The sequence below is a fragment of the Vipera ursinii genome (assembly GCF_947247035.1).
Source record: "Vipera ursinii genome assembly, chromosome: 3".
Classification (NCBI taxonomy): Eukaryota; Metazoa; Chordata; class Lepidosauria; order Squamata; family Viperidae; genus Vipera; species Vipera ursinii.
In genome coordinates this window covers 24,910,924-25,199,281 of record NC_139516.1, presented here as the reverse complement: position 1 = coordinate 25,199,281, position 288,358 = coordinate 24,910,924, and the positions used below count along the sequence as shown (strand labels likewise).

The 288,358-nt window shown below is 38.9% G+C and overlaps 3 protein-coding genes and 1 long non-coding RNA gene across 13 annotated transcripts; 2 read left to right on the top strand and 2 right to left on the bottom strand.

The window, feature by feature from the left end:
- The first annotated feature begins 51,217 nt into the window (after window positions 1–51,217).
- TOP1 (DNA topoisomerase I) lies at window positions 51,218–112,041 on the top strand. Of its 3 annotated transcripts, XR_014492128.1 has the most exons (23): window positions 51,219–51,383; window positions 52,218–52,242; window positions 71,756–71,842; window positions 72,381–72,477; window positions 75,613–75,748; window positions 76,737–76,792; window positions 77,573–77,650; window positions 78,232–78,307; window positions 79,573–79,673; window positions 84,547–84,662; window positions 87,188–87,309; window positions 88,022–88,144; window positions 91,212–91,399; window positions 93,774–93,918; window positions 94,136–94,279; window positions 94,890–95,075; window positions 96,018–96,086; window positions 100,832–100,946; window positions 101,951–102,078; window positions 105,866–105,960; window positions 106,284–106,308; window positions 108,720–108,869; window positions 110,825–112,041. XR_014492128.1 is itself a non-coding variant. In XM_083359726.1 (22 exons), exons 1-22 carry the CDS (start codon window positions 51,351–51,353, stop codon window positions 110,925–110,927), a joined length of 2,373 nt encoding a protein of 790 aa, XP_083215852.1. In that variant the 5' UTR covers window positions 51,218–51,350; the 3' UTR covers window positions 110,928–112,041. The 3 variants fall into 3 exon arrangements, 2 of the variants coding, with proteins under 2 accessions (XP_083215852.1, XP_083215853.1); XM_083359726.1 differs by lacking the exon at window positions 106,284–106,308 and having other exon boundaries at window positions 51,218–51,383; XM_083359727.1 differs by lacking the exons at window positions 71,756–71,842; window positions 106,284–106,308.
- Window positions 74,725–84,221, bottom strand: LOC310638561. The gene is made up of 3 exons (XR_014492129.1): window positions 84,206–84,221; window positions 75,787–75,865; window positions 74,725–74,889 (listed from the first exon to the last, which is right to left on the bottom strand). It is a non-coding gene; the product is annotated as an uncharacterized lncRNA (long non-coding RNA).
- Window positions 112,042–123,976: 11,935 nt separating the features above from the next.
- On the top strand, window positions 123,977–221,374 carry PLCG1 (phospholipase C gamma 1). Of its 5 annotated transcripts, none has more exons than XM_083358796.1 (33): window positions 123,979–124,870; window positions 157,999–158,151; window positions 159,451–159,544; window positions 159,767–159,814; window positions 160,367–160,390; window positions 172,333–172,417; window positions 173,374–173,457; window positions 173,814–173,836; window positions 174,589–174,658; window positions 175,118–175,219; window positions 176,538–176,656; window positions 177,470–177,555; window positions 178,161–178,281; window positions 179,580–179,748; window positions 181,024–181,146; window positions 183,669–183,770; window positions 185,380–185,567; window positions 187,309–187,509; window positions 188,485–188,604; window positions 188,747–188,927; window positions 189,589–189,666; window positions 191,480–191,583; window positions 192,216–192,312; window positions 193,130–193,202; window positions 194,138–194,295; window positions 195,848–195,944; window positions 197,588–197,812; window positions 198,768–198,916; window positions 208,178–208,292; window positions 215,214–215,375; window positions 215,618–215,706; window positions 217,110–217,294; window positions 219,078–221,374. In XM_083358796.1, exons 1-33 carry the CDS (start codon window positions 124,669–124,671, stop codon window positions 219,118–219,120), a joined length of 3,870 nt encoding a protein of 1,289 aa, XP_083214922.1. In that variant the 5' UTR covers window positions 123,979–124,668; the 3' UTR covers window positions 219,121–221,374. The 5 variants fall into 5 exon arrangements, 4 of the variants coding, with proteins under 4 accessions (XP_083214922.1, XP_083214921.1, XP_083214924.1 ...); XM_083358795.1 differs by having other exon boundaries at window positions 174,586–174,658; XM_083358798.1 differs by lacking the exon at window positions 160,367–160,390.
- Window positions 221,375–223,291: 1,917 nt separating this feature from the next.
- ZHX3 (zinc fingers and homeoboxes 3) lies at window positions 223,292–268,350 on the bottom strand. 4 transcript variants are annotated; one of them, XM_083358800.1, is made up of 5 exons: window positions 267,743–267,765; window positions 249,858–249,954; window positions 245,765–245,871; window positions 233,844–236,736; window positions 223,292–231,788 (listed from the first exon to the last, which is right to left on the bottom strand). In XM_083358800.1, exons 4-5 carry the CDS (start codon window positions 236,590–236,592, stop codon window positions 231,778–231,780), a joined length of 2,760 nt encoding a protein of 919 aa, XP_083214926.1. In that variant the 5' UTR covers window positions 236,593–236,736; window positions 245,765–245,871; window positions 249,858–249,954; window positions 267,743–267,765; the 3' UTR covers window positions 223,292–231,777. The 4 variants fall into 4 exon arrangements, with proteins under 4 accessions (XP_083214926.1, XP_083214925.1, XP_083214928.1 ...); XM_083358799.1 differs by lacking the exon at window positions 249,858–249,954 and having other exon boundaries at window positions 267,743–268,350; XM_083358802.1 differs by lacking the exons at window positions 249,858–249,954; window positions 267,743–267,765 and adding an exon at window positions 266,317–266,539.
- Between the last annotated feature and the right edge of the window lie 20,008 nt (window positions 268,351–288,358).

Below are 288,358 nucleotides of genomic sequence, written 5' to 3'. Positions count from 1 at the left end.
AGATGGACCACATATCAGTGGCGAGGTATATAACTTATTATTAAGTGGATGAAAACATACATGGTGGATAGCTTCAGTGTGCATGTTGGCATGAGTGGGATCTGTGGAAAGTAAGATTGGAGGGCTTTTTAAAGTGAGATGACTGTTTCAGATTTTATTGCACAATTCTGATGTGTTATCTAGGCTCAAAATTAGGAGTTTGGGGTACAGGCAGCCCTACAGCCATAATTGTATAGGTCATCAGTAAGGTCATCTTTTGGGGTTCATCCAATCACTATTTGCTTTATGATGAGCATGTAAAAGAAATCAGGCAATTTCAGTGAAGATGTCAAATCAAAGAAAGTCCTCTCGGGAAGCTTCATTGGCCCCCTTCTGTATCCACATTTAAACAAGTAAGCAGGCTGTAGTTCCCTGCTCCTTGAACATCTCGCTCCTTTATCGCTATGAATGTTATAGTTGTCATTCTTTAGGTTTAAGTGTTTCATTTATCATCTATATTTCCTTTTTCTACAAGGTTTTTTAATGTCTATGTGTGCTCTTACAGTTTTATTTTACAAAAAGGCACAGTTAAAATAAATCAGCAGACTGAACAAATGTCCACTGAAAAAAGAAAAATAATGAAAAATGGACATACGTTCTTTCATTTCTCTGTCAGAAATCCTTTCTCTGTCCATACTTATTTTATTTATTTGCCTGTTAAATTTATTTACATCAGTTCCATGTCTTAAACATAGCTACTGCTGGCTGGGAAAAGCAAAAGGATAAAGCAAAAGAGCTGTTCAAGTGTCAAAAGATGTGTGAAATGCCCTAAAGTAGGGTCAAATGCTGTTGCCAAAATGTGTTTGCAAAAGGCATCCACAGTGGTTGGTATGTGGCAAGGTTGCCTATTCTCTGTTCCCATTTCACTGACATTTTCTTGCTTGCAGCTGTAGAAAAGGCAAGCCAGTCACAAGGGAGAATGTTCCCTATCTTCCAGCATTGACCAAGTGAAAACAAAGACAGGTACAATACATTCTAATTCTCAAAACAGTCAGAGCTCTACCGTGATTGAAAATGATCACATACTCATTTATTTGCCAATATCTATTGTGTTTTTCACTGGTTAAATATGCAGGAAATGTAAATGTTCTGCAGCTAAAACATATTCTAGATTCTAGAAGGTTCTTGGATTTAAGATATTAATCCTGCTCTTCATGATCCCCATTTCAGAATGAATTTTACCAATCTGTAAAAGGATCATATATACTGCTAGATTTGCTTTTTTTTAGTTTAGTTTTGCTTAGTTCATTCAGTCCAGAATCAGAAAAGTGCATGGATATCCCTATCTCAACACCAAGATTCAATCTTTATTCAAGGGGATGTTTATGTATTAATATATGCACCTTCCTCTCAATAAATTAGCTTTATAGGTTTTATAGGCTTTGTACTGAATCTCTACATCTTTTGCAAACAATAATTCCCTAATAATGCACACAATCCCTCATATGAAAACAATTTTCCCAATACATGCATTTTGGAATGGTGGGAGGGACATTGTTTTGAGTAATAAACTGCTTCACAAACATCAGGGGGAAATCAGTTAGGAGCAAACTATTACATTATAATTATTACATTATAGTTCATATATGGGTTCTGAAAGTGGCAATTATGTTAGTTCTCATTAAAAGGTGAATTTTAATCTATGCATTGCACTGGCCATGTTGAGCATTTCTGTGCATTTAAATACATGGGGTTTTTTGTGCAATTTTAATTTGTTTCAGGATTAATTCCTAAAAGAGGAAGAATAATTGCTGGAATGGGCTTGCAGTTGAGGTTTACATTTATAGAACTTTGAGTTTTCCATGCTGATAATTAACAAAAGAAATCCACAATGAAACCTTCCTTCCTTCTCTTTCTCCCTCCCTCTAATACAGCTTGCCAATTTTGATATTATTACATTATCCTGTCATTTGTTCTGATATTCACATAACAACAGTATTCCCCCATTTTTCTCAAAGCATGCTTTTGCAGCAGTAACCATGTATAAAATTAATTCATGATAGTTAGTTGGTATCCATTGGATAAGTTAACAGACGATTAATGAATCTCAACATAATCATAAGCCTGTGATTCTCTCAATGGCAGCATTAATTTTATTCCAGAATGTTACCATTCCTAAAGAATGGGCATTTTTGCATGGTTGCTTTAAAATATAGCTCTATGAAAATAACATAATTTTCTGTTAAAAAGGTTTGAAGATATTCAAGAAATTGTAATTCCACAGAGGCATTTCCCTTTTGCGTAAGATATATAAGTGAGGCATGTAATTCACCCTGTCCATTACAGTTTTCATCATTCTCTACATCCTGGTGGTGAATGTTTGAAGAGAACATTTATCCATCAAGCAGACTTGATCCATGTTTTTAAAATTTTGCAGTAGCCTTTTGGGACAGAGTTGTCATTCTCCTTTCATGTGTATTATAAATTATAAATCACTTTTCTGGTTTCACTAATGTGAAGATCATAATTTTACTTTATTTCTGCTCTCTGCCACAACACAACCTATAAGCTTTGTCCATGAGAAAGATTGGAAACTAACAGCCATGTTGGATGGGGCAACCCCAAGCCCTATTCTGAATATGAGGTATAAACCTGATTGTGAGAATTTGCTACATGCAGTCTTCACTTCCATGCTGACTGGACTTTTAGCTGTGGAATTCATGGCTGAAACAACTGGCTTTCTTGCTTTTTTCCTCACACAGACACAGTCACACATACCACATACAAATACATTTTTTCAAACAACTTGCCTGATGAAGACTTTTGGAGTCGTCAGATGTTTGCACACTCTTTTGTGCTAGTTTGATTGGCCTTAATAAAAGCATTGCCTTACTGTGCATTTTGGTCTGTCATGTCTATTATTAATTTTTAAGAGAATTTTTGCCTCAGGTAAACCCCTTATGAAATGAAAAAAGGCAAGTAGCTTGAATTGTAGAATTTATCCCCTCCAGCTCTAAACAGACCTTTCAGTCAAAATACAACAATCCCATGACAGGATTGGTGAAAATGCAGCTTCTGCTGGCCCAGCTTGTACATGATGGATTTGTATTTCATTCAGTCACAGGCCAATGCAAATCATAAATAAATCGCAATGGATATTGTGTTGGGAGAATAGGACACTCAGCTGGCAAATTAATTAGCAGCCATAGTGCCTCCATCATCACTGCTAAGAGCTGAGAGATATTCAGAGATATTCAGAGTCATCGGTTTACAGGTCAAGGACAATTTTTGGAAGAGGAATTGAACCAATCTCCTTCCTCCAAAGAAGCAAAATAATCAATCAACCAGTGAAAATCTGAACAGAGGTTCCAAAGATCTTGGGAGTAATAGGGAGGAAATAGGAGCTTGTGAGTAAAAAGAGGCCTAACACATCCCAATGCAAAGCTGGTAGGATGCTGGGGGATTAATCTGGGGTAAAGCACTCGTGTTAATCTCAAGGGCCTCCACAAGCATGGATCAGGAGGCACTTGAAATAACTTGGAACGTTTTAATTTTCCAAAGTTAAGTATAGTAAATCGCTTTTGGCTTTATCAGCCTGATACTTGGGAAATGAGGCATAGATTTCCAGAATCCTCCCAATCCCCACCAGAAGAAGCAAAGCCAGCAGAATGGCCACAGGATGGTCAGCCAATAGCCTTTGGAGCTTGGGCTGGAGGAGACTGTGGGGGCCAGTGGGTGTGGCTGAAAGGAATGGAGTGAGACTTCCCTCACCTTCATGACATTTCTGACCAGATGTGATGGTACTGTCATTAGTTCTGATTTTTCCCTGATATTTAACTGTGGATGGCACAGCATCTTACATGCCCAGAAACAGCACCCTCTCCCGTAATAATTTCACTTTGCCCTTGATTATAGTAATGTCCAAGACAGGATCAGACACAAATTCAATTCAGCAGTTTGTAAGAGGTTTGTGTAGCTGGTTGTAGCATTGGATGCTTGCCAAACTCCAAAGAAGGGTCTGTTAAGAGATGAAAGTGCCAAGCTTCACCTTTCTCTTGTTTAATAAATATAAATTTTCAAGAAATCTAGACACTTTCGCTATTTGGGGAATCTAAATCGCAGAGTCTGACAGAACACGCAGCTATTATTTAGCACAACAGAGAAGAAACTAACTTTCAAATTCCCCTTTTTTTGTTGTTATTGTTTTGCAGAGCAACAGCGCCACCTAATGGAAACATGACCAATCTTGTCCTTTCAGCAGCGAGGTGATATACCTAGCCCATCAAACTGGTAATTACGCATAAAGAATGCTCGTTTGTAGCTAGCACTGCACAAGGGAGTGATGTGACCATCACTATATTTGTCAACCTTTTAATTGCCCCATGAATGCACTGCCTGGTTGGATGCTTACTGAAAATAGTCAATCAAGAGAATAGAAATGCTATGTATCTTGCTATCCAATAGCAAAGGAAGGCTTTTAAAAATTATATCCCTTTCATCCCAAACATCAAAGGGCTTTTACAATGAGGAGGAACACTATCATACAGATGTAAATCTAAGGTGTGTTTAAAACAGAGTTTCTCAACCTTAGCAACTTTTAAGATGAGTGGACTTCAACTCTCAACCAGCCATGCTGCTATGCTAGAGAATTCTGGGAGTTGAAGTCCACTCATCTTATTTTTTTTTTATTTTAATTCCATTTATATCCCGCCCTTCTCCGAAGACTCAGGGCGGCTTACAAGCTTAGCAGTAGCCTTCATTCTATGTATATGCCTGCTTATTAGGGCTTTCACACACACACCCCAAGCGGCATTATTACAAAGTCAGCTTAATTGCCCCCAACAATCTGGGTCCTCATTTTACCTACCTCGGAAGGATGGAAGGCTGAGTCAACCTTGAGCCTGGTGGGATGCGAACCTGCACTAATTGCAGGCAGCTGGTGTTACTTAAGGAGGCATTAGCCCACTGCTCCACCAAGGCTCTTTGTTGCTAAGGTTGAGAAAAACTGATTTAACAACCTAAGAAGGACTATGCTGGGTAGAAGGTTCCACTAACCCTGCATTCTGCTCTTATAGTGGTCATCCAGATGCCTCTGAGAACCCAAAAAGCAGCAGAAACTCCAATATTATCTTCACAGTCACATATTTCTCAAGAACTAAGACTGATGATCATGTCACCTTTGATAGTGGAGAAGACATATAGATACTAGAACTAGTAGCCATTGATGGCTATTAACTGCTATAAATTTGTCTAATTCCCCCTTTAAACCAATCATATGTTTTAAGAAACAAGGAGGATAAGGAGCTAAAACATAAAAGACCAAACAATAGGTCTAAAACCATTGCTTTTCATAGTTCTGTCATTATTAAATGCTTTTAAAATGTAATGCATTTCACCTGATATTATATAGTAAGGTGCTTTACATACATTTGTACCTGAGCCCAAAGAGGCTTTTATCCTGTGAAGTGAATATGCCTTCTTTAAAGCTGTGTGCTCTCTACTGCAGCCTACAAAATGTATGACACACGGGACACATTTTTCACCAGGCAAGTCAGTTTGGAAATGACTCCTGAAATTAGAAAATCTGAAAACTTGTTAATCTAAGACACAAAGATCAAAGAAAACAGAAGATCTGGTGTAAGGCACAAAATAGTTCATGGTTTCAGTTCCCAGAAAACCCAGTTGGAAGGACAATACAGATGGATGGAACAATAATTAATAAAGCAATGATTTCTACGAGCAAGTTAAAAGAAAAAGCATTTGTAACCATTTTTCAGTGGACCTGTTGCAGCTAATAACGCCATTGGCAAGATTTCTGAATCATGGGTTTTTCTCATGAGCTGGCAAAAAAAGGCAATGTTGGCTGTTCACAATTTACAGTCTTGTCATCAATTACATTTTAAGACTAGAGTTTTGTATCATCAGTAAAGACACATTTTATTTTTATATAGATCTGTAATACACACTTAAGGAGAATGATAGTGTTGTCAAAGAACATTGGGGTGATGGAAAGGATGTGGGTAGTATAGCTCAGAAGGAGTTTAAACTGCAAAGTCTTTATGGTTCACTGCACAACGGTAACAAAACTATTTTTACCTGCATAACAGTAATGTAGGTGATCTTCTTGCACTATCTTCTATAAAGATGATTCACAAATCCAAATGAATGTTAGGAAATTCTTCTCAACAGTTAGAGTAATTCAAGACTGCAACTAAGTTTAATAGTGGCTCCCCTTTTTCTCTGAGGAGCAATTAATTTTTTACTTGCTGAAGAAAAAGACAGCCCCCAAAAAATGTTTTTCACTGGGAACAAAATTAATCTTAAGGAGCTCTCAAACCACGTCAGCAATCATTCCTTTGTAAACCATTTTAAACTCACACTGGTTTGTAGTTTGATTAACAATAAATGCTTCGCATCTAAGAATTGATACTATGGTACTATTTCACAAAGGTAGCTCCGCTTTCATTGTTGGCAGCTCCTACATTCAAAAAAGTAAGATGCTCCATGTTGACAATCATACCAAGACTGGCCACATCACCTTGCTGAAAATGCCACTGGAAGCATGTTATGCATTTAAGTGAGCATGAATAAAAGATAATCAAAGACCACCAAAGGAGCTGCTTTGATAAGATTTAATTATGTTGAGTGACCAGTAGATACCAGGCACTGCTTTGTTTCATGGAGTAACCATGAAGGACAATGAATAAATTCAGCCTTTGACCAACCCTTAATTTACAAGCTTATGGTCTGGTTTAAACTTGCTGTTAGGTATGTCATAACCAAAAATAAAAGTAATGCTACGCTACGAATAAGGATTTCATTTAAACTGAGCTATCTTTTCCCTAGCTGTAACATCACTTACATGGAGGGATATTTTCATTTACACACTGTCCATAGATAAGGGCTATGGAGCAGATAAAACTAGGCTCACAGAATGAAGTGCTGTCTATGCCAATGGGGATTATGGAGCAGAAATCCAAGGTATTTGACAGGGACTAAGATTGGGAAAGACAATAGAGTCATAGATATCTACAGATAGCCACAGTTGCAAAGAAATTATACTACATATACAGTAATGCCACAGTACATATCCTGTCCTGGATGAAAGTACATACATCACGGACTTCATGTTATGTCATATGACCTATGTTTTTTTTTTTCATTTGCCTTCAATATGAATCACATACAATATAAGAGAATATTAGAGTAGGCTCAGGTAGACTGAGTTCCTTATATTCTTCCATCTTCTACTTTACCTAAAAAGAAGACTATGCTTTTTTTCCAAGCTCCCATCCAATGGCTGGAATAGCACGAAGGTCAGTTCTTGGTCCCTAATATTATGTTAAAACCAGGTGTACAAAGTACTAAGAGAGGATTGCCCAGATGTTCAGATTCAAAGACTAAGGTGAATGGACTCATTTTCTATTGGAACCATGAGCTAAAATTGGATAAATTGCATTAATTTGATCCAAATATGAAACATAGGTTCCAGAAAAGGAGGTGTGGCTGTGTCCATCACTTCTAAGCTTCCGAAGCAAGACATGGTTATACCAGCAGGTATAACAGGACCGGCAAACTATTAAGGTTGTTGTTGTTGTTGTTGATGATGATGATGATGATGATGATGATGATGATGATGATGATTCATTGCACAGTCAGCCAGAGGTTCAGACTGGGTTTGGCATTTTTGTTCTACCTATCAAGTCCTTACCAAGGATCTGGGATAGGCAGATGTGGATGTTTGATGTTTTACAGATATCGTCGCAGGATGGAAGCTGTTCCCAGTAAGGACACCTTTTTCAATTGACTGATGGTGAATTTGTCAATGCCTATTATTATTATATTATTATTATTGTTGTTGTTGTTGTTGGTATTATTATTATTATTATTATTATTATTATTATTATTATTATTATTATTAAACTTTTATTCATAAAACATGAAACTCAGTCAACTGAACACTCAAATTGACTGGCACTAATGGTTGACATGGGCTGCTGCCAGCATCCTAGGTATCAACCAGGTATCTCCTTAAAATGTAAGATGTTCCAAGTAGCACAGTTTTTTGTAGCTTTGTTGGAGTTATTGCAGGAAGCTGCAATTTCTTGATGTATTTTGCAAAGTTTTTGGATATAGTTCCCAGTGCCCCGATGACAATGGGTATCACTGTTTCGCGTTTCATCCATAATCGCGCAGTTTCGATGGCCAGGTCACAGTATTTCATATTTTTTCCCAGTTCTTTTTCTTCGACTCTGGCATCTCCTGGTACAGCCATATCAATCAGCTGTACGCTTTGGTTCTCTACAACTGTGATATCTGGCATGTTGTCTTCCAAATGGCAATCTGTCTGCATTTGGAAGTCCCACAAGATCTTCACCCTCTCATTCTCGACAACTTTTTCCACCCTATGTTCCCACGATTTTTCAGACTAAGGCAAGTTGTATTTTTTACACAATGCCCAGTGGATTAGTTTAGCAACTCGGTCATGTCTAGCTTTGTAATCAGTTTGCGCGATTTTGCTGCACTCACATATTAAATGTGAAACAGTTTCAACTTTGTTGTTGCAAAGTCGGCAAATTTGGAATGTCAGTAGATTTTTGTATCTTTGCTTTCATGGCATTAGTTTGTAGTGCTTGTTCTTGAGCAGCCAGTATTAAGCCTTCCATTTCTTTCTTGATGTTTCCCATCTTAAGCCATGCCCATGTCAAGTTGTTATCACATTTTCCTTCAATGTTTTTCAAATGTTGTCCATGCAAAGCTTTGGTTTTCCATCTATTTAATCTATCATCCAGCCATTTTCCTTATATTCTGCCTTTTTTTCTGTTATTTTGATAATGCTGTTTTCACAGCCTGTAGCAATTTTTCTAGGTTTTTTTTTCCAACCTAGCAGTTTTTTTTTCCAACCTAGCAGTTCGAAAGCACGTAAAAATGCAAGTAGAAAAATAGGGACCACTCCGGTGGGAAGGTAACAGCGTTCCGTGCGCCTTTGGCGTCTAGTCATGCCGGCCACATGACCACGGAGACGTCCTCGGAGAAGCGCTGGCTCTTCGGCTTTGAAACGGAGATGAGCACCGGCCCCTAGAGTCGGAAACGACTAGCACGCATGTGCGGGGGAACCTTTACCTTTTACCTTTTAGCAATTTTTCTGTATTTTGATTCACAGTCATTCAAACTTCCTTTTTCTTCTTCTACAGTTTGGTGGATTTGCAGTAGCCCTCTGCCCCCTATTCTTCTTGGCAGGTACAATCTGTCGATGTCACTTCATGGATGTAGAGGATGGTGCATGTTCAAAAGTTTACGTGTTTTCCAGTCTAGGTGTTCCAATTCGGCCAATGTCCAGTTGATAATTCCAGCTGGGTAGCATATCACTGGGACTGCCCATGTATTAATGGCTTTAATTATATTTCCAGCATTCAGCTTTGATTTTAGTATTTTGCAGACTCTTCTGGTGTATTCCTTTTGTGTTGACTCTTTGACTTTTCCATTCAAGATGTTATCTGCTTCCAATATGCCTAGGTATTTGTAACCGTCATCCTTTGCTACTGCTTTCATAATACTTCCGTTTCCCAGTTCTATTCCTTCTATTTTTCCCATTTTTCCTTGCTACATGGATAATATAGCACATTTTCCAAGTCCAAAGTCCATTCTGATATCACTGCTAAACAGCTGAACTGCGTTGAGTATTGATTCAAGTTCAGTGTGGCTTTTTGCATACAGTTTTACTATACCATGTATATTAGATGGTTTATCTTGCAATGCTGGTTTGAGATGTGGTATCCCAGTTTTGTGTTTCGTAATATTATTGTCAATGGAATTAATGTGATGTTGAACAGTAGTGGTGAAAGTGAGTCCCCTTGGAAGATTCCTCATCTGATGTTCATTTCACCAATGTTCTCCCCATTTGCTGTTAGAACTATTTTCCATTTTTTGCATATTTGCTTCCAAAAATGTACAGATGTTTTTGCTGACTCCAAAGTTTTCCAAACATGCATTAATCCAACTGAGGGGAAATGAGTCAAATGCTTTCTTGTAATCAATCCATGCCATATTTAAATTTGTTTTTCGTCGTTTTGCATTTTTAAGTATTATTTTGTCAATGAGCAGCTGATCTTTTGTTCCTCTTGATTTTTTATAATTTCCTTTTTGTTCTGCTAGATACAAATTGTTTTCCATCAGATGATTGAATACTGAATTTGCCAGTATTCTTGTAAAAAGTTTGAATGTTGTTGGCACACAGGTAATTGGGCGGTAGTTGCTTGGTTCTGTGCTCTTTTCAGGGTCTTTCATTATCAAGTATGTTTGACCAGCTGTTAATCATTCTTCACTTGTGGCATTTTGAAGCATTTCATCAAACAGAGTGGCCATGCAGTGATGGAGGCTGATGAGGTGTTTCAACCAGTATCCATGCAGCTCGTCCAGGCCAGGTGCACTCCAGTTCTTGACCTTCTTTACTTGTTTTGCAACCATATCAGTGGTTATTACAATATTCTCCATTTTGTATTTATTATTATTATTATTATTATTATTATTATTATTATTATTATTATTATTATTATTATCATCATTGTCATCAACATTATTATTCCTTCACCTACTACTTCTTGTCTTATCTTGTTTTCAGAGTTTTTAGTTTTCTTAAAAATTAGGATGATGATGATGATGATGATGATGATGATGATGACTTTAGGTACTTTCTGTTTTAGCTTTGTTATATGCCACCCAGAATCACTTGTTTCAGGAGACGGACAGCTATATACAATGGACAAATAAATAAAAGTGGTAGGAAGTTAATGGGGATATATTGTGGTCCTCCCTTTCTCCCACTAAGATTCCCCAGTGCCTTTAGTCCTTCCAGAAGCATATTGAATAATGAAGGCAGCTAAAAGGCAGACTGTTTACAACTTGAAACATCATCTGTACTCCTTTTAAGAATAGATTTTATATTTTGATTGTTGTATGTATACTACAAATCTTTCTCACTGACCAACAGAAATGTGTTTGCTTTTGCTTCTTTCCTTTCTATCTTTCTTTTAGGAAAAACATATTATTGGACAATAATAAGAGCACAGGATTGCTTTGTTTTAGGTGCCCCTGAAAAGGAGTTCAACTGAAATATAATGAACTAAATAATGCCCTAAATTAGTGAGCCTTCACAGGTCTCTCTTTTCTGTCTCTGGAATTTTATTTTGCAAATTCCTTTAGGTTGTTAAAAGAAACCAAAAAATCTTTAGATCTCATCTGGGATATCTTGGAAACCTGCACAATGCTTAAAAATAGGCCATGGGCTAATAGTGGGCCATGTTCTACAGGTTGGGGACCCCTGCTGTACTGTTTGCTTACAATGCTTATCTCATTTGAGACAAATCCTTCCATTTCAATTGTCTACTATGCTCTGTGGCAAGAACACCCCCTGTCCTCCGATTATTCATAGAGAAACAAACTGGTGAAAGGATGAGTCTTTTCTTTTTAAAAGTTCACCAATGGAACAGTGAAAGTGGACCTTTTTTAAAAAAATAAAGGTTAAGTTGAACAGAATTCTGTCACTTTCCTGTTCTAACTCAAGCGAAAAAATATAATAAAACTACAGCTTTCTTTCTCTTTTCTTTTCTTTCTTTCTTTTTTTTTGTCCACTAGTAGATATATCTGATGAGAAGGCATCAAGTCAAGCAAGAACATAGAGGAATGCATATAAAAAGATATATCAATGAAGATTAAGGAGCCCTGGTGGCACAGTGGTTAGAATGCAGTATTGCAGGCTAACTCTGCCCTCAGCCAGAAGTTCTATCCTGATCGGCTCAAGGTTGACTCAGCCTTCCATCCTTCTGAGGTTGGTAAAATGGGGACCCAGGTTGTTGGGGGCAATATGCTGACTCTGTAAACCACTTAGAGAGGGCTGTAAAGCACTAAGGAGTGATATATAAGTCTAAAGAGCTACTTCTATATATTCTCAAAAAAACACCACAAAAGATAGGTGCTCAGCACAAATGGGAGAAATAAAAAGGCAGGGCCCCAACCAATCAGTAGCTCTAAAAACACATCTGGATCTTCACTATGAACAGGAAGAAATCCAGTCAGTTTACATAAAGAAGTCAAAGATCTTTAAGCAGGAAAGTGGAAAAGCCCTAAAATTGGAACTCTAACATAGACAGAGAAAATGGAAATGGACACCCCAGTCACTTTGTACTGGCTGTGTACCTGCCATCCAAGCCAAACCGCCAACTAGCTACTAATATCTGCTCTGGTATTGATTTGGAAAAATGGATTCCTGCTTGGATAGGGGTGACAGGGTAGGCAGGATAGTAGACACAAACATGTGATTAAAGCCCCACACCTTTTTACAGGCAATACACATAAAATGGGGGGGGCGCTTTGATCACATGATTGGGGACACCATCGTGACTTTTTAGATACATTCAGCCTTGCAGACACCCCTGCCCTGTGGTATACAATAGAAACTATTAAGACAGCTGGGGGGTGGGAGAGAAAAGAAAACCAAGGGTTCTTCATTTTTATCCAGAGGAAATTGGAGCTCGAGGTGAGAACAACTCTTGCTCACTTCCCTCATGCCGGTAACTTCAATATTTACTGGAGCAACAACTCCTGGAACCTCTACGTGGCACTGTTGTATTCAAGGGGTTGTAGTCCCAACACAACTGTAGGATTGGAGAAGACTGTCAAGGGTGGTAAGGAGTGCTAGGATCCCTGCTCAGCTCTGTCAGAGAAATTGCCCAGAAAACCCACCAAATATAAATTAATCCAATGTGTAATATTTCACTCCCAAACTGAAAGGCTTATATCTGACTCTTTGCAGACAAAGGAGTAACTTGTAGGCAGCTTTAAAACAGTAGTACTGATGACCATTTCTGCTTCGCCCAGACCTTTGATGAGGTAGAGGAAGACCTCTTGATTCATTGCACTTGCATCTTTTATCTTTATGTTTTATTGATTTTACTGTAATTTCTTATTTGATTTTGTAAGCACACATAGTCATTGAGAGTTGGGTGACACATAAATTTAATGGATGATGATGATGATTAAAGTGATTTACAAGTATGTGCTCTCTATAGGTGCTGTATGGTACACTGCAGTTTCTGTTTTTGCCCACTAGGTGTCTCTTGCGCCTCAAAAAAGTTGAGCTATTCTCCCTTTGCAGTCCAAAAAAAAAATGATAAGAAATTGTTGACATTTTTATGCTGGCAAATTTTATAGTTTTTTTTTAACAGCTCTCACCCTGTCTGGAGTGCATTCTTCCTGAACAGAATAAATATTCTGCTTATTTTTCAAAAAGGGGAAAGTACTTCTCAACAAGTGCAAATTATTTTGATAAAGAAGTATTCTGACAGTTCTTCTAAATATTAGTGAAAGAAAATCACTTTTGTGCATATTTAGAGTTCCATCTTATAAAGGATGTAAACTTCCCTTTAAAATATTTTTTTCCAAATTAGTTGCATATTCTGGAATGCAAAATAAACAATAATATTACTTCATTCCCTCATTGCCAAAGCCCTAACTTTGAAGCAATTCCCAAGCCAGTAGGGTATACAACTTTAAGACAGTCATAAAAAATGACTGCAGTTTACCATGTGATTATCATTCAAAAGGAATTCACTTTGCACCATAAATGCATGGACAACCAACAATAATGTAAAGAGAATGAGTCTGAAGTTCAACTTATCCCAACATTCAACTTCTAACAACACAAAGCCAAATGCTTACCTATTTTAAGTCCTCAGTCCTCTTGTTAGTCTACATATAAGGCTGGAGACATAATTTATTTACCACAGCTAATACATATTTATAGACCTATCTTAACTTTATTTGCCATTTCTGAAAAAAAATAAGGAATGCTTAAGCTATGGCTGAGTTTTTGGATCAAATGAAGCCATACTTTGCTGAATCCTGGTTTACTCAGTAAGCCACAGACATAAGATTATAGTGGCTGAGTTTATACAAAATTCCAAAACAACATTCCAGAACAAACCCAAAGAAATCACATTAAAAGGTTAGCAAGATCTGTGACCCCTTCATTACTGCCACGTGGTGAAGGGGCTTGCGTAATTCAATGAAGCTATGAGCTATGCCATGCAGGGCCACCCAAGACGGACAGGTCATAGCAGAGAGTTCTGACAAAACATGATCCACTAGAGAAGGAAATGGCAACCCACTCCAGTATCTTTGCCATGAACACCCCATGGACAGTACCAAAAGGGAAAAAAAGATATGATGCTGGAAGATGAGCCCCTCAGGTCGGAAGGCGTCCAATATGCTACTGAGGAAGAGCAGAGGGCTAGTACTAGTAGCGCCAGAAAGAATGAAACGACTGGGCCAAAGCCAAAAGGACGCTCAGCTGTGGATGTATCTGGTGGTGAAAGGAAAGTCCAATGCTGTAAAGATTTTTTTCTCCATAACAACCTGGAACGTAAGGTCCATGAATCAATGAAAGCTGGACGTGTTCAAACAAGAGATGACAAGACTGAACATCGACATCTTAGGAATCAGCTAACTAAAATGGACAGGAATGGGTGAATTTAATTCAGATGACCATCAGGTATACTACTGCGGGCAAGAATCCCTCAGAAGAAATGGAGTAGCCTTCATAGTCAATAAAAGAGTAGGAAAAGCAATACTGGGATACAATCCCCAAAATGACAGAATGATCTCAGTTCGAATCCAGGGCAAACTATTCAATATCACAGTAGTCCAAGTCTATGCCCCAACCAGCGGTGTTGAAGAGGATGAAATTGACCAGTTCTATAAAGCCCTACAGCACCTTATAGAACTAACACCTAAAAATGATGTCCTTATCGCCATGGGGGATTGGAATGCTAAAGTAGGAAGCCAAAAGATAACCGGAATAACAGGCAAGTTTGGCCTTGGAGTACAAAATGAAGCAGGGCACAGGCTGATAGAATTTTGCCAAGAGAATATGACGGTCATAACAAACAATCTTCTCCAACAACCCAAGAGACGGCTCTACACATGGACATCACCAGACGGTCAACACAGAAATCAGATTGACTCTATGCTCTGCAGCCAAAGATGGAGAAGCTCTATACAGTCAGTAAAAACAAGACCAGGAGCTGACTGTGGCTCAGACCATGAGATTCTCATTGCAAGTTTAGGCTTAAACTGAAGAAAGTAGGGAAAAGCACTAGGCCACTCAGGTATGAATTAAATCATATCCCTGTTGAATATACAGTAGAGGTGACAAACAGATTTAAGGAATTAGATCTGATAGACAGAGTGCCTGAAGAACTATGGACAGAGGTTCGCAACATTGTACAAGAGGTAGCAACCAAAACCATGCCAAAGAAAAATAAATGCAAGAAAGCAAAATGGCTCTCTGAGGAAGCTTTGCAAATAGCTGGGGAAAGGAGGGAAGCGAAAGGCAAGGGAGAAAAAGAAAGATGCGCCCAACTGAATGCAGAATTCCAGAGAATAGCTAGAAGAGATAGGAATGCCTTCTTAAATGAACAGTGCAAAGAAATAGAAGAAAACAATAGAATAGGGAGGACCAGAGATCTTTTAAAGAAAATTGGAGAGATGAAGGGAACGTTTAATGCAAAAATGGGCATGATAAAGGACCAAAATGGCAAGGACCTAACAGAGGCAGAAGAGATTAAGAAGAGGTGGCAAAATTACACAGAAGAACTATACAAGAATGAGCTTAACGTCCCTGATAATCACAATGAGGTGGTCACTGACCTCGAGCCAGACATCCTAGAATGTGAAGTGAAGTGGGCCTTAGAAAAGCTGAGCAAAAACAAAGCTAGTGGAGGTGACAGTATTCCAGCTGAGCTATTCAAAATCTTAAAAGACGATGCAGTAAAAGTGCTATACTCAATTTGCCAGCAAATTTGGAAAACTCAAATTTGGCCACAGGATTGGAAAAATCAGTTTACATTCCAATTCCAAAGAAAGGCAGTGCCAAAGAATGGTCAAACTACCGCACCATTGCACTCATTTCACATGCTAGTAAAGTTATGCTTAAAATCCTACAAGCTAGACTCCAGCAGTATGTGGATCGAGAACTACCAGAAGTACAGGCAGGATTTTGAAGAGGCAGAGGAACTAGAGATCAAACTGCCAACATATGCTGGATCATGGAGAAAGCTAGGGAGTTTCAGAAAAACATCTACTTCTGCTTCATTGACTATGCTAAAGTCTTTGATTGTGTAGATCACAACAAACTGTGGCAAGTTCTTAAAGAGATGGAAGTACCAGACCATCGTATTTGTCTCTTGAGAAACCTATATGTGTGGAAAAGAAGCAACAGTGAGAACTGGACACGGAACCACTGATTGGTTCAAAATTGGGAAAGGAGTCCGGCAAGGCTGTATACTGTCACCCTGCCTGTTTAACCTATATGCAGAGCACATCATGAGAAAGGCAGGGCTAGATGAATCAAAAGTTGGAATTAAGATTGCTGGGAGAAATATCAACAACCTAAGATATGCAGATGATACCACTGTAATGGCAGAAAGTGAAGAGGAACTAAAGAGCCTCTTGATGTGGGTGAAGAAGGAGAGTGCAAAAGTGGACTTGAAGCTTAACATTAAGAAAACCAAGTTCATGGCATCCGGCCCTCTCAATTCCTGGCAAATAGATGGGGAAGAAATGGAGGTAGTGACAGATTTTATTTTCCTGGGCTACAAGATTACTGCAGATGGGGACTGCAGCCAAGAAATTAAAAGACGCTTGCTCCTGTGGAGGAAAGCTATGGCAAATCTAGACAGCATACTACAAAGCAGACATCACCCTGTCGACAAAAGTGTGTATAGGCAAGGCCATGGTTTTCCCAGTTGCAATGTATGGCTGTGAAAGTCGGACCATAAGAAAGGCTGAGCACCAAAGAATTGAGGCCTTTGAACTATGGTGCTGGAGAAGACTCCTGCGAGTCCCTTGGACTGCAAGGTAATCAAACCGTTCAGTCCTAGAGGAGATCAACCCTGACTGCTCTTTAGAAGGCCAGATCCTGAAGTTGAAACTCAAATACTTTGGCCACCTAATGAGAAGGAAGGACTCACTGGAGAAGAGCCTAATGCTGGGAAAGGTTGAGGGCAAAAGAAGAAGGGGACGACAGAGAATGTGGTGGCTGGATGGAGTCACTGAAGCAGTAGGTGTGAGCCTAAATGGACTCCAGAAGATGGTAGAGGACAGGAAGGCCTGGAGGAACGTTGTCCATTGGGTCGTGATGGGTCGGACATGACTTCGCAGCTAACAACAAGATCTGTGAACTCGGTCCATAGTAGTCTGTGAATGTCATCTGACTTTCTCTGTCTGCAAAGCCTGAAGAAAAAAAAATCCAGAACTTTTGTTATATTTGGGTTGTTTCTACAATGCAATAGAATTTGGAACTGTTTTTTTCCTCACGGACTAATAAAACCATCTTGCTTTTTATAAATGATAAGGACATCATCATCGTTCTTTTCTGGGGCGGATGGAGATCTCAACACCTACATTATGAACATTCAAGTTGGGTGAAAACAAGCAAAATGGCAAGATTAAATTAGCTTTATCTGTCTTCAGAGCCATCTGTCAGCTGGTGAAAATCTGTGGAGATGTGTCATTACAGAATTAGTTGAGTATCTGGCTACACAATGAAATTCTGAGTCCCAAAATTACCTACTGAGGAGAAATAAAGGTTATTTTACTGATTCTTATGAAAAGTACACTTAGAAATCTGTCAAAACACATAGAGGCAGGGGACATTAATGCAATTTGCTGAAGGAAAAATACCTTCTGTTTAATGGTGGGCTCACCAGTGTTATTTTTCCAGTGACCTGATCAGCTGCTAAGTTGGCAAAAATGCAGCAGGCAAAGCATTTTGAACATTTTAAGGAAAGCTATTTCCGATGAATTTCTGGCTGATCAGGGAGGATTTTTTTAAAAAAGGCACTCTGGAGAGCTAGAAAAAGAATGTCAGTAGCTATATTTAATAGACAAAATCAAAATATAACTAAAGAAAGAAACTGATCCATTCATACAGAGATATCTTCAGGAGAGGTCAAAGATGAGGCAAATTGGCCCCATCCTTTCCTGACTTTTGGAAAAATGTTAAAACCGAATTATTTGAGAGGATGTTCTCTTATATTTATATTTGATGCCATCTTTTTTCATGTCCACTCCCTTCCATTCTCTTTCTCTCTCTGCGTGTGTATACAGACACAAACATACGTACCCATACATAGAGTGGGTTTTGTCTCATTGTCATTTTTTTTGCTGGAATTGGGGTTAAGATTGCTTTTAATTTGACTGTGGACATTTTAATTCCTGTTTGATATAAATAAAAAGTCACTAAATTGCAATGGGGTAGAAGCCTGTTGAATGAAATGAAATGAATCAATGAATAAATAAGGAAAGCATCATTGCATGTACAAAAGGGATGTTGCAATGCTGCTTTCATCCTTTTGATGACAGTACTAGTTCGTTAGTCTTCTGAGTTCATCCCAGTTTGAATATCGGTCCTCACCTGACTCCTTTCCTACTTGTGTTGAAAAGTCTTCTGAGGCAGTTCTCTGCCCAGGTAAATGGCAACACCCAATCTGGGCCATCTGAAGAAGCTAAACAGAGTTCAATCTGGTTAACCCTTGGTTGGGTGACACCCAGGAAATTCTACCTACATTTATAAATTAGTCAGGGAAGTCAAAAAGACATCCTAGAAGAGAATGACAAGCATTGTGATGTGGTTGCCAAGAAAACAAGATGAATGTGTCCATATAGTCACCAGGAGTTGAGCTCATCTCAAAGATTTTATTTTCAATATTCAAGTATTTGAGGGGCTGCCACAAAAAGAGGGGGTCAAATTATTCTCCAAAGCACCAGAGGGTAGGACAAGAAACAATGGTTGGAAACTGAGCAGAGAGAAACAACCTGGAATTAAGGAGAAAGTTCCTAACACTGAAGACAATTAACCAGGGGAACAGCTTGCCTTCAGACATCGTGGGCGCTCCATCACTGGAGGTTTTTAAGAAGAGACTAGACCAGACATGTCAAACACAAGGCCCGGGGGCCGGATCCGGCCCGCGAAGTGGTCTCATGCGGCCCGCGAAGCCATCCTGGAAACAGTGAGGGAACGGCCCCCACTGCCTTGGCCCTGGCCCAGAGACCCTCCTTCTGCCAGAGACCCTCAGATCTGTCCCACTCCTTCCCAGGCCCCCATAGGCAACCTTGATGCGAATGATGTAGAGCTGGCCACACCCACCCAGTAGGCCATACACACTTTAGCCACGCCCACCCAGTAGGCCACACCCACCCGGCCCCCTGAGGGCAACCGCAATGCTGATGCGGCCCTCAATAAAATTGAGTTTGACACCCCTGGACTAGACAGTCACTTGTCTGAAATGGTATATGTTCTCCTGCTTGAGCAGGGGGTTGGACTAGAAGACCTCCAAGGTCCCTTCCAGCTATTCTATTCTGTTCTATTCTGCTCTACTCTATTACAAGGGACTTGCCAAGGAAGCCTAGAGTTGCTATCTAGCTGAGGAAAAGAGGACAATCTTTCTTAGGGCCTCTTAGTGATTTTCCACTGACTACTTTTGGAACCAAAACAGCACAGCTATGGGGCATTTAAGGGTTCTTTTTTTTAAAGCTATAAAGTGCTTTATCTTGGGGATGCTCACGATTTTTTAATTGAAAGAACCCCAACCTGTTGTTTATTGTACAAATAAGGGAGAAAACATTACCTCTGATCAATAAATGAGTATGTTTAAGATTTCAGCTGGGAAAAATAAGGAACTAAGGAGAAATTTCCTGACAGTTAGAACAATTAATCAGTGGAACAACTTGCCTTCAGGTGCTGTGAATGCTCCAACACTGGAAGTTTTTAAGAAGAGACTGGACAGTCACTTGTATGAAATGGTATAGGATTTCCTGCCTGAGCAGGGGGTTGGACTAGAAGATCTCCAAGGTCCCTTCCAACTCTATTATTGTTGTTGTTGTTGTCATTGTCATCATCATCATCATCATCAAATGATATGGCAGGAAGTTTTAACCTGTTCCCAAACTCTTCCCCCAAAAATGGCAGTTGTCTGCATAGCAGATTTAAACAAACCAAAAAAAAGTCAGAAATCAAGTCCCAGAGTACCTTGCATAATATTAAGTTTGGCTATTTAATAACTAGTTTACACAAGCTCAAAACTTCTAAATAAAGTGGACTGGATAACCTGCATATAGCCCCCTTATACCATAAGCAACCAAAGATTATTGGAACAATATTCAACATTGGCAGACTGCAAGATCCAGGCCAATGTTTCCAAGATGTACTTAGTGAAAAACTCTCTGGCTATTTAACACTTGTAGGAACCTGCTCTGAAAAGTAGATGAGGTTTAAAAAAGGTGTCATCTGCAACAACTGTACTTGGACTGAAAACCTTGGCAGTCAAGACTGATTTGATGAAAACCACAAGACCATTTAAGCAGTCCTCAATGCCAAGAACCAGGCTTATACAGACTGACAGCATGAGCCATCATCTGTCTAAAAAAAAAAGACAAGTTTGGACTTGTAGTCCTAAGTCAGGGGTGTCAAACTCAATTTCATTGAGGGCCGCATCAGCATTGCAGTTACCCTTGAGGGGCCAGATGGGTGTGGCCAGGGTGGGTGTGGCCTACTGGTTGGGCATGGCCTACTGGGTGGGCATGGCCAGTTCTACATCGTTCGTATCAAGGGTGCCTATGGGGGCTGGGCAGGAGTGGGACAGATCTGAGGGTCTCTGGCAGAAGGAGATGGGACTGGGGCAAGTGCCAAGGCATGGTCCACTGGAGGAGCCTCACTGATCCTCTCAGGCCATGCGTGTGGGGGGGGGGGCTGGACGGTGGTGCAGAGGTCAAATGCTCAGCCTAGCCTTCAAGCACCCACAGCACTAAGCCCACCCCCACTTCCCCAAGAGGGTGCCCAGCTGCTGTGCTTGCTCTCCTTAGCCAGGTTGCTCATGATGGGTCCTCTCCATGTGAGGAGACCTAGCTTTGTATCCAAAGCTTCCTTAGCAATAGGATGGGAGACCACCCAGGTTAGGCCAGGAGGAGGGGGCAAGGGGATGGTGAAAGGGCAGCAGGGAAGGACTAAGGCAGGACTTCCCTCAGACCCTCCCTCTCCTTCCTTCCTTCCTTCCTTCCTTCCTTCCTTCCTTCCTTCCTTCCTTCCTTCCTTCCTTCCTTCCTTCCTTCCTTCCTTCCTAAGAACAGTGATGGGAAAATATTTGAGATGAGGGAGAGAGAAAAACAGGAAAGAAACGCAGCTGGGGAAGTGTCATCCTTCATGAGGAATGAAGAAATGCACCATCTCCTGGAAGTGGCCAGCACATGGCCCTCTCCTCACAGCACCGAGAGGCTGAGCCAGTGGCACAAACCTGAAGAGAAGCACAACGCTGCCCAGCCCCTAGCCTGCCCGAAGTAGGCAGGGCCATGTGCTGGCCACTTCCAGGTGATGGTGCATTTCTTCATTCCTCACAAAGGGTGATACCTCCCCAGCGTGCACCCAAGGGGCAGGGCCAATGTGGCAGGGGCCAGTCCCTCACTGTTTCCAGATGGCCTTGTGGAGCTAAGACTGAATGTATTTCAGTCCACCACAAATTTGTACATTGGCTCCTGCCCGGCCTGGGCCAGAGCCAAGGCAGCAGGGGCCGTTCCCTCACTGTTTCCAGGATGGCTTCACAGGCCACATAAAACCACTTTGTGGGCCGGATCTGGCCCCCTGGCCTTGTGTTTGACATGTCTGTCCTAAGTACAGGTGAAAGATAAGTAGTGGCAAAGAAAGGCTGAGCAAGTAGAATGTACACCATCTGAGAATTCTTCAGTGTCATAAAGGCAGTTTATGGTCCTTCTAAAATAGGTCAAGGCTAATCAAAGACCAGGAAGAACTAAAAGACCACTGGGCTGAACACTTTTACAACCTATTCAATAGGCTGTCCATAGTTGACCCTGATGCTTTATGGGGGTTTTCTCAGCTGCCAGTCTTGGATGCTCTAGACCACATGTATCAAACTTGCCACGTCACATGACATGTTGCAACATATTGTGACTCTTTTTGCATTGCTGGCAATGGGGTGGGCGCAGCTTCGGTATGATGAAACCGGCCTGCAGGCCATCAGTTTGACACCCCTGCCCTAACATTCTTGCTGAGATCTACACAGGTATTCTAAGATATCTTGACTCACAGAATAGATGCATGATGACTTCTGCAATGCCTTCTTCATAGCTGTATATAAAAATAAGGGAACCAAATCAGACTGTGGAAACTACAGGTGTATCTCACTGCTGTCCATTGGAGGCAAGAATTTTGCCTGCATTCTCCTTGAACAGACTTGTCAGTCTTGGAAAGAAACTTCCCAGAGGCACAATGTGGATTTCAGCCAGAACAGAATACAGCAGACGTGATTTGCCAGAAGACAAGTCCAGGAAAAGTGCAACAAGTAGAACAAACCTCTTTACTCTGTCTTCATTGACCTGACAAAGGCATTTGATACTGTAAACAGGGAGGGTCTCTGGGCTATTCTGAGACATTACGGATGCCCAAGGAAATTCATGTAGTTGATTCAGCTATTCCATAATAGAATGACAGGACAGGTTCTTTACAATTGGAATACATTAGCCGCATGTGCCATTTCCAATGGAGTGAAGCAGGATTGTGTGTGCTCAGCCCCATCCTGTTCAATATGTTCTTTGCTTGCAGTTGTCACATGTGGTCCAGGGTCTGAAGGAGAAGTGTATGTCAAGTACCAATTGGATGATTGTCTCTTTGATCTTTGCTGCTTGAATGCATGAAGTCCTCTATCCAGTCATTCAAGAAATTCTTATTGCTGATGACTGTGCACTCCTGGTACACAAAGACAGTGACCTACAGTTGATGCTGAACAAATTTTCAGATGCTGCTATGCTCTTCCACCTGACTAACAGCCTGAACAAAATTAAAATACTTTATCAGCCCATACCAAATATAGAACTAAAAATCTCTGTGGAAGACACCCAGCTGACAATTGTAAACAGCTTAAAATACTTGGAAAGCATCATCTCAAGCAATCGATATTTTGACAATAACTAAAGCAGGGGTCTTCAAACTCGGCCCTTTTGTGACTCATGGACTTCAAGTCCCAGAATTCCTCAGCCAGGCACGCAAAACACCATCCATGTTCTGGGGCAGCTGCATACTAGAATACTCAATCAACACAATGTCTGTCTTTACAAAACTGAAAGTTTACAGAGCTGTGGTTATTTTTTCTCTCCTATATGGATGTGACTCTGCACTAACAACACATCAACAAATCCATGCAGCTCCCACCTTGTGGGCATTCTGTAAAATTTGAAAATTTGGTTGTTCTCCCAGGCCTTGTGATGACATGGATGGGGCTTTTTGGTTATATTAGTTATGTATTTTTATTTTCTGTCTGTACAGTATATTTCACTGAGTTTCCATCTTGGTTTTGCTCTGCATGTTTTTATTTTATTATTTGTAATTCACCCAGAGTCAGCTGAAGTTGGACATTATTCAAACTGAATTAATGAATAACCATGCCCATCCTGTTTAACTCTTCCCCCCCCCTTCTCCTCCTTTTTTTTCCAATCAGCCATGGTTAGCTAGATGTCTTCTGCATTGGAAGGGGCAAACATCTATACTGGGAATCAGTATATTTGTGGCATATTCTTGAGGTAGTATTTAGTTTACAACAATAATCTTTCCTCATAAGATCACTGGAATTCTTAACAATGTCTTTAAATCAATATTGACATAAAACTGTTTAAAATATTTATATCTAGAATACACTTTTCTTGAATTATTATTTCAAGATAACAAACAGAAGTAAAACTGAAGTAAATGAAACCCTAATTTGGATGGATTTCCATAGATACATTAGAGTGTATAGGAAGTGTAAGCAACTTACTCTAATTAAATGGGAACCTGATACGTCATCAAACTGTTGTATGAATAATATTTGGCATAAATGTTCATAATTATGAATAGGACATAAAATATAAATTCCAGCAGTTTTTATGCTCTGCCTGGCCTTCAGTTATCTGACAAGACAGGATGGTGGTTCTGACATCAAATTAAAGAAGATATCCTTGATAAATTCTACAAGACATTTTGATAGGTGAAAAATAATTTCTGAAATACACCTCACTGAAGGATTAGAACACCACATTTTAATCCAATCAATTTTTAAAAGACTAAATTTGCTTTCAAAAATTTGAAATGCATCATATCAAAGAATTTTTGACATCTAATGAGGCCATCACTGCCAACTCCAATGTATCTGAATATGTAGCATAAATGTCAGTAATCTAATATTATACAATGCTTGTCATATTTTTATCAACCCAGACTTTGCAAGATGAACAGTCAAAAGTAATATATGTACCAGAGTCACTGTCAAAATTTTTCTATCAGCATTTAACAAGGTTAAATGGTTTTCAATGGTTAGCTTGCACTATCAGCAGAATCTTTACCAGCTTTGAAAATTAAGTTACATGACCCTCATTAAAGGAAGTTGGAAAAATGTTATTCAGAAAAGTACCATTATAAACCTCAAACATTGTAAGAGCAAATCAATATGTGTCCTATCCCACTTAATAGGATATCCATCAGGACAGGAACTTTTCCTGCTTTCGCAGATTCAATAATATCTATTATTTCCTGAGGAAATAAAGAAGCAGCTAAATAAACTGCTTGGTTATATGTAATCTTTGGAAGATGTAGATAACTTTAAATGCATAATTTCTTCCTCAGTAACCTCTGGTTCAATATTATAATGTTGAGGTTAAAAACAAATATTTAAAGTTATTTAGATATATCATAGTTTTGTATACTTTGCCCCAAGAACCTTTAATAAAAGAAGTTATAATATTTTGCTGTTAACAATTTCAAGTGAGAGGCTCATAATTTCACAGATCTTTTCTCCTTGATTCCAAAACGTTTGTGATTTATGTCATTAATTGAACGTTCTGTACCAAAAGCATAAAGGGAATTGTGTTCTAATTTTACAGAGATAAAACCTTTTGATATTTCCATGCCTTGCAAATGTACCGTATTCAAAACGTCCTTAACTTTATATTTTTCTAAGTTTCCTGATTTATAAGAGTACATAGGTAATCATACGACCACAAGACTTAAAAGTATTCCAAATAACTATTACGTTCATGAGTGTTTATTTTTATAAAATCCTTCTTCAAAATGCTGTAAGTATTCATTCTTGCGAAAGAGTCAAGTCTGTTATGTAAGCAACCACAAACTTTCCTGTAATCAATGAAGAGAATAGCCTCTTCATCAGTTCATTCAGAAGACTGTTAGAAAGAGAGTTTGTGCCTTAATTGTACATTAAGGGTGTTTTTGTTCTGAACTGAAGACATTCCATTGTTGAAATTCTTGTAATGGCAATCCTTCCATTTCAATAAATCTTATTCAAGAGAACTCTATGAGACTCATGCTTGGAAAAGAATCATTTCCAATTTGGATGGCTGCTAATCTGTTTATAAAATATAAATCTATTAGGAAGAATGTACTTAAAAACTATCTTGGGGAAAATGACTTTGTTTATTGTTATTGATGGAATAACTGCAACATCATTAAATTCCGCAGCATAATCTATATTACAACAGAAGAGAATACAGACAGCCCTAGGCTGAACTGAGGAGTCCTTGTTGCTCTGAGATTGGTTGTTCCGCTTGCAGATATTTGGTTATTAGACTAGATAACAATTTTATCTGAATAATTAAGGAGTGAGATACTAAGAAAAAAATTAAGTTGGGAACATGCCTGATGTGAAACTGAAAAAAGTACATCCTTGTTGTCTCCATATAGCCACTAAATTAAATTCTACATAAAAAGATTTTTCTCATGTGGAAAAAATTTCCTATAAACATGTAATAGGCTTGAGTTTTAAAAACACTGAACACTTGAAAACATGCCAAAGGTATGTGATACCAGCATCCTTTTTGTGGCACTCAGAACAAGAAAAATATTGCTTCTGATGTATACATGACTCTGTGTAGTGTTTGTGTTCATATTTGCACTGCAAACATGAACAAATACTGTAACAGCAGATTCACAAATCAGTCCATTATAAGCCTCTGAAAAACATACAATAGCATTTTAAACGTACAACCTCATTGGAATTAGGTTGTAATGTCTTCCAAATTGTACAATGGAAACATTGTTTTTTATTTAATAAACTTGTCTTTGCCATTTTGAACCAATTATGTACAAAGCATGAGATTTGGAAACAGGCATACAATATTTATCATCTCACAATATGTACTTTTGAAAACTGCGACATAATATATTTTCCTATATGAACAATTTTAGATTATTAATGGAATTACTATGAAATCACTGTAGCAGTTACAAGATGTTTTTGATTTACATGTTGTCCGGTGCCAATGGGGGTACTTAATTTCAAACACTATCCGATTACCAGCTCAATTACTTAAGTACTCATTTCAAGGATATATGATACACCTTCTGTCAGAAATGGCTGGGCCTAATTGTTATTGTCTGGTTTCATTAATTGGTTTTATTCTTATTTTAATCAGCTGCTTTTCATTATGGCTAGTGGTTGAAAGAAACAGAACTAAACTGACAAATATGAATATAATATTTGCTTTGATTTAGGAGCTTGGTATACATTCCCTTCCTCTATACAGTGTTATTCAAGCCTGAGGAAGCACCATATTCCCATGAATTTGAATTTAACCAGATATTTTTTTTACAAAAACTTTATTCACTTTCATTTGAAGTCAGAGGAAATCTTTTTCACTGCTCGCTCAATGTTGCCATATTACATTAATTACTTCTCAGAAGAGCTTTTTGCATCACTACAGCCATGTAGTTGCTCATCAGAAATCAAGAACATGGCCACCTCCTGACAAACGTCTAGAAACTGCTCTGCTTTGCTATAAAATACCAGAGATAAGCAGGTTCACTCTTAAAATTCAGACCCAGAACTGGAGCAGATTGGTGAAAAATCAAGTGAACAACCATCATCATGCTGGGTCTGAGGAAAGAGATGCAGGCACCTAATTTGGTTGGGAAACAAACTCTAATTACTTCGCTGCCCTCATCACGTCTGCAGATAATCGCCCGGCCGCCCTGTTTAGGGTGACTCGCTCCCTTCTTAATCAGGAGGTGAGGGAGGATCCCTTACAGGGACGGGTTGAGGAGTTTAGTCATTATCTGACAGACAAAATCGCTCAGATCTGGGCCGGCTTGGACTCTGACTGGGCGGAGTCTGACGTGGAGGAATCGGACGGTCTTGAGCATGTTATCTGGACTGAGTTCGATCCTGTTTCCCCTGATGATGTGGACAGGATTATGGGGAGGTTGAGCTCCACCACCTGTTTGTTGGACCGGTGCCCCTCCTGGCTGGTTTATGCAGCTCGGGAGGAGACACGAGGCTGGTTCCAGGCAGTAATAACTGCTTCTTTGAAGGAGGGTATCTTCCCCACCGCCTTGAAGGAGGTGGTGGTGAGACCCCTCCTCAAAAAGCCTGCCCTGGACCCGGCTGTTTTAAATAACTATCGTCCGGTCTCCAACCTTTGCTTTTTGGCGAAGGTTGTTGAGAGTGTGGTGGCGCATCAGCTTCCTCTGTTCCTGGAGGAAACTGATTATCTGGACCCGTACCAATCGGGCTTCAGGCCCGGGCACAGCATGGAAACGGCATTGGTTGCGCTGGTGAATGATCTCTGGCGGGCTCAGGACAGAGGTTGTTCCTCTGTCCTAGTCCTATTAGATCTCTCAGCGGCTTTTGATACCATCGACCATGGTATCCTACTGCGGCATCTCAGGGGGTTGGGAGTGGGAGGCAACGTTTTACGGTGGTTCTCCTCCTATCTCTTGGGCCGCTCGCAGTCGGTGTTGACAGGAGGGCAGAGATCCGTCCCGAGGCCTCTCGTTTGTGGAGTTCCTCAGGGGTCGGTTCTCTCTCCCCTCCTGTTCAACATCTATATGAAGCCGCTGGGTGAGATCATTTGTGGTTTCAGGGTGGGGTATCATCAGTACGCTGATGATACCCAACTTTTTTTTCTTCACCCCGAACCAACCCAGTGATGCGCTCGCCGTGATGTCCCGTTGCCTGGAGGCTGTCCAGGTCTGGATGGGGAGAAACAGGCTTCATCTCAATCCTGCCAAGACTGAGTGGCTGTGCATACCGGCATCTCGGGTTAACCAGACTATCCCATCTTTAACGATGGGGGGTGAGGTGTTACCCCCCGTTGATAGGGCTCACAACTTGGGCGTCCTCCTGGATTCACGTCTCAATTTTGAAGATCACATAGGAGCCGTGACCAGAGGGGCTTTTGCCCAGGTTCGCCTGGTGCGCCAGTTACGACCCTATCTGGACTGAGATGCCCTACACACAGTCACCCATGCGCTCGTGACCTCCCGGTTAGACTACTGCAACGCTCTCTACATGGGGCTGCCCTTGAGGACCACTCGGAGGCTTCAACTGGTGCAGAATGTGGCTGCGTGAGTTGTGATGGGGGTTTCCCGATACTCCCATGTAACACCTCTACTCCGCGAGCTGCATTGGCTTCTGGTTGCCCTCTGGGTGAGATTCAAGGTGCTGGTGATGACCTATAAAGCCCTAAATGTCTTGGGTCCAGGATATTTGAGGGAACACCTGCTGCCGGCATCGAGTTCCCTTCATCCTGTGCGCTCCCACAGGGAGGGCCTTCTCAGGGTGCCGCTGGTAAGACTGCTGGCGGATAACACCCAGGGGGAGGGCCTTCTCAGTGGGTGCGCCTGCCCTTTGGAACCAGCTGCCTGTGGAGCTTAGGACTGCCCCCGACCTTCGTTCATTCCGCCGGGACCTGAAGACCTGGCTCTTTGAGCTCTCCAGCCCAGGCTGAGAGTTTTTAATTGGGGTTTTATATTTTTCAGGGATCAAATTTAATTATTTTTAATTGTTTTTAACTTTTGTATTGTATTGACGTTTTTAAATACCTTGTAAACTGCCCCGAGTCCTACGGGAAAAGGGCGGTATATAAATTCAATAAACTTAAACTTAAACCAAATATGGGATTAATAGACAGTGACTGGCTAACTATATTAAGCTTAGTACTGTTTCTTTCAGACTTTTATAGGCAGCTAAGTTATCTTTAAGATAAAAGAAAACATAAAAGCCTCTTTGGGACAACCATGACCTGGAGGATGATTGAGAAACTCCATAGACAGTTATTCTCAAGACTTTTTCCATTTTTTCAAGACCTTCACAATAAAGTCCCAACCCCCAAAAACCACAATCAGTCCACACATCTGGATTCTCCCTTTTAGGGTAAAGGACTGCAACTCCAAATTGCCAGAGTTGAGCTGGTTAGGAGGGTGAAGGTAATAAATCTAGCATCAGTGGGCATCCAACAGTGGGGGGGGGAGAAAAGAGGAAAATGTGAGAGTTCAATTGTGGGCTGATTGTAACTTGTATTTATTTATTTAATTTATTTAAATAATTTATATAGCTGCCCAACTCACAATGAGATTATAGACAGTATGCAAAGATTAAAAGCTCAACAGATAAAAACAGTAGCCTATGACATCTAAGGTAAAGATGTTTTCCAACCACTTCATCAACAGAGTTGACTAACTTTCTGGCCTGAACACATGTGGAAACAGCCAGATCTTCAGAGCTTTATAAAAAGCAAACAGGGTCAGGGACATCTAGATCTAAACTAGCAGTTGTCAAAGTAATGGACAAATGCAGGGTGCCTGCCTTGACCAAAGGGGCAGCTAGCTGGCCTTCTTCCCTCTTTACAGCTCCTCCATTGTAAGCCTTCAGTTCTCCTAATTTAATTAACTATATGTAGAAACTCATTTGAAATTAAGGCACACGGTGCAGTTCTTGTGCTGCACAGTCTTATCCTTCTAATAATTATCACACTCTGGTTTCTGGTTTCTTGAATGACCTGTTTCCTCCTAAAATAGCAAGGAGAAAAGTCTGATAAGCTAGTAACATCACATACATCATGACCTCGATACTTTTATATCCATTTCCTTGGAAGTAACTCCCACTGCAATTAGTTCTCAGTAAATTTGCATTGGATAGTGCTTCAACATTACTGGCAGTGTTATACTGTATACTTAACAGTTTGTATTTTACACCTTTAGAGCTATAAAATCCCTCCTCAGTTTGGTAGCATTTGCCATGCTGGCTGAGGAATAATTAGATTAATTGGAGGAACTCTGATCTACAATATTAAAACAATACTGGCTTTGTATTATCTCTTTCTTAGGCTTGAATTCCAAGAACGTGATGCGCCATAATCCAGAAACCACAATATTTGGTTTACATGCTGTGTTAACCTATACCAAACAAAACAGTTTATGATACAGCATACTGCATAAACCCAATCATATTTTCTCTTAATCTCCAGCAAACCGATATAGGCAAATTGAGAGGGTGACATCTCAATAGATGAAAAGGGTTATCTTCTCCAGAATCATAAAACTTCACTGTTGCAATCAGAAACCCTGCTCTTGAACTAAAATGTCATTCTGCTACTTACCATTTTGCTAAAGCAAAACAAAGAAACACTATCTCTGTTCTAATTCCCACATTATTATTTTGGAAAACCCATTTCCCAGGTAGAATCTAAAAATTTTAAATAGTAGGGATCTGATCCCTGTCTTTGAATGTCGAATAGTCGCTACAAAGTGATTCCACTCACCATTCATACAGATTTGATAACTGAGTTTCTAGATGCGCTGGTTTTCATATAAGTCAGATCATCTCCCCCATCTGTCATTTTCATGTGAGTGCTACCTAATTCCTTGTATCTTAGGCTATAGATCTGCAATATTGTGGCCAAAAGGACATAGGGCTATCCAGTCACATAAAATGAAACTGAGCAGAAAGGAGAAGTGAAACTAGCAGATGTCATATCAGAGCTTATAACAATTTGAGCAATTGTTATGCATTGTCCCAAAACAGTGATTCTCACAAACTAACCTACCAAAAGAGATAAAGAACTTGCTAGCAGGACAGTTTCGCTGCTTAAGTCAATAGTTTCAAAACTCTATGCATCTTGATTCTTGTTCATTTAATAGTAGAGCTGGAGAGCAATTCCACATCTTATTTGTGGATACAGCTTTAAATCATTATATTCTTTGGTTCTCATGTTATCTATTGTGTGATCCTAGCCACTGCAGTTCGCTCCACAATTCATAGTTAAAACAAACCATGGATTAACATGGAGTTCCCACGTGGTGGTATTACAATTTGTTCATTAAGTAACAATTAAGCATGTCACGTTATCGACATGTTAAAGTATTAATTGTGCTTTGAAAATCATAGTGGATAGATTTCTACAATACATGATATTAAAATAATAAATCACAATGCCCATCTAATTATTATATTCTTTTTTAGTTCAGCAGGGCTACCATGGGACTTTCAAACATCAAGATCTATGCTTTCTTTGGTCTTGTTTTATCTCTTGGTGAATTTTCATACCTCATGTTTAAGGACGTTTAGCATTCTGTAATAGAAAGATAATAAATCAGTGCTGATTATGGTTAGTCCCAAGAAATCTAACCAGGTTATTCCTAAACAGCACAGCTGCTAAGGCAGACAAGTGGTAGTTTTACAACATGCAACAGGAAGTACCTCTTTGGTTAGACCTTTCCTGTTTTGTCATCTTTCTCAGTGCAATTTTGGCCATTAAAAGCAACCTAGAAAATGATACTATCAAACCTGATGAAAAGGAAAAGATAAATCAAACTCTTTCAGTGAAGTGTCAAAGATATATTTTGTACTATACAATCCTATTTAAGTGCAAAGAAAAATCATACTTCCAGTTTCTTATAATTGTAAGATGAAAGCTGTGGGGATGGCTCGTTTATTTGTGATACACTGAGAACAAAGATTAAAACTCATTTTTGAGTTTAATGTGCAGTAAGCTTTTAAATGTAGTTTATATAAAAATAAATATGGAGAAAGAATATAATCTTTCCCCAAAAGATCTTTTTTTTGGGAAACCAGTGGTTGCATATCACTTTTTAACACCAAACTTTCTTTGAAACAGTGGAATAGGAAAAAAAGAGTTAGATTTCCTTTTTATACACACAATGAACTTATTAAAATCAAAAACTAGTTGATTGCTAGGCTTGGGCACAAGTCTTGCCAACATTGCCAACTTTCTGGTGCAAGCACTTCAACTCCCAGAATTCCTATGAATGGCAATAAGGAATTTTGAGATTAATAATCCGAACACCTAGAAATTGCCAAAGTTGGGAAATAGTGCTGTGGCAGCAGGTTCTTCATGCAGGGAGAAGGAAAGTTTCATTGTTCTTTCCTCAGTTGCTTTCAAATGAAAACCTCTCCCATAAATTGTGGCTAGAAAGATGGGTGCCTTCCTATTAAGTGATTGGCTTCCATAAAATGGGTCTTCACAAGGAAGATATGATGGAATGAAATCTTCAGTGGTTCAAATGATTAGAGAAAGTTCAGTGCCCTGGAAAAAGATTCATCATAAAGTTGATGCCAGGTAGACATTCTGAAAGCTATGCATTTAGAGGCTGGGTGAACCAAGGAAGAAGAGAAGAACAAAAAATACTAGGAGGTAAAATTCAAGGATTTGGTATTAAAATGGGTGTCAGAGATAGGAAATAAATTCAGGAAGTTCCAAAAAGAGAGGAACTAGAAGGAAACTTCCCTGAAGTCTTAGGGAAAGATGAGACATAGAGCTACAATAGAAGTGGAATGAGTGGCTCCTCATGATCCAATGTTATAATATAATAATGATTTGTTGAATTGGGCCATATTTGTTTCAGAAGCACCTACAAAGCTAACTGAAGAGCGCTTCTGGGTTGAAAGGATTTGCAGGTAACAACACTGTTGCCCAGGGGACGCCCAATTGCCAGAAATAATGCAGTTTTTGAGGTGGGTCCTTCCATGCCCGTTTGTTGAATAAGTCATGATAAACCTGGGTTCTTATACTAAAAAAAGCAACTGTATACCTGTGGTGATGTTTGAATTTAGTCAATAAGGAAAAAGGTATAAGAAGTTTGGCTTGTCTAAAGAAAAGAAGAAATGATAGTAGTATTCCAGTATTTATGGGGCTACCATTATTCCTGGGTTTGGCTAGTCTAAAGAAAAGAAGAAATAGGGGAGGCATGATAGCAATATTCCAGTATTTGAGGGGCTGCCACGAAGAAGAAGGGGTCACATTATTCACCAAAGCACCAGAGGACAGGACAAGAAACAATAGTTGGAAACTGATCAAAGAGAAAAGCAACCTGGAATTAAGGAGAAACTTCCTGACAGTGAGGACAATTAACCAGTGGAACAGCTTGCCTCCAGAAATCGTGGGCGTGCCATCACTGGAGATTTTTAAGAAGAGGCTAGACCAGGGGTAGGCAGCATTGGCTCTTTTATGACTCATGGACTTCAACGCCCAGAATTCCTGAGTCAGCCTGGCTGGCTCAGGAATTCTGGGAGTTAAAGTCCATGAGTTGCCTACCCCTGGGCTAGACAGTCACTTGTCTGAGATAACATAGGTCCTCCTGCTTGAGCAGGGGGCTGGACTAGAAGACCTCCAAGGTCCCTTCCAGCTCTCTTCTCTTCTCTTCTCTTCTCTTCTCTTCTCTTCTCTTCTCTTCTCTTCTCTTCTCTTCTCTTCTCTTTTTAATATTTCCTACCAGTTTGAAGCATGTTCTTCCTGTAAGAAAAGCCTTCATAGGAAATTTTGAGAACTTATCCTGGAGACTCTCTTGTTTATTGTATTGATATTCCACTTTCTTTATTCAAGCCAAAAATCATGGTTTTTTATCCCTTTTATTCTGAAAAACAATATAGATTAAACTACCAATAATCTAAAATCTTTTCGTGAATGGGCAGCTATTCTGTCTTCAGCATCTTAATTTTACACTTTAACTTCTTTTTATCTACCACTTCACCTACTTGCTACCCAATCAATTATAAATGGTCAGATGAGATTTATGCATGTGGACAATGCATGATAAGTACTACTACTTGAGAACAAGTCAAAGATCTGTCTTTGTACTCCTCCCTGAGATTAATGGCATTTCAACAGTCTGATTCATTTACAGAGAAGCGGTGTAGCAAGAAGTTTTATATAGTCCAAGCAGGCAATGTTAGCTACTTAACTCAAACTTATAATTACATGGGATTATACTATGTGCCAGTAATTAAATAATACCTCTGATGTTCACTTAAAATCATAGAACCATGAACAAGCTTGACCATACAATTACCTTGTCCTCAAGTAGGTGGAATATTGTGGATTGTATTGTCCCATCTTGAAGTTGATATCAAATGTAACCAGAAATTTACCCAAAGCAATCTAATCCCTTGGCTACCAACAAATATTTCATTTCAAAGCAAATTTCCCAAATCACATATTGCATAAATTTACATATTTTGTACACATGTATTATAAGCATTTACATTGTACAAGTGATTTGAGGTTTAAGCCTATCTAAGATCCATGGAAGCCCAAACGTCACAATGAATAGATTCACAAATTATATTCATCTATTAATTGTGAACCAAGAAATGTAAAGTTTCATACAACACACTAAACCATAAAAAATGGTTTATAGGTTAAAAAATGACACACTATAGACAATACTATGTGTGAATCCAACTACATTATTTCCATGATGTAGTACACAATACACAATTTTCCCAGAGTAATTTTGTTTGTAACAAGTATGTAATACTAACTCATTCAAATTCCACATCAGCTACTCATTCATAAAGTAAGCTGGCATATACTCCCTGCTACCTGTTTTGTAATATTCAGATTAGACAAATCTAATTTACTGTTGGAGATAGGTAGGTATGCTGAAAGAATATATAAACTGGGTTTAAATCTACTGATTAAAAACCTTAATTTAACCAACCAAAACAACTACATCTGATGAGTAATAACAGAGTAAGCCAATCATTATTTCCATGAACAGGCAGCCAAAGAATCTCAACAGATCTCTATCAGATGGGTTTTGAGAGCACCATCAGAATGAGATCCTAGTTACAAATAGTTTCATTTGAAACATTTTTTTTAATTTTTACCCCCAAGAGATTTAGGCTGAAAATTATATATAGTTGTTCATATGTAAGCTATATCTGCATCAGGTTATAATATTAATAAAATTCATCTGTTGAAGTCAAAACTTTCCCCATTTTAGGAGGCAAGTAACAGAATGACTAGACAGACTATACCAACAACTTGAAATAATAAATGGAATTCATCTAGTAACAGTATATGGTGGTTGTCATCTGCTCAGAGGGCTCAAAGGAGGGCTAGATACATTTATAAAGGCATATCCATCATAAAATTATATGGTTGGAAGGAAACCTGGCCTGGAGGTTTTCTGGCCCAAACCCCAAATTCTGATATCATTCAAAACAAATGGCCATTCTTTTCTGGAAAACCTCCAGTAATATAGTACCCACAACTTCAAGAGGCACACTATTCCACTTTTAATAGCACTCACGGTCAGGAAGTCCTGATCTCTCCTTCCACCTATTGGTTTTTGTCTTACCTTTGGATGCTATAGAACAGTGTTTCTCAACCATGGCAAGTTGATGTATGGACTTCAACTCCCAGAACACCCCAGCCAGCCGCGCTAGCTGTGGAATTCTGAGAGTTGAAGTCCACACACCATAAACTTGCCACAGTTGAGAAATACTGATATTTCTCTTTTCTGTACTGTTTAGACTGCTTAGGCAAATAAACAGTTACTATAAAGACTACTAAACAGTGATTGGACTAGGTCAGGGGTAGGCAACCTTGGCTCTTTTATGACTTGTGGACTTTAATACCCAGAATTCCTCAACCAGCCATGCTGACTCAGGAATTCTGGAAGTCCACAGGCAATAGAAGAGCCAAGGTTGCCTACCCCTGGACTAGGTGGACTTTTAATCTGAACAGAGTTCATCTTGTGAACTTATATTCACTTTTTTATATACTTTGTATCAAATTTTTTAATGGGAAGGCTAATACAGTAATATCCAGAAATAAACAAATATGGACCAAGAATATTTTCAGGAAATTTGGTGGCTCAGAGGGTTAGGACGCTGAGCTTGTTGATCAGAAGGTCGGCAGTTTGGCAGGTCGAATCCCGAGTGCCACGTAGCAGAGTGAGCACCTGTTACTCGTCCCAGCTTCTGCCAACCTAGCAGTTCGAAAGCACGTAAAAATGCAAGTAGAAAAATAGGGACCACTACGGTGGGAAGGTAACAGCATTCCGTGCACCTTTGGCGTCTAGTCATGCCGGCCACATGACCACGGAGACGTCCTCGGACAAGCGCTGGCTCTTCAGCTTTGAAACGGAGATGAGCACCAGCCCCTAGAGTCGGAAATGACTAGCACGCATGTGCGGGGGAAACTTTACTTTTACCTTTATGATCACTGCATGATAATCTTTTAGAATCACCAGCTAATTCATCTCAACTCATTAGGAAAATATCAAATTGGAGAAGGGTTGACTCAGCCTTCCATCGTTCCGAGGTAAATAAAATGAGGACCCAGATTGTTGGGGGCAATAAGCTGACTTTGTAATAATGCCGCTTGGGGGGGCGAAAGCCCTAATAAGCAGGAATATACATAGAATGAAGCCTATTGCTAAGCACATTGGTTTGTGCTTAAATTGTAAGCCGCCCTGAGTCTTCGGAGAAGGGCGGGATATAAATGGGATTAAAAAAAATGTTGTATATGTGCTTTTTCAAAATAGAAAAACTGTGGTGTTAGAGAACTCTCAGTTGTTCGGCATTGCTGATGATAAAAATGTTAACAGATCTATTTTAGCTTTGTCAAAAGTAAAGGTGTGTTAATTCAGATTTAAATACTTCACTTATGCCACAGAATTCTCCCCAAATTAATAAATATTTATAAACAGAATGACAGAGATAAGGATGATGGTGTTCTTTCAATACGGTTAATGCAGAAAAACACTGAATATTCAGCATAATTGCAAAGATCTACTGCAGGACAAAGACCAGAGTGACCCAGATTCAAGACTACATTCCATTGACGTGAACAGGATAACTGGACTATCTCTTGGCCCAAACCCCTGAAGTGTCGTGATGGGAATAAAATTGAAGGAGGGAGTTTTTGCAAAAAAGATGGATATAAATAGGAATTAAATCTAACAAATAAAATTATGCATCATGGAGAATTACTTTTCAGGATTACAGACACTTTCATTCATTCAAATATTTTTTATCCCTCCCATTCAGCTGCTAATCAAATTTTTTTTGGGGGGGGGAGAATATTTCCAATCAAGATTTTTTCCCTCCTTTAGATTTATACCTATGAAAATTTTAGCACTTCCCAGTCTGTGTTAATATTCTTCTCTTCTTATGCTTAGGTTGTGCAGTGTTGATTGAGAATGTTGTTTAACATTAAGATAATATTCATATTATTTGTACCCATGTGGTTCTTGAATAATTTGAATCAGTCTAACTATGGAAGAACAGCAAAAAACCTATCATAAGACATACCTATGATCATTGAACATGTGAATCAAGATCAGTTTCTATATGTTAGTGCAAAGAGGCTATGCACACATGCAAGGATGCAATATGTGTGAGACCAAATCAAAACATGCAGATAAGGGTATCCATGGAACTTGATCCTGAACATTTATATTCTTTCAAATTTTCATGATACAAGTCACTTGGAACCAATGTACAACTGGAAAATTGGAATTAGCTATTTTTTTTTTCTTGCCAACATCACAGTAAATAAAACATAATTGCACATATAACTAATCTATTGGTATAAGATCCCTACCTATCAAGTATTCAGGTTGGAAATAGTTAGCATCAGTGTTAGGGATTAACAAGTAAAAGTTTCCCTGTCACTGGTGTCTGATAGAGTGTGGTGCTCATCTCCATTTCTTAGTCAAGGGAACCAGCATTGTCCGAAAATATTTTCCGTAGTCATGTGGCAGCATGAATGGTACCTTCCCACCAAAGTGATACCTATTATACTCACATTTGATACTTTCGCACTGCTTAGGTGGGCAGGAGCTGGGGCAGGAACAGGAGCTCACCCCGTTGTGTGGCGCTCGGGTCTCAAACCTGAGTTGTCAAGCTCAGTGTCTTTAACTGCTCAGCCATTGTGCCCAGTAATTAGGAATTATCTTTAAAGAAATGACATTGGTTTCCTCTGTGTCTTATTTATAATATTTATTTTTGATAGTTCTTGTTGGTCATAATTACACATGTTTAATATATTGGCTACCTTGTTAATATTCTATTTCTACACTTTACTGGTAGATACATGGTATTAAATAATGCTCATGCTAATATACTAATATACAGATTTTCAATAATCCGATAATTTACTAAATGACTTAAAAGCATGGACCAACTATGTTTGGCTGTCAAAGTAACAAGGGCTGCCTGCCTTCAGTATCCATTGAGTCAGAATTGCTGAAAGCCAGCATTGATGTTCCAGAAATGCAGCAAATATAGACCAGAATTGAAAAACCTGTAAGGAAGCAGACTAGAGGCATTCTGCTGACACACTGCACTCTTTGCTGTTTATCTGCATACTGTTTATTTAGAAAAGTGATGAGAAAGGCTCTTGGTATAAGACATGAGTTGCTGCAAACAGAACGAGGGAGGGAGGGAGGGAGGAAGGAAGGAAGGAAGGAAGAAAGGAAGGAAGGAAGGAAGGAAGGAAGGAAGGCTTGATGCAAACATAATTAGCCCATTGCAATTTTCCAAGGTTATGTCATAAACAGATAAGGAGCTCACTGGGAACAAGCAAGGTTAACTCAAGATTTATTGTTATGAAATGGATTAAACTGGCAGTTGAATTACTTTTAACACAGTAATGGAGTAACAGTACACAAGAGGGCAGAAAGGGAGTTGAAGTCCACGAGTCATAAAAGAGCCAAGGTTGCCTACCCCTGCCCTAGGTGCTTTGAGTTGTAGATAGTTTCTACAGCAGACTTTTGTTCCATGAAAAAAGATCTACTGGGAATTCTACTTTTGTTGTTTGTTGATACAGTAATATTATTATGAATATTTATATTTACTTTATGCTCTTCTACAACAGTTAAAAGTCACTCAGAAGATTTTAAATCAAGAGCCATACCAACATGCTTTTAAATAAAGGTGTTTTTAAATGCACTAAAAAAATATGCCAGATGGTATTATTTGATGAACAAATGGCTGCACACACCATATCACAATGAGGAGAGAGAGAGAGAGAGAGAGAGAGAGAGAGAGAGAGAGAGAGAGAGAGAGAGAGAGAGAGAGAGAGAGAGAGAGAGAGAGAGAGAGGGCCCTCAATATTGGTAACTGTATAATAAATTTTGTTTACTTGAATAAATGCAGCGTTTCCATTATCTTATCATTATTTTTCCCATATCATTTGAATCAATAATACATTTTCTTTTTTAGTACCCCCTTGAATGAGAGTGACTATCAGTCAACTCTGAAGAACCCAGATTTCTGAAGAAATAGAAAAATAAACTTCTGGAAAAAACAACTCATATTTGTGAATAAGTTATGATGTTCTGTATTTTGATTATATAGTATGAAATTTTGTGCCTGTTCTGCAAAAGCTTTTTAAAATCAGCCTTCTCTTTGATAGTACCAAGTAATGGGCCTGTCTACATTAGTACATTCAAATTGGAAATCCATATATATTGTTGCAGCCGATTGTAAATGAGATTTATTTCATTGCTAGCTTGAGTTATGAAGAACACAGAATTTGGTTTCTTTGGTTTTATTAACCTGTATTTTTATTGCGATTTTATACATTAGTGTGTGTGTGGTTTTATTTTGATGCTGTAAGTTGCCCAGAGTCTCTTTGCAGTGAGATAGATGGCAAAATAACTAAATAAATAAACAAACTAATTAGCTAAATAAACTAAATAAATAAATAAATGTTGGTGTGTTCTATGAACCCAGTCAACTGTGATTGTTTTAATAAATCATGATTAAATAAAACAGTCACTGCTGGTTTTATAGTTAACCAGGATCTGTTGAACAAAACATAATTCATTTGGTTTGTACAATGTGCTAAGCTAAAAAACAAGCAAACCCTGATGTGGCTTGCCAGTTACAATACTTACTTGCTTTCCATCTAGTATCAATCCCTACAATTGTCCAGAAAAAGCAGATGTGGGCAGACAGTGGCACCTGTTATGGCCAAAAGGAAACAAAGGCAAATACAGGAGTAATCTAAATCTATTTATTAGGTCACCTAATAAATAGGTTGGCTGGCATCAAATGCCACCAGGTTAGTCATAATAACTCCAAAAAGTAGATTGGAAATGGTAACTGACATTTCAGACTGCGGTCTTGTTATAGAGAATAAACAGCATCCACTCAGAGCCTCACTTCAGACTGTAGTGTGTGTAGGTAGGATTGCACTGCTAGTGAATTTCAATTGTAAATAAAAATACTAGTCTCTTGAAAGTTCAAAGTTCGGTCCTTTATTGATTCACTGGCATTTGATTTTGGAATTACTATTAAGCCCAAGAATGTACATTTAACAGTCATATTCGATGAGTATCATGTCTTATAGGGCTAAAACATCACTATTCACATTGATGCAGAAGCATCAGGTTTGATTTGCATTGGGGGGGCGGGAATTAAGTTTTTTTTAAAAAAAATGAAACAAAGCAGAACAATCCAAGGGTTATTTGAGTAAATTGCTTGGTATGGAATATTAATTGACCACTGGAGTACAAGGATTCAAATACTTTAAAAAATGGATGGAGAGGATAGTAAAATAGAAACCATGGCTTATTAGCTGAATTACTCAAAAGAGCACTACGTGCTACAGCACTATGTAGTACTTCCCATTGGAGACATTTGCTCTTGACTATAATTTGCCTTGACAGGCTTGTTTAGCTATTGTGCCATCCAGGATGTTATTAGCTTCCCTGCCCTGGATTTTTTTTGATATTTTTAATTAGATTTGTGAGCCATTGCAGGAGGATATTTGTTTTGCTATCTTTGTGTCTGTCAGGAAAAAGGTCTCAATAGTCTTCAATTGGTGGCCTGATGATATTGACTAGAGAGAGGGAATGATCAAGGGGGAAATGATAAGAAAATATACTCTGGCCAGAACCATCACATCCTATCTCTCAAGAGTCTGGTTTTCCTCCTGGAGAAAGTATGAAGAGAGAAGCCTGTATTTCACCTAAAGTCCCTGTGTTATTTAAAACCCTGCATGATTGAAGTTCTAAATTAGCAGGGTGCCTACAAATAAAAAAAATGTTTCTTGTTCTGAAGACCTTCTTCCACAGTGGGAGGACAAGAATGGCTGCAAGGAAGGAGGCAGGGCTACGAATGCAGAGAGCTCCACTTTCCTTTATGCATAGTCATAATCGTTTGATGGAAATACATCTGAAATGGACTCCCAAGATGCCATTAGCTATCCTGTCCTTGTGGACAAAGACATGGTCAGATGGCATTATGCCTATGAGGAAACCCCACACCACAGCATGAATGCCATTGCTCCTTCCTAGTACATTCTCTCTGACAAGTAAGCAACATTAGAAATGCAGAGGAAGAGTAGTTATCTCCTGCTCCAAATAATTTCCCCCCATTATGTTGGCATAAAGAAGCCAGTGGATAATGGACAGGAGGAGCTGGGATACCTCTATTTGAATATATAATAAATGTATTAATAATGGTGATAACAGCAATAGAGCAAGCTATTATATCAATATTTTTTTTATTTTTTAATTCCATTTATATCCCGCCCTTCTCCGAAGACTCAGGGCGGCTTACAAGCTTAGCAGTAGCCTTCATTCTATGTATATGCCTGCTTATTAGGGCTTTCACACACACCCCAAGCGGCATTATTACAAAGTCAGCTTATTGCCCCCAACAATCTGGGTCCTCATTTTACCTACCTCGGAAGGATGGAAGGCTGAGTCAACCTTGAGCCTGGTGGGATGCGAACCTGCACTAATTGCAGGCAGCTGGTGTTACTTAAGGAGGCATTAGCCCACTGCTCCACCAAGGCTCATAGTGAGCTAGCAATATAAAAAACTGTTAACAAATAAAAATAATAAAAATATCATTAGCAATATTACAGTACCATTTAAAATGTTGTATTTCTGGGCTGAAAATAATCTCAGTCTTTTCCTGAAATTCCTTTACTTGTCTATACAAACACACACACAAACACAAGTACAAGCAGACACACACAGCCAATTTTGATCACCATATCACAAAAAAGGAGGTTGAGAGTTTGGAAAAAAATTCAGAGAAGAGCAACTAAGATGATCAAAGGCCTGGAGAGTAAAAAATACGAAGAACGGCTGCGGGACTTGGGTTTAGCTAGTTTAAAGAAAAGAAGAAATAGGGGAGGCATGATAGCAATATTCCAGTATTTGAGGGGCTGCCACGAAGAAGAAGGGGTCACGTTATTCACCAAAGCACCAGAGGGAAGGATGAGTAACAATGGTTGGAAACTGATCAAAGAGAGAAGCAATCTGGAATTAAGGAGAAACTTCCTGACAGTGAGGACAATTAACCAGTGGAATAGCTTGCCCCCAGAAATTGTGGGCACTGCATCACTGGAGATTTTTAAGAACAGGCTAGACCAGGGGTGTCAAACTCACAATGTCACATGATGTGTCATGACATATCATGACTTTTTTGCCATTGCTGGCAATGGGGTGGGTGCGGTTTGATCCCCTGGGCTAGACAGTCACTTGTCTGAGATGGTATAGGTTCTCCTGTTTGAGCAGGGGGCTGGACTAGAAGACCGCCAAGGTCCCATCCAGCTCTATTCTAGTCTATATACAAAATTCTATCTCTATACAAAAGGAATGAGGGAATGGAACATGTCAAAAACTGGATCTTTAAAGGAATCCATGGTCACTGATTCATACTGATATTGGTACCTAGAGAGGCATCATGATCATTTAATAGCAAAGTCAGTCTTTTTTAAATCAATAATTACTTTACTGTAATTATGGTTAATGTAGTAGTATTCTCGTATTGACAAGCAACTTGTGCTTTACTGTGGTAGATATTGTGGCACTAAATACTATGCAGTAGAGCAGCTCTTGCACGAAACCAGAGAAATGAAGTGAAACAACCCAGCTCAGATTAGATGTCACATTTTGGAGAAACGGTTCTGAAAATAATACAATGGGAAGCTAACAGTTTGAAATATAGATGTTGCTATTATTTATACTACACTGTAACAGTGCCTGGGGCAGTATGCAAAGAGAAATCTATCACACTAAGTGTTTATTATATGAAACTATCCAAGAGCAAATGGATGAATTTTGAAATGACTGTGACCGAGATTTTACTTTAGATATGACTCTTAAGATATGTTTGTCTAAATGTACACAAATGAGAAATATGTAGGTGGTGCTTATGCAATGCACTGAAGCATGATTAACAAATCATATTGGTGTATTTGCACAACATATGAAGGTAAAACAAAATACTAATTTATAATGTAGTATATTATATATTCCAGGCTCTCAAGTTATTATATAATGTATTTTTTTTACATCTACTAGTCACTATGGCTTATTTGCTGAACAGAAAGGGATGTTAAGGACACAGTCTTGTGCTCAGTTCTCTGGGAATTAACTCAATAAAGTCAATAATTTATCAGTAAATAATTGTATCATAATCTTTGCTTTTCCTTCAGCTGTTTAGTCACAGAATAATTATTCTTCTACAGACTATCCCTTTGTGTCTATTGGCATGTTATAAAGTCACATCTTGAGATGTTTCTGGTCTTTTTAATCATCCCACTGCAGAAAGACGAGAACAATTTGAGTTTCTTGTAGCCCACTAACTACTCAGTGTCATGTTTATATAGCACCTTCTCTTTGCTAAAGAGAAAAATGTTACTTAGTCCATAATTTAATGATGGAGCAAATGAAGTCCTTACTCTGCATGTACTGCTACTTGATGGCTTTAGAGAAATCTGCACAAAATATCTACAAGTAAGCTTAGAGTAGACTTTGGCGGTATCTGTAACCATAGTAGCTAAAATATGCAAAAATTGACTGGTACTGTCATTACCATAAAAAGGGAATTGTCCTTACGAATGTGTATTTTCTATATATAAACAGAAGGAAGCTAAAGCCTGATGATGACGGATGAGACTCCGTCGAAACGTTGCGCCCACACCTTTAGTTCTACGCGGGGAAAAACCCGAAAAACCAAGGATCCATATATATATATATATATATATATATATATATATATATATATATATATATGGATCCTTGGTTTTTCGGGTTTTTATATATATATGTAAATGCTTGTTAACTATTTAGATTACCTTGCTAGGCCCCAGGCAGTAGTCACAACAGTGACAGCTCATATTTGTGTAAATTTTAGATTGCTAACAAAGAATTAAAGGGAGACTGATATGCATTTCAAACTTATTTGTTTTCATCAGTCAGCCATACCCTTCTGAGATTTGAACCTTGGCTGATTGCACATCAATAAGTTTGAAATGCATATCAGTCTCCCTTTAATTCTTTGTTAGCAATCTAAAATTTACACACACACACACATATGTGTGTGTGTGTGTGTGTGTTAAATGTTTGTTAAGCATTCAGAATACACTTGCTTGGTCCCAGACACGGGACAAATCTTATTTCCTGTTTCAGCCTAGCCCAAGGCCATCTACAGGCAGTAGCCACAGCAGTGGCCTAGGGATTAAAACAACTGCTTAAGATGCAGTCGGCCCAGGTTCGAATCTCAGAAGGGTATGGCTGACTGATGAGAACAAATAAGTTTGAAATGATCATATCGGTCTCCCTTTATTCTTTGTTAGCAAGCAAAAAAAAAACCACAACACAAATATGAGCTGCCACTGCTGTGGCTACAGCCTGTAGATGGCCTTCGGCTAGGCTGAAACAGGAAATAAGATTTGTCCCGTGTCTGGGACCAAGCAAGTGTATTCTGAATGCTTAACAAATATTTAACACATATCTCCCTTGCTTCTCAGCTAACAAAGAGCCTGTGTCCTAGGGGTTAAAACAACTGCTTAAGATGCAGTCGGCCCAGGTTCGAATCTCAGAAGGGTATGGCTAACTGATGAGAACAAATAAGTTTGAAATGATCGTATCGGTCTCCCTTTATTCTTTGTTAGCAAGCCAAAAAAAATTTACATATATATGTTGTATATTTATGAAACTAAGAGACAGGGCAAGGACACTTTTAATTTGAATGAAGGTGGTTTCATCTTATGGAAATGGTAAAGATACAAAGGAAAGTGAAGGTATAAGATTCTAATCTATAAGATTAGAAATCCATAATTATGATGGTCACATTACATATTGATGAATGTTCTTAATGGAAGAACCGAAATCAGAAATATATTTTTGGGAAATATGTGCATTAGATAAATGCGCACAAGTTTCTTGATCTGGTCTACCTAGTGGATTTAAGATCAGATCTACAAGTTAACATTTGTTTTTTTTGTTTTTTATTGAAAAGTTTTACAAAAACAAAGTTTTACCCCCAAATCCCCCCCACCCCAAAACCACCCACTTCCCCCCCACTTCCCAGAGCTAAATACAGGATTATAGTTATAATAATCATATTCTAAATAAAAATTATGCAAGTATACAATTAACCAAATTCATAACGTGCTTTAACTCCCCTTTAACATAACTACAATCAAAGTACCAATAACAATATCCCACTAAAATCTACTCATAAGCTAAATGGAACTTTTTAGTCCCATATTTGTTCTAAATATAATCTATCCATCTCCTCCAAACTGAAATATATCTTTCCTGTGAATGATCTTTCAAATACACAAAAAATCTTAGACATCTTTGCAAGATTCGAAACTTTAGACACCCATTCTTCTATAATAAACAAACTATCCTTTTTATATTCAACATCAAATTAGTTTCTTTAACATCACAATCTACAATAATACCCCATTATCCAATGGATTCAAAATAAGACTAGCATATCAAGGTACCTATGCATATTTATAACAAAAAATTCTTTCATATGTTTTCTGTAAGAACAAATCTGTCTCTCATAATCCAATTCGATTAGTCTCTGATGTAAAAATTTCCCAAACCTTTTCTATCAAGGTACCTATGCATATTTATAACAAAGGATTCTTTCATATATTTTCTGTAAAAACAAGTCTGTCTCTCATATTCCTTTCCCTCCATAATTCCAAATCTTCCTTCAAATCAAAAAAGCTTTAGGCAATTTCGAATTAAAAAAGTTTTTAGAGGATTACTTCTTGTCTTCAAACAGCACCAAAACTCCATTCCAGTCCCCCATCATAATAACAAATTTATAATCCAGTTCGATTAGTCTCTGATGTAAAAATTTTAAAAAATTTAACTATTGTTGACTTGGAGCATATAATCCAATAAAAAGAACTTAATACAATATGTGTCTCTTGTGAACAAACAACGTCATTTTTATGTTGTTTCAGACTTTCTTTCTTTTCTGTGGTGAATTTGTCAGGAACTTCACCATCTCTGATGACCATGAGCCTTTGGAACATGGCCTAAAGATCAGCTATTGCTCTCTTTGGACGTACTCCCCCCCCCCCAAGCTCTGAGACAGCCGCATCTTGCGTAACTGGGCCAGTTACAGACTTTTGTTTTTGCTCTTTTTCCATACGCTTATATGCAGCTCTTGTCATCCTCTGTTCTTTTGGGTCTTTCTTTAATACCAAACTCTGCTCCGTAGACTCCGCCTGCCGCATCTCCTCAAGAGGCAATGACACTGCCCCTTCACTCAATTGTTTATCTTCTTGTCTTACTTCTATTCTTTTGATTCGAGGAGATGGTGGTAAGCCTGCTTTCAGGACCTTAATATAAAAATCTTTTGCTTTTAAAATTTTCTCTGCATAGAAGACAACCACCTTCTTTGGCTTTGCAATATAAATCAGCTGCTAGACAACTCGGATATCTTCGGCTATTATTCTGTGCTTGGTAAGTTTAATTTTAAAACAATGACCTTACTTCATAGAATCTGGCACAGAATAAGGGCAAATCTAATTACTCTGAAATCACGAGATCACTTCTTATCATAACAAAAAACAACAAGGTGATCTAAGAATCACTATTTTGTGGTATTTTGTACACAAAAGTATTTGAACACTTAGTGTCAATGCACAGTATCAGTGCAGCATGTCATCTTATTTATTTATTTATTTAATTGGATTTGTATACCGCCCTTTCCCGAAGGACTCAGGGCGGTTTACAGGGAATTAAAACAAGAAATACAAAAATCTTTTACTGGCGGCACCCTGAGAAGACCCTCCCTGTCGGGAGCGCACTGGACGAAGGGAGCTTGATGCCGGCAGCAGGTGTTCCCTCAGATATCCCGGACCCAAGCCATTCAGGGCTTTATAGGTCATTATCTTCCCTAGCATTACATGAATATTTTGTAGTAGAGCAACAAAATTCTGAGAGCCACTTTACTGCAGTGGCTAATGGCACGAAACTAGAAACCAGGAGACTGAATTCTAGTTCTACCTTAACTGGGTGATTTTCAGCCACTCACTCGTTCTCAGTCCTAGGAAGAAGACAGGAGCAAGCCACCTCTGAAAATGTTGCAAGCAGTCCAGGTAATCAGTCACCAGAAGTCAACTCAAAGGTAAGATGTGTATGTGTGTATGCATGCGCACATGTATATTTAGAATTTGAAGGAACTTTTGATATCAATTCCAAGATTGGAAAGTTGTGCTACATTAAATAGCAACATCCGACAAATTATCCTCATATTGGCAGTAGAGGAAAAAGATCTCACTATGTCCTGAGACAAGTTGTTTAGTCGTGCAGTACTTAATGTTAAGAAATTTCTTTTAATTTAATATGGGGTTTTCCTTTCTATTATGTCTTGTTATGACTAAAAATATTCAGTTTTTTCCATTTCCATAAAAGAACCTGATTTCTTGAATGCTTTCTTCCGCACACAGACTTTCAATTGGTTAATATTCTTGTTAAAACGTGGCACCCAGGACTGTCTAGAATGAGGAAATGTTTTGTGAAAATATACATAAGATTGTGCCTCACTTGCATAAAGGAAGTCCTCGACTTACGGCCACAATTGAGCCCAAAATTTCTTTTGTTAAGTGAAACATTTGCTAAGTGAGTTTTGCCTCATTTTACAATCTTTCTTGCCACATTTGTTAAGTGAATCACTGCAGTGGACAAGTTAGTAACATGACTGTTAAGTGAATCTCGTTTCCCCATTGACTTTGCTTGTTAGAAGGTCACAAAAGGGGTTTACATAACTCCGGGACACTACAAGCCATAAACGTGAACCAGTTGCCAAGCTTCTGAATTTGGATCACAGGATCATGGGGCTGCTACAAAAGTCGTGTGAAAAATGGTCATGTCACTTTTTTCAGTGCTGTTGTAACTTTGAATGGTCACTAAAAGAACTGTTGTAAGTCAAGGACTACCTGTACTTATAAGCCATGTTTGATCTACTGTCATTATTTTTTAAAATAATAACACAATCTGAGCAGTTAAACACAATATTTTTGTTCTTATTTCTTGAAATATTTTTGAGTTTGAATCAACTCTCCACCAGCAGCATGCCTGAAAACAGCACATTTCCAGCACTGATAACATTTGTTCAGAAATTCTAGTATGAACCTTTGCATATTTATATAAAATAATTTATAACCACAACAACAGAAGGTAACATTCAAACAATCAAATCCAGTTTCCTATTTTGTGCAAAAATCCAAATTAAAATATTTACTTCGGAGGGTCCATTCTCTGCTTAAACAGATCCAGTGAAGACAACAGTACAGGCAGTCCTCGACTTACAACCACAATTCAGTCCAGCATTTCTGTTACTAAGTGAAAGATTCGCCTTGACACAGTTAAGTGAATGATTACATTCTTAAGTTAGTAACATGGTTGTTAAGTGAATCTGGCTTCCCAATTGACTTTGCTTGTCAGAAGGTCACAACAGATAATTACATGATCCCAGGACATTGCAATAGTCATAAATATGAGGCAGTTGCCAATCATCTGAATTTTGATCATGTGACCATGGTGATACTACAATAGTTGTGTCATAAGTCACTTTTTTCAGTGCTGTTATAACTTTGAATGGTCACTAAATGAACTGTTGTAAGTCAAGGACTACTTATATTCTCTTTTTATGTACTTTTCCTGCCAAACCACTCTGTTCTGGTCATCTGAGATAATAAATGTCTTTCTTCTCTATAACATGCTTTCAGGTAATTTGAAGAGTGCTGCTATGCATCTCTTAGGCTTCTAATTTCAAGCCTAAACATTCCCATTGCCTTCTACCTCTCTTCATAGGCTTAGCTTTTAGTCTCCTGATCATTTTCATTGCTCTTATTTAAACTCATTCCAACATTTCTGAATATTTCTTACAGTGTGTGGCTCATCACTGGACGCTGTACTCAAGATCAAATCTGACAACCAGGAAAAAACGGAATAATTACTTGCCATATTAACCCATGGGGGAAAATAAGTTATTTCCAGCTAAAGGTTTATAACATTTTATATTCTTCTTTCCTACAAGAACTGAAGCTAATAAAGATTTTTTCTTTTATTCTTGAACATCTTCACTATAACAGATTTTTGTTGTTAGCTGCGAAGTCGTGTCCGACCCATCGTGACCCTATGGACAATGTTCTTCCAGGCCTTCCTGTCGTCTACCATCTTCTGGAGTCCATTTAAGCTCGCGCCTACTGCTTCAGTGACTCCATCCAGCCACCTCATTCTCTGTCGTCCCCTTCTTCTCTTGCCCTCAATCTTTCCCAGCATTAGGCTCTTCTCCAGTGAGTCCTTCCTTCTCATTAGGTGGCCAAAGTATTTGAGTTTCAACTTCAGAATCTGGCCTTCTAAAGAGCAGTCAGGGTTGATCTCCTCTCGGACTGACCGGTTTGATCGCCTTGCAGTCCAAGGGACTCGCAGGAGTCTTCTCCAGCACCATAGTTCAAAGGCTTCAATTCTTTGGCGCTCAGCCTTTCTTATGGTCCAACTTTCACAGCCATACATTGCAACTAGGAAGACCATAGCCTTAACTATACACACTTTTGTTGGCAGGGTGATGTCTCTGCTTTATAACAGATTAAGCTAAGCAATTATGAATGGCTGAAATTTAGCTCTAATTGAACATTCTACTATTCAAACATACTTATCACAGATATCAGTTACATTCATCATTAAGTTGACATGCAGAAACCTCCAAGATCTGGAAATATATTACAAAAGACTTCTGTTCACTAAAATGTTTTAAGATCGTCTATATTCACTGTCCTTCACTTAGCCCACTGTTACCAGCACTATTCTATCTTTATTGTATAAATTCAGCCTTTGTTGTTTGCATTCGGCTTTACACAAACTCAGAAAACTGAGTAGAAAAAATTACGCTTCAGTTAGATATGGGTCGTGAAAACAGAGTCTATTATTGATGCAACAGGCCCGGGAGGGAGGTTGTCTCTTATAGACAGTGTCTAGCCAGTTTCATTCAGGACTGAATTTAACCAGAGTCCAAACCCGACTTTATATATTAATAATGTCCACATATCCAGACTTCGTTTTTTGTTAACTGCAACAGGAACAAAACAGGAAATAAGCACCGAAATAACAAGATAGTTCTTCTACCTCGTCTCCATACATACCTCGGGATCCCTAACTGTAAAGCAGGGGTCTTCAAACTTGGCCCTTTTATGACTTGTGGACTTCAACTCCCAGAATTCCTCAGCCAGCTTTGCTGGCTGAGGAATTCTGGGAGTTGAAGTCCACAAGTCATAAAAGGGCCAAGTTTGAAGACCCCTGCTGTAAAGCGTCGCACGTTCATAAACTTTGCTTTTCTGGTCTCCAAAAGGACATGTACGCATGCGTAGCGTACTCGTGCTAGAGCAAGTAGAAATGCGTCGCAAGAAAATCTCTCTCAGATAGCAATAAGAGGAGACCTTGTAATTTTTTTTATTAGAAGACCACCTCTTATTGCTTATTGGCGGCGAGTAAAGGGGCGTGACAGGATATGTAAATAGAAACCCGGCTTTTGCAGACGGAAGCAAGGGAAGGGGTGGAAACGCAACCGGCATTTTCGTAAATGGCGGAGAAGGAAGAGGCGTGGCTACGTAGAAAGTCAGGGGCAGGAGGCGGGCTAACCAAGAGCTGGTGGGCGTGGCCTACATGCAAATATAAGCACAGCTATTACTGATTGAAGGAGAGGCAGATAATAGGTTGGGTTAGGGAAAGAAGGGCGTTCTTATCTCGGATCTGTCGTCTCGCCTCCGAAGCTTCGTTTAGCTCCGCCCCACCGTTTAAAAGTCGCGGCGCCTGCGCAGTGAGTGGAAATGAGGACTTAGTCTGTTACACAACTGACTACTGGGCTGTTTAGGGAGCTGTGGTTTCCCTTTGGCCTCAAGTCCTTCCCTCTCCCCGGGTTTTTCTCGCTTCCGACTGTGGTGTAGGCATGAGTGGGGATCAGCTGCATAACGACTCCCAGGTAAGGGGGCTCTCGTTTTTCTGGTAGGTTAATAAGGGAAAGAAAAAAAAATCTGTGGACATTGAGGCCTTTCCTCTCTTTTGAGGAAAAAAAAAAAGTGGAGCGATTTCTGATGATGGAGAAGAAAGGTTTATGCCCATAATTTAGCCGTTCCTCAGAAAGACCGAGGAGGTAATATTTTTCAGGCCAGGTACAATTTGCTAGATACTTTGGGGACGGGGGTGCTACTCCCAGGTTTTTTTTTTCCGGAGGTTTCTTTTTGTGTAGGGGGAAAAAGTCCTGTTTCCTTGGCTCTGTCCATGGGCCCTTAATCTTATTACGAGCTTTTGGGCTCTTCTCTTGTCCCCTCCGCCCCTCCTTGCTTCTCTCCGGGGTTCCCTTTAAGTTGCCTATTATTCCAATAAGCCCTGATTAAACTGGCCCCCATTCCCTAAAAGAGAGAGGGTCCTTAAGGTGGCCAGTTCTCTGTCTTTGCCAATTTCTTACCTCCGCTTGCCGGACATGGGGGACTCGTAAAAGAGAGGGGGGGAGGGGGGGAGGTCTGAGGAAACCTGGGAATTGAGAGCTACGCACGAGGAGGAAGGCAATTAAAACTGGAGGGCAAAACTTCGGTGAGGGTGGTGGGGGAAGGGAGGTGCAGTTAAAATCGCAATTCGTTTTTTTTTTTCTTTTTAGTCGAGGTATTTGTGTACGGTCCTTAGGAATCATTTCTTCCCCTTATCCAGGCAAGCTTGTTTAAAAAAAAAAGCACGTAGTTTTTGTTTGAAATCGTTCCTTGGTCCTGGGATGCCTTTTAAAACGTATTTTCCCATTTTTCCCTTTTGAATAATATAGATTGATCCAGATTTCCGAGCGAATGGTGAGTGTCTTTTCCTTAACCTTGTAAAAGTGGGGAGCGGGATCGTTGTTGTTTTTTTTCCCCCTCCGCTTTCTCTTTTTCTCCCCTTCTCTTGTATTGCTAAGGATAGTAAAGGACAGACATGGCGTCCCAGAGACTAAGTCCCGTCTCCTCGCTCACCGGCCCCATTGTTCCCATCGAGGTTCCTAATTCTCCGAAATCTCAAGACCCTCAGCCTTTCTGACATAGTTTCTCCGTAGTGAGGACAATTGAGACCCCAGATCAGCCTTCCTTTGTTTTTAAAAAATCTCTCTTGGGCCTCTATTCGCCCTGGAAAGTCGCCTTGTCGACGGTCGGGACTTAGTCTCTGCGCCATTTTCTTTTTCTCTCTCTTCCCTGTGTGTGTCTTTCTCCTTCTCCTCCTCCCTCGAGCTGCCTAGAAGGAGCCTTCCGCAGTCAAAACACGAAATAATCAACATCCATGTTTAAGATATACTTTCTGAAAAGGGGAAAACGTCGCTTGGTTTTGGTTCTCATTTTAAAAGCTTGACTTTGTCGCTTGGTTGCCTTTTTTTATTCAAATCTCCCCAGTTCCTTCTCCCCCAGGTCTGTTTCTTTCAGTCCATTCCATTTCCTTCCCTTCCCCCTATAACAAAAGGTGGTTGCAACATGTTGCTTTTGAACAGATTCTCTATCTCTCTGAGTAAGGAACCTATTTAAGGTCTAAATGCAGAAACTGGTTGGGTGGGGTTTCTGTTTTAATATCCCCGAAATAAAACGCCATAAAACTCAGTGGGTGGTTTCAGGATAGTATCCCACATCACTTTGGTAAAGTTTAATGGTTGGTGCAGGATATTCCTTTGTCTTCTGTTTGAGGAAGAATATATATATATATATATATTCTTTATATATATATATATATATATATATATATATATATATATATATATATATATATATATATATATATATATAGTGTATTTTTTTTAAAAAAAAACAACAACGCTGTATGATATATGAATGGGTAGAGGAAGTCATTATCTTATGAACGGCTTTGTCACTTTGGATAACAAGCTTTCCCAGCCCTTTGAAAGAACAAAATGAGACAAAAAGTTGGAATAGCATATCTTGTCAAAAATGCCAAAAAGGTTTCCTCCACCTTTTAAAAAGGTGATTTTGCTTAGAATTCAGCTCTCAGAGGCTGTATGGTACTGGGTATTTTGTTTTCATAAAACATTGCCATATTCTAAGTAACATACTTAAACACTGGTTACTAGTGGACTCTGTCACCTACATTTCTACTGTTGTGTAAGACATTTCTGATACAAGAACAGTATATTAAGGTATGCAGATATGGCATATATGGTTTCTTTATACAGATGTATTTAATTTGAGAGATTTAAAATTTTAAAAAAATATCCTTGATCCCAAAATGAACTGCTTAAATTTAAGCGTAATTTTACAATTGTTGAAGGGAAGTTAATCCCGCACATGAATTACATATGAATACATATGTTTAAAATTTGACTTGAAAGTGTTTCCAGTGCTTTGGCTATCCTTTTTTAATTGAATAATTCAATTGAAACTATGTTGAGTCTTTCAGTTTCTGGCTTAATGTATAATGTATATTGGGGGGATCTAAATCATGTTTTGTTGTCCAGGCACATAATTGTCATACTAGCTCTTATCTCAACATAGAATTGACAACTAATCTTTTGTATCTTCTTCTTGGTGATGTTGCTAGTTTATTTCTATTGGCTATTTCAAGCAGAAGAGATACATACATATTTTTTCTTTCTATTATAGATCCAATCCTTCCCTCAACTGTTATAGTAATTAATAGCCACTAGTTTCAATATTGTTTAAGTAATAACAGTGGCAGTAGTCATGTCCTCTGTGACCTTGCTGCTAAGACAAAATTTGCTTTCATGTTGTTTTCTACCAATCAGTAGTATACACTGTATGTTTGCTACAGTATATTATATATTGCTCCTGATTTCTCAGTCTATCATTGCCTTCTGCTGTTAGTGTTTTCAATATCCATTTTAATGTGCCCTGGTGTTTTACCTAAAAGTTATTTTTACATATTTATTTGACTTGCCATTATTATAAAGATGTTATGTATTTTTATTTTACTAATTATAAACTGATGTGGTACAATTTTATGCTGACAAAAGCCTACTAATGAGTAGTTTTAAATTAGTTTAATTTTCATCACTAGCATGTTTATGGAGTTTTCTATTTCCATTTCTCTATTATCTCTGCTGATAAAGTTTCTTCAGTTCTAAAATTGCAAAATGTTTTTAAAGTCCAAAATTGGCAAGCTATTGTCTCCTTACATTTATTTAAAAATAGCTACTGATTAAAATAACATTCCCTATTTTTCAATATATATTAGCTATTAATATGCAATCACAGTATCTGTATTCATGTGATGAATGCTCATTTGATATACTGTAATGTGCTGCTAAGCCACCTTATATACATAGTTTCAGATTTTATAACCCAAGAAGTATAGCTAGAATTTTTGTTGTTATTGATGGGAGACGTACAGGGAATCGGACTGGTATTTATGTAGGAGCATACTCTGCAAATAAGATTAAACTATAATGGCTTCAGAAAGATTCTGATTGATATAACTCTGATAACTTAGTTGTCAGTATTTTTAAGTAGTTTCCTAAAATGTAAATTATATTATTTTTGTTGGATGTTATGTTTTTTAACTTAAGATTATTACTTCTACATACTCTTAAAAGCATTAATATTCTTATAAATATCTTAAGATTTATTTTGGCTGTTTAGAGGATTCTTTCTTACTATACAGATACATGTTTGCATCAAATACTTAAGAAATTTTATTAAAACATTTGAGTAAAGCACCAAGGAAAATCTTTCTAGATCTTGACCATTTTAGGGTAAAGAAAGATAAAGAAACATTGCCATTTTGAAAGTTAATATACATGTTTAACTACATACAGAGTGTTGTTAGCTCATAGATTACCTCGACTATGTTCTGTCAGAGTGCAGTTCTGAAAGCACTTTAGCCATCTGCTCATGTTGTAGAGCCATAGAATTCAAAGGACTAGAGGTCAACTAGTTCAGTCTGCTGCTCAGTGCAGGAGCCATAGAACATTTCTGACAGATGACAATGCAGCCTCTATTTGAAGGACTCCTAACTTTGTTTTGCAGCCTGTTCTACAGATGCAGGAGATTATGTTTCTCCTTTTTTAAAATTCATCTTATTTATTTCAACAGGCTCAAGCCTGTTTACATTTTTTTGAATTTTCTCTTTCATCAAAATATTAATGCTATCTGTTCTGTGTCATCTGCAAACAGCTTCCCTCATCCAAATTACTGATTAAAAATGTTCACCAGAAAGATGGCCATGTGGCATTCTATTGAATAGTTCTCTCAAGATGAATCGGTGTCTTTGAGTACTGAACCATCCAGCAGTATCCTCTTCTAATCCTTATTTTATCATTTTGTAAAGGAAAATTTAGTAAGACTGTTGAAGGCTTTGCTGAGGTCCAGGTACACTATGTCTGCAGCATTCCCTTGGCCTACATACTCTGTCAAATAATAGATTAACTGTATGTCTGACAAACTCCTGCTGGATCTTGTTAATGCCAACGTAAGATCTGCTCCAATGTAGATGTCACACTGACAGTTCTGTGGCTTCCCTGGTTGTCTTCCTTTCTCTTTAACAACAATTGGGTGACAGTTACTCTCTCCTGGGACTTCACCAATCCTCTGAATAAGTAGATTATGGATAGTAAAATAGATCCATTGCAAACTTAAAACAGCATAATAGACTTTTATAAGAATATACTCAGTATTTTAAAATCTAATGATTTTATCTTTATTCTCTATTGGAAAACCTGGAAACTTTATGCAGTTATGGTAGACAATTTGATTCCAGGATTTACATCATCTTTCAGGATGTAATTGGTTAGAGGACTAAAGCAAAATAATGTGGTTAGGATTTTAAAATCATTACATTTGGAAGTAAATGAACCCTGTCATAATGAAGACAGGCATTGGTGTTACATGTGTTTCAATAGTTCCATGGAAATTACTCTTCTGCAACATGAATTTGCATGTCAAGCCAAGGAAAATTTCTGAAATCTATTTCAGCAGAATTTTTTCCCCAGCTAACAAGTGTATGTGTTTGAATTCCTCTTTCCCTTCAATATCTGCATTGTTTGCGAAGCGTGGTGTTTTTTTTTTCATTTTACAAATAAACATTTGGAGCTGCTAAGAGTCAGTAAACCTGATTCTTTCAATAACTTTTTTGTAATGTGTAAGTCTTTGTGTGTTTCTTAAGGGAATAATAAATTTCAACTAACTTGCAATACATTCTCAATGAAAGTTATTGAATGTGATCTGATTTTACAAGATATTATCTCAATAATACTTTCTGAGGTTTGAACAAATAATCTAAACCTGACTTTTTTCAAGTATATATTTGTAAGCACTTCTCACTGAAGTATATATGCAATATAACTTGAACCATGTTTATTTATTTGGAAATACCGTAAGTTCTAATTATAGCAGGATCCATTTCTTAGTGTTGTGGAGGTGATGGTCAGCAATTTGGATGGCTTTAAAGAGGGACTAGATTGTCAGTGATTACTACTCAGGAAAATGACACCATAATTCCAGAATCAGAAGCAATGCAAATTGCAGACAAACTTAAGGAGTATATTGCTGCTTATGTCCTATTTGTAGACTTACAGCATTTTCTTGTCCAGAAAATTATTACTGTAGCACTGTATTACTCAATATATGTAGGACACCTAACAAAAGGGCCTTGCATATAAACAATATTAGAAAGATGTTTAATAAGATAGGTAAATTATTCATTTGTAAATAGTGATAAATAGTGTAAGGATATTACAGATCATATAGATGACTTGAATTAATTTGTGTCCAAACTCAATATTCAAACAGGAATATCTGTGTTTAGTGTTGTTAGAAAATGCATTTGCTTGCAGTTTTCTAAATCAGCTAATATTTAATATTTTTAAAACAGGTCATGTGAAAGCCTGTTTAGCAAATCATATGATACATGCTACAGTTTTCCTTTGCCCTCTATAGGCATAGCTTCTGTAGTGTTCTTCTATATGGTTTTGCAGCTAAGATTGTATGTGACATTTAGCACGTTGCTAAGAGTTTTATCTCAGTTCTTCACATTTCAATGTGAATAGTCTTAAATGTGGTATCTAATTGAGGAAAAATACTGAAAGTGCTCTATGGTTGAGCTTATTAGCTAAATTAGATTGTTTATTAACAACTCTGGTGTCAGCGTGAAAGACTAGATACCCACATGAAAGTCAAATTAAAAAGATTTTTGCTAAAAACCTAAGCACAGTAATCATCTCAACTAATGATCAGCACCAACTTGGAGTTAGATAAGGACCAACTGAATTCTTTCTCTCTCTCTCTCTCTCTCTCTCTCTCTCTCTCTCTCTCTCTCTCTCTCTCTCTGTGTGTGTGTGTGTGTGTGTGTGTGTGTGTGTTGGGCTTAGTACACTTGTAAGTGTGTGGGGATTCTAGGCTTATCCCTCTTAACTTCTCCCCCACATTCTGCTACTCCTACATCTCGCTGGTACAATAGGATGATTCCATCTTTAAAAATGACTGGTCACTTAGTGACTCTTTGAAGTTACAATGGACACCTCCCCTTCTGGTTTGTAGCATCCCACAGTCTCATGACCATAGTTTATGACATTTCTGCTGAAAATTGCTGTTTACTTTGTGGTCAGCAAAAACACCTCCTTAACAGCTATGGATTCACTTAATGACTAGGCTGGTTTGCTTAATGGCCACTGCAAATTCATAAAATCAGGTTGGTTAGGGTTAGTCACATGACTATCTGCTATATATAACCATCATGATTCACAACCGTAATGTGCAGCTCCATTACAGTTGTAAGTTGAGGACCTATATGGAGGTTTCATGATTTCAAACTGTATATTTGATTCTTTACCCTGTCATTGTCAATATTTCAGATTCTGTTTTGGATAAAGGATACCCCAAACTTTTCAATAGATACTGCACTAGGAGTTTAAGATGCCCTTTGCCTTCGAGCATAAGTTTAAGGAACGCCTGGATTTAGCAAAGCCATGTGTGTCAAATGGCATGTTGAAGTACTGTTTTTGAAACTTTCTGCTCAGTTTCTCATTCCATCTTACATCAATGTTGTTAATATATTCTTGTGCTACTTATTGCAGGTAATGTAGTTGCTGTTTTGCAGTAATGTAGGTTGTTGTGTAAGAAACTCTGCACCTTACATTGCCAACTGTGACATTTCTTTATGAACCAATTAATAGCAACTGAAATATTATTGATTAATATAATTATTCTAGAAAATGGGAGTACAGTTTGCCTTTAATGACATACTGATGACATACTGAATAATATTGATTTGTCATGTTAATTTGTTGAAGCAAATATTGGATTCATGTTCAAAGTAAACTATACTTTTCCTGAAGAAAATATTTCTGTTCCTAATTAATATTATGACTGGTATGCAACAGCATATTACTAGATTTTCAAAACTTACTTCATAGGAAATGGAAATTAGGACTATGTGTGGACAAAGTAGAAAAAAATGTGTTCAGTATAACAAGATTATGCATTTTCATTCTAAGCTTGTCTTATTTTAATGTGATTACTGTTTTTTTAATTTTGCTAACTAGTATCACAGTAGCGTAGTTGTTTTCAAAGTGTTTCAGGAATGTCAAGACTCACTCAGTGATAAAAGCAATAACTGCACAGATTTTATTACAATTTATTGCTTACATATTGCTGCTTCTGTAAGCCTTCACTCCTGGCTACTGTCAGGACAAGTTCATGTAGTTTTCTTGACAGCATTTTCAAAAGTAGTTTGCCATTGCCTTCTTCCTTGTGCTGAAAGAGAGTACTTGAACCAAAGTTACCCAGCTGGCTTCCATGCCTAAGGCAGAACTAAAATTCCTAGTCTCCTAGTTTCTAGCTCAGTATTTTTAACTTCTGTGCCAAAATAAAAACAAATCCTGGAAACTGTAAGAGAATTTTTCTAGGCTTATTCATAAAGTTTCTTTTCATATTTTGAAATGCTTTTTAAAAAAATTCTCTTCATCTGGGCTACGTTTCTGAGTAAATATTGCCTGATTTGGCCACTATTTTTTGATATGTCTGGGTTACCTATTGTTTCTGCTTGTTTTCTCTTTCTTTCTTTCCTTTTCCTTTCTGGACTCAATAAAATCTCTTGCAGAGAGATAGCAAATACTTATCTTTATAGATATACTGGATTCTTGAAATACTCCAAACCCAGCATGATTTCAGATTGCTAATCCATCCTTGAAAAGAAGCCATGGATTTGTAGGTGGCAGCAAGCTGTATTGTGACCTCCTGATGTGTCATTATTTAGTGGTGGGAGAAACTTTCTGAACCTTTTAGAATTATCCATAATTTTCTAGCGCTGTGACCACAATGTGATCAGACTTTTGACTAAGTCATGTTAATAGAAAAATAGATCTTTTTTAAAATAACACACACAAAAAAGCCCACTATATTGTGCCATGATGCATAAAGTATTATTTATATCCAGGGTGGGATCAGCACGAATCTGGTTGGCACTCAGGAAAGTCACCAAAAACTGGTACTGTAGTTTTGGAAAGCCTTTATGGTCTATTGCTCTTTGCAATAGCTAGGGGTTGTTTACTGCTAGAACTATTTTCCTCAGTGTATCAGTAACTATGAAGTTGAATATCATTAGGTATTTGAATTTAGTTATTTTAATTTTTTCTATTTTTTTTGTAAGCTGCTCAGAACCTTAATGAACTGAGAAGCATCTAAATTCCAGTAACAAAATCAATGTCTTTACTAAATACATTCATTGTCTTTGTTGGAAATGGGTGATGAAGCCCTAGAATAATCAGTTCTGTTAAGTAGATAAATTGATTCAGATGTTATACTCAATGAGATGTAAATAAGGTGTGAATTTGAGTGGCTGCTGCCTATTAAAAACATGCATACACATTGATTGACACCATTAGAGTTTGCTGTTGATGGTACAGATTTGTAGACATGAATAATATCCTTATGGCATGATAGTGTTTTTCAGAAAAGGGACTTGCAAGGCTGGAAAGGTTCACAAAAGTATTGCAAAAAAATTTGCCCTCCATCATCCATAGATGATGAAGAAATGGAGAAAATGCAGCATAATTGTTTCTCTTTCCCAGAATGGATGTCCATCAAAAATAATTCCAACAGCACAATGTATAGTTTTCTGGGAAGTCACAAACAATCCTGGTCTGATGACAAAGGATCTGCAGCATTGTCGGATATTAATGTTCATGAAGGAAAGCACTGAAGAAAAAACATGTGCATGGGAAGTTAGGAAAGGGGGAAACTCCTGCTGTTTCACATGCTGATGGAACAGTCTGTTCTTTTGGACAGATGCAGTGAAGTGGAATTGTTTTGAAAACAGAACACTACATTTCAACAAAAGAGCCACATCCCAACCATGAAGTATAATGGTAGAAACATAATGGTTTCAGGCTGCTTTGCAACCTCAGGACCTGGACAGCTCATAATCATTTACAAAACAATAGATTATACCAATATTTTCTTCAGAATGTCAGGGTACCTGTCCATGATTTGCAACATGACAATGATTATAAATACACAAGTAAATTCACAACAGAAACAGAAGGAATGGCCTAGTCCAGGGGTAGGCAACCTCGGCTCTTTTATGACTCATGGACTTCAACTCCCAGAATTCCTGAGTCAGCATAGCTGACTCAGGAATTCTGGGAGTTGAAGTCCATGAGTCATAAAAGAGCCGAGGTTGCCTACCCCTGGCCTAGTCAAAGCCCTGACCTTAATTTTGTTTCCGAGTTGTGGATTGATTTGAAGCAAATAGTTCATGCAAATTGCAAAATAATAAGTTGAAGGCAGTTCTGGAAAAGGGAAACGTGCAAAGATATTTCCAAGCCAATGTGTGATTTAAGTATGGAACCTATTGATATTTATTTATATCTCACCCTTATTATTAGAAACAACTCAAGGACGAGAACAGGTATATTGATATAATTGCAAGCTGCCAATAACGTTAGCATTTGGTCCAAAATGGGATAATATTACAGAAAAGCATTAAATATTTGCTCTAAATTTAGACATATATTTAGGGCTTAAGGAAAAGATTCTAAAAAATATTTTAGACTTCCATGTAATATTTACTGTATCAAATTGTTACAGTTGTAGTACAAAATCATTGTGAAATGTAACTCAGGTGTGAGATAAAATTTATTTTCCTCTAGGGTGATACTGGCATTACAGGAAGAAGAAAATGTTTATTTTCTTATGCTTTAAAATTTCTTACAAATTTACAGTTCTGTTTGTTATTTTGAGATACAAAATGTGTGCCAAGCCATCTGTCACCTGCCACAATACGATGATGCATAGTAGGCCAATTAGGTCAGTATATGGAGATGCTTACTGCTGTCTACTTTCTACTCCAACTAGTGTTGTGAAAATGTCTATGATCAGGACAAGAATCCTTATATCTAGAGGAGTTAACAAAGCATCACCCTTGTTGCTTCAACAATCCAAATGTATTTCCTCGTATTTCCTCATTTTCTGTGCTGTTCTTCTGTGAAAATAAATACAGTGGGGGGGTTTGGTTCAGGGAAGCTATAGTGTTAATTATTATGTTCATGTAATGTTATATTCATTACATGGTATCTAATTAAATGGAGATCAAAAACAAATTCTTTGAAGTACAAAACAGAAATCTGGAAAAAAACAGTTTTAAAAATGTAGTACAGTATTTTTTCCCCATTAACCCTTCACAAGTTTGGCATTTGTCATAGTATCCTAACCTAAAAAGTGTATTTATATAATGACAAGATTTTCAAAATATATTAAAGTCCTGGTGGCTCATGATTTCATGAAATCTTGAATTAGCCAGCAAATGATGGAGTAATATATCTCCCTTTTATGCTTTGTGATATTGAAATAGATATCAATTTCTTAAGCACATCTGTAGATCAGATAGAACATTTTAAAAACACTGATATAACAGCTTATGAGATCTGAACATAAATATCTCAGTATCCTGAATTGCACTTAGTCCAGAAATGGGATTGACTTTCCATCTAATAAATCAGAACTTCATGCTTAAATTACAGTTTAAAACTTGTGTCCCTCAGTTTCAAGGAATGTCTTTGGTTCAAACAAATACACATATACATTTAAGTGTTTGTGTAAGAGCAAAGACTGCTAGTGAAGCCTCAGAAGTTTGATAGCTCTCTGGATTTAATTCATTTTCTTAGTTCATTGTCAGTATACAAAATGTGAAAATTGCAATGAATATGCAACATGATTCATAAAATTTTCTGTTTAATTTTATTTTAAAATTGTGCTGATAAATGTTGGCAGATTTACTGTGGTGTTATCATCAAAAAATTCTCATTTTAATAAGAATATTAGTTCAGCTAAAGCATAATTCTTAACAAGAAGTTTTTGCCAATTTTAGTTAAACCTTTTCTCCTTTTTATAATTTTAACCAGAAATAATTTATATAACTATTTGTTACTTAAACTGATTTGAAAACTGCTGCTATTGGGAATTAATATACTGATTGCTTTGTGTAAAATATTAGGAAAAGAAAAACATTGCTAGAGTATATCTGGAAAAAAAGTGATAATACAATTCTACTCCACATATGTCTCAGGTTTTTTTTATTAAAGAGTTTTACAAAAACAAAATTTTACAATATATCCCCAAATCCCTCCCACCCCAAACCCACCCACTTCCCCCCCACACACATATATCTCAGTTTTGATTTAAGAGAGTGAAAGCGTAACTTGGCAAAACAGTTCACTGAGATATTAGCTATATTAAGTGCTGAAATGCATCCTTGAAGATGTGTATCCTATGCATATACTCTCCTTATATAAACAAATACTTTATAAAATTACTATATTGAGAGCTGTTCTTTTTATTAAGTCCTTGGAGTGGAAAAGGGAACCTGAAACATTGATTTGATGCCAGTTTTGGGAATCAATCGTATTATAATATTCTAGTTTCCAAAATGTTTTATGTTAAGAATGAATACATGTAATTCTGAGTAACGAATTCCAGGATACATGAAAAGATCTAAAAGGCTGCAGTACTTACCAAACTACTTGAAAACATATGCAAGGAATGTCTTTTTGTATTACAAGTAGGGCCAAGGCACTATTGTGTATTATGCAAACAAAATGTTTTATTCCAGATGTGACTTGTTTTGACTGTAACATATCTGTTTTGATAGAATGAATTAAAATACTAAATTTTGGTTAGGTTGTACTGTATCTTAATCCTAAAATTGCTTCATCCTGCTCCCTGATAACATTTCACTGTGGCAAGATCTGTTTTGAGCTTGCACTTAGCAACAGGAGATGTCTGATTTGTCTGGATGTGATTCTTGTGGAATGGACTGGCAGTCTTATCTAAGAAAGCCCTTTGTATCCATTACAATGGGAGCATTTTTCTTGGAGATAAAGTTATTGTTAAAGGTTAAGAGGACTGATAAAAAATATTGACCTCGATGGAATTATAGGGTTCTTTTGAAATATTTTGGCAAGCTAAGTTTGAAAGGCAAATGAAGTTTTCTGTGAGCTGTTCTATTTTCATTTTAGCATGTATGTTATACAGCCACATTTTGTATCTACTGAAATGTACGTTAAAGGATTGAAATTCAAACCATTTCTTTGATAGGTGTGTTTAGGAAATCATTATAAATATTGATTATCATACTTGTTCTAAACAATTCCTAGTATACAATTAATATCAATACCAGTATTTTAATACCTGTATATTAGTTTATTCAGATAAGACCTGTAAAGAGGCCCTAATTTTTTATCCTGTCTATGAACAGGATACAGGATATTCTGTATCCTACATCATTACACCACAAGTGGACATCCTGGGGAAAAAGCTAAATACAATGCTTTTGTAGAATATTAAATTTATAATATTTGTAGTTTCATTTTTTCTTTTTATTTCACTAATTTGTAGAATGGGATACACACAAAAAATGTTTCTGTTTTTAATACAGCAACAAACCAAATTAACAAAAATTGTGATTGGGTTAAAGTAAGATTGACCAAAAAGGAAAGTAAGATTACAAGTGAGGTATGGCAAAAAGGGACACCATCTGATACAATGGCTTTTATCAGAAACTTATGGAAAAATTACTTTCTGCCTCTTCATACTGTTTCCCCAAAAAATAAAACCGGGTCTTATTTATTTTGCTTCCAAAAGAGGCACTAGGTGTTATTTTCGGGGGATGTCTTTTCCCCTCACCTCCGGCACTGACAGCCCCGCCCAGCCAGTCCACTTTCTCTGCAGCTTTATTCTGGAGCTTAGAAATATATTTCGCAGTCAGGCCTTTCTGGAAGGCCTCTGCAGCTGATAGCTGCAATGGATTGAATCCATAGCTGGGTTCTCAGCTGCAGTGACCATCCATAAAGGCCTCTGACTGTGAAATGTAGGCCTGGGCATGCCACAGAAGAAGTGAGCCAACAAGGAGAGGCCTGACTACAAGGTAAGTGGGTGCGGGACGCATGGGGCAATTCCATCCCCACCGTAGCTTGATTTTTAGGTTTGTGCCTCATCACAAAACTAGGGTTTATTTTAGACCCACCCCCCCAAAAAAATCTAAGGTTTATTTTCGGGGTGGGTCTTACTTTCGGAGAAACACGGTAATATACTTCAAAGGTCAAGAGTGAAGAATGGATGGTTCAGTAACCATCTACATCTGTAAACTCTCAGGCTGAAAATCAGTGATAGCTTTTTAAAAAAAAAATCCCTATAGTAACTGTAGTGCTGGCAATAATGTGCATTTAAAAGATGTGTACAATCCTATGCCTAGCTTGTTTTTGTAGCCAGAAACAAACTTGAGCCACATGTTCATATTTGAATAGTGGCCAAAGTGATGTGTCAACAGCTTCTTATTTTAATATTCCTTTGTAATAGCTGTCTTGATGCATTACTTTGAAATGTAATAATCTATACAAATTAACAATTGGTTAAAAATTTTGTTTCGTCAACTGCAGGGAAACAATCACTGTTTTTTTTTTACTTGATCATAATTTACTTTTTATTTTTTTTAATTGCCAATATACTGATGATAGTAGGCTCCCATATCCCATACATTGTGTTTTAATTTTGAAGATTATGTCACCAGAGAAATTGTCTAGAATTTATAAAGGCAATTCAAATTTATGTTGAAAGAGATGTTTTATGATGTTTGGTGGACATGTGAAAACTAGAAAATTTTGTATTCAAATACATACACAATGATTCAGAGGATTTTAAAGATTAATATATAATTGATAACAGAAATTTTTCTTCTGAGATTGATAGAAAAAAAATAAACTTATGATTTATGGTTTTGATGATTAAACAGAATAGATTATAGAAAGAGGACATATAGTGTAGGAGTAAATTTATAATTGTACTTACAACTGTTGTAAAGAAGATTCTGGTAGTCCTTGATTTACAACCATAATTAAGCCCATAATTACAATCATAAATTGTTGTGGTCATAAGTTGAGGCATTGCGTCCATGCTCCATTTTTTGATATTTGTGCAACAGTGTCAACGCTGGTAACCGAATGTTCTTGCTTTGACAAAAGATGAAGAAGCAGCTATTTCATATGTTAAACTTGTGTGTTACTGTTAAAGCTAGAATTAGTTATTGCTGGGAGGGAGGAGGAAGAATGTCTTTCAAGGCCATTATGAAATAAGAGAAGATAAGAATTTGGCGGGTTGTCTAACAGAAGGGAAAACTGACCTTTCAAATTAATTGGAGAATGTGATTTATGATAGCAATGAAAAGGAGGAGAATTGAACTTAACATATTGTGCTAAGGGGGAGGGGAATTCAGACTCCAGCTTCTCCTAGCAAGGATTGCCAATGTTATAGGGCTAATAAAAGACTTTTAAGGTAAACAATGCCTCAGAGTCCTTTGAAAAGCTCATTCCATCGGAAACTTGACAAACAGTTGTTACATGAATAGCATGATCATTAAGTGAATCAATTTTACTTAATGACCAGAAATCAGAAATAAAGACCAAAAACTGACAAAATATGTAGAAAATTGGGAATCATGCAACCATAGAATAGGATACTGCAGATAGCTGTTAAAGTGAGCTGGTTGGCAAGCACCCAAAATGTAATCACATGTCTGCAGGGATATGTGTCCGGCTGTCATTTGAAATTGGTTCATAAGAAGCTTTTTGTTAGATTTGTACTTTTCCCCCTTTGTTCCACTTTTAGATATCTCTGATTTTTTTTTCTTTTCTATTAATACACACAAACACCATACTGATTTGTACTTTATTCTTGTACTTTGAATTCAATGCAGAATGGGATATCAGGAAATTCCCTTCCTTTTTAAAGAGGTTAATTGTTTATGACCCATAGGCTTAAAGTGAATGTTTTGTCTTTATGCTGTTTCCCGTTTGTCTTTCTTGCAAGAATTTAGCAGTACAATTAATATCTGTCAACATCATACTCAAAATTATGCATCGGTCACTCAAAAAGCAATGGATAAGTTTTTCTTAATAAAAGTCTGATTTACTTTAATGGTCCAGACATTTTGTTCTGTTTGGGTCCAGATGTAAGATTTAGCAAACTGATTGCTTCTTGACTTCAGAATCTGAATATATAAGCAGTCCTGTTTATATGTATGTATATGTGCATCAATGGTAGCATACTGTAGTGATTAGGAATGCAAAGTTAAATTTTCAATTAGTACATGCCAGTGTAAAAGAAATGTTTGTGTTAAAATCTTAACTTTGTAAGTAAACTTCAGGGACAGCATAAATACATAACATATTCTTAGCATACTATATTCTGTGTTGCAGAAACCTAACTTTTTTAGGTTAGACTGTAGAAAATTTTTAAACAAAGCTTCAATATGTTCTCAGTTTGAACTAAACAGCCATCCTGATCAGTTAAGTAGCAGGTTATATTAATGAAATAAATGCTCTAATTAAAATTATATTGTATTAGATTATTATCCTTGTAAAGAGGCAGTTCAACCCTGTCTTTTCACAAGAATACTCTTTCAAAATGTTTTTACATGCTGCATAATTCTGAAAAAATGTGTATGTTGTGTTTTAGAACTATTGTTTTTATTAAAGAAAATGCAACTAATTGACTAATGCAGCAATCCTTAGCATATTAAAAACTAAAACCTTTTGTAACTAGATAACAATTTTAGTTATTTTTTAGCAAACCCTTTCAAGTCCAGGAAATATTCAGTGCTTTGTGGAGATATCTATATCTCAGTGTTGCATAGCCATTGTTTTTTTTTTTTAAATTGACAGACAAACAAAACCATCAACATTTTGTCTTCCTGTAAACAACGATACATAATCTGCTCTAGTTCTGCTAGTCCTCAATGTATGACTAATGGAGCCTGACTATTATGGTTATAAGTCACCTTTTTTGTGGCAGTCATTAAACAAACACCATAGTCGTTTAACCCATTATTTGCTATGGACTATTTTTGGTGAAAACCCAAAGTGCTAGTTTTCATCTGCAAATAGTCATAAATGTAGGTCAGGTGTCAAGTGCCCCAAATACTGTAACGTGGGGGGGGGAGGCCAGATGTCAGAACTTCGGAATTTTATAAGTACTTTTGGGTGGTTTATCGTAATTTTGCAAAATTGCTAAACAAACTGGTCATTAAGTCAAGACCTATCGGTAGTCCACACAATGGCATATGTATGTTAGCTTTTTAATTTATCTAAATATTTATCAATACAGGTAATAATTTTATTTGAGGACTCTGAATGGATTGTTGTAAAATTATACCACCCCCAAAAGCTTGCCTAGCCACTGAGTCTTTGAGTCACTTGTTTTAATTAGTAACTTACATAGGACATTTTTTTTTTAAAAAAATTGATCTATCTCGCTATAAAAAGATACTTTATGAAGTATAAGTTTGATTTCTAAGAAGTAGATAATGATACTCATAGCTATAACGTCAACAAGGTAACCAGAGATAGCAGGCATGTTCTGAATTATCACCTGGCCCAAAAGAAGAGCTCACTTGAATACTTTATGGATAATTTATCCGGAACAAAAGAGAAACGAAGATTACATCTAGGCTGAAGGTTGATGGAACACTTCTTCATAATTGAGGATTGGTTGGGGGGAAAAAACACAGAAAATGTTGCTAACAATAGGAATAGCAATAGCACTTAGACTTATATACCACTTCACAGTGCTTTGCAGCCCTCTCTAAGAGGTTTACAGAGTCAGCATATTGCCTCTAACAATCTGGGTCCTCATTTTACTGACCTCTGGTGGAAGGTCGAATCAACCTTGAGCTGGTGAGAATCAAACTCCTGGAGTGAGCAGTGAGTTAGCTTACAGTACTGCATTTTGACCACTGTGCCACCACAGCTACATTTCAGTGTAACACTAAATCATGATTTTCTCAAGATGTTTTAGATTTTGAGTCCAAACTGCCCAGAGATTTTAAATAGGAAACAGTAGCAGAAAATATCTGAAAGGTACCAGTTATGCCTACCTTCATCCTAAAATAGTATTTAGCAGCATGAGAAAAAAAACTGATCTCATTCATCTTCCCTTGCACAGCTGAACCTATAGCTTGTTTAGTCTAAAAAGGAATTGTGTGTTCAGTCGTGAGCCTTCAAATCAAGCTTGACTCCTGCTGACTATCTGGACAAGTCCCTGCAGTTTTCTCGGCAAGATTTCAGAAGTGATTTGCCCTTGCCTTCTTCCTAGGATTTTAAGAGAATGACTGGCCCAAGGTCATCTCATTCACTTTGTGCCTAAGGCAGGAATACAACTCACTGTCTCCCAGTTTCTAGCCTGACATCTTTATCTACTATACCAGATTGATTGTGGGAATTGTGGTCACTATAATTAGATTGAAGAAATTAACTTTTGTGTGGTCACAGCAAGTGATTAAATACATTCTGTGCTTAATTGTGTTAAAAACTAGTAGAAGGTAAATGGGATCTTGATCCCCTTTTGATTCTTAGCCATGTATTCATGCATTCCTCTGTTGCTTAAAATTCACTTGCTATCAAAAATCGAATGAGTTAACATTGTACAAATATTTTCACAGAATAGGAAAGATACGTTTTCCATTGTTTTCAAAAGGGAAAACAATGAAAACAATGAAACAATATTGAAATTAGTACAGGTCTATTCTTATTATTTTTATTTATTAAATTTGTTTTTGTAATTACATTACAAACTGTAAGGCTGGATGGAGTCACTGAAGCAGTAGGCGTGAGCTTAAATGGACTCCAGAAGATGGTAGAGAACAGGAAGGCCTGGAGGAACGTTGTCCATGGGGTCACGATGGGTTGGACATGACTTCGCAACAACAACGTAGCTTATTAAAATATTCTGTATGGTTTTATGGGTGAAGAAAGCTGTAGATTTCTACAAGTGGTAACTTAGTTTCAATAGCCAGATTCGAATCCCTTTCTCAAGGGACTATGTGGTTGGGACCAACTATACATCCAGGAAGATCATTCAAAAAGGCAGGTGTCACCATAAAGAGGGGATACCTCCTGGGTCCCATAAGTGTGTCCTTATCAGGATGTGCCAAACAGGCAGACACCTTTCCATCAGTAAGTGGTTTTGAAGGAAAAAGTTCCTCAAATTCTTAAGGTGTTTGTTTTAATTTTTTAAAAACATAAAGCAAATATTCTTACACAGACACTAGAAAATTAGCTTTAATCATCTGTGATATGTAAATGTATTTCATTGCCCTCCAGTTAACAACACAATCCTATACATGTTCACTGAAAAGTTAAATCCTAATGTTTACTGGGATTTGTTCTCTGGAAAAAGTATAAAATTACCTTCTAATTACAGACTTATCTTACCTAAGCCTATAGCTAAGCATGGAATATAAAAATTAAATGGTTGCTTATTCTTTTCATATCTACCCACTTGCACCTCATTTTACTCTGTAAATCTTATATAGCTCAATTGCAATAATAAAAATAAATCCTAGATTTTTATATTGTGCTATGAAGATTATTATATAATTACATTTCTAGTTTATTAATTCAGACATGGGAACGGAGTGGAAGTGCTAGTGTATTTAGGAAACTGAACAAAGTAACATGGCTTAGTGAAAACAAATTTGCTGCATTCACAGGAATAAAAACAAAAAAGTCATGTTGAACACCAGTACTTTTTTGTGCTAACTTATGGCTAAAGTAAGAATGTATTAGAAATTTTTCTGCTACAGCCTAAATGCTTCTCTTAGCTTCTCTTGCAACATGTATCATCACACTCTGTTGAGTGGCCAGTGTAGCTTATTCAGTTAGATTCTCAAACAAGTTTACTCTTAAGGCATGTCAAACTGCCGGCCCACAGGCTGGATGTGTAATACTGAAACTGCGCTCACCCCATTGCTGGCAATCGGGGAAAAAGTCGCAATACATCGTGCAATGTCATATGACATCGCACGTTTGACATGCCTGCTCTAAGTGTTTTGACTCATGGGAAAAATCAAGCAGTCGAATGAACAATACTCAAAAGTTGTAACATAGTTGGATTTCATATCCTCCCCCCCCCGCCACCCGTCTACATATGCAAAGTAGATAAGGAAGCAATTCCTAAGAGAATTGTGTGATTCTGAGGATAATAGTTTCCTAGCCCCAGGATTATGGGAGATCAGGGTTCAGTTTTTATTAAGGTCAGGTGGTACTCTTGGGAAAATCAGAATTTCAGTTTAAGCTGTTTGACAGCGATTGTAATGTCAAAAAGAGAAAAATGCTGTGAATTCTAACACATTATTTTATTTTAAAATGTTAAAGAGATTGTTTTAAACATCTAAAAAATATTGGACAACAGGATATTAATAATAGAGATACTTAATAATTCTCCAATCCCCAGGGCTCATGGTACAGCCAAGGTTGTGAGGGTCCTTTGGAAAGTCAAAAGCGATGAAACCAGTTTCACTTCATGTTCCATAATGCAGGGGCCATAGCAGAAAAAGCCTGCCACCAAATGTAGCTCTCTAGCTGGTGAAACCCATAGCCCAGGGGTCAGCAACCTGAAACAGTGAAAAAGCCGGTTCCCAAACAAAAGGAAAAACTGGCAGCCGCAAAAAATATGTGCACATGCGTGTACATGCGCAGAACAGGGTTTGACTGAAGAGTAGAGCCAACGCGAGATATGCACCTACGCTGCATATTTGAATTGATTGGTTGAACTTTTTTGGTCCCAGGTTTTTTTTGGGGGGGGACTGCACATGGCAGTGGACCGGGAGCCGCAGGAGATGGCTGAAAGAGCCGCCTGCGTCTCCGGAGAAGCGGGTTACAGACCTGTGCCTGTCTTCTTCTCTACTATTTCTGGTGGAACAGGCAGATATAATTGAGGAGAAGCAGTTCCTCAGATAACCCGGTCCCGTGCTATGTAGGTTTTTAAAACTTAAAACCAACATCTTGAAATGACCTGAAAACAAATGCAGCATCTTGTCCCTATGTAGAAGAAAAATTGCTGACTTACGCACTACCAAGTACAGCCAGAGTAAAGGAGACAGTTCTACCACAGTTGAAGATTGGACATGCCATATGTAAGTGCCAAGCTAGGGAAGATTTTATAGATTAAGGGCTATACTTTAAATTGTATCCAAAACTGAATTGGGAACCAGGGCAAGACTCTTGGTATTACACGTTCCCAATTAATATATGTGGTGCTGCATTTTGGACAAGTTTTAATTTCTAGTCTTTTAAGGCACACTTACATAAATCATGTTGCAAGACATGAGTTACTGTATCTAGGACCTCCTGAATCAGGTATGGCCACAAATTACATACCATAGCTGGGCAAAGGCTCTCAGTTGCCACCTGCTAGGAGCCAAAAACACTAAAGGACTTCCAAATTGTAAACCTGTTCTATCACAGGGCAAATAGCACTTCTGTATTGCTTTTGTTTAAAGTTACCTTTTCTCCCATGAAGACCCTTACAATGTCTAGCCACCAAGACAACATTGATAGCACATGTCTCACAGCCTGGGGTACCAATGTATAATTAGTAGCACTGTAGCAGTTTGGACAACTGCTTTATTTCCCTGTATAGCTTAATTCCTTTCTTTGCTGTTCTGTCCACAGATTCGCACAAACATAAAGATAAACACAAAGACAGAGAACATCGACACAAAGAGCACAAGAAGGATAAAGACAGAGAAAAATCCAAGTACAGTAACAGGTAAGGCCAGATGCTTTTATGATCTGAGCTTGCAAAATCTGAGTTTTCAAAATCTTGAATAATTTTTTATAGTCTCTTGATTATTTCAATCTAATTGTTATTACATAGATGAATTTGGACAGTTTAACAGTTGAAAAATTTAGTTCATCTTTTATTAATGTTCTGGTTATTCTAAAGGGCATGATACCTTTGGGTTGATTTAACCTGATAAGACCCCTGTTGGTAGGCAGATTATACCTGATCCTATAGATTAGCCTTGGGGAGCATAAAATAATTACATGTTCTATAAAATTATTTATACTAACACAGTATATCTTGAAGTAAGTCATTTTGATAGATCTGTGATAACTGCTACATTTTTATACATAAAAATGCTGACCATTTAAAATGTTACGCATAATAGATCTTGTTACATCATAAAATGATATTGAAATAGAAAAACCTTAAGGCTACAAAAATACATTTTAATATAATTTTTTATTTTAAAATTTTTAAAAAGATGATAAAGACTACTACTAATAATACAAAGTAAGACAGAAAAAGGCAAACAGTACAAGTAAAAAAATGAAGAAAAATAGAAATAGAAAAGTTTAAACTTACTGAATTTCCAATTACCAAGAAATATAGGTATCTGATCTCTAATCCGGGGGTTCCCACCTGTGGGCCGTCGCCAACTAAAAGGCCACCGGGCTCCATGAAGGCATGGTCATACGCGCTAGTGCCACCACAAGCATCTCGCCAGCACTAGCATTGCTCCGCCCCGAGCATCCCACCAGCACTAGCACCACTCTGAGCATCCCACCAGCGCTAGTACCGCCTCAAGTGTCACGCCAACACTAGCACAGCTCTCAGCATCCCACCGGCACTAACACCACCCCGACCTGAGCGTCACGCTGGCACTAGAGCCACCCTGAGTGTCCTGCCAACGCTAGCCGCCCCAGTGTTGTGATTCAGGGTCAGCCTGTGGGTTTGGCAGTTGGGTCGGATGACTCAGAGGAGGAGGAGGAGGGGGGTGTTGAAGAGCTTGATGAGAGTCCTCAGCCAGGCCCCTCTCATTTGGTCACGACGCAGACCCAGCTGTGTGAGCCTGACAGCGTGGATGAAGATGACCCACAGCTGGCCCTGTTCAAGGACACCCGACACAGGAGGCAGTCAGTCAGGAGTAAACAGAGGAAGGCAATGGGGCTCCTCGGAAGGAGGCAGAGAGAAGCCACGCCCTGAACTGTATTTAAGGGGGAATGCGTGGGAGGGCTGGTTTGCTGAAGGCAACCGCTTGTAAAGCTCCTGTTTCTTGGTTTGTGTCTTGTTCTATTTGTTTTTGTAGCAATAAATTTGGCAGGCATAATTCCAGCCTCTTGCCTTACTTGTAAAAGGGGTTGTCCCTGCCTTTTCTGCAGGGCCGGTAGCAGGCTGGTACAGAACACCCATTTGCACAGCCCCATTTGCGCATACGCTCACACACCGCCCACCAGAATGTTGGTGACCTCTGCTCTAATCACGGAAATCAATTTGTCCATGTCAGCAAGTTCTGTCAATTTCACCAGGCATTCTCCATGGTGAAACTTTGTGCATATAATGCTATCTTGGTGTGGTAATCATATATTGAAATAGTTTTCCATGGTTTTTTTAAAGCAGTTAATTGGTTAATTATAAAAGTTCTGGTTTGAATCACATATTAATCTTTCAGTATCTTATGTATCATGAATTTCCTGTACTATATGTATTTGAATCCAATATTTTTAGCTTTTTTACATATCCCCCAAGGACACTTAAATATCCCTTCATGTTCAGTTTTAAGACATATATTTCAAGTGCCTTTCTAAATAATTTCTCTGCCGTTGTGTTCCAACAAAATACATTTTATAAAAATTCCCTTTAAGATCATATCCCAATGTAACTTTCACCCTTTTACCCACATATTTTCCCATTGATCCATCTGTATATTATAATTAAAATTCTTAGCCTACTTTTTCATACATTCTTTAAGTTCAAGGCCACAAAAATTAGATCTCTGTTACTGTGGTGAAAGATTATGAATAGGTACTCATAATAATAGAAAACAATTTAAAGCTGCTTTTGTTTCTCTTCACTCACATATTGTTTTCTAATTTTAAGATCACATAAATCTAAGATTGGGTAAAAAGAAATTTCAAAGCATACAAAGAGACTCTGTAAGTAAAGCTAGGAAATTTTTAATATAGTTTCCAAGATTTTGGTTTTAGTTTGGCATAGTGGTTAAAGGTACTGTGCTAAAAACCAGGAGACTGTGCCATTATATTTCCATGGCTTGAAACGCATAGTCAGTTTAAGTATGAATTGAGATATCACATTAGGTTTTCCTTGGTTTGTCTTCTCCATAAGCATAATTTTGTACATGTTGAACATGATGTATTGCTGCTACTAAAATGATGTCTGAAAGATAATAAAAGAGAAAATGAAAAGCTGCAGAAGTATAAAGTATCCTAAAAGAGTCAGCGGGGTTCAAGTAGCATCTAAGTCGCTTTAAAAATTAGTGGGAAATTCTATTTTGGCGGGTGGTGGTGGTGGGAAACTCAGTAAAATAATTGCTGAGAGAATTTCTCTGGAGAAAAGACTGTGACACCTTTACTCCCTCTGCACAGATTTTCTGGGTTTCCCTGGAGAATAATTAGACAAATAAAGATGTGTTACTGAAATGTTTGTGCCTCTTTTTCTTTTCTTGAAAGTATTGAGTAATTTAAAGAAACAAAGTCATATATGCAGTGTTATAATAATTGCATTGTTTTCTTTAAGTTTACATGTTCCTCACTAAGCTGGGATAGCACCATTGAGAAACCAAGTTAGTGATGTATTCAAGATCATTTGAGTTGAGATACATTAAGCAGAGCACACATATGCCTGCAATTATGTCAGAGGAATGCAGTCACTTTTGAATTTTATTGATTTCTCTTAAGCAGACTGGCATTACTGTTGCTAGAAAAGAAATAGAAAGTTTAAGTTAATGACAACTAGTATTCCTTCCTCTTATCAATAAAACCATTGCAATAAATTTTTGAAAGCTTGACTTTAAATGCTGATAAGTCTATTTGGATGCTGATAATGTGACTTTTTTTCAGTTGCCTCTTCTCTGACTGAAAGTATTCTTAAATCTTACAGCGAACACAAAGAGTTTTCAGAGAAGAAACACAAAGAGAAGGAGAAAACCAAACATAAAGACGGTAGTTCAGAAAAACATGACAAACACAAAGACAAACACAAAGATAGAGAGAAGGAGAAGCGAAAGGAAGAAAAGGTACAGTACTATGATGGGATGTTACTCCTTTGGATTACCAGGGATAAAGCCAATTTCTGCTTTCGCGTTCTGAGTTATCTGATCTGCAGCTCTTGATGCCAAGAAAAAGTTAAGGTCCTGAGGATAAAATGAAGTTACAAATTGTGTACAACTTCATTGTATTTGAATGTTTTGTTTGTTTGTTTAAAATGTCAAAAAGGGTACAAAGATAATTATGATAAAATGCATAGAAAGTACTTTTTAAAAAGGTGACACAATAGAATAAAGAAAAAAGAAATATATAATTTTAAAATACAATTCTATTTATACTTATCTAATGTGATTATTCAAGTACATCTGTATTTCTAATACATTCATATAATTATCGTGCTTATTTTACATGCTGCATTTTATATAAATAAGCCCCATATTTCATTACATTTGTCCATAGAAAGTCTATGCCAATAGGCGATCTGCTGGTAATTGGCAAGTGCAATTAGATATTCAATCCATTAAGTGAAAGGAGCCGAACATCTACATTTCGAATACTGCAATATCTATCATTTAGCCATAATAAGGCCATGGAGAATCCAAATATATTATCCAGTTATCAAATTCCAAGTGCTACATATGTAGTTCAACAGAAAATTTTTGTCTGAAAATTTTAACTTTTGTCTCACAATTATATTAATGTTATCACTACTTTCTCCCAAAACTTAGTAAGCTAAGAGCATTGTAAAAATGTCTTTTATGTCACAAACATAAGACATTTAAAATTAAAAATAAGCTTTACATTGTATTTGAATATCTTAAGTTTGTAAGAATAAATGCCATATTGTTAGAAGAAGAGAATAGAAAAAATGCAATGTTTGAGATTAGTCTCACAGATTGAAAAGTTTCAAAAGCACAAAAGCTTCTGGTGCAAGGTCTTTTGTCAGTCCCATGGGGAAAAAAATCTGATGTCATTTTTAAAAATTGTAATGACCCAGTTCTCTCTCATGTCTTTTAGAGTAAATCATCTGGTGAAATTAAAATAAAGAAAGAAAAGGAAAATGGCTTCTCCAGGTAGGCAAGTGTACAACTGCACGAACATGCTTTCTGAATTTTTGTTCTTGTCTGAAAAGAATGAAATAAGTTTCAATAATAGTCCTGGTCTATATTATCTGCAAATTAGTACAGTGTTTCACATCAGGTAACGTGCACACCCTTGCTAGTATGCTAAATTGGATCTATCCTATTATATTCTGAATCAGGGCACGAGAAAGCTGAAAGATGGCAGAGAGCCAATGAAAGGACTTTGTTCTAAAAAAACCTAAAATATTGAAATGGTGTATCAGATTACCTGAACTCTGTGAAACAGGGTGAGCTCCCATTACTTGCCCCAGCTCCTGCCCAGTTTGAAAGCATGCAAATGCAAGTGGATTAATACCTACCACTTTGGTGGGAAGGTGACAGCCTTCTGTGAGCCTTTGGTGATAGCCATGCTGGCCACAGGACCATGGAAATTGTCTTCGGAAAACACTGACTCCTTCAGCCAAGAAACAGAGATGAGCACCGTGCCCTACAACTGATGGGGAAAGTTTTTGCTTATGCTCTGAGGCTTATGTGTTATCGTTGAGGAGTTTTATTCTCTTGCTCTTTGTCATGAAATTCTTGCAGGAATTTATTTCCGTTTTAACATTGAATATTGCAAGTACTTCATTCCAGAGCCAGATAAGAATGCAACGATAATGAGTGAATTCTTGTTGCAGTAAAATTAGTGAGTAAGGTGAGCTTCCAGATGATGTTTAAACTGTTGTGGGGTTGTTGTTTTTTTGTAAACACGTATGTTCTTTCCTCATATAGTCCACCATGTATAAAGGAAGAAATAGATGATGATGGGTATTATAAAGAAGATTACAAGAGACCCCGAGAGGATGATGAGTGAGTGTTAAATTCAGCTGTCTTTCCAGTACTGAGTCTTGATCACTGAGTTGCTTAGCTATATCTCTTTTGATAAGATCAGATCACAAATTTATATCTGGTGTGTAGAATCTACAATTCAGAGTACATCAGAGTGTTTTCCAGTTGACACATTATTATATTATTTTGCAGAAGTTCTGTAGAATAAAGTTGATCAATATAAGGGGCAGTGAGGAGCAGTAGGCTGAATCAAACACTAAAGCATTAAATGTATGCTGTTTCACAGATATAGCATAGATAATTCATATTCATTGTCAGATGCTAAGATAATTTCTATAGTCTTGGAAAAGGTTTCTAAAGCAAGCAATTATTAAACCAACAGTTTAATGACAACCTTATTTTAAGAATGTTTACTTCTCAGAGTTGTTTTTTGAGATGGACAGCCATACAAATTGAAGGAAAATAAATGGATGATTGGACAGACCGACAAAAAAGTAACCTTTTGAAATGGAGGCAGGGTAATTTTTTCAAGCACTAATGTTCAAAGAGAACTGATGGGGCTAAAAAGAAATGAATTATTTGCAATTATTTTGCAATTTCAGTATTGACTACAAACCTAAGAAGATTAAAACCGAAGATGTGAAAAAATCAAAAAAACGAAAACAGGAAGATGATGAGGTATTTTTTTACATTTTATTTTATCTTATGGACTGCCAACAATTTATGACAGTGGGTCAGTGTTGATCCAGACATAGCTTTAAATGTTGTCCAATATATATAGTAAGAATCCTACTCTATTTCCCTGGAAATAAGACCCACTCTTATAAACCTTTTTTGTCTCCAAAAGAGGCAGTAGGTCTTATTTTCGGGGGATCTCTTTATTTTTTTCCCCAACACCTGCCTCGCAGCTGCAGCACCAACAACCCCATCCAGCAGGAGCCTGTGTTGCTTCCTGCTCACTTCTGCAGCCGCTCACGACAGGAAGCCATGCAGCCCACCATGTGCCACTGCCACCAGGCGAGGCAGGTAGGGGAGGGGGTGGAGCTGCCCCAAGCGCACCATAGGCTCCCAAACACTTTTCGCCCAAAGACTGCCATTCGCTTTGACTCCAAGCGCCCCATTTGCACGCTGACAGAGCTTCCAGTCTCCATCATTTCGCTCAGTTTTCAAACGCCACATAGGCATCCAAACACGTTTTGCCCAGAGAGAGACTGGAAGCTGTGTCTGCTTGCAAATGGGGTGCTTGGAGATGGAGCAAATTGCTTGGTTTCTAAGCATGACATTCGCAAGCAGAAAAAGCTTCCAGTCTCCCTCTGGCTGAAAAGGGCACATCCGGATTGCCTGTTCCCCCCCCCCCCCACACGCACACACCTCTGCCTCTGCGCTTGGACTTACCTGCGCTGCACCAGACACCATTGGGCCCTGCACACTCACTGCCACTTGTGCTGGCCACACCTCCTGGACTTATTTTTGGGGTAGGGCATATATTAGGCCCAACCCCAAAAAATCAGGCTAGGCCTTATTTTCGGGCTGGATCTTATCTTCAGGGAAACGCGGTATCTTTAGCCTGAATTATGGAGGTAATTAAACAGATTTGTAGATGATGCAATATGAATATAGCATATTTATTTGAAAATACACTGTCTCTTTTTGTTTATACATGTAGCATTATATAATACTTACAGAAAATCAAATTTTAATTTGAGCAGTGTTGATAATGTTGCTATTATATCTCACTTAAAAATAGTTATTCATAATAACCTTGACATATTAACTTTGATAAAACATTCTCATAGCCCAAGTTTATAAGGCTGCTAAAATACTTGTATGTTAAACCTCCTTTTCTATTAAGAATATTTCAAATGGATCTCATTTTACGCTAAATTTTAAAATATAAAAGAATCTTGCATTACCATGGTACATTTTCATTTATCTGTTTTTAGGAGAGCAAACCGAAGAAAATAAAGAGCAAAGATAAGAAGCCCCCAACAGGAGATATGAAAAAGAAAAAAACAAAAAAAGAAGAGGAACAAAAATGGAAATGGTAACACATACATACATTTGTATATACATGTCCATCATGTAATTTTCTTTCTTTCATGTTAAGCAATATTATGCACAGCATAGAAAAGAAGTAAGAAATAATAAACCAATAAACAGTAGGAGACTAGAAAAAGGAAAGGAAATATAGGTAACTTTCTTTTATACCATCACCATTCACCTTACGTTTTTATCCTTGCAATCCACCTTTGTTTTAAAGAACATTGTTAAAGCCCAGTTTGTCTACATTCAGGTTACTCCTAGGTATCTTTACTCATAAGATGCTGTGTACTACCTAGCTAGTCCTCTCCCCCCCCTAGCTAATCTTCTCACTCGAGATGGGTGGCAAAAAATTTAGTAAATTTAAAAAATCTGTCTTTTCACTAGTATTTGCTCGTATCATTTCTCAGTCAATTTATCTTTAGTAAAAATGTAATCAGGATACATTCATGTATTGGCCATAGTTTTAAACAATTCATGCATAATTTGCAGTAATTCATTCTATTTTCCCTGTCAATGACAACCGCTTTGCTCTTTGAGATATTTCCATATTTTTCATACTGAGGCATATACAACCTCTCATGCTTGATCCCCAAAGATGTTTGTTTATATATATATATATATATATATATATATATATATATATATATATATATATATATATATATATAATTCTCTTTCTGAAAAACTCCTCTTTAGAGAAACTGATATCCTATCCTTAATATGATACAAATAAAAAAATCACTGGTTCACAAGGGGTCATTGAGACCTGAGAATGCATGACAAAATTTTAGTAGAAGTAGGGTTGAACAAATAAATGGCAGATTCTTGGGAATAAAAAAAAAGTATGGCAAGGACAGAAGGGAAAAAAGGAATCCCGCTGAAATCCAAAGGACCTTACCACCCGAATTAAGGCCACAAATGCTTCCTTTGCAAAGAAATTTTTCAATGGGGTAACAACAAAAGGAGGCATGGCATAGTCAAACCTATCCTGTAGCCAATAAGAAAGAAAAGAGCCTGGAGTTGATTTTAAAAATGCTCACAGAAGTTATTTCTCAAGCTATAAGCTTAGTAATACTAGAAAAGGATAGATTAGAAAAAAAATTTGTATGGCAAAGAGAGTTTGCTAGTCAGATGGTTTAAGAAGCAAAAAGACATAGAGAAGAACAGAAATAATGGTTTGTAGACCAGAAGGGAGAGAGGAGCACAGGAAGAAATGTCAGAAATTGGTCCAAGCCATAATCCCAGTTGATAGAAGGGGAAAGTATTGGCGCTTTTGATGTGATGATGTGAGAGTGGCAATTTTATGCAGGTGATTTTATTCTTACTGTAAAAGGTTCAACAGCTTACTCTAATCATTTCAGTTACAGAATATGAAAAAGTAACTGTTTACCAGTATAAAGTAACCAAATAAATATGCCATCAGATATTTAGGGAACTTTCTCAGGAACATAGCCTGATTTTTTTAAAAAAATGGTGTCCTTGTCCTAATATGTACAATGAGCTTTTGGGGTCAAGAGCAATATCTTGATAACTCACAACATCATTATTTTCTCTCTCCCTCTCTTTCTCTTGTCTTTTGAAGGTGCAAAGCTATTCCGCCTCCCTTTCATCCTCTGTCTTCCTTTCATTGGATTTGTTTTTCGTCTTTTAAGGCTATGAACTCATTAATGGCCTTCTCTAAAGAGTCTATTATTAGTCTCAGTGGCAGTTACGAGATTTGGAGAACCAGAAGCTCTCTCAGTGAGAGGAAATCAGTGTGTCATTCCCCATTATTTTATGAAATCCCTTTATTGCATTTTTGAACTCAGAATTTTAGCCTTTAAAATAATACAACCAACCCCACCCCTAACTATAACAGAACCATTTAGAAACTTTAAGAGCATAAGTTGGTTAAGAATGCTTCTGATTAAATGAAGGATGAAAAACTCTATTTGCATATCACCCTTTTTATATACGGAATAATTTGATGTGTTTTTTTTCTTTTTCATTTTTATTTTCTGTTACAAAATAACTTGTTATTGTTTCAGCTAACCAGCTCTGAGTGTTTAGAAATAAAATCCCCCAATGAGAATATCAAATGATAAACAAATGATAACTTTAAAGAAATTATTTAAGCATACTTTAGAACATAAGACTATTGGTTTAATTTTCAGTGCAAATTGTTTATTATTATTTATAAAATAAGAGTAACTCAAGAATGTATTGGCATTATATTCATTCCTTGTTTTCACGTATCTTGTAGTTCTTCATTTCACACTCAACACACACTGTTGTGTAACTTGGTGAACTTTAAAGATATGCTCCTATTTTCAGTTCTGGGAGCTAGATTGTGTCTAGCTTCCAGAGCCGAGGTGGCGCAGAGATTAGAATGCAGTATTGCAGGCTACTTCTGCTGACTGCCAGCAGTTTGATTCTCAAGGGCTCAAGGTTGACTCAGCCTTTCATCCTTCTGAGGTTGGTATAATGAGGACCCAGATTGTTGGGGGCAATGTGTTGACTCTGTAAACCACTTAGAGAGGGTTATAAAACACTGTGATGCTGTTTATAAGTCTAAGTGCTATTGCTATTGCTAGCATTGGAATGCCTAGAATGTTATGGTTTGACTATAAAGAGGGAGGAGGAAGCACAAAGAGCTGATCAATCACAAATGGTTGTGGTTCTGTCTTAAAGGGAACAGACCCCTGATTCATTACTGTGGACTAATAAGGAAAGCAGTCTTTGTTGCCTTGTTTACTGTCCATTCCATTTTATTGCTGCTTTTTGAGATGCATTCTTATGTATATGTTTTGTAGTGGTTGTTTTTGCTTCTGTCTGAAGCTAATATATAGTCATTTTGAATGCCGTTGTGTTTAACAGTTGCTTGGGATATATACATTTATGGATGAGAAATGGGATATATACATTTATGGATGAGAAATAATCTAAGCAGTATCTCTTTGTTTACCTTTCTAAAGCTGCGGTATTTTTCTTGAGTTTTGTGACCATTATCCTATCCTGTATCGTAACTGTTATCCTGTACTGGCCATCCTTTACTAAAATGCTCAAGCAGTAATTATATTCCTAGTTACATCAGCACACTTTGGGCTGTTTCATGTAATATGCTTTTTGCAAGCAAAATGCTCAGTGGCTCTAAAATATGTCACCAAATTCCAGTGGCAAACCACTGAGAAATGACGGGATATTTTCTACCTTTTTTGTGGGGAGGGGAGAGAGATGGAAAGACAAGAGGGTAAAAAAATTCTTTCTAGCATCACATCCAATGAAAAATTAACCTCTCACCAAGTCAAAAACACCTGAGTCTTTCTATTCCCACCTACTTCACTGATGTCAATAGTGCTACTTGCTCCAATAGCTCCCCAAATAAAAGAATTTTAAAGAAATGCATCTCGTGGCTTGCACACCATGATCTCTGCCCAAAATAAAGACCTATACATACTATTTATTTCAGTGAGCCAAAAAAACGACAACAACCCAACATGTATGTCTCTGCTTCATGTTTTGCATAACAGATTCTTATTATTAACATTTTAAATGATCTTTGGAATCTGTTTCTGTAATAAACCACGAGACAATAGACATCTGAATATACACTTGTGCAACATTTAGAGCTTTCTATAGCCTAAGTCAGGGCTCTTTTATGACTTGTGGACCTCAACTCCCAGAATTCAGCATGGCTGGTTCAGGAATTCTGGGTATTGAAGTCCACAAGTCATAAAAGAGCCAAGGTTCCCTAACCCTGGCCTAGGTGAAAACATTCCCATATATAAGATATCCTGAAATTATACTGGAGTCCTATTGGGTAGATGCTGGTATTAGATAAATTAATGTTTATTATTAGAACTCTGATAAGGGCCCATTTTTAAGAATTAGTGCTTTACTTTTATGCAACCTATACTTGTTCTAATGTGATCCAAAAATTGATTCTCAGTTTCATTCTTGGCATATAAACTCAGAAACTTGGTTTTGGTCTTGAAATTCCTTGGTCAGGCATTTCAAAGCATGTAAATGTTTACACACACACAAACATACATGTTGTTGTTGTTGTTAGTTGCGAAGTCGTGTCCGACCCATCGCGACCCTATGGACAATGTTCCTCCAGGCTTTCCTGTCCTCTACCATCTTCTGGAGTCCATTTAAGCTCACGCCCACGGCTTCAGTGACTCCATCCAGCCACCTCGTTCTCTGTTGTCCCCTTCTTCTATTGCCCTCAATCTTTCCCAGCATTAGGCTCTTCTCCAGTGAGTCCTTCCTCCTCATTAGGTGGCCAAAGTATTTGAGTTTTAGCTTCAGGATCTGGCCTTCTAAAGAGCAGTCAGGGTTGATCAAAAATGTTAATTTATGGAGTTTCATTGGATGTTTCCTGAGATGTTTTCACTTTGCATTTTAATGCAGAAATATATTAAATTTATATTAATATGAGATTTCATGAATTATATGTTACTAATAGGTTTATAAGTTTTAAGTACTATTTGATAAAACTTAGTACTGTATTAGCAAGAATGAATTCAGCTTTCCTCTATTATCCTCATTTACCTGTTTTGTATCTTTGTATAGTAATATTGCCTATTATTTTTGAAATTCTTTATTTTAGAAGATATTTTAACTGTAAGTAATTCTAACATTTGTACAGAAAAAAAGTTGATGTGACATAAAAGCAAATCCAGAAATTAAGTGAAGAGCATTAACATTATTAACATTAATAAATATAGAGATATGTTTTTAGGTGCATCAGAACAATGAAAGACTCTCTTTGATTGACTAATGTAGACATTCAAATAGAATGCTGTGATACTGCTTTGTAGATTCTGGATTTATGTGCAGTAGCTGAATGGATGCTAGCGTTACTTATTTCACCTCTTCCTCTTGTTTTAAAGGTGGGAAGAAGAACGCTATCCTGAAGGTATTAAATGGAAATTCTTGGAACACAAAGGTCCTGTGTTTGCTCCGCCATACGAACCGTTGCCTGAAAATGTCAAATTCTACTATGACGGTAAGTTATAAAACTGATGTTTTGTAGAAGAGCAGAATTAATAGCTGTTTACAGCATCCTAAAGACTGGATGAGTTTTAATGGGCAGAAATGGTAATAGTTTTGCTGGTCGGTAAAATGAGGACCCAGATTGTTGGGGGCAATATGCAAAATAATGCTTCTGTATTGTAAACTGTCCAACTGTAAAGCACTATAAGGCAATATATAGTCCTAAATGCTATTGCTGTTGTTAATTTATATATCAAGTTATTGTGGGTAGAGAGGAAAGAAATAGTCAAATGTCTCTTGCATTTTCTTTATTTTCCATTTATTTCATTAAATCCTTTTTATTGTAGCTTGTAACATACATTGCTACTTCTGAAACTGTCAACATTTTAGTAATTCTTTTAGCTGTTTTTAATCATTACTTACTGTTATGGCTACATTACAGTGTCTATAGTATGCTCTTGCTGCACTATAAAGCTCCCAGTTCCAATCACATTGGAGGTGATTGTTGAATTAAGAGGTAATCCCACCTCTTCCCCCTCCCCCATACAACCTCCCTTCCTCCCCGTCTTCTAACTATATTTTACCTTGATTGGGATTTCTATTTTTATTCTTTTAAATATATTTAACTGTTAGGATTTTAATGTTTTAATGCTGGAAGCCATCAAGAGTTGTTTGCTATGAGGTGGGTGACAAATAAGTCCAATAAATATTTTATTAACAATTAAAGTGCATGTTTTTTTTTAAATTATACTTGGTTTAATCTATAGGTGACATTTAGACTGATAAAAAGATATCACCAAGATGGTTATTTTTAATAAATTATCATTGGATTTGAAGAATTGTCATTCAGTTGCTGTCTCTTTATATGCTTAAAAGGAGTTTTAAAGTGTGGCTTGTGCTTTCTGCATGTAGGCCCTAGCAGACACGAGCTTCTAGAGCCATGATAGATATACTAGTATATACAGTAACACTAGTATGCTTATCAGAGCCTTTTCCAGATGATTGCTCAGTAACATAGAGTACCTGTTTGTGTGCTAATTCTGCTTCTGCAAGTGGGATATAGAATCAAGAATCACATATTTTAAAATGACTTAAAGTATTTGTTTTTGTTTGCTCTGCTGTGGAATGCTGACGAATTATGCAGCCTGAGCCTGTGTTAGGCATATTGGGTAGGAAAAAGAGACATCAGATGTACTGTGTATTAGTGCAACAATTGCTTACTTTTAGCTGTGGAAGAAGCTGCCTTTCCACATATCTATGGTTTCATGTTGAGCTTCTTTGATATTCTTGAATGAAGGGGAAATGGGTCAGTAACAAACAGCTGAAATGTGAAGAAGACAACCATTTAACAAGTCCTTCGCTGGGGAATTTAGGAATACCAATATTCTTCTATTTGTCACACCCTTAGCCCAGTGTGATGCTCTAAAGTAGTTATGGATCTGCAGCCCATTTCTTACTCCACGTTTTTCTGGAACAAAAGCATTCTGGTAATCCAGAGTAGTAAAAATCAAATTTTCTCATGTTTTGGATTGTATCTTTCATTATTTATTTTTTTATTTATTACATTTATATGACACCCATCTCACTATCCAGAGTGACTGGGCTGCTTACAATGCTTACAATTATAATAAATATAAAAAGATTAAAATTAACAAGAATTAGAAAAAAAACTAAGAACCAAGAACACAAGTGGTATCAAGCAGTTAAAAGTGGAGGTGGGAGGGCTGTACTTTCAGCCTTGCAAGATTCTGTTAATGTAGCCTTAGAGTAAAGTAGAATTAATTCATCTATTCATGTCTCTTGTCTGGTTTACCTGGGAGAGCTGATATCAGTCTTGCAAATCTGAAAACACAAGCTTCCCACTGCCACTTTTCATTGCTTGATTTGTTATGGCGGGTCCCTCCTAAATTTCTTTCTCTGACTGTCAACCCACTGGTAGCTCTTGCCTCTCTCATCTGATTGTTTCCTAGGCAGCATCTCTTCCCCAAGGTCATTCACACGGTCCATTACAGTTATCTTCTCAACAGCCTCTCTTAAAAAAATAAATAAATAGGAAGGTTGAAGATCCAATAATTATCCAGTACAGCTTGGTCAAGGGACGGCTTCTCTTTCATGGCCAGTGGAATCAACCCCTTTTCCAAGAACACATTAACTATTATTTTCACCTCATCTCCAATGCCACTTGCTGGCTTTCACCTGGCCAGTGGGGCAGTGATGCATCTAATCTCCCAAAGAATTCTGTACACTTCAAAACATTCCCAGATCACCTCACAAGATGTTTTCTCTGCTTCTCAGCTGGACTTGTCTATCTAGTGGCCCATTCTGAGGTCACACTGTCCATTATAGAATTGGGAATAAAACTGAAGACATTTGTCATTTTCCTTTGAAACAAAATAGCTTGTTTGCAGGGTGGTTATTCTGGCTTGCACTGTATATCTGCTGGTAAGTGTGCCTCTGGATCCTTTCCAAGAGTGGCTGGAAGGTTGAATATCTTTAGAATGTTGCCTTGTTATTTCATGCATAGTTTTCTTTGTTCAGGTAAAGTCATGAAACTCAGTCCCAAAGCAGAAGAGGTTGCAACTTTCTTTGCAAAAATGCTTGATCATGAGTACACTACAAAGGATATCTTCAGGAAAAACTTCTTTAAAGACTGGAGAAAGGTATAACAGCCTTTTATGGAAAAATAGTTTGTGGTGGGCTTCTTCATCGTTTAAAAATATGAACATTTACATACATCTCTGTCTTGGTAGATGAAAACTTCTCTAATACAGGGGGCCCCAACCCCCTGGCTGCAGCCTATTACTGGTCCTTGAACCATTTGGAACCAGGCTATGGAAGTGGTGGGCGAGCGCGCACACATGCACATACACACTTCTGTGAGCAGCGGGCATGCACACATACTCCATTTGCCTGCCATTCACACAGACCTATCTCCCCCCCTCCCCAAGTCCACAAAGCCAGAAAGGTTGGGGAACTCTGCTCTAATAGAACCTTAAAGCATGGAATCCAGTTTCATTTATATGATTATAAAACCTAAATTTATAAAAGCTAAAACACTGCTTTCTCATGCCTTTTAGTAGTGTAGTTCAATTTAGAAGGAAACTAGGTGCTAGTTACTGACAGCAACATTGTTTCTTGTTAGCTTTCTTAAAAAGTCTTTGCTATTAAAATTAACATGATTTCTAGAAATGTCCAAAGAGATGCTGATTTTTGTTACTATATGCCTACTTCTACTTTGACATTCAAGTCAAACCCTAGCTCATGGAGGAAAGACAGGATATAAATATAATAAACAACTATATTCATTTATTTTATTTTATTTTATTTATCTCATTTAACTAATAATACTTTATTCTGTTTTTCTTCTTGCAGGAAATGACTCCAGAAGAAAAGGGAACTATCACCAGCCTCAGCAAATGTGACTTTGGTCATATGAGTCAGTATTTCAAGGCCCAAACAGAAGCTAGAAAGCAAATGACCAAGGAAGAAAAGCAGGTATTTTTATTTAGGATTAGGCTCTAAAAATGTTAACCTTGAAAAATAGAAGTCATAATTGGAATGCTCTCCAGCTATATTGCATGTTCTCAGTATATCAGATTTTATAAGTATCTTTATTTCCATTATACTTAGTTCTTAGTGGGGCTGCACCAGTCAGAAATCATGCAAAATTTAGGGGTCCTCCTAGATTCACAGGTCTTGTTTAAGGAATACATGGTAATTATGGTCCCAAAGGATTTTGTACATATTGGTCTTGTGACTAGTTTGGACCAGAAGACATTACATTGCTTATGCCTTACTCCAGACATGTCACACTCACGATGTCACGTGACGTTGTGCAACGTATCAGGACTGTTTTGCCATTGGGGGCAATAGGGTGGGCGCGGACACCCCTGCCTTACTGTAATGCACTATACATGGAGCTGTCCTTAAAGACCACTTGGCTAGAATGTGGCGGCACAGCCATACTACAATAGATTAACCACAATATGCCTATGTTATGATTCCATAGGATTCCATAGGATTCTGGATGCACTTGAAGGTGCTTTTTTATAACTTACAAAGCCATTCGTGTCATTGGTTCAGGTTATTTATAAGAATTTATTTATTTTATTATTATTTATTATTTATTAATTCGGTTTATATACCGCCCTACTCCCAAAGGACTCAGGGCGGTTTACAAGGCAAAATTTAAAAACAATACAATTTAAAATTAAAATTAAATTAAGTCTAGCCGCAAAAATTAAAATCACAATTTAAAAACATTAAACCCTTCAGTCCAGATCAGATAGCTCAAAGAGCCAGGTTTTTAGGTCCTGGCGAAATGAATGAAGGTCGGGGGCAGTCCGGAGTTCCGTTGGCAGTTGATTCCATAGGGCAGGCGCACCCACAGAGAACGCCCTCCCCCTGGGGATCGCCCGTCGGCAATCCTTGACCGGTGGTACCCTGAGGAGGCCCTCCCTGTGGGAGCGCACAGGACGATGGGAAATTGACGCTGGCAGCAGGTGCTCCCTTAGATAATCCGGGCCCATGCCATTTAGGGCTTTATAGGTCATCACCAGCACCTTGAATCTCACCCGGAGGGCATCTGGAAGCCAATGCAGCTCGCGGAGAAGAGGTGTTACATGGGAGTATTGGGAGACTCCCATCACAACTCGCGCGGCTGCATTCTGCACCAGCTGAAGCCTCCGAGTGGTCCTCAGGGGCAGCCCCATGTAGAAAGCATTGCAGTAGTCTAGCCGGGAGGTCACGAGCTCATGGGTGACTGTGCGTAGGGCATATCGGTCCAGATAGGCCCGTAACTGGCGCACCAGGTGAACCTGGGCAAAAGCCCCCCTGGCCACGGCTCCTATATGATCTTCCAAACTGAGCCGTGAATCCAGGAGGACGCCCAAGTTGCGGGCCCTATCAGCGGGGAGGGGTAACACCTCACCCCCCATAGTTAACGATGGAAAAGATTGGTTAGTCTGAGATGCCAGTATGCACAGCCACTCAGTCTTGGCAGGATTGAGACGAAGCCTGTTTCTCCCCATCCAAACCCGGACCGCCTCCAGGCAATGGGACATCACATTGAGGGCATCACTGGGTTGGTTCAGGGTGGAAAGAAAAAGCTGGGTATCATCAGCATACTGATGATACCCCACCCCAAAACCACGAATGAGCTCACCCAGCGGCTTCATATAGATGTTGAACAAGAGGGGAGAGAGGACCGACCCCTGAGGAACTCCACAAACGAGAGGCCTCGGGGTGGACCTCTGCCCTCCCGTCAACACCGACTGCGAGCGGCCCAGGAGGTAGGAAGAGAACCACTGTAAAACAGTGCCCCCCACTCCCAACCCCCTGAGACGCTGCAGAATACCTTTCCCCAATTATTTCTGCACAGCCCATTAGATCTGGAAGGGTAGGAATGCTTTTGGACCATCTGTTAAGCAGTTCCATCTAGGAAGATCCAGGAGGTAGGCCTTCTCCTTAGCAGCATCTGCCCTTTGGAATAACATATCCTTTGAGATTCATTTGGCCCTTACCTTGTGGGCATTTCATAAATCCTTGAAGATCTGGGTGTTCCCCCAGGTATAGAGCCTGTCAATTGTAGGTTTTTTCTGACATTATTATGGGAGTTGAGTTTACTCTCATGTGCTACTGCACTATTATGTTGATGTTTTTTGGTATTTTTTTTGTTCTGTTCATTTTTATCCAGTATTTGCTGTCCAGGATTATGATTGCAAGACAGGCACTACATAAAGTGATACTTTAAAAAATGGAAGCAAAATCCTTTCATTCTCTTGCTACATGATCACAGAAAGGGAAGGATATGGCAAAGTGGAATCCGATGAGGAAAATATATCGGCCTAAACTGCTATCTTGTAACACCCATTACTTGATATCTACTAGGCCATTGTCTTACATTCCTATTTATTTCTCTTTTTAAAAAAATGATCTGAAATAACTGGTTCTGTATTATATACAAAAGCATAAGCAATCTTACAGATTGATGATTGAATCATAGATTATCTTGTTAGGAATAAAATTGGGGTGCTTAGGTGGGTCAGTCAGGATAACAATATGGGATACCTGTAGTTTGAACACTTTTTTCAGTACCACCAATAACACACCATACACAGCACTTCTTGTTTTGAACAAGGAAGCCTGAAAACTGGGGAGAGTGAAGAAAATTTATCTTAGATGATGCTAAATTTATGTTCATTCAGGTTTAGCCCTAGATTAGTATATGAGGGCACACTATGAGCTACCTATCTGAATAAACCCACTGAACTAAATGGGATTCACGTATTGGTGTATCTGTATGCGATTTCTTGAGGTAAGTGTGCATACAATGGTTATAAGGCACTCAGATGATCTTGCTGATAAATTTTCAAGCCCTTTCTATGATGTATAGACCAAATGGCATACAGTAGCTGTTTTCTTGTACTGCACTTGCACTAAGAATCCTGTGCTTGGGAACCTGCTAAACACAACAGCTAGTTAATTTATTTGATCTGAATAATTGATACAGCGGCTTTGGATATGTTATAATTTTTTTATCTTTGTGTGTGTGTCCCTCTAGAAAATTAAAGAAGAGAATGAGCGGTTATTAAAAGAATATGGTTATTGTGTCATGGATAATCATAAGGAAAGAATTGCCAACTTTAAGATTGAGCCTCCAGGTCTCTTCAGAGGGCGTGGTAACCATCCCAAAATGGGCATGCTGAAGCGACGAATAATGCCTGAAGACATCATCATCAATTGTAGCAAGTGAGGATGGGAGACCTTGCATATTTCTAGGAAAGAGTTCTGATTAGAGAGAACAGCAGTTAAATACAGGCTTTTCACTCAGATAGCATCTCACTCAAGTTGGTTCTATCCATAACTTTTCCTACAAGAGGAAAACCAGTGCATTTTATCAGATAATGCCAATTGTTTAAAATACATAAAACAATATCATGCCATTAGTATGTATGTATGTTTTTCTTTAATGTAGTGTGAAATGCATACTCAGGTCAACTGGAAGTGGTTATATTTACATCTTATTTTTTCTGTAGAAAATTCAGATCAGCTTATGTTGGGACACATAGGCAGTCTTTTCTAATATGCAAACTGCCTTTCTGCTGCTATATACACTCTTGACAGCTTATAAAATATAAAAAATAAAAAAATCCATACAGTTAAAATATGCACTAAAATCAAGACAAAATTAGTATAATAGGTCAAAAGAGACATAGTTTCGCATTCTTCTTCCTAAATACTGGGGAAGTGGGAGCCAGTCATATTTTCCTAGGATAGACATTTTTCATAGGCTATGTAGACAGCATGACAAGCCCTAATGAAGTTCGTGGCTTAGTATAAAAATAGGATTTTTTCATACTCAAGATACTGGCAAGGTTTGATCTGCTGGAAATTCTTTGTTTCAAGACCTAATGCAGTCTAAGACCCATTGCAGAAAAACATAACAATCATTAGTAGGTTTATGTCTGAGAAGCAGCATTTTACCCATAATTTAACAAATTTAAAGGGTGGGAGGATAGGAATGGATAGCACTGGATATGGAGCAAAATGAGAGGTATCAGGACAAAGTTGTCGTGAGCCTGAATTTTCAACATCATTTGATTTATTGTCTTCAAAACTATACTGCAATGCACTATTTATCATCTAGGTTTTTTTAAATTTACAATTCAATTTTATTGAGGCAAATAATGATGGGCAGGCAAAGAAGGACACAGTGTGATCTATCCCTCTTACATTTGATTGGCTTCTGTGCTGCCTTGGAGAAAATGAATTCCTTGCAGTGAGAGAAGCCAGTTAGACTAATTTTGTAGAAATTGGCCATAAAGTTGTGCTAATTTGCTTAAAATTGTGGCTTACTGGCAAAGTTCATATTGTTTGTTGAATAAGTGATAATGACCTGATTTACCACATTAGTGGCTTTGTGCTATTTATAAGCTCAGCCTGTCAGTTTTGCTCAGAATAAATTCTCATTTATAAACCTATTCATGAATGTATAAAGTTGGGATTCAAATGTTCAAGCTTGTCTGATTATTAGGCATTAGGGTCCACGATTATTGGATGTTAATTCATCCAGAGTTGCAAGCGGCAACCAAATTGAATGAAATGCTCATAATAATAATAATATTAATAATCAGATAACATCTGCCCATCCTAGGTCTTTGGGAAGGACTCTATAGAAACTCCAACTGTGTGACTAACCATAATAATAAGCCAGTCTGGTCTAATGGTTAAGGCACCAGACTGGAAACCAAGAGACTGTGAGTGTCAATGCCCACTTAATGTCTATGGAGATTCTCAGTCATCCAGGTCACAGTTATCTCAAAGATACTTTTTCACGAGGCGACTGGACTTTCTTGTTTTTCTTTGAGGACATTTCACTTCTCATCCAAGAAACTTCTTAACCTCTGACTGGATGGTGCGGGAATTTTCCCATTCCCCTACCATCCAGACGCAGCTGAAGAAGCCCCCTCAGGTATTAAAGCCAGGTAGGGGACTGGGCCAGTCACTGTCAGCCCAGCCACTTCACAGGATAGTGGTTGTGGGGAAAATAGGGAGTATTAGATATGTTTACCGCCTTGAGTTACTGATAAAAATAATAAAAGGTAAAGGTTCCCCCGCACATGCGTGCTAGTCGTTTCCGACTCTAGGGGCTGGTGCTCATCTCCGTTTCAAAGCCGAAGAGCCAGCGCTTGTCCAAAGACGTCTCCGTGGTCATGTGGCTGGCATGACTAGATGCCAAAGGTGCACGGAACGCTGTTACCTTCCCACCGTAGAGGTCCCTATTTTTCTACTTGCATTTTTTCGTGCTTTCGAACTGCTAGGTTGGCAGAAGCTGGGACGAGTAACAGGCGCTCACTCTTACATGGCACTTGGGATTCGACCCGCCAAACTACCGACCATCTGATCGACAAGCTCAGCGTCCTAACCCACTGAGCCACTGAGTCCCTAAAAATAATAAAAGCGGGATATAAATAAAATAACATGAAATAGTGTCTGTAGTAGTTGTTATGGTGCCACTGTTCATTGCCTGAATCTTGCTGAACAATTAATTTGCTTGGTGATATTCTATAGCTTCCTTATGAATTTTCCTGTTTTGAAATATATTTGTGTTTTTCCTGCCTAGGGATTCTAAAGTCCCTTCCCCTCCTCCTGGACATAAATGGAAAGAGATTCGGCATGATAACAAAGTAACCTGGCTGGTATCATGGACTGAGAATATTCAAGGATCTATTAAGTACATCATGTTGAATCCCAGCTCTAGAATCAAGGTACCATTTTGTGTCTAGACTATTTCTGTCATGACTAATATGCTTTTGGGAAAAAAGATATTGCATTATGAATATCCAAACCAGACTTTTTTTAAAAAGAGAAATTATTGTATCTTTTTAAAACTGCTTTTCCCTTCTGAAATCAGAAGTATCAATCAAAAATTAAGTCCTCTTTGATCAAAATAAATGAAAACATTCCCTGTGATTTTCGTGGTAGGGTGAGAAAGACTGGCAGAAATACGAGACAGCTCGGAGATTAAAGAAATGCGTTGATAGGATTCGAAATCAATATCGAGAAGACTGGAAATCCAAAGAGATGAAAGTGCGGCAAAGAGCTGTGGCATTGTACTTCATTGACAAAGTGAGATTCTGACTTTTAGATTCTTTTTTGTATAAATAAACTCCTGAATCCAACTTTGTACAACTTGGGTATAAAAAAGATTTAACAGGTAACTGGAGAAATCCTTGAAAAATGACAGGAAGGAATTTAAATAGAAAAAAAATTATTATCTTGTAAAGCTGGGATAGGCAACCTCATCTGACAAATCGACTGTTCAGATAAAGCTCTGCCTACTTTTACTAGAATGTCCCCACACAAATAATTTGGCTTTTTGTTTTGCAGGATCAGAGGTGTATACTGTAGAATATTCTGCAGTAACAGTCTGTAATTAAAGAATGAAAAACAGTAGAAATATCTCTGCTAGTAACCCTATGTTGTGCTTATCTTATTTACATCAGTTTCCATGTTTATCTAAAGTGCTCGTGGATCCAAGTAATCTAAATATGCATAACTTTTAATTAGCGTAATCCTTCTAATGAATTTGCAGATACCTTAAATCTCACTCTGAAAGTTCAAATAAATAACTTCTTAGCTTAGTGAAGTAGCCTGCTGATCAATGTGTTACATGATTAAAATGTTTCTGTCTGTTTAAACTGACCTCTTTTTCTGTCTCACTATTCAATATTTGTAGCTTGCTCTGAGAGCTGGCAATGAGAAAGAAGAAGGGGAGACTGCTGACACAGTGGGCTGTTGCTCCCTCCGTGTGGAACATATTAATTTGCATCCAGAATTAGATGGTCAGGAATATGTAGTAGAATTTGATTTCCTTGGAAAAGACTCCATAAGATACTATAACAAAGTACCTGTTGAGAAAAGGGTAAGGGACTCTTCTAAAGAAATCTGCATATTGGGTAACTTTATCTTTTAAATTTTTATCTTTTGGTTGCTCTTCAAGTATTTATTACACTTGATTGGGTCAATATTTCATCAAGTTCAGCATGCACAGTGCTATAGCTTTGATTTTGGGAAATCCTCAAAAAGTGACAGAGGCAGAATCACTTTGCTGTGGTTGGTCTCCATCAAATAATAATAATAATATCACATTTTTCTGTTGAGCATGGATAATAATTGTTTGCAGTCATAAACACTGACCTTCAATATTCCTACCTTTAGTATTTTTAAATTTTAAATTTAAACTCTCATATTCCTTATGATTACTCCCTCTTTATTTATTACCAAATAAAAACAAATGCTTTCATCTGCCCTCTTAGACCAGGGGTGTCAAACTGCTGGCCCACGGGCCAGAGCGTCATGGAGAAACTGCGCCCATCCCATTTTCGGCAATGGGAAAAAGTTCCAATACATCGCACGATGTCACGTGACGTCGCGAGTTTGACATGCCTATCTTAGACAATAGGCTCCAATACATTGATTCACCTTTAGAATTCTGTTGTGAATTGGGAAATTTATTAGTATTGAAATAATAGCCGGATAACTTTTGTTACATATTACCAACATAACTAGCACACTGCAGATAAAGGGACTCAAAATCTGATGTCACGTATCTGATTATGGTTTGCATGGCCATGATTGGTTGTACACATTATGTAGGCCATAAATCTTGATTTACAAACCTCAGTACCTGAGTTTGCACTTGCAGCCAAAACCGAACAGTCCATGTCATTGCTTAGCAAACAGTGCATGTCCAGCAACTATATTATTATGGTATAGGTAATATAGTGAGGATAGTGTCATGTCATGCCAGTAGAGTCTCTTGTGTCTTTGCTTCATGTTTCTGTCCTTTGTGATTACTTTTCAGGTATTTAAGAATCTTCAGTTATTCATGGAGAATAAGCAGCCAGAAGATGATTTATTTGATAGGCTTAATGTGAGTATCTTCTTTTTTTTACATACGAAAGCTGTATGAACTACTATAAGCTTGAAAGGATGTTTCTTAAACTTCCTTCTGTGAAATTAATGCCTATTTGGTTGTTCTGGTATGGCTTGGAATAAAAGAGAGCCAGTTTGATCTAGTGTTTAAGGCACCATGCTAGAAATTAGAAGACTACGAGTTTTAGTCTCGCCTTAGGCATGAAAGCCAGCTGGGTGACTTTAGGCCAGTCTCTTTCAGCTCAACTCAATTCACAGGGTTGTTGGTGTGGGGAAAATAAGAGGAGAAAGGAGTAATATGTTCACTTCGAATAATTTATAAAATTAATTTTATAAAAAAAAATTTTTATAAAAAAATAATAAAGGTATAATTTAAAAAAGCTTTTAAAAGATGTAATTTTTCATTTAGTAAAGGATACAGAGCTGTCCTAGAATACAGTAGCAGTATATTGGTAGCAGCCAAATTTTGATTTTACAAATCAGGCAAATGAAAGTACATCTGTCATTGGATCTATGGTATTCTAAAGCAGCGTTTCCCAACCTTTAGGAACTTGAAGATGCGTGGACTTCAACTCCCAGAATTCCCCAGCCAGCTATGCTGGCTGGGGAATTCTGGGAGTTGAAGTCCACGCATCTTCAAGTTCCTAAGGTTGGGAAACGCTGTTCTAAAGTACAGGTAATTTAGAAGAGAATATTTGTAACTCACAGGTTGAACTGTGAGTTCCTTGGTTTTTTCTGAGTTTGTTATTTTCATATAGACATTTCCTTTCCAAACTAGGTAACATCAACACTGATGATGTTACCTAGTTTGATAATGAAATGTGTGCAAGAAAACAACTAAGCTCAGAGATCACAAGGACTATACAGGGAGTGCAGAATTATTAGGCAAGTTGTATTTTTGAGGATTAATTTTATTATTGAACAACAACCATGTTCTCAATGAACCCAAAAAACTCATTAATATCAAAGCTGAATATTTTTGGAAGTAGTTTTTAGTTTGTTTTTAGTTATAGCTATTTTAGGGGGATATCTGTGTGTGCAGGTGACTATTACTGTGCATAATTATTAGGCAACTTAACAAAAAACAAATATATACCCATTTCAATTATTTATTTTTACCAGTGAAACCAATATAACATCTCAACATTCACAAATATACATTTCTGACATTCAAAAACATAACAAAAACAAATCAGTGACCAATATAGCCACCTTTCTTTGCAAGGACACTCAAAAGCCTGCCATCCATGGATTCTGTCAGTGTTTTGATCTGTTCACCATCAACATTGCGTGCAGCAGCAACCACAGCCTCCCAGACACTGTTCAGAGAGGTGTACTGTTTTCCCTCCTTGTAAATCTCACATTAGATGATGGACCAGAGGTTCTCAATGGGGTTCAGATCAGGTGAACAAGGAGGCCATGTCATTAGATTTCCTTCTTTTATACCCTTTCTTGCCAGCCACGCTGTGGAGTACTTGGACGCGTGTGATGGAGCATTGTCCTGCATGAAAATCATGTTTTTCTTGAAGGATGCAGACTTCTTCCTGTACCACTGCTTGAAGAAGGTGTCTTCCAGAAACTGGCAGTAGGACTGGGAGTTGAGCTTGACTCCATCCTCAACCCGAAAAGGCCCCACAAGCTCATCTTTGATGATACCAGCCCAAACCAGTACTCCACCTCCACCTTGCTGGCGTCTGAGTCGGACTGGAGCTCTCTGCCCTTTACCAATCCAGCCACGGGCCCATCCATCTGGCCCATCAAGACTCACTCTCATTTCATCAGTCCATAAAACCTTAGAAAAATCAGTCTTGAGATATTTCTTGGCCCAGTCTTGACGTTTCAGCTTGTGTGTCTTGTTCAGTGGTGGTCGTCTTTCAGCCTTTCTTACCTTGGCCATGTCTCTGAGTATTGCACACCTTGTGCTTTTGGGCACTCCAGTGATGTTGCAGCTCTGAAATATGGCCAAACTGGTGGCAAGTGGCATCTTGGCAGCTGCACGCTTGACTTTTCTCAGTTCATGGGCAGTTATTTTGCGCCTTGGTTTCTCCACACGCTTCTTGCGACCCTGTTGACTATTTTGAATGAAACGCTTGATTGTTCGATGATCACGCTTCAGAAGCTTTGCAATTTTAAGAGTGCTGCATCCCTCTGCAAGATATCTCACTATTTTTGACTTTTCTGAGCCTGTCAAGTCCTTCTTTTGACCCATTTTGCCAAAGGAAAGGAAGTTGCCTAATAATTATGCACACCTGATACAGGGTGTTGATGTCATTAGACCACACCCCTTCTCATTACAGAGATGCACATCACCTAATATGCTTAATTGGTAGTAGGCTTTCGAGCCTATACAGCTTGGAGTAAGACAACATGCATAAAGAGGATGATGTGGTCAAAATACTCATTTGCCTAATAATTCTGCACTCCCTGTAGAGGTAATTTGCAGTGGCAGAAAAAAATAAGATGTGAAGAAAGCCCTATATATACACTGTGCACAATTATTAGGCAAGTTGTATTTTAGAGGATTAATTTTCTTATTGAACAACTACAGTGCTCTCAGTCAATCCAAAATGTTAATAAACCTCAAACCTGAATATTTAAGAAAGTAAAAGTGAGGATTTGGCTTTCTTAGAAGAATATCTGTGTGTGCAGAATTATGCAACTAAATGAAAAATGAAAATTTGCCCATCTCTTTTATTTGTATCTGTTAAAGTGAGAATAGGCCGGCCAGGAGCCAATGTACAATTTTGTGGTGGTCATCTATGCTGAAATACATTCAGTCTTAGCTCCACAAGGCCATCTGGAAACAGTGAGGGACTGGCCCCTGCCGCATCAGCCCTGCCCCTTGGGTGCACGCTGGGGAGGCATCACCCTTTGTGAGGAATGAAGAAATGCACCATCACCTGGACGTGGCCAGCACATGGCCCTGCCTACTTCGGGCAGGCTAGGGGCTGGGCAGCGTTGTGCTTCTCTTCAGGTTTGTGCCACTGGCTCAGCCTCTCGGTGCTGTGAGGAGAGGGCCATGTGCTGGCCACTTCCAAGCGATGGTGCATTTCTTTATTCCTCATGAAGGATGATACTTCCCCAGCTGCGTTTCTTTCCTGTTTTTCTCTCTCCCTCATCTCAAATATTTTCCCATCACTGTTGGAAGGAAGGAAGGAAGGAAGGAAGGAAGGAAGGAAGGAGGAAGGGAAGGAAGGAAAGAGGGAGGGAGGGTCTGAGGGAAGTCCTGCCTTAGTCCTTCCCTGCTGCCCTTTCACCATCCCCTTCCCCCCTCCTCCTGGCCTAACCTGGGTGGTCTCCCATCCTATTGCTAAGGAAGCTTTGGATACAAAACCAGGTCTCTTCACATGGAGAGGACCCATCATGAGCAACCTGGCTAAGGAGAGCAAGCACAGCAGCTGGGCACCCTCTTGGGGAAGTGGGGGTGGGCTTAGTGCTGTGGGTGCTTGAGGGCTAGGCTGGGCATTTGACCTCTGCACCACCGTCCAGCCCCCCACCCCGACACACACACACATGGCCTGAGAGGATCAGTGAGGCTCCTCCAGTGGACCATGCCTTGGCACTTGCCCCAGTCCCATCTCCTTCTGCCAGAGACCCTCAGATCTGTCCCATTCCTGCCCAGCCCCCATAGGCACCCTTGACGCGAACGATGTAGAGCTGGCCATGCCCACCCAGTAGGCCACACCCAACCAGTAGGCCACACCCACCTGGCCCCTCAAGGGTAACTGCAATGCTGATGTGGCCCTCAATGAAATTGAGTTTGACACCCCTTATTTAGTGAGTTTGTAAAATGTAATAAAGTTAAAGTAATGGAGCAAATATTTGACTAATTGCCCAGAAAGCGATTTAAAATAGTATTATTAAGTGAACAAGGCTACAGTTATAAAGAAATTAGAAGAAAAAATGGTGGAAACTTAACCAAAGGTGGCATTTCTACTGTACACTTTCCCCAAAAGGTTTTCATAATTTTGGCCACTACTGTATATTGGAATATTGGGGAGAAAGTAAGACTTACATTTTCCTCAGTTGTTTCTGTTTTTAGTTTTCTAGAGATTTGCACTTTCAATATTTTTTTTTTTTTGCAAAGAATTAAGTTTTTAAAAAAATGTTATACATCTTTAGAAATGGAATAAGAATGTGTGATACTGTTTATTCAATAATTGCATTGTTATTTAATTTGGTATTTGTTTTACTCAAGAAAAGTTACTGTTTTAATTAACTCCTTTAAAGATCTTTCCAAACATGAAAAAATACAGTATTTATATCCTTTGAATGGTTTTATAATACATTTAAATACTAAAATAGAAGATGCAGAAGTATAGAGAACTTTTGTTTGTTTACTGTTCCTTTAAAATATAAGGAAATATTGCTATGGCTGTCGTGTATTTCATTTATGTCCACCATCCTTTTAATAGCCATCATGTTACTATCATACAGACATCAGCAATTATCCAACTGAGTAAAAAGGAAGCAAAAGTAGAGGAGTCTACTTTTAGGTCTGCAACTCTCATTATTTGAAATGGTTTTAGGGCCAGGTTGAATAAGAATAAATTAATGAAAATATTTGGATCATATGAAGGAGAATGCAGACCATTGTACAAAATATCTCAATTTTATAGCTCCTCTTGTTTGGGGTACAGTTATTCTTTCTATGATTTGCACTTCCCAGTTAAATTTATTTATATTCTTTACCATTTGTTGAATTGGTATATCATTTTTCCTCTTTTCCCCTCCATCTTCTAGACTAGCATTTTAAATAAACATCTTCAAGATCTTATGGAAGGGCTGACAGCTAAGGTATTCCGAACATATAATGCCTCTTTTACGCTACAGCAACAACTAAAGGAACTCACAACCCGTAAGTACTTTTGAAACAGCCTGCCTCATCTTTTCTATGTTAATCAGGACTAAAACAGTTCTGATTTCAGAAAACTACATTTAGGCAAGAAAAACCAAATGCACAGGTATAGTATAGGTGGTACCTTGATCAATAGTAGTAACTGTGAGAGGGATCTCGGAGTCCTAGTGGACAATCACTTAAATATGAATCAGCAGTGTGCTGCAGCTGCCAAAAAAGCCAACACAGTCTAGGCTGCAGAGGGATAGAATCAAGATCACATGAAGTGTATATACCACTTTACAATGCCTTACAATGCCTTGGTAAGGCCACACTTGGAATACTGCATCCAGTTTTGGTCACCACGATGTATAAAAGATGTTGAGACTCTAGAAAGAGTACAGAGAAGAGCAACAAAGATGATTAGGGGACTGGAGGCTAAAACATATAAGGAACGGCTGCTGGAATTGGGTACATCTAGTCTAATGAAGAGAAGGACTAGGGGTGACATGATAGCAGTGTTCCAATATCTCAGAGGTTGCCACAAAGAAGAGGGAGTCAAGCTATTCTCCAAAGAGCCTGAAGGCAGGACAAGAAGCAATGGATGGAAACTAACCAAAAGAGAGAAGCAACCTAGAACTCAGGAGAAATTTTCTGACAAAACAATTAACCAGTGGAACAACCTGCCTCCAGAAGCTATGAATGCTCCAACACTGGAAGTTTTAAAGAAGAGACTGGACAGCCATTTGTCTGAAATGGTATAGGGTTTCCTGCTGAGCAGGGGGTTGGACTAGATGACCTCCAAGGTCCCTTCCAACTTTATTACTATTAATTGTAATACACACTTCACTTTAGGAGTAGTTACATAGACTGCATAAAGTAACCTCCGGCCTTCATAATTTAGGGACAACTTCTATATATGCTCAAGACTTTCTGACATTCTTTTTCAGTTGTTGGAAGTTAGCTTTTCATAAATGTTCATCTTGCTATATGGAAAGAAACGTGTTTCTTTTGAACTCTTCCAGCGGATGATAACATCCCAGCAAAGATCCTGTCTTACAACCGTGCCAACAGAGCTGTTGCTATTCTTTGCAACCACCAGAGGGCACCTCCAAAAACCTTTGAAAAATCCATGATAAATTTACAGACCAAGGTAATATGAGTGCTACATTTTTAGTTAAAAGATATACTAAGGTTAATTACCGTATTTTTCGGACCATAAGACACACTTTTTTCCCCAAAAGTGTGGGGGGGGGAACGAGGGTGTGTCTTATGGTCCGAAGGTGATCCGTATGGCCAGCCCCAACCTCCACAAGTGGAAAGCAAGGGAGATTGCCAGGAGCACAAATCGGCACGTGCTGAGAAACACCGATCTCACGCTCCTGCACTCTCCCTCGCTCGGTTTCAGCTTCCCTTGCTACAAGAGAAAGCAGGCTGAAACGGAGTGAGGGAGATTGCCAGGAATGCGAATCGGCTGATCTCGCGCTGCTGCAATCTGCCTCGTTTCAGCCTGCTTTCTCTTGTAGCAAGGGAAGCTGAAACTGAGCGAGGGAGTTTGTAGGAGCGCGAGATCGGCCGATTCGCATTTCTGGCAATCTCCCTCACTCCGTTTCAGCTTGCTTTCTCTTGTAGCAAGGGAAGCTGAAACTGAGCGAGAGAGTTTGCAGGAGTGCGAGATTGGCCGATTCGCATTTCTGGCAATCTCCCTCACTCCGTTTCAGCTTGCTTTCTGCAAGAGAAAGCCGGGCTGCAGGGCCACCTCCGTGGGTACTGCTCTAATGCAGAGAGGGAAGGACAAAGAGGGAGGGAAGGAAGGAAGGGACAATGGGAGAGGGAGGGAGAGAGAGAGAGAGAGAGAAAGAGAGGGAGAGGGAGAAGGAGAAAGAATTTTTTTTCTTGTTTTCCTGCTCTAAAAACTGGGTGCGTCTTATGGTCCGGTGCGTCTTATGGTCCGAAAAATACGGTAATTTCTATTAACTCTTGTCATATTTCTCAAAGTACTACACAAATGTTTGGAGTTTGTTTGGTTTTTTACAGACTTCCCATGTATTCTATTTGGTCTTGTTACAGAATTACCTTCTTTATGTGCAATCACATCATTTTAAGCCATCCTAAAATCTGTGTTTCTCTGTGTCTGTAAATTTTAACTCTGAAAAACAGTAATAAGAGATATCTAGTAAAAGCAAAATAAATTAGATTTACATGAATAATATGTGTAGTGGTTACGGTGCTGAATTAGAAGCAGGAAGACTCAGTCCTCTTTCAGGTGTGGAAGCCAGCCCTGATGACTTTGGGCTAGTTACTCTCTTTCAGGTCTAGACTGGGAAATTTTAAAAAAAAATCTACCAACCTGTATTGAACCAGCATGAGACATTCATTGAGCAGTGAGTTAATTTGTGATAGCAACAACAGTATAAAGAAAATGCATTTGGTTCTCAGGACATTGTCGTTTTAGATGTAAGAGGTATTCTGGGTCAGGGAAGAACAGTTAATTATTTACATATGTGTGTGTGTGCGTGTGTGCACGCGTGTGTGCAATTATATATAATTATGAATGTTAATTTTCACTAATTTACTGACCACACCCTTGTGAAATCATTATATACCACTTAACAAAAAAATCACCACCCTCAGGACCAGTTTGAGTTACTCAGTTATCATGTAACATGGAGCAGTTTTTGCTCTGTAGCTGGAACTAATAAGTTGACATTTTAAGAAAATTGTCATTTTGAAGCGGGGAGGAAATGGTAGCTGTTTGACAGTGTATTGCTGCTTCTCTGGAGGATTTTGTTCTTTTCTACTATAATTATTTACGCAGAAACTAAAAAGCCATCTTTCAGAGTTGCTACAATCAGAATTATTTATCCTGTATGATAATATTAGATTTTGATGGCCTCCGAAGTCTTTTAATTCTAAAAAGTGTATAAGTGCCTTAAATTTAGTACTTAAACCGTGGTGGTGCAGTGATTAGAATGCAGTATTGCAGGCTAACTCTGCCCACATTGCCAGGACTTGACAGGCTCAAGGTTGACTCAGCCTTTCATTCTTCCCAGGTCAGTAAAAATAAGCACCCAGATTGCTGGAGGAAATATCTTGACACTGTGAACTGCTTAGAGAGTGCTGTAAACCACTGTGAAGCAGTACATAAGCCTAAGTGCTATTGCTATTTAGAAACCTGGCTCTCTCTTTTTTTAAAAAGGTTGAATCTGTAGAACTTTGTTCTGTTCTCTGATTAAGACAAGAGGGAGATGCTCATTGTTAGGGGCCATAATTCCAGGGAGGTGATAAATTTGCTTGGTCTGCCTGGAAGGATGGACAGTTCATGGTGCCTTTGGATTCAGATCTAGTTTCCCAGATTAAGGCAATGGCCACTGGTACCTTTTAGCAGATTTAGTTGATACATCAACTATATCCTTGACTGGGAGATGATGACTTTAAAACTGTGGTGGAAGTGCTGGGAGTCCAACTTATCTATAACAATGTATATTACATGTGGGTTACCCTTGTTGTTTGGTGCAGAACTTAGTAGTCTGGTTATCTTGAGAAGAATGCAGAGAGACTGTTATACTGATGCCTTGCCTGATAATAAAAGTGCTGCGCTGTCAGTTTGTTTCTGGACAAAATGTAGACTGCTGGTCATTACCTTTAATGTCAGAAATAGCTTAGATCCAGGCTCTCTGAGAGGATGCCTCCATGTTTATTGATATCATTTGAAGAGATTCACTTACAGTTGTGAGCTTGTCTAGCAGTGACCTGAGACTAGTCTTTGGGAGGTGGTGGTGGTGGGGAGTTGCTGCTTCAGCTCTTTTTTTAAAAGAGCCATTGTATGAGGTTTAATCATTTTAATTATTAATTTTATTGTTTACCTGATCATTTTAATTGCTATTTTAACTGTTTTAATGTATACTGGGACACATTGGTAGCTGATGATACATTCTTTTTTTTTCTTAAATATTTTAGCAAGTGCAGTGTCTGCTTTTTTTAGATCATTTAGATTGATTCATTGTTTGATAGAAATTGATCGAACAACTTGTTGCCAGAGCCTGACGTTGTGGGCTAAGAGAAAGAGCAGCCCAAAGTCACCCAGCCTCCTTTCATGCCTAAGGCAAGACTAGAACTTACAATTTCCTGGTTTCTAGCCTGGCACCTTAACTATTAAAACAATTATCTAGTTTAACGAACATCATAGACTTAAAATCTTGCTATCCATTTTCTCCTGTAGTGGACCTATATAAGCTTACTGCAGTTTTGGCCCCACTTCTCACTATTATAAAATCTAGATACGTTGCAAACAAAACCATTACCATTTCTGCCTAAGAAAAAAACATAGCTCTTCTACTTTAGGGTACTGTAAACAGTTACTAAGGGACGCGGTAGCTCAGTGGGTTAGGACGCTGAGCTTGTCGATCAGAAGGTCAGCAGTTTGGTGGGTCAAATCCCGAGTGCCGCGTAGCAGAGTGAGCACCTGTTACTCGTCCCAGCTTCTGCCAACCTAGCAGTTCGAAAGCACGTAAAAATGCAAGTAGAAAAATAGGGACCACTACGGTGGGAAGGTAACAGCGTTCCGTGCGCCTTTGGCCACATGACCACGGAGACATCCTCGGACAAGCACTGGCTCTTCGGCTCTGAAACGGAGATGAGCACCGGCCCCTAGAGTTGGAAACGACTAGCATGCATGTGCGGGGGAACCTTTACCTTTACTTTTTAAACAGTTACTAATTCTGCTCTTCTACAAATATATTTTTAAATTTTAAAAATAAATATTGGACTTTACTATTCATGAGATAGAAAACGTATTCTTGAGAGTTTTATTTCCTTCTAGATATTGTGTTATGGAAGCTGAAAGTACAGTCTTTAAAAATAGTTGTGTAAATGTTTCAGCTTTTCAATAGCAATTCTTCCCATATCTATATTATGATCTATCTCTCTGCATGATCTAGATTGATGCCAAGAAGGAACAGTTGGCCGATGCCAAGAGAGAACTAAAAAGTGCCAAAGCTGATGCCAAGATCCGAAGGGATGAGAAGTCTAAAAAGTAAGTCTGTCTGACTGCTCTGAGTTAGCCACATTTGTAAGCATTTCCATATATCATGTTGGCCCCAAATGAAAGATCTTTTAAAATGTCTGTCATTTGAATATTTATTCTGCTTTTGAATATGCTGTTTCAGATCTTGGCCTGCAATTTTGTGCCTACTTATTTGAACAAAGATAATAAGTCTTCCTTCTGAATAAATACATACAGGTTGCTTTGCTCTTTTACATCAGTTCCCAGCACTCTGTATGTAAAAGGTTTTCTAGGCAAGGAACCATAAAGTAGAAATCTGTAATTAACTTTCATGTTTTGCTTTTATCTTACAGATTCCTCCTACTCCTAAAAAGCTTGGTTGGTTTTTTAAACATATTTATGTTGCTATTGTTGCCTTCTAACATGTGAAACACTGTTCAGTCCTTCCATTTCCTAACATTTCTTATGTCCTCTATATAGATACATTTATTGAATTTGTGCATAGATTGTCTTGAAACTTGAAAAATTAACCTTCTGGAAGTAACACCCCTGCAGAGGCATTCTTTTCTGCTCGCGGCAGAGCATTGGAAAGCTAGTGAACATCATCATCCTGAAGGGTAGAAATATTTCTAGCCTTTGGAAGAATGGCCTTTGCTAGCTTTCTAACCTTCTTTTCAGCAAACATCACTGCACTGAAGGCTAGAAGGATTTTCTAGGCTACAAAAGCTAGTAACATGATTGTTATCACAATAATTTGGAAGCTTCCAATGATCACAAGAATGGGGACTGCCTGCAAAAACCCACAGTGAGCTGGGCCTCCTGTGTGGGGAGAACGGCCAGCATTTCGCTTAACGATCTATGCGATTACTTTAACAACTGCAACTGGAAGAGCTGGGATTGTGGTCATTGAGCAAAAGTGATCATGTTTCATCTCACTTAACCACTGCTTCACTCAGCAACTGAGATTCCAGTCCCAACTGTAGACATAAGTCATGGACTACCAGTATTTATCATTTTGTGCTTTAATATAAAGAAGGGATTGGGACTGCTTCCTGTAGCAAATCCCTAGTGCTGTTGCAGGCATGGAAAGGAAATTTTTGAAATGGACAGATTAGAATTGCCTCTGTGATTGAGGCATCATATTGATTCGGTGATTGATTGAATGAGCAGGTAGATAGATAGGAGTAGTATACTATGCCAGTAGGTTCCCTACATTCCAATTCCTATATTAGTATAGATATATATCAGTATAATCTAAAACATGTTGGGGTGGCCATCTGCAGAAGAAGATGCAATCTTGCATTTTGATCTGTGAGTAGTACAGGAAATTTAAAAGACATGACTTTCGTTGAGAGATGCTACAGAGTTTTATCCCTTTCATCTAGCCCCCTAGTCATGTGAAGCAGCTATTAAAGGCAGCTTTGTTTCCATATGTGTAAAGAGCAATATTGTTAAGCGATGGAATGACAATAACCTGCTAGAGAATAGGCTTTCTTCTTCCCTTATATAGTTCTGATTGCAAGGGCAGTGAACACCCACATAGGACTGTTTAAATAAATACCTGGATATACAAGAGTCACAAGACATGAAAAGATATCACTAGCAACTGTCCTGCACATTTGAGCCAGCAAGATTTCAGCCTTCTTATACCAAGTAGAAAGATGCCTAGATATGTTTGGAAAGATGCTTCAACTATAGGGTGTAGTAGACATCTGACTTGTTAGGTCATTGTTTCAGAGATATTTCCTTACCTAAACAGAAAAATAAAATGACCATGGGTGGGCAAAAAATCAGTGGGAGTGGGAGCAACTTCTAACTTCCTATCAGCCTGACCACTACTGATCATCCTCTGGCAGCTGATGGCAGGATCAGTCTACCCAGGCAATGGAGGGCTAGGGCAGGACCAGTCTATTAAATCTTCAGACAGCAACATGGTAGTGCAGCAGCACTGAAGTGGCCAAATTTGCCAAATTTCAATCCCACGAGTCATGTCTCCTGGATTTTGGACACAGAACTGCTTGTTAGCCCATTTGAGGTCCCTTGTTTCAAAACCTGTTGCTCTATGATGCACTATTTCACCCAACTGAAGGTTATAGACATCAGTTTTTAGTAGTATATAGATTTCTCATGACTCCAAGAAGTCAGTAATATATACATTGCTCTCTCCCTGGGCAGAGTTCCCTTGTATCAGTACTGTTCAGAAACATACATCAGAATTGGCTAATCAGGTTATGAGCAACATTCTGTCTATAGCAAGATAATTCATTATTCCTTTCTTTAGCTATTATATGTAAGGTCAGGTATATATATTCTCAGTTAAAAATATCTATACAAAAGAACAATTTAAAGCAATAGCCATGGTCTTCCTAGTCTCTGCATTTAAGCATCCTGCAAAAGCTGGAATCTTAACATGAACAGACATTTGTTGGAATGAAGCCCAGAAGGCCTCTGATTCAATTTCCTTCCCAACCAAGGTCTTTCTGGGCCACTTTAGATAAGTCATCTTATCTGTCCCATCGTATCTGTATAAGGGACATATTCCTGACATATCGTAAACTCTGATCCGGAGCCATGGGAAATAAGCATTGTTAAGCATTTTACACTTCTAGTACAGGGAAATGACGATAATCCCTCCTCAGTTCTGCAGAAGAGTAAACTTAACATGTGCTTAGCAGTCCACTTAAGGGATTTTTTTCCTGCTGGATATCTAATTCCTCTTGGAGAAATATATTTCAAAAAGTTACCTAATGTTCTCACCTGTTTTATTTATTTCTTTTCACCTTTTACAGGACTGTGGAAACTAAGAAGAAAGCTGTACAAAGAGTGGAGGAACAGTTGATGAAGCTGGAAGTTCAAGCAACAGACCGAGAGGAAAACAAGCAAATAGCCTTGAGTACCTCCAAACTAAATTATCTGGATCCTAGAATTTCTGTTGCTTGGTAAGTTCTAGTTTGAGAAAGGGGGATAATATTTTGAGGTAAATATTCATATTCATATTTAGCTTTCCAAGAAAGTTCTGTTAAGCTGGGTACATTTCGCTTTTCTTGATTCGTGCAGCAATTGCAAAAGGCTGATGTAGATACAGTTCAAGCTATATGAAACCTACATCTGGTAGCGGTAGAATAAGATTCTGGGAAGTAGAAATTTCTTCTAGTGACAAAAGCAGCATGTTAAAGCAAAAGCTTTTTGTTGGTGGGGTGTTTTTATTATGCCAAAATATTCAAAGAAGTGCTCTACATCTAGTAAAAAATGTTGTATCAAACAAAATAGTATATCTTGCTTGCACAAAGGAATGATATTAGTACTGCTCTTAATTGGGAACAAGCCTTCTCAAGTTCAAAATAACTTCAAGAGAAAAAGGTGAGTCAAACAGATGTATTTACTTACTCTGGAGAAAATAAATGCTTCATATTGTGGTATTAAAAAAGGTAACAGTTGAATGATGCCCTTGGGGCTTTTTTAGTCACAGAATAGGTGAAACTTATAATAGTTCACTCACTTTACTTACTTATTTAGAACGTAGAACTGGATTAAAGTTTCTGTGTGCTCCAGCAGAAAGCCAAGTTCCCAGTTTATGAATATGTCGTTGCCTAAACACCACTGGAAGATTATTTGATGCATCTGTTTGTCACTTTTTCTAACATTTTTGGCAGCTTACATCCTTAAAACAGAAAAATGATAAATAAGTTACCTATAAATAATATCACTTATTAACTTACCACCCATTATGTAGTCCTTTCTGCTTCAAATTCTCTACAAAAAGCAGGTTTTATAGTTTTGACCTTGTGAATAAACTTTTAGAGCAAAGAAAGCCATCTTCTTAATGTCCTGCCCTATTAATACTCAGGTAAGGAGAGATGCAGCATGCTTTCTTAGGCAAATTCTACTTGGAGCAGACATTTCTGGCAGTAAGTAGGAAGTCTCTCTGACCAAAATGGCAGTAATGTAACATAAGGAGAAAAGTACAAACCTGGAAATACAAGTTCTATTCATATCAAATCAAGAGTAAGGAACGATATTAAGCTTGAGTTGCAAATAATGACTTGCACATTCTGAAGATTCGGGAAACCCAGGCCATGTAGGTATCAGGTGTTGAAGTCACACTGAGGTCTTGCTGTGATGATTCTTATGATTTTTTAAAAAATGGAAAATGCTACATTGAACCTAAGGATAGGGATTTAGTCACACTTGCTTTCTAAATTGAATAGCCTTTTTCCTCAGACTCCTGGTTTCTTGACTGCATTTGAACCAACGCATGATAAATTTCAGGGGAACAGTAATTGATCCTTTAACCTTGGATGGTAGTGCTCTGCAAAATGCACATGATTCAGAACTGTCAAATATGTTCCATCAGAGATGTGGACTGGCTGATTCAGATTACTTTCAAGGTGGAGTCACTGTAGTGACTGAGATCAAGACAACATATGTAGAAATGCAATGTTTCTATGTTTGCATATGTATAAATGTGTCATGATTTATATACAGGGTTATAAGATTTAAAATCACAGTTACAGTAGGTTAGGGATGGGGATAGATACTTCAGCAGGTATAGAAGTATCTACTAGTGATCCATGCTTAAGTATAAGGATTTTAGCAGTCATACATTAGCCATGCATATCTTAAATATTAATTTCAAGCATAATTAGAAGCTTTTGCTCCTACCCTCTATGAATGCCTATTTTACAGTGTTTCCTAAGATTTCAGACAAGATTTTAGAATTAGTTCTAGACATGATCAAGTCACTCCACCATGTATATATTATAGATTTAGAAAGTATATCTCTGAAATTTTGATTTGTTGAGAGTACAATACTTAAGTTTTGTTGTCATCAACTGCTTTTGATTTGTCTCTATTTCTCATCCTCTCTCTCTCTCTCCCCCCTCCCAATTTTAAGGTGCAAGAAATTTGGAATACCGATAGAGAAAATATATAATAAAACCCAACGAGAGAAATTTGCCTGGGCAATTGACATGGCAGATGAAGACTACGAGTTTTAATGTGATTTTAATGGGCTGGATTTTATGGAAGAAAATGAGTGTAGCCTGATTTTAGGGAGATTGATAAACTGTGAGCCTTACTTGTTCTTTATATTGGGGGGCGGGGGGGTGTCAGAGGGGAAAGTGAGTGTCTGATGAAATACCCAACATCTTTGAGTAAAGATATGCCTGGAAATATTGTAGAGGAGCCAAGACAGTTGTCCTATGGACAACTTATTTAAATCTGTTTCAGAGACCTAAATTCTAGCTGTATGGTTGTGTTTTATCTCTGGAGTACAGTAAGGACAAATGAATGGAAGAATTTGTTAATGTTCTACCTGACAAATTTGCCATTACACTGAAGAGCTTGGAAATCATTATCTACTGTATACAGAATCCAATGAGATATTGATATGTTTTTACAGTTAGGGTTTTGCAATAACTTCTATATTTTAATAGAAAATGGACTCCTTAATTTCTCCCCACCCCCTCATTAATTTAACATAACTGAAGCCCTTAGCACACTGGTTTTGGCCACAATGGTCCTGGAAACAACCTGTTGTTTTCATTTTTACTTGTCACCATCATGGTAATGAAGCCTAGAATAAAAAATGCAACATCTCTTCAAAGCAAAGCATGATGGGAAGATCCTTCCTGACTTGAGTGTTACCTTTTTTTTGGTTAATGTGAATTTTTAGTACTTTTAATTATTTTAAAATATTTAAACTTTTTTTTCCTCTTGATCTTAAAGATCATGTAGATTTGCAGAAGATAGGGAAAGGGCTGGGGAGGGTTAATAGATTATGAGTACAAATAAATTTGTGACAAAATGTATTCCCATCATACTTTGTTCTGAGTACATTATATATATATATATGTATAGATATATATATGAGAAATATCCACATTTGTGGGTTTTGTTTTGTTTTTTCCTATGGCAGATTTTTTTTCTCTCCCTCCCCACTTTTTTTAATAAAAAAAAACCCTTTCTGCTCTCTCTTACTTGAAAGATTTTATTGTGTAAAAAGAACTTTCACAGGTCAATAAAATTTTGAGGGAAGTGAGCTTTGGTCCAGGAAAAAAAAATTAAAAAAATTAAGATTTAGGGCTTTTATTTTTTTTCTTTTGTAATTGTGTACAAAAAATAATAAAAAAAAATTAAGCAGAATTTTAATGTGAACCTTTTTTTTGCTATAATCCGTTAGTTTTAGAAGCATTGTTAGCTTAGTGTGATGCAAAGGCAAGTTTCCCGCAGTCTCTCCTTGACAAGTATCTTCTATTTTTATCATGAATTCCCTTTTAATCAACTGTAGGTTATTTAAAATAAATTCCTACAACTTAACACAATGCCAGCATCCGTGTGTTCTTGTACCCAGAAGGCCAGTAGTTGGCTGCAAACCAAGAGCTGCAAAATTCTTTGTGGGGAAGAGGTGTTCCAGAATGGATTGCCCCCAAAAATACAGGTGAAGACTGGAGATGGAGAAATTGGGTTTATTCATCTTTTTGTTTAAATTCTCCCAATTCCCTCTTAACCAAATAGTTTTACTTCAGCATTTATATTTCTGTGAGTTTGATGATAGTTTTCAGATTTTAAAAAGTGTGTATTAAAAGTATCTTCAAAATACACTTTGAAATCAGAAAACACTGGACATGCATACAAATAAATGTTAGTGCTATTTGTGAACTGTTCAGAAATTGATGCTGAAATTGTATGGAATGAGTTTCATGCAAGAAGATGAGAAACTGAAAGTAACAGATTTGCTCATTTAGTTGAGTAGTCCAGTTCCCACTGGCTTTCAACATTACCTAGATTATAATTTCTTGTCCTTCATGTAGTGTTTGGCCGATAAGATTCTGCATAAATGGCAGAATTCTGCATGTTCATAGCTTTTTACTTAGGTTTGTATCCACAGCTACAGTTTTGGAGGTGAGAGAAGGGTGTTCTTTACCTGTTGAAAAGCAAGAACAATGCCTTAAAAAGAAACTTCAAATTATCCCATCTATAGCAATAGCCTTTATATACTGCTCCATATAGCACTCTATGGACAGTTTACAATTTGAGCATTATTTGCATATCACCCCCAACAACGTGTGCAGAGATTGCCTGCAACACTGCACGTTAACCAGTGTGCCACCAATAATAGGCAGGGGTTATCCTTAAGTTGGATGTTGTGAACCTGGGGACTGCTCCTACATCTAATCGTATTTAGTTGTCAAATCTTGACTAATTCACTTTTCTATTTAATAAATTAAAAAACAAATCTGCTTGCTGACCTATGGCTATGATGCTTTGGTTCATCTGAATTTGCATGTAGAAACCACATACTAAAATGGCATTTTCAGTATTATGGAGTAGCTGATAAAAAATTCAGGAGTCTGCTACCAGGTTATTTCTGATTTTTTGCCATCATAGATTAATATGGTTTTCCTACACTGAGTAGGATAAAGAAATACTTAAATAGAAACAATTGCAACGGTAGGTTTACAAAGCAAGCAAATGTGTTCTTGCCCCATTCCCCTCCAAAGTCACATTTATGTGGAAAGAAGTCCTTTCATATAAAAAGCAGCATGTTCTTAACATACTACATTGTGTTGTTTAGTTTGATCTGTTTGTAGGAGTCAGAATTTCATTAAAAAAATACTGAATTGCCAAAATGGACAAATGGGATTAGTATGAGGAAAGGAAACTAGACACTAAACATTGATGTAGACGTCTGTATCCTTGCCTTTTCTATGTATTTAATGGCTTTGAGCTCCTTACTATTTTCAGCAGCTAAAACCACCTGTATTATTACAGAGACTGTCATTTAACAACTGTTCGTGCTAAAGAGGGTGATAAAATAGTAATTTTACAACCAATCCTCACATTTGCTACCTTTGCAGATATGAAAGCAAAAGAAAGCTGCACCAACAAGCAGTCAGTTTCACTTAGCAACTGTTTTGTTTAATTGCCAAATTGCTAATTGCAACTAAATAGGACTAGCATACAGCAATTCTGCACATGTAGGTAGACAAGTTTCTTCCTCTGTTTTTATTCTTTTATAAATGTATTCAATGTAGACACCATCCAACTCCAAAATGACTCAGAAGTTCACAAATAATGTTAGCCCTGTCAGGTAGAGCAGATCAGAAGCCAGCCAGAAGTATTAGCTCTATATTACATTAACAGAATCTTGCAAGTCTGAAAGTATTTCTCCCTTCCTCTCCTTTTACTCTCCAAACTAGGGAAGGTCCCTTCTGAAAAATTTCCCACAGTTACCTTTTTGTGGACAGAGATGTACTTTAGATGCTGGTTGTCTAGTCTCTCTCTGCTACCAGTTTCCCACATAACATTAAAATTATGAGATCAAAACCAAGATGGGATTACAATACACAAGACAAAAGTAAGGAACACACCCAACAAGGGGCTCTATCCATCACATACCAAACTCTGGGAAAACAATCAAATCTTAAAACATTTACAAATACAGATAGTCCTTGACTTACAACAGTTCATTTAGCTACAGCACTGAAAAAAAGTGATGTATGATTGTTTTTCATATTTACGATCGTTGCAGCAGACCCATGATCATACGATGGGTCTGATGTTTGGCAACTGGTTCATATTTGATGATTGCAGTGTCCTGGGGTCATACAATCACCTTTTCTGACCTGACAAGAAAATTCAATGGGAAAGCCAGGTTCACTTAACAACCATGTTACTAACTTAACTGCAGTGATTCGCTTAACAACTGACAAGGTCGTAAAATGGGGCAAAATTCACTTAACAATTGTGGTACGTTGAGGACTATCTTTACCAGCAAGATAGGACCACATAGATTTCAAGCTGAACTTATTCCATAGGGCAGACACTGCAATAGAGAAGGCATACCTCCTGGATCCCAATAAATGACACTTTAATTGAAGAGACATGGAGAGTTCCAACTGGTGGGATTGGGGATCTGGCATTGGTAAGAAATTTTGTATGTTTATGCAAGGCTAATTAATAGTGTTCCAGGTTTCTCATGGAGCATATATTCCTACCACAGAGTTAGCTTTTCTTGTTGCAAACTGTTACGTTGCTTGTGCAGAGCTAAAGCTGTATTTGTGATCTCTCCAGAGATAACCTCCAGTTGGACTATTTTAAGCAGCATAATTTCCTATGAAATTGATTTTATCTTGCCAATTTTAAGCTCATATGCAGGCCCACTGGAGGTGAGGAACTACTGCGAGTGTTGGCTATTCCTACCAGCTTGGTGCTGTCTACAAATCTGATGAGTTCCCCATCTGTAACTGGGCATTGTCATGGTTCTGATAAGATGAAACCCATCAAAAGAACTTCAAGGCAAAAATTCTTCCTTAAAGAACATTTTATTCAGGAAACACAAGTATGGCACTACATAGTTGAACCCAAAAACTAAATTCCCTTCCCTGATACAAAGTAACAAAATGCAATTCCCACCCCCAATAAGCTGTCATAAATCACATTCTCCAATTAGCCTAAAATGCGGGCTTTCTCCCCAGCTCCTCAGCCCTCCATCAGCTCGTCCTTGGGTTCCCACAAAGCAGCATTGTTATGGCTAGCTGAGCTCGAGCTTTCATCCCAACCCACCCCCACTTCTGCACCCGATTTCTAAATACCAGAAAAAGCGGGTTAAAGCAGAAAATGGCTGTAATTTTCATCAGTTGTCAGAGGGAACATCCAATGTTTACAGCGTTGACAGGCATCTTCATACAATCGGCTATAAAAAAGGACTTTCCTTGACATAGGAGTCACAGCAGAAGCAGTTGAAAGAAGATATAAATAGTAATAATAGCACTTAGCACTTAGACTTGCACAGTGCTCCATAGTCCTTTACAGCACTCTCTGAATGGTTTAGAAATGTCTGCATATTACCCCCAACAATCTGGGTTCTCATTTGTTCGACCTCAGAAGGATGGAAGGCTGAGTCAATCTTGAGCCAGTCAGGATTGAACTCCTGGCAGTTGGCAAAGTTAGACTGCGATATTGCAGTCTAACCATTGTGCCACCATGGCTCCTGTAAAAATAAATAGTAAAAAGAGTGTAAATTCTAGTTCTGTTAGGCATAAAAGCTAGTTAGTAACTTCACTAGTCATTCTCTCAGCCCTAGAATAAGGCGGGGGGGGGGCAGGCATCTACCTATTAACCCATCCTAGATAAGTGATGTAACTGTCTCTGGACCACAATGAACACGGGATTCGGAGGGGTGTTCCAAATGTTTTTCACTTAATAATCAAAATCACAGTTCCATTTTCTGAATTGGATTAGATTGTTTTTTGTTTTTTTCATAAGGTTGAGGAGTGGTTATTGTGGCTATTATTTTGCAACAGACAAGTTAACAATTGTACACAACTGATGTCCTGTATTTGGACACACACCCTTCAATTTTCATATTGAATAAAGATCTACTCTGGTGCAAATTGGGAGTGACCGAGCCTGGTGGGAATGATTTTGAGTCGGGTATTTTAAAAGGAATGGAGACACTCAGTCTCTGAAATGTTTATATTGTCCTTCCATGCAGTGTGCCTTTCTTCTTACAAGTTTGTTTTTGTTCTATTTCAAATGCTGTTTTGCAATTGGCTGGGTATTTTCCAATGCTACAAGAAAGGTGATGTTTAATAAAATATTTCCTCCATCCCAAAATGCATGCTGACTTTCACATGAGCCAGAGAGAAAACTCATTTATTTTTAAATGAGGTTGTTAAACGTTTTAAAATACCGTAGAGATAAATGAATTTCTGCTTCTTGAATGTAGGATTCCTATCTCATACCCTTTCTCTGCCACCTATTTATTTTCTAAATTTGAAATTTTATTTCTAGCTGACAAGCAGAAAGAACTTTAAAATATTAAAATTGTGTAGGGAAAGTGGAAGGCTTAATTTGTTAATGGCTACTAGTGTATCCATTACCAATAGCTACGAAACAGCACTATGAGACTAACCACTCCTGTCATCTCTGTATACTACTTGAATGCATCTGGCTGAACTGTGTAAAAATATACACTATTCTGAACTGAGTTTTTGGCATGATCCAGTAGGAATGTTTAACAGACTTCATTGCACAGTAGTAAATATTGATATTTCATGATGGACTCATTTTAAAATCATTTATACTTTAACATAATTTTGGTTTTGACCTAAGCAGAATCTGAAATCATTTGAGGTATTTAATAGAGAGCTTATGTGGCTTTGATATATCTGTAATGCACAGACAATTGTAAACTGGAAGCAGAGTCTTGAGCCATTTTGATAATTGCCACCTTAGATCATCTGTACTATAAACTGTCTTCACTGAGCAGTTTCAGTGCACGTATTGTAAAAATCATTGCACTGTACAGAAATGGAAAATAATCCTATCTCTATTATAACAGTGTAATCCCTTGGAGAGGACAAGTAACAATTTAAAAACTAATAGTTAATATATAATCTCTATTGTTATTAATGGAAAGACATTTCCAAATTTGAACGTTCATTGGAAAGCTTATATAGCATGTATTTAATTCCAGTCAAATATATTTAAGATGATCTTCATTCAAGTTACAGTATATCTTTCTCCTTTCTTCTTAATTCCAAAGACACACATTTAATTTCATTAATTCATGCTCTTTGCCATTTACTTCTCTTACCTTCCAAGTTACGGTCTTCATGTATCAGGATCATAATCTGAAATTGACCTCTCATCGTGGCTTTCATCAATCAAGTTTTTTATATATTTGTGAAAGATGGATTAGATCTTGACTATATTTCCATCCTTAGGTTATTTAGGTTATTTCTGCACTAATTATGGTTAAATGGAGTCATCTAACTATAATTGTGCAAAATAATAGTAATAAGGATAGGACTTGCACTACTTCAACAGCAGTTTGGTAACGTTAGAAAGTCTCTTTAAGTCACTAATATGGAAATGGCTTTAACTGAACTCATGACACAAGCAGTATTTCTTGCTAACAATAAGGACCATTAGTACCTGACATTTTTTGCACATTTTGACAAGTATATTCAGAAGCTTAATAAAACCCAAACAAGCATTTTAGAGTATTTCATCCAGCATTTAGAATATTTCATCCAGGATTTATCTTGCAAGCCAACATACAATTGTTTGTATCCCAACTACCAAGATATATGCAATGTACGCAAGAATAAACCATCATTTCATGTGTTCACATAACCTTAGATGTTTTACAGCATGGAAAGACAAAATAAGCACAGCAATGAAGCAGTGTTTTCAAATGTTGTGTAGTCTGGAATTCCATTTTTGGGGTTTGTAATAGATTTATAGTAAGTACATTATAGTAAGTACATTATAGTAAGATTTATAGTAAGTACATTTTCTATTAATAGAAAAGCTAATCATGCTTATTTGACAGAATTTTACTAAAAACCCTAATTATTTCACATTTTGCTCATTAAATTCAGTGGCACAATCTTGAAGGGCTTTTAAAAGCTTCACAAAAAAAGGCTTGCAAGAGCCCTGTGCAGTCTGCTGTTTACTTACCTTGATAATAGAGGTTCACAGCATATCTATCACGAGTATGGGAAACCTGTGGCCTTCTCACTGTTGCAGAAGTGTAACTCTTAGCATTACCATTGGGCAGGATGTAAGGTTTCTGGGCACTATTGTTCACAAATATCACATAATGGAAATAGAAGACACAAACAGAATTGTCTTCACTGGATTCATCAGAAATATATTCATTATCTTTATTTAGTTTTCATATTTCTGCCCATATTTCAGGATCTGGATGGTGAATGCCTGTGACATTCTTCTAAAATGTATTGAAATCAGTTCCTGGAAAATTATTCCTTTGATTTTTTTTATTTTGATGCTAAAGTAGCAAATTTGGAAGATGCCTCAGCATACTTCCAGTAATAAGCACGCAAGCTGTGAAGTAAAATCTTTTCCCCTCATTAGTCATTTTTAATGTTGGCCAGGCAGAAATGGGAAATGCAGATCAAATGATGTGTGCCCAAATCAACTTGAATGACACTGAATACTAATGCTTTCTTGGACATTATGATTATTATTATTATTTGCACTCTGGTGATAGAGTGAAATATTTGTTCATCTCAGATGAATTAATTAAATTGATTAATTTGAAGTCACTTAAGCTTGAAAAACAAAAGCCTTAAATAGGGACTGTGAAACATAGGAACTCTTCTATGCTTAAAAGTTCCCATCTATGACCTTCCCAAGCCAGAGAACATTAAGGGGACAGTGGGATACACATAAAGGTGTCTTAAATAGGAACATGAAACATGAATCACCACTGCTTCCTCTTGTCTTTCTTCCAGCTCTTATGAGTGATGCTCTTGTGACAAACCACTTCATCTTGAGCTGTTTATTCAAAAAAATGCAAGGAAGATAACGAAGTTAAAACATCACCATCCTATCTTTTTTGTCAATAGGACTGAAATGGAAGGAATGGCTGTATTTCTTGGAATAAACTTACTCCATTCAGTATGGTGGTTGTGCTCCAATAGGATTTTGTAACTACCTGTGTAGATGAACTCAGATTTCTTTATCAACAAATACTAGACCATGAGCATATTCTTGTTACTTTCCACACATTTTTATGAACATGTGAAAAATACTGAGACAGAGAGAGAGAGGAGGAAAAAGTAGTCATCGTAGAAGTGATGTGAAGTAGTAGTAGTGGTGGTAGTAGTAGTGTGAAGAAGCAGCTATTTGGAGCAGGGAAAGGGGCCAATACAGAATTTTCTGAAAACTAAAAGCCACGTAACCTCTTCGTGGGCCTGAGGTGCGGTATGAAAACTGCTGCCTCGTAGGAATGGCTGCTGTTTCTTTCCCCCTTGTGTTCTGCCTAATTCTTATTTGTGTGTGCCTAAAAGTTGACTCCTGGGAACTGAGTGGACTCATCCTTGCAGTTTTCTTGGTGAGGTTTTCAAGAGGTATGCCATTGCCTCCAGCTCTTTTTTTATTTATATAGTCACCCATCTCACACACGACTCTGGGAAGCTTACCATAGAATGTTTTATATATGAACCAAGTTTGTTGCTGTTTATTAAAACCCAGATTTATTCTTGGAATTTCTTTCCAGTTAGAGAAATAGGAGTTGAGCTTTTCCTAGAAAGTACAATTCAGATTTCACAGCACTGCCTATACTACTATCCCTCTCCCCTTGAATATAGTGATAACAAAAAGATATAAAAAGTCTTGATTCTTTGCTGCCATTTAGTGGTCACCTGGGTTTTTGCAAACCTGATATGGCAACCAAAGCCAACTATAATGTGGCTTATTTGGTTTTAGCCTAGCACAAAGTACGAACCAAATGACTGTGGTTTCTAAACTAACATTTTTAGCTTGGTATTATATGAAGACAGCTAAATGGGACCTCTGTAATAAATTAATGTTGCATCATGACTTAGTGTGATGTGTGAACAGTCAGTACCATTTTCTTTTCCATTAACACTGCCTCTTTGTTTGTAACAAATGGCCTCTGTTTTCAATATACATGCTGGGCCAATTGAAGCTTTGTCTTGTTGCAAACATTTAATTGTTCACTTTCTGCCTGTCGTACACCTGTTAGAAGCAGACATGTTTATCTAGAAAGGAGAAAAAGTTAAGCTACTTCACTGAGTAGATGTCATCATTAGTAAAAGGCGTCTCGGTATGTGTGCATGAGGGGAAGGTTGGGGAAAATATATCACCAAAACATGCTTGAAAGAAATGTCTGTTGTTACAGCAGCTCTCTGTAATACACCGGATATTAATCAATATCCTATCTCTTAACTATCTATGCATGTTTAATCAGCATTAAGGCTATTCTCTTTTAGTGGGATTTACTCCTAATAGAAGGGACGCGGTGGCTCAGTGGGTTAGGACGCTGAGCTTGTCGATCAGAAGGCCGGCAGTTTGGCGGGTCGAATCCCTAATGCCGCGTAACAGAGTGAGCGCCTGTTACTCATCCCAGCTTCTGCCAACCTAGCAGTTCGAAAGCACGTCAAAATGCAAGTAGAAAAATAGGGACCACTACGGTGGGAAGGTAACAGCGTTCCGTGCACCTTTGGCGTCTAGTCATGCCGGCCACATGACCACGGAGACGTCCTCGGACAAGCGCTGGCTCTTCGGCTCTGAAACGGAGATGAGCACCGGCCCCTAGAGTCAGAAACAACTAGCATGCATGTGCGGGGCAACCTTTACCTTTACCTTACTCCTAATAGATATGCATGATTGCAGGCAGACAGCTAAATCCTTTGCTTATTAGGCTGGAAGTAAAATTTCTACATTAACAATTTATACCTAAACAATAGAATATAGGAGCAAAAAATCATACTAATAATCTGAGGAATGCTTTTCTTCTTTAAGCAGAAGTACTACCCATTTTAACCAGACTTTAAGACTTATTAGTTTGGAACACCATTAGTATGGCTTGCGCTGTACCTTGACAGTACTTGTTTTCCTTACAAAGAGCTCAACTTGGTTTCTCTTAAACCCAATCAATGGTGATGAAGACAATAGTAACCTCTGTATTTTCCATGACCCGTTCCTTTGATAATGCTGGTAAGGAATTATGGAAACTGATGTCTAACAATTATGGGTAAGTGAGATCTCATGATACATAGCACTTATATTTCTTCAAGACATTCAAACCATAAATCACAGTTTATAGCTCAATTATTGGAAGACAAACTAAAGAAGACTTGCACAAACTGAGGTGCATGCACATACATGCTCCCCACTCAAACATTCCATCAAAGGTGCCACCCCTTTTGTTTGATATAACCCAGGGGTGTCAAACTGCTGGCCGGCTGCATCATAAGGAGGCCGTGCCCACCCCAGCTCCAGCAATGCGAAAAAAGACAATACATTGCAACATGTCATGTGACACGGTGAGTTTCACACCCGTGATATAACTGAAGGGAAAATTATTTAATAGATGGAAATAATCATGCTACCCATATTGAATTCATTTGTTCTTATACTAAAATATAAATATCTGCCCCACCGCTTTTTCTGCTTTTAAGTATAGTCACTGGCCTGCCACTTAAAAACACAGTGCAATCAGTGCTAAACCAAATATATCACAGTGACTGACTATAAAATACATTAAGCCACAACCTGGGCAGTTTAGTGTATTATGCAAACTAGCCAATGTACATCCTCCATAGCTCATTGTGATGCTGGAACTCAAAAAAGAAAAAAAAATCAAAAATAGACACCCAGTGGTGTTTATATGCCCAATAAGACCTGGAAGAGTGGGCTAATGCCCAATACCTCAGGACTGAGGGCATTAGATTTGACAAAAGCAGCTTTCTGTTGCCATTTCCCTTCTCTGGAACAGTACCCACCAGCTCCAAAAGTCTCAAACTTTACTAGGATCCTTAAATGACTCATAGTTTGATAGCCTTCTGCAAACATCATTGGCTATGTTAGTTGGTGATAGTCTTCCAGAAAGAAGACTGTATGTATGTAAACTATGTATGTGTATGTTCTCCAAAAAAAGATAACCTTTTGAGCTGCATCACCTGCAAATCCAGAATATAAATTACAAAGGGCAGTAATCAAATATATCAAAAATAGCAAAATATATAGCACCGAGATATTTGATTCCAATCATTCATTTGGATTGGTCCCTCCTGGTGACAAATGTCCAGAGTGATTGTTATCAAATATCTCAAGTGCTTTCGAGTCATTTCAGTATATTGTGCGAATGCCGCCAGAAAAACCTTTAAGAAATTACAAGCTTTTCACAGTAGCTCAAATCAACAGCTGCTGCTACCGCCGGTCACATTTTGCCCAACAGCAAAGCCGGCGCAGTGTGTAAATGCCCAGAGACGGGTATAACTCAGCTAAGATGATTAGGGGGCTGGAGGCTAAAACATATAGAGAACGGTTGCTGGAATTGGGTATGTGTAGTTTAATGAAGAGAAGGGTGAGGGGTGACACGATAGCAGCGTTCCAATATCTCAGGGGCCGCCACAAAGAAGAGGGAGCCAAGCTATTCTCCAAAGCACCTGAAGGCAGGACAAGAAGCAACGGATGGAAACTCGTCAAGGAGAGAAGCAACCTAGAACTAAGGAGAAACTTCCTGACAGTTAGAACAATTAACCAGTGGAACAACCTGCCTCCAGAGGTGGTGAATGCTCCAACACTGGAGGTTTTTAAGAAGAGACTGGACAGCCATTTGCCTGAAATGGTATAGGGCAGGGGTAGGCAACCTCGGCTCTTTTATGACTCATGGACTTCGACTCCCAGAATTCCTGAGTCAGCATAGCTGACTCAGGAATTCTGGGAGTCGAAGTCCATGAGTCATAAAAGAGCCGAGGTTGCCTACCCCTGGTATAGGGTTTCCTGCCTGAGCAGGGGGTTGGACTAGATGACCTCCAAGGTCCCTTCCAACTTTATATTATTATTATTATTAACCTGTTGGCTACCTCTGATCGCCGGGGCACGGCCGCCTTCCCATCTTAAGTCTCCCAAGAAAACAAGAAAAACCACAAGGCCCGCGGCAGGAGGGGGCGGGGACGGAACCATATATGGGTGAACTCGTATCTTTTCAAGAAGCTAATCCCGCCTCCTAGTGTCCCCCCCCCCACACCCCCGCTTTAATGTAGTTTAACTTTAAGGAGAGCGAAGTGGCGGCGGGGGGGGGGCGGGGAAGAGAGTGAGGTGGCGCTTGCTAGCATATTCCTCTAATTTTAGTTGCGTGTGTGAAAAAAAAGCAGGCTCGAGGTCAATTTCCGGCCTTCCGCCTGGGCTCTTTTGTCTTCCTCCGTCAGGGTCCAGACTCCACGACGAGCAATGGTCGATGCGCGCCGAGCTCTGCCCCTCTGGCGAGGCGGAAAGCGCTAGCCCGAGAGCCAAGACGCTCGCTCGCTTGCTTGCTTTCGTTTCACGCCGAGGCCGTGGCGAGCGTGCCATTGGCCTCCGTCGCAGGCGAGCTCGGCGGGGCTTCTCGCCTCCCGAGCGGTGAAAAAGTCGCCGCCTCCCTCTCTTTTTAACTCCGGCCGTTACTGGCCCAGCTGTGGAGCGAGAGGAGTTCAATCCGCCCGGTTCGGACCAAGAGCTCTGTTTTTTAGGGAAAGAGAGAGCGGGAGAAGCGGGAGAGGGGGGAGAGTTGGAAATAAAAAACGCCGCAAGAGAAGGGGAAAGGCGCGCTCTGGGTTCCGGCCTCCGAGCCTTTGCTGAGCCGGGAAGCCGCCTTCGGCTCCTTCTTTCCCACTTCCCGGCTCCTTGTTCCTCGCTTCCTTTTGCTTGAAGCTCCTTTCAGGATTGGAGGGAAAAGGAAAGAAAACGGGAAGGAGGCGAGGACGGAAAATGGTGCACGGCTGCAAGAGAGGAGGAGGAGGGCACTTTCAGCGTTCTGAGACTGAAAAATTGAGGGGGCCCAAGGACACTCCAACCGGCCGGGACTAAAACGACCCCCGTTCTCTCTCTCTCTCTCTCTCCCCCTCCCTCCGGTCTGCCTCCATCCCGCGCCGCCTTCTTTTTTCTCCTCCCCGCCCCCGCTCTTCTCTCTCCTGGGAAGAAGGGGACTAAACCTTAAAACGCTGCCGCTGAGCAGAGAAAGGAGTACCCTGGGGAGGATGTTGCTACGAAGTTAAAACGACGAGAAAATTGTCCTCCCCCGTTTTCTGTCTCTTCCTCCTCCTCCCCCCCTTTTTTTTCCTCTCGCCACCAGTTTCTTTTGGCTTTGGCTCCGGTGCCAGAGAGACAATTCTCTTTTGTTTGCGAAGTCCCCCTCCTTTTTTTTTTTGTTTCGCCCAGCTGGAGAAAGAGGAAAAAGGCTGGGGAGTCACCATGGCGTCTCTCTTCGCCAATGGACCCTGCATCCAAAGTGAAGCCGAAGTGGGTCACCTCTATCGGAGCCTGGAAGTGGGTACGGTCATGACTCTCTTTTACTCCAAGAAGTCCCAGAGACCCGAGAGAAAAACGTTCCAAGTGAAGCTGGAAACTAGGCAGATCATTTGGAGCAGGGGGTCGGACAAAATCGAAGGCGCAAGTAAGTGGCTTGGTTTAATCCTGGTAGTACCCGAAAGACGAGTGAAGAACATTTGAGGTAATCCCGGCATGCGGACTCCCGTGATTTTGGCCCGACCAGTCTCCAACGAAGCGTGTTTATGGTTGGTTGTCCTGGCTCGTTTGAATGAACTTGGAACTACGTTGAAGGTCTTCACGATTTAATAAACACCTTCCCTTCAATAAAGTAAACAGAAATGATGCTGAAAATAGTCCCACATCTTAGGCTACTTATATCTGTGGCCTTTGTGGTGCAACACTGGTCTAAAAAAAGAAAACTGGGAATTGTAGTCTAATTACCTGGTGTAGGCAACCTGCCAGCCGCTTCGTTCTTTACACAAAACATAATTTGTAGAATTTGGAGGTGTACATTGCCTGTGGTATTCATACATTAAGCTGGCCCTAAAAGGGATCAGCCCCATTGGTGGAGGTGAGGACTATTGCTGGCTGCTATGTCCTGATAGAATTTCTACTTTTTCCATTTGATGCTAAAATGGACTGTCTAGCCTCCCTAGGAGTTTCTAAGAAGTGCGTGGTTGCCTATTGGAGAAGAGTAAACTATATGGACTATCAACCAGTTCTTTCTGGTAAAATTATTTCCCCACAGTTCATTTTAGAAAACAGTTTGGTATTTTTTTTAAAAAAATATTGTGTTATTTTATGTGGAACTTTTTAGTTTCAAACCTTCACTATACTCGGAATTCAAAATATTTTATATATTATCTTATGCTCCATGCAGTAGATGATGGTTTAAATATCAGTTTAAATCATTTGAGAATTCTGAATATTCTGGTTCTCCCTCTTTCTTTTCAAAACATCAAACCTATAATATGAAAAGAGAATTCTGATGTTTCTGCATATACAGAGAATTGGATATATATGTAAATGCTCAAAATGGAGAAAGCATGTCCAAATATTTTAAAAATGGAAATGGTTTCTTTACATTTGACCTAAAGGCCACAACTCATGATTTCTACAGGTAGGAAATATGTTATCTGAGCACCTATGGTATGCAAAAGTTGCTTTCAGGTTACTAGATAAACATTATTTGTTTGAATAAGCAGTATGGAAGCATCAGAGCTTATGTGCAAATTAAATAATTAAGTTTGTATGTTAATTATCCCTTAGTAAATTTGCTTGACTTTTATGGACTTATTTTGAAAGATGAATTTCTCCATCAGTTGTATTATCTGTATGTGTCCTGATTTATAGTGCTGCACTAGCCATTTTTTATTACTATGAACAAAAAGGATGATCACTATATCATTCAAATCTGAAATTGTTTTATAACTGCACTTTTTGACAAACACCGCTGTATCTGCCTTGGAAAGTAAAGACAAGCAGAGTTGAAATTCTTTAATATAATTCGTCCTCCCTTTGTCCCTGCAGTGAGGTCATCCATACAAAAAGCTCAGAAAGGTGGGTTATTGGATTCCCATACCAAATAAAAACTGAGAATTGAGCAGCCTTTTCTCCCTTTTTGTTTTCCTACAGTTAAAAACTCATTTACAAAGCAAATAGACTTGCAATACCTTGCGATAGGCTTTAGTCCTTTGGAGGAAAGAGGTGATATAAATCTAATGAAGGAATGACTAAATACTTTCAATTCTAATAGATACATTGTAGTATAGTCTTTTTGGATTAAATTCTGCTTACAAAATGTATGAAGTATTTGGGCAAGAAATATAAATATTGGGATTAAAAGGCCATGAAATTACTTCTAGAGAGGTCCCAAATGCCCATTTATACATTCCCTGGTTTCTGGATTGGCTGCTTCTTTGTGCATGTGCATGCCTCTGAATGTAATAAAATACATACATTCAGACATAATATCTGTTAACAGCATTTATTGTCAGCTCTGTTTCTTTCTATAGTGGACTGATAGTGATATCCTTTGAAATCTGAGCTAAGAAATGAGGATCTCTTAAGTAGTCTATTAGCAAACAATTTATCACCCTTGAAAGCAGATGTTTTCACAGCTAGATGATGGATTGATTAATTGTACTGGAATCCTTTTTCTATATTACGTGATATATGTTTTTAACATTTATAAATAATATATGTATTAAGTTTGGAGAGACCAGGGAAACTTGGGTTCTCTGAAAAAGATGTTCAATTTGAGATGAGTAACTTTAGAACTACTAGGTTTACATTGAGAATGAGGACAATGATTGTCTCTCTCTGCAGTCTAGTCTTTCTCCTCCTTTTAGCAGTAAATGTATAAATAAAATTGTGTGAGATTTTGTGATTAGTGAGAAAATGCTGTTTAGAAACATACATAATTGAATTTGTCACTGATAGATGTTTTTCTAGAGATACCTTGAGCAAACAGCAAATTGAATTCAGCCCCTTTGAAGTCCATAAAAATATGTTTCCTAATTTATGAGTAGTTGAAAAGAGTTATAATGAGTTGAGAGATACTTTAAGTAGCTCATAATTTCCAAAATACAAGATACTCTAGGGCCGTATTATTTTTTCTTACTGACTCATATATCACTTTAATATTTTTAATACTATTCGCTTTTTTGTAAGTATAATGCATAAACCTTGCAAAAAGAAAACCTGGTTTATAAATTGCACTGAATGTTTTGCATATCATATTAACCAAATTGCATATTATAGCTTAGTATGGTGTGATCAGAAACCTTGTACTGCAGTCTTATAGGCAAATGGTCGGTCTCTCTAGCTACATTTAACTATATGACCCAGCGCATTCATTTTTAAGTTGTTTGATGGCTTCTTTTTGAAAGGGATTCCTTCTTGTTCAAGATGAGGAATATATACAATGATGTTTTTCAAATGTGGCAATATTTAAGATGCTGGCTGGGGAATATTGGGAGTTCATACATCTTATGGTTGCCAGGTGTGAAAAACGCTGATCTAGAAAATGGCTTGTAGGGTGGGGTTTGTTTTGGAATAAGGATGGAAGAACTTAGGAAACTCGTTTTAAAGCTAAGCTAGTTCCTTTGTGAATATATAAATTGATTCCATTAGACAGTGATGGAAGCCATAGGAAAAGATATTCTTCCTTTGCTGCTGCCACAATGTGGTATTGTGATCTGTGATGCTGCTGATTAACAGTGTGCACATCAATACTTGATGGTATCTGTGAAAGAAGAAATAGTTTTACTAACTTTATCTGGATGAAGTGTTCAAGGTAGGCAGGTAATCCTGAGATACAGTGAGACTTAGCACTGCTTCTTGAGGTTTTTTCAGTGTGAGGGTATTGCTTTCTAGATCTAAATGTGTTAAAGCTTTACATTATACTTTATAAAAAAAGGTCTTACCCTCAATGTCTGTCTTTCTGTACTTTAAATCAAAATGTTGCTTTTCGAACAGGTGCCTTCTCTTTCCATAATTTAGATCCTGAGTTGAATAGACTTGTGGTAAGAGATGGAGATATGTACTATTACTTGCTTTATGGCTGCTTCATTTTCCTAATATGAAACACATAAACATACATATCCCCCAATAAAATTTGTCAATCTTGAAATTAAAAGAGAAGAGTGTGTGCAATCTACACCCAATTAAACTAATATAATCTTGATGGCATGAATAAAATAGGTTCTCCTAGAGTCCTAGAAATAAGTATAATTTTGGTGCAGAAAAAAAATAAATAGAATCCAACTATGGAAACCAAACTTTTGAATGTGATGTGATATAGAGAACTGTATAAGATTTCATGAATTTGGTATCGCCATGTTGTTCCAGGCCTTAAATTCAGGTGTATTCAGATCCGCCATTAATTATGCTTTAGAGTGTCTAAAAGGTCTAGCCTTATCAGCGTCACTGATTTTATGTGTAAATGTCTGAAGCAGAATGCAGTGCAAAAAAAACATCTAAATGGTTCTAGATCTCAAATGCCAAGAATCAAAATTTTCCACCTTTTTCTCCAATAGGCTGTTGAGGACTATAGCTTGAGTTCTAGGTGGCTGCTTAGTTAAATCAGCTGCAATTAAATGGTTATTTTTGCCCTGTGGATCTCAGAAGGAGGCGTTTTTGTGAGAACCGATCCTAATTTTGTTTTTTGTTTTAATCTGACTGAAAACATAACATGGCCTCTTTCCAAGATAGTTTAGGTAGGCATGGATTTTGATATTTTTTTTGTAGGAAGTAGCCTTTGGATGAAGGGTTTGGTTTAGTTGCATCATAAAAGACAGGAGTTTTTTTGTTTGTAAAATGTTAAGATTCTCTGGAAAGTTTGGTATCCTTACGTATCTGTTTTTGTCATTTATTTTTGAAGGATAAATGTACATTTATGTCATCAGTGATTTTGCAGATCCATGAAAGCAATATAATATTTATTCCAGTACTCTATTTCTGTTTAATTGAAACTTTCTAGGATTTAAATGTGCTCAAAGGTCAATCAGACTGATTTTCTAGAGCAGGGGTGTCAAACTGCCAGCCTACAAGCCAGTTGCATCATACGGAGGCTGTACCCATCCCAGTGTACCCATCCCAGCTCCGGCAATGCAAATAAAGTCGCGATACGTGATGCGGAGAGTTTGACACCCGTGTTCTAGAGCATCCAAATATAAGTTTAACGTAAGTACAAACATGCTGCAATGTGCCACAATAAGAAAACAATAAAAGTACAGTTGTTTTGTGATCACATCCAGATGACTTTAGGAAAGTCGAGCCAAACACTGAACTATGCTTCCCTCTGTCCTCAAGGATTTCACTGATGTGTAAATATTCATCAAATATGAAAAGAAAACTTTTCAAATTTTAGTCAGTGTATTATAGCATATTAAAAGTGAGGAGAGTCAATATCTATCATAAAGCAAACATTACTTCCATAGTGAGTGCTGCCATTTCTCTCCACTATGCTTAGTTGTATTTTGTTGGGCAATTTAGCAGTATTGTTCCAGGAATCCAGAGGCCAGTGTAGTTTGAATGCCTTGGCAGATGCTCCCAGTATAGTTAAGGAAAGAATATAGCTGAGTGTTTGCATTGTTTTATTAAATACATTATGGAAAACTTTTAAAAGTGTTGCTGTGACCTTTTGGGCTGAAGGACAGTTCTGCATTTATTATTCACATCCATTGTAAATATATACATGCCCAGTGATTGCTCTTAAGAAGAGATGATCTAAATGAAAGACTTAGTCCAAGCACTTAAGTGAAAAAAATGTGTACAAGCAGAGACCTAATAAATGGAGCTCCTCATCAATAAATCAATCAAAGCTTTGGTATGGATCTAGCCTCAGAGCCCACCGGTCTTGTAAAGGTTATCATGCTTGAGTACAAGATTCTTTAAAGTCCTTCCTTCCTCTGGCAAGCTCTTCATCACTATAGCAACTGATGAAGAACATTGATGTTGCCATAACAGGAACGTTATTTTTACACAGCATTGAAACCTCAGACACTGTACCTCTCTTGATCATATAGACCAGAGGCCCCCAACCTTTTGGGCACCAGGGACCGTTTCTGTGGAGAAAGATGTTTCCACGGACCAGAGGGTGCGTGGTTTCATGTGCTGCCTGCATCCAGTGGATGGGGCTTCACTTGTTTGCATGGCCCCGTTGCTGGTATGCTGAGGCCCGGTGCCAGTCACGAACCGGGGGTTGCGGATCCCTGATATAGATTTGACTAACTTATTGCATTCATATTTAAACGTTAACCAGCTCCATTGCACCTGGAACCTGGTGGGACAACTTGATATGCCCCCTACAGAATCTACTTTCCCAATCAATAATTGGGAAAGCAAACTGTATGAAGAATTGTCAGCTTCTCATTGAAATATTCATATCAATGTTTTTTCCCTTTATGTAGCTGAACAGAGATGGTGAGCTGAGAAATGTGCAGTTGTAAAAATTGGACAACACTACTTGTGTTTTCCTTTATTGTAGTTGGGTTGGGAGTGAAAAGAATAGAAATGCTTCTAACTTACAATCAAACGTGGCTGTTGTTTTGAAACTAGATTTAAGCCACAAAGAAGAGGAGGAAGGAACAAAGCTGACAATTGTTTTGTTTTTGAACAGCAAGATTTGAGATAGCTTGAGATTGGCTAATACATGTAATTGTCCAAAGACTATAAATTAAATATTCAATAGTTTTATTGCCACATTATGTTCATAGCACACTATGTTTTGAATTTATAGACAAGGTTCCCTGTATAGGATTTTTTAAATCTCTCAAAATATATGCCATAATTGGAGGCCTTTAGCTTTTGCCTAGCAACTGTAATAATTGCAGTTCTGCTTCTGAATCATATTTTTCTAAATAAAAAGGAGTTTGGAGGGGAATACATTAGATTGAATCCCATTGGAAAGCATCAGATTGGATACCATAAATGTTTGGAAGTGTTCCAAAGCATTTGACTTTTTTATGACCAAACCTCTACAAGATGTGTTGACCAAGCATCTTAATTATGCATTGGATTTATCACCCAACTATCTTTGGAAAGCTTAAGGGAGCAGTTCTTTCCCCAGTTCTTCCTCCAGCAGCCTCATCAGGTCAGGTAGCCTCCAGTGAAAGATTGTCTATGGCCTGAAATCACCTAATGAGCTGATAATGGACTTAAAAACCTGACTCTTCTCAATTTTTCAGTCAAGTACCTTAACCATTATATACCATTATTAACTTTCCTTTCCTTCCTCTCTCTCTCTCTCTCTCTCTCTCTCTCTCTCTCTCTCTCTTTCTCTTTCTTTAAAACTTTCTATTTGTTTTATCCTTTTACAATTTTCTTTAATAAAAATTATAAATAAAAACAAGAAGTGATGAATATTTAAAGAGATCCCTTTGGGCTCTTGTATCTCAAGGCAAAATGTTTAAAATAGAAATATTTTAAAGTAAATATTTTTCTACCAGCTATTGCCTGACATCACCCTTCGTTTTACAAATGAGCTGCAGAATATTTTGGTTGCATGACATGAAGAGGCTTGACTAGCTTCCTCCCACTATTAAACAGCTTGACATAATATTTCAGTGATTTCTTGAAAGATTGGCTTTACAGGCTCCAGTGCAACTGTCAGGCTCATGATACTTTATGAAGTAGACATAGAAGCTATTCAGTTCTTAGAAAGAATAGTCATTTTTTAAACTAATTTTATTTATTTCATTTATATGCCAACCCATCTCATCGATAAAGCAATTCTTAAGCTTCATACTATTCTTAAGCTTCAGATTTATTCGCCACTGCCAAACCATTGTTGAATCCAGTTGTTGAGGTTCCTAAATATAAAGCTTAAGAAATAGTGGGTTCTATACATATAGGTAAAAGGCAAATGAAAGGAGAGACTGGCAAGCAAGTTTTCTGTGGTAATAAGCCACATGCCCATTTGACAGTTATTGATTATCTTTATAAAGCTTTAGGTTAGACTTGTTCACTAATGAAAGCATCATACCCTCCAGTGTTAATGGTGGGAGTTCAACTCTTTTCCTGCTTCCTCTGAAAGGTAGATGCTTGTAGCAGTTGTATTTAAAACAGCTCTGGAAAGCTGGATCTCATTATTTAATATGTTCCTAGCCTACAGTAACTCGAGAGCATTATGGGAAATCACAGAAATTGTTAATTCAAGTCACTTTGGAGTATTGGACCAGAAACGAAAAGTAAAAGGGAGAACAATTGATACTCTTCCAATCCATAGCAATGTGAAGTGCTATTTTTACAATTCTGCTTTGAAACACCATTTTCCTTCTGCATTTACAGATAACTCTCATTTAGTGACTGCCTCGTTTAGTGATGTAGTTATGATGGTGATGAAAAAAAAACCTCCATGGCCTATCCTTTGCAGGTTTGTAAAGCAAGGCTGTATACTGTCGCCCTGCCTATTTAACTTATATGCAGAGCACATCATGAGAAAGGCAGGGCTAGATGAATCAAAAATTGGAATTAAGATTGCCGGAAGAAATATCAACAACCTAAGATACGCAGATGATACCACTCTAATGGCAGAAAGTGAAGAAGAACTAAAGAGCCTCTTGTTGCAGGTGAAGAAGGAGAGTGCAAAACTTGGGTTGAAACTTAACATTAAGAAAACCAAGATCATGGCATCTGGCCCTCTCAATTCCTGGCAAATAGATGGGGAAGAAATGGAGGTAGTGACAGATTTTGTTTTCCTGGGCTCCAAGATCACTGCAGATGGGGACTGTAGCCAAGAAATTAAAAGACGCTTGCTCCTGGGGAGGAAAGCCATGGCAAATCTAGACAGCACACTAAAAAGCAGAGACATCACCCTGTCAACAAAAGTGCGTATAGTCAAGGCTATGGTCTTTCCAGTTGCAATGTATGGTAGTGAAAGTTGGACCATAAGAAAGGCTGAGCGCCAAAGAATTGAGGCCTTTGAACTGTGGTGCTGGAGAAGAGTCCTGCGAGTCCCTTGGACTGCAAGGCGATCAAACCGGTCAGTCCTAGAGGAGATCAATCCTGACTGCTCTTTAGAAGGCCAGATCCTGAAGCTAAAACTCAAGTACTTTGGCCACCTAATGAGAAGGAAGGACTCCCTGGAGAAGAGCCTAATGCTGGGGAAGATCGAGGGCAATAGAAGAAGGGGACGACAGAGAATGAGGTGGCTGGATGGAGTCACTGAAGCAGTAGGCGTGAGCTTAAATGGACTCCAGAAGATGGTAGAGGACAGGAAGGCCTGGAGGAATGTTGTCCATAGGGTCGCAATGGGTCGGACACGACTTCGCAGCTAACAACAACAACAACAAAAGCAAGGAAGGCTGAAGTAAGATCGTAAGGACAGTTGCAGCTTCCCTTGGCAACTGCTTCACTCAGCGACAGAGTTGCTGGTCTCAACTGTGGTCACTAAGTCACGATTACCTGTATTGCTAAACCTGTATTCTCTTTTCTCCAGTGAACTGCAGATATCTTTGTATGCCCATTTTATCCTTTACAAGTTGTATGAGGTACATTAAGAAATGCTTCATGGCCCCAAGTAACCCAGAGTCATGATTGTGCATCATGGCCAAGTGGAAATTTGTTCTCATTCCCAAGACCTAATGAAAGCTCACGTAAATACTGATTTTTTTTAAAATTGGGCAATCCTACTAGGATTTCAGCCATTTTTAATTGTTACATTTATACATTGGTTGTGGGGTACTTTTTGGGAGGTCTCACAGGTTTTACATTGCCAAGATTTCTCATGAGGGGTAAATGCTGGATAACAAAATACATGTGTGGAAAAATAAGGTTATGCCATTACTTCGTTATAGGTTGCCCTAGGAAAACCTGACTTTGATGGGCACCACACCATTTTTAAAAATTAATATGGAAAACAAGTGGGGTATAATTTCTCACAAAATGATTTCAAGCAGTCACAGTTATTCTTGAAAATTGGTTGTCTAAGGAGATTCTCAAACAGGTAATGGTGGTCCCAAAGATGCATTTTCAAAAGGCAACTGAACTTTTTGTTTTTCCTTGAAGACTTCTTGCTTCTCATCCAAGAAGCTTCTTAAGTTCTTGAAAATTGATTCTTGTACAACTTTCTCCAAGAAGCTTCTTAAGTTCTTGAAAATTGATTCTTGTACAACTTTCTCCAGCCATCATCGTGTTGGAATCTTTGGCTGTGAAATGTTGACCATAAGAAATTAAAATCCAAAGACAAATCCAAAGAATAAAAATGTTCTTCGTTCAAGAGTTTTGATTGCAAGGAATGAATAGATAAAGGAAGTCGTGTCAAAGTGTATTATGGAAATTGAATTATATAACCTTCAGATTATTTTCTGTAAAATATAGTTGTAAAAGCTAATGAAGTATTAATTTAGGTGACCAAATAATCTCATGCACAAGTTGCTGCTGTAGGGAACAGTCCAACATGATTGCCAGCAGAAGACCTCAAGTTGTTGTGTGGAAATGGTGCAAGGAAGAAACAAATGTTCCTGATTATAGGCCTAGCTGAAATTAGCAGATGTTCAGAAATCTGCACTGAGAAAATCTAACAGCCACCAAATATTTATAAAGGGAAGAATTATTTATTTATTTATTTCATTGGATTTGTATACCGCCCTTTCCCGAAGAACTCAGGGCGGTTTACAGGGAATTAAAACAGGAAATACAAAAATTAAAAATAATTAAAAAGATTATAATAGTCCCTGAGAGAATAAAAACCCCAATTAAAATTAAAATTAAAATTCTCAGCCTGGGCCAGAGAGCTGGAAGAGCCAGGTCTTCAGGTCCCGGCGGAATGAACGGAGGTCGGGGGCAGTCCTCAACTCTACGGGCAGCTGGTTCCAGAGGGCAGGCGCACCCACTGAGAAGGCCCTCCCCCTGGGCGTTACCCGCCGGCAATCTTTTACTGGCGGCACCCTGAGAAGGCCCTCCCTGTGGGAGCGCACAGGACGAAGGGAACTTGATGCTGGCAGCAGGTGTTCCCTCAGATATCCCGGACCCAAGCCATTTAGGGCTTTATAGGTCATTACCAGAATTAAGGCAAAGGGTCAGAGTGGTGGATAGCATTAACAACATCCTTTTTTCCTAGATGCTGCTTATGAAAGTCCTGTAAGAATACAATGTACCCGGTAATGCAGGGGTCCCCAACCCCTGGTCCATGGACCAGCACCTGTCCGTAGCATGCCAGCAAGCGGGCTGCACAAACAATCAAAGCTCCATCCTCGGGATGCAGGCAGTATTCAAAACCACACCCCCTCTGGTCCATGGGAAAACCTTTCTCCATGGCACCGGTCCCTGGTGCCCAAAAGGTTGGGGATCTCTTCTGTAATGGTACTAGCTAGTAAGGCAGTTGATCCTTTGGCTTTTCTAGTCTACTGATCCTTCAGTTAATCCATTTTAAAAATGATTAGCTCTAGAGACCAGATACAGCAGACTAGTTTTGAAAAATGACATGTCACTCTTTTCCTTCTCATATCAAGTTTTTAAATATTTATCAGCATGTTAATAACCTTTTAATGCTGTAAAAATATAGCTTCTCCCTCTACAACAGAGCTTGGATATCAGAGTAATAAATGGGGAAGGAAGGTGAAGTTGAGAGAAATGGGGAAAACAATTTTCAGTCTGTTAATTTATTTTTTGATGGATACAATTCATAGCCTCTCTTTAAAGTGAAGTTTCATAATGTTCTCTATATGATGGCCCTGGGCTAGATAGTTTAAAGTTTAGATATTAAAGCTACTGCATCATATTAAAGTTTACTTTGTGTCTTTTTTCCAGATTATATAGATTTGGCTTATTGTCTTTGTGAAGACAGATGCTATTTGGCATAGTGCTTTATTATAAAATAATAATACTGATACTGATAATATTGATACTTTTGATTTTTCTGTGGCTTTGTTTGCAGTAACATTCTGGTTGTGTTAAACTACAGGTCTATGTTTGTAATTAGATATTTGATGCAAAATACCTGAAGAGCACATGTTGGTGAAGGATTTCACCTCTCACCAGCATGGTCAAGTTATTTCTGAAAAGTCTTCTATTTTAACTTTGCCTTCACAGTGATTATGTTGAAATGGGGGTGGTTCATTCAGGCATGATATCCTCTGTGGAACTGCTAGTGCAGTTTAACTGTTTGAAGAATGTAAATTCTTGGCTTTTCAATATGCTGTCTATATATTAAAATATTTTTACCATGTTACATCTACTTTGTGGGAAACTTTTTAAAATTATCATTGTATCATAACACTGAAAGAATAGAAAGAAACATACCTTTATTTATGGATGGGGAATAGACTTTTTTCCTTGAAACAAATAGCAGGGATGTGTGTCCTTGATAAGAATAGAATAAGCAGTTGAGAACAAAAGAATTACCATGTTTTGTTGTAAATATAAATGCCTTTGAAAGTTAGTCTGAAGCATAACTACTGCTTGGGATGGTCTTTTGTCTAGTGAATGTTTAATCCTTTATGATATCAAAGAAGGGGCTTTCTCTTCTCCATCCATTTTTCCTTTGTCTTATCTCAATCTAGTTTTGTTCTCCCTTTCCTCTTGTTTTCTCGTCTCCATACATTTTTTTTTCTTTTCTCTTGTTTCTATTAGTAGGAGGGTGTTTATGTATCTGTAGATTGTCCGTTAATATAAATTTACTTTTTTGTCCTAGCTGAATGAGTCTTTTGAAGTATGCCATCTAGTAGAAGCATTTGCAAGTGTGTATCATATATATATAAGAATCTCTCTCTCCATTTCTCTTCCTCTCTCCCCCCCTCTCCTTATCTCCCTTTCTGTTTCTTACTCTTGATAGAGATGTAGAAATTTGTAGGGTTGGTTGCAACTAGAGTTGACAACGTAGTGTTGACAAGATAGAAATGTTGAATACTGTACAGATTTTTTTTGGTATTTCGTTTCTGCCTGCTTTTTGGGACAATCCTTTTAAATGTTTGGGTCATCTTCCTTTAAGCAAATATGATAGTAGACATTAGAGAGTTGTCTATTTAAATTGTATTTCCTTATTTGTATAATGGGTGCAGTCTGCTCTTTTAAGGGTATTATTCTCTATTTCCGACCGGTAGGAAAAGAACTCAGTCTAAGTTGAAAATTAGTTAATATTTGCCAGAATACAGTGCTTTTTAGGAGTCTTGTCACCCCATTATATTTATGTTTATTTAGAAATCACCTCACTAATTTGCAGGAGACTTCCTCCCAAGTCTTATTTGCACTGAATTTACTCTTGGAACTGATGTGCAAGATTTCTTCTAAGGATTTGGATTGTTAAAACCAGAACTTGTTAGGCAGAAAAATCCCATACTTCAGGAAATGCTAATTGAAAAGCTGTGCTAGCATATGTAGTATGCTGCACCACCAAAGTTCTTTTCTAATGTTTAAATCAATCCTGCCATGATCCCACACAAAAGCATCTTCATCCATCTTGATTAGAGGTTCTTGGAAGATCATGACTGGTGATTTCTGATGCTCTTTTTCCATATCCCATTTGTCACTAATTGCCACTTTGGGCACTTATCCATCAATCTCCTTCCATTTCCCTAAAGTGAGTTTAATAGAGAATGCTTTCCATAGCTTGGTAAGAATATCCCTTCAATTCCATTCCTTTCGAAGATAATCTACCATGCTCCCATAGTATGGCAGCACAGCACTTTTCTGCTTCTACCCCACACAAGTCATTCTGTTGTGTTCACAGCAGACAAATTGATTATGTGGAGAGCCAGAATAAAGCACTAGCTTCTGTTTTCTTTCTTTGGGGGCTTCTGGCTGAGCCATCTCTTCACTTCTCAAATAGTGATCTGAGGGAAGGAAGATAAAGAGCAGTGTTGATTGGTTGATTTGGGATGAGTCACAGTCTGAGGTTTGCTGGCATCCACCCACTGGTTCTACCACGATTCTGTTTTGAAGGTCAATAACTGCACAGATATCATTCCCTTTTGTGAGCCAATAACCAGACTAAGTTGTACCTTTGAGCATTTGAAACACATTTGTGGGATGAAAAACTTAAAAAGTGCATTGAAAGAAGAAGAGAAGATGCCTTCTCCTGCCCTGCCTCAATTTCTTGCTAACTCTTAGGAAGTAACAAGACCCTCAGTTTAGGATTGTTATTTATTGTTCAGTAAGAGAATATGCAAGTCATGAGTGCTCTGACAAATCACATGGTTTACCTACTACTCGTTATGCATTAGATTTTTTTTGAAAGTATTTTGTATTAAATACGGACATATACAGTTAAAAACCAGAAGAGAGATTGATTGCCAGTGGCAGACTGATAGAAGCTGTTTAAATTATTTTTCCCTTGTTTATGTAGTGGGATTGGTACCAGGTGGTGAACAAAAGCCCAAACTCCTTTTTGCTATTGGCTCTGTATATATACACATACGGTATATGTTTATCAGTCTGTATATAGAGAGCATATGCCAAAGATAGAGTGCCAAGCTTTTATATGTTTTCATCAAACCTGGATTTTTATTTATTGTTATCATCTTTGGCCATTGATAAAGGTTTTTAAACCACTTGTCTTTTTGCCAGTTTCAGATATACATATTGTGCTATCACTAAAATTGCTGGATTTGGTAATTGTGTCACTCTAATGCCAGAACTTCTTCCTCCTCCTTTCAAGCATGTTGTAGAATTTATTTCTGTGAAACATTGATGCAGCAATATCATGATCATCAGTGACTGAAAATATTTTCCTTCTTAAGTAAATTTTCTTTTGGATAGGGAACTACAAGAAAATTCTGTGCTCAGCTGAAATGTTTGAATGCTGGTTTGTATTCCTTAAATTCTTGTTTGTTTAGATGATGTCTCATCAGCCATTGACTTGGAACATGCCCTGCTTATCTCCTGGGGCACCCTCTATCCATTGTATGGTTTCTGTGTCTTGTCTCATTGATTATGCCATTTATTAATTAATTTTAAAGGGCATTTCTTTAGTTTTTAGCCAGTCTTTTTATTCAGCCAGAAAAGGGACCAAAATGACTACCTTCATCTAAATTAAGAAAATAAAACGTGACAGTGTATTTTAGATTTTATTTTATTTTATTTTATTTAGTTTTTAGTTTTAATTCTCTTTTCCCTGGCAGTAGAGTTCTTCTTGGGCTATGCAGATACAGCATTTTAATTCATATGTGTTGGCTGTAATAGACTAAGAACAAGCGTGATTCTTCTTGTCAGAGTATTATTTAAGATTTAAATCTTCTGTTTTGTGTACACTTACAGGTAGTCCTCAGTTTACATCTGTTTAAGTGACTGTTCAAAGTTATAATGACACTGAAAAAGTGATTTATGACCAGTCCTTGCACTTTCAATCCTTGCAGCATCCCCATAATCGCATGAGCAAAATACAGACACTTGGCACCTGGCGTGTATTTATGATGGTTGTAGCATCCTGGGTCATATGATCACCATTTTCAACCTTACCAGCTAGTGTCTGACAAGCAAGTCAAAGGGGGAAGCTGGATTCATTAAATAACTGTGTGATTCACTTAGTGCTTTGTTTAACCATGGCAAAAAGCTGTAAAATCAGGCACAGTTCACTTAACCATCTTGCTTAACAACCATCTTGCTTAACAACAGAAATTCTGGTCCCAATTGTGGTTGTAAGTCTAGAACTACCTGCATACTTTCCATCTTAGTTTAATAGCCTGCTGGAACCTATTATAAAAAAAACACACCCTAGAGAGGAATATTGAAGCATTTTAATGTTTATGGCTTGGTTTTTCTGAATCTAAGCTTTTACATTTTACAAGGGTTAATTCCTCATATGACTTTCATAAGATTTCTCCATGTGTAACTATGTGCCAGATTATGTCTTTTATTACCATTCCTTCTCTCTCTGTGTGTAAAATACGATACTTTCCATTTTCTTTCATCATTTCCTGTGTATTGATTTCATAGACTATCTTAGTGGAAATCGTAAGAACTTCATAAAAGCTCTCCTGGAACAGACTGAGGGTCCATTTAGTCCGGCCTCCTGCTTTCTACTGCGATTAGCAAGATGCCCTTGGGAAGCCCACAAACAGAACATTCAAGAAATAGAGGCCTTCTGCCCTTGTCTTCAACAAGGCATTCTCATGACTATGGATATACCAACTCCTTATAATCCTTACTGTATGAAAAGTACTTTTTTTGATTCCATTGAATCTCTTTCGAATTATTTCAGTTGCATAGCCATGAAATTTAGTCTTTTGGGAGAAATGTGGATAATCTTTCCATGCCACACTTCATTTTATGAACTGTATCGTATACCTGCTGTCTGATTAAAGGTGTTTCTTTCATGTGTATGTTTGTGTGTGCACGTGTGCGCGTGCACAAAACTTTAAACATTTTTCTCACCGAGACATTCCAAATCCTCCCGTGATTTTGGTTCCCTTTTCTGCATCTTTCCCAGAGGTTTTTATGATCGGAGGAGGAGAAATCTCACAGTATTCCAAATATAGCTAAGCTCTGTAAATTTATTCAAGAGCATTCTGATCTAAGCAGGGATTTTTTTATTTACCCCACTTTTCCAGTTTGCATAAGATTTCTAGAATGGCATAAAGAATGAGATATTCTTTATATATGGGCTAAAAGTTAGAGTGCAAAAAGAAGAGGAATTCAGAGGCTATGAAGGAGAATGATTACCAAAACCAGATACAAAATTCAGCAGATTACTCAGCAAGTCATATGATTAAGTTTCAGCAAAATGGAAGGGTGGCAGCTGCATTCGTTGATTTCAACAATAGTCATAGCAAGAGGAGTCACCAGAAGCTCTTAAAACTGGCTTTCCAATTCTCGGGACAAAGCTTCCCCATAATAGTTTCTTATCTTTATATTTCCAACTATATAAGCTTTAGGCTAGGCTTAACATGCTGTCCCAAACCTTCTACCTCCAGAAATCCTATGCTTACATACTTCAGTAATATCACAAATTAATGCTTTGCCTACCTGATACCAAATATCACCCTAGTTGCAAAAGGCTATCTAAGCAGTTATGGACTAGAACACGGGTCGGCAACCCGCGGCTCCGTAGCCGCATGCGGCTCTTTGAGCCGTCTCCTGCGGCTCCCAGCCGCCCAGTGCGTGCACACTTCTTCGAACGGGCAGTGGTGCGCGCGCACCTCTCCAAATGGAGTGTGGCACCGCCCGTTTGGAGAGGTGCACGCGCACCTCCGCCCAAACAGGCAGTGGCGCCGCTCGTTGGGAAAGCTGCCGCGGCCCGTTTGCACAGCTGCCACCTTCAGAGGAAGGCGGCAGCCTGCAAACGTGCCGCGGCAGCTTTCCCAACAAGCAGCGCCACTGCCCGTTCTGAGAGGTGCGCGCGCACCTCTCCGAATGAGCGGAGGTGCGCGTGCACCTTCGCGCGAACGGGCAGCAGTGCCGCTCTTTGGGAAAGCTGCCGCGGCACGTTTGCAGGCTGCCGAAGGCGGCAGCTCTGCAAACGGGCCGTCGCCGTCGCGCAAACGGTTCCATCATACATTAAAAAATGGCAACCGCGCGTGTCTGCGCATGCGCAAGAAAAAATGTTTTGCGCATGCGCAAAATGTTTTTTGCGCATGCGCGTGCATGGACACACGCACGCGGCTCCCACTTTTTTGTGTGTGTGATGGAACCGGTTCCCAGTGGCTCTTTTCCTTTTTCAGGTTGCCGACCCCTGGACTAGAACATCATTGCTGCTTTATTATCCAGTCAGATCCTAACATTTATCCTATTCTATATCAAAATCCATTTTGCTCACGATTTTATTTTACAGGTTTCATGGCCTGTATCCACACTTTCTGGGCAATGCATGATTAAGTAAATACCCTGCACAATTAATAAGCTCCCCTACCTGCCCCCCCCCCCCCCCCCCGCTTTCCTATATGTCCACTGTAAACCTTTTGGCTGAAGGCTGAAAAAAATAAGTTATTTTAATGGCTTTATGGAAAGCCAAGAGGGAGGGGATTTCATGAACCTCTGACAGAAAGGACATTTAAAGCGTGGCAGTCAGAACAGAAAAGGGCTGATGCCTTGAACATGTCCTCCTTGACCTCAAGTGGACTGGCTCTCAGAAGATCTTTTTTCAGTGTTCTCATTGGATGGCATTGGGCCAAGACATTATGTGGCCTTTTCTTTAGGGAACAAATAGACAGATGTATGAGTGGCCTCAGATGTGATGTGTGTGAGTTTTTTAAAAAAGATTTTGGTTTGATGTTCTGTTTCTGAACTGAGCTGAAGAGCTGAAGAAGCTTCTTAGATGAGAAACGAAAAGTCTTCAAAGAAAAACAAAGTCCAGTTGCCTCGTGAAAAAGGCATCTTTGGGTATTCTGTTTCTTGTTTTAATTTGAATTTAAACACCCAGAGTTGCTTTTACGAGTTGTGTGAATATAAACTGAATCAGTCAATAAATTGGAAACCTTGGGAAGACAATACCTGACATAGTCTGGTTCTGTGTAGTAAGAGGTTATGTAGATGATAACCAGCATTCTGATCATACTGGTCAAACTGGTAATTGATCACATTTATAAGGAGTAAAATGCCATATTTTCCTAACTATTTCTGATTTGTTGCAATTTGATATTTATATAATTAATACATAAATAAGATTTGTATTTTTATTTACAATAATTTTAATAATGCAGTACAGTCCCTTGTTAATTAGCAGTTCAATGAGGGCTTACTCCATCTGCCAGGCAAACAGGCTGGCAATGACATTTGGTTCCATGTCTCAGATATGGATGAAGAACAACAACTGGTGCGGTTTCTGGCATCAGTAGGATAGCATAATACACTTTGATTTTCTGCAGTCCCATCACCACTTGCCATGCCACCCCCCCCCCCCCATTACATGCTTTTCACTGTGCCCTTGTTGAAAGATCCTAGGGTCCCTGTGGGCTGAGAATTTTAATTTTAATTTTAATTGGGGTTTTTACTTTTTTTTCAGGGATTGATGTAATTTTTTAAATTGTTTTTAACTTTTGTATTTCTTGTTTTAAATACCCTGTAAACTGCCCTTCGGGAAAGGGCGGTATATAAATCTAATAAAATAAATAAATAAATAAATAAATAAATAAATAAATAAATAAATATGTCTCCCGCTTGAGAACCCCTGCTCTAAAGTATTGCTTAAATTCACTATAGGAGCACAATGGTTTGATTAATAGAATTATATATGTTAGGCATAAGAAATCAGGAGCCAGAGCAGTTCAAATGACACATTATTATTGTTGTTGTTATTATTATTATTATTATTATTATTATTATTATTATTATTATTATTATTATTATTATTAATTAAATTTTTATACCGCCCTTCTCCCGAAGGACTCAGGGCGGTGAACAGGGCATATCTTAAAACTACAAAAATACAAAAATTAAAAAGAATTAAATTATTGCCCACAATAAAAATAATAAAAATATATATAAATATTAAAACCCTAAGTGATTCCCCATCAGGCCAGGCCAGCTTGTTCAAATAAATGGGTCTTTAACCCGCGACGGAAGGAGCGGAGATCCGGTGCCATCCGGAGCTCAACCGGCAGCTGGTTCCACAAAGCCGGAGCGCCCACAGAGAAGGCCCTCCCCCTGGGGGCCACCAGCTGACATTCTCTGACTGGAGGCACCCTGAGGAGGCCCTCTCTGTGGGAACGCACGGGGCGGAGGGGAGTTGACTTTGTGACAGGTTTATTGCGTGCTAACACTCTCTAGAACAGACATGTCAAACACAAGGCCTGGGGGCCAGATCCGGCCCGCAAAGTGGTTTCATGTGGCCCGCGAAGCCATCCTGGAAACAGTGAGGGAACGGCCCCCACTGCCTTGGCCCTGGCCCAGAGACCCTCCTTCTGCCAGAGACCCTCAGATCTTTCCCACTCCTGCCCAGGCCCCCATAGGCACCCTTGATGCGAACGATGTAGAGCTGGCCATGCCCACCCAGTAGGCTATACGCACTCTAGCCACTCCCACCCAGCAGGCCACGCCCACCCTGGCCATACCCACCCGGCCCCCTGAGGGCAACTGCAATGCTGATGCGACCCTCAATGAAATTGAGTTTGACACCCCTGCTCTAGAAGAATCTGAACTACTAAACTACTTAACAGTCAAAGCAAATTGGCGGTAGATAAGGGTCAACGGAAGTTAAGGTAGACTGGACTTTGACCTCTTGTGGACGTGAAGGAACTCAGGATTGATGACGTGCTTTACCCTTCCCTCAAACTCATCCTGGACATCTCCTACAACATCATATCCATATTTGAAAAATAAATATTTTTATTTTAGACCTAGAAAAAAACACTTGTGATTTTTTTACATTTAATTTAATGTAAAGATTTTTAAATATTTTCATCTTAACCATACAGACTAATACTATAACATGTCCCCTATGGCTATGCATTTTTCATCACTCCCCTCTGCCTCAGTTATGTTGCTTGTGGAAGATTGGTGTTTTCTGTGGTTATCCAGTTGTTTATTGGTATCCCAAACTTGTTGATGAAAACAACAGTTTCTATTCTTTTTATTCTATATTTTTGTATATTTTAATCCTGCATTTAATGCAAGCTTTAGTGTGATTGTTAAACCTTCAGGGTGGTAAACTTGAAAAACTGAATTGTTTTCTCACTATTCAGTTGTGTTGCCTCTGCATATCTATTTAGGAAGGTTAAGGGGCTGTGTCGCTTATGGGGCTTATGGGACTATTTATCGTGGGAGTCTTTGTGAGGCCCTATGCAACTTCTTTTTGTCTTTTCAATTCTGAAATGTTCCTTCAGTTGCTTTGTGTCTTTGTCTGATCCTGGAGGTCACTATGGGTGGTCTTAACACAGTATCATAAGGCACTTCTCTTCCTGCGGAAACATTTAAGGGCAGGGAATAGGTGGGAACTCCTGTGCACAGAATAAAATGTAACACAAAGAGAAGGACAGGAATTTAGAAATGTCTATTTTTGAATGTATTCACTTCTGTCTTAAATTTGATAAAGTTTTTCTTTTCACAATTGTCTAAGCACTTTGTGCGCATTGTTATGTGACTTTTTTCAGAGTGGCATTTCCCTTCAAAAATATTCAATTCACAAATAAAAAACTTATTGTCAGATACAAACAAACATTATAGAATTGGCTTTTCACACTGGGTACCTGTGGAGCCATCTTGGAAGGCATCCACCATCCTGTTAATTGGCAAAGGAGGGGATGCTGGGCCACCCATTGGTGGTGGGATGGGGAGCAAGCCATTTCTGCAGCAGCCTCAACCTATGGAATACATTGTTCCCTGAAATGTGTGTATCTCCTACATACCAATCATTTTAGAAGGCCACAAACTCCTCGTTCTTTAGCCATGTATTTGACATGGTTTGGTTTGTTACTGTTTTTTAAAGTAATGTTTTAATACAGGTAGTCCTTGACTTAAAATAGTTGGTTTGATGATTGAAGTTACAATGCTACTGGGGAAAAAAGTGATATTTTTCACTCTTATGACCATTGGTCATGTGATAAAAATTCAGCAACTGACTCATATTTATGACAGTTGCAGTGTCCTGGGATCCTGTAATCACCTTTTGTGACCTTCAGACAAGTGAATCTGTTTCTAACTTAACTGCAGTGATTCACATAATAACTGTGGCAAGAAAGGTTGTAAAATGGAACAAAATTCATTTAACAACTGTCTCGCTTAACAACAGAAATTTGGGCTCAGTTGTGGTTATAAATTGAGAACTACCACTATTGCTTCATAGCTAATGATGTTTTGCAATTGTGTGATGACTTCTATTACTTTTTTCTGATTTTTTTATTCTTTCAGCGTAAGCTGCCCCGGGTCTTGGGAGCAGGCAAGGCTATAGATTTTAGTAAAAAGAGCCTGTGAGTTTATTTTTTTACAGTCTGTTTTGCAAAAACAAAATATGTAAAATAAAACACTAATTGATCTAGCTTTGTTTTCCAAAAATAGTTTTCCCCCCTCTATTTTGTTACTTTTTTGAAATTAGAGCATTGTAGCAAGGATTGGTAGGTGTAGTTTCCAGGTTTTTGAAGGATCACAGTATAATTAGCAGGAAATAGTTCATGTTTATTGATATAGCTCTAAAATTAATGGCATAAAGAGGAAGCATTATGAGACCATATATTTTGTTTAGCTGATCTGTGAATAAAATAATGTTCCTAAAGCAGTGCTACCGATATGATGACAAATCAGAGATGGGTGGGATGAAGCTTCTTTTCAGCAAATTGTTTTGACTTCACAAGCTTTCAGTGGAAGTGATTTTTCCTTTAAAATAAATGTGTTTTATTAAGCAGTTTGTTTTTAATGTGCAAGGTACATGTACATTTTTCCTGATTTTTTAGGAACTGCAAGTGTACTCTGCATCTAAATTCTATAGAGGTACAATGATCAATAGGACATATGACTAAATAGAATCACCCTGCAAATTCATTGTAAAGAAGTAATACCGGTACATATTCTTATGGATGCATACATGCACTATCCACATAATTTTAAAAGATGTTATTGTGGAAATCAGAAATGGAGAAAATGGAATATTATCAGTACTCATGATTGTTCTGACTGCTGAAGACAGCCTGTCATCAAAACTTCATGGTCCCGATGAAACGATAGAAGCTGGATAGAAAATGCTTTCCTCTGTCAGATTCCATAAGTCCAGCTGGGAGATGTGAAGGAAAACAGTTGTGTGAGACCAGCCACTCTTGTTTGATTCAGTAAACTATGGTTAAGCAAACCATGGCTTACTGTACATGATTCGTGAACTCAAATACATTCTTTAGATCCTACTTGAGAAAAAAATAAACTTGGTAGCAGGAATCAAAAAGGTATTGATGTCGTAATCCAAGCATATAAACCATGGTCTCCATGTTTTTTTGCTTGTTTTGGTCTGTTGTTCTGATCCTACATTATGCAGAGTAGCTAGCAAGGGATATTGGGAACTATTCTGCAACACATCAGAAAGCTTCCAAAATTAAGTTGCAATAGCTGTTCCCTCTTGTCTGCTGTCATTCATGCCATTGGCTGTGGAATACTGTACTGACAGATAGGTTTTGGTAATTCTGAGGCTGGATTGAGCTACTAAAAAGTGATAAAAGGCTATATCATAGGCCGCTGAGGAAATCTAGTCAATTGATCTTTTTGATTTTATACTATGGACTGTCATTGCTGATTTTCTGTCTAAAAGTATTTGAAAACAGGAAACAAAATAGATTGTCCACAGTACAACAGGTAGAATCTGGATTGAGGAAGGCGTTTGTCACAAAACCTGTGCTTGTGTTATGGCTGAGCTAAAATGCTTGTTAAATCAAGAAGCCACCAAAATCTCTTGAAGCAAAAGCCACAAGGAGTTTTATGGCATTGACAGAATAGCAAATTATTTGGTACATACTCTGTTGTGGGTTAAAACCCGCTTCCTTGGATGCCTGATAGAAAGTCAGTGAGTTAAATGTGTTAGAACAAGTTTTATGTAAAACTATGTCAAATGCTAGGGTGCAAAGCAAAGTAAGCTTTTGTTGGAAAAATAAAATCATTCTGTTTGAATGGCTGTCACTGATAATGGATTAGGGATCAAATTGGGACCAGGACATGCTTGGAGTGAACCACTTGTTTAGCTGGGCTTTATTTGCATAATCTTTATATGATTTATCCTTTTAGGTTCACTCCACTGTACTGAAAATCATTATAACCTCAGGAGTCACATGGAGGTTTATTAAACATTTAAAAGATGTCTAAGAACTTTTTGTTTTTGCTGTAACAAGCACATTCAATCGATTTTATGGAATTGAGTAAGATTTCCTCTTTTTTCTCCTTAGGGCTCAGAGGAATAGCATCACCCCCGTTTTGTGTTTGTTACCTTGGCCTCTTGTCCCTTTATCACAGCTCAGTTATGCTTTCTTAGTGTGATGGTCTCAGAAATTGACAGAAATGAAATTAACGTATTAACCACAATTAATCTCCGTATTGATGCTCATAATTCTTAGGAGGGAATATTGTTTGTTTGCCAAATACAATTGTCCCATTCAATGCTATCATAGAGTGTTAGCTTTAAAATGGATGTTCAGGTATATCAGGTCCAGCAGCCCCTTTGCCTAGAACAGCAATCCTGACAGAAGGCCATCCAGGAAGGGAAAGTCCATTCCCCAAATAAATAGAAGAATTCTGTTTTCAAGTCCTTGAGTCAAGCTTAACATATTACAAATATACAATTTCCTTGGCAGCAGTGCAAAAGTAAAATTCCACTGCTTTCTTCCTGGATATTTTAAGCTTCTTAGCTTAGCCTGCAGCCCTGTATTTGCCTCCCATCCATGTACTAACCAGGCCCAAACCTGCTTTCCTTCTAATACTATCTCAACCAGGGGCTCTTACCTGATCTGACTTTTGCTGGGATTTTTTTTGGCGGAGAAGGGTGAAGGAAATTCTCTTCAAAGGCAGACGTTAGGCACCCTACCCTCTATTGTGATAACTGACTGGATGACTGTCTGTGTCCTTAAAGATAGGTTTTCTGTCACAGATACCTGCTATTATTGAAAATTTTAGAATTGTGAGTGGAAATAGAAAAAGGGATTAAATAATAATACTTTGGCTATGTAGCTCTCTGCCAACTAAACATGCATTATGTGATAACTGAGACAACAGAGATGCGGACTCAGGAGTATCACTTGAGAGGCAAATCCTGTCCCATTATAACCATTATAATGTTAATATAATATTACAATGTGCTTTCCAGCCTTGACTGTGTGCCATTCTCTTGCTCTGTATTTCTCAACATCTGCAGCAGTCTCCTATTATGACATCTGTCTGTTGCCCTTTGGGGGCGATTTCCAGTCTCCAGGAACAAATGAGCTCCTCAGGCTATAATTTAAATAATAATAATTCTTATGCCAGCCATCTTGTTCCAGCTGCTCAAGTTTCTTTCCACCCGGCTAAGATTGCCTTGACAAGGGGGAATGAATATTTGTGTAACCAAACCCCAGTGCGTGGGATTGGTAACCTCTGACCCTGGCCAAAGTAATCATTGTTTCTGAAACAAGAGAGGAGCTGTACTTGAAACAAGTGGGTGTGCTGTCATGCCTGGAGGCTAAAGAGGAGCTCTACTGAAGAGGCTTCCTGTTTATCTTCGAGAGGGTGATTGCTATTGGCTGGGCTTTTGTGTTATTTGTGACTTGGAGAAACCTGAGAAGGGTGGGGGGGAGGAAGAGCTAGAAAATTTGTATTGTTTTATTGCAATCTCTGCTTTTGTGTCCAACTAGACCAGGGGTCGGCAACCTCGGCTCTTTTATGACTCGTGGACTTCAACTCCCAGAATTCCTGAGCCAGCATAGCTGGCTCAGGAATTCTGGGAGTTGAAGTCCACGAGTCATAAAAGAGCCGAGGTTGCCGACCCCTGAACTAGACAGATGAAAAGGTATTCTAAAAGGAGCTCGCAATGATTTAGAGCAGACATGTCAAACACAAGGCCCGGGGGCCGGATCCGGCCCGCGAAGTGGTTTCATGCGGCCCGCGAAGCCATCCTGGAAACAGTGAGGGAACGGCCCCCACTGCCTTGGCCCTGGCCCAGAGACCCTCCTTCTGCCAGAGACCCTCAGATCTGTCCCACTCCTGCCCAGGCCCCCATAGGCACCCTCGATGCGAACGATGTAGAGCTGGCCACGCCCACCCAGTAGGCCATACGCACTCTAGCCACGCCCACCCAGCAGGCCACGCCCATCCTGGCCATACCCACCCGGCCCCCTGAGGGCAACCGCAATGCTGATGCGGCCCTCAATGAAATTGAGTTTGACACCCCTGATTTAGAGCAAGAGAAAATATGTATTTTAAATTGTGACTTCCCCCCCCCCAAAAAAAAACCAATAGTAGTGAATAGCAATTATATAATGCAAAAGGAGGAGGAGTGGCTACCACTTTGAAAGAGGAAAGAAAGATTCAGAATAATGAATCTTTGAAATAGACAAAATTTAAGTTTAAATGGGAGAAATAGGGAGTTTTTCTCAGGGAACCAAATAATAATAATAAAATGAAATAAGAAAACGAAATAAAAATAAAACAAGATTTCCCATTTTTAGTATTAGCATTATTATTTCTACTGTTGTGCAATAGAAGCTATTGTACCGGGGAGATATTCCTTGTGTGTCTAACCACACTTGCCCAAAGAAAGTATTCTATTCTTTAAAAAAAGGGGGGGTGGGGGGGGAGAAATGCACTTGATGAAGAGTTGACAGTATATTCTAAATTCTTCTAATAGATATGGACGTTCTAATAGAGTAGAAGCAAATAGTGTATAAAGAAGGCTCACAGTTCTGTCAGTAAGCAAGATAACACTCAGAAAACAGAACTGAATGGGACCAACATTGGTGTCGCAGGAGAAGCCGGCAAAAGGAAGATCAGAGGGGTATTGGATATGGCCAGGAGCAGCAAAAAACCTCCCAGGGCCTCCTATAGGAGAAGCAGTTTGAGCAATGATTTGAAACGTCCCTCCTATCGTAAGTCCGCCCCCCCTCCTTCTTTCCTCTGAATATGTGATCCAAAGCTGTGTATTTGTTGCTTGCTTTGGCTTCCTGGTGCACACAGACACATGCTACTGAGGGAGAAGGGAGGGTGTCTGGAGGAGAGCAGAAAAAACTGACATAGCATCTTACTTTGTTACCCAGAAAATGCAGATGTATCCTGTGGCTGCTGCTGGTAAATTGATTGGGAAAAATTCCAAAAGCCATGCTCTGTATGTTTCCCTACTTTGTTTAAAGTTGAAACTGAAATCTAAATCAAAGTTGAAATGTCTTCTTTGGTTCTCATCCGAGGAAGGAGCAGTGAAAAAGGCAAACTGACAGCACATTTACCGCTGGCTACTGTAGTCTCCTAACAGGCATGTGGGTGGCAGAGCCTTGAAGGCAGCTGGAATAAAGATAATCCTATCCTATCATGCAGACTGCTGGGAAGAAGATTTGCCATCTGGATTCCTGGGAATCCCACATCTTAAAAGGGAGTCCCCCAAACTAAAAAAAAGTAAGGGGGAGAAGACATGGTTTCGGGGGGGGAAGGGTTACCCAATTTTATTCTGGGTGCCTTTAATTTTGCTTCTATTGCTACTGCTGCTCCTCTTCCTTCTTTTCTTTCTTCTCTCCCAAATGGCAACAATTCTTCTTTTATTTAGCATCCTTTGAATAGAACTAAGTTCTATTACTCCTTCCCCAAACTCTTTGGTATGATACCCAGTGTGCCAATAATCATTGGGACCACCACTGATTGTTCATGTCATAATCTTTCCATTTCTGTTTTCAGATCTTGATCCTTTATGATCTTTGTCTTCAATTCTACTATCCCTTGGCATTGCCACATCAATTATTTGCACTTCTTGTCAACCACAGTCAAATCTGATGTGTTACGCATCAAGACTTTATCAGTTTGTATTCAGAAATCTCACAATATTTTAAATATTTTTTACTACATTTTCAATTATATGTTCCCGCCAATTTTTTATTATTGGCACATGATATTTTTACAAGGTGTTCCAGTGAATCATCTTGGAACTGCATTATGTTCTTGATATTTAGTTTGTGTGATCTTCTTGCATGAGCTAGATATATTATTACTGTTTTTTCTGCTTTTTGTTGCACAATTTGCACTTTAAATCAGTTCTGGCCTTTGATCTTATTGGTTCAAATAGCTTGCTTTTGAGCAGCCAAAATCAAGCCTTCGGTTTCTTTTTGTAATGTTCCAGTTGTAATCCATTGCCTCATTTTATTTTTATCCATTTTCCATGGATCTTTTATAGAAATTAAGCATATAATGTTTTTCCTTGCCAGCATTCTGTTTCAGTTTTTATTACATTATTTTGATATTCATGTTTTGTTTCCTGCACATTCCATAAGTTCCAATTTTTAATTTGCATCAGTGCTTGTTCTTGACGGTCTTTTATGTAATCAGCCAATGCACACTTATCTTTTCCAACAGTTTGTTTGACTTGAAATAAACTTCTGTCTCCATTTCTTTGGGGCAGATATAATCTATCAATAACACTAATGATATTGTAATTCGCAGTGAACAATCATGAGAGTTTTTTGTTTTTCAGTCTAAACCAGTGATGGCGAACCTTTTAGAGAGCGAGTGCCCAAAGTGCAACCCAAAACCCACTTATATACATCGGGTGCCAGTTGGGTGTGGCCCATTGGGTGGATGTGGCCCATTGGGTGGGCATGGCTGCGGTGGTAACGGCAGACTGGGTGGGACTAAAAAGTTCAATCAATCAATTCCAACGTTGCGAGATCTTTTTTTCCCTGCGAGAAGTTGAAATTGATTGAACTTTTTTTTTTGCATACGGTGGCCGAAAGCAAAAAGGTTTTATAAAACCCAGCTGAAGGCCTACTAGGACTGGGGCAATGGCGTGCATGCCCACAGAGAGGGCTCTGCGTGCCACCTGTGGCACACGTGCCATAGGTTCGCCACCACGGGTCTAAACTGTTCAGTTCAGGTTGTAATATTATCATTGTTTCACAGAATCATACTGTATATTATAAAGACTGGACTATCTAGACCAGCCCTCAACCTAGTACAGAAAACTATTACTACAGTATCCCTGAGACTGATTCAATTGTGATAGACCAAGAAGAGCCCCAAAGTACCAATTACAAAAACAATAATTACTTGAGTTGATTTTTATTCACTCTGTTGTTCATCAGGTCTCATTGCTTGTATCCTCCAAGCAAAGTGAAAGAGAGGAATTTTTTTCTACCCAGAAGAATAACTGATTCTACTTTTGGGACACTGACTTTATTAATGCAACATGGTAAACCTTAAACCCTTCTTAACAAAACATACTTGCTAAGTTCACATATTACAGTTTAATTGATTCATAAAACATACTAAGATAATGGCTTGGTTTCTATAACAACTTACCCAGCCTCATTTTAACTCAGTGTAGATCGTGTGCAAACCCAGTAATTAAATCTAATTGCTGATGCTCTACCCATTAACTTCTTCCTTGATTGTGATTGATTTAGCTAAAGCAAAATGATATGATCGCCCACATTGAGGTGTTTTTTTTTTGTATGATTTATCTCGGAGGCTCAAGCAAGTGCACTTTGGAAGGAACAGAAAAAAAGTTGGCAGTAGTGCTTATGTATTATCATTTTGTTATGACTCCCTTTATATAAGCAATAGGTGTCCCCTTCACAAAAATATATCAAGGAGAGATGACATTCTTGATGGAGAAAGCCACAGTATTGTGGTTTTAGAAATAAACAGTCTTCCATTTCTCAGGCACATGGAGCTCAGTAAGTAGATCTTCTTGCACATAAGAGAGACATAACTGATTTTGTAATTGAAATCCAAAATACTTTATTTACAGTACAGATGCTCACTTTCTGCTATGAAATGTAGAGAGGAAGTTTGAACCACACATGTGTCAACATGCAGAGCACTACGCAGTTTAGTCTCCCACAGATACGCAGTTCAGAGAAGTGTCTGATTTTCTGCCACATCTGTGTGTAGAAGCTACTTTGAGAACCAGATAGGGAAAAGTAGCATTATTATCAGATAGGAATCCTTCCCCCACTTCCTTAGCCCATCTTTCTTTTAAGACAGTCTGACTTTGTTTTGTCACATTAACTTATCCATTTGAAGTATTGTTTTGGAACAAGTTTAATTACTTGTATTTACTTTCTAAATCTTAGTTAATCTCCACATATGTTGGGTGCAATTCCTAGAATTCCCAACTCTTCTGAGTTCAGAAGCTGACAATTGTAAACTCAACAAATCTTTGGTGAAAAAAGGAACATCTCATCAAATTTCAAGCTAGTGACTTCATGAGCACACCTATACAGTTTTCTTAGTAATAATATGGAAGTGGTTTATCATTGTCTTCTTATATGAAATGTTTTCTGTTGGTTTACCATCCAAATGTTAACCACATCAACCCTGCTTAACTTTTCAAGTTTAGCCAGAGCTGGTTAGGTGCTGCCGCTTAGTTAGGTATACTGATGGAAAGGACTAGTGCATCTGGACTGGATCAAGTTTTTTTTTTAAGAAACCAAACAAAACCGTCATACTCTAAAGTAGAAAATAAATACTATGGTACACTCTTCTCTTTCAGGAAAAGAAGTTATATTTAAACTCCTACTTTCTGTAACATGCTAAAAACAAACACTAAACAACATTTGCATTTCCAAAATGTGTTAGTGTACTCTTATTTATAAATTTAATTCTGCAATATAACTAGTGCAATGATTTCTTATAGATCCTAACCTTCTGTCAAAGGTCTCAGATGGGACTAGTCAGGCTTGGAGTGCCTTAATAAGCCTACAAGGACCTAACCAAATATTGGGATGTAACTGACCTCTTGTAACTCACTGCAGATCCCTTTGGAGCTTCCAAAAAGATGTGGCATCTCCTACTTTGCCCCTCAACAACCACACCAAGCGGTTGGGCGGAAAAAAGTGATTAGCCTAAAGTCACCCAATAAGCTTCTATACCTCAGAATAGACTTGAACCTGTGTTTGCCTGGTGCCAGTCTAACACTTTCATCACTACATGATTCTGTCTGTATTCATGAAAGACTGCAACTCCGAGATAAATTATTTACTTGGAAAAGATAGCAAGGAACGAGAATTGTCTTCTCAATCACCAGAAGCAAGCTAGATTGCTTCCTAATTATTTCCTCTTGGTTAGATGGAGCCCCTGAGATTGTGAGAAATTAATGCTGAAAATTTGAGTTCCAATGAAAAGTTATAATAAGGAAAAATATGGATCCTTGAAACCTAATGAACTGTAAGATTATTTGTAATCTAACTCAGTCTTGAATGCAAGATACAAAGCAGGAGTCACTGCATACTGAACATTTTTGAATGGTCATTGAAAACAAGCAAAAGAAAAATGTTAGCTCAAGGAGATAAGAAAAACCAATTTGGATCAGAATAGAAAAAAGTGGTTCATTTATTGACCATTCGAAGTTAACAATGGCACTGAAAAATGCCATGATCATTTTTCACACTTGTGACCATTGCAACATTCCCACAATCACGGGATCAAAACTTAGACACTTAACAATTGACTCACATTTATGACAGTTGCAGTGTCCCGGGGTCATGTGCTCACCTTTTGCGACCTACTTACAAGCAAAGTCAATGGGGAAGGCAGATTCACTTAACAACCATGTTACTAACTTAACATCTGCACTGATTCACTTAACAACTATGGCAATAAAGGTCATAAAATGGGGCAAAACTCACTTAACAAATGTCTCGCTTAACAACAAAAATTTTGGGCTCAATTGCGGCTGTAAGTTGAGGACTACCTGTATTCAGTTCTTGAGTTTCACTTCCCAGAAAAGGATCAGTTTTCTAAATTGTTCCAGAGACAAAATGGCCAAGGTGTAAAGGTTCATTACAGTCCAGGAGATGGAGAATCTATGGATAGGTGAACATCTGGGAGGGCTGAGGGAAGTGATTCCTCTTTAGGAAGCAAAAGGTGGTTGAGCTTCTTCTATAGCAGAAAAGGACACTATGTTGTGTGTTTCATCAGCTTTGGTTCCTCTTTCCTGCCTTTCACATTTTTCCCATACTATTCGTCAACTTTCATTAAGTTTTATCATGCTGGATTTAAGTAAATCTAGAATTCATTTTATTTAATCTTCTTGTTACTTTGCTGAACGTAAATGCATGGAGTTGCTTCATGTAGCAATAAACCAAATTTTCATATTGGAATTTGGGATAGGAGGCCAAGGAAGACTATCTCTGGGCTAGAAATTGTATAGCGTATGTATATGAGTTGCAGTTACTTAAATGTGTAGATATTTAGTCTAAATGCAAACATATAATCAACAATATCCACTGCGAGGTAAAAGTGCAAACTTGCATTTGTTCATTGAACTTGCATTTGTTCATATAGCAAACAAAGAAACCAAGGTTTGACTTCTCTGTTACTTTCATAAAACTAGTCCCCTCCTCCTCCCCCCCCCCCACTTTTGTTCCTAGGAGACTTTTAAAAATTATCTGCTACTGATGTTTCTTTTCTTTTTTTCTAGTGAAAATATTCGTTGCTATCAGTTTGGGATTTGCCACAGTGACCTCTAGTGGTGCCAGGATTGTTCATGTACAGGTTTTTTTTCTTAGCATTTTCCTGCAAGTGCAGGGTGTCAGAATCCATTTATACCACATTCATAAATGTATGTTTAAAACATTATCCCCCCCCCATATGGATTCTGCCATCTCCCGAGGAAGGAGGAGCATATGTGGATTCAGCCTGCCTTAGGTTATTTCAAAGGCCAAGGGAACCTTTTGAACTGGGGGGATCAAAAGAGAGCGTTAGAGAAGAAGGTATCTGGCTTGTGTTTTCTTTTAATTCTGGAGAGGAAGAAGGCAATAACCATAAAGATTCGAAGTTCCTTTTTTTTTCCCATGAAAGGGATGACACGAAGTAGAAGGATGGGGGCTGACCAAATGGGGTTGAGGGAAGGGGGGTTGAACCGGGTACCCTTTATAAAATTTCAATTTGTAAAACAATACTAAGTCCTGTCTTGTATTCCCACAACCAAGCATGTCCTAGTAAAGATTCCTTTTGGACTCGAACTGACTCCAAGAGTTTTTATCTTCCTAAGACGTGGTTTGGGGTGGATCCTGACACAGGGTCTGCTTTTTAGCCAAATCCACATGAAAGCTTGCTGGGTGACTTTGGGTCAGTCACTATCTCTCAGCCAATGATGTTAATTGCTCACTGCAGTTTATAATTACAATTACTTGGAATGAATTATAATTCAGATAGGAATTTCAGGATAGATTTTAGATTCAAGATAGGGACCTCAGTAGAGAAAATAGTTTTGAGTTATATGAATGAATTGAATTCATCAGCACTGTAACTTTAGCCTAGATAATTTTTTGTTGTTTTGGCCCAACATTATTTACAGTTCATTCTTCTTGAGTATCCTGCTTTTTTTTACTCGGTCATATTTATTGTATGACTTACATCTGCATACTTTGCTGTGCCAGAAATTAAATATATCTTAGAAATGTTTGTTTGCAAATCCTTCCTTGATTGGTTATGTACTTGTCTAGCCATTGACTCTTAGTTGTCACATAGATAGATTTTCTCCGTCATGAGCCGTCCCTAACTTGGTCTTTCAGGCCTTCCAGTGGTATACCCATCACCACTGTAGTTGAGTTCACCCACCTTGCTTTTGGTCATCCTCTCCTTCCCTTTCCTGTTACCTTTCCCAGATTAGAGCCTTCTCCAGAAATCTAGGTCTTTGCTAAATGTGTATGAAGTAGGATAATTTAAGCCTGGTTATTTCCGCCTTGAGTGACAAGTTGATTTGGTGAACAATCCATTTGATTGTTTTACTTGTCTGTCCGCAGAATTCTCAGGAGTTTTTTCCATCACCAAAGTTCAAAAGAGTCAGTAGTCTTCCTATCCTGCTTCTTTAAAGTCCATAGAGTGTCATGCAAGTCCTTACTACCACCCCAAAGTTCATAAAGTAATGAAATGTCTTAAATGTTGATCATAGAACTCGGATAAATATGAATCTGGGATTATACTTTAAATGCTTTAATTGGAAAGCAGCATTTAATACACATATCTTACAAAGAGGAAGGGTAATTCAGGTGGAGATCTCTCCTCCAGCAAAAAAAAAGTCCCAGTATCTAATGTTTTAGAAGTGAGGCAACAGTAAACTTAATATTGCAAATAGAAGACCATGTTTTGTAACTGCATGATATTGTCAGATAATGTTGTTTATCAGTGTTTATCAAGCTGTGGCACTTCCCATTGTGCTTTCAGCTACAAAGTACTTTTGTTCTTAATTTTGTTCCAGTTCAACCCCCTTTCCTCTTATTATTCTTTTAACAGTTGATATTCGTGAAATCCAAGAAATTCGTCAGGGAAAGAACTCCAGAGATTTTGACCGATACCAGGAAGATTCTTGTTTCCGCCCAGAACAGTCTCACTGCTTTGTCATCCTTTATGGCATGGAATTCAGATTAAAAACACTCAGTTTGCAAGGTTAGATGTCTTTTACTTTGTCACTGTGGGTAGATCAAACCGATGAAATGACACTACAGTCCAATTTTTGTTGCAGCTTTTGAATGCCAGCAACACCATTGCTATTCATCTCCTTTTTAAAACAAGACTTGGCTTAGAACAGTAGAGAGGAACAAATGAGCAAAAATGATTCTAGAATTGCTAACAGCTGCTAGGACTGAGAGCTATTGCCAGTTCTTGAACCACAGTCTTCTGAGCACATGGACATTCTCCTTTAATTCTATGACTAGCTGTGGTGCAAGTATTGGCTTACTCTCTTATGGTTTCAAAAGTTAAATAGAGTCTTAAATGTTGTTTTCCCCTCTCCAAATTCTAGAAAGTATACAGATCTTCCTGTATACCTTCTAATATTTGGAAATGGGGGGGTAGTTTCTAAGGTAAAGATAAAGAGAAATCTCATTGTTCAATACGGATCGTGTTCTGCTCACTTCCCTTTGTTGAGGATAATTCTTCAAAAGGCATTAATCATAGGGCAAGATTCTGGATTTGTGCAGAATCTGGGGTGCCTAACCCTCAACTCATACTATGTGCCCTATGCAGGGCTTTTTTTCTCATAGAACGCTCACAATGGAGTTCCGGCACCGTTTTTGGATGGAACCTTGTAGGGTAGGCAAGACAGGTTGTATGGCATGTGTGAGTTCTGGCACCTTTTTCTTTTACAAAAAAAGCACTGGCCCTATGGCTACACAAGCAGTGAATAGACTGACTGGAATAGTGAATGTGGCATGAAACAATTAAGCAAACATGTTACTATATGCCATATTCTGAATAAGAGCAATCAATCTGCATCCTTATTATGCTACTGTAGGATAGTTGTTTGAACTGGCTGATAGACATATCTTTAAATGATTGTTAGCTTTTATAGCATGGCACTAGCCTGTCTGTTGACATTCGGCTATGCTAAAGAGTAAGTTTTGGCATGCACATTTATGGCCTGAAAAGATGAAAAAAGAACTAACTTGATTACTGAAGTTCCCTGGAGATCCTTCTTGTTTGCCATATGGGATTTGCCTCAGAAGATAACAAACATGTTTCTTCCTTACTTAGCAAGCATAATGAATTGAATGTTAAACGTTGAAATAATGTGATTGTTCCTCCTTAAACACTGGTTTTATAGCTATTATAATTTGTAAATCTCAAAATTGATGGGGTTAGTTTCCGTCTATTGGAAACCAGCTGCAAAGTGACTTCCTTCTTGGATACAGGGGTCAGTGCCTGTGTCATGTCTTGACAGGCTTGGTTTGTTCTTTATTTTCACAGCCACTTCCGAAGATGAAGTCAACATGTGGATCAAAGGGTTGAAATGGCTTGTGGCAGATACTCTAAAAGCTGCTACTCCATTGCAAATTGAAAGGTAAGAAAACAATTTGGAACAGAAGGACCATTTCAAGCACAGGGCATACTATATATTGATTTCACTGCCTCTCCTTCATTTCCAGCATGTGTATTAAAACCCATGCTTCCTTTCATAACATTTCAAACATACATAATCTGCAAGATTTGGGGGATTCTTAAAGAGGAAGATTTTGTGATTCACTGACATATTTACAAATATTTCAAAACTGTTTACTTTTAGGTGGCTTCGAAAACAGTTCTACTTTGTCGACCGCAACAGAGAGGATAGGTAAATAGAAAGCTACTGTTATACGTTATGAGATGTGATGTATTTGAGTAAGAAAAGAGAGTATACAAGTCTAAAAATTAGTTTTCTGTTTAATTTAATTGAAAAATGAATTTGGATGATTAGAACACTAGTATAATTCAAGCAGGAATAGTGCCTATTCCTAGCAGAAAGTAACATTTTAATTAAGTAAAAATATGCCTCTTGATTAATAGAGAAGTAACATTTTCCACTGTATGTGAATGTAAATTGTGTGTGTGTGTGTGTGCGCGCGCGCGCATAAATATAAGTGCTTGGAAAAAAATTGCAGACAACAATCAATAATTGTTTTTGAAAAATGCAAAAGTGCTTCAACTAAAATGATTTCTGCAACAACAGAAAACTTAGAATACTATTCTGGGAATATTTTTGTCTGCATATAAATGTATGTAAGTTAATTGATAGATGGAGAGACTAATACTTGAATTAATAATTAATTATTTTTTTAACTGTAATTCTGATGTACTCTATAATTTAATGCAAAGGTGGTTTATCTTCTTGACATCCACATATTAGGATGAATGAGCTTGGACATCAAAGGTGAATGATGGAGACCCGAACTTTTTTCTCTCTCCAAGAAAATGAAGGCAATTTGAAATAATATGTTCATTCCAATTTAATTTTAAAAATGCATTTAACTAGAAGTAACAACAGAACAAAATATCTGCATACCATGAGAAACAAAATCCCTTATCTTCTTAATAACAACAAATCTCAATGGGAATCTTATTAAGGAAGTTCAGGAGCTCCATATGAACATATGCTTTGCCATAAGCTGTCTAGAGATGGGCTATTCTGTATTACCTTTCTTCCCTCAAAAAAAATCAACATGTATAATGTGAAGTCTTTATTGTGGTCCCTCATATGTGTTCTTTCAACTTGATGTCACATGAGCCTCCCCACGTGACAGTAGCACTTTTCTACAAAGTATTTCTAATAATTGCACAATTGCTGTCTGAGATTCAGAAACGTAGGCTTGTGTGCTGGAATTTCACTTTGGGTTCTTCCACAATAAATCCTCATATTTATTGGGTTTTCTAAATGTAATAAGTCTTTTGATGACTGGCAAAACTAGATCCTGGAGGGACATTCATTGTGGGGAATAACAATCTCTGATGTGTTTGTGTGATGTATTCACCTCCAAATGCATATTGACTGAATATATATTAATTTGACAATTCTTGAAAAAGTAAAAGAAAGGAACTTAAACTTGGATTATTTGATTGAGTTTAAAACAGAAATGTTGTTATCTCTTCCAACCCTTAATGGACTTCTGCTGACAAGCTTTTAAGGATTTATGTATAGGTAAGAGATGGGATAAGGGAAGAAGAGATCGTTTATTGTATTTTAACAGAAGTTTAACAGAAAGAGAAAGAAAGAATTGGTGTAGTGAAATGATGTAGGAATTAGAGTAGTAAGGTTCTAGATTTTCATCTTCTTCAAGAAGTGCATATAGTTTACTATACAGTAAGTAGCCCATAATGCAACACATCTCTTAAACAGCAAAGACTAGCAGATTGCTAGCAATAAATTTCAGTATTCACTTTTTTCATTCCTTTGGACTAAACCACAGTCATTGACCAACATGAGAAATCACATTGGGGAGTACTGAGGACATTTTAAGATGGATGTTTAAAACCTCACAGGGCAGTAGTAAAATCCAGCAGCTGATAAGTATTTTCTATGTGTTCTACATCCAGAGTCTGTTGCAGAACACGTGGCTGTGTATCTGAAAGATTGATTCATAAAAATTTAAAAGGGAGGATTCTGGGAATTGCAACATATTTCTGCATGATATGCTGGGATTATGAGCTGTTAGGTCATAGTCTTAGCACTTAGTTAGCACTTAGATAGCTTTTCCAGGATGATACATCCCTAGCTCTTCAGGCCTTTCTAAGTTACCTGTGACTGCTACAATTCTCTTTTCCTTCCAAGATTCATAGTATGATAAATAAACAGAGAAGATTCTGAGACGGAGAAAGTTGCTTAAGGTACCTTAGGGGAAGGCCAGCCTCAAGAGCAGCCTAGCAATTATGCACCTGTGGCTGAAATAGCCAAGGAACATTCAAGAATCTTGAAAGCAGCAGAAAATGAGGGGCTGGATCTAGGGCCTCTTCCCAGCCCTAGAGTGCTTGGTTCCCCCTGTTCTATTTTGTGATTTTTATTTCTACTGATTTCCTGCCCTGACAAGAGACATTAGCATGTTTGCAGAGTGTCTGGAAATCAAGACGGAGGCAGTCACAACATTAATAGAACACGGAGATGTAACACTGATCAGAGAAGTTTTCAACACATATACTAAGCCAGCCTGGTACCTAATGAACTTTTGTCATTTTTTCTAATTTCTATGTGTTCATAAAAAAGATTCCACTGTGTTTTCCTGTTCCCACTGTTCCCAGTTTGAGAGGAAAATAACCAAGATACAATGGACTTGCAAGTTTAACAATGACCCTTTTCCAAGAAAAATTAATGGGCTGCTTTTTGTATAAGGAGAACAATTAGATTATGAACAATTTAACAATCATAGACAATTTATTATAGGCTTTTAAATTCTGAATGGCACTTATCCTCTTTGTGTGAATGTATCTGCTTTTTTGTTGAAAGTTTCAGCTACAAAATCATCACTGGCCATTGAGATATCTTAGTGGTCTCCAACCTTTTTCATTATATAGGCCATTGTATGTTTAGCAAAAGTGGATGCTATTGCCTAAGTAAGCTGTTTAATAAGAAAACTAACATAGCTCATGGCTTGTAAGCCACCCAGAGTCACCTGGTTGAGTTGGTTAGCTATAGAAATTGAATGAATCAATTAATCAATCAAAATGACAGTCAAAACTGTGTCTCACAAGAGTAATTTTGCAACTATTTTCAATAACATAATATGCTCACAGAAAATCAAGAGTCTGGAAGCACCTTTTCTGATTAACAAATTTTATTAAAAGCCATAAGCTTTTGTGAGCTGCAATTTACTATGCACAATTTAAATTGTGGTGAGATAAGTGGAAAGGAAAAGGAAGATAGCTTGGTTATACGGATGCAAGTTACACAAGATATATTACAAGTAATTTATCTTTTGTTATATTTTATTAAAGTTACAATTAATATGAAAAATAATGCAAAGTAAAATACAAATAAAATGCAGAAAAGAAAAAATAGAAAAGGAAGAAAAGTATATAGTACAAAAAGAGAAATATATAAAGAAATGGTTTTTCCCTTTATTACAACAAGTATAAATAATTTTAGTAAGTTATGCCTCCTTTTAAAATGCAACAAATTCTGCCATGATCATTGGCGCCACATTCAGCAAAGTTACCTTCATTTCTTCCCCAGAAGTCCTTGATAATCAGTTAACTTATTAATTCATTGAGATTTTTTGAGATAACTGAACCCTTTTGATGTGTGTGTGTGTGTGAGTTCAATAATTTCTCAGTCTTTGTGAAGAGGAAGATTTCTTAAAAAGAAATCCTAATGTTTTATTTGACAATAGAATAGCTGCATCTAGTGTACATGTGTTTCCAAGGTCATCAAACTATTGAGGGAATTCTTCTTGAGAGGGCAGCTATAGTAAAATATACTGTCCAGTTAAAATCTATGAGAGTAATGTGTAACAAATTTGGCAATGAAAATTCAAAGTATGCCTCAGAACAGATTAGAATGGCTCAATTTGTCAATGTGTTTTTGCTTACGTGCAGTGCTTTCTACTGCTGCCTGTTGGCGTCAGTCTCTCTTTGCTTCCAGCCAAAGAGGGGAGGGAGAAATTGTGTCCTGGGAATCAAATTAACTATTCATACATATTTGACAGTGTGTTGCTAAAGCTTCCTTGCTATATTACACCTGCGCACCAGGCTTCTTTAAGAAATACTGAAGATATTTAGCACTTGCTAATTTGTGAAATGTTGGAAATCAAAACTGTTTCAGTGACATGTGCCAGCTTTGTGACCTTGAACCAGTCATTCTCTTTCCATTCGCCTCACAGGGTTGTTGTGGGGAAGACAGGAGGAAGGGGTCTTATATTCACTGCCTTGAATTGTTTATAATTGTTTATAAAATAATAAAAAAATAATGATAGAAAATAAATAAAATATTGCAGAGGTATATTACTGCGCTGAGCAGCCATGCTTGGCATTTAAGTGACATTGTGGACTGCCCACACCTGTTTATGGGGCAGGACCAAAAAGCAGGCAGAGCATGATGGAAAGGATTTCCATTTGTTACTGGACTCATTAAATACTGGCCTGTGTGGGTGTGGGTGTGGAGATGTATATAAATATGTATAAAACAGAGAAGATATTTTTTTTCTCACCCACTGAGATCTGGAAGTCATAAATGGGTTGTAGCCAAATTCCATTTCCTGACCTAATGACTGAGCTAATTGTTGGACTGTAAGGTTATATGTCTACAACATGCATTTCTCAGGAGTTCAGCCAAATTTGGGGGGAGGGGTTCCCCCTCCCTAAGTGGATTAATTCCAGCTATCTTGTTTTATTGTGGAAAGAGTTTTACAGTCTCTGTTCCTGGGTGGAGGAGACCGGCATTTCTTGGATGCCAGGAATACATGAGTTATTTGCCAACAGTTCATCATCTGCAATAGATTTGTTTTGGATTTCATCAGTCATTGGTGGACTGACAAATTGCAATATATTATAAGAACTCAGCAGCAGGCTTGCTCTGGGGCAGGGGTAGGCAACCTCGGCTCTTTTATGACTCATAGACTTCAACTCCCAGAATTCCTGAGTCAGCTGACTCAGGAATTCTGGGAGTTGAAGTCCATGAGTCATAAAAGAGCCGAGGTTGCCTACCCCTGCTCTGGGGAAAAGAGGAACCCAGCAAGTGGTTCATTGCAGACTAGCACCTTATTCTGAAGCCTCCAGGCTCCCCTGCTTCCATGTTTCACGGTCACTACAATATTTGGTGTGGTTATGGGATGTGTACTCCAAGCAGACATGAAAATTGCAATTTTTCAGAAGAATGGTTTTGATTATTGTATTCCAGTATAACATTTGGGGAATAAATTAAGTCAGTTGATGATCAGAACATAAAAAAGTTGTAGTGCTATATCATGTAGTATAGGAGTGATAAACCTACTACTGTTATTGGATCTCAGCCAAACAATTGTGCAATTTAATTTTCAAGAAGCCTCTTATACATTGCTTCCATAACAGTGGCTAGAGTCAGCAAGGTATGATTTTGATCTAACATTTCATTTTGTCCCTCCTTTTTCATCCTTTCTGTAATGATTCTGTTTCACCATTTCTTCAGTATTATGTAACTTTTATCCGGCAAATTAGCCATAGCAAATTGTCCCGTGGCAAGTTGGCTGTGGTGAGCTGGCCACAATGAGTTGTCTGTGGCATGTTGGCCATGGCAAGCTGGCCTAGGTGAGTTGGCGGTGGTGAGTTGTCTTGGACCTGCCTAGGCCTGTTTGATGACCCCTCATGAATAATATTGCAATTTAAGAGTACTTCCTTAAGTGCTGCAAATTGCAAGGGAAGATCAATCATGGAAGATAATTGGTTTTCAGGGATGTCACTCCACTGTTAATGATTTTCACGTTGATAAGCAAAGATTGAACCTCAGAAGCTATTGCTAAGCACATTGATTTGTGCTTTAGATTGTAAGCCGCCCTGAGTCTTTGGAGAAGGGCGGAATATAAATGGGATTAAAAACAAAAAGCACAATTAAAATCAAGAAACACATTCTTTCTTGATAAAAGTCAAGAAGCAATTTATTACAGTATAGTGATGATAATATTATCTGTTCAGTCAAGTCAGACTCTTGGTGATTTCATGGGGCAGGTCTCCCCACATCTTCCAATCTGCACTATTGAGTTTTCCTATGCTCTGGCTGATGTGAAGCTTTAATAGTGTTCAGCCACTGTGTTCTTTGACAGCCAGGTTTTCTTTTACCACTGACTCTTCCAAACGTAATTGCTTTCTCCAGTGACATGGCCAAAGTAAATGAGATGCAGTTTTGTGATTTTGCCTTCTAGTGACATGTCTGGTGTTATGCACTACAGTATTTGCTTGTCACCTTTGCTTCCTAAGGAATATGCAGGCAGGAGACTTCTCCAGCCCCACAGCTCAAATGAGTTGATTTTCTTCCTCTCTTGCTTTTTTAAAGTCCATACAGTATAGTACATTTGTATTATTTGAAGGAGACCCATTTCTCAAGTAATTTATGAATTTGAAGAAAGCAAATCTCCTTTTCTACAGCTTTTTTTTTTCCCGGCTCCAAAGATGGCGGACGCGCTGGGGAGAGCTCCGTAGCCCCCAACGGTAAGGCGTCCCCCCAGGAGCCCCCCAGGGATGTCAGCGGACCCCTGGGGTGGGGCCAGAAATTCGGGCAGATGAGCTGGGCAATGGTGCCGCCCGCTGCCTCCCGAAACAGCTGCAGGGGTGCCGGGACATCTCCGCCTCGCCGCCTGGGCCGTTGGCAACCGTTATAAACGGGGGCCAGCGCCTCTGCCCTGTCTCTACCGCTGTTCATGCTGCCGGGCAGGGGCGGCGTCTCCGCGGATCAGCTGTGCGGCGGAGGCGCCGGCGGCGAGGACTACAGCGGCGACTACAGCGGCGACGGCGACAACTCCCCAGCTCCAGTTCGGTCGCCTATTCGGGGAGCCGGCAGCCACGATGGCAGTGGCGGCAGGGCTTCCCCAGGCCCGCCCCCTGGCCCTTGGCAGGCATCCAGGAGGGGCCGGAGGCTCTGCTCTGCCCCGGCCCCCTGATCGGCTCCCGGGCGGCAGCGGCGTCTCCGCGGATCAGCTGTGCGGCGGAGGCGCCGGCGGCGAGGATGACAGCGGCGGCGGCGACTCTTCTTTCCCAGTCTGGTCGCCTATTCAGGGAACCGGCAGCGGCGGTGGCGGCAGGGCGTCTCCAAGCCCGCCCCTGGACCACGACAACCATCGCAGCCATCCAGGGGAGGCCGGAGGCTCTGCTCTGCCCCGGCCCCCTGACCGGCTCCCGGGCGACGGCGGCGTCTCCAGGCGATGGGCGTAGATGCCGCGGACCAGCTGGATGGCGGAGGCGGCGGCATCTTCGTCGGCGTCAGCGGTGAAAGCTTCGCGGGCCCTGGTCCGCGATCCCCCACGATCCCGATCACCGGGCAAGGGCGGCGGAGACGCCGACGGCGAGGACGGCAGCGATGGCGGCGACGACTCTCCAGCCCCAGTCTGGTCGTCTATTCATGGAGCCAGGCAGCGACGGTGGCAGTGGCGGCGAGTCATCACCGGCCCGCCCCTAAGCCACCACAACCATTACAGCCATCCAAGAGGGGCCAACATCTCTGCCCTGCCCCGACCCCCCCACCTGTTCGACTCCGGCGGCGTCCCCAAGCGACCAACGGAGGCGCCGCGGACCAGCTGGGTAACGGAGGCAGCGGCATCGTCGGCAACGGCGACGGCGAGAACCCCGCAGGGCCCTAGCCTATCATCTCCCCACGGGCCTGAACACCGGCGGGGGCAGTGGCGATGGGGCGCCTCTAACCCGCCCCTGAGCCGCTGCAACTGCTGCAGCCATCCGGAGTGGGGCCGGTGCTTCCACCCTCGGCTCCCTATTATGCCTCCCTGGGCAACAGCGGCACCTGGGATGATCAGGAAAGACCCCGCGGATCAAATGGATCAGCTAGGCGGCGGAAGAGACAGCCGCAGCAACCGCCCTGAGCAGGACCGGAGTCGTTACCCTGCTTCGACCTCCTGGCCTGCTCCTGAACAACGGCGGCATCTCCCTGGGATCAAGGAGATGCCGCAGACCGGCTATGCGGACCCGATCGACCACCACCGAGGGGCCTTTGACAGCGGCGCTAAGCTTCTCCAGGCCCCGGTCAACCAACTCACCGAAAACCCCTCGACGGCAGCACCACTAGATGCGGCGTGGCGTCCCCGGCCCGCACCCTAGGTGCCGACGGTATCTCCGTGCCGATCAACACCCCTAAAGACGCCAGGATGCAGCTGACCGTTGGAGATGACGGCGACTAGACCACCGAGGCCATCAACATCTGGCCTCCACCAGCTCCGAACCCCCTGCCCTCCCTCGCCCCACAGGACATGATGGGCCTGGGTGTAAGCCACGGTGGCAGAGTGGCCTGTCCTACACCTGCAGCCCCATAGAGGTGAGAGCTCTATGGGGTATGCTTCACCCAGAGTGGGTCCTGGGCCACCCCCAGAAGCAGAATCACAACCCATCGTGAGAGGATGGGGAGTGGCCTGCTTCTGGGGTTCACCCAACCAAGTGGCAGTGGTTGGATGACGGTCCAGATACCCACCTACCCGACTAGACCCTCCTTCTAATGCTCCACCCAGGGGACCGCCTTCCCAATGCTCCCCAATGCTCCCTATGCTTCTTCAATATTCTAGCATAGATCTACTCGCCCTCAGGAGTTCCCCCCTCTCCTGGGTTCGTCCTGCCTTCAATACATCAAACCTCGATGACGGGCCCGACCATTGGGCCTCTGAGAGATGGCCAGGCAGGGTCAGGGGCCTCCATCGCAAGACCAACAAGAGGCCCCTGGTTAAGTTTCTTTTTAAGTTTTTTGTCGGGTTAGGGAGGGGGGCGGGAAAAGAGTATGGCTGCTCGGGGAAGGCAGGCCTTCCGGGTACCATAACGCAGGCCAGGCCTACGACCATTCGCGATGGTGAGAAACGAGTACCAGTCGCCGACAATAACCAATGGCGTACTGATGAACATCCTATTCCCAGGATGGTGGGGAACGGCAGAAGGTGCACAAACAGAGGGCCGTATCGTCACCGGGAGTGTCATCTCCGCTCTGTACAAGCGGTGAGACGCTCCGACCCTCTGTACTTCCCCGGAGGACCCGGGAGCGAAGGTGTGCAGCCTCCTATGCTAAGGCTGGTCTACCTGAATGCCAGGTCCGTAGCTAACAAGGCACACCTTGTTCGTGACCTAGTGGAGAGCGAGCACGCGGACCTGGCTTGCATCACGGAAACCTGGCTGGGCCAAGAGGGTGGTGTCCCTCTGGTTGACCTCTGCCCGCCAGGTTTCCAGGTCCTGCACCAGCCTCGGACCCATGGGAGGGGCGGGGGAGTGGCAGTTATCATCAGGGAATCCCTTAGCCCGCGAGAGACCACCGTCCCTCAGATGGTCGGGTGTGAGTCTCTCCTACTGAGATACGGCCCGGGGGCGCAGTTGGGCCTGCTGCTGGCATACCTACCACCTAATCGTGCAGCGGCAGCCCTGCCCTAGCTACTCGATGTCCTCTCAGGGTTGGTGGTTGAATTCCCAAAACTCATGGTCTTGGGCGACTTTAACCTACCGTCCCTGGGAGGATCGTCCGATCTGGCTCGGGAGTTCATGGCTTCCATGGCGGCCATGGACCTGTCGCAAATAATTTCTGGACCGACTCATGAGAGAGGCCACACCCCAGACTTGGTGTTCTTGTCTGGACGGTGGCGCGATGATATCGGTGGGGGTGCCACGACTGTTACGCCCCTGTCATGGACCGATCATCACCTCCTGTGGCTAGACTTCCCCTTTGCCACCCCCCGCCGTGGGTGCACGGTGCCAACCAGATGGTACCGCCCTAGGCGCCTAATGGACCCTGATAGGTTCCAGGCAGCACTTGGGGACGCACATGCACTCCCTGCTCACAGCTCGGCGGATGCCTTAGTGGAAGCCTGGGAAAAGGCAGCCACTGAGGCTCTGAACCGAGTTGTACCCTTGCGGCCTCTGACCCGGCGCAGATCCCAGCGAGCCCCATGGTTCACCGCGGAGCTCCGGGAGATGAAGCGTCGGAGACGGGGCCTAGAGAGCCGTTGGAGATCCAGTCGATCCGAATCCGACCGATTGCGATTAAGAATCCTCACCAGGTCTTATCTCGCTGCGATAAGGGTGGCAAAATCCAACTACTTTTCCACCCTCATCGCGTCCGCAGATAATCGCCCGGCTGCCTTGTTCAGGGTGACTCGCTCCCTACTGAACCAAGAGGTGAGGGAGGAACCCTTGCAGGGTCGAGCCGAGGAATTCGGTCAATATCTGCTGGATAAAATTGCTCGGATTCGAACCGGCCTGGACTCCAACTGGGCTGAGCTGGAAGAACAAGGCATGGACAGTCTTGTCGACGTCATCTGGGAGGAATTTGATCCTGTGACTCCTAAGGAAGTGGACAGGATTATGAGGAGGTTGAGCTCCTCCACATGCTTACTGGACCCGTGCCCTTCCTGGCTGGCATATGCAGCTCGAGAGGGGACACGAGGCTGGTTCCTGGCGGTCATCTCCGCTTCTCTGAGTGAGGGTCACTTCCCCACCGCCTTGAAGGAGGCGGTGGTGAGACCTCTCCTCAAGAAGCCCACCTTGGACCCATCCTCATTGAATAACTTTCGTCCAGTCTCCAATCTTCGCTTCCTTACGAAGGTTGTTGAGAGCGTGGTGGCACACCAACTCCCTCAGATCCTGGATGAAGCGGTTTATCTAGACCCGTACCAATCGGGCTTCAGGCCGGGCTACAGCACGGAGACGGCATTGGTCGCTCTGATAAATGATCTCTGGAGAGCCCGGGACAGGGGCCATTCCTCTGTCCTAGTCTTATTAGACCTCTCGGCGGCTTTCGATACCATCGACCATGGTATCTTGCTGCGACGCCTCAGGGGACTGGGAGTGGGAGGCACGGTTCTGCGTTGGTTCTCCTCCTTTCTCCAGGGTCGCTCGCAGTCGGTGCTGGCAGGGGGACAGAGGTCGACCCCGAGGCCTCTCGCTTGCGGAGTCCCTCAGGGGTCGGTCCTCTCGCCTCTCCTGTTCAACATCTACATGAAACCGCTGGGCGAGATCATTCGCAGCTTTGGAGTAGGGTACCATCAGTATGCTGATGACACCCAGCTTTTCATCTCAACTCCAAACAACATCAGTGATGCCCTCGACGTGATGTCCCGCTGCCTGAAAGCGGTCCGGGAATGGATGGGGAGGAACAGGCTTCAACTGAACCCGGACAAGACTGAATGGCTGTACGTACCGGCAAGCCAGGATACTCAGAACATCCCATCCCTTAACATCGGGGACAAGTTACTACCCCCTGTTGATAGGGCCCGCAACCTGGGTGTCCTCCTAGACTCGCAGCTCTCCCTGGAAGATCACATAGGAGCTGTGACCAAGGGGGCCTTCTCCCGGGTTCGACTAGTTCGCCAATTACGGCCTTATCTGGACCTGGATGCCTTACGTACAGTCACCCATGCTCTTGTGACCTCTCGCCTAGACTACTGTAACGCTCTCTACATGGGGCTGCCCTTGAGATCCACTCGGAAGCTTCAACTGGTGCAAAGTGCAGCGGCACGGACACTCTTGGGAGCCTCCCGATACTCCCATATCACACCTCTCCTCCATGCGCTGCACTGGCTTCCAGTTGCCTTCCGTGTGAAGTTCAAGGTGCTAACAATGACATACAAAGCCCTACATGGCATGGGTCCGGACTACCTACGGGAGCACCTTCTGCCAATGTCAGCACCCCACCGTCCTGTGCGCTCCCACAGAGAGGGCCTCCTCAGGGTGCCACCGCTCAAGGAATGTCGGCTGGTGGCCCCCAGGGGGAGGGCATTCTCAGTGGGTGTGCCAGCCCTTTGGAACAGCTTACCAACCGAAATCCGGATGGCCCCCGACCTCCGCACCTTCCGGCGCGACTTAAAAACTTACCTGTTCCAGCAGTCCGGCCTGGCCTGATAGCTCTAATTGGGGTCCCAGTTTGTTTTTTACTATTGTTTTTTCACTATTGTTCATTCTGTATACCTACCTTATTCTGTACACCGCCCCGAGTCCCTCGGGAGAAGGGCGGTTTATAAAAACAAATAAATAAATAAATAAATAAATAAATATTGAGGAAAAAGAAGAAAAAACAAATGTTTATTTTGAAATAATTTCAATTGTTTGGAAAAGAACCACAACAATTATAGTGACTATTTCCTTTCACGTACTACAGTCTGAGACTGATGGTTTTAATAACTACTCCAGTATTTGTAATTTTGGAAGTACTTCGAGATAATCTCTTCTGTTTGGCCAAGTGTTGCTGATAGTTTTGACCTGTGATTTTCTTTCCATTCACTGATTAGCTTGAAGTGTTTTTTGTCCATTTTTAAGGGGAAAAAATCATAGGATTTTAGAAAACCGAAATATAATAAACTTAAATCTGACAGTTGTCACATCAGAACATCAGGAAAATGGAAGGAAGCTTGTTTTTTTAAAAAATCTAGTTTCCACAATGATCCCACAAAGCCAGAATATATGGAAGACTAACAGGCAAGGCCTCACAAGAGGCCAACACTGACCTCTTAACAGCTATTCTGAACTATGTCAGGAGGCTGACAGGTGCAGCATCTGAGGGGTGGAGTGGAGGAAATGCTTTTATCCTTTCATAATAATGCTTACCTTGTTTTATTATGTTTTCTATCTTTTAATCAATTGTGAGAATTTTAAAAGTTGCAGTGCATAACTACAGAAATATGCTCTCATTCATTTATTCTCTTTTTTTCTACCCCACTAATGTAGAATTTCTGCAAAAGACTTAAAAAATATGCTATCTCAAGTCAACTACCGTGTGCCCAACATGAGATTTCTAAGAGAGAGGTTATCAGTAAGTATTTGGTATTTTCTCCTTGTTTATATGTGCAGAGTTTTGATCTCATTGATAAAAGTTGCAGCTTGATATACTATTGTATGATTTTTTAAAAAAAATAATTAATTTGTTTTGTGTGTCATCAAGTTAGGGTTGATACCTGGTGACTGCCCTGGACTAGTCTGCAGTTTTCTTGGCAAATTCCAGAAATGGTTTGCCATTGCTTGCTTCCTAGGGCTGAGAAAGTGTGACTGGCCCAAGGCAGATTGATGCCTAAAGCAGGATTAGAACTTCTGGATGTCACATTTGGATTACAGATTGCTGTACCCTATGAATTTACCCATCTATTGAGACTGTTCTTGTTCTACTCAGATTAAGAACTTTATTGTTACTGATTATTTGAATCTAGAACCTTCTGCATTTATTTTTTGACTGTTAGATTTATAGCTTTCCTTCAAAAACTCATGGTGGGGTACAAAGAGCTGTCTCCTCTCATTTATCCCACAGTTAACAATATGAAGTAGGTATTGCTGGAGGACTAACTAGCTGTAAATCACCTAGTGAACTTCCTTTGCCAAGAGTGGGATTGAATCTGAATTTCCTTAGTTGTAATCCTAGTACCTTAAATACTGTTTCTTCTTTTTATTACTGAATAAACCAGTCTTTCCCAGTCTGGAATTCTGCATGTGTATGTTATCCTGAAATCTCAAATTGCTGAGCCTACATGGCGAAAGCAAGTTAAGGAAGATTGGGGAAAAGATGGTAAAAGACCCTGAAAATACATCTCTGCTTTGTACATTTAAGATGCATTATTAAAACACAAAAGTTCTTCCCTCCCCGTCTTTTAGAAAATGGTACAAGAAAAAAGCAGTGAGTGCTTTATTTGTCACAAGTGAGATAATTAATCACTCATATGTGACAGAATAATAGCCTATTTTAAGATTGTTGTTTGCTTGTTTTCTCTTTACTATCAGGATGTGGAGCAGAGAAATGGGGATATCACTTATGGACAATTTGTTCAACTGTACCAGAGCTTGATGTACAATGCACAGAAAGGAGTAAGATGCTTCTGATCTTAATTCTGATGACAATTGTTAAAGAACTAATAAAAGTATTATTCCACAGACTTTATTCTTGTCTTTCAGCAATATTTTCTTAGAGGTGGGTACTGTAGTGCACATTCACTCAACTTCATACACATTTTCACGTGCATATGCAAAAATCCATATATGCAAATTAATGATTGGACATAAGGAATCCCTGAAGGGTCTGTTCAGGACGTTTGTAAACTATACACTGGAAAATGGCTTTATTATTTCTGTGAGAAGCAGCATTGCAGTTCCTCTATTGAGGTCCGAAGTAGGATGCTTAAATTTAATAAGCACAATGACTGACTTTTGTTTCTTCTGTGTAGATGGCTGTTCCATTCTTAGAAAGGTAAACTGCTTTATTTCCTATTGGGGCTGGGATGGAAATTAAAATGGCTTGCAACTATGAGAATGTGCTAATTACTTAATTAGTCAAAGCACAGATTATGCATTCATAGTGTTCTATTAGTTCTCTACTTCACTGCACAGTATGGTATGGTTGTATATTGTTGTACTGATCTGTTTTGAAAATATTGTAAAATCTCAAATTCTGGGAAAAGAGCTGCTTTTTCTAATAATTTGGTGCCAGCCATTACAGAATTATGTCTGATAGCAAAATGCAACATTTATGCAAATTATTTTGCTTTTTTACCAATTGCTGTGATAACAAAGTTCAGCTTTTCTTCAGTATTCTTGAAAGTTCTGTGCTCTTTTTAATCAAATTTGCATTTGAAGTCTGTTATTTATTGATATCAAATGTATGTCTGATACTGTCTGGCCACAATCCTTTATACTGATATGTTCTTTGTCCCAATTTTCCCTGATAGAGTCAATGTAATGAGCTCTATCAATAGCCAAGCTTTATCTATTACTTTCACTGTCATATTAATTTTTTCATTGGCATTGTTTAAATATGACACTAATCCATAATGTGATTTATTTTTGGCATAACTTCACATGAGAATCCACCATTGCATCTTCGTGTTATGTATGAGAGTTATATGTAAACAGTATCTCTATATATTTAAGCTTGTTTGGTTTCAAGAAGTGGCAGCTGCCTTTTAACCCACCTGTCTTATCTTGCACTTTATCTTAAAGCAGTGGGGAGAGATCCGAATACAACAGAATTTCTCTGTCAGAGTTCCAGACATTTTTGCTAGAATACCAAATGGTAAGTTCATATCGTAGAAGGAACACACACACAGAGAGAGACAGAGAGAGAGAGAGAGGGAGTAAGAACCAAAATTTGATGCAGATAAAAGATTTGCTTAAGCTGAACTTGATTTCTGGTAATTAATGTGAATATGCCTATATTGTTTTCTTAGCAATCACTAAGAAATGGTTTGCCATTGCCTCTTTCAAGTGTTGCTCAATTACTCTGTGGAGTAGGACTGGTGTTTTCTGGTAGTCTCTCATGCAACTAGTTCAACACTGTTCAAGTTTTTTTAAATTACCCAAGGTCAGCTAGATGAAGTAACTTTCTATGGACTTAACTTAGATATCAGTCATAAAATTTAAAAATATGATTGTATATACAGTATATATATGTATGTATGTAAGTATGTATGTATTTACTTACTTTAGAATATCTGGCTTCTAAAACTCCACCTTTCTCCATCCTCATATACAGGAGCTTTGGGCTGCAGACCTTTCCGTGGTGCAAGATTTTATGTTTACTTTCTTGTCAGATCCACTGAGAGTAATTGAAGAACCTTATTTTTCTTCAGATGAGGTAAGACTCAAGAATCTCACTGAAAAAAATAGAACAGGAATGATAGAGGCAGCTGGCTTTACAATTCCCAAGTCATTGATATCAGAGTTCTCTACACTACACTGTAGTGAGTAATGCTACAAGGTACCATAAAGGTCAGTTCCATACATGGCAGGAAAGGAACACTGTAGCAAGTTATCTTTCCTCTTTTCTGTAGATCTTTTCTTGCAGTTTAAAATATTAAATAAGTTGCAACTTTGCCTTTTCTAAGAAGGGAGCTAAGACTTCTCATTGGTAATTGCTGGAATTATATTTGATTGGTTGTAATAATACTGGGCAATTATGTAGTCCTAGAAATTATAAGTAAGGATAATTAGATTGAGTTGGAACATAGATAATTATATAGAAAGCATGCAGTTGATTGCGGGTTTGTTGTTTTCTAGACCTAATACAAAGTTCTAGTGTTAGCATGGAATGTTATTTCAGAAACAATCTTATCATTTTTAGAGTATTCTCCAGTATAGGATCTGCCTAAATAAATCAAGGATTTCTTAAGCAATTGGCCGTTGGTCAGCATACTTTTAAGTTTGAAACAAAGTAGGATTTATTTGTTCCAGACAGTTTTTAAGGCACTGGTGAATTTGTTGTCATCCTGCATGCTTACTCTCTCGTACCTCCTCTTTCTGTGGGAGATGGACTGTTTAGAAATAGGAAATATAAATAAAATAAACAGGTAAATATAAAACTGCTGGGTGAGGTCATCTGCTACTTTGAGGTTTTATCTTTCGACTTGGAACCAGCAAATAATGCTGTCAAGGTTTTGCATGGACGTTATGAGTTTGGATGGGGAGAACCTCCAACTCATTACCACCAACACCTAGTGACTGTAGGTGTTTCAACCGTCCAGATTTGAGTATATTTCCTCTGACCTTGAATGGGGTTACACTTCCCCTTTCAAGGTTGGTATGCAGTTGTGGCTATGAAGGCATTTGCATAACTTCGTCCAGTGAGCCAGTTGTGTCCTTTCCTAAATTGGGAGGGTCATTCAAATAATCACTCATGCCCTAGTCACTTCACAACTTGATTACTGCAGTGCTGTCTACATGGAACTGATCTTGAAAACTACCCAGAAACTTCATCTCATCTATGTCAGACTTCCTCAATCACTCCCTTCCAGTATTGTAATTTAGCATGTTTTCCAAGTTATGAGAGCAGTAATCCAATATATCTGGGGAGAATCAAATTGAGAAGGTCTGAAAAAATATCTGAGATTTGGGGGTTTAATGTTCCATCTTTCACCTCCCATCCCCACCCCCCAATTTTTCCCCTTTTTATACAGTTTCTCACCTTCCTGTTTTCCAAAGAGAACAGCATCTGGAACTCTGAGTTTGATGTCATACGCCCAGAGGACTTGAACAACCCCTTGTCCCATTATTGGATCTCATCCTCTCATAACACGTAATGGAAAAATGGGTTTCTCTTGCTAATAATTTCTCCTATTTGTAATTTGCTTTGAGAAGAGAGCATTAAACAGTATGAACAGCACCTTCTGGGATAACAATGCAGTTCTTGGAATACACTGTCTTACATCTCTTCAAATCATAGAATAGAATTATTTTATTGTCACTTTAAATGTACACTAATTGGCTTACATTAAAATGAAATTTCGTTGCATTCAGCTCTAAAGGGTTACCTTTTCTAATATACACTACATAAATCAATAAATACAGAATTATGCATATACCTACATATATGACAGAGCGAAACAACAGTCTAGTTCGAGTTATGCATACATGTGCATGGCAAGAAAAACAAATCTTGCGAGTTTACCAGATGGATGGCATAGGGAACAAAGCTATTACATGAGTTGCCTGTTCGAGTTTTGCTTTCCATTAATAGCAGCAGTCAACACTTGACTCAGTAATTTTTGGATTTCTAGATGAAGAGAATCCTGATATGCACAATGAAATAAATACACCTTGTTATGTTATTTCAAACTTTTTGAAGGAAGAGGAATTTTTGGATTGGAGCAGTGTGGGGCTAGGATGACTGTAAACATCTAATGTTACCCCAGTATACCATGGAGAGGAATCTTTGAGCAGTTGAGAGAGAGAAATCTGGGTCAGAGACTAGTGCACTCTGATTGGATAGTGTACATGAAAAAGTTGCTGATCAGTTCTTTGTTGCATTTGAGCTACTGCTTTATCTTTTTGATATTCTGATAATCCAACCCGACTTGCTTTTATGTTCATAACTGCCCCTTCATCATAGATACTTGACAGGAGATCAGTTCTCAAGTGAGTCTTCCTTGGAAGCCTATGCTCGTTGCCTGCGCATGGGATGCCGCTGTATTGAACGTGAGTGCTGATCTCTTCTCATTTTCTTTCCTTATCTGCCTAAAAGATCAGGAAAAGTTCATCTCATACTAAGCATAAAAAAAATTGCACATCGATCAAGCATGGAGTGGAATGTACACTCTACACACTGAATATTCCAGTTAAAAGGATCAGATTGCAAGAGATATGAAAGTGTCTACTTGGAATTTTGTGGCAGGTTAAAATAGATTATATTGAGCCAGATGGATAGTCAAAAATAAAGGCAGTTACAAATACACCTTGCCCAGAATTCTTTGATCAGAAACTCTGAAGGGAAGGTTTGCTTGTGACCTTGAAATAAAAGGCAGTACTTTAGTGCCATGGAACTAGGGGTATTATCAACGCATTACAGGTTACTTTCCCACCCAAATCTGTTTTGAAATGCTTCCTTTGTGGTATCACTTTCACTCCAGAAAAATAAGGAAAACATTTTCATTGAAATGTGTTCTATCTGGATTGTTAGGTGACAAGCAACTATTTATACTTGTCTTTGGATGCAGCTTAATTTTATCTAAGATAATTAATTCCAGTATTAATTTAAGTTGTATTGATGATCTTTTAATGATCTTTTAATTATACTTTAAAAGTTGATTGCTGGGATGGTCCTGATGGGATGCCTGTGATTTATCATGGACACACATTAACTACAAAAATTAAGTTTTCTGATGTCCTCACCACCATTAAGGAGCATGCTTTTGTAACTTCTGAGTAAGTAAAACATCAGTTGTGAAACCATATTCTTTGGATATTTTTGCCTTTCCCTAGCTCAGATGCTTGCCCCTAAAGACTTACTTTATGGCACCTCATACAAAGTCTACAAAGTATTGTTTCAGTGCTAGGCTGGAACATATGTATGTGAAGTAAGATGTTGCACTGGCATGATAGCAGATAGTATAGTAATTTTTTGCAAATGGTTATCATATACAGTGTGTGTGTGTGTGTGTGTGTATGTGTGTATGTATCAGCATCAAGAATGGAGGATTCTATAAAACTTTCAATTTGAGACACACTGAATTTATTTAAGCAATAATTTACATTTTTTTAAAAATAGAGCATATATACATTTTTATAATCAAGAATATAATATTAGAGTTGTGTATACTATTGAAATTATGTCTCTAGCAAATAAGTCTTCTTTAACTTCTTTGGTTTGAAATCTATTCCAGAAATTTCAGGTGGCATTGCAGTTATTTTTCTCACAATCCAGAAGGTTAGAAACTTGTATTTTAGGAAAAAAAAACATTATACTGTTGAACTGAGGGGAAATCAGTATTTTATCTATTACCACATTAAATGTATTTTCTGTATTCAAAAAGAATCATATATTAGTGCCGATATTTGGTGCCCTTTGAATTGACACCTAGTAATGGAATTCTAAAATCTCAATTTCCTCAGTATTCCAGCTATTTGTTTTCAAAATAAAGTGTTCAGTCTTATGGACCTGATCTTAAAGGGAGGATGGAGTGATAGCTAAATAAATCCTATAGGAATCAAATGTTAATTCTTCAGGGAGTTGATCCGAAAGCCCAGTTAGGCAAACTAATAACAGAATTAAGTTTAGCACCAGTATACAATACTTATAATCCTATTTATATATTTAAAAACATTATTTGGCCATCAAGGTCATTCATGGTGACTGCAGTGGCTTATAGAAATAAAATCCTAAATACAAAAAAAAAATCAAACCACTTGATGTGTTTCTGTGTCATCCTGGCCCTAGGCCCACTGGCAACATGTCTTCAGAGCCTTTCAAAAGATTAGAAGGTGGGGCCCAATCTCTCTGAGGGATAATGTTCCCGGGAGGGAAGGGGAGTTGCATGGAGAAGACTTTTCTGTTGGTCCCACTCGGTGGGTCTCCTTAAGAGAAGAGATTTGTAACATACCCTGCCTCTCCGCTCTGGTGGGTCGGATAAACTGGGAAATAACCTGATCCCAGACCATCAAAGACTTTAGAGGTGACAACCAGCACCTGGAATTATTCTTAATGAGTTTGTGTTTTTTTTAAGTTATCCTGTTATCCTATCCATTGAAGACCATTGCAGCATTGCCCAACAGAGGAATATGGCTCAGAACTTTAAAAAGGTCTTTGGAGACATGCTGCTAACCAAACCGGTAGATATCTCTGCTGACGGTCTGCCATCTCCAAACCAGCTGAAGAGGAAGATTCTCATAAAGGCAAGCTCTTTTTGTAGCCTTTGTGAATGGGGTCTATGTAAATGGTATCATAAGCATTGATGTTTCTTAACCTCTGCTACCCCCCCCCACTTCCACGCATTTACTGCAACTTATTTCAGAATACCTGGTCTTTAGGATCCAAACAATTATTAACCTGCAAAAGCAGGGATATTATAAATTTTGGCTTTGTACATCTTGTGATATGAGGCCTACAAAACTGCTCTATACATCAGTCAGTATTGCATTTTAATGATTAAGTAGGTGAATATGACAAATTTATAACTCTTGTCTGCAAAAAAACGTATGCAAAAAAGAAGCTTTCTACAATTATGCTTCCTACATTGCAAATGAAATTAAAAAATAATGGCTCCCTTAGTTTTTATTTCTTAAGCCAGCCTTCTTTAACTTTGGGCTTTCAAGTTATTGGGACTGCTACTTAACTGAATTCCTTAAATATATGGGAGAAATTCTGCCAAGTGCATCAGAAAATCAAAAAACAGAAATTAAGTTGTATGACTCTCAGGAAGAGGTCTCTGAAGAACAGCATTTTTATAATTGTATATGCCTTGTTGTTATACTAAAATAAAATGTAGTACCCACTCTTCAACCTGAAAGCTTGTTGCTAATTTTAGATCTTCAGCATGCCCACAGATCTTTTACTTCATAAGCCTTCCAAAGCCACTACAACTGTTTTTGTTGGAGAAATTTCATATGTAGTTGCCATAAAAAAGCAGGAAGCTCTAAGGGCATTTCCATACTGCTATTATTTCCACTGATCAGTCTTTCAAGTGCAGTTAGAAATGTTCACCACCATCACTAGCTTCAAAATGATGAGAATAGCACAAGTCAATGAGTTCTTCCTGGTAGCTGATAGGAGAGCTCAGAAGTAACAGGGGCTGCCATCTCTTCTGCATTGTTGGTTCACACAGTGAGCATTTGCCCAGTACCTTAAAAAGAAGTGATTTGTAAAGGGGAAATGTGAAGCTACCTTGCTATGAAGGGGTAAAATGCAAAGTTACCACAGTGGCTGAATGGAGAGATTGACTTTGAGACCAGAAAAAAATAAAAGTCTTCTGTCTCTCCCTCTTGGTATTTCCAGAAGTGCTGCACCAAATCAGAAAGAGTTTGGCTCTTCTGGGAAATACAAATGACTGTGTAGGATCAAAAAAAGATAGTATAGTTAATTTTGCAGTGGATTACATGCCCTCTCCTAATTCCAGCCTAGATTTTTATTATTTTATGAAAATAACTTGACACGTGTATTTCTTGCTGTAGCACAAGAAACTGGCTGAGGGTAGTGCTTATGAAGAAGTACCATCATCTGCAGTGTATTCGGAGAATGACATCAGCAATTCAATAAAGAATGGAATTCTCTATTTGGAAGACCCCATCAACCACGTAGGTTTCTTTGTATTGCTTTCATTTGTACAATCTTACATAAGCTGCCATTCTAGAGCCATATACACACCCCTCCTAGTCTGGGGCACAGTTCCCCAGAAATTTCCAAATCTGGTTTTATAATTTTAATACAGAGTCAATGACTTTGAAATATTATATCCTCTGAAATCCTTGAGTATAGTTCCCAGAGTCACCAGTGTTACAAAATTGTAATTGTATTTTTTTTTAATGGCGGACAGATCTGCATGTAACTTTTGAACAGTGGATCAGTAGCATGCTGTTCCATATCTCTGGCCTGGGGAAAATATATTCACTCTTGCTTTAATTTGACAGAAGGAGAAAAATATTAAATACATTGGATTTTTAAAATTATTTATAATATTATTGTGCCTTCAAATCAGTTTTGATTTCTTGACAGCCTTTCTCTGTAATGGGTTGCCAACTCCTTCCTCCTAGGCTGTGAGTCACTGGCCAAAGTCATCCAGTTGGCCTTATGCCTAAGGCAGGACTAAAACTCACACTCCTAGTTTCTACTCCAGTGCCTTTAACCACTACACTGAATCGATTCTCAGTAATCGTGTTAATATATTTAATTACATTAATATTCTTGTGGCCCTATTTCTTTGATTCAGCTCCACCCATTTTGATCCAGCTTGCAGTGCTTACTGTATTTGAAAGCCCAGAGTGGTTCTTGGCCTGATAAAGTTGTGTGCCCTGGTCAACTGACTCAACTTGACAGGGATGCTGAAAATGTCTGCTTCTTTCAGAGATTCACACAAAGCTTTTCCTGCCACTTTCAGTACAGCATCCAGATTGTGGCATTATAATATGTCTTGCCACACTGAAAGACACAGAAGAGACAAGTTTACTTCTCTTTGTCAGTACTCTTGAATGTTGCCATATGATGTGGACTGATATGCATTTCAAACCTATTTGTTTTTCATCAGTCAGCCATACCCTTCTGAGATTTGAACCTGGGCTGATTGCACATTAGGCAGTTGTTTTTACCTCTAGGCCACAAGCTCTATCTCACTTTGTTAGCTGAGAAGCAAGGGAGATATGTGTTAAATGCTTGTTAACTATTTAGATTACCTTGCTAGGCCCCAAACATGGGACAAATCTTTATTTCCTGTTTCAGCCTAACCGAAGGCCATCGACAGGCAGTAGTCACAACAGTGACAGCTCATATTTGTGTAAAAAAATTTTTTAGATTGCTAAAAGAGGTAAAAACAACTGCCTAATGTGCAATTAGCCCAGGTTCGAATCTCAGAAGGGTATGGCTGACTGATGAAAACAAATAAGTTTGAAATGCATATCAGTCTCCCTTTAATTCTTTGTTAGCAATCTAAAAAAATTACACAAATATGAGCTGTCACTGTTGTGACTACTGCCTGTCGATGGCCTTCGGTTAGGCTGAAACAGGAAATAAAGATTTGTCCCATGTTTGGGGCCTAGCAAGGCAATCTAAATAGTTAACAAGCATTTAACAAATAGAAGCAGTTCAGGATTATTATTTTTTTTTTGAAGAGGTGGAGAGTTGTTTTCAAGTTTTTCATTTATTGCCTCCCATGGAGAAAAAGAGCTTTGTCAGTTGCTCTGAAGAACTCAAGACTATGGGTTTCTGCTTAAAAGACCTATCAGTCTGAAAATAATCAGTTTAGTTAGAAAATAGAAAAGGGAGTATGTGATTGTGATATTTACACATATCTGGCTTGATTATAGGTTTAGTGAATTTGTGCTATCTCTCAATCCAGCCTATTCCATATGGTAGTTATTTGGACAGAAGGTTGCAGGGAGGGGGAGCCCTACTTGGAGGAGATTTAGAAGAAACTTCACTGCATTCCAGTTTCTTGGCCCATTGTTAGAATTAAACAGTTAAAAAGGTAAAGGTAAAGGTTCCCCCGCACATGCGTGCTAGTCGTTTTCCGACTCTAGGGGCTGGTGCTCATCTCCGTTTCAAAGCCGAAGAGCCAGCGCTTGTCTGAGGACGTCTCCGTGGTCATGTGGCCAGCATGACTAGATGCCAAAGGCACACGGAACGCTGTTACCTTCCCATCGTAGTGGTCCCTATTTTTCTACTTGCATTTTTACGTGCTTTCGAACTGCTAGGTTGGCAGAAGCTAGGACGAGTAACAGGCGCTCACTCTGCTATGCGGCACTCAGGATTCGACCCGCCAAACTGCCGACCTTCTGATCGACAAGCTCAGCGTCCTAACCCACTGAGCCACCGCGTCCCTATTAAATAGTTACAGTTAAACAATTAAACAGTAGCTGCAGACTTGAAAAATTTATTTGAGAAAAGCGTCAAGACAACGCTTGGTTTAATATCAGCAAATCATTCTTTGAATTGAACATTTCATTTTTAACAACCAGTGTTTAGAAGTTAATTCATCAGAATCTCAGCTTAATGTTTTTTTCTCTACAGCGTTTTCTTTAGTCCAAATTAGTGAATTTTATAAGGCTGTTGGCCTTTAAGGAAACTATTCCAGGATCAACTTAATTACTGTTGTATGTTTCTACAGGACTGGAATCCTCATTATTTTGTCTTGACCAGCAGTAAAATCTATTACTCTGGAGAGACAACCAGTGATTTAGGAAATGAAGAGGAAGAGGAGCAAAGAGAGGTATGTGAAAGAACATATCCCGGAAGCTCCTAGGTGCTTCCGACATGAGAGTGATGGCTAAATTGTAGAATTTTCTGATGGGAAGAACAGTTAAATAGTGAGTCATTCTGCCTAGGCCAGAGGTAGGCAACCTTGGCTCTTTTATGACTCATGGACTTCAACTCCCAGAATTCCTGGCTCAGGAATTCTGGGAGTTGAAGTCCATGAGTCATAAAAGAGCCAAGGTTGCCTACCCCTGGCCTAGACCATTGGTAGATTCACCCTCTTTAAAGATTTTCAAGCAGAGGCAGGATGGTTTTGTGCATTTCTGCACTTAGCAAGGGGTTGGATTAAATTACCCATAAGGTCCATTCCATTACGTGTGTTCTGCATTTGTACTATTTTATGACATATTGGGAAGGGGTTGGATATCTTCATTCTTCTTAGTCTTTGATGGGAAGAAATCTGGAAGAAACTACTTGTTCTTGAATTGGAAGGAGCTGTGTGTTTAGTTTTACCGATTTCCTGTGGGAAGAATGTAGCTTTGTAATTATATTCCCACTTAACACGGATGGAAATTGAAAGCTAGAAGTAAGGTCAGTCTGGAAAGGGTTAGAACAGGCATGTCTAACTGCTGGCCAGCAGGTCAGATGCGTCACACCAAAACCGCACCCACCCCATTGCCAGCAATGGGGGAAAAGTCCCGATACGGCATGCGATGTCACGTGACATTGCGAGTTTCACATGCCTGGTTTAGAAGAAGGGCATATTAATACTTTCTGCTTGCAGTCATGAAAGGACTAGAAGAGGGCTGGAGAAGATTGGCATACATGTGCTTTGTAGAACACTATGAGACTTCAGATTTGATTTGATTTGAAGTAATTGTTCAGAACGTGTAGAACAAAGGCAGTACTTGTCTGAGACTCATTAAAGCAGCTTAGCCCTTGTCCCTAGCATGCAGAAGACTTTCCATGGCAGTTATGCAATCCTAGAAACAAATGCAGGTGGTTTTAATGAGACATTAAATGCTGCATTCTCAATTCTGAATGTGAACCAGTTCTTCCCAATTGAATCCAAACTTTTGCCCAGTCCCAATACTTTGGATTTTGCTGGCTGACACTCCTACCACTCAGGTTTGGAAATCTTATTCTCCTTTTTCTGGCAAGTTTATTAGAGGGGCTAAGAAAGAAGAGCTTCAGAGGAATGTCCTCTGTTTCTGCTTTTGAAGAATGAAAGGAAAGAACTCTGGGTACAGCATACAGCCAGAAACAATTATGAGTTATAAACATAAAAGGCTACTTTATACAACTTCCTAAAATGGTTTGTTGTTTGCTTTAAGTGGATTATTTTCAGAAATGTTAGCATCTCATGTTGCCTGGAGGCAAGAGATACATGACTTGAGCCCTATCTGTTTATGCTGTGGTGCAATAACAGAATGAAGAGATTTGGGGAAACTCGGGACATAACGGTTTCCTGTTGTGGTAAATGTTGGGTTTGGATGTCTAAAACTTGGAAAAGAGAGATTGCTCTCCTTCCAAACTAATATAATTGTGTCTTTCTACCTTCTCATTCAGCCACTCTTGGTCTGTAGGGTACTAAATCAAGTGCTTGCTTTTCATTTACATGGCAGACAAGCAACAGCACTGAACTCCATTCCACTGAAAAGTGGTTCCATGGCAAACTGGGAGCAGGGCGTGATGGCCGCCACATAGCAGAGAGGCTGTTAATGGAATATTGTGTAGACACTGGAGCCCCTGATGGCTCATTTCTGGTGCGAGAAAGTGAGACCTTTGTTGGTGATTACACTCTTTCCTTCTGGTAAGAACCTTTTGGGCATGGAATTGTTATCTAAAATGTTCACATTCAATAGGGGAATAATACAATCATTAGTTCTACATCTATGAGATCCAAAGAGTATGTCTGTTAAGAAAATAATACACTTGCATATTTGTCCAGGTTTAGGTAAGAATTGGAAAAGATTCCAAATAGAAGGATATTTGCAAGCATATCCTGTTTTATTATTATTCTTTTACCGGTCTACTATAGAGAGCATCCTGTCATACTGTATTGTGGTTTGGTATGCTGGTCTGATAGCCACAGATAGGAAAGCATTACAGAGGGTGGTGAGCACAGCACAAGACATTATGGGCTGTCCCCTGACACCACTGGATGACATTGCCAGGGCTCGCTGCCTTGGAAGAGTGAGGAAAATTCTCAGGGATGACTCACACACTGGACGGTATCTCTACTCTCCTACCATTGGGTAGGAGATATAGGAGTATAGCCAGCCGTACCAACAGGCTGAAGAACAGCTTTTATCCATGGGCTGTTAGGCTTTTGAATGGGAAATAATTTTATAAACTTTATGCATAATTGACTTGCGAGGCCAGTGTGTTGTGCAATTAGCTCACATGGTGTAATAAGATGGAGGGTTTGTATCACTGTGAGTTGGGGGTGGGGGCACGAAGGGAGGCTCAGCCAATCTCAATGTATACATGGTTGTACTTTGACAATAAAGGTTCATTCATTCATTCTTGTCCATTATCTGTAGTTTATGCAGTAATCTAATCCAATTATTCATTATCCAATAAATAATGGCAAAGTCAACTACAGTAGTAATTTTCAAACTTTTACGTTACAACATTGTTACTGAAAGCTTTTGCAAACTACCATGAAATCAGCCACTTCAAACTAAAAGGTTTTATTCATAGAGAAAAGTAGAGGTGGTTGTTTTATTTTGCAAAAGAGTAAAGAATTTGGTCGTACAGTATCTGTTTTTGTAGGGTTTTTTAAAAAAAATCTTACTACACGCTCACTTATAGCAGGGCTAGAATAGGGAAAGCCCACTAAGATCCATGGGTGGAAGAAGGAGATTTAAGATTTAAGCCTTTGGACTAATATCCTATAATTCGCTGTTGTTGGTTTCCAGTATATTGGTTGTTTCTAATATTGGCAGTAAAACTAGCTTGTCAAGAATTGTGTTCTTGAATCTCTGCCTGCAAGTTTTCTGAGTCAACAATTGGTCTGGGTAGAGCTTGACAAAACAATAGAAGCTACAGATTTATGTAAGGATGGGCAAGGTTTTCTGGTTTTCTCCTTTTTAATGATAAGGTTGGGCACTGCAGATTCGGCTGTAATGCATATGGCTACTTTATCCTCTTTGTTTGAGTTATATGAAATAGGTTTTCAGCATTGCACAAACACCTAAGGATGCCTTGAGGAACAAGGAGAGAATTCATTGCAAGCAAGCAGAATAGTTCTGTTCCTCCCACCCCCTCCCCACTAAGTTAAAGAAAGTAAGGTATTGGATTACCAAATATGCAGCCCACAGTCATTACCTGACTCATTCTCTCATATTTATTTTCTGGCAGTATAATTAGTGTTGTTGGGCAAACATAATCCACAATGAGACACTAAAAAAAACAAAACCCAAACTTAAGCTGCCACTCTAAATACATCCACTGGAAAGTAATGTGCACTGAATATGATGAGTTTATCTTTGGATAACCATGTCTAGGATAACACAATCAATCTCTGTTTTGTTGTTTCTCCTACACAGGCGCAATGGAAAAGTGCAGCACTGCCGGATCCATTCCCGGCAAGATGCTGGCAGCCCCAAATTCTTCCTCACTGATAACCTGGTATTCAATAGCCTCTATGATCTCATTACTCATTACCAGCAAGTGCCACTCAGATGCAATGAATTTGAAATGAGGTTGACAGAACCCGTGCCCCAGACAAATGCACACGAGAGCAAAGAGTAAGCCAATGAAGGAGTCACTTTCTAGTTCTCTCCTTGGTCTCCCTCCCTTCCTCCCTCGGTGACTTTATGGGGACCCAGATTGTTGGGGGCAATAAGCTGACTTTGTAATAATGCCGCTTGGGGGGGGTGTGAAAGCCCTAATAAGCAGGCATATACATAGAATGAAGGCTACTGCTAAGCTTGTAAGCCGCCCTGAGTCTTCGGAGAAGGGCGGGATATAAATGGAATTAAAATAAATAAAATAAATAAAATAAAATAAATAAATGGTTGGTGCCAGTCAGATTTCTCTAAGAAAGAGATGCTGTGAGAGGGCTCTCACAATTGAGAATGCCTTTTTTCTTGTCTTATTCCATTATTCTAGGACACAGACACATTTTCAAAGTTTTATCAATATAGAGACTGAAATAAATGTTTTAATCCTTCAATTCTGATAGAATTCTGTCTGCAAATGTCAGCTATCCTTGGCCTGTTGCAGATATAACTCTTGTTACTTATCTGCAATTAAGAATAAGCCATAGAATCGTGTTTGTTTTCCTCCTTTTTGGTTTCTTAATTATTACCTCCTGGCAGCCCACACAATCACCAAGTCTACACTTGTGGTAACTAGGCATGCCAAGTTGGAATACTGGTTAACATTTAGACTGTATTTAATGTTGGCACAAATGTAACATTTTAGGATGTCTTTGTTGAAGTAGAGTCATAACTGATAATCCAGAGCTTGCAGGAGAATCCATCTGTGACTTGTTTCTGACTTTTCTACCAGGGCTGAGAAAGAAAAAAGCCTTGGCTTGTGATATTGAATCCAATAATTTTGGGGATAAATCATATCTCAAAACCTACAGGGAGACAGCCTGGTATCTACTTTTTTCTTTCTTTTTTTTCCTTCTTGAAGCAAAATTAATCTTAGCATCCAAGTACTTTTCAGGAATTGCTGCCAGGAAATAACCTAAATTATTTTATTTTTATTTCCAGATGGTACCATGCTAATCTCACTCGGAATTCAGCTGAGCGCATGCTGATGAGGGTGCCCCGGGATGGAGCCTTTTTGGTGCGCAAGAGGAGTGAGTCAAATTCCTATGCAATCTCTTTTCGGTGAGTACATTTGCCAAGTGCTGTGGATTAATTCTTATATCTGCACAAACTGAAATGTTCCCTGCCTATGTGCAGTATTCTTCAACCACTATCTCATGGTTATTTAGAAAATTAGTTGCTGGGCTGGTCTTTTATCTTCTAGAGCTGAAGGAAAGATTAAGCACTGCCGTGTGCAGCAAGATGGTCAGACAATCATCTTGGGCAATTCAGAATTTGACAGCCTGGTGGATTTAATCAGCTATTATGAGAAACACCCATTGTATCGCAAGATGAAGTTGAGATATCCTATTAATGAAGAAACACTGGAGAAGATTGGGACAGCAGTAAGTATGGCACTAGGTCTCCACTGTTTGGAAGCCAGGATCTTCCTTCTGTGTTATAGTTAGGACCATACTTGGTGTTTTTAAGAGTTTCATTTCCTGGAAAAGATCATCTTAATTGGAGATTTTGTGGTACGGCTGGGTACCCAAAATACCTTATTTTTTTCTCGTCTGATAACTGACCTTGTTCTTCTTTCTTCAGAGAGATTTTTAAAATGTATTTTATTTTATTTATTTTATTATTTTATTTTATTTTATTTTATTATTTTATTATTTTATTTTATTTTATTATTTTATTTTATTTTATTTATTTTATTTTATTTTATTTTATTTTATTTTATTTTATTTTATTTTATTTTATTTTATTTTGGTATTTATTTATACCCCACTTTTGTTACTCTTACAAATAACTGAAACTGGAGAACACAGACAATATTCTTTCTTTCTCCTACAACTATTACTCTGAGGTGAATTGGCCTGAGAGAGAGTGACTGGCCCAAAGTTACCCAGCCAACTTTCATGCCATGGATTTATTCCTCCTGTATTTTGTTTTATCTCATTAAATGATTCTGTTACATTTTAAAACAATTTTGGATGAAGCCTTACCTAAATAATTAGCAAATGAGAAGCGTACAAAGGATTGTATTGCATTTGTGTTTGTTAGGAACCAGATTATGGTGCTCTATATGAAGGACGGAATCCGGGATTTTATGTGGAGGCCAATCCTATGCCAACGTTTAAGGTATTTTCCCTAACTTCTTGGTTTATATCTTGATTAGGCTAACAAGAATTTTCCTACCATGCTTGGAAGTCTTTTTGAGATCCTGTGTAGAAACTATAAAACAGTTTTGCTTTAGATACCTGTCAGAACTAATAATAGCAATAGATACTTTGTTTTAAGAAGTTGCAGGGGGGTACATTAATCTCCCATTTTCAACACTATAGTTTTAATTTTCTATGAATATTGTTTTTTATAATTTTAAGAAACATGGTAGCCTAGTTCTAATCAGAATGATATGATATTCTAATTCTAATTAGCACAGGAAACTTACCAGCTGGCAGAAGCAAGAATGAATTTGAATTATGTGCTGTAATTTCCATATTCTTGCACATATTTTTGTAAGGAAGATTTAAAAAGGGATCAGCATGTTATTTTTCTAAATGTTTCCTTTCTGCAAATGTTAGTTTACTATATTATACATATGCACTCACACTTTTCTACTCCAGAGACACTAGCAAAACTATCTGGTTTGTGTATATAATGAGGGTGGAGGAACCTCAGTAGCAAACATTAAACCTGAGATGGAATCAGTTGCCAAAAATCAGTGAGGTAGGAAGTACATATATGAAAACTGTGGTAAAAGTTATTTTACAGGTAATAATTTTACCATAATCAACAAAAATACCTACCTCTCCCCCAAATACAAGAAAAAGTAAGATAGGTAGCTTGTCCATATTTGTATATGTCGTAATCAAGTAGCAGAGCACGTTGCATATAGTCTTCAATTCATGACTTTAATTAAGCTACCCATAATAATAATAATAATAAAGTTGGAAGGGACCTTGAAGGTCATCTAGTCCAACCCCCTGCTCAGGCAGGAAATCCTACACCATTTCAGACAAATGGCTGTCCAGTCTCTTCTTAAAAACTACCAGTGTTGGAGCATTCACTGCTTCTGGAGACAGGTTGTTCCATTGGTTAATTGTTCTAACTGTCAGGAACTTTCTCCTTAGTTCTAGGTTGCTTCTCTCCTTGATTAAGTTTTCATCCGTTGCTTCTTGTCCTGCCTTCAGGTGCTTTGGAGAATAGCTTGACTCCCTCTTCTTTGTGGCAGCCCCTGAGATATTGGAATAATGCTATCATGTCCCCCCTCGTCCTTCTCTTCATCAAACTGGACATACCCAATTGCAGCAACTGTTCTTTATATGTTTATGTTTTTTGGTCATAAGTAGTGATGATTGTAAAGTGAGTCATCACATAACCATCCTGATTTTACAACCTTTTTTGCACTCATGGTCGTGAATCACAGTTGTTAAGCTCTTGGGCATTTTTGCCAAAAATGGATAGCAAAAGCCACTTTTTAGCAAAAACATTGTAAATCATGGTAATGTGAGTGCAGGAGGCTGCAAACACCTATAAAGGCAGGCTAATTGCCAAGCATCAAAATGTGGTCATGTAATAGGGAACAGTTGTTGGAACTTCAGGATTGGGTTGAACGTTACCTTCTGGTGGTCTATCATAAGTTTGTAAGTTGAGGACTACCTACAATACAGCTTTGTTGGCTTATTACAGATCATGACACATCCCTTTACAAATGTTCTCTCTCTCTTTCTCTCTCTCTCTCTCTCTCTCTCTCTCTCTCTCTCTCTCTCTCTCACACACACACACACACACACACACACACACATCCTGTCAAAAGTAGGTAGAAAAAGATATCTGGACAAACAGATTCTTCTATAACTCCTTAGCAGAATTGCTTCACCTTCACAGATATGTACAGCCATCCCAATTATTGCCATAGTTACCTGGCCTAATTCTTGTGCGTTTCTTTTAGTGTGCTGTCAAAGCTCTGTTTGACTACAAAGCACAGCGAGAAGATGAGCTCACCTTCACAAAAAATGCAATCATCCAAAATGTAGAAAAACAAGAAGGAGGCTGGTGGGTATATCTCTCATTCTGAAGATAATGAAATATTTCTTATGCTCCCCCAGAAAAGAGTTGATGATTTCTCCATTTCTGATATTAGTTTAATGGCACTTTGTTTCATTATGTGATTGAAGCATGTAAAATGAGTTTATATAATTTGTATGCATAGAGTTAAAGAAATGTTTATCAACAGGTTCACATGTGTCCACCTGCTAGAGCTAGACTGTTGACATATTATTAAAAAGTAGCTAGGAAAGAGTTAAATTCAGGAGAAGAAATTGATGGACTTAGTTATTTCTTCTCCCCTATTATTTTCTCTGCTGTGCACTGCATATTCTTTCCTAATTATATCTTAATATTTATCCTGATTCTGTTTTGAATTAAGCTTCCCGTTCAGGGTTACTTTAACTTGAATTCAAACTATTTTGATAGATTAATGGTTTTTCCTACACACAATAGGGAGTTTCGGGTTTCTTTTCCTTTAGTTTGAGCAATATATTCTTCAGAGAGGATGCTGTCTCTCCTCTGCTCAATTAGTTTAATAAGCTGCAATTAAGGTTAATGCCAACAATTTCAATTTGGTGTGTAATGTAACATTGCTGTAGAATGTGTACATGTTTGCGTGAGCTTTGAATTTTTCTCAGGTGGAGAGGAGATTATGGGGGTAAGAAGCAACTGTGGTTTCCCTCTAATTATGTAGAAGAAATAAGTAGTCCAACTGGCCTGGAGCCTGAGAGAGAGGTGAGTCCTTGTTTTGGGGAAAGGGACAGAGAACTATAACATTTCAAAGTTTCTTCCAAAAAAATCCAGTCTCCAGTCTGAATATTACCTTGAAAAAAGGCTACCTGAAGACCCCATCCTTTTGTCTAAGGTTGCCCACCCAATCTTATATGAGCAAATGTACCATCAGTAACGGAGCGGTATCTAGCTCATCTCCTTGTCTGCTCTCAGTTGGTCTCCCCTCCCCTCTCCTTTCCTTCCCTCCCTTCTCATTCTAAAGCATTTTATGTGCTAGGTTATAACCCCTACTGCAGATGGATGCTTGCTGTGGCAAACAGTAGAGACGCCTTTAGGAATGAATAATGCATGTGTAGATCATCTGCATGAATCATGTGCACAAATCAGAGGAGGATTTAAGCTAGAAGTGTTTTGCCCCTGTTGGTTGTTTATCTTCATGTACCATCATTTAGAAACATAGTTTTGTTTTGTTTTTTGCAAAAGAAGGGCAGCTGTAGCTGAATTGTTTTCCCTCCGAACATCATAAAGGCAATGCTCAAATTTATTTTACTGGCTTTCAGCATTTATTATCCACTTGATCCTTGCTACCCAGAAATTGCAGAGGTGTGGGAAGATGCAGAAGCAGAAATGGGAGAGAGTGTCAGGGAGTAAATACAGTGGTAGCTAAGGCAAAGCAAAGCATTTTCATAGTTTTGTAATATGTATGCTTTTTTAAAAACAAAATGCATTAATATGAATAATGGATTGTCTTGAAATTTATATGACAGAGCAAACTATGAAATGTAAAATCTTTACGGATATACTATGATTTTGCTTCCAGCAACAGCTAGATGAAAACAGTCCTCTGGGAGATCTACTCAGAGGGGTACTGGATGTACCATCATGTCAGATTGGTAAGCTATGGAGGGAAAAAATCCATTTTATGCCATTTCTCTTGAACTTCCTTCGTTGTTAGTGAGCCCTGCAGATAGAAAACCAGTTTGGTTTTTAAATAAGCAATTGTAAATGCATCAGTGACACAGTTTAGCCTTCTCTGTATCCAGTTAAAATATTGTACAAAAATAGAGTGATAGATTTAGAGCTACAAGGTAGAGACAGTGAGAAAAAGATAACAGTATATAGAATTTTAAAAAGGGCATTTAAATTAAGGGCTAGATACTGAAAAATATAGAGCCTTGGTGGAGCAGTGGGCTAATGCCTCCTTAGGTAACACCAGCTGCCTGCAATTAGTGCAGGTTCGAGTCCCACCAGGCTCAAGGTTGACTCAGCCTTCCATCCTTCCGAGGTAGGTAAAATGAGGACCCAGATTGTTGGGGGCAATAAGCTGACTTTGTAATAATGCCACTGGGGGGGGGGGCGAAAGCCCTAATAAGCAGGCATATACATAGAATGAAGGCTATTGCTAAGCACATTTGATTTGTGCTTCTTAGATTGTAAGCCGCCCTGAGTCTTCGGAGAAGGGCGGGATTATAAATGGGATTTTTTTAAAAAATAAAAAAAATTCAAGACTCATTTTGAAAATGGCCCATTGTGATATGGATAACAAGAAATTAGGACAAAATTTATATATCTAATTTTCTGTTTTTTGTTTCAACTTCTAAAATTTTTCTAATGGGTGATGGTATTGAGACATTTTTTTGGCCAAAACCCAGATTTTAGTCATTTGCTCATCCTGGACAGGTTAATGATTATTTATTTATTTATTTTATTTTAATTCCATTTATATCCCGCCCTTCTCCAAAGACTCAGGGCGGCTTACAAGCTTAGCAGATTATGACGATCTAATGACAATCTCCCATGTTTTTGTTCCTTGCTCATCTTGACGTAGCTATCCGCCCTGAGGGGAAGAATAGCCGGATGTTTGTGTTCTCCATTAGTATGGCATCTGTCTCACGGTGGTCACTGGATGTTGCAGCTGACACCCATGAAGATCTGTTGGATTGGGTGAAGAAGATCCGAGAGGCAGCCCAAACTGCTGATGCCAGGGTAAAGGATGCTCGCTCTTAACACCTTTTCAGAGTCAAAAAAAGTCCTCGTATATAGTTCATTCAGGCCACAGTATGATGAGTGTAAAACTTCTTAGATATTTTCCTTGAAAAAATTAACTGATTCCATGGGCTGGACATATCTTGGGAGAATTGCTTTATCAGTTAGAAGCTCCACTTTTTACACAGAAGACCATATGGCAGACATGTCAAACACAAGGCCCGGGGGCCGGATCCGGCCCGCGAAGTGGTTTCATGCGGCCTGTGAAGCCATCCTGGAAACAGCAAGGGAACGGCCCCCACTGCCTTGGCCCTGGCCCAGAGACCCTCCTTCTGCCAGAGACCCTCAGATCTGTCCCACTCCTGCCCAGGCCCCCATAGGCACCCTTGATGCGAACGATGTAGAGCTGGCCACGCCCACCCAGTAGGCCACACGCACTCTAGCCACACCCACCCAGGCCACACCCACCCGGCCCCCTGAGGGCAACCGCAATGCTGATGCGGCCCTCAATGAAATTGAGTTTGACACCCCTGCCATATGGCATATTTAGCAAATCAGGACTAAGAATCCTATGCTGAAATATCTATAGGAGCAGCTCAATCTCCATTTCTGCTCTTGGTTATGAATCTATTGTTATTCCAGCAGAAATTTCCAAATGGGGTTTGCAATGACAAATGGAAAGAAGATGGTTTGATGGGATGAGAAATGAAATGGTTTTGCTCCTCCCTGGCTGACATTTTCCCCTTGATCTGCACCTCTGCTTTGCAGCACAGAAATATCTGTTCAGGCTTATAATTCTGTGTTTTGTTCTAACTCCATACTTGTCAGACTGTTGGAAACTAGGCACTCTGGGTTGTGTGTTCAGGTGTCTATATGTGGCTAGCTTTTTTTTCCTCGTGATGAGCTATATTCAGAACTAAGAAAAGGGGATAGTTATGATTCAGAATTGCCCCAAATATTGTGATTATTCTCTTTATTGCAATAATGCATTAGAACGTCTTATTCTTGCAGGTGTCTTTCCTCAGTTTTGTAACCTGACAGGACATTGCTTCCCTCCTTTTTCTCAGTTAAAAATATACTGCTCAAAAAAAATAAAGAGAACACTTAAACAACACAATGTACTGTATTTAATAGTAGGATGTCTTATCTTGTGTTCCCTTTATTTTTTTGAGCAGTATATTTCAAGGATATACAGGACTCACACTAGATATTGTAGGAGTTGAAGTCCAAGACTTCTTCAGTGGACCAAGTTAAGGACTGTTGATTATGGGAGTAGAAACATGGATCAGAAAAGCAAAATTTCATTTTCATATTTACTGTCCTTGTCATTGACATTCTCTGTTGTTTCTGTCAAGGACTCTCTCAGTAAACTTCACAGGGAGACAATATAAAGAGAAAATAAATGGACAAAGAACTCGGGAAAACTAAAATATTGTATATAATTGATGAATGTTGCTGTTTCTCATTACTTATAATTGGACATTGTACTAGTTCCAAAGCTACTTATCTTTGTCATGAGCCCTGAAATCTGTTTTAACAATTATTTTGGAAGCTCTCTGAAGGAAAGATGATGGAACGGAGGAAAAAGATAGCTTTGGAGCTTTCAGAGCTTGTAATCTACTGTCGTCCTGTTCCCTTTGATGAAGATAGTAAGTATTCATGACTCTGGACATACTTATCTATTTATTAAATTTATATGGTACCCATTTCGCTATCCAGAGCATATAAATAAAAATAAATGTACTATATTTATTTATTTATAATGAGACTTGTATGCCGCCCTATCTTCCGAAGGACTCAGGGTGGCTAACAACAATAAAATACAAATGAATGCAGATATTAAAAAAGAATTAAATTATGTCAAAGTCCCACTAAAACCAATAAAAACATTTAAAATCATAATTAAAAACCCCAAGTGGCCTTGGTGGAGCAGTGGGCTAATGCCTTCTTAAGTAACACCAGCTGCCTGCAATTAGTGCAGGTTCGAGTCCTACCAGGATCAAGGTTGACTCAGCCTTCCATCCTTCCAAGGTAGGTAAAATGAGGACCCAGATTGTTGGGGGAAATAAGCTGACTTTGTAATAATGACGCTTGGGGGGGGGGCGAAAGCCCTAATAAGCAGGCATATACATAGAATGAAGGCTATTGCTAAGCACATTGATTTGTGCTTAGATTGTAAGCCGCCCTGAGTCTTCGGAGAAGGGCGGGATATAAATGGGATTAAAAAAATTTTAAAAATTTTTTCATCAGTCCAGGTTGGCCTGTTGGAAAAGATATGTCTTAAGGTCACGGCGAAAGGACCGAAGGTCTGGGGCCATCCGGAGCTCCCAGGGGAGTTGATTCCACCAAGCAGGTGCCCCAACAGAGAAGGCCCTCCCCCTGGAGGGTCGCCAGCCGACATTGTCTGGCCGACTGCACCCTGAGGAGGCCCTCTCTGTGTGAGCGCACAGGGTGATGGGAAAATGTTCCTGGCAGCAGACGGTCCTGCAAATATCCCGGGCCTAAGCCATGTGGGGCTTTATAGGTAAGAACCAGCACCTTGAATCTCACCCGGAGGGCAACCGGTAGCCAATGCAGCTCACGCAGGAGGGGTGTAATATGGGAGTATCGGGATGCTCCCATCACAACCCGCGTGGCCACATTCTGCACCAGCTGAAGCCTCCGGGTGGTCTTCAAGGGCAGCCCCATGTAGAGAGCATTGTAGTAATCTGCCCGGGAGGTGACGAGCGCAAGAGTGACCGTACGTAAAGCATCTTGGTCCAGATAGGGTCGCAACTGGCGCAACTGGCGAACCTATATAAAAGCAATTATAAATATAGTTAAAATTACAAAAATTAAATAGATTAAAAATATACATTATCCCAAAATTAGATTTTTAGATTAGATTATTATCCCCAAATTAGGTTATCCCAAAAATCTAATGATTGGTGAACATTGTGATTTAAAAATTATTTGTATCAGCAGGTTTATATTTTTGTCCCAATGTGACTTCCAAAACCCGTGTGTTTTACTGCTATTGTGGAAAAATACAAAAAAAATCGTTCTGGAACTAAAATGAATGGACTCTTTCAAGTTTATTTGTTTTGAGATATTGTATCAAAATCTTAGAAACATTATAAAATTGCATCATTTATTCAATATTTTATACTTGTTTTCATTACTCTAATTTTCCTGACTATCCTGACTTAAAAAAAATATACATCTCATTCAAACTTTTTTTTAAAAAAAATCTCATTTATTTTGTGAGGAATTAAGATTATTGCAGATTGGCATCTCCCTGTTGTTTCTACAGAAATCGGCACCGAAAGAGCCTGCTATAGAGATATGTCATCTTTTCCTGAAACCAAAGCAGAAAAGTATGTCAACAAGATCAAAGGGAAGAAATTTCTACAGTACAACCGATTACAGCTTTCCCGCATATACCCCAAAGGACAGCGCCTTGACTCTTCCAATTATGATCCCCTCCCTATGTGGATCTGTGGTAGCCAGTTGGTGGCGCTCAACTTTCAGACACCAGGTGAGGCCAACTCTTTACTGAATATTTTATTGTGACTGGGTTATGGCAGGAATGAGCAATATGTGTCCCTCCAGATGTTGTTGAATTGGCATCCTGGTAGACTTCATGCTCATCGATGACGGATGCCAGGGGCTACAGTTTGGCCATATTTGGAAGGCCACACTTTGACCTTCTTGGCAAATGTTATTGCATGAAGATGTTATTGCTGCTTGATACAACACAGATTTTTATGTTCTGAATCCCAATCCTTTAAGACTGTTACTATCACAGACCTTCTCCCTTGGTGCCCACGTTTTCTGGAATTGCTTTTCCTCTTGAGTTCAAACAGTCCCCACTATGCTTTGTTTTCCTATAGCTATTATTATGGCATTTGAGAACAATTTTAATCTTTGTGCCACTTGCATATTGTTCGCTGTTAATTATGTACCTGTCTAAGTTTGTTGTGCATGATAGTATTGTATTTTTTTCTGTCTCTTTAAAAACCTTTTATTGTATTTGGAGTTGTTAGCCACCCAGTCATTTTCAGTTGGGCCAACATATAAACTTCAGTAAGTACATCAAATAAACAATACTACTGCCAGCAACATGAGCCTTTCTTTCCTGGGACTATGCTGAATCAATAAGAAAGTCAAAGTAAATAAGTTGTGCATCTTAAACTGCCAATAGCCTTAAAGAGTATAAATGTTGGCTTCTTAAAAGTATTTTTTTCCAGTTAAGATGAACATATTTTGAATAAAATGACAACTGCAGAGAAATATTGTGGTTAGATATCTTTCACATGCTAAAAAATTAATACTTTAGTGCATGGAGAATTGCATTCATGATTTATGAACTAAGCAGCAAACATTAAATTTTAGGAAGAGATTTATTCAAATATTATTATTATTTTACCAAACTGCAATATTATTTTACTGATGTTGGGATGTTTGTCATTGAAATGCCTATGTTTTTGCAGATAAGCCAATGCAGATGAATCAGGCTTTATTCATGTCTGGAGGCCAAAGTGGCTTTGTGTTGCAACCAGCCAACATGCGGGATGATATCTTTGATCCCTTTGACAAGAACAGTCTGCGTGGCATGATACCACTTTCCATCTCCATTGAGGTGTGTATTTTATGATTATCACTAGAATGAATTCTAATATTGGCTTTATTATGGTTGAATGTGTCTCTTTTCTCTGTTTTCCCTTCGTTGCTTGGAGCTTCAAAAGATTCTTACATTATACCATGAAAAGATAAGACATGTATGGTTCGTATATGTCTGCAGACATTTTTCTGTTGTAATTTATCCAGTGCTTTTTTTGTAAAAGAAAAAGGTGCCGGAACTCACACATGTCACACAACCCGCCTTGCCTACCCTACAAGGTTCCATCCAAAAAAGGTGCCGGAACTCCGTTCTGAGCATTCAATTAGAAAAAAAAGCCCTGAATTTATCTAACTTTCACTTTTTAAAATCACATATTCAGGATGAAAAGATGTATATGCTGCTAAATTTGTAATATCATTTTGAAATAGTAAGCCAAATGTTATCATAAGGAAGAGATGGTGACATCCACTTCCTGGTTTAAACTACCAGGTGTTTCTTACTATGCATAGATTCTGAATTTGGTTTAAACTGATTTATTGAAACATGCTACAACACCTGAAGCCATGATTTGTTTTTTACTTGTTTTTATAAATAATACTAATTTCCATCTGCCCTTACCAAGGTGTAGCAATTTACCATAGTTTAAAAATAGATGCAAATGCTTTTGATCTCCACAATTATGCTGGAGGTGGAGATTTGCAAAGAGAAGATGTTATTGACTAAGCTCAAGATTTACATAGATTCATTTTTGTTACCCTAAACATAGCATTACATCAGAAATAGCATCAGCTTCCAATTGTTTTCAGGCACATGTGTTTACAGGGTATTCATTGGCTTAAGCTAAACCTTATTTAAAACTACTTAAATGCTTAAGGACTTTAGAGTCACATGCCTATTGAAAAAGAAAACTCAAGTTTTTCTTCTAGGATTATTTCCTAAGAATACTTGGAAGAATCTAAAACAGTGTTTCTCAATTGTGGCACTTTAAGATGTTTGCTCTTCAACTTCCAGAATTCTTGCTGGCTGGGAAATTCTGGGAGTTGAAGTCCACACATCTAGTTTCCATGGTTTAGAAACACTGGCCTAAAACCAGTCCTAGAATACATGGCATTGCTACTGTAACAAGCAAAAGTAAGTTCTGCTTACTAAATACCTTACTAACTGGAGCTGATTTTAATCAACAGCCAATGCTGATGGAGACATCATATGAACAAACCTAGGCAGGCCAATAACTAGATGCAGTAAGAGAAGATTTCTCTGTCACTTTTACCATCATGATATTGGCTGATACCATGTTCAATATAAGCTCAGTGCTACCACCAACAGCTTGTAGTTCTAATTGAGTCAAGACCTTCTAGGCCAAATTTCTTGCCCAGAAATCCTATCCTGATCTTCCTCTGTCCCCCTCTCCTGTCTACCAGCCAACTCTGAATTCTCTCAGCTAAGACTGCTACTAAATTCTTTCCTTGCCCACATTTCCATCATCCAGGCAGTCACCAGCTCCCTTTGTTGTCTCTTTGTCTCTCAGTGTTCACCTTCCCCCCACCCACTTTTCTGTCTCCTCACTTCTTTAACATTCAATTACACAACTCTTTTCCTTAAAAATCAAACATTCCCAACTATAGGAACGTGTGGATCAACAAACAAACTCTATCAGTTCTTCCCCTGATTTCCTTCAGTTCACCTATACACAAACTAAGCTTCCCATTAGTTGAATGATGTTTTATTGTAGTTTATTGCTTTTAAAAAAGTTAGTTTAAAGGGACTCAGCTTTGTGACGTACAATGTTTTATGTTTAAGATTAAAAATATCCCAGGTTCAAACATAAAATATCAGTCATTCAGCTGGAAGGGTTTATTTTTACTCCATAATAAAAAGGTAAAGGTTCCCCCGCACAGGAAATTGGACTTCTCAAAGACAAACTAAAAGTGAACATGTTGTACTACTTTCATGTTGTTGCTGTTATTGTTACCATTATTAATAATCATTTTATTTTTAGACTGCTCTTTATTTTAGATGAGCTATTTACAAGAGAACAAGTAGAGTAATGCTTTGAAACAAATCAACAAATAAAATGAACAATCTTCTAAAGAATAAATGAAAATAAATTTCTTTTTGAAAGGCAAGCAGTTTCTTGTAGCTTAGGACCTGGGTGAACGAGTGCATCTAAAATTCGTTCCTGACGAGAGATAGGCTAGGCTAGCTGAACTTCATTTAGGAGGAAAAATCCATAGATGGCATTCTTTGGTTTTGTCAGCTTTGTTTACTTCATCTCAAATAGACATATGTTTAACAATAAGTCATGCAAAAAAAAAATAATCCTGAAAATATGTTCTACTTTGAAACAAACTCTCACATTCTGGAAGTTCTGCTAAACTATTTCAGGACAAGTGTGCTCTAGCAGAAATCAAACTCATAACCTTTAAATGTTACATTGTTCCAGTCAAAATAAAGTCTTCTCTCCAACTCTTCCTTCAAATGGCTTTGAATTCGCCCATCTCCCATAATTTTCCTAGTGCCTTCACTTCCATGTCCCCCACAATTGCCATGGATATCTCATTTGACATGATTTACTAGGCAACATACACCACATATGTCTCAAACCTATGCCCCACATGACTCATTCCAACTCCTTCCTTTTGTCTGTTGCCTCCTCTTCACTACTGCATTATCCACATTCACAGTTGTCAAGGCTAATCTTGGTTTTTTCTGCTCTTAAATCCCCACCCATATTTCTATCAAGAACTACCGTATTTTCCGGCGTATAAGACGACTGGGCGTATAAGACGACCCCCGACTTTTGAGAAGATTTTCAAGATTTTTCGTCTTTTTTTTTTATTGAAAAGTTTTACAGTACATTTTAACTTTAACCATCCATTCGTCTTATACGCCGGAAAATACTTACATGCCAGTTGCCAAGTGTCTGACACAAGCCCAATTCAGACCTGTCTGATGCAGATGGTGCAAAGCCCTGCCGGTTCCCGCCCGACGCCGGATGGCTCCGCCGGTGCCGCCTCAAGAGGGAAGGGCGTGAGGTGCCTGCCACGGCTCCCTGAGGACTCCTTAGCAGCCGGGGAGCGTGCGCATACGCAGGACTGCCCTGCCGGCTCCTGCCCGACGCCGGACGGCTCCGCCGATGCCGCCTTGAGAGGGAAAGGTGTGAGAACTCCTTAGCAGCCGGGGAGCGCGTGTGTGCGCAGGACTGCCCTGCCGGCTCCTGCCCGACACCAGCCTGCCCTGCTTCCTCCATAGTGAGAGGGGAGGGCATGCCTTCCCGGGCTCGTTGACTTGCAGCCATGCCGGAGCCAAAAGGCTCCACCCACCCTTTGGAATAAACGCAAGAGCTCCCGGGGTCTGGTGTTTGCAAGGGGGAGGGGAAGGGGCTTAGAGGCTCTTGGGGGTGGGAAGGGAGAGTCACGTTGGAGGGGGGACTGGACTAAGGAGGCTTGAAGTTGCTTTGCAAGAACGGGGGTGCTCGATTGATTTATGTACTATTTTTCCAGCGTATAAAACGACTGGGCATATAAGACGAACCCCCCAACTTTTGAGAAGATTTTCATGGGTTAAAAAGTCGTCTTATACGCCGGAAAATACGGTAACTTAATTTGTTCTATGTGGATCAAAATCCCTGAAAATGCATGTTTTGGATTAGGCCCACAATCATCTGTTCTCTGTATAGAGTACTGTGGCTCTTTGGTACAGGTATTGATCTTCGATCAGTGTATTGAGCAATCCTCTAGCCACAGAGAACCAAAATAGTAGTTGCTATTTGGCCAATGCTTCTCTAACAAAAAACTACTTGAGACAAATGATAAATGAACCAAACCATCACTGGACTTGCTAGTAAAAAAATCATTCTCTGAGGGAGACAGTTGACAGACATACAAATTTCCTACCCGTAGGTGGCTCCCTTTGTTTAGAAATCCATTTTGATTTTGTGTAGGGACTTATTTAATTATGTGTATATGTGTGTTTCCCCTTTACTGCCTTTTCGTGGAAAAGGGGCTTGTGTAACTCAATGAAACTATGAGCTGTGCCGTGCAGGGCACCCAAGACGGGCAGGTCATAGTTCTGACAAAATGTGATCCACTGGAGAAGGAAATGGCAACCCACTCCAGTAGCTTTGCCATGAAAACCCATGGACAGTACCAAAAGACAAAAGATAAGATGCTGGAAGATGAGCCTCTCAGGTCAGAAGGTGTCCAATATGCTACTGGGAAAGAGCAGAGGGCTAGTACTAGTAGCGCCAGAAATAATGAAGCGACTGGGCCAAAGCTGAAAGAACGCTCAGCTGTGGATGCATCTGGTGGTGAAAAGAAAGTCTGATACTGTAAATCTTACTGGAATGTAAGATCCATGAATAAAGGCAAGCTGGACGTTGTCAAATGAGATGACAAGACTGAACATTGACATCTTAGGTATCAGCGAACTAAAATGGACAGGAATGGGTGAAGTTAATTCAGATGACCATCAGGTATACTACTGCAGGCAAGAATCCATCAGAAGAAATGGAGTAGCCTTCATAGTCAATAAAAGAATAGGAAAAGCAATACTGGGATACAATCCTCAAAATGACAGAATGATCTCAGTTCGAATCCAAGGCAAACCATTCAATATCACAGTAGTCCAAGTCTGTGCCCCAACCACCAGTGCTGAAGAGGATGAAATTGACTGGTTCTATGAAGCCCTATAGCACCTTATAGAATTAACACCAAAAAATGATGTCCTTATCATCATGAGGGATTGGAATGCTAAAGTAGGAAGCCAAAAGATAACGGAATAACAGGCAAGTTTGGCCTTGGAGTACAAAATGAAGCAGGGCAAAGGCTGATAGAATTTTGTCAAGAGAATACGATGGTCATAGCAAACACACTGTTCCAACATCCCAAGAGACAGCTCTACACATGGACATCACCAGATGGCAACACAGAAATCAGATTGACTATGTGCTCTGCAGCCAAAGATGGAGAAGCTCTATACAGTCAGTAAAAACAAGACCAGGAGCTGACTGTGGCTGAGATCATGAGCTTCTCATTGCAAAATTTAGGCTTCAATTGAAGAAAGTAGGGAAAAGCACTAGGCCACTCAGATATGAACTAAGTCATATCCCTGATGAATACACAGTAGAGGTGACAAATAGATTTAAGGAATTCGATCTGATAAACAGAGTGCCTGAAGAATTATGGACAGAGGTTTGCAACATTGTAGAACAGTTAGCAACCAAAACCATCCCAAAGAAAATGAAATGCAAGAAAGCAAAATGGCTGTCTGAGGAAGCTTTGCAAATAGCTGAGGAAAGGAAGGAAGCGAAAGGCAAGGGAGAAAGAGAAAGATGCACCCCATTGAATGCAGAATTCCAGAGAATAGCTAGAAGAGATGAGAATGCCTTCTTAAATGAACAGTGCAAAGAAATAGAAGAAAACAATAGAATAGGGAGGACCAGAGATCTCTTCAAGAAAATTGGAGAGATGAAGGGAATGTTTCATGCAAAGATGGGCATGATAAAGGCCCAAAATGGCTGGGACCTAACAGAAGAGATTAAGAAGAGGTGGCAAAACTACACAGAAGAACTATACAAGAACGAGCTTAATGTCCCAGATAACCACGATTGGGTGGTCACTGACCCTGAGCCAGACATCCTAGAATGTGAAGTGAAATGGGCCTTAGGAAATCTGAGAAATAACAAAGCTAGTGGAGGTGACAATATTCCAGCTGAGCTATTCAAAATCTTAAAAGACGATGCAATAAAAGTGCTACACTCAATTTGCCAGCAAATTTGGAAGACTCAACAGTGGCCACAGGATTGGAAAAGGTCAGTTTACATTCCAATTCCAAAGAAAGGCAGTGCCAAAGAATGTTCAAACTATCACACCATTGCTCTCATTTCACATGCTAGTAAAGTTATGCTTAAAATCCTACAAGCTAGACTCCAGCAGTATGTGGATCGAGAACTACCAGAAGTACAGGCAGGATTTCGAAGAGGCAGAGGAACTAGAGATCAAATTGCCAAAATATGCTGGATCATGGAGAAAGCTAGGGAGTTCCAAAAAAAATATCTACTTCTGTTTCATTGACTATGCTAAAGCCTTTGATTGTGTGGATCACAACAAATTGTGGCAAGTTCTTAAAGAGATGGGAGTACCAGACATATGCAGATCAAGAAGCAACAGTGAGAACTGGACACGGAACCACTGATTGGTCCAAAATTGGGAAAGGAGTCCAGCAAGGCTGTATACAGTTGCCCTGCCTATTTAACTTATATGCAGAGCACATCATGAGAAAGGCAGAACTAGATGAATCAAAAGTTGGAATTAAGATTGCCGGGAGAAATATCAACAACCTAAGATATTTATTTATTTATTTATTTTGATTTTATATACCGCCCTATTCCTGAAGGACTCAGGGCGGTTTACAGGGCGAGTTAAAACAATACAAATAAGTACACTTTAAAATAGAATTAAATAAGACTGGCCCACAATTAAACAAATTAAAATTAAAAATTAAAATTAAATTAAAATTAAATTAAAACCCCCTCAGTCCAGGCCAGCAAGATCAAACAACCAAGTTTTAAGGTCCCAGCGAAACGAGCGAAGGTCTGGGGCAGTCTGAAGTTCTACCAGCAGTTCATTCCATAGGGCAGGCGCGCCCACAGAGAATGCCCTCCCCCTTGGAACCATCCGTCGGCATTCCCTAACCGTCGGAACCCTAAGGAGGCCCTCCCTGTGGGAGCGCACAGGACACTGGGAGGCTGATGCTGGCAGCAGGTGCTCCCTGAGATAATCCGGACCCATGCCATTTAGGGCTTTATAGGTCATCACCAGCACCTTGAATCCCACCTGGAGGAGAATTGGAAGCCAATGCAGCTCACGGAGAAGAGGTGTTACATGAGAATATCGGGAAACTCCCATTACTACTCACGCAGCTGCATTTTGCACCAGCTGAAGCCTCCGAGTGGTCCTCAAGGGCAGCCCCATGTAGAGAGCGTTGCAGTAGTCTAACCAGGAGGTAACGAGCGCATGAGTGACTGTGCGTAGGGCATCTCAGTCCAAATAGGGTCGCAACTGGCGCACCAGGTGAATCTGGGCAAAAGCCCCCCTGATCACAGCTCCTATATGATCTTCCAAACTGAGCCGTGAATCCAGGAGAACGCCCAAGTTACGAGCCCTATCAACGGGGGGGGGTAACACCTCATCCCCCATTGTTAATGATGGACAAAAATGATTCACCCGAGATGCCGGTATGTACAGCCACTCAGTCTTGGTAGGACTGAGTCGAAGCCTGTTTCTTCGCATCCAAACCTGAACCGCCTCCAGGCAACGGGACATCACGATGAGGGCATCACTGGGTTGGTTTGGGGTAGAAAGAAAAAGCTGGGTATCATCAGCATACTGATGATACCCCACCCCGAAACCACGAATGATCTCACCCAGTGGCTTCATATAGATGTTGAACAGGAGGGGAGAGAGAACCGACCCCTGAGGAACTCCACAAACGAGAGGACTCGGGGCGGATCTCTGCCCTTCCGTCAACACCGATTGCGAATGGCCCAGGAGGTAGGAGGAGAACCACTGTAAAACAGTGCCCTCCACTCCCAGTCCCATGAGTTGTCGCAGCAAGATACCATGGTTGATGGTATCAAAAGCTGCTGAGAGGTCTAATAGGACTAGGACAGAGGAACAATCCCTGTCCCGGGCCCGCCAGAGATCATTTACCAGGATTTGCAGATGATACCACTCTAATGTCAGAAAGTGAAGAAGAACTAAAGAGCCTCTTGATGTGGGTGAAGAAGGAGAGTGCAAAAGTGGGCTTGAAACTTAACATTAAGAAAACCAAGATCATGGCATCCGGCCCTCTCAATTCCTGGCAAATAGATGGGAAAGAAATGGAGGTAGTGGAAGATTTTATTTTCCTGGGCTCCAAGATTACTGCACATGGGTACTGCAGCCAAGAACATAAAAGATGCTCCTGGGGAAGAAAGCTATGGCAAATCTAGACAGCACACTAAAAAGCAGAGACATCACCCTGCCAACAAAAGTGCGTATAGTCAAGGCCATGGTTTTCTCAGTTGGAATGTATGGCTGTGAAAGTTGGACCATAAGAAAGACTGAGTGCCAAAGAATTGAGGCCTTTGAACTATGGTGCTGGAGAAGACTCCTGCGAGTCCCTTGGACTGCAAGGCTATCAAACCAGTCAGTCCTAGAGGAGATCAACCCTGACTGCTCTTTAGAAGGCCAGATCCTGAAGTTGAAACTCAAATACTTTGGCCACCTAATGAGAAGGAAGGACTCACTGGAGAAGAGCCTAATGTTGGGAAAGATTGAGGGCAAGAGAAGAAGGGGCCGACAGAGAATGAAGTGGCTGCATGGAGTCACTGAAGCAGTAGGCGTGAGCTTAAATGGACTCCAGAAGATGGTAGAGGACAGGAAGGCCTGGAGGAACATCGTTCATGGGGTCGCGATGGGTCAGACACGACTTCGCAACTAACAAAAAACAACAACATATGTGTGTTTCACCTACACCATGGATTCTACCATCTTGGAAAGTAGAAGATGCAATCACTAAACACCCCTCAGACTATGTTTTTGTTTTTGTTGGCAATTGCACCATTTATTGCAGCAGACAACAACTTATGGCTCTTGAGATGTTTCTTGCCCCTTGTAATTGGCCCTGTTGGCTGAAGATGATGGGAAATGAAGACCAAACAGAATGCCTATGCCTGCAATTCTAGGATTATTAAGGGGAAAAATGGGAGTTTATATCAATATAGATAAAGGACTTATGAATCCTATTTAGTGTGACTGATACAGCACAGTAGGGAATGAGAGCTAATTGTAAGAGGGCCAGGTGTATTAAGGCTCATTTTCATTCTGGAACCTAAGTCAATAATAGCTAATTTGTTCCAGTTATTTCAGTCTGGCAGTGCAACCTTAATTATGTTTACTTAGAACTCTAACCATGATACTAGTTAAAGTGTTTCCTGGATTCCTATGACACATTGAGCCATTAACTAACCACACTAGTTGGGCTTCCATTGGATCACTATAGCCATAGGATTTTTAAAACCTGTCCTTAAAAAGATTTTTAATTGTAGCATTTCAACATTTTTGAACACCACTAACTTAATCCCTGCACAGATTCTAATTGTTTTTTTCTACTGGAATGTTATTGGTATTAAAGAGCCTTAGGAAGTAGATAACTGAAGTCTGTGTAACCATTTGGCTCAATATACCAGAAATATATCTAACAGTATGATTTTTCTCCCTTCTGTGTCTTGTCCAGATTCTGGGGGCACGACATCTTCCCAAAAACGGAAGGGGAATTGTTTGCCCATTTGTAGAGGTTGAGGTATCTGGAGCAGATTATGATAATGCAAAACAGAAGACCGAGATGGTGGGTGAGTACCTACCTGATCCTGCTATTTCAATTTCAGATTCCATTGCCAAAGATGTCAGTGTTATTTCTTATATCTCAGATTCCATTGCCAAAGATGTCAGTGTTATTTCTTCTCAGATTCCATTTCCAAAGGTGTCAGTGTTATTTCTTATCTCCTATATAAAGATAGCAATTGAAAACATCCCCTCTTCTCCTGTCACTTTTAAAAACCAGCTTTTTCATCATCAGACAGGTGCAGAGTTTATCTCACACCTGTACATATGTCCTACTGCTGCCCCTTGTCTGTTTTTTTCATATTTTCTGGTTGAAAAAGAAGCTTGCAAATGCTTGTGGAATCTGTGGGCAGTTAATTTCAAATTTTCTATGGGGCCTTAATGTGGCAAGAAGTGTAGAAATGTTTCCTGTTCACTGAATATTTGCAAATTCTTCTGGGCGGATGATAGGGTGCTACTTTCTATTTTAATACTAACTCTGGAAGTGTAGGCCACCACAGTGATAAACCTGTACAACTATAGATTACCTAACATGCATTACATTAGAAAGAGAGAGAGCGGACGTAATATCTTTTTTTGTTTTGAATTGTGCATTGTACAATTGGAAAAAGCTATTTAAACTGGAGCAGATGTTTGAACTAAATTAAAATTTATATAAAAAGTTTTTAGAGCGTAAATTATTTGTATGCAGAAAAATGCCAACTTTGGATCATATTCAAGCAAGTGTCAGCTTTTCTGTAGTCAACATTCTCTCCACTGCCAACCTTAGAACAATTTTTTTATGTGTAAATATTATTTAGTAACTGTAGTTACTGAAATTGCAACAAATGGAACTTGTTTGCATTTAGGTTTTATGAGTTTGGATTCTTTATCTCTTAGGCTAGTTTTTTAAAAAAAAAATATCAAATCCTGTTCTTCATTAATCCTGTCCTTCTTGTCTAATCAACAATTGAACTTTTCAGATTTGTAAAAAAGTCCAATCATGAAGTGACTAAAAGTATATATGCTATTGTTGGTGTTATTGTTGTTGTTAAGTAGCACTTGTTCTGGTTATGTGTGTTCCTTTATAAAGATTCCGCCTTCAGGAATCATCTGTTGCCAGGATATTGGCTTGCAATTACTAATTAGACTATGTAATAAAGGAATCTAAAAATCTGCACAGATTTTACAATATAAGCAAAAGAGAAACTTAGTACGATGAGACACAAAAGTAAAGAAGACTAACAATTCATTTCAATAGTGGTCAACCACTCGTTATGGGAATTCCAGAAGCAGGATATTATGTATTATTTTATTTTATTTATTTTTCATATTTCCAAACCACCCATCTCCTTCAAAGAGGTCTTACAGTATTACAACAGTGCTGTAGTTTTTTCCTGCTTCTTTATCATAGTGAATGACACTTGCGTGTATCCAGCTTTCAATAATAATGGTAATATGTATTGACTAGCAAGCTTTTACCCTTTGTTAATTTGTCTAAAACTTTTTAGAAGTTTCTGTGTTTTGTAGCCACCACAACTTTTTGTGTTTCCAAATATAAAATGTAGTATTTTCATTTATTCAGTATGCAGTAAAAAGCTGAAATATTTTCTTAGAATGAAGATATCTTTTAAGATATCTTTTTTGGGGAAAAATAACCTAATACGTTAAAGATAATATATAACTTTTCTATTAGCTTATGTTTCTTGCCATTTTTAGAGTTGTTCTTTTTAAATTTCTAATGCCATATAAATCTGATTTCCTTAAAAGTGTGAATGCTTACCTCCATTTAAATCCGTGTACATCAGGTATAAACCATTTTAACTGCAGCCTGGTTTTTTTATTCCAGAGGTGGATGTTTTTAAACAGTTATTTCCCTTTAGTTAACCAAGATGTTTATGCTAATTCAAATTTAGATTGCATATTGGGAAAGAAATCCACAAATTTAAGGAATAAGTTTATATAGCCCTAGCCAACAAATAAAGAAAGTAAATCTTTGTAACTGGTGTCTTTCTTTGTAATAAGACAGTGGAGTCTTTCATTCTATCCTCTGAGAATGAGAAATGAGAAAAGCAGCTGGTGAAGTATGTTGACAATAGCTGCAGTAAATGTGTCAACTCCTGCCTTTTCTACTTAACTACATTTGAGAGACGGTGTGCCATAGTTGGGTCACATGGGATTTGGGCCTGAAAGATCAAAATTAGGGTTCCTGCTCAGCCATGAACACAACTGGTAGTCTTAACTTCACTAATCTACATTTTGTGGTATATGAAGAAGATATAAGGAGCCTTGGTGGAGCAGTTGGCTAATGCCTCCTTAAGTAACACCAGCTGCCTGCAATTAGTGCAGGTTCGTATCCCACCAGGCTCAAGGTTGACTCAGCCTTCCATCCTTCCGAGGTAGGCAAAATGAGGACTCAGATTGTTGGGGGCAATCAAGCTGACTTTGTAATAATGCCGCTTGGGGTGTGTGTGAAAGCCCTAATAAGCAGCCATATACATAGAATGAAAGCTACTGCTAAGCTTGTAAGCCGCCCTGAGTCTTCGGAGAAGGGCGGGATATAAATGGAATTAAAATAAATAAAATAAAAATGTTCAACCACCAGAACTTCTTAGTTCGTAACTTCTTAGGCAGTTACATTGCTTTCCCCCCAATAAAAAAGCAGTTTTAGTGAGGGATAGAAACTTAACTTTAAAACTGTCTCAGTCTGAAACACACATCCAGGGACAGGCTTGGAGTCTTCGCTCATCAGGAATTCTTATGCTCTAGAGCAGGGGTAGGCAACCTCGGCTCTTTTATGACTCATGGACTTCAACTCCCAGAATTCCTGAGTCAGCATAGCTCAGCTTGGAAAACCTCTCCCTTTAGACTCATAGTCCATGAGTCATAAAAGAGCCGAGGTTGCCTACCCCTGCTCTAGACAATAAGACCCAGCTGCACGTTTTCAGTCATTGTAATCCTCTCACCTCTAATGGAAACTAGTGCAGTGATTTCTCCCATTGTCTTGAATAATATAAGATAAATAGAAAGATTGCCTAGGCTCATGGAAGAAGAACCAAACCAAAGGAAGGTCCCACTCAAAGTGGTTTTGTCCCTGTCCAGTTCTGCCTGTAGTAATTTCTCATGGTATCCTTTTGGAAAGATTATCATCATGTTAGAAGGGATGTCCATTTGTTTTTACCTTTTCACATAATCAACCTATTGCTTCAATTATACTTTGAATAATACTGACTGAATTCATCCAGATTTACTTCAAAATACTATTAATCTTTGTCTCTTAAATATAATATCAATAACTTATATACCGCTTCACAGTGCTTTACAGCCCTCTCTAAGCCTTTTACAGAGTCAGCATATTGCCCCCAATAATCTGGGTCCTCGTTTTTTTTTTTTAAAGATTTTATTAGTTTTTCTCTTACATACATATATTAATATTAATCCTTTCTTCTAACATAGTTTTAAATGTCTCTGGAATTTTTGGAAGATTATTTTCTTCCGGATATTTAACAATTCTTTCTCTTGGAAGTTTCCTCTTTATTGTACAGTTCCTTGTAGTATTCCTTGATTATCTTTTTTATTTCTTCATTTTTAAATTGTAAATGGCCTTTCCCATCTAGTAAGTTATGTATCATTTTCTTCTCTTTCTGTTGTTTAAGTTTATAAGCTAACCATCTTCCTGGTTTATTGGCATTTTCAAAAAAAATCTGTTTTGCTCTCTTTATCTGTTCTGCCAGTTTTTCTGAGTCTAATAGATTTAATTTATGTTTTATTATGTCCATTTCTCTTCTCAAAGTCTTTTTTGTGGATTTCTTTGCAGTTCTGATTCTAACTTTCCAAATTTTTCTTTCAGTAGTACATATTGCTGTCTTCTCTGTTTATTTTTCTTTGCCATATATGTTATAGCTATGCCTCTAAAGTACACTTTAGCTGTATCCCATACATTTTTTAATGTTGTATCTTCTTTTTTATTTTCTTTGGAAAAAAAATCCATTTCTTTTTTTACTAGCTCTAAAAATTCTCTTTTTTTAATATAGATTAATTTAAAGTCCATCTTCATCTTTTTTGAATTCCTTTCCAAGTCACTTTCAGGGGATTATGGTCTGCCCACGTGCCTATTTCTATCTCAATATCCTGTATATTCATCCTCACATCAGCGGTCATCCAAATCATATCGATTCTTGACCAAAATTTTTGGCTGTTTGAATAAAAGGTGTATTGTAGTTTTTGTGGGTTGATTTCCCTCCAGACATCTTGGATTCCAATTTCCTCTGCTATATCAAAAAATGTCCTGGGTATTTTTCCTCTTCCAGCTTTTCCTGTTTTATTGTTTTTATAGTCAATTTTTCCATCTACTATTGCGTTAAAATCTCCTACTAAACAAATATTTTGATACTCCGTTTCTATTATTTTTCTGTGTAGGTTTTTATAAAAATTTTCTTGATTGTTGTTTGGTGCATAAATTGCCACAAACAGTGTTTGCTTTTGATGCAGATATATTTCTACCATTAAGATTCTTCCTTCTTTATCCGAATATACCAATTTAGAATCTATTGTCTCTTTAATGTATACAGCGAACCTTCTTTTTTTCTGATGTGCTGAAGTGTGATAAAGTTTCCCAATTTTGGGATATTCCAATAATTTATGGTGCTATTCTTTTATATGTGTTTCTTGCAGACAAATTATATCTATATTCAATTTCTGTAATTTCCTGAAAACTTTGTTTCTTTTTGATGGGGAGTTTAGTCCATTTATATTCACTGAAAAAAATCCATTTTCTTTCTCCATTTCCATTTCCATTATTTATATTTAGGTCTTGTCGATCTAGTAATCCTCTGTTCTCAGGCAGGTCCTTCACTTTCGCCCTCTTGATCGTCTTTCTCTTTCTGTTCTCCTATTTGTGCAGTTGCTCCTTGAGTCATCTCTTCCAATTGCTTCTGCTCCTTACTGTCCCCTTGTCTTTGTTTCACTCCTTCATCTAGAATTGCTCTATTCCTTACTTCAAAATTTTCTGCTTTCCTGACTGAATCCAATCGATATCTTGTATTATTCCAATTTATTAAAATGCCTTCTGGCATCAGCCATCTGACGTTTATGCCTTTGACAATCAGCTTCGTAGTTAAGAAATGGTAGTGTCTTCAAGTATCTCTTACTCTCTTAGGTATATGCTTTAAAACCACGATTTCTTTATTTTTATATTGTATTGGCTCATCTTTGACTTTTCCTCAGTACTTCATTTCTCGTTTCTTTTATGAACCTTACATGTACTTCTCTTGACGGTTTGTTTCTTCTTGCATAGCTTGAGTTCAGGCAAAATATTTCATCAACCTCCATTTGAATTTCTCCTCTATCTGCCTTTAGAACCTCTGCCAGGATGTCAATAATCACCACTGCTATGTTTTCTCCACTGTCCTCAGGGGTATTTTGAAATCTCAAATAGCGTTCCGCTTTTTCCATTTCTAGGATCTTAATTGTCCCCTCTAGGTTTTGATTTGCTTCTAATAATTTTTCATTTTCTTGTAATAACATTTACATCTTTTTATCAATGTCCTCTGATTTATCTTCCACTTTCTGAATTTTTTGTTCATTTTTAATTATCATTTGATTTTGAGCTTCAAATTTTGCTTTTATATCCAGGATTTCTTGACTTACTGTCTTAAGTTTACTTTGTGTCTCTTTGCGGTTTTTTGTGTCTCTTCATGATTTCTTTTCTCTTGATTTCTTTGCATCATCTCTTGAATCAGTTTTAATGAGGTCTGTGTTTCGCTTTGGGCAGTGCTTATTTTCTCACGTTGCAACATTGCTTCAATAGATCCCTGTGTGGTTGGACTAGATTGTCCTACATAGGGTGCAGAAGAGTCTAGTAATGTTTGATGAACTCATTCTACAGGTCAAAGTCTAAAACCAAAATAGTATCTGTTTGGGTTTAGTCAAAGTCAACAGAAGTAACTATAAAAAGTCTTTTCCCTTGCAATCTCACAACACCTGTTATTTGCAGGTGTCTCTTCAAGGTCATTGTTACAAAAACATTTTTTCCATTTCCTTCTTTTTTATTTATTAGTTCTGTCATTTCTTCTTTCACCACTAGATGTCCTCCTCAGCTTATTTATCAATGTCCGATACTCTTAAAAAACACTCTCCCCTTTTGTAATTGCCCGCCACTTTTAAATTAATCCTTCTGGGGGTCTTTACTTTTCAGCTCTTTCCCATCAGGGGCTCAACGTTTTATAATCCACAAGAAGGAAAGAAAGTTCTGGCTCACCCAGCCTCAGCACGGTTGACAGTCAGCTGTTTTGTGGTGCTTCCCTTCCGGCTGGAAACGACATGGGCTGCCTCGGCTCACCCGGCAGCCTTTCTTCTGCCTTTTCAGAGGGGTTCTTCAGTCCGCTCTGATCGGCCACCACCTGATCTGAGCTCCTGGAGTGTCCCTCCTTCTTTGTTGTCCCTCCAGGGCAACTTTCCAACCCTTTAAGGGCCGCTGGGCGAAGCGAAGTCAGACTGGAAAGCCGGAGCGCCGGCTTCTTCCAGTTGTCTTGGCGACCAAACCAGAAGTCCAATCTGGGCCCTCATTTTACTAACCTTGGAAGGATGGAAGGCTGAGTCAACCTTGAGCTGGTGAGAATTAAACTGCCGAACTGCTGGCAGTTGGCAGACAGCAGAATTAGCCTGCAATACTGCATTCTAACAACTGCACCACCATGGCTCTTATTGCAGTGGTTAGAATGCAGTATTCCAGGCTAAGTATAAGGGAGAAGGACTATGATGTACTTATCAGGTTCAGAAATGGTGCTTTAGAAGTTAAATTCTGAAACACAATTTTGTGCTTAGCAGAGAAGATAAATAATCATAAAACATCTTGGTTATAATTTAAGTTCACTGCTGTTTAAAGTATTATATTTCTGTTTTTCAAATAAATTCCATATATATCTGATGGTGTCTTTTGTTTACTATAGTGGACAATGGTCTGAATCCTGCTTGGACCCTAAAGACTTTTCAGTTCCATGTCAGTAATCCTGATTTTGCTTTTCTGCGTTTCGTGGTATATGAAGAAGATATGTTCAGTGACCAGAACTTCTTAGCTCAGGCCACTTTCTTGGTTAAAGGCCTAAAGACAGGTAAATGAGAAGAAAGTACTAGGTCTTCGGTCAAGGATAATTGTGTTGATACAGATAGAAATAGACTTTGAAAAATTTTTTATAAATGGTCCTAAAACATACAGCTGTCATTGTGTATATGACCAGCTCAATAAGGGGGGGAGCTCAACATAGCATTAGATTAAAAAAGGCCTAATAAAGATTATAAATGTTCAACACTACTTACTTGCTCCCTGCTAATAATTCATTTTGTTATCTTTGAGGATATCGGGCTGTGCCTCTGAAGAACAACTACAGTGAGGATCTGGAATTGGCCTCCTTGCTTGTTAAGATAGATATAATTCCTCTCATGGTAAGTTGTTATTTTACAAAGGAATTTTGAATACCACTATTTTGTGGTAACTGGATAGAACAGGACAAAGGTTATTTTAGCTTTAAGAAGAAACTCATTAATCAATCTACACTTAACCAAGAATGGCTAAGATTTTGGGGGGGGGGAGGAACCTATGTGCCAACAATAGCCTTACAATATCGTGTCTCTTTGGAACATTGCATGTTTATACTTTCTGGTATACTTTAGACAATGTGCTTTCTGCTTCAGATCTGCTTTATCAAGGATATGCAATCTGATGTGTTAGGGCCACATATATCCTTCACAATTGCTGCTGAACTGTAATTATGATAAGAGCAGGAAGTTATTAAATATATATGAAATGTGTTTCATTAAATGTATTTAAAGTAAACTAGTCAAACTTAAGGATAGCAATAGCAATAGTTTATTATATACCACTTCACAGTGCTTTACACCCCTTCTAAGCAGTTTACAGAGTCAGCATATTGCCCCCAAAGATCTGGGTCCTCATTTTACCGAACTCAGAAGAATGGAAGGCTGAGTCAACCTTGAGTTGGTGAGAATCAAACTGCCGAACTGCTGGCAGTAGAATTAGACTGCAGTACTGCATTCTAACCATTGTGCCCCATTGTGGCTCTTGATGCAGTGGTTGGAATTGCAGACCAAGTATAAAAAAGAAGGACTATGATGTACTTGTCAGGTTCTATAGGCTGATTTAGACCAAGATTTAATAAAACAGGAATTTAAGAACTTTTAGTTCTTTTGCCCCTAGGATCTCCAAGCTAATTTACCAGCAGGGACTATAGTGGAATGGCTTTTTCATGTAAGAGTAAACATGCAAGCCAAATAAATTTGCTTATGCATGGTAACAAACACTTATATTGATTTTTTTAAAGAACTGTAGCTACTGCATTTCCTTTGGATAGGGGGAAATGGGTGTTTTCAGTGATCTTGTAATTTACTCGATGCTTTGGGTCTCATTTTTTAAAAAAAAAGTTCTCGAAACTTCCTGTTAACTTGGCCACCAAAATGAAACTGGCTTTCAAACCTTAGAAAGAAGTTAACCTAGCTTGTTGATTGGTATTTTAATGAAATGATTGTGAATAACTGTGTTTGTTTTCATTTTAGGACTATGGGGATTAAAAAACCCTTTAACTGTAATATCATTTCTTAGTATATTCATATTTAAATTTGTTTTGTCCTATTACACAAAATTCCACAAATTTCTTCAATGATAATGAGTGTGTGTGTACATGTAATATCAAATTCTTTATATTTCCATGGCATTGAAAGGGGAGATCTCAGGAAAATCCAATGAATGCCTGGCTGAATGGAATTTTCTTTCTCTCTGTAGAAATGAGATCATAGGTTCCTTAGTTGTTGTTCTTTCTATTCTGGAACAGGAAAATGGTGAAATTAATCCCTTTGCAACATCGCCTTTCCGAGAGAGGTCTGCTGATTCCCCAAATCAGCTCTTGACAGGCAGAGCCAGAGAAGGTTCCTTGGAAGCACGATATCAGCAACCATTTGAAGATTTCAGGACATCACAGGAGCAGCTATCAGAGCATTTTGACAATCGAGATAGAAGGTAAGTATGTAGAAATTAAATGTTCATATTTGGATGCTCTGCATAATACACAAATTCTAATAAAGTAAAGATAAAGGTTTCCCTGTCCAGTCACATCCAACTCTATGGCCGATGCTTATCTCCATTTTTGAGCCAAGAGAGCCAGCATTGTCCAAAGACATTTCCATGGTCATATGGAACATGGAACGCTGTTACTTTCCTACCAGAGTGGTATCTATTCTAATCTGCTTGCATTTGCATCCTTTCAAAATGCTAGGGTGGGCAGGTAACGGAGCTCACCCCGTCGCATGGTGCTTGAGTCTCAAACTTGGGCTGTTCAGCTTTCCAATTGACAAGCTCAGCATCTTTACTGAGCCATCACACCCCCACAATGAAGTAATTAAGGTTTCCATATTTGTTTTCAAAGTTGGTTATTTTGACCTTATATGGTACCAGGTTTGTGTTGGCTGACTGACTGTGCTTGGCCCAAGATACCTTATTATATTTTCTATATTATTGCATGATTGTTGCCTTATATTTTTTCCAGCAAAGATTTGCAATGTGGTCACATAAGAGAAGGGAAAAAACTAAACTTTTATAAAGTTATCATTGCAAAGAATCCAAATAAACATTAATCCAGATGGCTGAGATGGAATTTTCCTTTTTTATTTTTTGAAGGAAGAACATTATGTTATGGAATCAGCCTTCCATGTACCTCCTACCCACTTGTCTTTTAATACTCCAAATGTCCCAAATGATGTTGCCTCTCTTTTCAGTAGAAAATGTTACATTTCAAAGCCCTCCACCACCTCTAGTGCCAAAAGCGGTCAGTTCTATCAGAATGGGAGAACAATGTAACGAACTATTAATATTGAATGCAAAAGCATCCTGCCTTTACGAGTATGAGGCCATAAAAGTTTATTGATTTTGGAAGAGGAACATCTAAGCCAGGGGTAGGCAACCTTGGCTCTTTTATGACTCATGGACTTCAACTCCCAGAATTCCTGAGCCAGCATGGCTCAGCTTGGAAACCTCTCCCTTTCCCCTCAGCGTGGCTGGCTCAGGAAATCTGGGAGTTGAAGTCCATGAGTCATAAAAGAGCCAAGGTTGCCTACCCCTGGTCTAAGCTATCATTCGGGACTTAGATGTTCCACTGAAACTGCTGGTTTCTTTTTTTTTTCTTCCTCCTAGCACAGACATGTCAAACACAAGGCCCGGGGGCCAGATCTGGCCCGCGAAGTGGTTTCATGCGGCCCGTGAAGCCATCCTGGAAACAGTGAGGGAACAGCCCCCGCTGCCTTGGCCCTGGCCTAGAGACCCTCCTTCTGCCAGAGACCCTCAGATCTGTCCCACTCCTGCCCAGGCCCCAATAGGCACCCTTGATGCGAACGATGTAGAGCTGGCCACGCCCACCCAGTAGGCCACACACACTAGCCACGCCCACCCAGTAGGCCACACCCACCCTGGCCACACCCAGCCAGCCCCCTGAGGGCAACCGCAATGCTGATGCGGCCCTCAATGAAATTGAGTTTGACACCCCTGTCCTAGCATATGATAATTATTTTTCATTTGATTTCACTTTTGTATTTAGCCCTTATAAGGAGCTCAGGGCTTCACCATTTTATATTCACAACAACTTAGTTGGATAGGCAATGAGGAAGTTTCTACGTCTCAGGGTAAACTTACCCAATCAGCAGTTTCATTGCTGTTGCACGGATACCCCAACAGAATTCTAACCAATATTTGACTATTTTTAAAGTGGGCCATCTAGCTGAATTTGCAATTCCTCTTTCTTTCCCTGCAGGTTCCTGCGAAAGACGAGGGTGAATGGGGATAACCGCCTCTAGCTCGTTTCCCTGCTGGAAAGCACTCCTCCAGTGCTTGTGATTCTCACGGATTGCTGTGAACTGGTTTCTATGGAAACGTCACATCCTTTGGCCTACTTTCAGGCAGCTTTTCCAGTTTCTGTTCTGAAGGATGTACAAGTGGAGAACTTTTTTTTAGGAAAAAAAAACATCAAACCACATGTCAATCACTTCATTGTTGAGGAGAAAAAAGACCTTCAGAACTAAAACAGAGGGGAAAAAGTACTGAATGTGTGTATCTTATCAGTAGCTATGGCTCAACACAAAATCTAGTCAACAGTTTCCTTCTTCTGTGTCACTGTAGTTCCAGAGAGGATAATACCTCAGAGCTGCCAGCAAAGCAGCTTTCCTTTACTCAGCTGAGAGGAGCTGATTTTTAAAAATTATTATTAATAATTTTATTAAAGTTCTTAATCATTGATGATGCACAGAAAAAGATATTTCCATTTCAAGAGAAAGTACAATTATTCTCACGGTATTAGAGCACAAGCCCAATAGGGCATACCAGGCCCAGTCTTCGGGGCCATGTCAAGCTATGCAAGGTTTTAAATCTGTCAGTATTGAATAGAGCTGCCAGGTTCCTTACTTTGGCAGATCTTGGGCTTCATTAGCTGGAGTTTAAGTGCAGAAGACCATCAGCAAAGCTGTCAAATAGCCTCCTTTTTACGTGACCTCTCTTAATGACTAGTCTGAAGCAGAAATGTGCAGCCTTGTATAGAACGGGTGACTTGAGATTTCAAGAGGCAACTTTGAAGAGGTAGGAGCAGATGGAATACGTGAGCTAAGCCTGCTCTGCAAGAGGTAGAGCTCTTGCCACTAACAAACCTCTTTGCTGTCACTGCTTCTATAATGCAGTTTCAGCCACTAGTGCTGGAGCAGAATAGTAACCTGGGGCCATGTGCCCTGCTGTAATAGTTCTCATGACCAGTATTGCTGAAGAGGGGCCCCACAGATCTTTGTAGAGTTAACAAGCTAAGGAAGCATGTTTAGCCTCTTTCAGTTTTCACCATTGTACCTCTTATTTTGGAGATGGGTTTTTTTTGTATAGGATTAAGCCATCTCCTCTTTTTTAACGGAAGCTTTTCTCCATGTTCTTTAGGTCAGGCCATGCGAAGGCAGTTGTCATTGTCATGACGTGCCAGTTGCCTAGCGTGTCATACCATGTCTGTTGCTACAGAAACAGTGAAAATTACGTGCTGCTGTCTTTTGCCTACTAGAAAGGTGATAAAAATCCAAGAACAGTATTCAGTGTTTTTATTTAATTTGCTGGATAAAGGGAGAGCAGATATATCCCAGTGTCCAAAGGCAAGCTTTATCATACACGGTCTGTGAAGAATGCATTGTTTGACTTTCTGAAGAGATCTCCACCAGATGTAGAGATCTAATGTTTGTTGGGATGAATCAGGCTGCACAATAAAAGTTCTGAATTAATATACTGAGATCCAGCTGTGAATTTTGTAAGAAGAAAATAAATTGGGATTCAAATTAAGCCATGTATGTTGTAGCACTGCTTGAAACAACAAAGGATTTCTTCAAGGTGTAAAATTAATCAGTGAAGGTATTCTAGGCCCTTATAAATTTCATCCTAAGACAGCATGCTTAAAAATGTGCACCATCACAACAAATGTGCGTTGTTAGCTTTTGATACTAGGCATACACACCGGCAGAATAATGTCGTGAAACCAGGTTATCTCAAAAGCACAAATTGGCTGCCTTTAGATTGACAATTGGGTTTACAAAATCCAACTAATTTAAGCTAATGATGCTTTAGCTCTTACCAAGACAGGAAATTTATGTCATTTACTGAATGCACAGGTCTCTTCCATTTAGTGATTTTTTGAAAAAGAAAAAGGTGCCGGAACACAAACATGTCATACAACCCGCCTTGCCTACCCTACAAGGTTCTATCCAAAAAGGTGCCGGAACTCCGTTCTGAGCGTTCTATGAGAAAAAAAGCCCTGCTTCCATTCATTGTGCTGACTACACAGTGTTTATTTCTACCAAATACAAGATGAATTAGTTGAAAAGCATGGGGGTGGAATACTAGATTTATTTGTTACTGAGTCTGAATTTAAAGTATGTGCACAAAGTGTCTTGCTAAGCAAAGCAGCAGCTAATAAGGACACAGAGGAATGCTATGTGCCCATATAATTTACTTGTGTACATTTTGTACAAGTAGTCTTATCCATTCCGGAGGCCAGACTCTGTGGATCTCAAAGTCATTATCCCACCTGCTCTACTTCCCTACAAAAAGCTGAGACTTAAGACATTTTCAGCCCGGGCTACCATACCTGGCTGAAAGTTTGTCTTTCCTGTGTTTGGCACAGAATCCCAAATAAATAGATGATATAAAAGCATGTTTTGGTTAATACATTTTTAAAATTTCTCTTGTTAAAAAGAAATTAAATTCATGATACCCTTGAAATACTCTTTTAGAAAGTGTAACTTTCTAAGCGATTTAAGTGTAACAAAAAACCCAGGAAGCTGGAACATGTCTACTTTAAATAAGAGGAGATCCTGCAGATTGTATCTAAAGCATGTTCTAATTATTTTTGTCTAGCACTATAATGTTAAAACAGTTGATCGGATATTTGATGAAGATGATTGAAGTTCTCTTTTCGTTTTCTTTGTTTCTATCTAGATTATCTCTTCCACTTTGTTCTTAATTTTGTTGTTTCCTGTTTTCAATCATTTATAAACTGTCCAGAGTTGTTTGGCATTGGGTGGCATATAAACATAAATTATTATTGTTGGTCACATAGTCAGCCAGATGTTTACCCTAATTTAGCATTTTTATCTTACCTACTGAGTCCTTCACAAGGACTAGGATAGGCATTTGTGGTGGTGGTGATTATTTTCCAAAAGCACTTTCATGAATTACAATAAGTGTAGGCTAACACCATAATTGACAAGATGTTTTTGAAAAATTGTAAGAGAAGAAAGAAAAATTTGAATGTAGTTTACACTGGTTACAAAAAGGCATTTGACTCCCTGCCACATAACTGGATAACAAATTCCTAGAACTAAAAGACGCCAGTGGAAACATCGGAAGCTTTGTGCAAAAATTGATGGCACAATAGAAGACACCATGGCTAGTCAGTGGTAATAAACTGGAGAAGTTAACATCAAGAGAGGGATCTCGGACTCCTAGTGAACAATCACTTAAATATGAGCCAGCAGTGTGCTGCAGCTGCCAAAAAGCCAACACAGGCTGCATTAACAGGGATAGAATCAAGATCACATGAAATGTTAATATCACTTTATAACACCCTGGTAAGGCCACACTTGGAATACTGCATCCAGCTTTGGTCACTATGATGTAAAAAAATGTTCAAAGAGTGCAGAAAAAAGCAACAAAGATAATCAGGGGACTGGAGGCTACAACATATAAAGAACAGTTGCTGGAATTGGGTATGACTAGTTTAATGAAAAGGACTAGGGGTGACATGATAGCAGTGTTCCAAGATCTCGGGCTGCCACAAAGAGGGAGTCAAGCTTTCTCCAAAGCACCTGAAGGCAGGACAAGAAGCAATGGATGGAGACTAATCAAGGAAAGAAGCAACTAGAACTTAGATTAGATTTAGATTTTAGATTTATTAAATTTATACGCTGCCCTCCAAGGTCCCTTCCAACTCTGTTATTCATTCCATTCCATTCTATTCTTTCAAGCAGACTCACTAGAGTTGACAGACTCAATTTACCAAGGACCATAGATGGATGTTGCAAGTACACCAAAAAGAAGAGCACTGGAAGAATATCTGAAGAACAGTAAAAAAGATGTACTGAAGTTAATATACCATGAAGGTCCATTGAGTAGCAAACTGATCTATAAGAAAGATGCATTTAAATGCTATCAACCCTTTATTCCTTCAGTAAGAATACTAAAATCCCACGCCTACCAACTCTGCATTCAGTATGTTGCAATGAGAACTAGACAGACTCTGATTATATCAGTCTAATTTGGCTCTCTCCTAGAGTTTGGAAAGCTGTGTATAGCAGACAGAGGTCCCCATTTTTCAAATCCACTTGTAAATACACTGATGGTGATTTTGTGACAGGCAGCTCAAGGTAACCAACTGCCGTATTCAAAATGATTACTATTCAGACCTCCCCCCTCCAAAAATCCCATTTCATCAAGAAATTCAGAAAGCTGTTTATTTCTCAATTGTTTATTTAAGACAAAACCAGTAAGGTCTCATTTCATCAAAACGTATAAGCAAGCCGTTCCCACCCTCACAGCCACATATACAAAATGAAGGGAAACTTGCCGCAGTTCACTTCGCAGAAGTGGCATCGTTGCTGAAAAAGAGCCAGCGCCATATTTGCCAGGCGCCGGTTCTTTCTTGCAGAACTACATTAGCATTACTCACATTAACAGATTCAGTCTTTTCTTCAAAAAAGTTTTACCAAAAGTACAAAAATTGATTTTTGTCATAAGTTTGTAAATTAATCCTACTCCTATATAAACAGAAGTTTGTACTAGCCCAGCCCTACTTACAATAGTTTTCCTATCATCAGCCTGGGAAGCTAAAGAGCTTAGCCAGTCTGCTTAGTGAGATAATTTTACAAAGGATGAAAAAAGCTTTATCCATCTGTCTTCAGAAAGCATCCTAAAAACAGATGGTATCTACAAAGCTCTCCAAAAGCACCTGTAAGTGATATTTATCCCAGTTTATCCTAAACAGATAACATTGTTGGGGAAAGCGAGGGGGATCTGTGTAAGATTGGGTGTAGGGGGATGGGGGGGGAGAAGAGAGATAATTCAGTATTCTGCAATTTTGCTTTGGGATACTTTTCACTTACAGTATTTGTAGCCTAAGAATAGAGCTTTCCTGATGATTAACAACATTAGGGCACCTGGTTTTAAAAAGGAATATAAGTTTTGAAAAGTATTCAGTAAAACTGAGCCTGGGCACATATCTAGAGTTTTGGGGATTTTTGTTTCGAAAAGGCATGTTGCAACTTTAGGGAAATCCAAGAGTACTTATGCAATATCTAAAGAACAAATGCAAATCTAGGCGGACATATTGCATATAGATCCAGTTCTTGGCACGTCTAAGCAATGATGGTTTGGTAGACCTGTCCAAGGTTTATAATTCCAGTTGACTAAACTTGTTCTATTTAAAGGCAGCACATACAGTATACCTAAACCAATCAGCTCTTATGAGATGGAGAACTACTGTAGAATAGGTTCGACTGTGTCCATCTGGCCCAGATGTTCTGCTCAGACTGTCTTTTGTAGCACGTACGGTACTATACTATTTTGACCTTTTAATGAAGAGCCTGGGACCAAATGGTGACTAATTGAAAATTTGTGTGCTCCCTCATTCCTCCTCCTATATCTAAATCTTATCTAGTGTTGGGAAAACCACCTAGCACTTTCTGAGGCTAGATTCTTTGCAAACAAAATAAACAGATGCCCTTGCGGACAGAACTTAACTCTGTAAATCTCATGCACACCAGCTTGTGATTAACCATTTTACAATGTGCTATTTCTATCCCAAAAGGGTGGATGAACTGAGTCTAAATTTAAAGCAAAACAAAATAAAAACAGTCTCAGGAACAGATGAAATTAATGATAAAAGTATGACTATAATATATACCACATGAAGAGACAATGTGTGCCGACTGAACAAATTCCAACCCCCTTCTAAAACATTTTGCATTCTGGTTCAGAATTTCCCCACAGCCTCACATTTCATCTGTCCCTGTGCCTGTTTTATTTGGAAAAGAAAATCACAAGGAGTGAAGAGAAGCCCCTTCGAGGTTTCAAATGATGGCAAAGTCACATCTGGAACACTGCATATGTGTGTGATCAGCCTGATATCAGAAATGGCCCACAATGACTCTGGGTGTAACACGAGACTGTCATGTTTGAAACATTTAAAAAGAGACATATGGAATGTCACACTTGAGCCAATTTATATTGTGTATTGCCTCACCTCACAGCTTGAGAAAAAGGCTGGGCAGGCCAGAAAGCAAGTCCTATTTTATAGAAAACACTGAAGAAAATCCATCCAGTGATTTTAATGTAGTCTAAACTTTAAGCAACACCACCAGGTTTTGCTGTCTCTGTTGTATTCTCAAGTAGCAACCTAATAGAACTGTTCCAAATGTTGATGAAATAATTGCTTACTTCGGTCCTGGTGAAAACGACACTAGAATTCTTGGAGTTACTGAGGCAGGTTTGTTTGGTCCAAAGTATGTCCCTGACTACACTCGGCTGTGTTTTGTCCTGATACATGACTCTTAACCTGTATGTGCTCCCTAACAATTTGCACTGCATATTGTATGCAAAATATTGCCATCGCTCAATGAAGGTGGGTTTTTTTCCCCATTTAAAATTAAATAATCAAAATCATGATGTAAAAGTCTATATGAACCTGGCAGCTTCCATATACCTTTTTGGACCCACCTAAAATTAGGAGCAATGGGCCAACCACTGCCATATCTCTAAAATTCTAACACTTCTAACCAAAACATTTTAATAGTCTTACAAAAATGAAAATGGAAAAAAAATAATTTAAAAATTTGGTACTTGAAAAAGTATCTGACTTTTCCATTTACTGTATTTATTTGATTTATAGGCCGTTTGAGTTCTCAGTGACTCTGGGTAGTTAATTTTTTTTAAAAAAAATCTGACATATTAAAATACAACCAACTGGAGAAGCAAAAACTCCAGAACAAAACCCAAAACAGACGAGACCAAAAGAAAACGAAACCAAGATGCACCAGACCAAAAGACAACCACTCTGATCCCAAGTATTGGGAGAATAAGTAGATTTTTAGTGATTTTTTGAACAACAAAAAAAGATAATAGTGACCAAATATCTGAAGGAAGCATCATTCCAAAAAATAGGAATTGCAACAGATGAGGTGTGCTTCCTTGTTTCCCAAGATGATATTCTTTAAATGATGAAACACAGAACATCCCCATCTTGAGGGACCATAGTGGGTGGATGAGACAATTGTAGATAAGAGGCCTCAGCCAGGACTATCCCTTAAAGGCCTTTAAAGTTGATAACCAGCATCTTAAATTTAACCCAGAAGCCAAGTGTTAACCATGAAGCATCTGGATCACATGCCTATAAGATAGCACCTCTGTCACTGTTTGGGCTGCTGCATTCTGGATCATCTGTAGCTTCCATATGGTCTTCAAAGGCAGTTCCATGTAAAGTGTGCTACATTAATCCAATCATGAGGTAAGTAGGGCATGAGTGAGTGACTGAAGAAATGTACCAGTGCAAAGGCCCTTTTGACCACAACTTCTATTTACTCTGATTTATTTATTCAATTTAATGAATAAAATGCAATACAAAAATTGTTATTAATTGGATGTTAATATTAATTAGCACCAAGGATTCAGGTTATTTCATAATTAACTTTTGTTTGATTGGGTAGATCTACCATGTCCATATTCCAGCCAAAATCATGTTCCCTTTAACCGGGATATAATTACTTACAGTAATTTAAATACACACCAATTTAGCTCATTATTCTCTAAAAATATTCCTGCAACATGTCCTCCAGTTCTGTTGGCTCAGGAACATAAGAATTGTACTCTAACCTGTAGGAAGGGCACAAGGCTGAAAGAGGCAGGCCAATGTCACTAGCAGTACTGTTCCTATATTCTTTGAATTACAAGCACAATTTTGGTCGTAAGTCATTGGGGCTGTTAAGCAAGATGCATGGGCACTTGCAGCATGGGGCCCTTGGAGCCAACCTGGCTGCAAATGCCCCTTACTGCAAACACCCTGTGCCAAAATCCCACTTGGCTTTCAGCACAAACTTTTTCAGCTAGTATCTTTCAGAGCGACAGGGTTGCTTAGCAAACAGACTCCATCCTGCATGGGGTGAAATCAATCTGGCAGGCAGCCCTTCCACTTTCAAAGAGGCTGGCTAAAAAAAAGTCTGTCTCCAAAATGGTTCTCGATGGACCTTTTCTTCAGCCAATCCCCAGGCTCCAGAGGAAGTGATATCAACAGCCGGCAGCAGCTTGCAACTTTCCCTGCTGGCTTTTACATTGACTTTTGGCAGAGAAGATTTTAAGTGCCAATCACAATTGTGGAGCTCTCGGAATAAGTTAAACCCAGATCACAATCATATGACTGCAGGGTGCTGCAATGGCTATAATTTTGGGCACATAAGTCCCTTTGTTCAGTGCTGTTGTAATTTTGAACAGTTGCTGAATGATTCTGAAGCAAGGGCTATCTATAGTTATCTAGTTTCTGGCTTGGGTCTTTCAACCCTTCTTAGAATGCAAGGGACTGACCTAGAATATTCAAAATGCAAGCAATGTAATCTACCACTGTACCAATTTCTTTATATACTTAAATCTAACTCAGTACTTGATCTTGTCATGTAAAGCCTTATGCATTGTTGTGTGGCTTCCTGTGACAAGAAATGCTGCTGCAAAACCACTGAGAAGAGATCAAAATCTACCCTTAAAATTCTGCTTCAAAACTGCACTTTTTGCTAGACAAAGAAACCAAGATAACGCATTTACCATAGATACTAATTTCCTATTAAGTAACACTGTCTTGCACATCCAAAGCCTGGATGTTAAATGAATTTGAGCTGCATAGATTCTGCCAGGTCATGGTAGTACAACCTCCCTGGATGTAAGATAGATAGATATATTGATTGATAGATAGATATGCAGTAAGGGCTCACTGGAATATACATGTAAGAAAAAAGTTATTGGTTCAAGTAAATGTATCCTATCCATCATAATGTGTACATTTGTTTATTCAGTGAATCCAAGTTATCAGACTGCATTTCAACCTAGGTCAGTGCCACTGTTGGACTCTGCACTGTTTTAGGATCAAAACTAGTTGTTACATGTAAGCATGTGTCTGTACTACTGATTTATTACTTTCATTGTGTAGCAACTTTATCACAAGCAAGCACATGACACACTTCCCTATGCCAGAAATACTTTGATACTTCTGTAAGACAGATGTCCATTTAATTATGTTTGCTATCTTCACTCTGATCTCTTCTGCCCAAAGTTAGGGCAGAAATTTATGTCCTGCAATTCATGTACATGGTTTTAAATTTGCCACAAAGCCTGGCTGCTTTGATCCAACCAACATGAGATATTGAGTTGCTCCAATATCAATGGCTCTTGTTTTCCAAATAAACCAGGTTGAGCACCATGCTGCCTTCCTTGAATAAAATCTGGAGATAGCTAATTTGAACATGCTTGCAATGCTTTAAATGCATCCCAAATGCATCCTCAAAGAGTTGAATGGATTTCCCAATTACACAGTCATCTGTGTATGTATGATTTTTATATGGATGCTATGAATAAACTAACTGAACATATGTACTTTGTATATATTGAAAACAAACCAGCATGTTTGGAGAGAAAAGAGAGAACTGCTCCTCTATCAATTCCACTGAACTGACCAACATTGCTTTTTCATTTGGAAACTGCAGGTCTGTTGTCATTCCAGTGGAAATAGCTCACAAATGTCTGTAGTTGTTGTCTGATGGTTTTCCTGTAAAAACAAATTAGGTCCCACCTCCTACTATTCCAGCTCCTATCCATTAGCAAGGGTAACTTGCTCTGAGCAAAGTCGTTTTCAATTTCTACAAGTAACACATATTTTGAAAAAAGCCAATAGAAGTAACAGGTAGATAGATCTTGGCACTCCTGCAATACAAGAAACCTTCTGGAGCCTTCCCACACCTAGAAGCCAAATTCTTTGTTCTCAAAGACGTGCATGCTAGTTTGGTTCCCTCAAGAATAAATATCAGATAACAAGTCGCCTTTGTAGAAAGACATCTGTGAGCCATGGATAGCTTTTAAACATGGTAAGGAGGAGAGCTACAATTATATTCTTCTTTCAGCATATGGATTTATCTGTGCAATTAAAGAAAGCCAAATTAAAATGCATTTGAACAAAACATTTTTTTCCTTGAAGAAAGACAGATTAGGAGAAGTGACATCAAACATGAAAGAATATAAAGTTTTTATACCTGAAACAGTGTATGTGCATACATGTACACTTTCTGGTTTTGCAGCATCAATGGTGGCATTTAAAAAATTTTAAATAAGTTTTAGCATACTTATTTCCATCCTGACAGTCCCTTGCTAAACTGAACTCAGTGGCAAATAATATATTGTACACATGTAGGTTTGCATGACACATCCTAAGGCTTCTTGAGAAAAAAAACTAAAAAAGACAAATACAAGAACCTTTCCCCATCTGATGCCTCCCAAATAGGTTGCATTAGAACTCACCTCTTCTACAACCTATAGTACCAAACTGGGAAAAACTACACTAGACTCAAATAAATGGATTACAACTCTCAGAATTGCAATGGTCACCCTGGCCAGGGAAATCTGGAATTTGAACATATATTTAGAATGTTTCCAGGGTTTGTAGAAGCTGATTTAAGGCAAGTTAACCTTTTTGGGGAAAAAGACCATCAGGAGATGGATCTGACCAAAACCAGGCTCTACCCACCAGAACTCTGGGAAAATGTAACGCCACCAAATGAACCATCTAAAACATTTCTTATCAACAGTAATTAGCCCTAGCATGTTATATTCTAACTTTCCACATTATTAAAATAATTTAGTAGTATTTTTTCCAAAATAATGAATAGTGAAGACAAAAATGCATGCCTATTACAAGTATATATGTTTAAGTGTATTATGAACTTAGCAAAGCTTGAAGCTTTTCAGGTTTTTTTCTAGCTTATGAATAGCCAGAGAAAGCAGTAAAGGTTAAAAATACAGACAGTGCACTTTCGTGATGCAAGTGCTGGAATCCAATACAATTCTGATCTATATGTAAAAAAAGAAATTGTGTATACTGCAAACTGAATGCTTTCCTGATCACAGCTATTTGAGAGGGTTATATTTTCCTGTTACAGTATTGATAAAATTAGCAAATGTATTTGCAATTAATAATAAAACAGGCAGAGTTTAGCATTTACAATCCTGAAAACTCAGCAAAGTTAATAACTAAATTTGGGGACTAAGGGGTGCCTTTTCAAATCATAAAATGTTACAGGGCTCATGCTTAATGAACATCTGCTAATAGATGACATCCACGAGGGTGTTTTTATTTTTATGATGTGTTGTTTTCTCTCTCACACACACAAAAGACCTAAATTTCAACCCTTTTGGTTTCTGGAATGCATTAAAAGAAACATTCATTTGCTTCTATGCACATGAAATTTGGTGAAGATTGTTATAGTACCCAATTTCATTTTGTAATTTTATGCATGAAATTAGAAATACTATTCACCAGAGCCTTCCCTATCTGTACACTATTAAAATTCTCATTGCATTTATCTGTTTGTTTCTACACTCAAGTTAGCCCAAATCGTGCATTATGCAAGTTTTTAAATCAAGGTACACATTAAAGAATATGTAAAATAATGCAGAAGCCATTACTCCTGTGGAACTGAAATGTCCACGATTTCAGACCATTTTTTTCACAAAGTTGTGTTATTGCAGAATCCTTGCATCATGTGATCATGATTTCTGACTTTCTGCCAGCTTCCCACAAGCAAAGTCTATGAGGAAGATGGCAGGAAATCAAAAGTTGTTCCTGAGATCCCTGGTTTTTTTTTTTTTTGCCTTCCTGTGGTCATTATGACTATCTGTTTAGGTAAATAAATATTGATCTATTGAAGTTCATTTGAAACTACAATTATTTTATCATCTTCTCCTTAAATGATCATGTAGACATCTAGCACTGAGGTAAAAACTATATGGTCAACCTAAAATTTAATGCTTATTCTGTCACACAAGGCTGTACCACCTTTCTTGTAAAGGATGACACAATAGGTCACAGATTGTCTTGTGACATAACACCACTGTATGTAAGGAAGCTGCATTGATTTTTTGGGATTTACTCTTGGAGAAGTGAACATAGACTGCAACCTCTATAGCAAATCCTCAGTTCAATGGCTCTGAGTTTGATAGATTTTACACACAACAGAAAATGGTTTCAATCCTTCAGAATGGCGATTTTGCTGCAAATGATTGCATTTACATCATTTCCAATATTGCAGATTACCTAAATGACAAATTAGGTACCAACCACCACCACGAATGACATCAATTCAGGTATCAACAGCCTCTGTTTATGCTCAAAAGGCCTGTTAGATCAAGGTTTTTACTGTATTTTTAAAATCTGCAAAATCTAGAGATTAAAATGTAAAGAGAATACAGTAAATGCAAAGATGGAGCATTCAAAGAACAAACACCGAAAATATTTAGAATATGTTGTACAAATGATAGCTCATTTCTATAAAAAAAAAGAATGTTTAACACAATTTTTCAGATGCATGATTCAATGCAGTGAGGCTGGTTGCTGGCATTAACAAGCTGGTTCCATATGAATATGAAGTTCAAAAGACAGTGTCCACTAATTGAAGCCTGAAGGCAAATATCTGGTGAACACTCTCCTAAATTATAAAACAGAATACTAGACTTCCCACAACCCAAACCTTACAGTTTTCTTTATTGATGTCTTCCCTGCGACCTCCAAATTCAAATTGTGCTTCATGAAAAGAACATCTTGGCATTACAATCTTCAACAAAGATTCAGAGTGACCCACAGCTGCTAGGTTTTTACAATGTTGGCCGACTGTTCAAGCGAAGGCAGTGGTGGTTCAGTCCATTTCTGAAAGCAATATATACATGTGTCACAATGTGTTCTACAGTATTGGATGAATTAGCAAGCAAAGGGGCCAAGAGAGACAACTGGGGGTGGGGGAAGTCACCATGACCTCAACTGCTCTGAGAAAAAGGAGAGAGTTTATGGAAAATTGTGCTTTAAAACCAAGGCCTCATATTATGGAGGGGGTGGTTATTTTTTTTCCTCAGCTGTGTTTCCAAACTTGTAATCCCTGCTTGATTTTTGCTTCTTACTTTTCCATCTTCAAACCCTAAAAATTTGCAGTTCTCTTAACTAGTGGATCATTTCTACTTTATTTCAAATTCAGATCCTAAATCCTATACAATTCTAATTCCATAATTCAGTACTGAATTATATATGCAGTCCTCTTTCTATCCAACAAGATTTACCTTAAAACCCATCTTTGTTATTATATCTCTAGCTGAATTCTCTAATGATTCAACCACTCATATTCATGTCACCCCAGATTCTCTCTTTTTCTTCTCTTTTTATTGTCTCCCTGTAGTTGAAACTTCAATCGTTGTTAGAATGTGCTATTACAAATTGTAATATACAAATTAAGGATTAAAGATCAAATGATTTACACAGTATTTATATAGTCTCTATTCAGACACTCCTGTCACATGAACAATCATATGGAAAGCTGCAACTAAACCCCAGATTCTTCCCGACCCTCCCAAATAACCATTCAAGGAGAGAGATACAGAAGAGGATTCTCCATGCTACTGGGGGCCAGTAGACACATTTCACACGTTGAAAGCATAATATGGACTCAAAGTGCTCGTCACTGTGGACCTGATCAGTTAAAGACATTTTTTCAGAAGACAAAGTGATAATTTTGTTGCCTGACATCCATTCTTCCCTTCCTGAAGATGTTCAAAGTTTGCTTTTGTCGTTTTGGAGGAGAAGTTGGCACATTTCCAGGTTCTGTGCTGTTCTCACCAAACTTTTTTTATTTTCCAAGAAAGTAATGGGCATTCTTGGAAATAAAAATCACTAGAGGCAGATGATTTGCTTTGCAGCATGCCAGTTTTCTCTTGTTTTCTTCAAAATAATAATAATAATAATAAAATAATGTTATTTTAGAGGGTCTAATGAGTGTTGAAAGGAAATGAGTATAACACAAAGGCACTAATGTAAAGCTCTTCTTTTCCCTGTGTTGAAGCCTCATTGTTCATATGTTCACATCACTGGGAGAATTTGGATATACATAACAGGAGCCTACAAATACTGCCTTACCAAACACACTTTTAGCAAGAATGAAGAGATGGCTGAACCAGTGCAATTGTTAAATATGAAAAGGGAATGCCCACACAGAACTTTAGCTTTGGTGGAGCAGTGGGCTAATGCCTCCTTAAGTAACACCAGCTGCCTGCAATTAGTGCAGGTTTGCATCCCACCAGGCTCAAGGTTGACTCAGCCTTCCATCCTTCCGAGGTAGGTAAAATGAGGACCCAGATTGTTGGGGGCAATAAGCTGACTTTGTAACAATGCCGCTTGGGGGGGGGGGCAAAAGCCCTAATAAGCAGGCATATACATAGAATGAAGGCTATTGCTAAGCACATTGATTTGTGCTTTAAATTGTAAGCCGCCCTGAGTCTTCGGAGAAGGGCGGGATATAAATGGGATTAAATAAATAAATAAATCTATCAAGAAAACAAAGGTAAACAAACAAATTGCTGTTTAGATTTCCATCCAAACTACAATTATCCCAAAATTAGGACTTCAGACAACCTCAATGGAACACAAATGACTTTGTTACTCTTATAGGAATGGGGTAACTTTTATTGCCCTCCACTCAGCATGACAGAAAATAATCATAAAGCATTATATGCGCAAGCAATGTCTTAAGATAGCTTAGGATCCTGTTTTCATTCCTCTTTCCTATTAATCCTTTTTTTAAAAAAAGAGTAGCAAATTATCTCATAATAGTTTTGTTCATTTTCCCAGTTTTGTTTAAATGCATTTCTTATGTAGTAGTTTAACAAAAATAAGGCCAAGTTAACAAAAACATTAATGAAAAAATGCAAAACCACTCACCAGAATGTATTGCAGGCAGATGACTATCGGTATCTCCAAATTCTGAGCTTCCATCTTGACCTCCAGGTTCCCAAGATTCACTGTTCTCAGAAACTTCAGAAAAAGTATCGTAAGTTTCCTTTTGACTATGGGCTGGATCACCAAGACTTGGGGACCGACTATCACTGCCTGCATCAGATCCTGCTTTGCTTTCTTCCCCTAGTCTTTCAGTAAACCACAATTTAACCTGCGAGGTGGTCATCTGAGTCCTTTCACAGAGATCTTGGAGATCATCTTCATATAGAACCTTGTTCTTTTGAAAATAGTCTTGGAGGACTTCCTGGCTGACCTCGGTGGAAATTGATAGGCCTTTGGGAAAAATACCTTTTTTGTAGTTTTCATACCACCTCAGATTTCCATTTTTTAAACCATAGCGGCTGTCTCCAAACCAGCGAATTACTTCAACCCTGGGAAGTCCAGTCTGACAACATATTTGGTCATACTGTTCATTAGTAGGACGTTGTGTCTTTACAAACAATTGCTTAAGCAAATGCCTCTGCTGAGCAGTCTTTTTAAAGCTGAGCCTGGGTTTCTGTGCCCTGCTAGGAGAATTCTCTCTTGTTGCTTGGGCACCCGAAGCTGCCAACTCACTTTTCCCTTCTGATTCTGTCACTTTAAAGTTTCTAAGGTTGATTTTTATTGGGTTCACTTTACGTTCACCTGGTATTTGAGAACTCCCAGCTTCATCCAGGGAACCATTTTCACTTGATGCTCTGCAGTCATCCAAATCCTCCTCCTCTTCTATGGACTCTTCCTCAGCATCCTCATCTGCTGGTCGTTTTCTTTCTTTGTCTGCTTGTCTTTTTCTTTGCTCTGAGAACCAGCTGTCAATCTCTCTCCTTGTCATTTTAGTTTCGCTTCTCAGACGGTCTACTTCCTCCTCTAAAGGGAAGGGATTTTGTGCAAAGCTGCTTTCCAAAGCTCTGAGTTGTTCTGGGGCCCTTTCCTTATATTTTGCAGTGGAGAAATCAGGGGTCTGGTGCCAGGATTGCCGACGTGCTGGTGTGTGAACAGGTGTTGCTGCTGATGTGGAAGTTAACCCTGTGGTTGTTTTTGGTGAAGTGGTAAAGGTAATTTCAGGTACAGAGTCTATTATTATTGTGCTATCCCCACCAAGCACATATTTGTTGCCTCTTATATTTCTATAGTGATACCTCCTATCACTAAACCACTTTCGAACATCCCTGATGCTAAGTCCTGTGATTTTTGTTAGACGCTCAACTTCAGTTTGGCCAGGGAACTGATTCTTACAGAAACTCTCTTTCAGTGCAGACAACTGTTCATAAGACTTCTTATTTTTTAATAAGTTAGGATCTAAGAATGCTTGTGAAGAGATGTTTGGGCAAGCAGAAAATTTTGATTGAGCAGCACTACCTACCTTCACAGTTGACGCAATACTGGAAGCTGACACAGTGGTTGGAGGCTTAGCTATCTGGGTCTTTGGAATGGAGTTTACAGCTATTGCATGAGATGAAGTTGTTCCCTGAAGTCCATTAGTTATTATTGGTTGAGTGACCAGCATACCACTTGCTCCTTCAGGCTTTCCAACTGAATGACCAGGCAAACTGGCCTGAATGAGATGATGAACACTACTAGGACTTGCAACTAAAGGTGTATTCAACACTGTAATAGTGGATTGGGGAACAGACTGAATCACAGTGTTAAACATTTTTTTCCGTGCATCTTCTATCTCCTCAGGTGACCAGCTAATACCCTGTTTCAACCTCTGGGCTGTAAACCAGATTTTCAGCTGCTCCTCTGGATACTTGGTCACAACAGTCAAGTAGCAAAGTTCAGCTTTGGTGGGGTAAGGAAACTTATGAAAAGAGTTTTTAAGAAAACTGTTAGAATCCATTGCTGCATTGTAAGTTGGAATACTACTCAAGGGAATCATTACCTTAGGGAGGGATTTTGATGTTGGCAAGTGCTGGTGAACTTGTGCTTGCTGTTGCAGTTGCACAAGTTGGGTTATGCCTGCTTGTAAAACAGGTATATTTCCAACTACTGACCCATTTACAACAGAGGTTGATTTGACAGATTGGCTAACCGGCATTGATCCATTGGTAAATGACAGCTCACCTTTTGTCTCTACATCCCTGATTGATTTACTAGATATATTTTCTTTCAGTGTGTGGATTTTTTTTTCTGGTTTTGTTTTCATTATCTTCATAATAGGCGTTTTGGTAATAATAATTTCAGCTTGACTATCCTGACTTTCCTCAGGAATCTCCCCCAAGTGGTCCTGACTAGCACTGATGATATTTCCAGTAGTCTGTTCCACAATCATGTGGTTAGCTTGTTTCACTACATTCCAGATTAAGTTTGTTTCTCCATCATGGTGCTCTGCATTGTGATGAGAAAGATCATCATGGCTCTTTACCAAGAAATTGCATTTCACACACAAAAAGGAAAGGTCTTTACTAAAGTCTATGTGGTCAGAATCAAGGTGACTAAGGAACTGATTAATTTCTTGAGTAGCGAAATTGCAACCTGTACATCTATAAGAAGTGCTGTCTATAATTCCATTGTGTCCATTGGACAAGGTCCCACAACCGTTATTAATAACAGTGGTATCACAATTAGGTAGAGTACTGGGAATAAATGTTTGATGAGTTCCTTCATCATTTACTCCAACTGAAGTTGATTTCTGTGGTGCCAACATTTTTGCCGGTATCATGCAAGGTGTTGTAGATTTCCTTTTGCTGGCCATTATTGCAACCAGTGAATACAATCAAAGCTTAGTAGGCAAATATTATTTTGTGAATAAAGTTTGCAGAGTAAATTTAAGCAAATCCATGATCCCAGATATAGGTATGTCAAGAACTGGAACAACCACTTGGGTCGGCCATTGAATCTAAAAAACAAAGGAACAATATGTTAATCAAAGACTATGAAATCCTTACACAAGTATAATCATACAGCTTTTATTTCTCAATCATATAAGCATACTGAATCAAGTTGCTTTTCTAGAATTCAAATCAGAACCAAATACAAAACAGATTGCCAAACTAAATGCAAACGATGATGCCTTAGGATTTTCCACGAGCAACACTCTAGTTTGTAGGCACTATTTCTACGTCAGCATTCAGTAACCTTTTAGACTTTGTTGACCTTCTGTCCTCAACAGCCCCAGCCAGCATTATCAGTGGTAATCTTAACATCTAAAGGGAAATTGATTTGTACCCCATGCCACACTTTAGTAAAAGAAGTATGGACCCAATATGTTATCTTTAGAACATTATACTGTTGGCTCTTCTATGTGGAGCCCTGTTGTGCAGAAGTAAGCCAGACTAACAGATGCATGTCCCATAGACCACAGACTTCCTCAAAGCACATTCCTCTGCCTCCAATAGGAACCTCTTTGTCAGATAGATCCCTATCGGGACCCTACCATTCTGGAGGGAAGGATGCTTACCTTGGCACACAGCAAAAAGAGATTCCTTCCCATCCCTTCTGTAGAGAAAAAACCTTTACCTTTAAAATCCAAGAAAGAAGCCATGTACCAGAGCTAGGAATGGAACTAAGAAATATTACACTAATTAAGTTTCAATCTACACGAATCTGAAAGATCCAGAAAAGCAAGCAAGAAATGTTTACTTCAAGAATCTGCTTATTTCCAAGGAATATGTATTACGTTTGAGCTAGAAATATTGCATAAGATTAATTTTAATTGGGAACACATATGAGTAGGTTTTTTGTCTCCATTATCCCTGATATATATTTCCCTGATGGATCCTTAGCAATCGTCTTAGGTAACTGTCCAATATCGTTTCATAGTCTACTCAGAATTATAGTTTTTTTCCATTGGCAATTCTCTTGTCTGTGACCTTGTCTATGCCCTGTTTTTATTTCCTCCATGCGATTGTTCTGCATGTGGCTAAAGTTTTTTTTAAAAAAAAAGAACGTTTACTTTTCCATTTTCCCCTTTTCCCCAGTTAATTTTGTCTATATTTTATGAGATTGTTCATAAAAGAAAGGGAGGCTGATTTCCTCGTGCCACAAGACGGCACTATGAAAATTATTTTATTTTTTGTTTGTTTTTTTCTTCCTTTGCCAATAAGGCAAAGGTAAAGTATAATAGGCTGCTAGTGCCCAGTCTATTTCAGATACCAGGGGAATGATGCCAGGTTAAAGCATCCCCACATAAGATATGTGGTTGCAACAATTAACTCTGCTAAAAGGCACAACTAGGACCAATGTGGGGGTTTCTGGCAGGGGAGGCTTAAAATAATTTAGTGATGCGCAATTAGGAAGGGGGAGATTGTAGACTGCATGAAACGAACCACACAGTATATAAAAATGAGTGGGAGCAGGAGAAAGGAAAAAAGTCACGGAATAATGAAGTTGGAAGGGATGCTGGAGGTCTTCTAGTCCAACCCCTTGCTCGAGCAGGAAAACCTATTCTACTCTGGACAAACGGTTGTCCAATCTCTTCTTGAAAAACCCCCGTGATGGAGCATCCACAACTTCTGGTGGCCAGCTGTTCCACTGATTAATTATTCTGTCTGAAAATTTATACACTGGATCTCTCTTCGATAATCTTCTACCCATTGCTTTGGGTAGAGGTCAACCCCCTACTCTTTGTGGCAGTTACTATTGGAAGACTGCTATCATGTCACCTCTGGCCCTTCTCTTTGCTAGACTAGACATACCTAGTTCCATTCATCATGCTGTTTAGCCTCCAGACCCCTAATCATCTTTGTTGCTCTTCTTTGCACTGTTTCTAGAATCTCAATCTCTTTTTTTGCATTGGTGTGACCAGAACTGGATGTAGTATTCTACGTTATTGGTGCAATACAGGTAGTAACTGTTCAAAGTGACAATGGCACTGAAAAAAAGGGACTTATGACCATTTTTCACACTTACAACCATTACAGCATCCCCATGGTCATATGATAAGCTCCATTAACTTGAAATGAACCCCAAAATCAAAATACCCTATGACTAAACTTATAGCTGGCAGACCATTTATTTATTTAATTTATTGGTCATCCACTTCCCAAACAACTTTGGAAAGCTTCCGACAAAGAACCTATCCCTCCTTTCCCCCTCCCTCCTCTTCCTCCTACCCTCCCTATCCAATGCCTCTATTGATATAAAAGATATAATTTCTCAGTGGAACAGTGTAATGTCCCATTCTAAAAAGACCTCAAATGCAATCAGGGTGTTTTGTTTTGTTTTGTTTTGTTTTTTAAAAAGGAAGTTAAATTTAACTAGACAATGGCATGTTTAATCTGAAATTTTTCAACAGCCCAACCTTATTCCCTCAGAGTTAATATTTGCTAGGCCATTGCATCTAAAGTTAGCTTGAACTAAAGCACAGCGACAACGCATTAAAGTGTAATCAAAAGGACTGTTTGTACATTTCTGTTTCCCCTGGAACAGTTATATAATCACAGTCAAAAACCTGGCGCAGCCTCACTTCTGCAACTTGAGTTGTGTCCTAATCAGACCAATCATCATTGAATGCTTTTGATTAATAGGCTAATGGAGCTTCTGAATTTGCATAGTTGTAAGAGAACTACACAACTGAAAACAATATTACAGTTTCACAGCACAACAGACTACAGTTACTAAAACGTAGGATTGATTCACTCTAACATGACAATATGAAGTTGCTATACAACAAAGGAGACCGCTGGTTTATCTAACTTTAGTGCGATGAATCTGAGAAACACAGGACTGGAAGAGACCACAACATTGCCTATCCTCTTAGTATAGAGATTAGAGAGCTGGACAAGAATTGCTTAAATCCCAGGTTCAAATCCAGCTCAGTTATGAAGCTTGGTAGGTGGCTTTGGTTGCATGTACACTGTTTCTTATTAAATTATTTTTATTTCCTTGCCTTGGCAGTTTAAAAAAGTTTTACATGTTTTAAATAAAACCACTGACTGGGCTCTTTAATCTTTCAATATATACATCTGTGCCAGATACACACAACGATGGAGAATGCCTCCTTACCCTATTTGTGCCATTTTGCAAGCCAGGCAATGTTCCCATGTAAGACACACTATTGTTTAGCCTTATTTCAAGCAATGTAATATTGAAACTGAAAGTTACAGTAAAAGTTCCATTTAATGGTACTTCTTTTTAGCAAACATCAGGGATAGTATTCATGTTTTAGTATTCAAGTTTCAGTACTTCTATTTCTATTTCTGTTATAGAGAGGCTTAAGCCCTTTCTCCAAGCACAGAGTAACCAAACCGATAAAAATAGGAATTAATATCAAATCAAATCAACAGATTTATTCAAGGGAATACCACATTCCATGTGTTACATTCATTAGGAGGTCAATAGTACAAAGATTAAGCTGTTGGTTTTGATTTCACTTAAAAAAATAATTAGCATGTCTTCTAAGCTCCAGAAAATATTTCACATAACTCTTATTGAGATTTGTGATTTATTAATTGCTCTTCATCTTCTTCCTTTGTCTTTCATATAGGGAACAAATTTAGAGAAGTATAGCTTTCTTGCACACCCACTCAAAAAAAAAAGAATTAGGAACTATATAATTATACTCTATATCAGGGGTCCCCAAGCCAACCCCTGGTCTGTGGACTGGCACCGGTCTGAGGCACACCAGAAACTGGGCTGTGCAGGCAGCATGCGAAAGCATGCCCCCTCCGGTCCATGGAAAAACTTGTCTCCATGGAACTAGTCCCTGGTGCCCAATACTCTATATCATTATATATGACATTTCAGGAGAGAGACTGCATATTTTATTATGCTGATATCTTATTGCAGACATCATTGGCTGTGTTGACTGGCAAGTCCACATAGGGGAGGCTACAGCTTTCTTAGCCTCCGATTTTATTTGTAATATGTGGTGGTAATAGGACTATTTCTTAAAGTAGCCATCCTGAACTTCAATGAACTTGAATATTTGGAAATGGAATTGAATACTGTTACCTCTGGCCTCTAATCTAACAAATATGACTGATATCACAAAGACACTATAAACCAGAATGCCTTCTAAATATAATTAAAATGAGTGGAAATAGTTTATAGCAACAAAGAAAAATCCTATTAAATTTCTCTGAAATCTAACTTAAAATCAGGACATCCATTCTAATGACCAAATGAACCATTAGAAAAGGAGAAAAATGAGTTTACATGTGACGGCATTGTGCAAACTCTGGCTCTGAATTAATTTCAAATTAACATTGGTATCAGTAAATATCCAGTTGTGCTTTGTAGATGGCATCCAGTTTTAAAAATGTCTAATTGGCTTATACTAAAAGAAAAGCTTAGTGAATACAGTATTCACATTTATTTTTCAAATCAATGTAGATTATTTTATTCTTTATTTAATCCTTCAAGTCAATGTTGACGTCCAGTGACTAACTGGACAAGCCCCTCAACAAGATGTCAGAAGTGGCTTACTTGTTTCTAGGACTGAAAGAGAAGAATTGGCCCAGGAACATCCAGTTGGCTTTGTGCCTAAGATGCAACTAGAACTCACCGTCTCCTGGTTTATAGTCTGGTGCACCTTAATCAATACACCAAACTTGCTTTCAAATTATCATTTTGATTAAATCCATTTAACAGAATTCTTTAGCAGTGTATTTTTGTCTCTAAAACTTAGTGGTATCAGGCCTCAAGTCTCCCGACTATTCAAAAGTCGTTCCCCTGCAGTAACTTTTGCAAACATTTTTGGTTGAGCCAGTTCTAGATCTTTCTCTGCAATATAATCTGAGAGGTTATTTCAGCTTGGCTTATCCCATCCAAGAAGGCGTACATATCAAACTGTGGAAAACATCCAATTTGTAAGTTTAGTTAGTGACCTATTAATGTACTTTGAATTTGATTTTGAATATATGCACGATTTGCAGTTCCTCTATGCCATAGAGAGTTGTAAATGTACCAAACCCAACATAAGAAAAACATTGAGCTTTCAAATTTTCCTCTTTATTTTCCTTAGAGCCTTTTATCACGTTTCCCCACCCTCTTCACAACTTGCAGGTTTACAGCTATGTGTTCATTGAATCACTGAACTGGCTCATTCTTATAACAGAACAAACTGTACCACACTGAGAACGGAGCTGGCAGGGCTTTAACAAAAGATTCTCTTTCTACTTTTGGCAATATTTCTAGAGGCAAGATATAAAATGTCAAGGGAGGTCAAGTCAAGCAGCAGGTGTAAACTTCACAAAGGTAGTGAGCAGAGGTAAATGACAGTCCCCATTTTGTTTTTTTAAGAATAAAGCTGGAAGGAAATCTATCGTTTGTAGGCCTGATGCTTCCTGGTTTGTGAATGTAAGCTGGTTGTAGAAATCACAGTTTTCTTCAAATATTGGCAGGAATGGAGGAAAAAATTATTTCTGCCAAGAAAATAACATGAAAACATATTGAGGTAGTCACAAAGACTTCAAATTTTAACATTTTTTGACAGAATGATTCAGATCTTCAGCAGGATCAGAAAACTCTTTCCAATGCTGTTATAATGTTCCTAGAACAGGGGTGTCAAACTCAATTTCACTGAGGGCCGCATCAGCATTGCGGTTGCCCTCAGGGGGCCTGGTGGGTGTGGCCCGGGTGGGTGTGGCCTACTGGGTGGGTGTGGCTAAAGTGCATATGACCTGCTGGGTGGGCGTGGCCAGCTCTACATTGTTGGCATCAAGGGTGCCTATGGGGGCCTGGGCAGGAGTGGGACAGATCTGAGGGTCTCTGGCAGGAGGAGGGTCTCTAGGCCAGGGCCAAGGCAGTGGGGGCCGTTCCCTCACTGTTTCCAGGATGGCTTCCCGGGCCACATGAAACCACTTCACGGGCCGGATCCGGCCCCCGGGCCTTGTGTTTGACATGTCTGTCCTAGAACTTATACACTGTGGCAGATGGGTAATTTCAAGTCTTCCTAACCCAGACTCTAGATATTACAAAATTACAGGTAGTCTTGACTTACAACAATTCATTTAGTGACTATTCAACATTATAATGGCACTGAAAAAAGTGACTCATGACCGTTTTTCACAGTTACAACCTTTGTAACATCCCCAAGATCATGTGATCAATATTCAGATGCTTGGCAACTGATTCATATTTATGAATTCTGTGTCCCAAGGTCATGTGATCACCTTTTGAGACCTTCTGACAAGCAAAGTCAATGGGAAAGCCAGATTCACTTAACAACTGAGTAACTAACTAATCAGCTGTAGAGATACACTTAACAACTGTGGGGAAAAACTCATTTAATGAATGTCTCACTTAACAACAGAAATTTTGGGCTTAATTGTGGTCATAAGTTGAGGACTATCTGTGCATCTTTCAAGATCCTCAGGAAGCTTAGAAAGAACCAAATTAGGGAAAGCTGGGTTCTTCTGTGTTACTATCAGCAAGGAAAAGGCCATGCAGTGCCAATGTTTATAAGAAAGTTACTTAACTTTTATTTACTGAAATCTAAGAAAAAGAAAGTTGATCAGGACTAGGCTATTTTTCTCCAGCACGTAAAAGTCAGAAGAAACTCATTAGCTTCTTGATTTGTTCAAGATCTTAAAAATTAGTCTTTTATTAATTTGATTTTTCTAACTTCCTCCCACCGATCTCCTGTAATGTTAGAATGCATCTACATGAGGTTCTCAGAATGGTAAAAACACCCAGAAGGTATACCTAAACAAATGTGCAAGTGAGGAAGCTAGAAAAGAATCAGAACCTGCTCATCTAAAGTATTATTTCTCAAAGTGAAACTTACAGTTCAGCAATGAGTCCCTATGGAGACTGGCTGTATACAAATAAGAAAATAAGAAATAGTTAAACAACAAACTTTACCAAATGCTTCATTTCTTGCTTTGCAGCTATCACTTTCCATGCTGTTTCACATATTGTGCTATGACATGGTTCATTGAATAAGCCAAAGCTGGCTGAGTTCAGATAACTTATTACACAAACAACAATAAAAGACAACATAATAGAAAACTAAAGTTGCCAATGAGGGACAGTTCATCGGGGGAAGGCAAATATATCCAAGCATGTGAATAATCTTAATCTAGGTGTCACTGTTTTAAAACACAGGAAGTCTAGTTTTTGCTGAAAAAATCTAAGGGAAATGGATGCTTACTAATTTTAAGCAAAAAGTTATTTCAATATCACATTTTATTGTAAAGGTTTAAGTCTCCCTAATGTTAAATTCATTGCTGATAATTAAGGACACATAATTTTCTTGGGAATAACAGAGAAGTATTTTGCTTTTGGCAGGTCAGTGATAGTCAAATTAAGTGCTACTAACATCTTTAACAAAGGTTTGCTGCATCTGCAAATATTTAAAAACAAATCCCTCCAAAACAGAAAAAAGGGCTAAAATTCTTCCACTTCCTTCCATCACATTATTGTTCCATCTTACTACAGCTAAATTACCCATCCCTATCTCAAATTGTAACAAGAGCAATGACAAAGCAAAGCATCTCTCAGAATCTTGAGTTCAGAACAATGCACAAGGAGTACTATACAGGCAATTAGCATTACAAGCTAATGAATGAATGGAGCACATTTTTTCTAGAACTGTGTTGCTCAATGCTCACAACTCACTGCTTAAAGTTGCCATGGTTGAGAAATATACCCTTCTAGAAGAAGCTCTCCCCTCTGTCATCCAATGCTTAAAGACATTTGAGTTCAACTGCTTAACTCAGAGTTTTGAAACAGGTACTATTGCTATTTCTTAAGAATCATTTTCCCTAAATAGGAAGCTGCTTTACTAAGTCAAACCATTATATCAACATAACGCTCTGCACTGTGCACACTAATAATGACTTTCTAGAGATTTAGGCAAGGACTTAAGCAGGCCTGCCAATGATTGGAACCTATGAATGTTTGTGTGCAAACATTCCATTGCGACATAGTGATGGAGACTTTTCTTCTCTCAAAAAAAGATATTGTGCTTATTCAACTAGCAAAATCTCAGTTTAGAGCAAAGTAGCAAAAAAACTAAAGTGAATAATTTCAGTCACAGTTATAGCAGTTTGTGGGCAAAGCACTGCCAAGATTGGGATTTTTATGGAACATAAGAATAACAGGCATGAAGACAGAGGCATCATAGTGTTCAGCAATACACATGATGAGCAAGAGCGACACAGGCCCACCTGAATAGATATTAGGCTACTCAAGTGCCTACCCAGAGACAGTGGCTAGGTGCCCTATTATTTCAGTCCTATTTACTCTTAGCCTACAATAGGTCCCCTGAGTATCACTGCTGCTCACTGGTTTTAACTGCTGCTTTTGATTTTGTCATTATCTTTATTACATTTTGTGATTTAAGGCTTTTCACATATCATCTTGCTTTACTCTTAAAATATACTTTGGATAACTTAAAGTCAACTAGCAATGAAAAGTTTATAGGCTAAGAAGAATTGATTGTCCCTTCCAAAACAGAGAGCAGCAAGGATGCAGCACCTCGTGATCCAGAAATATTTTATTGAGTTCAAAGCAATATTCTCTCCAATGAATATGTGCGGAGATATAGCCTTATTGCTAAGACTCCTACTGATGTTGAAAGAAAAGTGTTTGTAGTTGCTATCTTAAGAAAAGAATAATGTTGGAGTTTATCAGAAAGATGAAGACTAAAACTGTGGTTGTACCACTGACAAAAGCCAGTTTGGCTTTAAAAGGAGAGAAAGTGCTAACTTTGCTAAGGAGAAAAAAACCGTTTAAATGTATCTTCCCCTTATAGTCATGATAGTGACTAAACTGACATCAAGAATATCAGTGTAATAATGTTTCTTAAATATATACATATAATGAAATATAACTACATTTTTAAAAATCCACAAATAAAAGCTAAAATGCATTGTATTAATTATATACCACATACATGTTCCTATCACAAAATTATGATGATCATTTTAAAGAGAGAACAAAGCATCAAATAAAAAACAATAAAAAGAAAAATGTGATACCTGAAAAATAAATAACTTCTCAGTCTAACACTTTTCAAATTCTCTTTTTTTCCTTTTAGGCATCATAAGATCTTTTGTGTCTTGTCAGCTGCATTCCAAATTCAGTCCTGAAAACATTAAGAAACTTCGTTTTAATATAAAAAGTATTATTACTATTTCAAAGACAAATAACAATTTCTTTATTTTTAAAGTTAAACACCAGAGATTATTGTAAATGTATATGTTATATACCAGAGTTTGTTGTATATGTATATGTAATTATCAATTTAAAATTAATTTAGTTTTCCTCCCATTTTGACAAATTTCACTGTATTTCTGTATCAGTTTTTTTAAAAATGGCAAATCTGTGCAAATAATAAAACATTTCTCCTCATAGTCACATTTGTGTTAATCATTTTATCATACATATTGATTCAAGCTTTCTTTGTACTTTTTCTACACGCTTCCTTAATATACATTTTTCTGAAATATATATAGAATGTATATATATTCTTTGCTCTGTAAAAATCATCTTAAAATTCAGAAAGGCCAGAATATCAAGTTATTTATATTTTGGTTCACAAATTGACTGAGGTGGTAATAGCTAGATAAATCTATGAAATGTGAGCCAAATTATTTTCTTTTCCATTTCTATTTGAAATCGGCCCTTACCCTTGACACTAGCATTGCTATGTCTCCTTGATGAAGGATAATTTATCTGCAGGATAATTTAAAACAGGGGTCCCCCAACCCCCGGTCTGTGGACTGGTACCGGGCCACAGCATGCCAACAACTGATCTGCACAAACAAGCAAAGCCCCATCCATGGGATGCAGGCAGCACACAAAATCATGAACTCTGTGGTAAACCTTTCTCCATGGAACCGGTCCTTGGTGCCCAAAAGGTTGGGGACCTCTGATTTAAAACACACAAATAATTTTTCTAGAAATATTACAGAGCATTTCTTCTCAACTCAGAATTCATGAGGAGAGAGAAATGAACCATCAGAGGGGAAAAATACTTGATTCAAGCATAAACATAAGTTTTAAATAGTAATCCAGTCATGTGCTTATCTTTTACTTTTCTCTTTTTTGTATTGCTTACCTAGATGCCACTTTCCTTTTTATCTTTATCTACTTCCCTCCTTTTTTCTATTTTCTGCATCAGTTTGCTATCAGGCTTTTCCTCCCTACTCTATTCCCAAACTATGAGAATTGGAGATTAACCTCCAAAGCATATGAAGTATGGGGAAAAAACCCCTGCAAGTGACAAGTAACAATAGATTAAACAGCAACTAATACAAAATCAATTGAATTCCTATCATTTTTGTACTTTGTACACTTTTTGTCATGCACATAAGCATCTTGCTCTTCTCCTGTGACTGCACAAATTTTACTCAATGGGTTAGGATGCTGAGCTTGTCGATCAGAAGGTCGGCAATTTGGCAGGTCGAATCCCGAGTGCCGCGTAACACACTGAGCGCTTGTTACTCGTCCCAGCTTCTGCCAACCTAGCAGTTCAAAAGCACGTAAAAATGCAAGTAGAAAAATAGGGACCACTACGGTGGGAAGGTAACAGCGTTCCATGCGCCTTTGGCGTCTAGTCATGACCACGGAGATGTCCTAGGACAAGCGCTGGCTCTTCGGCTCTGAAATGGAGATGAGCACCGGCCCCTAGAGTTGGAAACAACTAGCATGCATGTGTGGGGGAACCTTTACCTTTTTTAAACAGAGAGAAGATGAAATGTCTGAGCATTTTCTTCCAGCCTAATTGGATGGGTTTGGGTTTTTTTGGTGATCTATGGCTATCAGGTGAGTTAAAAATAAGCTGAAGCAGCTGTTATTTATTTAGCATATGGCATATCATACATGGATTAGCGATGTATATTAACATTTCACCTAGATTAGTAAAACACAATAAAATATAAATGCTAAAAAGATCTATGCTCAAATACCAATGTCTATGCCATCCAACGATTGAAGCACAGCATCATTTATATTTTTTCAAAAATCAGATACAGGACTGGTATATACCCTCAGCTTACAGCTGGTCACTATATGATCTACAGATTGAGGTGGGACCTCACAGCCAGACTATTCTGTAGACTTTCCTGGCTCTCAAAATGCATGGCAACAAAGCAGCTCATTTTGACCATTCAGACCAAGATCAAATACATTCTAATTCCAAGAGATGTAATTTCTCTTGGAGGGTTCCACACAGGATACAAAAGTGTCAGTCTTTCTTTCTCACTCCACTGAAGTGTGAAAATCAGAAACAGTAGCAATGAATGCTTTTGCTTAATTTCAATACGGTGACTAGATATTAGAGAGCACTGGGGTGAAGGGGGGACAGACTAAACTGGACAAGCATCATTTATTTAAATGCTACAAGCCAGCTGCTGCCCATGTCATTTGCTTACTGAAATTCCAAAACCAACAATTAAGAAGCCAAGAAATTGTTTAAACTCATACATCAAAAAATAAAATTAAAATTAAAAAAATTATAAGCCTTTATAAATCTGCAGCTTCATTTTTATTTTGTACTGTTTGCTTCTTTTCTCCTTTTAAAATAGCAAATTAATGCTTTTTGTGCTCTGAACAATATTTTGGTTTCTTTACATATCAGTTTCTTGAGGCTTCAGGCTAAATATTACAAGAGTAGCTATGAAAGAAAAACATTTTCTCATTATGAAAATGCAGAGGACTCAGATAACAATGATTTCATTCCTTGTAATATTCATATGTTACATTTCACAATGCAGATCATTGAGCAATATGAATTCACGGAGAGTCCTTCCTAAAGATTACAACTACAATTTCTAACTGTAACAATTTTAAAACTAAAGTCCAGAGCACTAGGGGAAAAATGCACAGAAAATAAGGGTGAAGATACCATACCAGTTCCTAAAATTGGGAATTAGAAAAACTGCAAGTAGCAAGACAAGTTATTACAGATGATCTGGGAACCCCAAGAGAAACTCTATGGGCTAATAACAGTTTTCGACTTAGACAAAGACTAGTCCACCATTTGTGAGCCATCCATTGACATACATTCTGGCAAACTCTCACAAGATAGAATACTGTTTTGAGATCATACCCAAGCCTGTTTTTGACTATGGCAAGGAGAGGCGAGGAGATATCTTCCACATCCAAACCCCTCAAACAGAGACTCACTTCATAGCCCTTGTCCTATCTATAATTTCCTAATTAAGGAGTAAGGAAGACATTATTGCTTCCTCCCAAATACAATTATTGCTCTCTCATCAATATTCAAAGCTATGCTGTTTCTGATCATGGATGCATGGTTAGCCTTCTCCATGAATGCAACTGAAACCTCTTTAAAACATCTAAGGAAGGTATTTGGTTAGGGCAGTGAACGCTTTATGATAATTACAGCCTGTGTAAGCACATGCTTTTCAAGGCTGTACTTTTCAAGGCTGTCTTACCAATCAGCTCACTGGAATATTTCAACTTCCATTAGTAGGAGATAACAGGCAGCTGTGATTTTGGAGAGTATAAGAAAGGGAAGGGGAGGGGACAATGTTGCTGATGTTTTACCCTTTTATAAACTGCTACACATATTTATTCAGTTAGCTTTTTATATTTGCTGCTTTTCTATAGCAAGCTCTACACAAAGGCTTAGCATTAACTTGCTGGTTAGATGATACTTGAATTTGGGTTGAAAGGGGAAAGGGATTTTATTATAAAGCATGTGAACAAACAAAACAAGTGAACTAGCATGTATTGCAGTGTAATATAACAGGAATAATAAATCAGATAGCTCATGTAAATAAAGATTGCTGAGTTTGCTATATTCCAGAAGATTGACCCAGCTTGATTCAATGCAATTCAAATGCCCTGTCCATTTCTTTGCAGAAAAGGATGGCAGCAGTAAAAGGAAAATGCAAACAACATGTGAAAGAGGAACAAAGATATTGAAACCTCTGTCACAATATTATTGTTCCAGCTCAGTGATTCTCAAGCTTGGCAGCTCTAAGATCTATGGACATGCTGGTAGAGGAATTCTGGGAGTTGAGGTCCACACAACTTCAATGGGGAAGTTTTAGCAAACTTTATGTTAATGGTAATTTTATTTTTCAGTCCCGTGGAATTTACCTTTCCCCATATCTTGGATATACAAAGAAGTTTTCCATCTTGGCTCCATCAACCAAGAAAATAAGTTTTCTTGGTTGGTCAACCAACAGCTCAGCTTCTAGGCAAAATTAGAAGAAAATATTCCAATGCTCGTCTCTTTACATTTATTCATGTTAATTATACCTGGTATAATTATCATCCAGTGACTCAGTTCTTAAATACTTAAATATGTTAAGTCTATATAATTTGCTGTCATTTGAAAACTTGATTCTCTTTAATCTTACTCTCAAATCCAGAGCAATTATAAACATATTTAAAGAAACAAGAATACCAATATAGAGCCTTACAAATTGTCATCCTGCACACAGTTTGTAAACTATACATTTATTTCTATTCTAGGTTAATTGCAAGCAATTAGGAAAGCTATGGGAAATCAAGTATTAGCAGGATCAATGACATCCACTGCAACCTAAATTTTGCTTCCATCATGATTTTTTTAAACAGAGGTATGGTGAGATTTTAAAGTTCTCAACTAAATGTTGCAAGATATGGCCACATAGCCTCTCAGTGAGATTAATAAAACTTGTGCAATATTTGGAAACTACTTGAAATTGAAGTCACTTTTAAAATAATTGGTAGACAATGCCCAAAGGCTAAACATTTTGTCAGTTCCTTATTCCAGATTCTGTTGTCTTGAGTCACAACTATGTTTACAGATGCTTTTAATGAAGAAGTTTGTCAAATATTTTTCACCAATTCAAAATAAAACTGCTACATATTAGAGGACAATTTCCAAGAAAATTAACCCAAGGTGTACTGCAGAATAAGTCTACTACTTAAATGTACAATAGTCCATGAGTTAGTGCCTGTCATTTGGGTAATCTATTGGAAGTAAGCAACACAAGTTAAAAGAAAAATATGCCACTTTTGGAAGGAGAAAATATCTAACACTAGGAAAAGCTTTATACATTACTGACTCTTGCCCACAGAAATAAAACAGTGAAAAAGATAAGGTAAGATTTATAACAAACTCTCTTTTGTTTATTCTAATGCTGATAACACACTGTTTACACATCAGATAAGAGTTTGTTCTCATTTCTCTATATTTCCTTGCAATACTGCAACAACCAAGTAGGGAAAAATTCAAGGAAATGGAAAGTAACAGATCCCTCATTAGGTGAGTGGTCTATAGTGTTATATCCTGAAATAAAACTTGATCTTCAATACAAATTGCATGTCTACCATGAAAGATACCTCAATTATGCTATGGCTTTATACTTGGAAAAATAGGGCAAAAAATGAAATGGTCTATAGAAAACAATTAAAACTCTTTTAGTTTACATTGTGTATGTTTATAGAAATATATGTACAAAGTTTGAACATTCAGAAAAGTCTTACATAAATGCAAGATGATCACAGTAAAATGATATTGTAATTTAAGCAGTATTTCAACAGCTTTTGATGCTTCAATATCATTAAACCTGATTTGGCCTAAATATATTTCTGACCAAATCCACCAGCTTACTAGATATCTAGTACATTATATCTACAAACACAGCGTTATGTACTGTATATAAAATGTGCTTTTCAGCTTTGAGTCTCCCGGGGTGTTCATGGCATCAACTCGGGCTATATTGTAAATGTGTCTGAAGTCTTTGACATAATCACACACCAACATTGACATTTTTCCAGCCAACTGGTAAACCAACTGGTACATCATGTTGTGGGGAACAATCCAGAAATCCATGACTTCAGATTATGAACAAAAGCAATCAGCCAAATGCTCAACTGACTCCTCTCCAGAGATAATTATCATTCACCTTGCCCCAGTCTTCCAATTTAATTTAACCAAACTTACTTTCCCCAAATCAAGCCTAAATAACTATTTGTGAGTGACAGCTCAGTACTTGATTTGGAGCTGCCATCAACCCCAATTTTCAGTTTAATTGTCTGTTCTGTTAAAATTCTGTCCTAGAGCCTGTAAAGTTTCTTTCAAACACTCGACAATCTCAAAGAGTGAATTTAATACATTTTGTGCAAATAATGAAGAAAAGTTTTTCACAAATATAAAATGTCTAACCAAAAAGGTAGAGTACAAAATTCAAATTAAATTGTATTATTTACAAAATGAACCTCTAATTATAATAATGATTAGAAGGCAAATTTAATCATATAGTATCTTATGTGCATGCTTTTGCTATTATATATACAGGATACACACAGATCAGAATTTTATCTATAAACTGGTAAGGATACATTGATTTCAAGAAGAAAAGAAGCAAAATTTTAACATAGCATTTTACTCCATCATACTTGAGAATCACCTGAGGCACGGACTTTTAGAAAACTAATCCAAGCATCTTATGATTTTTTATCAGTTTTTTCAAGGAATGCTGAGCTCCATTTGTCAACAAAGGATTATATATGTGTATAAGCATACATGTACACAGAGAGGGTGTATGTATCTATTGCAAATATTTCACAATTAAATCTATGTTTGAGAATACACATACTAAATTCAGTATTTATATTTGAAAGAACTATTCAGTAACTCATGAAAAATTTTTCACCTGGGGAATCTTTTAATTCAATGCTTTAAGATCCAGCAGCAAGATAAAAGAAGAGGAGGGAAGTGAGACAGGGTTAAAAGAATCCTGAATATTTTGAACAAATGTAAATGTTAACAGCAAATTTCACAGATAACAATATATAAATTAATGGCCAATTTGTAAAGTTTGCATTACTAATCTATTGTATTTTGTACTCTACATACAGGTAGTCCGAAACGTATGATCAGTCATTTAATGACTATTGCAAGTCACAGTGCTTAACATCTGAGCAACCATATGATTCACTTAATGACCATGGTGATTTGCTTTATGGCTGACATTAAAATGATCATAAAATCGAGTGTAGCCATGTAGTGCCTCTACTTACAACCACAATGACTTTCAGTTTCAGCTTAATTTCCAGGTTCCATTGTTATCGTACGTCAAGGACTATCTGTATTTCCTATTGTTATACTCCAGCCACAAAATTTTCTTCTTCAAAATCTGTCTCTTTTTAAAGATTTTTTTTACTCTTTTCTGTGTGGTAAGTTAGTAGAAAAATAAAGCAGCAGAATAATATATTTCATACAGGTCTTGCATTTAGAAATGACCGATTTGAGAGGAAAGGCTATCTTCCTTTGGTGTGGCTTTTTGAGAATTAAATGATTTAGGAATCAAGTGAAAAAATGAATTAATATGAACAGAAATAGATGTATACATGCGTTTCGGTATGTGTATTTTGATTTTCCTTGGTTGGCAGAGATCAGGCTCATGTATTACATTCATCATTCTTTCTTTAGTCATGAATTACATATTCACAGCTTTCCTAGTGCTTCAGTTTTATTATTAGGCTTATATTTTGACTTCAATTTCTTTGAAGAATTTAAGTAATGACATTTATTATGGCTAAACATGGTACAACCAGGAGATGTTAATTTTTTGTCTTATTATATCCCATCTTGGATGACTCTATGAAATAAAAGAAATAAGCCCTAAACATTAGTGCTGTTTCTTTTCTCAAGCTCCCTTTATGTATCAGTAGAACCCCCGTGAAGCTTTGATAACATTCAGTAATGAAAGTATGTGAAGACTCAGAAAATCTGAAAGGGGTCAATACTTTTTCATGGGACTCCCTTCCAGTGATCAAGCACAAACTGTAGTCATCTTAAAACACCCTGCTCTCAAGACTTCCTTTTTGCATAGACTGTGAAATTCAAGAAAACTTAAATCACACTGAACAACACATACAAAAAAACTTTGCAATAGTTATTTAGTGATGTCATTAACAGCACACATCCAGACAATGCTGCTGACTAACTACTGAAGTGCATAATTGTAGGATTAATTCTTAGAAAGAGCAGTGTGTGCAAAACAGTCATTGTACATATTTTCTTTTTCTTGGAAAAATCCATACAGTTAAGCTTAAGAATTAAACCTAGGGCACTAGGCAGGTTCTTAGTATATCTTGCCCTACATGGAAGAGCATTGACTAGTCTAACATCAACTGCAGATAGCAAGAGGTAACCAAAAAAATAAATCTCCTGTTTGGACCTGCTCTCTAGTCAATGTTCATTCTGATCCCTCTACAAACAAAGCCCTCAACTTACAACTATTTATTTAGTACTTGTTCGAAATTAAAACAGATTGAAAAGAGTTACTTACAACCAGTCCTTGCACTTATGTCCATTGCAGCACCCTCATGATAACATGATCAAAGTTAGGGCACTTGGAAACCAGCATGTATTTGCAATGGTTTCAAGTATCCCAGGTTTATCATCGTTTGCAACCTTCCCAGCTGGCTTCAACAAGCAAAGTCAACAGAGGAAAGCCAGATTTACTAAGGATTGCACGACTCCTTTAACAACTGCAGTGAATTGCTGAACAACCATGGAAAACTCATTGAACACCCATTTTGCCTAATAATATCTAGGGAGATTCTCAATCATCCAGGTCATGGTTGTTCCAAAGGTACTTTTCCAAAAGGAAAATTTTCCAACATTTTTTTGGATTTTGGATCCAGGTCATCCAAAAATCAATGAACTGGATCAGCATTCTCCAACCTTTCCAATTTGATGGCCTGGCGCGTGCACCAGCCTACCACTCATGCAGCCCAGTTGCGAGTAGGCGGCCCGGTAATGGGCTGCAGCCCATAGGTTGAGGACTCCAACCTGGATGATTGAGAATCTCCTGAGTGACCTTGGGTCAGTCACTCTCAGCCCAACTCAACTCACAGGTTGCTGTTGTGGGGAAAATAGGAGGAGGAGGAACATGCATTGGATATGTTCAACCCTTTAAGTTATTTATAAAAATAATATAGGGCGGGATATAAATAATCAAATAAATAAATGACCATTCTACTTAAAGATGTGTATACTTGCAATATCCCCTCATGCACACAATGCATTCACATCAAACGGCTGTCCAGCTACTGTAAAATTTGGTGCAATTCTCATAAAGTTTAGATTTCCCAGTTATTCAAAAATAATCACACAAATTTTTGTTATTATTCTGAACATGTAAATATTAAAATAGTGCTTTGTGTTTATATTCTAATATGTTACATTAAAGAAATAATTTAAAGAGGCAGGGAATGTGAGCAGAAAAGCTAAAAAACAAGAATATGCAGGGGTTTTTTGCAAATAATGAATAAAAATACTGTAAAACACCAGTGAAATATTTCAGGGGAAAAAGTGGATTCTGTATCACACCACAGACAGCTTAAATGTTTGTTAGAATATTTATAACACACACATTATTTGTTACATAATATAAATTGTAGGAAAAAGAAAGTTTTTCTCTCTTCCTCACTTTTATATGCACACAAAGAATAAGCTCAATTCCGAATTTCACTGTTTTACTTCCTCTGCAGACTTACTGTGAAACCCAATAAAATGGAGATAACAGAAAGATCAAAAGTTAAATCCCAGTTCAATAATCGCAACATGTAGGGACTGTCTAAACAGTTATTCGGACTTTCTTTGGACCTAAATCTAGCAAACATTGCAGTTACAAAAAATACTATATAACAATTAATATAGCATGGAGAACGTAGATCTTTCAGTTCTGCAAAGTATATTACAATATGTTACTCAGTCAGTTTCACTTGATCAGTGTTGTCTTCTCTAGTACTTTAAAAGCAAAAATGCTCCCTTACTTTAGACCTCTGTAAAAACAGCAATAGCATTATTCCCGTATCTTCTAACTAAACTCAGACTTCTATAGTCACTTCTACAATATTTATGCAGGGTTCCAATGTTATTTGGTAACTATAACAGCAGAATCAGGTTTGTGATGTCACAGCAAACCCTACATACTGTAGGTCAGGGGTGCTGGCCTGTGGGCCGGTTGCATCATGAGAAGGCCATGCCCACCCCAACTCCGGCAATGCGAAAAAAGTCACGATACATCGCAAAACATCACGTGACGTGGTGAGTTTGACACCCATGTTGTAGGTAGTCCCAGAAGTGCTTTTTCAAGAGGCAACTGGACTTCCTTGTTTTTCTTTGAAGACATTTCACTTCTCATCCAAGAAGCTTCTTCAGTTCTGATTGGATGGTGGGGAATGGAAGGATTTATATTCTTTGCAGACAAATGACCAGGAATATAAATCTTTCCATTCCCCACCATCCAGTCAGAGCTGAATAAGCTTTTTGGATGAGAAACAAAACGTCTTCAAAGAAAAACAAGAGAGTCCAGTTGCCTCTTGAAAAGGCACCTTTGGACCAACCATGACCTGGGTGACTGAGAATCTTTATAGACATACTGTAGGTAGGTTTTCTGGACTCACTCAGACACTCCTAGTCAGATTGTTGGTCAATCTAGATGGAGATTCTGGAAGATGAAATTCAGCACATCTGAAAGCCATAATGATGGACGGGAGATTATAAGTGGTGACTTATTCAGAAAGTACTCATACTTTCCATACTAAGTGAAAAATAAAGATAGGAAACAAGAAGGCAGCCAAACTATTTTAAACTTCCAACTAAAGTTCAATTTTACAAAATACCCCAAAAGGATTTTACTCTTTGGTGATTAAGATTTCAACATACTTTGGAAGGAACCCAGCTTTGAACAACAAAGACCTTGACCTACAAAGTTACCAAGAAGTTGCCAGGGGAAAAAAAAGCGTAATAAAAGAGTAAGCTATGAAAAATGCTGAGCAGGTGAGTCTTACTGTAAAAGCCTCTATAAAAATTCTTCCACAGCATATAATGTTCTAAACATTCTTCTAGGTGCTTATTATTATATCTCACTCTGCAAATGGAATAGAACAGTTAGAGCAGACAACAGGCCTGAGGTCAAAGATCTTGCTGATTTTCAAATCAACATAAATTCTGCATTTCTTCTTTCATGTCCATTTCCTCTGCCTATTATCCTTTTTGAACATTTCTCAGTTTCCACCTTTGTTCTCTTGCACCTCATAATGAGAAGTTACTCTTGGCTACTGCTGCCCAAGTTTCATACACACCGTTCCATTCCTCTCCTAGATGAAGAGGATTCTCAATTCCTCTCTATTCTCTGTTGGATAGATCACACGTAGTAGATAGGCCACACTCAGTATTGCATCCAGTTCTGAGCCCAATGTTTTAAGAAGGCTATTGAGAAAAAGGAACATGTCAAATGACATCAACGAAGAAGATAAGGGGTGTAGAAAGAAAAAAAGTGAGGAATGGTTGAAGGCTCTGCATTTTTTAATCTGAAGAAAAGGAAGGTGTCGACAAGCATCCGAAGAGCTGTCATGTTGGGTAGAAACGTTTTGCATTGTTAGAGAAGATGGCAACAGAAACAATATGCATAAATTCATAAAAGAAGATTTTGGTTGAGAATCAGGAATTTTTTTCCAAATAGAACGTATAGTCAGACCACTATGGGAGGGTCATAGAATCTCATTTTTCAGATGTCTAAAAAGAGGAACAATGGCCATCTGGCAGGGATACCATAATGGTGGATTTCTGCAGTTAACAGGAGGTTAAATTCTATGATTTTACAATCCTGCTTGTTTGGCCTCTCTTGGATTGAAGTACACAGAACTTAAGCTTCAAGTACCATTTCAAAATTTTCTTCCAATTTTTTTTGTCCAAATTCCTTCCAGTATTACACCCTCTGAAGCCTAACAGATTTGTACAAGAATAAGGATCTGCTTGGTAGAGGACAGGAAGGCCTGGAGGAACATTGTCCATAGGGTCGCGATGGGTCGGACACGACTTCGCAACTAACAACAACAACAAGGATCTGCTACCTGAAACTCCCCTAGAAAAGAAGCTCACAGGATTTAGAAGTTATAAGACACCAAGTGATAAAGGGAAAATTTAGGGGAAATTGGAGAATTCTGAATATTTCCATTTTCCCAGTCTTCCACATGCCCAACTGGGGCCCTTCTCTTTAAATAATTGTCAAATGTTTAAATAATATACTTGATAGCTTACTGCTGCTTCAAGAACTAGAAGTCGCTATGCTTGCCTATGTTATGTTTTTAGTTGTTATTCCTTCATTTTGCAAGTCACATCGTAAGTCTGGCACCCACATTAAAACACAACAGAGTAATTGGTTCAGCTGGGAAACGGCAACTTCCAAATATAAATCAGTTTGGGTAGAAGGTACCCCTGAATTGTTTTAAGTACATCTGGACAATAAGCATTGCTTTTTAGTTTCCTTACTTCTTGATACATCTTGGAGTCTTCTTCTAACCCTGACCCTAGCCTGAATTTTCATCAACCATCTAGCTTCAGATCAGGTTTCTTAAAATTAATATCATATATTTTGGCTACGCATAGAGGTGTTTTATTACATTTGGAACCCTAGGCAACTGTAGATAATTACAGCCTTACTAAAGGTGTTTGGATTACACGCGAGAGTAGGTTTATAGAAAAAAGCAATTCATAACAAGCTCTTAAACAGCTGACTTTTTATTTTCTTAATAAGACACAGACACCCTATTTACTCTCTTCAGTTGATCGTCCTTGGCATTAGTACAGAAGTGTTTTTTATCACTCCTTCTCTTGACTTTTACTCATCTCAAAGAGAATAGATTTAGTCACCTGCTGTTTTGATATTGGAGTCAATCAACCTTCCTTATGCATGACCAGACAGGCATAGCAGAACACTGTCCATATTATTCGACTGGGCATATACAGTATCCATAGCTATTACTGCTTATTCACATCTCTTATTTATCCCTCTTTGTGACCAAATCTATTACCTGAATTTCACAGCCATACCAGGCTACCAAAATCTTAAGTGTAATTTGCAGAAACTTTTGCAACGAAAGGAAAAATTATGAAATACATGAGGAGCTATTATATCCAATGTATTTAATAAATTAATAAATACATTGAAATTTATTTTTTTCTTGGTCCCATCCACTTCTTTATACTGCCCTAATTTACTTTCAAGGGATGCGGTGGCTCAGTGGGTTAGGACACTGAGCTTGTCGATCAGAAGGTCGGCAGTTTGGCGGGTCAAATCCCGAGTGCCTCATAACAGAGTGAGTGCCTGTTACTCGTCCCAGCTTCTGCCAACCTAGCAGTTCGAAAGCACGTAAAAATGCAAGTAGAAAAATAGGGACCGCTACGGTGGGAAGGTAACAGCGTTCCGTGCGCCTTTGGCGTCTAGTCATGCCGGCCACATGACCACGGAGACGTCCTCGGACAAGCGCTGGCTCTTCGGCTTTGAAACGGAGATGAGCACCGGCCCCTAGAGTCGGAAACGACTAGCACGCATGTGCGGGGGAACCTTTACCTTTTTAATTTACTTTCTGGAGTACCATACAGTCCAAAGTTATTGCACCTCTTGCCTAAGAATAAAATGTAGATTGAACCTTTATTCAGGTTCAATAAGTTTCTTATACTACATTATGCTCTTTTACTGTTTTCAAAGCCCCCCATAGAGACAGTAAGGTTGTTATTTGTGGCTATTTGTTTGAATGGGTGGTGGTTAACTTTAAGGGGCATACAAGAAATTGGGCCAGTTTTCTCATCTTATTTATTTATTTATTTATTTATTTATTGAACTTATATACCGCCCTTCTCCCGTAGGACCCAGGGCGGTTCACAAGGCAATTAAAACAACATTACAATACAAAAAGTTAATAACAATTAAAATAGATTAAATTATCCTTGATTAAAAAATCTAAACCCCCTATAACTCTGATTTAAAAAACCCAATTACAATAAGTTAAAAATTAAAAATTCTCAGTCTGAAGTCCAACTCCAAAAATGGATCTTGTTATAGCTATAACCTTGAAACATTCAAGCCTTTCTTTTGGCCATAAATATAAATATATAAATATACCATGTATTTATAACTAATATTTAATGGCCATAGGTTTCACCATGTTCATTCTGAGCATATGGTTTTACACGTGCATAGCAGAAGCTCCCCATCAAACTAACTTAATATTTATTTTAAAATCTAACACTGGTAATAGATATCCAAATATCTATTTGAAATCCTGTAAATATTCATACTTTCTGAACACCAGAATGCCTGCAAGATGAGGATCCTAAAACTACGAAAACGGAAAAAATGAAAGCAACAAGGAATTAAATAACTTTACTACTGACAAGTCTATTATCATAAAAGAATGAAAAAAATCTGTAAGTGGTTAATATCTTAGTTATGAATTTAAGAACCAGATGGTTCAATATTAGCACACCAAGGCTGCAGCACACACAGCTAGAACATCTGACTCATTACTGATTCAGAAGATAATAAACCACTCCATGTAGTCTCTATGTTTTCTGGTGATGATTTGCTTTTCTTGAGAATTCTTCAGTCCTAATGCTCAACTCACACCTCCTCACTCTTAGGAGACAAGCTACAAGTTATTGGTGGGTTTTTTTCATAACAAATCAAAACTGTGCTCAGAACAATTCATGAGCAGTGTTATTGTTAATGCGTAAAGATTTTGATGCTTGATTTTGAATACTGAAATATGTTCAAAATGTATATTAAACTAGCATGTAGAAAGATAAAATATTACATCACTATAGAAACAGTTAATTTAATGATCAAAGAGGAAAAATAAATCAGAATCTCTAAATTTAAGATTAATAGTATCTGTTCCGCTATAAATGCCCCAAACACTGAGATTAAAAGTGAATATTAATATGCTACTATATGTTCAGGAACAAAGGAAAAAAATAAAGAGGGCACTGCTTAATAAACTATTCAAACACTTCAAATCTGCACAAGGGTTCATGACTTCATTCAAAACATCAAGAACAATGTACACTTTGATTTTTACAACTGTCTCTAAACTAGGGTTATCTTCTCTCCAAAAACTTCACAACTCTTCAGATTTTCAGGCCTGATCTTTTTCAGTCCTGCCTGAAGATCACCTTTGCTCAAAACACCTGTGCCATCAATAACAATCCTCCAAAAATGGCTTGGCTACCTTGTTAACCATGTTGCAAGAATGCTACAAAACTCTATGAAACAGAAGGGGCTAAATTAACACTTTAAATATTAGTTTATATTTTTGAAAGATGACTCTCATGAAGTAGCCACAATCCACCAATAACTATGTTAGTGTTAAAGGTCAGAAGTAATTTTTGGTGGTAAGACTAGAATTTTTAATACCAAAAGCAAGAGACAAATGTCCAATTTAACGCTGCAGGGGAAAAAATAGCCAAAAAAGTATTTCTTCAACATGAAGAAATATTTTAAAAATATTTCTATAAAAATATGCATCTGCCTCCATGCAACATGTTTTAAATTAGTATGAATTATAAGAACACATAGATACCATATATTATGCATCAAGGTTCAATATTGTGTTGTTTTTTTACTTCAGAGTAAGATACTGGCCACAGAAGCATCATTTCTCTTGTTTATAAAAGAGAAGTGTTATTTTAAAATAGTACAATATCTAGGTTACAATATCAAAATATCATTTTCCAGCCAAATTAACAGTCAAACTAAACAGAGATTAAGTGAAATAAAGATGTTTTTAATGCATTAAAAGCTCTGTTAAATACAATTTCTTTTGCCCCTCACTGCCTTAGAATATTTTTGCTGTTTGTTCATCTCTCTCTGATATTGAAAAGAACTTGTATTTATATATATATTTTCATTCTAAGAAGTTCCAATTAATGAGGAAACCGTTGGCTTCTCTATACCCATGGAGAATTCAATTTTCTTAGGACACCATGATCCTAAGTTAGGGACTAACAAAATACAAATGATGACATGGAAAGAACACTGAATAAATCAATTTGAAATTAAAACTGCAGATGGAAAAGAATCAAGTCTCAAAAAATAAAGAGTCACCCATATTTATTCCCAACATCTGTAATTAGAAATTTGGGAGTAGATAAAGAAGACTTTTAGAGGAAAAATGGACAAGATCAGGAAGAACCCAAGGCATTCAATTCTTAAATAAAAATCTTTTCCCTTCCTAAAACCTGGAGTGTTTAAAGAACATGATAATCCCAGACCAGTCATTTCCCAGAAATGTTAACCTTCCAAGTGAAAGTGACGCAAGATCCCAACACATGTTCCTTCCATCTGGCTTTGGCATCCCACTCAAACATTTCCAATTCCCAAAGCCCTCTGAAGCTAACTACACACAAATCCAACAGAATCTTGACTAACGTATGTTATAAATGCAAGGCTTTACAAAACTTGATTACAGCACTTTTATATGTAAAATATTAACCCCAGATTTAAGATTAGAATGAAAATCCTAGGGACTGTTTGTGATTCCTGCTGATGATGATTGTTGGATGACTGCACCAATCTATTTCTCATCATTCTTGTCATGGGGATAAAAGTAGGAAAAGAACTCATGTAGGATCTCAATACAATAAATTAATAAATAAATACAGTAAATTAGCAAATAAAACTACACCAGGCTTGTGCAATATATGGCCGGAGGGTTGGAAGCTAGTAATACGGCCCCACAAGATTGTAAACTTTTAACATTATTATGTGATTTATATACACTAACTATATTATATATTTTATATGAGGCCCAAGACAATTCCCCTTCATTCAATGCAAGCCAAAAGGCTGGACACTCTTGAGCTACATTGCTGACATTTTAAAGTGAGAGCGTGACAATTAAGAAGATTAAAAGGGCAGATCCAAATTTTATCTTATCCACACCAACTATTTTCCCAACTCAAAATTATTTCCAGTTGCTTTTAACTGCTGTAGGGGAAAACATACCTCGTTTTTCAAGTATGCTACCTATGATTGAGGAAATAATACACAACCATCAAAACTAGAAGCCAATCCTCTTTTAAATAAGCTAAATTAATGATCATCACATCACAATGCAACTGAATCAATAAAATGCCTTTACCTATCACTCTGTGTTTTTCAATCTTGGCAACTTTAAGATCCATGGACATCAACTCCCAGAATTCAGCATGCTAGCTGGAAAATGCTGGGAGTTGAAATCCTCACATCTTAAAGTTGTTACAGTTGAGAAAGATTGCCCTTAAGTTAAAAAGACACAACTGTATAGTCTCCCTCGTGAGAGCGGAAGAATAATCATCCCGGTTGCTCTTCTTTCTCTATTTCTCTATTTTTGAGCTCAACCTTTTTATGAAGAAAACTGTATCTGGTATTCCAAGTGTAATCTTAATATATATTTTAAAGATATTAGAGAAATCTACATGTAAGAGTATGCACTGTGTTTGTGGCCTGAAGTCATAGGAAGTCAGTCATATTGGCTGGAATGTGAACCCTAATATTTCGGTATGCAAGGTTACTCTGAAAAAACAAACAGTCACGTTAGTAAAATCTTTAATACTCATCCGAGGTAGGTAAAATGAGGACCCAGATTGTTGGGGGCAATAAGCTGCCTTTGTAAAATTGCTACTTGGGGCCCCCCGAAAGCCCTAATAAGCAGGCATATACATAGAATGAAGGCTATTGCTAAGCACATTGATTTGTGCTTAAATTGTAAGCCGCCCTGAGTCTTCGGAGAAGGGCGGGATATAAATGGGATTAAAATAAATATACATAGAATGAAGGCTATTGCTAAGCACATTGATTTGTGCTTAAATTGTAAGCCGCCCTGAGTCTTCGGAGAAGGGCGGGATATAAATGGGATTAAAATAAATATACATAGAATGAAGGCTATTGCTAAGCACATTGATTTGTGCTTTAGATTGTAAGCCGCCCTGAGTCTTCGGAGAAGGGCGGGATATAAATGGGATTAAAAAATAAAATAAAAAAAATAAATTCAGTATGCAAGGCTACTCTGAAAAAACAATCACGTTAGTAAAATCTTTAATACTCATCACAGCTTTAAAAAAAAAGCTTCTACTAGTTGAATTTTAAAACAACAAAAACAAAAGGTATTGAGGCATGAATTATTCCAATCTAACAGTACTGAGAGAAAACAAATCATGTTATTTTTATGCATCTAGATTAAACAAAGTGAGATAAACCACTAGTGTTTACTTTAATATACCCAACACAGTTGTCATGCTAGAACTCAGTGGAATGACATGTACAGATTAGATTGTGTTCTCAGCTTTTGCTCAAAACATAGAATTGTAAGTGGCACAATTTAGATGGTTCACTATAAGACGGCACCCACGTGCCAGTTCGACCATTTTAAACACGCTGTCCTCTACATGAGGCTGCCTCTGAAGACTATTCGGAAAGTTCAGCTGATGTAAAATGCAGCAGTATGAACAGTTACAAGGGTTTCTGTATCCGTTACCCCTTTCCTACGCAAGCTGGTCCTATTTAAGGTGCTGTTTTTGACCTTTAAAGCGGTACATGGCATGGGACCAGGTTAACTGAGAGATTATTTCTTCCTGACTTAATCTGCCTGCCCCACAAGATCCAACAGAATAGGCACGTTGTGGGTTCAATTGTGCAGCAAGCTACATTTGATGAGTCCTGGGAGATGGGCCTTTTCTGCTGTGGCCCCTGTATTTTGGAATCTCCACACCAGAGATGAGATTGGCCTCATCACTCCTGAGTTTTCGAAGGTCCCTCAAGGCCACGTTATGCCTGCAGGCCCTGGGCAGCCCAAGAGACTTTTTCTTTTGTCTACATAGTGTTCAGGACACTCTTTGATCTGTGACTGTTCTGTACTTTTTAATGCAGCGTTTCCCAACCTTTAGGAACTTGAAGATGCGTGGACTTCAACTCCCAGAATTCCCCAGCCAGCATAGCTGGCTGGGGAATTCTGGGAGTTGAAGTACACGCATCTTCAAGTTCCTAAGGTTGGGAAACGCTGTTTTAATGTATCCTATATGCTAGTTACAAGTTTAGTCATTCCACTTGCTTTTTTGCTGCCAGAATGTAAGGAAACAATATTGAAAAGTATCAACATGCTTCAGGCACTCAGACAATTCTAACTGCTGTTTATTCATGAAATATGTACATCAACTCTAGGCAGCCTGTTCAAGCTTCCAATATTTTAACCCCAAAAAGTCAAATAAAAGAATACAAGTTTCTGGTCTTTGTGGCAAAAAAAGGAGAGCAGTATAGGGGAAGTAGCATGGTGTTTTACAGGAGGTAGACCCACACTTTATATAAAAACTGAAACTCAAATAATTCGCAAAATGTGTTTCAAACAAACTACTAGCCATGCTTTGTACAACAAAATAAATATTTTTTTTAAAAAAATTGATGCAGCCCTGCCAATGCAGATTGATATGAAAACAGCCCAAAAGTTTTCCTGCCTACAGTTTCTTCTCAGTGGGATTTCGAAATGTACAACCTTAATTTAGCAATAGTTCAAAGTTACAACGGCCTTGGAAAAAGTGACTTGCAGACCATTGTCAAAGTTAAATCTATTGTACTACCCCCGCAATCACATGATTGCAATCTTGGCTCTTGGCAATTGCCCACATTTATGACAGTTGCAGTGTCTTGCAGCTTTACAATTGTGATTTACGACCTTCCCAGCCAGTTTCTGACAAAGTCAATTAGCCACAGCAATAGCACTTAGACATATACCACTCTATAGTGCTTTACAACACTCTCTGAGCAATTTACAATGTCAGTACATTGCCCCCAACAATCTGGGTTCTCATTTTATCTTGGAAAGGTGGAAGGCTGAGTCATCCTCAAGCCCCGTCAGGATCGAAATCCTGGCAGTGGGCAGAGTTAGCCTGCAATACTGCATTCTAACCACTACGATACCATGGGTCCTCCTTCCTCCTTGGAGAAGCTGGATTCGCTTAACATTGTGTGATACACTTAACAACCACACGATTAGCTTAATGATTGTAGCAAAATTTGTAATAAAATCAAGTCCAATCATGTGATGACTCATTTAGTGACTAAAATTCTGGTCTCAATTATGTTGTAAGTTATATATAAACCAAGAGAACCTTGTGACAAGTTAAGATAAAAACAGATTATGGCATATATTTCATGGATTGTAATCCATTTCATCAGACGAACAATATTTATTCTACATTATATGCATGCATTATGTATAGAGTATAAATTAAAATTTGTTGTATTCTGTTTCACATTTCATAACCACTTCATTTCATGCTTAACCATTTCTACATCACTCTTACCTGCCTGTCATTTCATGCCTTTGATCTTATGAATTCTACACCACTTAAATTTATTTACCTGTTACAGATTTTTCACTGGTTTCACTACTACATTTTAATACAGTTCCCCCTATAGAAAAGATTCTCTTTTACCACAACAGGCAAACTGAATTGCTTGCAAAGCTTTCTAATAATTTGCTAGGCAAAACTATGGACAAGAGTTAAATTCTGATTTGAATCATCAAGTCAATTCAATTTAAGCACTTGAGTGTAACTGTTAAAAAGTTTCAATTCAGATTTCCAAATCAACAGCTGTTTCTGTATATATAAAAAGGTCCAAATGAATTCAGAGGCATTAAATAAAATGTTCTAGTTCAAGTAGAAAAGTCAATTTAATTCAATAATTCATTCAAGTATATTTCAAATCAAATTTGTAAATTGAATATTTACACTATCTTACAAAATACTATAGAAAAGCTGCCAGATGTAGGGGATAAAAGATGGAGACAGCAACCAAACAAGTTGAAAATCAGGAGGCAGGAAGAGAAAATAAGATGACACTTTCAATGCTTTTGGCAGTTCCAACTGCTTTCCATGTACTGATCAGCTGAAATCTTTACAACAACCTGGTATGACCACTCCGTATTATTTTTCCCCACATAACATATATCCAGGCATTAAAAACAACTGAGAGTAAAGATAAGGAGACCAGGGCTAAAATAAGAAATGTAAGTCTGTATGTGAATGAATCAAAAGTGAAAAAAGAAACATAGAATAGTAATGTTGGGAACTGAAGAACTTCCCTAAGGGCCATTCAAGTATAAAAACTTATGCCAGTTCTTTCAGTTAAAGAGGCTGGAGAACCTGTGGCTTTCAGAGACTGCTGAAGGACAATACAACTTCGAGCAGAGCCAGCCAGCCAAATCCTGTGATGTAGGATAGGCGACAGGCTATACTGATGTCAAAACCATTTCCAGGGAATTGAGGCGGAAAAAGAAAGCCTTGGGGATTAGAAGTTGTGGAGTGGTGGTGGTGGTGGTGAATTAAGAAAAAAAAAATTAAGAAAAGTTATGAAAAGTCAAGGGATAAGGAACGTATCCAAAGCCGGAAAAGGAGGGATGGCTTGGAAGGGGAGAGGTCATAAGATAGAAAGAGGGGGCAGTCACAAACGGCCAGAGAGACAAGAGTTGTGGGAAAGACAAGAGCAGCAGTGGAGGGAATTGCAAGTCAGTTGAACAGTGGGAGGGAGGCAGGGAGGAAGAGGAAAACCAGAGAGGAATTATGATCGCCGTTGTGGCTGAGAAAGAAGCCTTCTGCTGCTGGGGAGGACAGTGTGGCCGGAAGACAAAGGGAGATGGATGCGATGGGGGAGTCAGCCTGGAATAAAGGGGTGGGGAGAAAAGATGGGAAACCCATAGGGTGGGGGGAGGGGGAAAGAATGGAACTGGGTCAAGAGAAAGAGCACAACTCACGGGAGTGGGAAAGAGGTTCAAGCCGGGGTGGCCTCCGGGGGAATCCACAATCGGACCAGAAAGGGGGCGCTTCCCAGGAAGACCATACGTTGGAGCGGAGCTGGAAAGCGAGGAGGGGGCATGGAAGGAATGACAGGGGGTCTAGGGCAGCGTTTCCCAACCTTAGGAACTTGAAGATGCGTGGACTTCAACTCCCAGAATTCCCCAGCCAGCTCTGCTGGCTGGGGAATTCTGGGAGTTGAAGTCCACGCATCTTCAAGTTCCTAAGGTTGGGAAACGCTGGTCTAGGGGAGGGGCTGCCGGGTGGGAGTCACGCCGCGGGACCCACCTGGAGCAGGTCCAAGTACCAGATCCGGAACTGGGACGCCTCCAGCCCACTAAACTCTCAAATTCCCACTACTCACCTCCTCCAGCGAGACTTCCCAGGCAGCTCCCGGTCGCAGAATCAGAGACACACGTCCGGCCACCCAGCTGCCCAGGCCCGGACTGTGTGGCTCGGTTCTTCGTGGAGGCGGCCGGGGAAGAGAAGGCGGCGGGGTGGGGGGGGGGCTGCCGAACCGACGCCACAGCACCGACGTAAGCCGAGGGGTGGGCTCAGTCACTAAGGCTGGCCGTGCCGGGAAGGGGGGGCGGGAGAGAAAAATCCCGCACGGGCAAGCGCAGCAAACAAGGAAATCAACACCGGCTTGCAACCCGGAATGACGAAGTGACGGGAGAATCGAAGCCTAAGTGGGAGTGACGTAACCAGACCCGCACGCATGCGCTCGGGTATCGGTACGGACTTGGGAAGAGTTGTTTCTTTCGGCTGACGCGGACGGGGGATTTTTTTTTTTAATGTCCCCCTTTTGATAAGTTTGGTTGGTTGGTTTCTCTTTCTTTTCTAGGGCTGGTTTTTTTCTTTTATTGGCTCACCCGGCTTTCCTCATCAGTTTTTTTGGCGTTTATTCTCGCCACCTCTTTGTTCAGCTCTCAATTGCTTATAATTAACAGAGCACAAATATTAAACGGAGGGGTCCTCTTAAGACTTAAGTCAGGGGTCTTCAAACTTGGCCCTTTTAGGACTTGTGGACTTCAGCTCCCAGAATTCCTCAGCCAGCAATGCTGGCTGAGGAATTCTGGGAGCTGAAGTCCACAAGTCCTAAAAGGGCCAAGTTTGAAGACCCCTGACTTAAGGGATCCACTCCCAGGCGTGACCGGAAGGGACAGAAATCATAGAAGCAGCCCGGCAAGTATCGTACAAGTCGCCGTGGAGAAGAGCAGCGCTATCCAGGCAGGATTTTGGAGCTCGCTTGGCAAAATAATTCCGATTAAATGACCCCGCACACTCACGACCCCAAGATTTTCAAAGCAAAGCCTGTTTGCGCCGCTTAGATTAATAACCGTTTACTGAATGAGTTCAACAGCCGGGTTTGTACAAGGCATAAGGCCATAACCAGGCAAATTCTACTTTCGTTCTGTGTTGCGCAAACCCTTTTTCTTAGCTGATGTAACCAGTAAGGCATAACACACACACACCCCGTTTGGGAACCCCTGCTTTATAAAATACCCATTTCGGATCTGAGGTACCAAACGTGGACGACCACAAGATGACAGCAAAGAGACTTTTGTATAGCTCTTCACCGCCACCCAGAGGTCATCTGCATTCTTGCCAACCCAAATTGATGACATCCAGATACTAAATTCTCCCCACTGTTTCTTTTTCATATGGGATTGCTCATAATGATTGGTTTTTAAGCACAGATGTCCATGAACATTCTGAATCAAAACTACTACATAAGTAATGTAAAGTGAGAGAAGGTTTGACATAGTCCTCGACTTACGACCACAATCGAGCCCAAAATTTCTGTTGCTAATTGAGACATTTGTCAAGTGAGTTTTGCCCCATTTTACGACCTTTCTTGACACAGTGGTCACATGACCCCAGGACACTGCAAATGTCATAAATACGAGTCAATTGCCAAGTCGCTGAATTTTGATCATGTGACCGTGGGATGCTGCAATGGCCATGTGTGAAAAACAGTCATAAGTCATTTCATGTCACTTTTTTCAATGCTGCTGTAACTTCAAATGGTCACAAAGCAGACTGTTGTACATTGAGGACTACCTGTTCCCTCCACCAACTGTTCTAGAAGATGTTCACTGTGGATTTCCTAAGTGCCATCATATATTTTAGAATTCCAACTCCCAGAATTTCTACTGAGCAAGAAAAAGCTTTTATCAGTGTATCCAGAGGTTCCTTGTTAGAGAAAGATGTGCTATTGATCAAAAGATACTGTACAACATAAGATCTTAAGTAATTCCCTGCTGGATTGGAACCCTGGCCTTTCAAATCCAACAGTCTTTTCTCACAGTGGCCAGCCAACAGTACAAGGAAGCCCACTAGTCTGCCAGGAGATGTTCACATTTCCATTAAACTTAGCAGCCATTGTTCCCCATGATTTCCACAAATTGGTCCATGCTGACTGGGTTGGAAATTGAAATCCATATATCTCACCAAGAATCACCTTGGTGAGGTAAACAGCATAGAAGTTTAATAATGGAAAAATAAATATCTTAAAGTTGTCAAGGTTAGAAAACACTGCCCCAGAAAAACAAATATTGAAAGGTGTGTTGGGAGGGAAGAGAGATGGAGAAGGGTTAAAAATTGCTACATCATCTGCATCTCTTCATAATGTTTAGGAAACAGGGCAGTTGCCTTGCTTGCAAGTCCTTCCATCAAAAATAGAGAGGAATGAGTTGACTCTGGGTAAATTCTGCAGTGTGTAATGATGCTTACTCTCCAATACATATGCATAAATCTGCAAACTACATTGGTTTTTGTCATTGTGTTATGCCACATTAAGTAAATGAATTGCCAGCAATACAAAGAAACTACCCATCCTGTTATTTATCTTGGGAACACTTTGGGGAAAAAATCAATACATGTAGTCCTTTGAATACAATTTGGACTGGCAACTTCTTCGTTAACAATGCAGTCAGATAGTGAAATGTTACATGACTGTGCTGGACTTATGACAGCAGCTCCACTGTAATCATTAAGGAAATCACCTGTAGTTAAGCAAAACATCACATGACCATGACTTGCAGCTTCCTGCTGGCTTCCCCATTGTCTTTGCTTGTTGGAAGCTGTCAAGAGCACAAATTGTGATCATATGACTGTGAGGCACTGCCACCATCATAATGCATCACGCCAAGTGGTAATCACTTAACTGTTGGGATGCTGCAATGGTCTTTAATTTGAAGACTGGTTGTAAAGCTAGTTTTTCAGTTCCATCATAACTTTGAATAATCACTAAACAGGGCAATCATTAACTGAGGACTACCTGTAGTTTCAGAAAACAGACAAATGATTAAAACTAGTAACATTGCCAGTTAACGATGAAAGAAACCTATGTATTTATATGTATTTCTGAAACGGATTCATTGTAAGAGGTTTTCAGAATACCATCACTCCTATAGTCCTTCAGAGTTTAGACCAAAACAACCTAAAGTTGCTTTATGCACGAGGGTGGAACTTTGTAAATAAATGCATGTGGGCCAACATGCTTCCTATATCCCTGCTATTTCATTTCAGGGTAACTTCCAAGCGCAACCTGTTTAGTTAATGATATGTTTGTGCACACCCAGCTTTGGTCTTCTTCACCTTGCCTGACTCATTGGAAAGGGTGTCACTGATAGATTGACAGTGTTTTACTGCTCCATCCTGAAGATCTGCTTTAGATGATGGTGCAAACAGTGGCACACGGTGCCGTACCCAAGTGGCAGCCACCTCCTGATAAACAGAGCAAAGGTGTCTATTTACTCCCTGTATTTAGGAAGACCTTTTCTTTGCCTTTTTAACATAAATTGGTCTAATTTACACTTGTCAAAATTATATGTATAGAAAGCTTTTTCTTTGGGTTTTGCAATGCATTTCACGCGTTTAAAAGAAAAGTAACCATTAGGGGGGATGCCTTTCAAATGGTATTTGTTACAGAGCACTTTTACACAGGAAAGCCTGTAGAAAAATATTTGTTAAAATAAAATGGCATGAAAGGTTTAATTTAATTTAATTTAAACAAATGAATACTGATACTGAAGGAGAATATTGAAAGTTAAATAAACAAGATTTGGTCTTTTCTATTAGAAATCTCCCTGACTTCTTAATGATTGCTATGTTGAATGGTAGTCAGGTGATATGATGTACACATTTAATCTTGGGTTTTACACCAGGAAGCCAATACTCTTGTAAAGTACACCAAACACCTAGACACCACACAGTAAGTCATGCTTGATCACTGTTTATATGTCCATGAAGCATCAGATAAAATACAAATGTCTGGGTTTAGGCAAAACTGAATGTCAAAACTACACAAAGAGTATGATAGCCTACCATTTAATTTTAAGCTGTAATAATGGCAAGTGGAAATATAATAAATATAAATGAGTGAGATACATTACACAGATTATTATAATTTAAAGATAGTGTCTAATCTGGAGTAGCCCTTTGAGTCTGAGGCCCAGAGAAAATAGCCCTTCTTTTGATCCTACATACAGATGGATCATATAAGTAGGAATCCCACATGTAGCCAATGCACAGGTTCGGTTAGGTCAGGGGTAGGCAACCTCGGCTCTTTTATGACTCATGGACTTCAACTCCCAGAATTCCTGAGTCAGCATAGCTGACTCAGGAATTCTGGGAGTTGAAGTCCATGAGTCATAAAAGAGCCGAGGTTGCCTACCCCTGGGTTAGGTGCATGTCAAGCCTACACAAGTACAAACAATGCATAGAGCTGTAATGTATCAAAGTACATACAAATATAAATTAGCAAAGGCTACATTTGTTGTTGCTATCTAGTGGTGGTGTTATCTCAGTTTTGTTGCCCGGATGGGATAACTTTTTAATATGGGTATTAATTTCTTCTAGATCTTCTCAACTTTACCTCTCCAGATGTGCTTGAATTATATATCCAAGAGTTTTTTCTCTGTGTCCATGTCATCTGGAGTTGATATGTTTAGAACAACTTCATCTAGAGATCCAAAGACCACTTTGATACAATTCTTAACTTACTTTATTTTCCCCTGGGATGGGAAAATATTGGCTCAATGTTGCCTGTGGCAGTTCCTCACCTGGGCTTAAAGCACTTTGCTTAGCCTTACCCAGGCTTTATCAAGACCCTCATCTTTCTCTGGTAGGGAAAGTTCTTATTTCTAATCAAATTCCCTCCCCAAAACTTTGTAGAAAGCTATCAACAAAAAGTAATTTTTCAGACAATCTTCAGAGAAGATTCTATGAGAAAACTGTATGCAACCAAGAACAAGCATGCATGCAAGCAAAGATCTTTAGCTTTCTGAAATTAATCTCACTTGTAAGAAAAAGTAATAAATAAATAAACACACCCAGTTTGATTTGGGCTTTGTTTTCCTGCATGAGAATTTACCTTCTTGGGGGAAAATGACTTGGTGTTTCCGTTTTGTTTTCTCTTTTGCCAGATCACCTCTTTAAAAAAAAAAACCTCTTTGTTGATTTCCTAAAAAATATGAGAGCCCTTTTCAAAGAGCCAGCTGAGCACCCAAGATATGAAACAGTCCAGTTTGTTTATCTCCTTACTCTGGCTTTTCTCCTGAGTTTAAAACAGTTCTTAATCACACCTCCTAAAAGAAGGGACTTTCAAGGATCTTTCCTTTTTTGCATGGGGCTTTGCTAAACCTGGGAAGTGAGGTGGGGTATTGGCGAATCTGGAACAGTTGCTGTAAGGTTATCCTTGCTTAATTATCATTAGTTCGGTGGCTGTTAAAATTTATGACGGTGTTGAACAAGTGGGACTTATGACTGATTCCCATAGTTCTGGCTGTCACCGGCCTCTGTGGTCATGTGATTATGACTTGGATGCTTAATGACTTATCCACATTTCCAAGAGTTGCAGTGTCCCATAGTCACAATTTGCAAACTTCCCTTCAGTAGGGAAGCAGGAAGGAAGTTTTAAGTGATGGTTATGAAAGGTCTTTGCAAAACGATTGCATGTGATTTGCTTAATGACAGAAATTGGGAGTATTGGAACTGCTGTTGCTAAGTGGCATGGTCACAGGATGTTTTGCTACTATTTTTCCTTCATTTTTTTTCTTTTTTGCATTTTTTCTTTTCTGCAACTTTCTATTTTTTAATTTTTTTTCTTCTTTTTTAGATTGTATTTTTTTATCTTTTTAATTGCAACTTTTAATAAAATTGCTATAAAAATGTTGGTCATCAAAACTAATTGAACTGAAGTATTTGTTGGTGAAATAAAGGAAGAAAATAAAGATCAACCTTCAGCATTGAAATGACACTAAAATAGTGGGTCTGCCTGCCTGCCTGCTAATGTAATCGTTTTGGAGTAAAAGTCAAAATGTAGTTCTTTCATATGTTTCTGGGTGCACATATACATGCAAGACAGGTGTATTTATATTCTACACGTGTGCTTGTGTACCATCTGCCTGTGGAAAATTTATGAACATTTTATATTTTGCACATGCACATTTCTGCCTCTGTATAACATCTCTTTTTTCGTAAGAAGTAAGAATTATCTGAAGGTTTTCCCTCTGTGGCTTTTTGTCCTTTTTTGTTGTAAGCAGGCTATATTAGTATTAATATTAGCTGTATGACTACCCAGCTGAACAGCCATTCCTTAAAAAGAACTAAGATTTTAAATCATATTAAGTGCGGTATTTCTTAACTTGGAGCTTCACAGATACATGTGACTATAACTATCATGTTGATTGTGTGAGTGTAAAAAGTATATTCTGGTATATAACATAGGATAGGATATGGTGGGACTCTACTGGGCAGACACAGATGTGAAAAGGAGTCTTGGTGGAACACAACCTAACAGTATGATGGAGCTACAAAAAAAATGCAATTCTATTCTGTAACAACAAAAATGCACTTATCAAAGCTCAGTGTTCCTGTCTGTTCTCTACTCTAGAATAGTGCATCTATTCTGAGCATTGTATTTTAGAAAATGCATTGGGAAAATGTGGCATGTCCAAAACACTTGGAGTCTCTGGGCATGATTAGCCCAGAGAAGAGTAAACCATGTTGTAGTTTCAGAAGAGTATCAAGTAGAAGACATATTCAGAATTATTCCAGAAAACAGCACAAGAAAGAATAGGTTTAGACCTCAAGAATATCAACTGTTATTAAATACCAGGAGAAATTTTCTAATGATAAAAGCTGTTCAAATTTGAAACAGTCTTCTGTACAATGAAACAGTCATTGTTTCACTATAGTGGAAAAAGGAATGGCCTTGAGAGAAAGGAGGAAGAGTTGCTGCCAAAACAACAGACAGATAAAAGAGGGCTGAGTCCAGGGCAGAAGTGAAACCTGAGAAAATGCTTCAGGTCCTTGTTCTCACAAAGATAAAAAAAGAAAGGGGAGGTGTGCATTTATTATTATTATTATTAATTTTATTTGTATACCGCCCTTCTCCCGAAGGACTCAGGGCGGTGAACAGGGCAATACATATTAAAAAAACAAGATACAAAAACGATTAAACAAAATGCCCACGAATAAGTTAAAACACATTAAAAAGTAGGTTAAAACAGATTAATAAAACCCAACCCCATCCCATCAGGCCAGGCCATCTTGTTTGAAAAGGTAGGTTTTGAGATCGCGCCGGAAGGAGCGGAGGTCAGGCGCCATCTGGAGCTCGACCGGAAGATGGTTCCATAAATCCGGCATGCCCACAGAGAACGCCCTCCCCCTGGGGGCCACCAGTCAGCATTCTCTGACCGGTGGCACCCTGAGGAGGCCCTCTCTGTGGGAACGCACAGGGCGGAGGGGAGTTGACGCCGGCAGCAGGTGGTCCCCGAGGTAACCCGGACCCATGCCATGTAGGCTTTGTAGGTCATTACCAACACTTTAGACTTCTAGATTTTTAAATATATGTTTATAATAAGCATACTGCTATTCTACATGATTTTGGTTTCCTACCAGTGACAACCACTGAAGGATTTTTCACTTTTGACTGAGTTTACTAATGAATACCTGAAACCTTATATTAACAAGATGTTTCTCTTCCCAGAATATTCTGTAATCTGGTCTAAAAGGGCATTAGGGAGATCATTTCCTGGCCTGGTGATCTATAGGATATCCCCGCAACAATATTTTGTTCTTCCATCTTCCATGCATTCATAGTCAAATACTTTGGACTGGTCTTTTGAGCTTATATTTCAGGATCTCAATATATGTGTACATTTCATTCACATATGTCATTTATAATATCACTCTCCTCTCCTTTTATCTGATTTATTTCTTTTCAATGCATTATACTTTCAACATTCACACTCCACCCTTGAATTTCATCCCACTAGGTTTCAGTAATATCTACTAAATCATATTGGCCTTCATGTTTTAAGACTTCCAGTTCTTCCTGTTGTTCCCCATGATCTTTGTACTTATATACAGTTGCTGAAATCCCTGGGTCATGCAATCTGACCTGTTTCTTCTGGCAATTACATGGTAATTGTTGGGTCACTCTTCCTCATCCTACCTAGTACAATATTTGATTTTCCATTATCATTTGGATTGTCTTCTTTCTCCCTACCAGATTTAGTTGAAAGCTCAACATATCAGATTTGCAAGGTGCCTTCCAAACATATTCTTACATTCTTGCTAATTCTTGTGAGACACAGCCCATCTCTTGCCACAAGTCTTTCACTGTGAAAATGCATCCATTATCAAAAAATTCAAATAATTCTTGTGGGTATCTACATAGTTACTCATTTCCAATTTTCTTTTCTCTGTTCCTGCGTGGTGTTCTTTGACAGGAGGAGGGAATAAAACAATAACTGGATCTATAGCTTCTTCACCCTCCTATTCTGGGCTTCATAACTGAAATGTCTTCAAGTCTCTGTCTGGCTGTATCATTTTTTCTCAATGGGTTCTCATGTATCCATGAAAGTGATATTTGTCAGCAACTTTAAAGAGTCTCAGGATCTTTCCAGCACATCCTGAATGTGTACTCTGAAAAGGCCACAGACCACTATACTGTATGGTGGCAGTCCACCAACAGATTGGTCTTTCAACCCATCTCATTGGAAGTTTCCAATCATCACAACTTCCACAACTACCACAAATCTTCTTATGTTTGATCCAAGAAATTCCCACCTTTCCTGATGAGCTAGGAAGTTGACACTTTCCCCTTAGTTCCTTCACTTTCTCTTCCAATAAGGCAGTCACCTTACACTTGAAACATGTCTAGTCTGGAATCCTCAAGGAGAAAAACAAACATGGCATGTCCCCTGCAAGTCAAGAGATCAATTCCCTCTACCACAATAGAGGGAATTTGTCTTTTGATGAACAAACAATTGCCTCCCCACTGAAGACTTGTTTGTTTTTCCTGTTAGTCCATTTTCTGGGAAACAAATTTATGTCTCCTGAAGTTGATTCAACTAGGTCAGCAATCCCACACAATGGGTAATCAGCATCTTTCAGGAAGCAACCAGCAGCAAGCAGTCAGCAATTTTTATCCTCTTTCTTTTTCCTTCTTTCTCTTATGCATCTTCCCTGTCCTTAGTTGAACTCCGTCAAATTCCTGTTCACTCTAGTTTTTAATGTTGGAAGCAGAACTGCATGATGACGTTGTATCTCTCCCTCCATAAAAATAATAGCATTAAAAATTACACTTCACATGATGTTCAATTTTTTTGTATTTACACAGAGTAGTTGGGAAAAATTAGTAAGATATTTATTATTTTGTCATGTATCATGTATCATCAATGTTACTAAGTTTTAGTTTACATGCTTTGCCTATAGGTTACAAATAAGATCACTGGTTTAACGTTCAACGTTTGTACCTTTCTTGTCTGTTTTTGTTGTTGATAAAAGGTATGAAAATATATATTTAATTAAAAAGCATGGAATTGAAAAAAAATTAATTTCATTTTTATTCTTTGTGATTTAAAAAAAACATTTGCATGGGTCTTAGGCATTGTTTCTATAATAGTGGATAGATTGATCTAGGCTTGAAGCAGAAAAATATTATATAGTTTGGGAATTAATATCTGAGAGTTGAGCATAATTCTTGATGATTACATAGACACAACAATATTGCTTTCTTGGCAACAGTACAGAATGATGTGCTATTAATAGGATATCCGTAGCTCAGAGTTGAATTGTGGAGATAGTGGTGCTCTCTGAGCTTCATTGTTTTCTTGTAGATGTTTCATTACCCAAGTAGATAACAACTTCAGTTCACCGAAGTTCAACAACGAAGCTCAGAGAGCACCAAGGACTTCTCAGATGTACTATTGCTCCCCCCATTCTCTTTTGTTTACTTCCCAGACTGTAAATGTTCTTTTGCTAGTAGCTGTATTTGATTCATGTTATTTCTGCCCACTTTTAAAATTCCGTCACCATTTCCATTTTGGCATGTGCTCCTAGCAGGTCACTCAAAAGCATATTTTTATGCATATGCTGTGTTACAAACGTGTATATTTTTGGTTTAACTGGGATCCAATGTTGTGGGTAGTTAATGCATTGGACTAAGATTGTGAAGACCGAGGTTTAAGCCCAATGTTAGCCATAAAACTCAGTGCTAGACTTTAGACGAATCACTGTCTCAGTCCAACTTTCTCACAAGGAGAATGTAGTTTAAAAAAGGTAGAAGGTATAGTAACAGCTACCTTAAGTTTCTGGCAGAAAGGTGCAATATAAATCTAACAAATGATAAATCACCTTTCTCTAATCTGTCTTGATGGTCTGAAATTATGGGAATTCAAGTTCAGACTTGAGGAAGGCTAGTACAGTATTCATTGTTTGTTCTGAAAATGTGAGGATCTCAGATGATTAATCGTTAAGACATACCTCATCAGTCATTTTAAATCCATCACCACCAAATATGGTATTGCACTTGTTCAGAAACAAGGAGTGGATGTATGGAATGAGTTGCTTTATGCATCTACCTTGTTGTATGACATTTTTATTTTTTTTTATTACATTTATATCCCGCCCTTCTCTGAAGACTCAGGGCGGCTTACAAGCTTATGGTTGGCTCATATAGTAATTCACTTTGAATGTTCTCTTCAAGATACCAGTAATAGGCATTATTCCATGGTCATCCAGTTCCAATCCTTTATTTATACATATACATTTAATTTTGGGGATTTGCAAATAGACGGGGGAATGTTGTAAAACAGGAACCTGAAAACTAAGAACAGATTTGTCAATTAACACTAGAGAAGGCCTCTGTCCTTTTAGGGCACAGGTGTCAAACTCACCGTTTCACGTGACGTGTCGTGACAAATTATGACTTTTTTTGCATTGCCAGAGCTGGGATGGGTGCAGCCTCCGTATTATGCAACCAGCCCATGGGCAATGTACCAGAGATGACATGGAGTGATTACTCAGACAGATGCACTTCCATCCTCATATTATATTTAGGAAAAAGTGGAGTAAATTTAAAGGGATCAAAGATATTGGGGAAAAATTATGGATCTTTGAATTCTGAAAATATTCATAAGCAGAAAATCAGTAATATGTATTTTGAAATCTTATCACAATAAGATATTAACTAGGATTGGCTATAAATGCTATTTGAAAGAACAAAGTCCATGGTAAGCTTTGTGTTCAGCTAGAAATTCATCATTGATTACATTTACATCAGACAAACTACAATCCTCTGCTCCTTTCCTTGAGAGTAAATAGAACTGAACTCACTTGGATCTCTGAGCAATATTGTAATAAATTAGGATAGGTATAGAAAAAATGTTTACTTTTGTCTAATTTTATACTTGGATTGAGCTCCGGATGGCACCCGACCTTCGCTCCTTCCAGCGGGATCTAAAGACCTACTTGTTTGAACAAGCCGGCCTGGCCTGATGGGTTTGGGTTTTATTATTGTTTTAACGTATTTTAACTTATTGTTGTAATGTTTTGGGCACGTTGTTTAATCTTTTCTTAATTTTTGTATCTTTGTATTTTAGTATTTATTGCCCTGTTCACCGCCCCGAGTCCTTCGGGAGAAAGGCGGTATACAAATAAAATAATAATAATAATAATAATAATAATAATAATAATAATAATAATAATAATAATAATAATAATAATTATTATTATTATTATTATTATTATTATTATTATTATTATTATTATTATTATTATTCATTTGATGATTACTTCCCATTTAAGTAATGGCACAGGGACATCCTTATGAGGGAGAAATTTGAAAACTAATTCAGTGTATAAATATGTTGCTTTGGGGAATTCCTCATATAATTAGCCCCATAACTAAAAAAAGCGTAAGAAATCTACATTTTGTCTATTTTACCTATTGCTGTTTAAATGCAGTATGGTTTGTAAAACATAGTTTGCAGTTTAGAATCAGTTAATCACATTTTATTCAATAAACTATGGTTAAGCAGTTACAATTTTAATTTATTCTATGAATATACTCTTAATATTTTTCTGTTTGATTTATCATGTGGTAAACATGTAAAAAATATAATCATAGTTAAGTTCACACAAATGCTAAGCCACACACAATTCATATTATGGCATAGCAAGAACTCACCCTATGTCTGCCTGTAGCATATTTGTTTTATATTGAATCCATTTATCTGAGCATGGAGAAAGAAAACTTGGAACAAATGTGATTAACAAATGGAGCCAACGAGCTAAATACAGATGAGTGATTGCCATCTTGTGGTGAAATTCTTTCTTTGGGGGGGGGGGTTTAAAATATTTAATAGCAACAGCAGTTGTTTTTTACTGCTGCAACTTAAACCTTAAACGATCCTTGGCTCCATTTGTTGTAAAAAGTATAGTTTTTTTAGATGTCAAGTGCATTGCAGTAGTGCATAGTAAAAACTGAGAATCATGTGCCCAAATCCCTAAATTCAACTTTTCCCTCTCTTAGCTGCCTCCCAATGGTGCCCCCCCCACAACCAGGTTCAAGCAAGATGTTTTGAAAATGGGCACTTCAAGCATAAGCAGCTGTGTTCTTCTCCCAGCCTGGTGACCTTGAGACAGCGTTCTTGGGAGATACAGCAAGTGAGGGGGGGGAGGGTAATAAAGCAGTTCCTCTTGCTTTCCCCAAGCAGCAGTCACTTTCGCTTTCCCCCAAACAATCCCCCTTCCATCTATCCTCCCCATAGTTTATGGCAGACTGTCACTGCATGGTAGAACAGATCCCAGCAAGATACAACAGTAGTCAAGCTGCATTTTGCTTCTGCTAAACCCAGATATATTTTTTCCCCTTGCAGCAAGAATTTTTTTTTGGAAGAAACAGATTTTTCAGCATATAAAGGCAAAAAATACAACTGAGTAGGGATAGGAAGTCTGACTAGGAAAGATCAATAAATACCCAGAGATGCTTCTTGTTGTGTAGTGAGTTCTGGAGAGTAGGAAGGACGCTGAGACGATGAGTACAGCATAGCAGCTCTTTTATTAGGTGAAGGAACTGTACTGGGGAATAGGGGCTACCTGCACTCTTATATATACCTGGCCAGTACCTGGCCAGGTACTCAACCAACCAATCGGTTTGAACCTCTGTTTCCCACCAAAATGCTTCCCGCCAAAACAGTTACAGTTCAGCGCCTCCTGGTGGTGACTCTTATATACAACTTTAGGTGTTGCAATAAAGCTTAATACATAACACCCCTTCCCCCTTAAGGATGGAACTATATACACAAACAATGAACGTACATTCATGACAACCAACTTCCCAATGGACCCAGCCACCCGGCGTCCCTTATTTGCGCACATAGTCCATGAGGTACGCGGGTGGCCTATGGGACCGAGAGGAATGTCTTAGGGTTTCTTCCCCCTTGTGGTCTGGCGCCTTACTCAACGTATCCTGGATGTCCAAGTTCTCCTGAACTAGAGGGTCAGCAGGTAAGCTCTGGCTGGTTGTTTCTGATGGACCCACCCCATAGTCAGACCCTGTGGCAGGGTTAGGCCCGTGGTCCTGGGAGGGTTGCTGCCCAGGTTTATAGTTTAGTTTATAGTTTATTATATTTGTATACCGCCCTTCTCCCGAAGGACTCAGGGCGGTGAACAGGGCACATATAAAATACAAGGTACAAAAGTTAAAAAGAGAATTAAATACAAAGCCCAAGCTAAAACAATAAATAATAATGTAAAAAACCACAATAAAAAACCCCAACACATCCCCCATCAGGCCAGGCCGGCTTGTTCAAATAAATAGGTCTTCAGATCGCGTCGGAAGGAGCGAAGGTCGGGCGCCGTCCAGAGCTCAACCGGCAACCGATTCCATAAGTCTGGGGCACCCACAGAGAAGGCCCTCCCCCTGGGGGCCACCAGACGACATTCTCTGACCGGTGGCACAGGGCGGAGGGAAGTTGACGCCGGTATCAGGTGATCCCCGAGGTACTCCGGACCCATGCCATGTAGGGCCTTGAAAACCATTACCAAGACCTTGAATCTCACTCGGAGGACAACTGGCAGCCAATGCAGCTCGCGGAGCAGAGGTGTAACATGGGAGTATCGGGAGACTCCCAACACAACTCTCGCGGCTGCATTCTGTACCAGTTGGAGCCTCCGAGTGGTCCTCAAGGGAAGCCCCATGTAGAGAGCGTTGCAGTAGTCCAAACGAGAGGTCACGAGCGCATGAGTGACCGTACACAGGGCATCCCAGTCTAGATAGGACCGCAACTGATGCACCAGGCGAACCTGGGCGAAGGCCCCCCTAGTCACAGCCACTATATGGTCTTCAAAAGTAAGCCGCGAATCTAGGAGGACTCCCAAGTTGCGAGCCCTATCTACGGGGGGGTAATAGCTCACCCCCCATGGAAAGAGATGGAATATTCTGAATATCCCGGGATGCCGGTATGCACAGCCACTCAGTCTTGTCGGGGTTGAGTTGAAGTCTGTTCCTCCCCATCCAGACCCGAACCGCTTCCAGGCAACGGGACATCACATCGAGGGCATCACTGGGGTGGTTTGGGGTCGAAATGAAAAGCTGGGTATCATCAGCATACTGATGATACCCAACTCCAAAACCACTAATGATCTCACCCAGCGGTTTCATGTAGCTGTTGAACAGGAGAGGCGAGAGGACCGACCCCTGAGGACCTCCACAAACGAGAGACCTCGAGGTCGACCTCTGCCCCCCTGCCAACACCGACTGCGAACGTCCCAGGAGATAGGAGGAGAACCACTGAAAAACTGTGCCTCCCACTCCCAATCCCCTGAGTCGCCGCACCAGGATACCATGGTCAATGGTATCGAAAGCCGCTGAGAGGTCTAATAGGACTAGGACAGAGGAATATCCCCTGTCCCGGGCCCTCCAGAGATCATTCACCAGAGCGACCAATGCCATCTCCGTGCTGTACCCGGGCCTGAAACCCGATTGGTACGGGTCTAGATAATCCGCTTCATCCAGGGCCAGAGGGAGCTGATGCGCCACCACACTCTCAACAACCTTCGCAAGGAAGCGAAGGTTGGAGACCGGACGAAAGTTATTTAACACAGCTGGGTCCGAGGCAGGCTTCTTGAGGAGAGGTCTCACCACCGCCTCCTTCAAGACGGCAGGGAAACTACCTTCACTCAAAGAGGCAGATATAACCGCCTGGAACCAGCCTCGTGTCCCCTCCCGAGCCGCATAAACCAGCCAGGAGGGGCACGGGTCCAATAAACATGTGGTGGAGCTCAATCTCCCCATAATCCTGTCCACTTCCTCCAGAGTCACAGAATCAAACTCCTCCCAGATAATATCGACAAGACCGCCCGCGTCCTGATCGTCAGACTCTGCCCAGTCAGAGTCCAGACCGGTCCGAATCCGAGCGATTTTGTCCGACAGATGTTGACTAAACTCCTCGGCACGACCCTGCAAGGGTTCCTCCCTCACCTCCTGATTAAGGAGGGAGCGGGTCACCTTAAACAGGGCGACCGGGCGGTTATCTGTGGACGTGATAAGGGTGGAGAAGTGATTAGACCTCGCCGCCCTTATCGCTGCGAGATAAGACCTAATACAGGTTCTTAGTCGCAATCGGTCAGATTCGGATCGGCTGGACCTCCAACAGCTCTCTAGGCCCCGTCTCCGATGCTTCATCTCCCGAAGCTCCACGGAGAACAATGGAGCTTGCTGGGATCTGCACCGGGTCAGGGGCCGCAAGGGTACAACTCAGTCAAGTGCCTCCGTGGCTGCCCAGGTTGGTCGGGGTTCTCCAGGTCCTCCTTGGGCTCGGGCGTGGTTGTTTGTTTGTAGTGCTGGTAGGAGGAATGTGAGCTAGCTTGTGTGCCAGCTTGGAAAGTCAATGAGGGGTAATTTTCCCCGTGGTCGCTTGTTGACCTTTCTGGAATTCTTTTCCTTACTTGGTTTATATGACGTCTGACCTGATGACCCCCTCCACCCCTACTACGTAAGATAGGGGCCCAGTTTTCTCAACCACCACCCCCGAAATCCATGAGTGTCCATAGTTTCTGGCCCAAACCAAGTCACCCGGGTGTAGTTCTCTTGGGGTTTTGGGTTGTGCGGCCTCAGACACCACTCTGTCGGGGTGAAGCCTGTCCAGTTTGGTGATGAGGCGCCTGCCCCAATGGAGCTCCGCAGGACTCTTACCCATAGCTGTGCAAGGTGTGGTGTGTTGTGATAATAGGAATTCCACCAACCTGTGGTGCCAATCACCGACGATGATGCTCCTGGGTGCGTCCTTGGTTGTTCTCACCATCCTTTCTGCTTGTCCATTGGTCGACAGGTGGAAGGGCACGGATGTGGCGTGTCTAATCAAGTTTGCTCTCATGAAGGCCTGAAATTCAGCAGCGGTAAATTGAGCCCCATTATCTGATACCACAACGTCAGGCAGGCCATGTGTGGCAAAAAGTCTCCTGAGCACTTGGATTGTTCTGGCCGTGGTCATATTTGGGACTAGCACTACCTCCAGCCATTTTGAGTGGCTGTCTACCACTATTAGGAAAAGCTGTCCTTGAAATGAACCAGCGTAATCTACGTGGACCCTGGATCAGGGTGTATGTATTGCCTCCCATTTGTGGACAGTCACTTGGGGCATCTCAGGTCTGGACCTTTGACAAGTGTAACATCCATGAACCTGTTCTTCTACTGCCTTGTCTAGCCCTGGCCACCACAGGTAGCTCCTAGCTAGTGCCTTCATGCGAACTATGCCTGGGTGCCCTTCATGTAAAGACTGTAGAACCCTATCCCTTAAGGTTGATGGTATGATGACCCTGCTACCCCACAACAGGCATCCCTTATGGGAGGACAATTCATGTCTCCTTATGAAGTATGCTTGGAATTCTGGGCTGGGGTTTTTTTATCCTGCCACCCTGTGAATACCCAAGACTGAACTCTGCTCAGGATCTTGTCTGAGGCTGTCTCAGCTGCTATGTCCCCTGCATGGAGGGGGCATTCAGGTAGCTCCTGGATTGCTAGTATCTGGGCAGCTGGCGCCGGATCTGGCTCTATGTTTGCTAGGGGTAGCCTACTTAGGCCATCTGCATGACCCATCTCTTTCCCGGGCTTATGAACCAATTTGAAGTTATAAGCTAATAAGAATATGGACCATCTGAGCATCCTTGGGGACAGTATTTGGGGGGTTTGTTTGTCAGTGGTGAATAAGCCTAATAGAGGCTTATGGTCCATGAACACTGTGAATTCCCTACTATACAGGTAGTTATGGAATTTTTTGACCCCAGCCACTATTGCCAGGGCTTCCTTGTCTATTTGTGCATAGTTCCTCTCTGCCCCTGACAAGGTTCTCGAGTAATATGCAATGGGGACCTGTTTTCCATTTTCCTCCAGATGGCTTAGCACTGCTCCCACTCCATATGGTGAAGCATCGCAAGCCATGCAGATGGGCTTTGTTTCTATGAAATGTGTGACTGTTGAATTGCTAAACAGTAAGCCTTTTAGGTCCTGGAAGCTTTTTTCATGGACATTGGTCCATTTTCATGCAGCTTTTTTATCCAGAAGCCTATGCAGTGGTTCCGCTATTGCTGCTTTGTGGGGTAGGAAAGAGTGATAAAAATTTAATAATCCCAAAAAGGCTTGCAGTTCAGCCTTTGCAGTTTTGGGGAGTTGGGGCCATCTTGATTGCCTTCACTTTGGATTCTGCGGGATGAATCCCACTGGCATCTATCCTGAACCCCAAAAGTTCTGTGGATGCAACCCCTATGCTGCATTTGTCTCTTTTTAGCTTGAGACCTGCAGAACAAAGCCTATTTAAGACTGCCCTAAGTCTGTCTGCCAGCACTTCTTCAGTGTCCCCTGCAATGAGGACATCATCAAAATAAGGGCAAACACCTTGGATTCCTTTAAGTGTTTGCTCCTTTACCTCCTGAAAAATCCCAGGTGCCACACTTACACCGAATTGCAGGCGGTTGACTCTGAAGGGTCCCCTGTGTGTTACAATTGTTTGAGCTTCAGCAGTTTCCATGGTGACCGGCAGCTGCTGATACGCCTGCGTGAGATCTAGTTTAGCAAAGATGGCGCTGCCTTGCAGGGAAGCGAAAATGTGGCTGACCGTGGGGACCAGGTAAGCGTGCTGGTTAAGGGTCTTGTTTACTATACATTTATAATCGGCCCAGATAAAGATCTCCCCATTACTTTTGAGGGGGGTGACAATTGGGGTCTTCCACTCCCCCCATCTACCAGCTGCAGGACCCCTGTTCCACTAGCTTATCTAGCTCCTTTTCTATTTTGTGTTTGAGTGCGAAGGGGACTTTCCTGGGTTTGATTCTGATGGGTAAGACATTGGGGTTTAATTTAAATGAGATGGGGGACCCTGTGTACCTTCCCAGCTTGTTATCGAATACGTCTGCAAACTCTTTGCAGACAGATTCGATGTTGTATCCTTGCGTCCTATCGATGTTGGATATTACTATGCCTAATGCCTCAAACCAGTCCAACCCGACTAAGCTGGTTCTACGGCCTTCGACTACGATAACATCCAAGTGCCCCTGAAACCTCTTAAACTGCACGAAAAGGGTGGCCTCCCCCTTTATTTTTACTGGGGCATTTTGGAAGTCAGTCAACAGGATACTAGAGGGTCTCAATTTAACCCACTGCTTGCTCCAGCCGCAAACAATTTTAAATGTTTCGTAGGAAATAATCGAGACTGCAGAGCTGGAGTCTAGCTCCAATTTACAAGGGACGCCCTGTAGGAGGACTTCCAGTTTTAGCTTGCGCCTAAGCGGGCGGCAGGCTCCGGTTTGGCAGAGGGCCCTCCGGCTCTCGCAAAACCCCACGTGGGTCGGGTTCGGGGCCCTGGTACTTTTCCATGTCGAGACCTCCAGCTGTTGCTTATGTCGGCCCTCTGGGGGACAGCTACGGCAGACCACTGCGATGTGGCCCGATTTTCTGCAGGCTCGACATGTGGCTGACCGGACTTGCAGCTCGTCCGTGCGTCGTTGTCACCACAGCCTCTGCATTTCAGGAAAAGAGCTGCCTTCGGTGGGCTCTCACTTTGCTCGCATTGCTGCTCCCATCGCTCAAGCCGTCTCTGGACCAGATCAATCTCGGTCTCCTCTTCCCCAGTGTTGTTGCTGTATGCCACGCCCTTGTAGTTTACTGATTCATCGGCCTTGTGCAGGGGTGTCTGGACCACTTGTACCGCGCCTCCGGCTGCCTCGTCGGCCAAGATCTCATCTTGGGCATCTTGGAGGGTGATATCAGGCCTTGCAAAGAGCCTCTGTTGCAGCCGCTTGTCTCTTAGGCCACACACAAGCCTGTCCCGAAGTTTCTCGTTCAGGTTGGAGAACTGGCAGAGGTGGGCGACCTGTCGCAAGGCTGCAATGAACTCCAATGCAGATTTGCCCAGCTGTTGTACCCTCTGGTCAAACCAGAACCACCAGGCCAGCGTGGAAATTCGGGGCTTGAAATGCCCGTTCAGCTTTGTCATGAGGTCTCTGTATGAGACGGTTTCAATTGGAGTCGGTGCAAATAGGCTTTTGGCCAAGTCGAATGTGGCTGGCCCAATTATGCAAAGCAGGGCTGCCGCTTTCAGGCCATCCTCAGCAATTTGGTTCGCCCGGAGATAGTGCTCTACTTGCCCGAGGTGTGATGGCCATCGTTCTGGATGGCGGATGTCGAATTCTCTGGGCTGGCCGACCTTCAGCATCTTCCTCTCGTTCTCGGATCCTGCTCCACCGACTCAGACGGTTGGTTCTGAATATGTGAGGCCACTAGTGTGGTGACTAGCCGGCCGTAGAAGGGGGGGGGAAGATGCCTTTCTCCTCCAGCACGTGAAGCCGTCCCCTCGTGAATTCAGCTCTTTAATGCGAAGTAGGATCCCATCCTCGTTGCCACTGTTGTGTAGTGGGTTCTGGAGAGCAGGAAGGACGCCAAGACGATGAGTACAGCATAGCAGCTCTTTTATTAGGTGAAGGAACTGTACTGGGGAATAGGGGCTACCTGCACTCTTATATATACCTGGCCAGTACCTGGCCAGGTACTCAACCAACCAATCAGTTTGAACCTCTGTTTCCCACCGAAATGCTTCCCACCAAAACAGTTACAGTTCAGTGCCTCCTGGTGGTGACTCTTATACACAGCTTTAGGTGTTGCAATAAAGATTAATACATAACACTTCTTTTCTTTATAATAATGTTTCTCATCTTCAGCAACTTTAAATTGCATGGACTTCAATTCCCAGAATGCAATGTTGGCTAGGGAATTCTGGGAGTTGAAGTTCACACATCTTAAAGTTGCCATGGTTGAGAAACACTGCTCTATAGCTTGCAAGTCATTCTAGCTGCAGAGCCATTTTATGTGAATGAAAATGTTTAAAGGAGGGCAACATTTCATTTAATAAACCATGCTTGCTTTTGAATAAACATGACCATTTATTTTAAAATTTATTTTAAAATTCAAGTATTTATTATTTATAATGTTTCACAGGAAGTAGTCAAAGAAGTCAAGATCGCAGTCATGAAGAAGCTCTGTCTTTTATATACAATGTGGTACATAGTATATTGGGGGGGGGGAAGCCAAATTATATGGTATGTTATACTGAAAAATAAATAAAACTTTAAATCCCAGATGCCTGGGATTGCCTGTGACTGCCCAAATAATACCGAACACATACTG

Coding starts and splice junctions, on each gene's coding strand:
- TOP1 (XM_083359726.1), top strand. CDS start 51,351: ATGAGTGGGGATCAGCTGCATAACGACTCCCAG. Junction 88,145..91,211: donor TGACCAAGGAAGAAAAGCAG/GTATTTTTATTT, acceptor GTGTCCCTCTAG/AAAATTAAAGAAGAGAATGA. Junction 96,087..100,831: donor ATTTATTTGATAGGCTTAAT/GTGAGTATCTTC, acceptor TCCATCTTCTAG/ACTAGCATTTTAAATAAACA.
- PLCG1 (XM_083358795.1), top strand. CDS start 124,669: ATGGCGTCTCTCTTCGCCAATGGACCCTGCATCCAAAGTGAAGCCGAA. Junction 188,605..188,746: donor TCCTATGCAATCTCTTTTCG/GTGAGTACATTT, acceptor TTTATCTTCTAG/AGCTGAAGGAAAGATTAAGC. Junction 188,928..189,588: donor TGGAGAAGATTGGGACAGCA/GTAAGTATGGCA, acceptor TGTGTTTGTTAG/GAACCAGATTATGGTGCTCT.
- ZHX3 (XM_083358799.1), bottom strand. CDS start 236,592: ATGGCCAGCAAAAGGAAATCTACAACACCTTGCATGATACCGGCAAAA.